This window comes from Anolis sagrei, chromosome 11 (assembly GCF_037176765.1).
Source record: "Anolis sagrei isolate rAnoSag1 chromosome 11, rAnoSag1.mat, whole genome shotgun sequence".
In the NCBI taxonomy this organism is placed as follows: domain Eukaryota; kingdom Metazoa; phylum Chordata; class Lepidosauria; order Squamata; family Dactyloidae; genus Anolis; species Anolis sagrei.
In genome coordinates, this window is record NC_090031.1 from 14,347,668 (window position 1) to 14,593,121 (window position 245,454).

Below are 245,454 nucleotides of genomic sequence, written 5' to 3' on the forward strand. Positions count from 1 at the left end.
AGGTGCTAGGGAGTCTCCCAATTAACTTAGCGTTCATAACAGCTATTCTAGCTGAACGCCGTCTGTGCTCTGTCTCTTTTCGTCTATCTAGAAATGTGAACACTTTCAAAACCTCATTGTCTGATTCTTCTTCTCCCTGAGCACTTCCCTGCTCCCCTTCCTCTTCCAAAGATGAGGAAATCCTAACGTCCTCCTCCTCAGTACCACCACGCATGCGCCATGGAGCCCAGGCTGGGCGTGAGCTCGAGGCGGAGGGAAAGCAGCATCCAGACAGAGAGATTGATTGAAAAAGAGGGGCCATCTTCCAGAGGGAGGGCGGACGGGGGACATACGTATATGTATGTATACTGTACATATACTGTAAGTGTCCCTACTTTGCGGTTTTTCACTTATCGTGGGTGGTCCTGGAACGTAACCCTTGCGATAAGTGAGGGAACACTGTATGGGGTTCAACTACCACATTCCTGGGTGCTTTTCGTCATATTTGCACTACTTTGGGGCAAAAGAAGTCCACAGAAGTCACCAAGAGGATGCCTACCAACATGATGTGTGTACACTCTATAATAGTTACTCTGTTTTCCTCTAAAATTCAATTACCTCCTCCAGTGACTGAAGGAAGTTAGTCATGTTTACATACATTACATTTCTTCAGTTTTACAGGGTTGTGTTGAATTGTGTTGTCAAAGGCTTTCATGGCCGGAATCACTGGCTTGCTGTGAGTTTTCTGGACAGTATGGCCATGTTCCAGAAGCATTCTCTCCTGACGTTTTGCCTACATCTATGTCAGGCATCCCCAGAGGTTGCGAGGTGTGTTGGAAACTAGGCATCCATCACCAAAGTAAAAAAGGAAGCATAATTAAATCCTTGTCAGGGTGTGGAAGAAGAATCTGCTAAGCCCACCTCCTCCAAAGTGAGGTGAACCACCTCAACTGGGCTCTGCAGGCCAATGGAGACTCCACCACAGACACCAGAAGAGCCACAAGACCATCAGAAGAGCTGTATACTAATCCAACCAGAGAAGTCCGCCATAGCAAAACACCTGATGATCCAACCTGGACACAGCATATGATCTGAGAACACCACTTTCACAACCACCATGTCAGGCTACACAGAGAATACTTTGAAATCCAGAAGCATGTGGACAAGTTCAACAGAAAGGAGGAAAACATGAAAATAAATAAAATCTGGCTACCACTATTTTAAAAAAAAACTCTAAAGTCATAACAATAAATAACGACCAATACTCAGAAAACAGGGGAACTCCTGACAGGGCCAGTTAACATCTCCCAACATTCCCCCAGGCAGGAAGCAGCCAGGCTTTGAAGCTGCAAGGCCATCCAATGCTAATCAAGGTGGCCAATGTCAACATTCACACTTGCCTGCAACAGACAAGAGTTATTTCTTTCTCCCCCTGGACATCATTCCAGAGATAGATAAACCCCACTTGCCTAGTTTCCAACAGACCTCACAACCTCTGATTTTATATTGTCTGATGTATTTATTTATACTGTTTCTTGTATTTTCTTATATTTTATTGTTGTAATTCTTATGTTGTAGATTTGCATTGTTGTATTGTTGGCCTTGGCCTCATGTAAGCTGCCCCGAGTCCCCTTGGAGAGATGGTGGCGGGGTATAAATAAATAAATAAATATAATAATAATAATAAATATTATTATTATTATTAATCAAGGGGGCCAATGGCAACACTTGCCTCAAGCAGACAAGAGTTCTTTCTCCCACTCTGGACATTGTTCCACAGGAATATAAACCTCACTTGCCTAGTTTCCAACAGATCTCACAACCTCTGAGGATGCCTGCCATAGATGTGGGCGAAACGTCAGGAGAGAATGCTTCTAGAACTTGGCCAGGCAACCCAGAAAACTCACAGCAACCCATTGATTCTGGTCATGAAAGCCTTCAACAACTCCCTTGTCTAGTTTCCAACAGACCTCACAACCCCTGAGGATGCCTGCCATAGATGTGGGTGAAACGTCAGGAGAGAATGCTTCTGAAACATGGCTAGACAGCCCAAAATATTTACAACAACCTAATGCTTTGTGAAACTGGAAAGTTCACAAAGAGGGAAAAGGACGCCCTGAAAGAACGATCCTTTTTGGGTTGAGCAGGAGACCCCAAAAAATGGGTTTCTTTTCGCAACCCCTAAACTGACCTGATTTCTTTCACTTCTAAGCACTGCTCTGTAGGAAAGGCTGCGACAACCTAATGGTGAAAGCAAGACACAGAAGGAGGGGGGAAAAGAGAAAGCAAGCTGGCAGCTGTCTTGCAAAAATAAAATAAATCAACATTTTGATTCAATTTAACATTTCCCAAGCCTGCTATCAGATTGCTGCGATGACCCGGATTAGAAACTTGCGTGCCGTCGCGGAGAGATGGCAGATAAGCTCGGAAGCAAATAATCACAACGCTTTTTTAAAAGCACATATTATTATTATTCAACGTTTGCTACATCCCAAAACAGCCTCAACCAGGCGGCAGGTACCGCAATTGAATTCCACCAACCTTTGACGCCATCTTGTAACATTTTTTTCCTTCCCTCTCTCTCCCTATTTTCATCTCTTTAAAAAAAACAACATTGTGGTTCTGGAGGAGGAAAGGTTGTTTTGCGGCCTGCACATCCCAGGGCGCTTCCAGGCAGAACTAAATCACGGGTTTTGAACAGGAACAAAAAATCCCGGGACTTCAGAAGAAGTCCACATACAGACCGATTTCTGCCCCACAAACAAATATTTCTGCCCAATTCAGCTCTGCACTATCAAACAGGAACACACACTTTCAAGCCAGGAACAGAACTTTGTCATTACATCTTGACCCATGACCCTCATCATGTCTCCTCTCAGTCTTCTCTTCTGCAGGCTAAACATGCCCAGCTCTTTAAGCCGCTCCTCATTGGGTTTGTTCTCCAGACCCTTGATCATTTGAGTCACTCAATGAATAACTAGAGCAAAATGTGCTGCAGGATGTTCCGCAAAAAACAAATTTTTGCAGTTTAATATAACTTTTCTATGATAGAACCAATTAGGAAATGACCTTTATTCTAACCCAGGAACAAAAACGGTGTCGCATAATGTAATCTATGAAAGTGTATGCATTCAAAGGTTTGGGATAATAACTTTGCTTCCTCGGTCTCGAAGATGCTACAAGATCCCATTGCACATTGTCGTAGTACCATTAATGAAATAGCGAACCAACTAGACAGACAAACAACAAACACATTCTGGTCACTTTGTTTAACAGAAAAAGAATTGAATTTGCAATTCAATAGGTAGGTAGATAGATTGATCAGGAGGAGTGCTGGGAGTTGCAGTGCAAGAATAGGTAGGGAGAAAGGGGAATGGAACAAAAAGGGAAGGAAGGGAAGAGGAAGAGAAGGAAGGAAGGAGAGAATGAAAGAAAAAAGGAAAGGAAGGAAGGAAGGAAGGGAGGGGAGGGAGGGAGGGAGGGAGGGAGGGAAGGGAAGGGAGGGAGGGAGGGAGGGAGGGAGGGAGGGAGGGAGGGAGGGAGGGAGGGAGGGAAGGAAGGATTGAAGGGAGGGAAGGGAGGAAGAAAGGAAGGAAGGAAGGAGGGAAGGAAAGAAGGAGGGAAGGAAGGAGGGAAGAAAGGAAGGGAGGGAGGGAGGGAGGGAGGGAGGGAGGGAGGGAGGAAGGAAGGAAGGAAGGAAGGAAGGAAGGAAGGAAGGAAGGAAGGAAGGAAGGAAGGAAGGAAGAGGGAGATAAGGATGGAAGGGAGGGAAGGAAGGAGGGAAGAAAGGGAGGGAGGGAGGGAAGGGAGGGAGGGAGAGAGGGAGGGAGGGAAGGAAGGAGGAGGGAGGGAGGGAAGGAAGGAAGAAAGAAGGGAAGGAAGGAAGGAAGGAAGGAAGGAAGGAAGGAAGGAAGGAAGAAAGGAGGGAAGAAAGGGAGGGAGGGAGGGAGGGAGGGAGGGAGGGAGGGAGGGAGGGAGGGAAGGAAGGAAGGAAGGAAGGAAGGAAGGAAGGAAGGAAGGAAGGAAGGAAGGGGGAGATAAGGATGGAAGGGAAGGAAGGAAGGAAGGAGGAAAGGAAGGAGGGAAGAAAGGGAGGGAGGGAAGGAAGGAGGAGGGAGGGAAGGAAGGAAGGAGGGAGGGAAGGAGGGAAGAAAGGGAGGGAGGGAGGGAGGGAGGGAAGGAAGGAAGGAAGGAAGGAAGGAAGGAAGGAAGGAAGGAAGGAAGGAAGAAAAGGAGGGAGGGAAGGAGGGAGGGAAGGAAGGAGGGGAGAGGGAAGAAAGGGTGAGAGGGAAGGAAGGAAGGGAGGGGGGAAGGAGGGGGAAAAGGAAGGGAGGATGGGAAGGAAGTCTTGATTTAGATGACAACAAGATCATCCAACAGTTGAAATCCTATCATGGGGACATCACTGCAATCCTTCTCCCAAACCAGCCCCTTAAAGACCATCATAAAAGCCGAGGATCCACACTGAGTTCTTTGGAGGTGAAGGAGAACACCTCCAGATCCCTTCTAATTGTGAACCAGGAACCTCCACAAGATCCTCTGGCAATTGCTTGTCCCACCATCGGTGAGCTGGATGCACCATATTCATCAGGGCTAAAAACCCCACTGGTTTCTATGGCTCTTGGCTTTTAAGGTGGGTTTTAGGGGACGTTTGTAATCGTACTATAAACCCCAACATGTACACAGTCATACAACATGATAAATACCCAACACTGTGTTTTGTGCTATTTTAAGGCCCTTTCTTGCTATCCCTTCTCTTTTTTTGCAGCCAAATAATGCTCTGCAGCAACCTTGGTGGGCTACAGTTTCCCATCATCCCAAAGAGTACTTTGATGTCACACTGGGGAGGATGGGAGTCCTTACTCAACACTTCTGGAATGCTCTCGAGACCAAAACAAAAAGCTCTTTGGACACAACCAGCCTGGAATAACAAGAAACGTTAAGGCTTTGGACGGGAAAGAAGTAGCCGACGGTTTGGGCTCGGCAGGAAAGAAAAAGGCCTTTATTGAGAGGAGACGTGGTCATCACAGGATCCTGGTCTGGCTGAGGCTGAAGGCCGGCGGCTTGTTCTCAGCTGGCTGGAGCTAGAGGAGAAGACAATAGCTGGTGTTAAAAGGAATGGCCCTTAACACTAAGGACAGACCATGAATGGGCTTCAGACTAAGGTGGGTCAGCAAAAGACAGCCTCAACCCCTTTGGTTTCATTCATACGTCCCAATATATATATTTAAAGACCCACAAGCAACGTCGATAGAAACTGGAGGGGGGAATCAAAACTAATAGGTAAAGGTTTTCCCCTGACATTAAGCCCAGTCGTGTCCGACTCTTGGGTTTAGTGCTCATCTCAATTTCTAAGCTGAAGAGCCGGCATTGTCCGTAGACACCTCCAAGGTCATGTGGCCAGCATGACTGCATGGAGCGCCGTTACCTTCCCATCGGAGCAGGAATATAATATGATATAATATAATATAATATAATACTGTATAATATAATATATAACATGGAGCCTCCAGTGGCACAGTGGGTTAAAGCACTGAGCTGCTGAGCTTGTTGACCGAAAGGTTGTAGTTTCGAATCCGGGGAGCGGCATGAGCTTTTGCTGTCAGCCCCAGCTTCTGCCAACCTAGCAGTTCAAAAACATGTAAATATGAGGAGATCATTAGGTACCGCTCCGGCGGGAAGGTAACGGCGTTCCATGCAGTCATGCCGGCCACATAACCTTGGAGGTGTCTATGGATAATGCTGGCTCTTTGGCTTAGAAATGGAGATGAGCACCACACCCCAGAGTCGGACATGACTGGACTAAATGTAAGGGGAAAACCTTTACCTTGTAATATAATATAATATAATATAATATAATATAATATAATATATATACATATAACATTAATATTAGAATGTAATGCAATATAAAATAATAATAATAATATATTATTATTATTATTATTATTATTATTATTATTATTATTATATATTTTACATTACACTAGCCATCCCCTGCCACGCGTTGCTGTGGCCCAGTCTGTGTATATGTGTTTTGTGTGTATATATTAAATATATAGTTATATTTATACTATAGTTATACAAAATACACATAGTTATACGAAATAATGGAACTACTTGATGACGCAATTGAATAACAACTCAATACGGAGACGTTCACGACAATGTTTTAAGGCTTGTACGGTTTTATATTTTTATATTGTATGTTAATGTTTTTAACATACTTGCCCTATAATGACTTATATACCACCTGTCACATCAGCACTTTTAATTCTGTACCCCATTACTCTGGCCTGGCCCAGTTTTATTGTGTCCTTGTGTATTGTTTATTGCCTGTGTTTATATTGCTTTAATTGTTTTAATTTGCTTTTGGTTTTGTATTGTAAATTGTGTGTTGAGGCCTTGGCCTTTGTAAGCCGCATCGAGTCCGTCGGGAGATGCTAGCGGGGTACAAATAAAGTTTAATAATAATAATAATAATAAAATAGTATTTTATTATTGTTATATTTTTAATTGTTATTACTGTTGAGGCATCGAATTGTTGCCATATGTAAACCGCTCCGAGTAGCCTCTGGGCTGAGAGGGGCGGTATATAAATATGGTAAATAAACAGATAAATAATATTAATTAGTAATAATACTAAGGTTAATTAATTAATAATTAATAATAATATTAATTATTATTAATAATAAAGTTTGCTGTGACCTACAACAATTAAGGGCTGAGCTACTTCTCTTGTTGTCACTCTCCTTATGACCCAGTCAGAGCTTGCAGCGCCGACATTAAATATCAAGGCACAGTGCATTAAAAACGGGTGGGAAACCAAGCTACAGGTTGCAAAAACGCACAGGAATAAAGGCGATTTATGTCCCTCGTATAAATGAACAGGGATTTAAAAAGGGATAGGATAATGAAGGCTAATTAATGGACAAGATGGCTTTTACTTACTTCCAAATTTCCCCGCGCCTTCTTTAAGACGTCGTGAGTCAAAGCCACTGCAAAAGGAAAACAAGGCAGAGATTTCAGCAGGCATATCGTACTCATGCTCTTCCAAACAGTCTCCACCTGAGCATGTGCCCAGTTTGGTATTTGATGCAAGGTTCTCGGATATGGAGTCTCATCAAATCTGGCCAGATTTAGGTCCATGGAAGGGAGCTTAAAATGGAGATCCTAATTAATCTGGCAGATCCTAAAACAGCACAGAGCACAGAGCATAGGAAATAAACAAGACAAACTCCAACTTTTAGCACAACACTACAAATATGACATCAGAGGCATCACTGAAACCTGGTGGGATGACTCCTATGGCTGGAATGTAGACATCGAGGGCTATAACCTCTTTCACAGAAACCGAACAAAGGGGAGAGGAGGCGGAGTAGCCTTTTATCTCTTATATGTCAAAAACTGTTATGCTGCAGAAGAGATGCAAGACAGCAATCCAGGAAACCAGCTTGAAAGCATCTGGATAAGAATCAAGGGAACTGGGACTCAAAAAGATGTCATTGCAGGCGTCTACTACAGACCTCCAAGCCAGGAGGAAGAACTTGATGAAGTCTTCTGCCAACGGTTGACCAAACAGGCACAGAGAAGAGATGTAGTAGTCATGGGCGATTTCAACTATCCCGATATTTGCTGGAAAACAAACTCGGCCAATAGTACAAGGTCCAACAAATTCCTCGCTTGCCTTGCAGACAATTTCATGGTCCAGAAGGTAGAAGAGGCAACAAGGGGGTTGGCTACTCTTGATCTCATCCTAACAAATGTGGAGGACCTGATCGATGCGGTTGAAATGGTCGGATCCTTAGGGGCAAGTGACCATGTGCTCCTGCAATTTGAGGTACAAAGGAAGGCCGAAACCAAGACAAGTCAAACCCGCATTTTGGAATTTAGGAGAGCTGATTTCTGAAAAATGAAGGAAACACTGAGCAGCATTCCGTGGACACAGATACTAAAAGACAAGAGACCTCATGGGTCATCCAGTCCAATCCCATTCTGCCAAGAAGCAGGAATATTGCATTTAAATCACCCCTGACAGATGGTCATCCAGCCTCTGTTTAAAAGCTTCCAAAGAAGGAGCCTCCACCATACTCCGGGGCAGAGAGTTCCACTGCTGAACAGCTCTCACAGTCAGGAAGTTCTTCCTCATGTTCAGATGGAATCTCCTTTCTTGTAGTTTGAAGCCATTGTTCCGCATCCTAGTCTCCAGGGAAGCAGAAAACAAGCTTGCTCTCTCCTCCCTGTGGCTTCCTCTCACATATTTATACATGGCTATCATATCTCCTCTCAGCCTTCTCTTCTTCAGGCTAAACATGCCCAGCTCCTTAAGCCATTCCTCATAGGGCTTGTTCTCCAGACCCTGGATCATTTTAGTTGCCCTCCTCTGGACACATTCCAGCTTGTCAATATCTCTCTTGAATTGTGGTGCCCAGAATTGGACACAATATTCCAGGTGTGGTCTAACCAAAGGGGAATAGAGGGATAGCATTACTTCCCTAGATCTAGACACTATGCTCCTATTGATGCAGGCCAAAATCCCATTGGCTTTTTTTGCCACCACATCATATTTTTGGCTCATGTTTACCTTGTTGTCCACAAGGACTCCAAGATCTTTTTCACACGTACTGCTCTCGAGCCAGGCACTGTCCCCCATTCTGTATCTTTGCATTTCATTTTTCCTGCCAAAGTGGAGTATCTTGCATTTGTCCCCGTTGAACTTCATTTTGTTAGTTTTGGCCCATCTTTCTAATCTGTCAAGATAGTTTTGAATCCTGCTCCTGTCCTCTGGAGTATTGGCTATCCCTCCCAATTTGGTGTCATCTGCAAATCCTGCATTGACACAAAATGAAAGGACAGCAATGAAGAGTGGAATCAAAGCTTGATGACGGACCCTCAGTCACTTAAGTGTCCACTTGCTGTGCAAACGAATGACTCTAAGTTACATGGACGATGAGCAAAATGACCAAGACAGCTATGGGATCCTCTAACTGTGGGTAAGCAGCCAAATCGGGTCTGGCGAAGGAGAGGAAAGCAGAAGAGTGAACTTTACGAAAGGCAGCATAAAAGATCTGTAAGGACAGAGCTAATCAGCCCCAGTTTGGGTGCCATTCGTCAACGGGGAGAGCAGTTGTTCTTTAAAACATAAGCTCTAAGCGATGAGCCGGCAGCGTTGGGGGAGGAAAAGGATGCATGTTAACCTTTAAAAAATGTACACTCGCGAGGGCCCGGAATCTAATAATTGAAATCAAAAGCAACGGCGTGCTTCATTCCGGTGAGCGAGCAACTTGTGACATTTACGCAGGTCCATTTCCTGCATCTTCTGGAGCAGGGAGGGTGGGGAAGGGAGTTAATCTGGCATTTTCAGGGCCAGATTAATTATGCCTTCGCCTGTAATTGCACGCCGGACCAGCTCACTGAGCAAGCGTAGCCTTTCATCAGGAAGAAAGTCCTCACCGAGGATGGACTCAAAGATCGTTTAACGTCTCGAAAGGAGAAGAGTTCTGTATCAGATATGCTTTCCATGGGCAGCTCTTGCCTCTCCCAGACCATTGCCCATGAAATGCTAAGTATGCCAAGTAGACAGGCAAGAGAGGGAGGAAGAGAGAGGTAAAGCTCACTCACACTGATCGATGATAACTCTCTCCATGTTTTCTTTCAGTTGGTTGGTGGAGTGCAAGCGCTTGACGGTACTGTGCAGCTTCTTTTCCTGCTCGGTCAGCTTCCGACGGAGTTTGTGCAACTCGGTTCGCATGGCTTCATCCTGCGGTGCAAGGAGGAGAAAACAGTTTAAGCGGATGAGCTCTCAGCAGCCCAACCACCGCTGCATGCACCCCCATGGTGTATCTGTTAGGGGAAAACTACCCTAGATATAGCAGAGCGTCCAAAAACAAAAAACAGGATACAGAAGTTGAGCAACAGCTCACAGCTAGCAAAGCGTGATGTGCCGTGTGATGTGGCTGTAAAGAATTCAGAGCGTAGAAGACATCTTTAAAAATCACAAAAGGTTTATTTACAACTAGCTGTACCTGACCACTTGAGCAGGGACCACTATGACCAGGGACCACTTGACCAGGGACCACTTTGACCAGGGACCACTTGAGCAGGGACCACTTTAACCAGGGACCACTTGAGCAGGGACCACTTTGACCAGGGACCACTTGAGCAGGGACCACTTGATCAGAGACTACTTGATCAGAGACCACTGTAACCAGGGACCACTTGACCAGGGACCTCTTGATCAGAGACTACTTGATGAGAGACCACTGTAACCAGGGACCACTTGAGCAGGGACCACTTGACCAGAGACTACTTGACCAGAGACCATTTTGACCAGGGACCACTTGACCAGGAACTATTTGATGAGAGACCACTGTGACCAGGGACCACTTTGACCAGCGACCACTTGAGCCAGGACCACTTTGACCAGGGACTACTTGACCAAGAACCACTTACTAGAGACCACTTGACAAGGAACTACTTGAGAGATCTCTGTGACCAGGGACAACTTCACCAAGGACCACTTTGCCCAGGTACCACTTTGATCAGGGACCACTTGACGAGGGATCACCTGACCAGGGACTACTTGATGAGAGACCACTTTGATCAGAGACTACTTGACCAGAGACTACTTGACCAGAGACCACTTTGACCAGAGGCCACTCTCCAACATTACTACCAAAAATGGTTACAAATGGGTTTTTGGTCAGCTTTAGATTTGGTTTGGTTATTTGGGGTGCTGACTCTGAAAACTGCATTGGATAGACCACATCAGCTCTAGTTTCTGATACAGAACATATGCCATCCAGTAGTCACCATCTGCTCACCCACAGAAAACCATATTTAATAATCTAGAGCTGATGAGGTAGTAGAAATCTTTCATGAGTCGTCAGCCTCTCCCCTCCCCACATCCCCGTTGCCTCGGCACTACAAGAGTTTCGCGAGAGCAATCGCTCTTGTTACCACATGGTTTTGAGGCAACTGTGTAATAATGGTGAGGCCGCGGACCATATTTTCGTTGTTGTGAACCACTGGGGGTCCACGGACAACTTGTTTAGAGTGTTAAATCCTTCCAAGGTGCATCCAACTCACTAGGTATTGCTTCAGATTTCACCTTCTCCCTCTGAATGTACGTACCTGAAGTGAGTAAGCGGCACTGTGGACCACCTTCATGGGCAAAGAGACTCTCCAGTACAGCTTCACAAGGCAGGCGGCTTCCTCCAAGTTGTGCCGGAGGGCACCGAGGGCTGCTGAAATCTTGCCCAGAGGCGCCTGGTATGGGAACAAACATGGTAGGAGTTTTACACGACGACAACATGCATTGGGAGCAAAAGAATTTGGCACCTTATCCGTAAAAAATTGAGATTATTTTTAAAAGCGAGGCTTTAATTAAGGACATAAATCCAATTTGCAATCCATTCAAGTTCCAGGTTGATGAGCAAGTGTATTCTCTGCTTGGCAAACTTAATTTGTTAGGTTAAAAAGGCAGCTGAATTATGTATTATTCGAGTGCGGGAGCGGGTGACGGTCGGGAAGAATGGGGACGGAGCCTAATCAATAAGACTAATTAATAATGGGTTAGGTTTACTACACTAGCCAGGGCCACTCGCAAAAAAAAGGGCTTTTTTCCCTTTTGCCAATTTGCATTTCGCGGCGTGCGATTTGAAAGTCAAATGACTCCCGACATTAATTTAAGCAATATGGATGTTTCTCCCTTTACGACAGCTCCATTTAATGGCAAATGAACTATCGGGGGCCAAGGCAAAGTGTTTTCTTCTGCAGACAGATGAGGAAACAAATGGAGGCAGCTGCCAACATGAAGAACGAGGAGGCCGCAAAGGGAGAGAAGATGGACCGGAATAAGGGGAGGCGAAGAGAGAGGGCTATGGGCAGAAGGGATGCGAGCACTTACTGTAAGGAGAAGCATCCCATTCCTCCCCAAAAAGAAAGCAAACAGAAACATTTACCCGGGAAAATGTATTGCCTTTAAATCATGCTCTCAAGAGACAAAAGCAGCAGAGTTGGTTTACTCACAAAGCTTCATGTACACAGCATACAGGGACTTTGCTTAGGAATGCAGTTATAATAGGATTTTAAGTACCATATATACTTGAATATAAGCTGGCCTGAATATAAGCTGAGCCATCTAGTTTTACCACACAAAAAAATTGGGAAAACATTTTGACTCGAGTATAAGCCGAGGGTGGGAAATGCAGCAGCTACTGGTGAATTTCAAAATAAAATTAGATCCCAATAAAATTACATTAATTGAGGCATCAGGTTAAATGTTTCTGAATATTTACATAAAATTGTAATTTAAGAAAACACTGTCCAACTCTGATTCAGCCATTATTCTCACCTGCTGCAATGTAAATGTCCTTACATATCCTTGTAATTATAATAGAGTAAAATAATATATGTAATAATAATAATAATAATAGAGTAAAATAAAGGAAATGTAATAATGACAGTAATAACAGAGTAAAATTAATGTAATAATAATAGAGTAAAATAATAAATGCAATAATAATTGAATAAAATAATAAATGTAATAATAATAAGTACCAGAATAAATGTAATAATAAAAATAATAGAGTAAAAGATAAATGTAATAAATTATCATTATAATTATAAAGTGAAATAATAAACATAATAATAAGAGAGTAAAAGAATAAATGTAATAATAACAATAAATAGAGTAAAATGATGGGAATGTAATAACAGTAATAATAGAGTTATAGTAATGCAATAATAATGTATTAATAACAATGTAGTAATAGTAATGTAATAACACCAGAGGCACTCCAAGTGTCCAGTTACTGGTCAAAGGACATTTAATCAACTACCAAGCTTGCAAACTTTGTGTTTTGTTCGTTTGTTTGTTTGCTTGTTTGTTTAAAAATGCAATAGTAACCTAATAATAATAGAGTAAAAAAAAGTAATAATAATAAATAGAATAAAAGAATAAATGTAATAATAACAATAAATAGAGTAAAATAATGGAAATGTAATAATAGTAATAATAGAGTAATAGTAATTATTACATTTCCAACATCTATGAGGATGTCTACTATGGATGCAGACAAAATGTAAGGAGAGAATGCTTCAGGAACATGGCCATACAGCCAGGAAGCACACAACAACCCAGTGATTCCAGCCATGAAAGCCTTCGACAAAACGCTAAGGAATCGTTTGGACAATTCATGCGGGTGGCTATTTACCGTCACTCCAGGCTCCTGAAGTAAAGGGTCTTTCAGAGGGAACTCCAACTCCAACAACAGCTTCCGCCCTTCCGAGACATACCTCCGCAACGAGTTGTGGTCTTCCACCCGGCCAAGGACGTGGCGCCCGTTTCTGTCCGCCCAAACGCAATGGCGGGAGGAAGGGGATGGGTCGCGGGACTTGCAGGAGGAGGAGGAGGAGCAGCCGGAGGAGCCGCCCAAACCTTCCAGAGCCAACTCCGTATCTGCGGCATAAGAACATGAGCCTTCAGTTGCTTTTCACCAAATATCTCCTCACATTTGCAACACCTTTCCTGCATCACCCTGTTTGCTCCACTGTATGTCCCCAATCCTCCCATACATCTCGCTTTCCTTTCCGTGACTCTAAGCCAGGTTCTATCCCAGCAATGGGCAAACTTTGGCCCTCCAGGTTATTTATTGATTTATTGACCTCTGAGTGTCCGCTCAAAGACACGAAAGCAAATATGAAGCATGCTACCTCAATCAGCTCCAAAGCCCGGAACGGCTCTTATCTTTTATTGCAATTTACACTATTTACAAGAGCAGAATAAAATACGTCCATTCTCTTAGCTGTACATTACACTATTTACAAGAGCATAATAAATTACATCCATTCTCTTAGCTAGAAGCTGGAACCATATGGCAATTTGATTTCTGTGGAATGTAAACACGTTACCGGAACACTCCAAAGTTACACTCTAGGAATCAAGCACAGCTCTGTGCATTTCACTCTTACACTGCATGGCTACGGCACACAGTTTAAACTATTACAATATTTAATTACATTTAAACCACTATATTCTAACATTTTGGACTTCAACTCCCACAATTCCTAACAACCTACTGGCATTCATTGCCGTACCTGCTTTGAACGGTGCTTTCGAATCGCCGTACCTCTGTTGCAACTCCAGGACGTTGCTGTCTGCATTGGGGAACTTCAATTCTACAGATTAAAAAAAAAGAAAGCAGGTATTGAAAATGTTTTATTGTCTGTATGATGCCTCCTGTAGTCACCCAATTTTTCCGCAAATGCAAAGGCTTAATTATCTTGACCCCATCATTGGTTTCCCTTTCTCCACTCTTTCAAAAAAAAATCAAGGAAGTTCCTAGATTCCATCATCAACTGTGGTGTTCCAGTTGTCTGGACTCAAATTCCTATTAGCCTTAGTTTTACCGGCCAATAGTGAGGGACTAGTGCAGGCATGGCCTAAAGTTCTAACTTGGGGGCCACATGGTGGGTTGGAGCGGGGTGGGTGGGCCGGGAGGGAGGGGTTTCTCTCCAAGTCCCCACCCCCACCCTTTCCTTTTCTCTTTTGGAAGGCACAATCAAAGCATTCCTGACAGACAGCCTCCGTGGAAAAGCCTCCAGAGAAGGAGACTCCACCACACTCTCCAGGAAGTTCTTCCTGATCTTTCCAGTTGAATCTCTTTCCCTGCCATTTGAAGCCATTGCTCTCTTGTGCCCTGGTCTCTAGAGCAGCAGAAAGTCAGTTTTCCCCCTCCTTCTCATCAGTGGGACAGCCTTTGAAATCTTGGAACATGGTTCTCGTGTTCCCTCTCTACCTTCTCTTCTCCCAGCTAAACATCCTCCAGGAGGAAATGAGGAAGGAAAAGGGGAAGGAAGGGAGGAAGAGAAGGATGGAAGGAAGGGAGGGACTAGAAAGAGAGAGAGGTAAGGATGGAGGAAAGAAAGATGGAAGAGTGGAAGGGAGGAAACAGAAGGAAGGAAGAGAAGGAGGGAGGGAAGGCAGGCAGGCAGGAAGAGAGAAAGAGAGAGGGAAGGAGGGAGGAAAGAGGGAAGGATGAAAGGGTGGAAGGAAAGGAAGGGAGAAAGTGGGAGGTAAGGGAGGGAGGGAAGGAGTAAGGAAAGAGAGAAGGAAGGATGGAAGGAAGAGTGAAAGGGAGGAAACAGAGAAGGAAGGAAAGACAAAAAGGAAGGGAGGGAGGGAGGGAAGGGAGAGAGGCAGGGAAGGAAGGAGAAAGAAAGGGAAGGAGGGAGGAAAGAGAGAAGGGCAAAGGGTGGAAGGAAAAGGAGAAAGAAGGAGGTAAAGAAGTGAGGAAGGGAGGGAAGGAGGAAGGAAAGAGAGATGGAAGGACGGAAGGAAGAGTGGAAGGGAGGAAACAAAGGAAAGAAAGACAAAATGAAGGGATGGAGGGAAGGGAGAGAGGGAAGGAGGGAGGGAAGGAAGGAAGGAGAAAGAAAGGGAAGGAGGGAGGAAAGAGAAGGGCGCAAGGGTGAAAGGAAAGGGAGAAAGAGGGAGGTAAGGAAGGGAGGGAAGGAGAAAGGAAAGAGAGATGGAAGGATGGAAGGAAGAGTGGAAGGGAGGAAACAAAGGAAAGAAAGACAAAAGGAAGGGAGGGAGGGAGGGAGAAACAGTGGGAAGAAGGGAGGAAAGAGGGAAGGTTGAAAGGGTGGAAGGAAAGGGAGGAGAGGGGAGGAAGTAGGAAGGCAGGCAGGCGGAAGAAAGAGAGGGAAGGAGGGATGAGAGAAGGAAGGATGAAAGAGTGGAAGGAAAGGAAGGAGGGAGAAAGAGGGAGGTATGGAAGGAAGGTAAGGAGGAAGAAAAGAGAGAAGGAAAAGATGGTGAAAGAGAGGAGGGTCTGATAAAAGAGCCCAAGAGAACGCATCCGGCCCACAGGCCTGGGTTTGCCCATACCTGGACTAGTGTATATACCTTTGCCCCCTCCTTTCATCCCTCCTTTCTCTTTCCCTCCCCTCATACCTTTGCTCTTTCTTCTTTCCTTCCCTTTCTTCCTTCTCATTTCCTTTCATACTTTTTCTCCTTCCTTCCTCCCCTCCTTCCCCTCCCTTCTTCCCTCACACTCCCACTCTTTCTCTCCTCTTTTTTTTCCCCTCCCTCCCTCCCTTCCTTCTTTCTTTCCTTCCTCTATGCTGCAAATTTGATGTTGTCTTGCGTCCTGCATCCAAAATTTAACAGAACAGCAGTAAGGGATTTGTGGTTCACCGGATGTCATTGGGACTTCAACTCCCATCAGCCCCAGCCAGTGTCTCCAGACAGAAGCCAATCACTTTGGGGGTTAATCCGGTGCCTCCAAAGAAACATTTTCCCCTCCTTTCACTCCTCCTCTGACTGACTTGAGGCCTGCTCCTTGAAAGGGAAAGCCCAAACAACCCGCAGCAGCACACCAAAACACATTAGCATAATTGCCAAGGAGGACAAATCAATTGTCAAAACAATCTGACAGCAAACATGTGAATTATTTCAGTTCTGTAGCTTAATATAAAGCAGAAATAAGTACGAACTAGTCCTTTTCTTTCACAAAAATTGCATTTTCAAGCAAACTAAATCTGGTTTTCAATGGTGAGCACTGCCCAAATGCAAGGCAACCGTCATCATACAACCCTAAGAATGTATGTATGTTTGTGACACAAAGGCTCCTACATGGCATGATGGATCGGGATCAAACTTCGTACACATACACATCGTGATCCAACTTAAAATACTGGTGAGATGGGGGAAATGATGGGAGTTGCAGTTGGCTAAATCAGGGGCTGATGGGAATCGCAGCCCATCAACTGTGCAATTTGGTAAAAGGCCCCATTATATGGGTCTGCAATTTCTAATTGGACCATTCATCTATACACATAATAAAAGTGAAAATGTGTGTGTGCGTGGTTGGGCTGTCCACTTACACAGACAGGCTCCTGCCTACACAAATTGCTATAGCTCCCACCACTCAAGAGACACCAATGGCCCTCCCTCCAATGACATTGCAGGTTATATTGAGCGTCATGAACATCTCCAAGAGCCCTGCCAATTTCCTCCACCAACAACACACTGCCTACCACCCAAGTGAAGGCTTTCATATGGGGACAATGTCATCCTAGATTACATGTGTTTCCTCCACCACAGATATCCCAGTGTTTCTTATTTGCATGACTCCACCCACTGCCTCCCCCTTAACACTTTCCTATTTTTTTCTATGGCACACAGCAAACGGAGGAATTGATCATCAACTCAACATACTAGAGAGGTTTGGGGAGAATTCACTGTGATTTATAGGAGTTATAGGTCCTGGGATGTACAGTTCACCTGCAATCTAAGAACTTCACTCTGAACTCCACCCATAATGGACCTGGAACTAACTTGGCACACAGAATCCCATGACCAACAAAGCATGGAGGGATTTATAGGAGTTGTAGTTCCGAGCGCACTATGAACCCAAACAATGATGGATCTGGACCAAACTTGGCATGCATACCCAATATGCCCAAATTTGAATACTGGTGGGTTTTATGGGGAATTGGTCTGAACATTTTGGGAGTTGTGGCTACTGGATTTATAGTTCACCTGCAATCTAAGAGCACTCTGAACGCCACCAAAGAGGGAATTGGACCAAACTTGGTACACAGAGCCCCCAAGACCTCGATTATCCCCCCTCCCCCCGGGGGGTTGAGAAGGGCAAGGCACAAATATCTGAAATAAATAAATAAATAAATAAGACCAGCAAAAAATACTGAAGGTCTTTGGGGGAAAGTCACCTCGATTTGGGAAAGTTGTAGTTCACCTACTTCCAGAGAGTGCTGTAAACCCAAACATTGATGGATCTGGACCAAACTTCACACACAGACCTGATATGCCAAAATATGAATACTTAAGGGGTTTGAGGAAAACTGACCTTCCTTTCTGGGAGTTGTAGTTCACCCACAACCAGAGAAACTGTGACTTCCACCAATTATAGACCTGGGATCAAACTTGGCACACAGAACCCCTTATGACTAACTCAACCTACTGGAGGAGTTTGTGGGGGCTGACTCGCCATAGTGGGAGTTGTAGTTGTGCACATGTAACCCCACCAATGATGCATCCAGAGCAGATTTACCCAACATAAAAAACTTTTAAGTACAAATGGAGTTTCAGGGGTATAACCTGGCATGATGTGAGTTGTAGTTCACCCACAACCTTCTCAAATAATCCGGGCAATGTCGAGTACCCAAGCTAGTAAAATCTGAAAGCAAAGAATGCTATTTATTACCAAGTATTTGTAATAAATGGCATTACAAAATGCAAACCTGGAAAATGCTGGGTATATATCTTAGATTGAAAAAAAAAAGCCACCATGGCCTTCTGTCAGGAGTGCTTTGATTGTGCCTTCCTGCACAGCAGGGGGTGGGACTGGATAGCCTTGGGGTATCTCTAGGATTCTATGCTTCCTGCACTTATAAGCTCATTGCCTTCCATCTGCGTTCGCCTCAGCTTTACTCAACAAGGTCAAAAGTACACGTTGAACCCAACAGAATGGTTTGTTTGTGTGCTGAGCTTGGGGCTGCACACTGTTCAGGAGCATGGCAATGCTCTGGATGTTGGATCCGCACGGCGTGCGGACACGTCTGCTTTCAGCCGCCGAAGCTGGAGGCCTTCATTCAAGAGCGATGCAAATCAAAAGGGGGGGGGGAAGCATTCCTCTCGGGCACTGAATTTATTCCGCTGATTTATTCGCAGACCGTTCTAAAGCACAGATCGATCGCTCCTAAGCAAAGTGCACTCGCCTGTAGCCAGCTGCACCGGCGCATCCAACCAACTATTTGGGTAAGCAAAGACATACAGAGATTTAGTCTACTGTATATATGAGGGTTGAATGAAAAGTAATGCCTCCACCTTCGTTACTTGGGTTTGGATGGGAATATTTTAATAAATCAAACACAAAATAATCCTTAGAACAGCGTTTCTCAACCTGGGAGTCAGGACCCCTCGGAGTTGCGAGGAGGTGTCATAGGGGTCACCAATGACCATCAGACTTTCTGTTGGTCATGGCATAGTGGGAAGTTTGGCCCAATTCAAGGTCTATTTTCCCCAAGCTTCACGAGTGTTTACATTTCAGCATATTGAGTATTCATGCCAAGTTTGGTCTTGATCCATCATTGTTTTGAGTCCACAGTGCTCTCTGAATGTAGGTGAACTACAACTCAAACTCAAGGTCACTGCCCACCAAACCTTTCCAGTATTTACTGTTCGTCATTGGAGTTCTGTGTGCAAAGTTTGGTTCAATTCTATCGTAGGTGGAGTTCAGAATGCTCTCTGAATGTAGGTGAACTACAACTCCAAAACTCAAGGTCAATGCCCACCAAAACTTTCCAGTATTTTCTGTTGGTCATTGGAGTTCTGTGTGTGAAGTCTGGTTCAATTCTATCGTAGGTGGAGTTCAGAATCCTCTTTGATTGTAGGTGAACTATAAATCCCAGCAACTTCAACTCCCAAATGTCAAGGTCTATTTTCCCCAAACTTCACCAGTGTTTACATTTCAGCATACAGAATATTCATGCCAAGTTTGGCCCAGATCCATCATTGTTTGAGTCCACAGTGCTCTCTGGATGTAGGTGAACTACAACTCCAAAATTCAAGGTCAATGCCCACCAAACCTTTCCAGTGTTTTCTGTTGGTCATTGAAGTTCTGTGTGCAAAGTTTGGCTCAATTCTATCGTTGGTGGAGTTCAGAATGCTCATTGATTGTAGGTGAACTATAAATCCCAGCAACTACAACTTCCAAATGCAAAATCAATATCCCTCCAACCCTACCACTATTGAAATCTGGGCGTATCAGGTATTTGTGCCAAATTTGATCCAGTGAATTAAAATACACCATGTATATCAGATGCTCTTTAACCACCACTATTCACTTTTCCACATAATCACCAGACAATTGGAAACATTTCTGCCAACAATGAACAAGTTTTCTGAAGCCATCACGGAAGAAGTCGACACTCTGTTTCCGCAACCAGCATCTCACTATTCTCTCATCCTGGGTACCCATTGTGCACAGATCTTCCGATAGCCAAGCAAAGCAATAACCCACACGTTCTTGTGAAATGCCGATTATGCTTGAAATTTCTGAGTGGTACGATGATTGTCCTGAATCAATCTGTCAACCTTTTGCTTGGGAAACTCGGTGGTTGCTGTCACAGGATGTCCAATTCTTTGTTTGTCACGTAAGTGAGATGTTCCCACCTCAACATCTTTAAACTTACTCGCCAAATGACACACAGTACTCACATCAACACAATCACCATAAACAGCTTGCATTCTCTGATGAATCTCCTTTGGAGTGACACCTTCTGCTGTTAAGAATTCAATGACTGCACGTTGCTTGAATTGCATTGACCGATCATCTGTGCAGGGTTTCATACTTTGCACTTTAACAACACAACCGTTCAATGCTAAGGCTTTCCATCAAAATGGAACTGTAGAGGCGAGTCTACTGAACAAGCCAGTACCTGCCACATACCAGTACTGTCATCTGTTGAGGAGTTACGAAGGTGGAGGCATTACTTTTCATTCAACCCTCGTAGATGAAAGAATAAATTAATGCAGTTTATGTAATAAGCATTGCTTGAGCGGACCAGCCAATAAGCCTTGGCCTCCTCCAAGCCTTGCCAGGTCCAACTCCCCCAATTCCTCATCACTCTCTTGACGCAGCCATTGCCTGGTGAATAGGAGCACTTTCCACACCCGCTCCTCGTTCGCAGGGAACAAGGACTCTGCTTGTCTTCCACTCCTGCGTACAAGCTTCTACATACTTCACACTTTAACAACACAACCAATGCTAAGGCTTCCCATCAAAATGGAACTGTAGAGGAGAGTCTACTGAACAAGCCAGTACATGCCGCATACCAGTACTGCCATCTGTTGAGGAGTTTTGAAGGTGGAGGCATTACTTTTCATTCAACACTTGTACTCATGTATAAGTCAAGGGGATACAATGGGGTTTTAAAAATTCCCCCTGGGATCTTGGAGTCTCAGTAGACTACAAGCTGAGCATGAGTCAACAGTGTGATGTGGCAACTTAAAGAGCCAATGCAATTCAATATACTATAATATAGTGGTATAGTACAATATAACATAATATATATTATATTGTAATATATTATAATACATTATAATATTATAATATATTATAATATAATATAATTTAATATAATAATTATTATTATATAATATAATATAATATAATATATTATATTATATTATATTATGGTATAGTATAATATAATACAATATATAGTACATATAATACTAATATTGTGCTGTGCTAATAATATAATATAATATAATATAATATAATATATAATGTAATGGAGTCTCAGTAGACCACAAACTGAGCATGAGTCAACAGTGTGATGCGGCAACTTAAAGGGCCAATGCAATTCAATATACTATAACATAGTGGTATAGTACAATATATATTATATTATATTATAATATATACAATATTATTATATATTATATATATATATTATATATATTATATTATATTATATTATAATATATACAATATAATATAATATATATTATATTGTAATATATTATAATACATTATAATATTATATTATATTATAATATAATATAATATAATATAAATTATATTATATTATGGTATAGTATAATATAATACAATATATAGTACATATAATACTAATATTGTGCTGTGCTAATAATATAATATAATATATAATGTAATGTAATACAATACAATAATACTAATAATAATACAATATAATATTAATATATTTTATAATACGTGTAATATTACTAATAATATTACCGTTTATCCCCATGTAATGCTGCGATTCTTGCTGGAAAAGGCAGCTGATATTCACAGCTGACCCTCTCTTTCCGCTTGAAGACCGTTCTTCGAGTTTCTCATGCAACATCTTGTTTGCCTTGATGCTCATTTCAAGCTGTGCTCTCAAGTTCTGTATTTCCGCCAGGAGTTCGTGCAAGTCTGGTGGCTGGTTTTGCTCTTTCCGGCATTCGTCGGCTGTGTCGCGGCAGCAATCTGAGGAAGTTTGTTTACTACTGTAAATAATTAAAAGGGCTCCGGACACTCCCCTCATCTTAATCAGCTGACTGAACCACAACAGTGACTTTCCCAATGGGTTCCTATGGCTGAGCGACAGTCGAACCCTGGTCTATAACGTCATTAATTTATTTTTTTACTTACAGTATTTATATTCCACCTTTCTCACCCTGCAGGGGACTCAATGCGGAATATATACATGGCAAACATTCAATACCATTAGACATACAATATATATAGACAGACACAGAGGCAATTTAACATTCCAGCTTTCCAGCTTTATGAGGGTATGCTCAATTCCGGTCACAGGGGGAGCTTCTGCTTCACTGTCCACTTGTGACACCAAGTCCTTGATGGAGTACTTCCTTATTCTTATGCACGCTGCTGGAAGGTTTTATGGTGTGGTAAATTAGTTAAATTAGCTTCCCCGCATAAAGCAGTACCTAAATTTCCTACTTGACAGATGCAACTGTCTTTCGGGCTGCATAGGTGAACAGCAAGCTAGACTATTAATGGTCAGGAGCTCACTGGACTGGCTGTGACATCTTGGTAAGGAGTGGTTTAATGCAGCTGGCTACTAACTCAATTATATATTTTTGGGATAAGCCTGATAGTAATCTTGTCAGCGCAGATTGTGTTTAAGTGCAGGCCAAGATCCTTAGGCACTGCACCCAGTGTGCCGATCACCACTAGGACCACTTTTACTGGTTTGTGCCAGAGTCTTTGTAGTTCGATCTTTAAATCCTCATATCGTGTCAGCTATTATTATTATTATTATTATTATTATTTTTAGCCGCTCTGAGTCCCCTTCAGGGTGAGAAGGATGGCATATAAATGCCGTAAATAAATAAATAAATAAAAATAAACTAGCTGCACCACAGCCCGGTCATATCATAGAATCATAGAATCAAAGAGTTGGAAGAGACCTCATGGGCCATCCAGTCCAACCCCCTGCCAAGAAGCAGGAATATTGCATTCAAATCACCCCTGACAGATGGCCATCCAGCCTCTGCTTAAAAGCTTCCAAAGAAGGAGCCTCCACCACACTCCGGGGCAGAGAGTTCCACTGCTGAACGGCTCTCACAGTCAGGAAGTTCTTCCTAATGTTCAGATGGAATCTCCTCTCTTGTAGTTTGAAGCCATTGTTCCGCGTCCTAGTCTCCAAGGAAGCAGAAAACAAGCTTGCTCCCTCCTCCCTGTGGCTTCCTCTCACATACAGTATTTATACATGGCTATCATATCTCCTCTCAGCCTTCTCTTCTTCAGGCTAAACATGCCCAGTTCCCTAAGCCGCTCCTCATAGGGCTTGTTCTCCAGACCCTTGATCATTTTAGTCGCCCTCCTCTGGACACATTCCAGCTTGTCAATATCTCTCTTGTCAACATAGCCCAACACTTTGTTAACTCTAGATTTGAACCCAGTACCCGTCTAAGAATTGTACATCAAACGTAACCAAAAGCTTTTGTGCCATTCATTTACAGAAACCATTACGCATTTGTACCAGAAGAGTTTAAGCCTGTTAAATAAACCTTTTATTATAGTTAACACATTACAACAGCACTTGCTGTTTAAAAACATAGCACAACTTTTTTAAAAGCCTGGCAACACTAAACACAACCGAAGATCAGGAAGCCAGAAGAAAAAAAATGTATGAAGCAAGGGCTTAGAAATTATCCATATTTCCCTTATATTGAGAAAGAAATCCTAGGATGCAGCAACAAGAGTTTTCCGGCTATTTTAATGGCGGAAAAAGCCAATAATAAAATAAAACACACAACCTACCAGCCCCATTGAAAGCTCTATCGCTGCAGTATATTTAAAAATAAATGTTCTTCAAGTTAAAAAAAACAAAGTTTTTGACTCGCTGGCAGAAATAGAGCTGGGAGGAGGATGGAAAGGGCGATGGAACGGAGACAAAGCCCTCCCCTGAAGATCTGAAAGCGCATGCCGGTTCATGCTGGGAGATGCGGCCTTTCAAGGAAGCTGGACCGGAGCAGCACAGGGCTTCACAGCCAGCACTTTGAATTCTGCTTTGAGGGGAGGATGGAAGAGAATTTCCCCATCTCTGCCCTTTCCTTCCCCCTTTTCTCCCACTTTGAAGTCTCCTATTTTTCATTTGTGAAAAATGAAAACACTCCCCAGGGGATGTAGCTAAGAAGGCAGCCCAAAAGCAGCCGATGCACCCCAATAACTGCAGAAACCATGTGTCTTCTAGGCTCAACGGTGTCCCCTTGGGAGGAAATATCAAAGGGGTAGAGCAATTCTTTTTGGGGGAACAATGACTTCCTTTGGACTCCCATAGCGTTTTGAGGTCTGCATGCTTCCCATGACACCGGTTGGCCCTCGCTTGGTACCTGCTTGGCTTCTGGTTGCTTCGTCCAACTTCTCGTAGACTCTGAGCTCCAGCCGCAAAGAATGCAGCAGGTCGTCATTCTCCAAGAGCTGGGACTTGTTGGCGTTCAGCTCCATCTGCACCCTGCAATGAGACCCCCAAACGGATTAGTAGGAGACGTTTAAATCTTCTAAACCTAGAGTTGGAAGTGTCCCCTCCCCAAGGTCCATTCAGTCCAACCCCCTTCTGTCAGCCAGGAGAAACAACCAAAGCCTTCCTGACAGAGGGCCACCCAGCCTCTGCTTCAAAATCTCCAGAGAAGGAAACTCCACTGGACTCAAGAGACTGCATATTCCATTGCTGGACAGCTCTGGCCATTCTTCCTAACTTTTAAATATGCTAGCAGTTTGAAAACATGCAAATGTGAGTAGATCAATAGGTACTGCTCCGACGGGAAGGCAACAGTGCTCCATGCAATCATGCCGGCCACGTGACCTTGGAGGTATCTATGGACAACGCCGGCTCTTCATCTTATTTATTTATTTATGACATTTATATGCCGCCCTTCTCACCCCAAAGGGGACTCAGAGAGGCTTACAAGATATATATTCATACAATATATTACATTATTAGCATAGTACAATATCAGTATATGTGAGTAGATCAATAGGTACCACTCCGAGGGGACGGCAACAGCGCTCCATGCAGTCACGCCGGCCACATGACTTTGGAGGTGTCTATGGACAATGCTGGCTCTTCAGCTTATTTATTTATTTAGTTGTGACATTTATATGCCGCCCTTCTCACCCCAAAGGAGACTCAGAGCGGCTTACAAGATATATACTCATACAATATATTATATTATTAGCATAGTACAGTATCAGTATTATTTGTGAGTAGATCAATAGGTACCGCTCCGACAGGAAGGCAACAGCGCTCCATGCAGTCACGCCGGCCACATGACTTTGGAGGTGTCTATGGACAATGCTGGCTCTTCAGCTTATTTATTTATTTAGTTGTGACATTTATATGCCGCCCTTCTCACCCCAAAGGAGACTCAGAGCGGCTTACAAGATATATATTCATACAATATATTATATTATTAGCATAGTACAGTATCAGTATTATTTGTGAGTAGATCAATAGGTACCGCTCCGACGAGAAGGCAACAGTGCTCCATGCAGTCATGCCGGCCTCATGACCTTGGAAGTGTCTATGGACAACGCTGGCTCTTTGGCTTATTTATTTATTTGTGATACCGCCCTTCTCACTCCAAAGGAGACTCAGAGAGGTTTACAAGATATATATACATACAATATATTATATTATTAGCATAGTACAGTATCAGTATTATATGTGAGTGGATCAATAGGTACTGCTCTGGCAGGAAGGTAACATGCCAGAGCGCTCCATGCAGTCATGCCAGCCACATGACACTGGAGGTGTCTATGGACAACGCCGGCTCTTATTTATTTTTTATGACATTTATATGCCACCCTTCTCAACCCGAAGGGGACTCAGAGCGGCTTACAAGAGATATATCACACACACACATACAATATATTATATTATTAGCATAGTACAATATCAGTATTATATATTACTATATTGTACTATACCATTGTATTGTAATATTAGTATTACATGTACTATAATTTTTATAATTATAATATTGTATTATTATTATATCGTATTACATTAGAATATTATAAATATTAAATGTATATACAATATATTATATTATATTATATTATATTAATTATATTATATTATATTATATTATTAGCATAGCACAGGAGACAAGGTGGAACTGTCTTCTGGCCCCCTCTCTCTTCACTCTGGCCCAGAGCAGTAGTTGGTGCTGGAGGGAAGGGTCCCCAACTGATAACATAGGCAGGAGATAAGGTGGAACTGTCCCCTGCCCCCCTCCTCTCCATTCTGTCCCAGAGCAGTAGTTGGTGCTGGAGGGAAGGGTCCCCAACTGATGACATAGGCAGGAGACAAAGTGGAACTGTCTTTCTTGCCCCCTCTCTCTTCATTCTGGCCCAGAACAGTAGTTGGAGCTGGGGAGAGGGGTCCCCAACTGATGATATAGGCAGGAGACAAGGTGGAACTGTCTTTCTTGCCCCCTTCTCTCTTCATTCTGGCCCAGAACAGTAGTTGGAGCTGGGGAGAGGGGTCCCCAACTGATGACGTAGGCAGGAGACAAGGTGGAGCTGTCCCCTGGCCCCCTCTCTCTTCACTCTGGCTCAGAGTAGCAGTTGGAGCTAGGGATAGAGGTCCCCAACTGATGACACAGGCAGGAGACAAGGTGGAACTGTCCCCTGCCCACCCCCTCTCTCTCCATTCTGGCCCAGAGCAGTAGTTGGTGCTGGAGGGAAGGGTTCCCAACTGATGGCATAGGCAGGAAACAAGGTGGAGCTGTCCCCTGCCCTCCCCCCCCCCCCGCCCTAGCCCAGAGCAGTAGTTGGTGCTGGGAGAGGGGTCCCCAACTGATGACATATGCAGGAGACAAGGTGGAGCTGTCTCCTGGCCCCCTCTCTCTTCACTCTGACCCAGATCAGCAATTGGTGCTTAGAAATGGAGATGAGCACCAATCCCCAGAGTCAGACACAACTAGACTTAATGTCAGGGGAAAACCTTTATTTAACTTTACCTAGTTGCAACTATTCTTGCATTCCCATCTCACAGCATATTTTTGGACATTTTTGGTCTTTTCTGGAGGTCTCCAGGAAGAGCAACCTTTTAAAACGATGCAATCCTCCCATTAATCGTGTGCACAGCAGGTTAACCACCAGCTGCAATAAATCCTGTCAATCAAAAGGTTGGAAGTTTGAAGCCCGGGTTGGGAGTAAGGGCCCGACCTTCCGCCCAGCTCACTGCCCATTTAGCAGATCGAAAACAGCTGTGAGTAAACCAATAGGTACTGCTTAGTGGGAAGGTGTTTTAATGGCATCATAAGGAAATACCGATTCGATCAAAACAGGAGGAAGTCTGTGAGCAGGGCTTTTCAAAATGGAGGGTGGAGCGACAGCACCCCCATGGCCAGAAACAAGCACAACCTCCAAGACGCCGAAGATGGGAAAAGCCTATATACCTCTATCTGTACTGTTTTCTGTCCTGTTTGTGCTTAACGGCATTGGATGTTTGCCGTATGAGTTCTGTGATCTGGCCTGAAGTCCCCTTCGGGGTAAGAAAGGTGGGATGTAAATACTTTTTAAAATGTAATTTTGATGATTTTGCTTGTTTATGTTTTTGGTTTTATTTTGCTGTAATATGTTGTCTGGGCTTGGCCCCATGTAAGCCGCTCTGAGTATGGGGAGATGGTGGCGGGGTATAAATAAAGATTATTATTATTATTATTATTATTATTATTATTACTGTAGATAAATAAATAAAGATTTACAAAAAGATTTTCCAAAACCAAAAGTGGATTTCCAACCACTTCCCATCTTGTGTCCCTTTTTGGGTAGCTTTGGTAGCCAACAAATGCTTCCTGCTTTGAGTTTGGATACTCCAAAACCATCTTGTGGAGCTGGACCAGAGGGCGGAAGAGGCTGAAATAAGGCCGCAGAGCAATACCTGTTCAATTCGTTCCGGACACTGTAAACCTCATCCGTCAGGCGGCCGTTTTCTTCCTCCCGTTTCCTGACTTCCTTCTGGAGCGTCTCGTTCTCCTTCCTGAGGCGCTCACAGTCCGCATGAAGCTGCTCCAAGGCCAGGTGCTTCTTGGACAGAGATTCGCGTAACTTCTCATTCTCCTTCTGTTTGTCTACAAGGAGAAGAATTCTATTTTTAATGGAATTGAATTTATATTTCATTCCATTGCCCTTGATGACATGTGGCCAGAAAAAGGACTGGCTTCTCTGGCTGCATTGAGATCCCTCCACACCAAGGCTTCCACTTTTCCACTTGTGACCCCTGTCTGTACGAGGCATATAAAGTAAGTGCTAAAATCAAAACATTTACTGATACACAATCAGCATTTGCAAGGCTTGCCAAAGACGGTCAGTATTTATCTTCTTTCAGAGTTCGGCTGAAACATATTTTGCAAAGTCTACTTGTAAACACGCCACGTTGTTGTTCACAGGTTTGTGTAAATGGGTGGCACTCAGAAACTTTTCCCTGTTGCCAAATCTTCCATGACCTAAAACAATTGAGCACTGACCCCCATCCCATTTGGGGTCGCAAACCTGATCTACACCACCTTAACTGACAATAGAAGTAACATCAGAACCAAAATGTAGGCTTCTCACTCTAACATTGCCACCTTTCAGCTTTTGACCAAGGAAGAAGCCAGTGAAGCTTTAAATGTCTGCATAATCTATTTTGGCCCAATAGAGCAAATTAAGAACTTTGACCCAAAAGCAAAGTACTGGCTGCTGAAGCTGATAAACAACTGCATTGCATCCTGTCAGATCCCTAAAATCTGGAGGACAGAAAGAGTCAAAGCCATCTTGAAGCCAGGCAAAGAGCGCCATGACCCAGAACGTTGTATGCCAGAACTTTACTGAAACCAATAAGCATTTGTACCTGAATTATTCAAGCCTGTTCAATAAACGTTCCTGTTATTTTTATCAACTTATACAAGTCTCAGTGTGAATACCTTTGTGATCAAAGCATTATTTAAGTCAGCTTTTTAACAGCCTCTAAGAAAACTATAGTGACACAGAGTGGGTCACAGAACAACCTCTTAATAATACCTCAGTCTGTTTATTCTTAATATGGTGGCAGCAGGTATCTTTTAAAGAATCATTTTAAGTCTCTTAGTTCCAGTGGCCCCAGTTCTTAATTTCTAAATAGATAGTTGGCTCAGCAACCATACTCCCTCTATACTTTGGTGAGTTAAGTCTGTAGTGGTGGTGCTATTGTTATAATTTGGTAGGCTGCTGTGTGGTCGTTATAATTTAGTGAAGCAGCGTTGGGATTTTTTAAATTATCGAATAAAGTTCCCTACTTTTCCCTATGTTCGTTATACCACCCTTCTCACCCCAAAGGGGACTCAGAGCGGCTTACAAGATATATGTACAAACAATATATTATATTATTAGCATAGTACAATATCAATATTATATATTACTATATTGTACTATACCAGTGGTTCTCAACTTTCCAAATGCCGCGACCCCTTAGTACAGTTCATGTTTTGGTGACCCCCAATCATAAAATTAATTTCGTTACCACTTCACAACTGTAATTTTACTATTTTAATGAATTATACTGTAAATATGCAGGATGTATTTCCATTCATTAGACCAAATTAAGCACAAATACCCAATACACCCAAATTTTAGTACTGGGGGGAAGTTGGAGGGGATTGATTTTGTCATTTGGGAGTTGTAGTCACTGGGATTTGTAGTTCACCTACAATCAAAGAGCAGTCTGAACTCCATCAATGATGGAATTGAACCAAATTTAGCACACACAAGTCCCATAACCAGCAGAAAATACTGGAAGGGTTTGGTGGGCATTGACCTTGAGTTTTGGAGTTGTAGTTGACCTATATCCAGAGAGCACTGTGGACTCAAATAAATGATGAATCTGGACCAAATTTGGCATGAATACTCAATATGCCCAAACGTGAACACTGGTGGAGTTTGGGGAAAATAGATCTTGACATTTGGGAGTTGTAGTTGCTGGGATTTATAGTTCACCTACAATCAAAGAGCATTCTGAACCCCACCAACGATAGAATTGGGCCAAGCTCCTCACACAGAACCCCCATGTCCAATAAAAATACTGTATTTTCTTATGGTCTTTGGCGACCTCTCTGACACCCCCTCGCGACCCTCCCAGGGGTTTTGACCCCCAGGTTGAGAAACGCCATACTATACCATTGTATTGTAATATTATTAGTAATATTACATGTAATATAAAAATATATTATAATATCTTATTATTATCAGTATTATATTGCATTACATTATAATATTATAAATATTATAAAAAAGTAATAAGCAATGTATGCAAACTTTATTTCATACACAATATAATTAAAAGTATTGTTTATTAAACTACCCTCAGGTTATGCATATAAGGCGTCTATGAAGCATCAATGGATTTGGCGTTTAGACTTGGGTCTCCTTTGCAAGATATCGTCTTACGTATGCATATACAAAATTCAGGAAAAACCCAAATCCCAAACACTTCTGGTCCCAAGCATTTGGGATAAGGGAAACTCAACCTGATGATGAATCTCACAAAGCTTTGAAGAACTTGCATCTTATTTTGCGCTTTTCAGTTGGTCCAACCAAAAGTATCACTGCTTTGCGGATGTTATTCAACTTATTGAAAAGCTGCTTGGCTTCATATCTTTCCTTTTTTTAATAACATCCCCCCCCCCCCTTTCACCTGAAACCAAAGTGCCCAGGGAATCCAGGATCGACATTTTTTAAAATAAAAAATAATTAAACGCACAGAGATGCCAGAGAAGTAATAACCAAAATGAGAGGCTCCTCTGACGTTTACAATTTTGCATTCCAATTTTCCGCAGCGGCGTTGAAAGAGAAACGTTATTTGAAATAAACAGAAAGGGGGGGCTTCAACTCCGGCAATATCTCAGTTCCATAAAACTATAGTTAAGAAGAAGGCGGAAAGAGAAAAAGTGCTGTGACCTTTCCATATAGGTAAAAAACTTATTGGGGATGGATGGATTCGCCTTTTTCTCCCCAGTCCACATCCATCTTATGTGTATGCAGTCACGGGTTTTATGTGATTTTTCAAAAGCAGGTGGGGAGACCATATTTGAATCATATGCAATTTCAATTTTTTGCACATATTTTCACCTTCTTTGACACTGATTTGAATTGTTTCCATTTCAGAGAGGTTCTTGGAGCCACGTTTTCTACTTGTCATGAACTACAATGCATAGTTTGAATGGAATTGTATGAAAGATGTATGGTTGGGGTCTAGATAGTCTAACGATCCCATCCTAGAAAACTGAGGCCTAGAAAACTACAAGATGAGGAGATGAAGAATTCATGGACTGTAATTAAAGGTTGTTGAACTGCTGACATTGATGACCAGTGATAATGATTAACTGTTGAACTTGTGGGGGGAAACAACATGTTTACATTATCAGAGACATTGGCTCTTTAAGTTAAGGAAATGTTTACAAGGTTCCTTACGTTAAGAAGGAAGTCAACACAAGGATCCTTACATAGAATCATAGAATCAAAGAGTTGGAAGAGACCTCATGGGCCATCCAGTCCAACCCCCTGCGAAGAAGCAGGAAAACTGCATTCAAAGCACCCCTGACAGATGGCCATCCAGCCTCTGTTTAAAAGCTTCCAAAGAAGGAGCCTCCACCACACTCCGGGGCAGAGAGTTCCACTGCTGAACGGCTCTCACAGTCAGGAAGTTCTTCCTCATGTTCCTCATGTTCAGATGGAATCTCCTCTCTTGTAGTTTGTACGCTTACCAACACCAATTAAGGAGAGTCAACATTTGGCAGGAACTAAAATGAAGCCAGGATGTTACAGGTTGGAAAAACATCTATCACTAGCTGTCCCCTGCCATGCGTCTGTGCATATGTTTTCTGTGTGTATATGTGTGTGTGTATGTGTATATATGTGGTTCTGCACATGCATTGTAATGTATTTTTAAAATTTTTTGGCCTTTTAAGTTTCTTCCGCTGTGTTTTTCAGTGTTTTCATGAGTGATGATCACTCGTTGACCTGATAGGTGTACTGTGTCCAAATTTGGTGTCAATTTGTCCAGTGGTTTTTGAGTTATGTCAATCCCACAAAGGTATATTTCATTTTTATTTATATAGATTGAACAAAATCTGGCTACCAGTACAAAAAAACTCTAAAATCAAAACAGTAAATAACGAACAACACTCAAAACAGGGGAATTCCAGACAAGAAACAATCAGGGCCATCTAATCATCACCCAATAAAGGATCCTCCAAGCAGGATGCAGCCAGACCTTGAAGCTGCAAGGCCATTCAATAATAATCAAGGTGGCCAATTGCAACATTCACGCCTGCCTCAAACAGACAAGAGTTCTCTCTTCCATCCTGGACATTCCACAGATATGTAAACCTCATTTGCCTAGTTTCCAACAAACCTCACAACCTCTAAGGATGCCTGCCATAGATGGGGGCAAAACATCAGGAGAGAATGCTTCTGGAACGTGGCCAGACAGGCTGGAAAACTCACAGCAACCCAGTGATTCCAGCCATGAAAGCCTTCGACAACACATGGTAGAAATTATTTTAAATGGGACAGGTTTTTTGTTTTTTGCCCTTCTCCCTAACATCCCCTTTATCTTACCTCGAGATCCTTGTGCCAGCATTACGTTTAGGACCTGATTTTGCTCTCTCAGGAAATGAATTTCAGAAGTCAGGGAATGATGTTGCTCTACGCCGCGGATACAAACGTTTGCCGAACCTATAAATATATACATAAAAATGATTTATGAGCCATCTCTAGGTCAGTAAAGATTAAACTTCCCCAGACAAGAACAATTTAAACAATGCAGGCGGGGCAGGTGGGGAGGGACAGGCAGGCTTACAAAAAGCTATTTATCCCTTATACATTCTGAAGGTTATCATCACGACAGAGCGAAAGGTAATTCAGGTGGACTGTGAGCAAGCTGTCCCAACAGCCCTTGTGACGCCTGGCCAATATCAGCAAAATTGCAAATTATCCCTGGAAGATAATGGCAATCGGGCGCAGGCACTCACACACTTATCTTGGGCCTCCAGCCAGAGATTGTGCGGAGATGGATTGGCAGTCGTTTTCAACGCCCCAATAAATTACCACAGTCTAAGAGAATGATATTTTTTGCATGTTGAGGAACCCGTCCACAGAAACAGCATTGGATCAGGCCGGACAGGAGTTCAGCAAGTGGGCATCGAAACTACTGGCTGAGTTTGCTGGGAGTTGTGAAGGTTTGAAGTCCAAAAGATCAGGAGGAATAACACTGACCCTCTTGGAAGAGTTCATGAAACCCACCAAGTCCTACCCTCAATGTGAGGATAGACTTATAAAACAACTCTTCCATCCTCCAATCTTTGTGCAAGACCCTCAAAGACTTGGAAGATGGGGAATGCTGACAAACTCAAGATTGGTAGATGCCTCCACAGTTGTAGATTTTCCACCACCGGGTCCTTCTGCCTTGGTTCCAAGACTTGGAAGATGGGGAATGTTGACAAACTCAGGATGGGTAGATGCCTCCACGGTTGTAGATTTTCCACCACCAAGACTTTCTGCTTTGCTTCCCAATGAAACAGGGAAGAGGGCATCTCTGGTTCATCTCAGTCAGCCATTGAAAAGGAAGACAAACCTTTGGTCCACCAAGAGCTTTGAACTCATACATTTTTAACTACTAGCTGAGTTTTCTGGGAGTTGTGAAGCTTTGAAGTCCGAAAGATCAGGAGGACTAATACTGACCCTCTTGGAAAAGTTCATGAAACCCACTAAGTTCTACCCTCAATGTGAGGATAGACTTATTTAACAACTCCTCCATCCCCCGATCCTTGTGCAAGACCCTCAAAGACTTGGAAGATGGGGAATGCTGACAAACTCAAGATTGGTAGATGCCTCCACAGTTGTAGATTTTCCACCACCGGGTCCTTCTGCCTTGGTTCCAAGACTTGGAAGAGGGGGAATGTTGACAAACTCAGGATGGGTAGATGCCTCCACGGTTGTAGATTTTCCACCACCAAGACTTTCTGCTTTGCTTCCCAATGAAACAGGGAAGAGGGCATCTCTGGTTCATCTCAGTCAGCCATTGAAAAGGAAGACAAACCTTTGGTCCACCAAGGGCTTTGAACTCATACATTTTTAACTACTAGCTGAGTTTTCTGGGAGTTGTGAAGCTTTGAAGTCCAAAAGATCAGGAGGTCTAATACTGACCCTCTTGGAAGAGTTCATGAAACCCACTAAGTCCTACCCTCAATGTGAGGATAGACTTATAAAACAACTCCTCCATCCTCCAGTCCTTGTGCAAGACCCTCCAAGACTTGGAAGATGGGAAATGTAGGCAAACTCAAGATTGGTAGGTGCCTCCACAGTTGTAGATTTTCCACCACCTGGACCTTCTGTCTTGGTTCCAAGACTTGGAAGATGGGGAATGTTAGCAAACTCGAGATTGGTAGATGCCTCCACGGTTGTAGATTTTCCACCACAGGACCTTCTGCCTTGGTTCCCAGACTTGGATGATGGGGAATGTTGGCAAACTCAAGATTGGTAGATGCCTCCACAGTTGTAGATTTTCCACCATCAGGACCTTCTGCCTTGGTTCCAATACTTGGAAGATAGTGATTGCTGGCAAACTCAAGATTAGAAGATGCCTCCCCAGTTGTAGACTTTCCCCCACCAGGACCTTCTGCCTTGGTTCCAAAACTTGGAAGATGGGGAATGTTGGCAAACTCAAGACTGGTAGATGCCTCCACAGTTGTGGATTTTCCACCACCAGGACCTTCTGTCTTGGTTCCAAGACTTGGAAGACAGGGAATGCTGGCAAACTCAAGATTGGTAGATACCTCCCCAGCTGTAGATTTTCCCCCACCAAAATCTTCTGCTTTGGTTCCTAAGAGAACAGGGGGGAAGCCATCTTTGGTTCATCTCAGTGAGCCAGGAGAAGACCAGCAGACATAGGAGAAGGAGGAACTCCAAGAGACACGGTTAAAAAGAAAAGATGGTTGGGACTTAGAGAAGGGCCTCCCTGAAATATCCTTTGACCTGGGAAGGCTAGTATAAGGACATATGGTCCTTGAAGTGGCCATACAGGACATCCTAGGCCAAAACCAACACTGAAATATCCATGGAAATGGACTGGAAGTCAGTTGTGCTTTTGTAATAAGGGGGTTGTGTTTTCCCTGTAACCACAACAGCGAGCAATTTGGTTTTAAGGTTCCAACGGCTCCAGTCCTACAGTTCTTTCCATCGTGACTAAAATACGAATAACTAGGAAGGACCCATCATACTCACAGGCCCCTTGTACAACCCTCCCCCACTGCTTCCTGACTTCCCCTCCTTCCCATGAGGCAGCCATACATTTGGCGAAAGTAACCCAAAGACAGATGGGAGAGGTGCTGAGCTAATATACGCCTCCTGCATTAACAGATGTCCCCTCCTCCCCGCACATCTTTATGAAGCCATAAAAGTGCTGGAATGGTTTCAGGTGTGGCCATTTCGCGAGAACGGGATGCCTTTCCAGCTGCGCGTAAATACTTCACGAACAAAATCAGGGGCATTTATGGGTACTTTTCCATCAGCGTAAATTACTCCCGCGAGTAGCTGCCATTTCCTGATCGCACCCATTTTAAGCAACAAAATGGATGGTCGGAGGGTGCGAATAGGTTGTCAGATCTGAACAGTAGGATTAAAGGAGGAGATTGGTTCTTTCCTGTGTCCTTTAGGAGGTCCCTCCAGCGTGGGAAGATCCAGCCCTTCCTCAGAAGAAGAAACACAGTCTTATGCAACGGTGTCCAATCTTTGAGACTGCAACTCCCAGAAGCCTTGGGAGTTGCAGGAATTCTGGGAGATGAAATTCAACATACCTGGAGGACCAAAAGGTCAGGCACCACTAAGGAGTTCAGCATTAGGCAGCTCATGTGAAGTAGAACAGTGGTTACGAAAAGGGAGTCTTGCAGATATTTTGGATTCCAACTCCCAAAGGCCTCAATCAACTTGGCCAACAGAGAGGAATTTTGGGAGCTGACGTTCAAAACCTCTAGAGCAGTAGTTCTCAACCTGTGGGTCCCAGGTGTTTTGGCCGACAACTCCCAGAATTCAATTTACCAGCTATTCAAAGAAACATTTCAAAACTCTGCTAGCTAAGCATATGCTTTTTGTGCAATGGCATGTCTTTGTCCCTGGCAGTTCAAAGACATGGTTTATCAGTTTAACAACCGAGTTACCTGTGTGCCATTACATGAATGCTTGTGAACATTACATGCAGTCATTGACTTCTTGACAGCAGAAGGTGTCACCTCAACATCTTTAAACTTACTCACCCAACGATGCGAAGTACTCACATCAACACAATCACCATAAAAAGCTTCCATTCTCTAACGAATCTCCTTTGGGGTGACACATCTGCTGTCAAGAATTCAATGACTGTACATTGCTTAAGTCACATTGACCGACTGTCTGAGCAGTGTTCCATACTTCGTACTTTAACAACACAGCCGTTAAAGGCTAAGGCTTCCTGCCAAAATGGAACTGTAGAGGCGAGTCTACTGAACAAGCCAGTACCTGCCGCATAACAGTACTGTTATCTGTTGAGGAGTTACGAAGGTGGAGGCATTACTTTTCATTCAACCCAAGAAGAGACCTAAATCCTCTTGTTAGACCTTACCAAGGGATTGCCCATACTGCTAGGTAAGGAAACCTCAGGGGCTAAATCATTTTATAGGAAATGAACATTTGCATAGGTGCTACGCAGCCAAATTGGATAGCCCATGATCCTTGTGGTGCCGTTCAATCCTCCTCGGGCCTATCTAGCTTTCCCAATGTTCTGGCAAAATCCGTATTGTCCAAGTCACTGCTTGTTTGGGCTCCTCTCAATTACACTTTTTTTCTATTCCTACCTCATCCAGGGTTTTATCGTTTCTCATCCATTTGGCCTGCCCATTGTGTCTGATTTTATGCAATGTCAATTTGCTTTATTTATTTTACTTTGCTATTGAATGTATTTTATTTTGATGTATTTTTGTTGTCTGTTTTTTGCATTTTATTCTGCTGTATTGTATCTTTGGGTTGGCCGCCCTGAGTCCCCTTTGGGGAGATGGTGACAGGGTATAAATAAAAAATATTATTATTATTATTATTATTATTATTATTATTATTATTATTTTACTGACACAAAAGCACAGTATGTCACAGCAAACGAGATCTATATGCTGGATTTCGTATCACAAAATCACAAGTCGAACACGTCCCAAGCGTCTAGGACTCTGTGATGTATTTTCGAATGATGCGTGCAGATCCAAGTAATAATAATAATAATAATTATTATTATTATTATTATTATAATTATTACTTGTATCTGCGTGCATCATTCGAAAATACATCACAGAGTCCTAGGCACTTGGGACGTGTTCGACTTGTGATTTTGTGATACAAAATCACAAAATTGTAGTCCTCTCAATAATAATAATAATAATAATAATAATAATTATTATTATTATTATTATTATTGGGAGGACTACAATTCTGCTTCTTCAGGAGGCATACCCAATGCTCCTTTCTCAGTGGACTCTTGTTCTGAAACATACACACATGCCTCCAAAACAAACAAACAAACAAACAAAACACCTTTACTCTTTACCTTGGTCTGATGCACAACCTGACCCCTGTTGCTCAAGCTGTTTCCTCAAACGGTCATTGGTTTTGATGGATTCTTCGAGTTGGTGCCTCAACATTCGGATTTCTTGGAGATGCTCCATTAAGAGCTCTAGGGAAAAGTCAAGGGGATAGCTGCATCAGTCCGGAGAGGAAAGAAATGACTGGAGCAGAGACCAGTCAATTCCCCTTAAGTTACCATTATAACCCACCATCTATATATATAAAAATGCTCTGTGCATAATGAGTACCTTAAAAACAAAAGAACCAATGAACGAAATCACACCAAATTTGGCAACAAAACGTCTCACAACACAAGGAGTAACCATCACTCAAAAAATTATGATTTCGTCATTTGGGAGTTGTAGTTGCTGGGATTTATAGTGCACCTACAATCAAAGAGCATTCTGAACTCCATCAACGATGGAATTGAACCAAATTTGGAACACAGAACTCCCATGACCAACAGAAAATACTGGAAGTATTTGATGGGCATGGGCCTTAAGTTTCTGAGTTGTTTCTGAGTTGTAGTTCACCTACATCCAGAGAGCACTGTGGACTCAAACAATGATGGATCTGGATCAAACTTGGCACAAGCACTCAATACACCCAAATATGAACACAGATGGAGTTTGGGGGAAATAGACCTCGACATTTGGGAATTGTAGTTACTGGGATTTATAGTTCACCTACAATCAAAGAGCATTCTGAACCCCACCAACGACAGAATTGGGCCAAACTTCCCACACTGAACCCCCATGACCAACAGAAAATACTCAAGGCCATCCAGTCCAACTCCCTTCACCAGGGCAAAAAAACATAATCAAAGCCCTCCTAACAAAGAGCCATCCAGCCATAGATAGATCTAGATAGATAGATATGATTCACACACAGATATAGTATCATAGATTTGAAAGGGACCCTTAAAGAAGGACAATGATATCTTGAATGTTCCAGGATGGACAAACCAGACACTCTCCACGTCAACACTGACAGAGAAACAATACGAAATACAATTTACCCACAAGCATAAAGAAACTACATATATTAGAAACTAACACTTTCTCGTTATTTTATTTTCCAGATCAACAGACTGGGCCACAGCAACGCGTGACAGGGGACAGCTAGTACTTAAAAAAAATAAAACACCTCCATGTCTGATTTACACAACTGATCATGCTATGGAAGTCATACGATCCTTACAGATTCAACAAAATACCTTTGATGGATAGGCGTGTAGAGAAACAGGTTTCCCTCCGCCGGCTGTACATTTTCCTCCCTGGTCACCAACCCATCTATTCTTTACCCGTTTTGAAAGAAAAGAGAAAGAACCCACTTTATTGCGCTGTTTCGCCCAGTCTTTCTCCGACGGTGCCTGCTTTCAACTCATCCTCTAAGCAGAAGGGCCTGGAGAGCATCGATTGCGCTGGGTGTACATTTCCAGGTCAGCCCACACTCCCCCTATCAATTATGTAGTGTGCTCTCATCCCAAGGAAACACAACCCTGGCTTTTATAAAGCTGGAAACCACAGTAATTTAATCGTCTGTTGTCAGGCCTTAGTTTCAGCCTTTGAAGAAGTAGGAAAAAAAATACCCAAGAGGCGGTTGAAACAAGCAAAGGCAGAGTGGTGTTGCACTCTAGCTGTGGAACACCTTTTCACCCAGCATCAAACAGAGTTCAGAAGAAGCTAACTACAATTTACAAAAAAATACGTACAAAAGGGAAAATGAAAATTCCCAAAAAGCAACAGAAAGGGTGCTATGAAATAGCAGTAGTACAAAATACAAGGGTCAATAGTCCAAGATAGAACGGTACAAATAATCCATGAAGGCAAGGTATATGAAATCCATGAAGTCAAGAGCATAGGCATAAATCCATAAGAATGACACAGGAACATAGACATTAATCCATAGGCATGAAATCAGGAACTTTCCCAAGACAAAAATTTCCTTAGCTCTCTCTGAGCAGAGACCTAATCTCATATTGCGGGACAACTCCCCAACCTCTGAAGGCCAAGATCCGTAGGCATGAAATCAAGAACTTTCCCAAGACAAAACTATTTCAGGAACATAGGGAACTTGAGAACTAAACATACACTTGATTTTAAGGCAATGTTGTCTGCTCTAAAGAGACCAGGAAACTAGCTCTTAATTTAAGATCAAACCTGACCAAGAAGCCATGAAGTCATCCCTTCTGCATCTAGGTTTAAAGAACAGTTTCTTATGAAGTATTTCTGACCTTCTAATTAAACTTTCCTTCGCTCTCTCTGAGCAGAGACCTAATCTCATATTGCGGGACAACTCTCCAACCTCTGAAGGCCAAGATCTATAGGCATGAAATCAGGAACTTTCCCAAGACAAAACTATTTCTGGAACATAGGGAACTTGAGAACTAAACATAAACTTGATTTTAAGGCAATGCTGTCTGCTCTGAAGAGACCAGGAAACCAGCTCTTAATTTAAGATCAAATCTGACCAAGAAGCCATGAGGTCATCCCTTCTGCATCTGGGTTTCAAGGACTGTTTCTCACAAAGTCTTTCTGACCTTCTAATTAACCTTTCCTTAGCTCTCTCTGAGCAGAGACCTAATTTCATATTGAGGGACAATTCCCCAACCACTGAAGGCCAAGATCCATAGGCATGAAATCAGGAACTTTCCCAAGACAAAACTATTTCAGGAACATAGGGAACTTGAGAACTAAACATAAACTTGATTTTAAGGCAATGTTGTCTGCTCTGAAGAGACCAGGAAACCAGCTCTTAATATAAGATCAAACCTGACCAAGAAGTCATGAGGTCATCCCTTCTGCATCTGGGTTTCAAGGACTGTTTCTCACAAAGTCTTTCTGACCTTCTAATTAACCTTTCCTTAGCTCTCTCTGAGCAGAGACCTAATCTCATATTGCGGGGCAACTCCCCATCCTCTGAAGGCCGAGAGGGCAGTGAAAGCTGATTCTCAAGAGAAACGGAATCCCAAACATCTTCTATCTCTTCTGCAGCTGTCGGCCTTCCTCTCTGGCCTGCATTTCTCTGTGATTCAGCCTGATCACCCACAGACTCAGTGAAAAATCCATCATTCCCCTCATCCTCTGAGGAAGAATCCCCAGCATCTTGCTGCTGAGCCTCAACAGGAGGGTTGTCTCAAGAAGAGGTCCCTTTATAGCAGTAGTTCCCAACCTGTGCTCCATGGACCACCAATGGTTCACAAAAACGAAAATACAGTCTGTGGCCTCACCATTACTTTGTCGTTGCCTCAAAACCACATGGTAATGAGAGCGTCTGGTCTCTCAAAACCGTCTTATAGTGACAAGGCAATGAGGATGTCGGGAGGAGAGAGGCTGACTACCCATGAAAGATTAATACTACCAGATTACTAAATATGGTTTTCTTTGGGCAAGCAGATGGCAACTACTGGATGGCATACGTTCTGTATCAGAAACTAGAGCTGATGTGGTCTATCCAATGCAAAGTCCTGAATCAGCAATCCAAATAACCAAACCAAATCTAAAGTTGACCAAATCCAGTTTGCTACCGATGCAACAAAACCTCATTTCGTAGTATCTTACTTGAGTGAAAAGGGCTGGGTGCAACAGTCACGTTTTCCCCCTCAACTTGAGCTGCTGCTGCTTCTTCATCTTTATGCCTGGATGGTTCTAGACAAGATGGTTTTCGTGACATCTCAACGTCAGATAATCTATTGGGGTGGAGGGAGAGAAGGAGATCAAATGAAGGAGAACCAAGGAACATCGGAGATATTCCATTATCCAGCTGGACTGTAGGTACTCATTGGAATGAGTTTTTAAATACAAAAAAATGCTAAAATTTATTATTATTATTTTATTTATTTCCTACATTTTTACCCCGCCCTTCTCACCCCCAAGATGGACTCAGGGCAGCCTCACAAAAGCATCACAAGATGCCGACATCATAAAAACAATCAACCATACATTAAAAATATTAAAAACAGTAAACAACAATAGATTAAAACATGACTGTTAAGTCCAAAATTCTATGAATCTAGTGGGACCCCAGGAGAAATAAGTACAAGCCAACACAAACACTGCATTTACCTTTGTACCAGGCCACCAAGTTCAGTCATTTCATCCTCTATTGACTCTCCTGCAAAGGAAAAGGGGGAAAGGGGGTATTCAAAACAACACCAAGATGATACTCCCCACCAAGTCATTTGGTTTGAAAAACATTAAAATACATTACATTTTAAATACATTACAATGAAACATTTTTTTCTGAGATAAATACTAAAGTCCTACAACCCATGCCCCACAAACACAGCCCTCTATAAAACTGAAGATCAGTTTTGGGCAACGCGTGATCCTTTAAATGTTGTTGGAATACAAAGCCCATCAGCTGCAAGGTTGATGGTGAAAAGAGAAGGACGGCCTGCCTTAGGGAGCGTGCTTGCTTCATCAATGTTCAACATTTACACAAATGATCAGCCACTGCCAGAAGAGACAAAGAGTTTCATCTATGCTGACGATCATGCCATCACCGCTCAAGCAGAAAAAGCTTTGAAATGGTTGAACAGAAGTTCTCTGAAGCTTTAGGTGCTCTTACTGCCTACTACGGGGAAAACCAGCTGATTCCTAATTCATCTAAAATGCAGGCGTGAGCTTTTCACCTTAAGAACGACAAGCATCACAAGCTTTGAGAACTCCTGGGAAGGAAACCCACTGGTACATTACAGCACACCAAAATACCTGGAGTCACTCAGGACTGTGTTCTGACTTGACTATTAAGTAAAAAGTGGGCACTGAAAATAATATACAGAAGCTTCCTGGTACATCCTGGGGATCACAACCAGACACAGTGAAGACATCTGCCTTTGCACTTTGCTACTCTGCTGCTGAATACGCATGCCCTGTGTGGGACACACCTCACCATGTTAAAACAGTGGGTGTGGCTCTAAATGACACATGCCACATTATCACAGGATGTCTACGCTCTACACCGCTGGAGAAATTATACTGTTTAGCTGGTATTGCTCCATCTGAAATACACCAAGAAGTAGCAGCCTGTAATGAAAGGACCAAGGCAGTGACATCTCTGGCCCATTCCCTGTTTGGATATCACCCAGCACACCAACGCCTTAAATCAAGATGTAGCTTCCTAAGATCTACAGAGATATTCACAGCAACACCTCAGCAAGTGAGAGTCCAAAAGTGGCAGGCTAAAACCCAGAACCTCAATCAATGGCTGATCCCAAATGAGAGACTCCCTCCTAGGCACACAGAAGACTGGACGACTTGGAAGGTGCTGAACAGACTGTGCTCTAACATCACGAGATGCACAGCCAACCTTAAGAAATCGGGCTACAAAGTGGAGTCCACAACACGCACGTGTGGAGAAGAGCAAACGACAGATGACCTACTACAATGTAGCCTAAGCCCTGCCACATGCACAATGGAGGACCTTTGTACAACGACACCAGAGGTCACCAAGTGGCCAGCTTCTGGTCAAAAAACATTGAGGATAATGCCAAGTTTTTCGCTTTGTTTGGGTTTTTAAATACATTACAATGGTACTCTCAATTCACTTCTGACACGATTAATAAATAAATCGCCACAAGGTTGGGAATGATGGGACATGCAATTCAGAAACACTCAGCCCCGACTGCCACTCTCCATTCCAACTCTCTGCCGGCTTCAACATTCTGCTCTCGCCCTGCATTTTATTTTTAACTCGTGATTCAGTGCTACCCTGTTGTGCCGAGATATATTGAATTGTCTCCGTTGTCAGCAACTTCATTAGTATATATGATACCATCTGCTGATTTGAACAGAAAGGCATTTTAATGTTTATTCGCGGGAGAAACTTATTTCCAATGCAAGGGGGTTTGATATACGATAATTGAATACGCTCTGTCTTTCGAGGAATGCGCCAGCCGTAACACCGGGGCTAAAATGAAAAATCTCTCGCCACCCGCCAACACAATGACCCCAGAACTTGAAGGGTTTCGCTGGAACTGCTGCCCGCATCTGCAAAGCTACATTTGCCATGAATCGGCTCAAGACCATCTCGAGGGATATACTTTGACGGAAGCCACCCACCATAGAGGCACTGCTGTTCCAGCCTCTCAAACAGCTTGGCGCTTTGGCCGAGCTGTTCCCGGAAGCCCTCGGCAACGTAATAATCCACTTCGCTGGTCTGAAGAAGCTCCTCAAAAGTTCGGATCAGGTTGGTCAAGTGCTGGCGGTAGGTGGCGCAGATGTCGTGGAGATGCTGCATTTTCTGGCGCTGACAGGCCTCCTCGGGCGCCGGGGAGGAGGTTGGGGAGACGGACCTGTAAAAGTGGGGGAGACAGCATTTGGTGTATGAATGTGTGGGTTTTCAATAATAATAATAATAACAACAACAACAACGTGTAGGTTTTCAATAATAATAACAACAACAACAATGTGTGGGTTTTCAACAACAACAACAACAATAACAATAAAAAAACACCACCACCACCACCACATTATTTATATTCCGCCTTTCTCCCCCCGAAAAGGACTCAGGGCAGATCACAGCACAAATACACGGCAAATACTCAACACCACTTTTGAATAGACAATACACAGACAGAACAGAAAAGAGGTGTTGTTGACTCAGTGTTTTGCTTTTTTTTTTTTTTTTTTTGGTGCCAAGGAAGGTGAGTCCACAGCCACAGTGGGCGCTGTTACTCCATTCTCTATGACGAAGAGCCGTCAAGACTTTCTCTTTCCTTTTTGCTCACCCAGCATTTTCTGATCTTCTTTCTTTATGGCGTTGTAAAACACCTTCCCCCGCTTTTTAGTGGTACCTAATTTCTCTAGTTACAGCTAAAGCTGTTTTCAAATTGCTTAAGTAAACAGTAAGCAGGGCTGACAGTCTACCACTCACACTGACCCAGGGCTTCAAACTTGCAACCTTCGGTTGACAGATCTTCTAGTTGCTGATGATTTATCAGCTGTGCTAAACCTCCGGCCCACATATCAAACCACATATCAACTGGGTTGTTGTAGTTTTTTTCAGGCTATATGGCCATGTTCTAGAGGCATTCTCTCCTGACGTTTCACCTGCATCTATGGCAAGCATCCTCAGAGGTAGTCAGGAGAAAATGCCTCTAGAACATGGCCAAATAGCCCGAAAAAACCTACAACAACCCAGTGATTCCAGCCATGAAAGCCTTCGACAATACACATATCAACTTATGGCGACCCCATGAATTTCACAGAAAGGGGATACTCAGAGGCAGTTTTGTCAGTTCCTTCCTCTGAAGTATCACCAAGCCCCATTAAGTTGGGTCTGTTTCGCTTGGACAAAAGAAGGCCATGTCTAAATATTTGAATCTGCTCCAGAGACTAGGAATCAACTCTTAACTTGCCAATGGAAGCACCTTTTCCTTCCACGACATGGCTTTCGAGCTGAGACTCATGTTTCTCTGTAATACGAAATTCAATGTGCAGATTTGATAAATGTGAATTTAATATGATGTGTGGGAATGAATGGAAAAATGTATGACGTTAATAATTTTGGAAACACCAGTAAAAGACCCAGGCCTGCAATTATTAACTACCTTCTTGCTGGACTATAATATTTATTTATTGTGTCATCCGCAACCAGAACATTGTATTACATTTCTAACAGAACAAAACAAACAAACAGATTAAAAAAAACACAAATTTTGCAAACTTGGAAGCTGATTAAATGTTCTTTGACCAGTATCTGGCCACTTGGAGTGCCTCTGGTGTTGCCGAAAGGAGGTCCTCCATTGTGCATGTGGTAGGGCTCAGGTTGTATTGCAGCAGGTGGTCTGTGGTTTGCTCTTCTCCACACTCGCATGTCGTGGATTCAACTTTGTAGCCCCATTTCTTAAGATTGGCTCTGCATCTTGTGGTGCCAGAGCACAGTCTGTTCAGCGCCTTCCAAGTCGCCCAGTCTTCTGTGTGCCCAGGGAGGAGTCTCTCATCTGGTATCACCCACGGATTGAGGTGCTGGGTTTGGGCCTGCCACTTTTGGACTCTCGCTTGCTGAGGTGTTCCAGCGAGTGTCTCTGTAGATCTAAGAAAACTATTTCTTGATTTAAGTCGTTGACGTGCTGGCTGATACCCAAACAAGGGATGAGCTGGAGATGTCTCTGCCTTGGTCCTTTCACTATTGGCTGCAACTTCCTGGCGGATGTCAGGTGGTGCAATACCGGCTAAGCAGTGTAATTTCTCCAGTGGTGTAGGGCCCAGACACCCTGTGATAATGCGGCATGTCTCATTAAGAGCCACATCCACTGTTTTAGTGTGGTGAGATGTGTTCCACACTGGGCATGCGTACTCAGCAGCACAGTAGCATAGCGCAAGGGCAGATGTCTTCACTGTATCTTGTTGTAATCCCCAGGTTGTGCCAGTCAGCTTTCGTATGATATTGTTTCTAGCACCCACTTTTTGTTTGATGTTCAAGCAGTGCTTCTTGTAGGTCAGAGAACGGTCCAGAGTGACTCCCAGGTATTTGGGTGTGCGGCTATGCTTCAGTGGGATTCCTTCCCAGGTAATCCTCAGAGCTCGGGATGATTGTCTGTTCTTAAGGTGAAAGGCGCATGTCTGTGTTTTAGATGGATTAGGGATCAGTTGGTTTTCCCTGTAATAGGCAGTTAGAGCACCTAGAGCTTCGGAGAGCGTCTGTTCTACCATCTCAAAGCTCCCTGCTTGAGTGGTAATGGCTGGACTATAATTAAAATTTGCTAATGAGAAAAGAAAAGTAAACTCTGATCATGGTGTCTCCCCTGCCAGGTAAGTAAACTCTGATAAGAACTGGGGCAGTGATAACAGAAATGTTTGCAACATTCCTTATGTTAATAAGGAAGTCAACAAAACCTTGTGTTTGTAAACACCACTCAAGAAGAATCAACATCTGGCCAGGAAACTGAGACGGAGCCAGGATGGAAGACGTCTATCATTAATTTACAACTTTGGGACTATATCAGCAGAATATTCCTATAAAAGACTCAGTCTAAAAGCTCAAAGTGTGGCAGACCTGAGGAGTCTGTTCCACTTGCCTCTCTGCTCCATGGGAAGGAGAGAGATGGTGTATTTGGAGAGTGGCAAATTTGCACGGGAGCAGTCTGGTCACTTTGGGGCTTCTTTCTCAAGGGAAGAGGAAGAAGTGCGCTTTTGGAGTCTTAGATTTTGTGCAGGGTATCAGGTTCTGCTGTATGGAAAAGGAGGGTGGAATATAAATGCTGTATATAAATAAATAAATTGAAGGCTAAAACATCTGGGGACCCACAGGTTGAGAACCACTGTAGGACTCCAGGATTTGTGCCTTCAAGATGTGTTGAACTATACTTCCCAAACTTCCCGACCACTGGCTGCACTGGATCATGAGCTCTAGAATCGAAAACATCTGGAAGGCAGCAGGCAATTTCTTTCAACACTGTTTACACAGTGCGAGATGTGGCCACGGTTTGCAACAAAAACAAAATGTAATTTATTTTGTGGAAGCATTGCAACATTTTATTTAAACAATCCTGCCAACTGACTATTATAGTTTTTTTGTGGGGTGGAAAGGGGTGAATTCAGCGGATAATGTCAAGGATGGTTTGGGATATTTTCCTTACTGCCTTAATTATTCAGAGACGTAGAGGGCGAAAAAACTGGGGCCAGGCAACTTTTACTGAGATGACGCAGAGAGATTTAGAACTAATTTAACATCCCCAAGCAACTATCTTGAAGTGAACCCAATCAAGCCTCTGTTTACTGTTTTCCCGTGTTTTAACAGAGAAATAAATAGAGCAAGGTTCAGTGTTGCCTTCCGTGAAATATTTTTCATTACTGTACCTATTTGTACCATTTTGCTATCAGTTATAGGAAGGTGGCAGCAGTGACGAAGCCTCCCTCTCTGCCATCCAATCATGTACTGTGAGCCTGGAAATGTACTAATAAAAATCTAATTCTCCCAAGCCTGAAGTTGTGACATATAAAACATTGCTGAAGAAAAAAAAAAAGATACCGAGAAAGAAAACAAATCTCACCATTGCGAGCAAAGAAGTTGTGGGAAACAATGGAAACTGTGTCCAGCTAGTCTGCAAGTATCAGACCATTGAGAGGTTCCTTAACTACTGCTACTGCGGCAGACAAAAGAAACTGAGGAATTTGCCCTTCCCACTGACTTTGTATTTTATTTTATTTTATTTTATTTTGCTGTGTTCTGTTGTATATTAACTGTTTTGCTGGGCTTGGCCCCATGTAAGCCGCCCCGAGTCCCCTTGGGGAGATGGTGGCAGGGTATAAATAAAGATGATGATGATGATGATGATGATGATGATGATTGGTGGTCCACGCTCTTGTTACATCCCGGATAGATTACTGCAACGCACTCTACGTGGGGTTGCCTTTGAAGACTGTTCGGAAACTTCAATTAGTCCAGCGGGAGACAGCCAGATTGCTCACCGGAGCGTCATACAGGGAGCATACCACCCCCCTGCTATGTCAGCTCCACTGGCTGCCGATCCAGTTCCGAGCACAATTCAAAGTGCTGGTTTTGACCTACAAAACCCTATACGATTCCGGCCCAGCGTATCTGTCTGAACGCATCTCCCTTTACGTCCCATCTCGGAGTCTGAGATCCTCTGGGGAGGCCCTGCTCTCGACCCCGCCTCTGTCACAAGTGAGATTGGCGGGGACGAGGAGCAGGGCCTTCTCAGTGGTGGCCCCTCACCTATGGAATTCACTCTCCGGGGAGATCAGATCAGCAACATCCCTCCTTTCTTTCAGAAAAAAATTAAAGATGTGGATGTGGGACCAGGCGTTTGGGCAATCTGGCAGATGAATAAGGGACTGTGACAATAGATAGGAGTTGGACAAGGTGGAACGAAATATGAACTCTGAGTTGGCGAACGCTGTGTCTGAGATTGACTATTGATTGTGTGATATATTGTTGTTTTAAATTGTTTTAATTGTTGACCATTTAATTGCTGGTTTTATATGTTATTGTATTTGTGTAGGCACCAAGATGTGCCTTTTGTAAGCCGCCCTGAGTCCCCCCTCGGGGGTTGAGAAGGGCGGGGTATAAGCACACGAAATAAATAAATAAATAATTGTTATTATTATTATACAGTGTTCCCTCGCTACTTCACAGTTCGCTTTTAGTGGACTCACTGTTTCGCGGGTTTTTGAAAATATTAATATAAAATATTTATGTCCAGTGGAGGCCAGGGACCCCAGAAGTGCGGTGGCCTGAGTCACGGCGGGGAAGGCCTTCCTCCCTGTCCTCCACAGACCCCGGAAGTACATTATCCTGAGGTGCAGCAGGGAAGGCCTGCCTCCCTGTCCTCCACAGACCCCGGAAGTGCGGCAGCCTGAGGTGCAGCAGGGAAGGCCTGCCTCCCTGGCCTGCTGCTGCCTGCGTGACTCTGGAGGCTCTGCCGGGGTCTGTGGAGGCCAGGGAGACAGAAAGGCACCCTTGGGATGGGCCGGGAGGCAGGTAAGAAAGCGTGGATAAGAAAATAATATATGAAACATATTAAATAATGTATAAATATTAAAATTAATATGGCATTCCTATTCCGTGGATTTTCACTTATTGCGGGGGGTCCTGGAACGGAACTGCTGCGATAAGTGAATACTACAAGGGGAAAGTGGGCAGAAGCTACCACCAAAATGGTTCCATTTCCATCATCTAGAGCAGTGGTTCTCAACCTAGGGTCCCTAGATGTTTTTGGCCTTCAACTCCCAGAAATCCTAACAGCTGGTAAACTGGCCGGGATTTCTGGCAGTTGTAGGCCAAAACACCTGGAGACCCACAGGTTGAGAACCACTGATCTAAAGAGTTCTGAAACTATCTGTGTATGCATGAGAAGACCCATATGTGCACATTTCACAGAGACCACGCAGAAGAATGAATGAATCCCAGTTCTCATTCATTCATATCCTGTATAGTCGAAGGCTCTACAGGCCAATGGATACTCCACTACAGACATCAGAAGAGCTGTAAGACCGAGAACAAGCCACAAGAGTAAAGACAAAGATCCATCCAGAGGAAAAGTGTTCTTGCCATACATCAAGGGAACCACTAACCCATAGGGAAGCTGATGAGGAAACACAACATACAAACTATCTACAGACCCACTAAGAAAATCCAACAAATGCTATGTTTAGCAAAGGACAAGAGGGATCCTCTCACCTCTGTAAGAGTCTTCCATATACCATGCAGCTGTGGACAAGTCTACATAGGGATCCCCAAACGCAGCAGCATTGCCCAAACAAGAATCAAGAAACATGAAAGGCACTGCAGACTACTCCAACCTGAGAAGTCAGCCATAGCAGAGCACCTGATGAACCAACCTGGACACAGCATATTATCTGAGAACACAGAAATGCCGGACCACTAGAATGTCACGCAACACAGAGAAACCATAGAAATCCACAAACATGTGGACAATTTCAACAGAAAGGAGGAAGCCATGAAAATGCACAAAATCTGGCTACCAGTATTTAAAAAAACTCTAAAATTATAACAGTAAAGAAAGAACAACACTCAAACACAGGGGAACTCCAGACAAGAAATCATCAGGGACAGCTAATCACCTCTCAACAAAGGATTCCCCCAGGCAGTAACAAGCCACATCTAAAAACTGTCAGGCCATCAAATGCTAATCAAGGTGACCAATTGAAACATTCACATCTACCTCCAACATAAAAGAGTTCTTTTTCCCACCCTGGACATTCCAGGTATATAAACCCAATTTTCCTAGTTGCCAACAGACCTCACAACCTCTAAGGATGCCTGCCATAGATGCAGGCAAAACTTCAGGAGAGAATGCTTCTAGAACATGGACATACAGCCTGAAAAAGCTACAACCCATGCCAAATATTTTCCTGTTTTCCCCCCCTCTAAAATAGTCTAAATAACTACTCACTCCTCCAGTGATGCTCCTTTTAGCTTCTTCTGAAGGCGGTATACTTTGTCCAGGAGGTGCATGTTGGCAATCTGTTCCTTCTCGAGTTCAGCCTCATTTTCGGAAAGCAGTTCCTTCAGCTTCTCCACCATTGCTTCGTTCTGTTCCTCTAAGAGACGGGACGAGAGATCGTCTACCTGGACGCCATATTCCACTTTCTGGGGCACCTCAGAGAAAGCCTGCGACTCCGGCTTCTCACCCTCCAGCGTTGGAGGAAGCTGACCGTCAGCGGGCAGGTCCTCGTGACTATGGACGGCACTCAAATGAATGCTGAGAGGAGGCAGCTCAGCAGGCACCGAAAAGCAGGTCATCAACGTATGGTATTTGGCCAGTTTGGACGTCAGATCCTTAATTCGTTGCCTCAGTTCCTTGACGTCATCAACGTCATCGAAGTCAAGCGTCTCAAGGGTTGTGCCACTCAGCTTGAGGGAGAGCACACTTGCAGTGGTAGCCATATCACCATCCTGCTTATTTGAGAGGTTGGATTCTTCTTGATCGAGCTCTTTCGAAGTTGCCACGTCTGGCTCCATCTTGATCGTTTCAGTTTCTGGAAACCAAACAAGACATTAAAATAAATGATGACGAAATGAAGGACTGGATGGCCTAATGGTCTCTTCCAAGTCTAGGCCTCTATGATCACAGTTCTGCCAAATAAATTCTCTAAATCAGTGGTTCTCAACCTGTGGGTACCAACGTGTTTTGACCTACAACTCCCAGAAATCCCAGCCAGTTTACCAGATGTTAGGATTTCTGGGAGTTGAAGGCCAAAACATCTGGGGACCCACAGGTTGAGAAACACTGCTCTAAATTATGAAATCAGGTACTTTGTGCATAGTCACACCACTGGTGTCTAGTTCAGAAGAAGGGCAACATGTGTAAGACCACATCATCTATATAAACAAAAATGTAATGTTCCTTTGGGGGATTTGCTTAACTCAAAAACCACTGGGCGAATTGACACCAAATTTGTAAACAATACATCTATCAGGCCAATAAGTGATCATCACTCATAAGGACACTGAAAACATAGCAGAAGGGACTTAAAAAACAACCCCCATGCGCCCCCCCCCAAAAAAATTACAATGCATGTGCAAAACCACACACACACACACACACACATATATATATATAATATATATATACACACACACACACACACACACACACATACACACATATATGCATATATACACACAAAACACATACACAGAAAGGAAGGAAGGAGGGAGGAAGGAGAGAAGGAGGGAAAGAAGGAGGGAAGGAGAGAAGGAGGGAAGGAAAGAAAGAAGGGTAGAGAAGGAAGAAAGGAAGGAAGGAAGGAAGGAAGGAAGGAAGGAGAGGAGAGAGAGAAAGAGGGAAAGAAGGAGGGAAGAAAGAAGAAAAGAAAAAAGAGAAAGAAGGAGAGAAGGAGGGAGAGAAAGAGAGAAAGAAGGCGGGAAGGAGAGAAGGAAATAAAAAAGTGAAAGAGGGAAGGAAGGAGAGAAGGAACGAAAGAGAGAAAGAAGTAAGGAAGTAAGGAAGGAGATAAGGAAGGATGGAACCAAAGAGCAAAGGAAGCAAGAAAAGAAACAGGTAGAGAGAAAGAAAAAGTGGGAAGGAAGGAAAGAGGGAAGGAAGGAAGGAGTGAGTGAAAGAAAGAAGGAGGAGGAGAAAGAGGGAGGGAAGGTTTGCCACAGCAATGCGTGGCGGGTACAGCTAGTCTATATATATAAAAACACTTTGTTTTAAGTGACATCATAACTCAAAATCCACTGGACAAATTGCCGCCAAATTTGCCCATAAGACACCAATTAACCCAAGGTGTGACCATCACTCAAAAAATGATTTTGTCATTTTGCTGGGATTTATGGTTCATCTACAATCAATGAGCATTCTGAACTCCACCAACAATAGAATTGAACCAAACATGGCACACAGAACTCCCATGGCCAACAGAAAATACTGGAAAGGTTTGGTGGGCATTGACCTTGAGTTTGTGAGTTGTAGTTCACCTACATCCAGAAGGCACTGTGGACTCAAGCAATGATGGATCTGGACCAAACTTGGCACAAATACTCAATAGGTCCAAATATGAACACTTGTGGAGTTTGGGGGAAATAGACATTGACCTTCGGGAGTTGTAGTTGCTGGGATTGATAGTTCACCTACAATCAACATTCTGAATTGGGCCAAACTTCCCACAGAACCCCCATCACCAACAGAAAATGCTGTTTTCCGATCATCTTTGGCGACCCTTGTGACACCCCCTTCGATCCCCCCCCCCCCAGGGATCCCGACCCTCAGGTTGAAAAATACTGCCCTATTCCATCCATCTAATACTCAGTTCACTGATCCAAATAATTTTGCTGTGATTTTGTTGTTTAGCTCAGCCTGGTTTTGTCTGCCGCACATTCAAATGCCGCAAGCGTCCTTCCAAAAATTCCTATTCATGATTCCATTTTGAAAAAAAAAAAAGGAAGATCTCCCTGGTGGAAAGTGCAACGGTGGAAGCTTCCGGGGTCTCGAGAAAGAGGAAAAAAAGCCCTTCATACCAGACTCGCAGCGCAATCATTAGGCTGACTTATAACCTGCAATAAGCGAGTCGGTTACATTTGAAGAAATGCAAGCAGTGGGGGAGAAGAGGGAAAGCCGGAGTTTGAAAGCTTCAAGCCTTTCAAAAAGGCATTCATCAACTACTCTTCTCCCACCCCCAATTTGCAAGCAGGATCAGAAAAACGCTGTAGCACCGAGTGCACAGGGAGTTGGGCACACATCTCATTATTCTTAGGAGAAACAGTCCTCATAAATCCCAACCACTCTTCCAAAAAGTCCAGCTCTTGCGAGTCCGCGATGGAGGTCTCGGGGATTGTTGTTTTTGGATAATTAAGTACATGATCTGATCCAAAAAGGACTTGCATGGGTGCAACTTAGCTCAACATTGTGGACCTTAGGGCAGCCTATGACAGGGTGTAACATAGGAAATTGCTGCACAAAGTCTACCACTTCACTTCACATTACGTTGTCCAAGTAGGATTGTCTTCCAAGTTCGGTGTCCTGGCAATGGGTCCATACGTGATTGTAGAGCCCTATTTTTAACCTACACGCTCTCCCACAGTGAGGGCATTGGTTTCCAGGTGTTCCCGGTCGGGGTTGGCTTTATGCGCCTTCCTCTTGGCACGTTTCTCTCTTTTGCCCCCCATTCATGACTCTTCAAATTCTGCAGCACTGCTGGTCAGAGCTGACCTCCAGCTGGAGCACTCAAGGGCCAGGGCTTCCCAGTTCTCAGTGTCTATGCCAGAGTTTATAAAGTTGGCTTTGAACCCATCTTTCAATCTCTTTTCCTGCCCACCAACATTTAAAGTGGTCACGCGAAAGGAGTTAGGAAAACCATGAGCTAGGAAAGCAGGGAAGAGGGAGGATTTGGGAAACATCAACAACAGCTTCATCAAAACGTAAATTATTATTTTGTATCCAAAACATTCCATAAATAAGTAAGTATAAAACTGGGCTGTTGTAACTTTTCCAGGCTGTCTGGCCATGTTCCTGAAACATTCTCTCCTGACGTTTCGCCTTCATCTATGGCAGGCATCCTCCGAGGTTGTGAGGTCCGTTGGAAACTAGGGAAATTGGGTTTATATATCTGTGGAATGTCCAGGTTGGGAGAAAGAACTCTTGTCTGTTGGAGATAGACGGTTCCAGTCAGGGTTGGCTTGACATGCCTTCCTCTTGGCACGTTTCTCTTTCACCGAGAATTCATGCCTCTTCAAATTCTACAGCACTGCTGGTCACAGCTGACCTCCAGTTAGAGCGCTCAAGGGCCGGGGCTTCCCAGTTCTCAGTGTCTATGCCAGAGTTTTTAAGGTTGGCTTTGAGCCCCTCTTTAAATCTCCTTTCCTGCCCACCATCATTCTGTTTTCCATTCTTGAGTTCAGAGTAGAGCATCTGCTTTGGGAGACGGTAGTCGGGCATTCAGACAACGTGGCCGGTCCAGTGCAGTTGATGGCGGAGGAGCACTGCTTCAATGCTAGTGGTCTTTGCTTCTTCCAGCACGCTGACATTTGTCCGCTTGTAGGATTTTTCGGATTCAGCACTGATGGAATCATTCCAGGAGTGGCATGTGACATCTGTAGATAGTCCACATTTCGTAGCCATATAGCAGGATTGGGAGAACAATAGCTTTATAAATAAGCATCCTGGTAGCCTTAAGGATGTCCCAGTCCTCAAACACACTGTGTTTCATTCGGAAAAATGCTGCACTCGCAGAGCTCAGGCGGTGTTGTATTTCAGTGTCAATGTTGACTTCTGTGGAGAGGTGGCTGCCAAGGGAGCGGAAATGGTCAACATTTTCTAATGTTACACCATTAAGCTGTATTTCTGGCATTGGAGAGGGATTGGCTGGCACTGGAAGGCAGGAGAGAAAGAGGGAAAGAAGAAGGGAAAGAAGGACGGAAGGAGAGAAAGAAGGGAGAGAATGAAATAAAAAAGTGAGAGAGAAGGAAGGAGAGAAGGATGGAAAGAGAGAAAGAGGGAGGGAGGGAGGGAGGGAGGGAGGGAGGGAAGCAAAGAGCAAAGGAAGCGAGAAAAGAAAAAGGTAGAAAAGGAAGAAAGAAGGGAAAGAAAAAGAGGGAGGGAAGGAAGGAGAGAAAGAAAGAAGGAGAGAAAGAGGGAGGGAAGGTTGGCCACAACAATGCGTGGCAGGTACAGCTAGTAAATAAAAATGTAATGTTCGTTTGCGGGATTAACATTACTCAAAAACCACTGGACAAATTGACACCAAATTTGGACACAAGACACCTATCAGGCCAATAAGTGACCATCACTCATAAAAACACTGAAAAACACAGAAAAAGAGACTTAAAAAGCCAAAAAAACCAAAAAATGTATTACAACACATACACAAAACCACATATACACACAAATACATACATATATACACACACAAAACACATATACACAGACTGGGCTACAGCAACGCGTGGCAGGGATGGCTAGTAAATAAAAAAACTTAAATCATCCATAGGTTTGCTTGCCAAGTTTAAAACTCCTCCCTTCCCCACAGATATTTTGCTTGGGTATATGTCCTCCTACCTTGGCTTGTGCCCTGAAACTTGCTGGACACTTCTTGGCTCCCAACACTGACAAAACTGACATCTACGTTGGAAACAGTGATCTTCCCCGAAGACTCAGCTAGGACACGAGAGGAAGACAATAATACGTGTTCAAGAGAAAAGGAAAATAAAACGTATTTGAAATGGAAAAACGCTTGGCAAAAGGTTATACAGAAAGCGTCTTCCTAAATTGTAATGACAATTACTATTATTATTATTATTATTATTATTATTATTTTACTGACAAAAAAACACATTATGTCACAGAAAATGAGAGCTACTGTATATGCTGGATTTCGTATCGCAAAATCATAAGTTGAATACTTCCCAAGCATCTAGGACTGTGTGATTTATTATTATTATTATTATTATTATTATTATTATTATTATTATTTTACTGACACAGAAACACAGTATGTCACAGCAAACGAGATATATATGCTGGATTTCATATCACAAAATCACAAGTCGAACACTTCCCAAGCATCTAGGACTGTGTGATGTATTTTGGAATGGTTATTATTATTCCACCTGACTTCACGATTGTGTTAAAAAACCAAGTATGGATCGTCAATGTTGCAATCTCAGCAGAATTGAAGAGAAACAACTGAAAAAGCTGACACAATACGAGGATTTAAAGATCAAACTGCAAAAACTCCTGCACGAGCCAGTCAAGGTGGTCCCAATGGTGATCGGCACACTGGGTGCAGTGCCTAAAGACCTTGGCCTGCACTTAAACACAATAATGATTTCAGTTGACTGATTTTCATAATAATGATATTAATAATAATAATAATAATAATAATAAAAAGCTGACACAGTATGAGGATTTAAATATCTAACTGCAAATACCCTGGCACAAACCAGTCAAGGTGGTGATCGGCGCAAGATCTTTAGGTGCAGTGCCTAAAGACCTTGGCTTGCACTTAAACACAATAATGATTTCAGCTAACTGATTTTAATAATAATGATAATAATACTAATAATACTAATAATAATAATAAAAATCTGACACAATACAAGGATTTAAAGATCGAACTGTATTTATTTATCGTGTCATCAGCAACCATTGTATTACAATTCTAACAGAGCAAAACAAACACAGAGATTAAAAAGAAAAAGAAAAAAGAAAAAAAAGAAAAAAAAAGAAAAAAAAACCACACAGATTTTGTAAATTTGGTATTTGGTTAAATGTCCTTTGACCAGTATCTGGCCACTTGGAGTGCCTCTGGGGTTGCCGCAAGAAGGTCCTCCATCGTGCATGTGGCAGGGCTCAGGGTGCATTGCAGCAGGTGGTCAGTGGTTTGTTCTTCTCCGCACTCGCATGCTGAGGATTCCACCCTGTAGCCCCATTTCTTAAGATTGGCTCTGCATCTCGTGGTGCCAGAGCGCAATCTGTTCAGCGCCTTCCAAGTTGCCCAGTCTTCTGAGTGCCCAGGGGGGAGTCTCTCATCTGGTATCACCCATGAATTGAGGTGCTGGGTTTGGGCCTGCCACTTTTGGACTCTCGCTTGCTGGGGTGTTCCAGCGAGTGTCTCTGTAGATCTAAGAAAACTATGTCTTGATTTAAGTCGTTGACGTGCTGGCTGATACCCAAACAGGGGATGAGCTGGAGATGTCTCTGCCTTGGTCCTTTCACTATTGGCTGCTACTTCCCGGCGGATGTCAGGTGGTGCAATACCGGCTAAGCAGTGTAATTTCTCCAGTGGTGTGGGGCGCAGACACCCCGTGATAATGCGGCATGTCTCATTAAGAGCCACATCCACTGTTTTAGTGTGATGAGATGTGTTCCACACTGGGCATGCATACTCGGCAGCAGAGTAGCATAGCGCAAGGGCAGATGTCTTCACTGTGTCTGGTTGTGATCCCCAGGTTGTGCCAGTCAGCTTTCGTATGATGTTGTTTCTAGCGCCCACTTTTTGTTTGATGTTCAGGCAGTGCTTCTTGTAGGTCCAAAGCACGGTCCAAAGTGACTCCCAAGTATTTGGGTGCGCTGCAATGCTCCAGTGGGATTCCTTCCCAGGTAATCCTCAGAGCTCGGGATGCTTGTCTGTTCTTAAGGTGAAAGGCGCATGTCTGTGTTTTAGATGGATTAGGGATCAGCTGGTTTTCCCTGTAATAGGCAGTAAGAGCACCTAGAGCTTCGGAGAGCTTCTGTTCTACCATCTCAAAGCTCCCTGCTTGAGCAGTAATGGCACGATCATCAGCATAGATGAAACTCTCTGTCCCTTCTGGCAGTGGCTGGTCATTTGTGTAGATGTTGAACATGGATGGAGCAAGCACGCTCCCCTGAGGCAGGCCGTTCTTCTGTTTCCGCCATCTGCTTCTCTGGCCCTGGAACTCAACAAAAAAGCTCCTGTTTTGTAGCAGGTTTCCTATGAGGCGGGTGAGGTGGTAGTCCTTTGTGATATTATACATTTTTCTCAGGAGGAGGCGGTGGTTCACAGTATCATAGGCTGCTGACAAGTCTATGAAGACAGCTCCTGTGATCTGTTGCCTTTCAAAGCCATCTTCTATGTGCTGGGTCAGGTTCAGCACTTGCGATGTGCAGCTTTTGCCTTTCCTGAAGCCAGCTTGCTGTGGGATCAGACAGGGGTCTATATTTTCCATAATTCTATGCAAAATAAGTCTCTCCAGAACTTTGTAGAGGTGGCACAACAGGGAGATTGGTCTGTAGCTTTTTGGGTCATTACGGTCTTTGCCTGGCTTCAAGATGGCGATGACTCTTGCTTTCCTCCAGATTTTGGGGATCTGACAGGATGCAGTGCAGTTGTTCATCAGCTCCAGCAGCCAGCGCCTTGCTTTTGGACCAAAGTTCTTGATTTGTTCCATCCGTAGATCATCCAAGCCAGCTGCTTTGCCATTCTTACATTTGTTGAGAGCCATGTCCAATTCAGATCGAACTGTAAAAACTCTGGCACAAGCTAGTCAAGCTGGTCCCAGTGGTGATCGGCACACTGGGTGCAGTGCCTAAAGACCTTGGCCTGCACTTAAACACATTAATGATTTCAGCTGACTGATTTTAATATTATTATTATTATTATTATTATTATTATTATTAATAATAATAATAATAATAATAAAGCTGACACAACACAAGGATTTAAAGATCGAACTGCAAAGACTCTGGCACAAGCCAGTCAAGGTGGTCCCAGTGGTGATCGGCACACTGGGTGCAGTGCCTAAAGACCTTGGCTTGGACTTAAAAACAATTGGTGCTGACAAAATTACCATCTGCCAGCTTGAAAAGGCCACCTTACTGGGATCTGCACGCATTATCCGCTAATACATCACACAATCCTAGACACTTGGGAAGTGTCCGACGTGTGATCCAATACAACAGCCAGCAGAGTGACCTTGTTTGCTGTGTACTAATTTTGTTGTGTTTCTAATAATACTAATAATAATCATTATCATCATCATTATCATCTATATAAATAAAAATGTAGTGTTCGTTTGTGGGATTAACATAACTCAAAAACCACTGGGCGAATTAACACCAAATTTGGACACAATACACCTATCAGGTCAATGAGTGACCATCACTCATAAAAATACCGAAAAAACAGCGGAAGAGACTTAAAATGCCAAAAAGATTTTAAAAAATTACAACGCATGCACATAACCACATAAATACACATATACACACACATATACACATATACGTAGACAGGGACACAGCAACGCGTGGCAGGGGACAGCTAGTAGTAGTAGTAATAATAATAATAATAATAATAATAATAATAATAATAATTTATTTGTAACCTGCCTTATCACCCCGAGGGGACTCAAGGCAACTTCCCATCAAAAAAGTGGCAAACCTTGGGAAGTCAGGCTTGGCCACGGTAGTTCCTGCTCTTGTTACATCCCGTATGGATGACTGCAACACACTCTACATGGGGTTTCCCTTGAAGACTGTTCGGAAGCTTCAATTGGTCCAACGGGCAGTGGCCAGGCTGCTCATCGGTGTGGCATACAGAGAGAGGACATTCCTCCTGTTGCGCAGCTCCACTGGCTGTCGGTCTGCTACCGAGCACAATTCAAGGTGCTGGCTTTGGCCTATAAAGCCCTAAATGGTTCCAGCCCAGCGTACCTGCCTAAATGTATCTCCCCCTATGAACCACCTTGGAGATTAAGATCATCTGGGGAGGCCCTACTCAGTTCCACCTTCCTCGCAAGAGCAACTGATGGCGACGAGGGACAGGGCCTTCTCAGTGGTGGCCCCTCAGATATGGAATTCCCACTGACATTAGATCAGCTCCCTCCCTCCTAGCCTTCAGAAGGAAGGTAAAAACTTGGTTTTGGGATCAGGCTTTCGGAGAATAGTACAGTGCAACAAGAAATTTGGAATATGAGCTATGACTATGGAACATGGGTCTCTCTTGAATACCTTGGCATGTGCTTTGATCCTTCTCAGACACTTCATCTTTACTTTCAATACTGATGAAGCTGGTATCCACTTCAGAGCCATCAATCAACGATTCACCTAGAAAAAAATTGATTTTGTCATTTGGGAATCGAAGTTGCTGGGATTTATAGTTCACCTACAATCAAAGAGCATCCCGAACTCCACCAATGATGGAATTGAACCAAACTTGGCACACAGAACTCCCATAACCAACAGAAAATACTGGAAGGGCTGGGTGGGCATTGACCTTGAGTTTAGGAGTTGTAGTTCACCTACATTCAGAGAGCACTGTGAACTCAATGATCGAATTGGACCAAACTTGGCATGAATACTCAATATTCCCAAATGTGAACACTGGTGGAGTTTGGGGAAAATAGACCTTGACATTTGGGAGTTGTAGTTGCTGGGATTTATAGTTCACCTACAATCAAAGAACATTCCGAACCCTACCAATGATAGAATTGGACAAAACTTCCCACACAGAACCCCATGACCAACAGAAAATATTCTGACACCACCTCCCGACCCACCCAGGGATCCCAACTCCCAGGCTGAGAAACACTGGTCTAAATGATAGGATGAACTTCCCGACAATGGAATAGACTGCCCTGGAGTCCACTGGAATCTCCTTTTCTGGAAACTTTTAAGTGGAGGCTGATGCTGGGGATTTTGGTTCAGATGATTCAGAAACTGTAGGAAATGATGGGATTTTTACTGAATCTGTGTCGGCTCCTGAAACTCAGACATACAAGCTGTAGATCACAAAGACAGATCAGGGCCAACAGCTTTAGAAGAGATAAGGGATGTTTCTCTTGAGAACCAGCTTTCCTGGCCTTCTCAGCTTTCAGACAATGGGGAGTTGCCCCGTGAGTTGAGATTAGGCCTCTGCTCAGAAAGAGCCAAGGAAAGGTTAATTAAAAAGTCAGAAAAAATCCCTGAGAAGCAGTCCTTGAAATACAGATGCAGAAAAGATAATCTCATGTTTGTTGGGTCAGGTTTGAGCATCAATTAGGTGTTGCTTCTCTGGGTTCTTCAGAGCAGACAACTTTGTTTTAACAATCAAGTTCATGACCAGCTCTCAAGTTTGCCTATGTTACTGAATGGATTTGTGCCTTGCTTAAGTTCCTGTTTTCATGCTATGTATTGTTGACTATGCTTCGGCTCCCTGTATTTTCATGTACCTTGTTATTTTGGTTTTCATGTACCTTGGATTTCCTGTATCTTGATATATCTTGGATTTCATTTCGGTCTATTGATCTTTATATTTTAAACTTTCTTTACTGACTTTTCGGAAATACCCTTTTTGCTTTTGTATTTACTTTTTGTAAATAAACTTCTGTACTTAACAACTACTGGACTCTGTTTGATGCTGGGCGAAAAGGTGTTCCTGACCTAGTGTGCAACAGCTGGATGGTCATCTGTCGGGGGTGCTTGGATTGTGTTTTCCTGCATGGCATTGTGTAATGAATCCCTTACCTTAGCTGGCTGGCTGAAGCCTAAGGGAGTTGGCCTGGCGAAGCCACGGCATCCATTTTAGAAAAGGGAGCCAGGTGGAAGCCATTTTAGTTAGGTTTTCCTTGAGGGGGCGTACTCATGTCTTAGAGGGAAAATGAGGAGGCTAGGATTGGCTAGAAAGAGTGGTCTAGAGTGGTCTAGAGGAAAAAAGCATCCTTATAAAAACAGAGGCTTGAAGTCCCAGTTAGTTAGTTGAATTTGGGTGTTAGAGAGAGTGGAAGAGTTGGTGTTAGTCAGAGCGAGTTTGGGTTTAGAGAAGAAGATTGGGTTAGTCTTTTGTGAGGTATTCAGAGTAGCCATTAGTAGATAGCTAGAATACTGTGGTGGAGCACAGCCCAGTTAGTGGACTGTTCAATTCCTAGGGAAGTCTAGTTCAGGGTATTTTTGGCTCGATTTTGGGAGTTACTTTCAGAGATTAATTTCCTGAAGTAATTTTCTGTGGTGGAACTTCGAAGACTTTTAACCCAGAAGAGTTTAAGATTTTACTCTAACGCAACCACAAGCTTTTCATACCAGTATTTTTCTGAAACCATTAAGTATTTGTACATGAATTATTTCAAGCTTGTTCAATAAACATTCTTGTTCTTTTATGAACTTATACCAGCCACAGTGTGTGTACCTTTGTGGTCAAACTATTTCACAGCAGCCACTAAGAAACTATGGTGGCACAGTGTGTGTTACAGAACAAACTCACAATATTACCTCAGCCTAGTTAATATTGGAATGGTGGCAGGGAATTCTTTTGAAGACGCATTTTGAGTCTCTCAGTTCTAGTGTTTCCCAGTTCCTACCTTTTAAAAAGCTAAGTGTCTCTCCTCTGCTCTAATCTCTCCTGATATTGGTATAATCAGTGGGATATATTTCAACCATTAAAATAAAGAGAAATTTAAATATACAGCTGTTTCAACAACCATACTCCTTATTCTTTTTGATGGCTTTATAATTTTGGTGAGCACTCATTTATATTTTAGGTGGTGCCTGTCATTATACATGGCAAAGCAGGGAGATTATGTAAAAAATGGTGGATTTGTCTCTTCTCAAAGTTGACTGAAGTACATTCTGTCAAAAACATTAAAAATTAACTAGGTATTTTAAATTACAAAAATGTGAGTCAAGCACTGAAAGGGTTAAATGGATGACTCATCAAAAGCTGCTGTTCAATATAAGTAGGTGTGCCTGTAGCTTAGTGCACCTCAATGTTAGTTGCCCTCAGTATGAAGAGGCCTCAGTGTGAGGTAGGCTTCAGTGTGAGGTAGGCCTCAGTGTGAGAATGCTTCGGTGAGAGAAGCCCCAAGTTGAAGGCCTCGTGTGTAAAGCTCCAGTGTAAAGGCTGCTGTGTGTAAAAGGCTACTGTGTGAAGTTCCTGTATAAGTTTAGTGTGAGAAGAGGCTCTGTGAGAGTGAAGCTTTTTATCTGAACGAGAAAGAAGCCCAGTGTGGAAGCAAAGAAGGAAGTATAAAGAACTTTATTTGTGTTATGGAAATCTTGTTCTTATAAATAGTGCAACCATATTATTTTGCTATAAAGAAAAGCCTTCTAAGGAAGAGATAACATTAGTTTGTGTGTTCTTTTTGTCACTTTGGGCTACTGGTGCTGGGTCACGCTGCTGCTAATAATATTAGCAAATGAGGGGGGTCTTCTGCTAATAAGCCCACTCGCCCAACACATTCTACAGAGTGTGGATAATTTTTGACACACCCTTATATACTGTGCGGGTCTTTCTGATAACCTCAATCCAAACTATATAGGGTCATAACCAGCATGTTGTACTAGGTGAGTCTTTGGTTCGTCCCTACCAGTCCTTCTTATATAAATGGGACCAATATAGGAGTGAATAACAAGCCAAGTCTATGTTGCTTCCCTCTACTGACAGCTCTCTGCTGTTCTTGTTCATCTCCCTGGCTGTTTTGCAGCAGCAACACACACTTGTGTGTGTGAGAAAGAAAAGAAAATGTTAATGCCTACACCTTATTTATTATGCACATTATCTCAGGTCCCCCAATGCGCTTTCCTCTTGGATAAAGTGGTACATAAGAGAATACGTCTAATAAATAAAATGGTTGCAGAACACTAAAAATTTTTATGAAGACACTTGTTTGCGCGGAGACAGATAAAGTAGATCATTTTAACACTGCGGACAGGGAAAAGGATTTAATGTCTCACGCTGCTGGAAGAAATGCAGCTGTTACACGCAAGGACATATTCCAGATAACACAAAGGGGAGTGCAAGGGATTGAGTCTTTGTTAACTCGTGGTTCGCTGCAGTGATTCCTCATGCCACTCTTTAGCTGGTGACATTTCCTCTTCCTTTTCCTCCTCCTCTGGCCAGGCCCCAAAAGCAAATATATTGTGGCATCACAGTTTACACCAAATGGAGAGGGATAGCCAATGGTTATAGCCCAGATTCCAAAATGACCTCAAACAAGTAGAGCAGGGGTACTCAAACTTTTTCAGCCTGGGCCCCTTTTTGAAGCAAAAGTTTCTCATGGAGCCCCAATAAATGTTTACAGTGTTCCCTCGCAACTCTGTGGTTCGCTTTCTGCGGATTCGCTGTTTTGTGGTTTTTCAAAAAATTTTAATTTGACATACAAGTTCTGAGGGAACACCGTATACACACAGATCTATAAATCCCCTTGTCGAGATGGTGCCGGTGCGGGGTGCGGAGAGAGCCACCAAGGCAGCTTCCGCCGGGACTTTTTCCTCCGGGGTGGAGAGGGTCACTGCCAAGGCAAATTCCACCGGGGCTGCTTCCCGGTCACTCTTCCTCGGGTGACAGGGTGAGAGCCCCATGCCAGTGGGGAAGCAGGGAGGGAGGAAGGGAGGGGGAAAGAGGAGAGGAAGATAGAGAGAGAGGAGGGGGAAAGAGGAGTGGGCGGAGGTATACTGTCCCTATAGCGTCCCTATATCACAATTTTTCAGTTATCGTGGGGGGTGTATTTATTTATTTACGAAATTTATATGCCGCCCTTCTCACCCCGAAGGAGACTCAGAGCGGCTTACAAGTTATATGTACATACAATATATTATATAAGTTATATGTACATACAATATATTATACAAGTTAAATGTACATACAATATATTATATTCTTAGCATAGCACAATATTAGTATTATACATTATGATATTATATTATACCTCTATACTGTAATACAGGGTTAGTCAAAATGCATAGGCCAATAAGCCATTCAATTGAATGGCTTATTGGCCTATGCATTTTGACTAACCCTGTATTATTAGTAATATTACATGTAGGTAAGGTAAAGGTTTTCCCCTGACATTAAGTCCAGTTGTCCCCGACTCTGGGGGTTGGTATTCATCGCCATTTCTAAGCCGAAGAGCCAGCATTGTCCGTAGACACCTCCAAGGTCATGTGGCCAGCATGACTGCATGGAGCACCATTACCTTCCCACCAGAAGGGTACCTATTGATCTACTCACATTTGCATGTTTTAAACTGCTAGGTTGGCAGAAGCTGGGGCTAACAGCTGGAGCTCACTCCACTCCCTGAATTCAAACCTGCAACCTTTTGGTCAACAAGTTTAGCAACTCAATGGTTTCACCCACTTCACCACCGTTACATGTAATATGAAATATATAATTATTATATTGTATTATTATTATATTGTATTGTTTTATAATATTATAAAACAATACAATACAATGTTTTATAATATTATAAACAGTGTTCCCTCCTGGAACGGAGGGAACACTGTATATATTATATATAATGTATATATATATCAGGCATGGGTTGGGACACTGGCAGATAGATTGAGAGTGTTAGTGTGATTGAATTCACACACTGCAAATAATAAAAATAAAAAATACAGTATGTTGTAGCTCAGCCAGGGGCTGATGGATTCAGAAGGGATTGTGGGATTTCCTGGGGTTCAAAGTGATTCAGATTCAGGCCTGCTTCCAAGTGTTGAAGATTCAGGGCAGGGAAATGAAACTGACTCAAACAGTGCCGAGCTCCAAGGTCAGTCACAGGAGCCAGAAACAGCATCATTAGATAAGAGGTCGAGTCAAGAATTAAGTTAAATGGAAAACTCTCAGGGGAAATAACCTGGTGTTACAGAAATAAGCAAAAGTTTTTGTTTACAGTTTAGAACAGAGAACCAGCTCTGTAGATCTGAGAGATTACATGGGAAAGAGATAGAGAAAATTCGTGAGAAAGGACATGATTACGTAAGTGCTTATTAACAGCCAGTTGCTTATCTTAAGGTTAATTCAGACAACACTGGCTTTCAAGGGGAAGCTAGGCCTAAGTTCTTGTGTTAAGTCAAGTCCTAATTTTTAGTGAAATTCAACATACTTCTGTTTTAGAAACAAAATTTGAATCTTGATCACTGAATAGTTATGGTATAGGACTGATAGATGTATAGCCATTAGTAGCTGGAAAGGCTATCCAAGCAACACTTCTCTTCATGTCCACCTATCAATGTAAATCAGGCTTTTTAGCTTAGGCTTACAACAAAAACAAATATAGGAGCAAGTTGGAGGCTACACCGGAATGGAGACTATTTCATTGATCGTTTTAGGTTGAATTTGTTGCACTATGGCCCTGAAGCCTCCTTTCACTACAAACCACACACTGTCCAGATAATCCAATGTAAGAATTTATGAAAGAAAAGTATAATAAAAGCTGGATATATGAAAAGCAAGCCAATATGAAAAAATGGAATCCAAGTTCAAAGAGTTATGATCATAAAAGCCAAAACTCCAAAAATCCCTTTAGAGAAAACATCTAAAGCAATTCCACTGAGATACGCAAAGACAAAGTACATAAATCCAAAGTAGGCAAAACTATGCCTCACATGACCAGAATGAAGGAACAGCTTGAAAACTTGGTTACATGAATTCCAAGGCCCATGACACCAAGAGCTCTGCACCTGAATGCAGTGTTGCTCTCACAAAGTGCTGGCTTTAGCCTTTAAAGCCCTAAACGGTTCTGGCCCGATCTATCTGTCCGAACGCATCACCCCCTATGAACCAGTTAGGACATTAAGATCGTCCGGGGAGGCCCTGGTCTCGATCCCGCCAGCCTCACAGGCACGGCTGGCGGGGACGAGAGACAGGGCCTTCTCAGTGGTGGCCCCTTGGCTGTGGAACGCCCTTCCCGCAGACATTAGATCAGCCCCCTCCCTGCTGGCGTTCAGAAGAAGAGTGAAGACCTGGCTCTTTGAACAGGCGTTTAATTAAGCAGTGCAATTAACTGATTGATCTTGGAACTTGGAATAATGGACGAGGAAATCGGATTATGACTTTACTGTTGAGACGTGATGGGTTAGTTATATGGATGTATTGACGTTATATTGATATATTGATGTATTGTTATATTGATGTAGTTGCCTTAGTTACTGTTTTTAAATGCTAATGTTGTGCACTTTGTATATTGACCTGTTGTAAACCGCACTGAGTCGCCTACGGGCTGAGAGAGTGCGGTATACAAATAAAGTAAATAAATAAATAAATTATACCAACATGAACCACTTTTTAAAAGCCAAAATCCTTCCCATGAGGTTGTTTCTTTTGCACCTCCTTTCCTTATCTTTAAGTCGCTTGGAGAAGTGAATCCTTCATTGCAGGCCTTGTCTCAACTCCAATCTCTTTGACCTTGACAAGCATTCGTCTCCCTCATTTCCCTCAGTCTGCACCTCTGGCGGGTTCTCGTGGGGAAAAATCTCGCCTTCACTGTTCTCATGGGAAGTGCCAGGAGATTCCAAAACATTTCTCTCCGGGCCCTCTGAATCTCTCCCTGCCTCTGCTTCCTCATCTTCTGAACCCTCAGAATCTCACCAGGCTACAAGAGAACCCAAAAATTGCTTGTACCAAAGTATGAGTATGTGGCTATATCCAAAAAATTTTGAACCAAAATAAAAGTACAAATGTTTTCTCTTTAGTTCAAAAACTACTAAATGATACAAAACACTCAGGCAACAGGGGTAGATGAAAGAAGGAAGGACTTTGTGAGTTCCCAGTACTGAGGGGGAACTGGGTTCCTTGAGAAAATCAGGGACAGTGTTAGGGTTTTGCCAGAAAAAGGAATTTTTAAAGGGTTCTATTATAGAAAAAAGTTTACTGAAGAGCCGGTCTGTTTATATTTGCAGCCTGCAGTCTTGATGGGAGCTCAGGTAGGATCTCAGGGAGATGATCTAACCCAGTTCTGCAGACTGCAGTCATTTGTGAAGGCTAAAGAAAAATTGAACCACACATCATCCCAGCATGAAAGATACACCCATAATCGCAATCTGTGTGTTTTTCCCTATCCCTGATTGCTTACCTCCAACTAACATTCGATCCAGATCTTGCGTCCCGCTTTCTGCTTCACTCGGGTGTAGTTCTGGAAGTGGCTGGGGCTGCTGTGTGCATTGTCCTTTCAGATCCTCATCCAGGTTGAACATACGATGCTGGAGGCGCAGGTCTGGCTTCAGAGGGAAGGAACCCGAGGAAAGGCTTCCCAAGGACTTCGAGGGCTTCAGTCGGACAGGCAAGCGGGATTTCTTGAACGAGGGGCAAAGATCGCTCTAAGGATACACAACCAAGATCACGACAGTCAAGAGAAAGGTGTAAACAAACCTTGGCGTGAGAGGATGGATTGGGAATGGCTGAATCCAAATGGGTGCTTCCCCTCAACCTGGAAAGAAGTGACAAGTCCTCAGTCATTTGAAGGCTATTCAACCTCTTTTATCAATGACTTGGATGATGGAAAAGAACGCATACTGATCCTATTTCCAGATGACGCCAAAATGGGACAGTTGATATTGCAAAGGAATCTGGCTCGAAAAAGATCTTGGAGTCCTTGTGGACAACAAGTTACACATGAGCCAACAATGTGATGCGGCAGCAAAAAAAGCCAATGGGATTTTGGCCTGCATCAATAGGAGCATAGTGTCTAGATCCAGGAAAGTCATGCTACCCATGCTCTATTCTGCCTTGGTTAGACCACACCTGGAATACTGTGTCCAATTCTGGGCACCACAATTGAAGGGAGATGTTGACAAGCTGGAATGTGTCCAGAGGAGGGCGACTCAAAGGATCAAGGGTTTGAAGAACAAGTCCTATGAGGAGCGCTGAAAGAGCTGGGCATGTTTAGCCTAAAGACGAGAAGGCTGGGAAAGAGGAAACATGATGGAGGCCATGGATCAAGAAGTGAGGGGAAGTCGTAAGGAGGAGGGAGCAAGCTTGTTTTCTGCTGCCTAGGAGACTAGGAGGCAATGGAACAATGGTTTCAAATTACAAGAAAGGAGATTCCACTTGAAAATTACAAAGAACTTCCTGACTGTGAGAGCTGTTCAGCAGTGGAACTCTCTGCCCTGGAGAGTGGTGGAGGCTCCTTCTTTGGAGGCTTTTAAACAGAGGCTGGATGGCCATCTGTTGGGGATGTTTTGAATGCAATTTTCCTGCTTCTTGGCAGAATGAGGTTAGACTGGATGGCCAACGAGGCCTCCAACTCTATAATTCTATGACTCCATTAAAGGATCAGGATCCAAAATGACGGTCTAGATAGACACAGATATATAGGGCTTGCAAATATTGCAGGAGGAAAATGCACATATAGAGAGAGAGGATTTGCAAATGTTTCAGGGCTGAATGAATAGGTAACATCAGTATATACGAGGGTTGAATGAAAAGTAATGCCTCCACCTTCAAAACTCCTTAACAGATGGCAGGTGCTGGCTTGTTCAGTAGACTCTCCTCTACAGTTCCAGTTTGGCAGGAAGCCTTAGCATTGAATGGTTGTGTTGTTAAAGTGCGAAGTATGAAACACTGCTCAGAGGGTCAGTCAATGCGACTTAAGCAATGTGCAGTCATTGAATTCTTGACAGCAGAAGGTGTCACCCCAAAGGAGATTAGTCAGAGAATGCAAGCTGTTTATTGTGATTGTGTTGACGTGAGTACTTTGCATCGTTGGGCGAGTAAGTTTAAAGATGTTGAGGTGACACCTTCTGTTTTTAAGAATTCAATGACTGCACGTGATGTTCACAAGCATTCATGTAATTGCACACAGGTAACTCAGTTGTTAAACTGATAAACCATGTCTTTGAACTGCCAGGGACAAAGACATGCCACTGCACAAAAAACATATGCTTAGCTAGCAGAGTTTTGAAATGTTTCTTTGAATAGTTGGTAAATTGAATTCTGGGAGTTTTAGGCCAAAACACCTGGGACCCACAGGTTGAGAACTACCGCTCTAGAGGTTTTGAACTTCAGATCCCAAAATTCCTCTCTGTTGACCAAGTTGACTGAGGCAGTTGGGAGTTGGAATCCAAAATATCTGGAAGACTCCCTTTTCGTAACCACTGTTCTACTTCACATGAGCTGCCTAATGCTGGACTCCTTAGTGGTGTTTGACCTTAGTGGTCCTCCAGGTATGTTGGAGGTGTCACCCCAAAGGAGATTCATCAGAGAACGCAAGCTGTTTATGGTGATTGTGTTGATGTGACTACTGTGCGTCGTTGGGTGAGAAAGTTTAAAGATGTTGAGGTGACACCTTCTACTGTCAAGAATTCAATGACTGCATATTGTTTAAGTCGCATTGATCGACCGTCTGCACAGGGTTCCATACTTCGCACTTTAACAACACAACTGTTCAATGCTAAGCCTTCCTGCCAAAATGGAACTGTAGAGGAGAGTCTATTGAACAAGCCAGTACCTGCCTCATAACAGTACTGCCATCTGTTGAGGAGTTACAAAGGTGGAAGCATTACTTTTCATTCAACCCTCGTGTAATTATAGATCTATATCTAGCTCTGCATTGTTTCTATACGCATTGAATGCTTTCCTGTTACTATGTTGGAAGCCGGCCTGAGTCTTTATGGGGAGTTAGGGTGGGAGACAAATGATGTTCTATTATTATTATTATTATTATTATTATTATTATTATTAAGTTATTGTTGATCCCATACTGTTTTTCTTGACCCTCCTTTTCCACTTACAGAGCTAGTTTACTGTTTCTCTTTGAAATACAGTAAATATGCAAAAACATTTAATCTACTGATACCTTAATTAATGTAATTTATTGCTATCTATAATTTACTAGTAGCTGCTGCATTTCCCACCCTCAGCTTATACTCAAGTCAATACGTTTTGCAAGTATTTTCAAGTAAAATGGGATGCCTCGGCTTATATTTGGGTTGGCTTATACTCGAGTATATAGGGTAGTCAAAAACCTAACACAATGTCATTGTGCTGGTTTTGTAGACGGATTCTATAGGGAGGAAAAAGAATTTGTTGCTCAGAAAAGAAATGGAATCAACGAATATGAGTCTCATTTAAGGAACGTTTTGGCCACCGCTTTCATGTCAAAAGCAAGTCTCTCTGAATATTTGGTTTTCCTCTTTCCGCCAATGAGATGCAACACAACCTCGGAGAGCAAGAAAGAGAAACCTTCAAGAAGGCCCCTGGGAGATACGGCTCCGATTGTCATAAAAATCTTCGCCATTGTCGCGGCGAGGCTTTGAAAAGTAGGCTTAACAAATTAGATTTCTATAGATTTTAAAAGGAGTCATTCTTATCCAATTTTATCCTCCCAGAAACCCTGCAAAGTTTGCATACGGGTAAAAAGAAAAGGAAGCTGCTCTTCATGCAAAGCATCATTAACTTACGAAATTGTCGCCAAGTGTTGTGAGAGCGACTTACCGTAGTAGGGATTTTTTAAAAAGCAAGTTAAAAACATATTCATGGAGCCCAGTCTATCAGTAGCTTATTAGGCCTAATCAGGAAGAATGACAGCTATGAATCCAGAAGCAATGTAAAGCCAATGAATGTAAACATTCTCTTTATGGGGCAAAGTAAGATCCACCTGCTGGTGGAGGACAACGCATACCTCCACGAAATCTGATACAAAACAGGAGCTTTTTTGTCGAGTTCCAGAGCCAGAGAAGAAGATGGGGAAAACAGAGGAACGGCCTACCTCCAGGGAGTGTGCTTCCTCCATCAATGTTTAACATTTACACATATGTCCAGCCACTGCCAGAAGGGACAGAGAGTTTCATCTATGCTGACGATCATGCCATCACCGCTCAAGCAGGGAGCTTTGAAATGGTTGAATAGACTGGGACGACATCAGAATATTTCCTACATGAGGAGAACCTGTGGGTGCCATGAGGTAGATGCAGAAGTGGAGGACTCAGAATGTTTTTTCTTAAAATGTCCCTACTACAATAGGGTCCGGTCTTACTACCTAGTGCAGTGTTTCTCAACCTGGGGGTCGGGACCCCTGGAAGGGTCGTGAGGGGGTGTCAGAGGGGTCCCCGAAGACCATCAGAATATACAATATTTATGTTGGTCATGGGGGTTCTGTGTGGGAAGTTTGGCCTAATTCTATCATTGGTGGGGTTCAGAACGCTCTTTGGTTGTAGGTGAACTATAAATCCCAGCAACTACAACTCCCAAAAGTCAAGGTCTATTTTCCCCAAACTCCACCAGAGTCCACATTCGGACATGTTGAGTGTTCATGCCAAGTTTGGTCCAGATTGATCATTGTTTGAGTCCACAGAGCTCTCTGGATTTAGGTGAACTACAACTACCAAACTCAAGGTCAATGCCCACCAAGCCGTTCTAGCATTTTCTGTTGGTCATGGGATTTCTGTGTGGCCAGGTCTGATTCAATTCCATCGTTGGTGGAGTTCAGAAAGCTCTTTGATTGTAGGTGAACTATAAATCCCAGCAACTACAACTCCCAAATGACAACATCAATCTCCTCCAACCCCACCAGTATTCAAATTTGGGCGTATCGGGTATTTGTGCCAAATTTGGTCCAGTGAATGAAAATCCATCCTGCATCTCAGATATTTACATTACGATTCATAACAGTAGTGAAATTATAGTTATTAAGTAGCAACAAAAATAATGTTATGGTTGGGGGTCACCACAACATAAGGAACTGTATTAAGGGGTCGCAACATTAGGTAGGTTGAGAACCACTGACCTAGAGCCTCTGCTGGAGAATCATACTTATTTAGAGAATAAGGAGAAATTGCACATCCTCCTACAGGGTTCAGATAAAATCTCTATTTTAAAATTGACCATTTATACGCAAAAAGCACTGGCCATCTGCGAGAAGATGGAAGCAGAGAGAGGTGACCTTGCTGCCATCAACAAAATTCAAACTTAAAAACTTAATATGGACATGCCACTAGTTTTACCTACCCACGCCCCTGCCCAAACCCTACTTTAAGGTATTAATCAATTTTAATCTTTTAATTTTTTTATCTTGTAGTTGCACAATCATTTAGGAGTGATTTGACAGGCCAGTAGGACGGGATGCCTTGTATTCATATATGGTTTTACTGTATGTATGGGCAAGCATGTATGTTTTGTATGTTTTGTATGTTTTGAATGTTTTGATATGGTCAAAATTGACTAATCAATAAAGAATTGTTATTGGTTGAACAGAAGCTCTCTGAAGTTTTAGGTGCTCTTTCTGCCTATTACAGGGAAAACCAAGGCAGTGACATCTCCAGCTCATCCCCTATTTGGGTATCAGCCAGTACATCAACGACTTAAATCAAGAAATAGTTTTCTAAGATCTACAGAGACACTTGCTGGAACACCTCAGCAAGTGAGAGTCCAAAAGTGGCAGGCTCAAACCCAGAACCTCAATCAATGCCTGATACCAAATGAGAGACTCCTCCCTGGGCACACAGAAAACTGGGCGACTTGGAAGGCACTCTGGCACCACGAGATGCAGAGCCAATCTTCAGAAATGGGGCTACAAAGTGGAATCCACGATATGCGGGTGTGGAGAAGAGCAAACTACAGACCATCTGCTGCGATGCAACCTGAGCCCTGCTACATGTACAATGGAGGCACTCCAAGTGGCCAGCTACTGGTCAAAGGACATTTAATCAACTACCAAGCTTGCAAACTTTGTGTTTTGTTTGTTTGTTTGTTTGTTTGTTAAAAAATGCAATACAACTGTTTGGCTTGCTCCTGACACGATAAATAAATACAGGGAAAACCAGCTGATTCCTAATCCATCTAAAATGCAGACGTCTGCTTTTCACCTTAAGACCAGACAAGCATCTCGAGCTCTGAGGATTACCTAGAAAGGAACCCCACTGGAGCATTGCAACACACCCAAATACCTGGGAGTCATTCTAAACCAGTGGTTCTCAACCTGGGGTCCCCAGATGTTTTTGGCCTACAACTCCCAGAAATCCCAGCCAGTTTACCAGCTGTTAAGATTTCTGGGAGTTGAAGGCCAAAAACATCTGGGGACCCCAAGTTGAGAACCACTTTTCTAGACCATGCTCTGACTTATAAGAAGCACTGCTTGAATATCAAGCAAAAAGTGGGTGCTAGAAATGATATCATACGAAAGCGGACTGGCATAGCCTGGGGATCACAACCAGACACTGCTTGACTATTAAGTAAAAAGTGGGCAATGAAAATAATATACAGAAGCTCATTAGTACATCCTGAGGATCACAACCAGACACAGTGAAGACATCTGCCTTTGCACTTTGCTACTCCGCTGCTGAATACCTATGCCCAGTGTGGGACACATCTCACCATATTAAACCAGTGGCTATGGCTCTTAATGGGACATTCCGCATTATCACGGGATGTCTACGCCCTACACCACTGGAGAAATTATACTGTTTAGCTGGTATTGCACCACCTGAAATCAACCAAGAAGTAGCAGCCTGTAATGAAAGGACCAAGGCAGTGATATCTCAGGCCCATTATCTACTCGGATATCAGCCAGCACACCAACACTTTAAATCAAGAAATAGTTTCCTAAGATCTACAGAGATACTTGAAGGAACGCCACAGCAAGCAAGAGTCCAAAAGTGGCAGGTGAAAACCAGAATATCAATCAGTGGCTGATACCAAATGAGAGACTCCCTCCTGGGCACACAGGACAACTTGGAAGGCGTTGAACAGGCTGCGCTCTGGCACGAGATGCAGAGCCAACCTTAAGAAATGAGACCACAAGTGGAGTCCACGACATGTGAGTGAGGAGAAGCTCAAACCACAAACCGCTTACTACAATGCAGTTTGAGCCCTGCCACATGCACAATGGAGGACCTTCTTACAGCGAGACCAGAGGCACTCCAAGTGGTCAAAGGACGTTTAGGATAATGCCAAGTTTTTAATTTTGTGTTTTAAATACATTACAACTATACTCTCAATTTGCTTCTGACACGATACCCCTGCTATGTATAAGTCTCTTAAATATCTTGGGCCCCCCTCCCACCACCACCACCAAAAAATATATGCAAAAACCCAACTCATCTTCCCAAACATGAGCTTGAGCATCGTAAGTCAACTCACTTTGTTCGTTTTACTCAAACGCAGGGGCTTCTCCGGCTGCTTGCTCTTCGTTGAGACTCTCTTCTGCCGCCGTTCTTCGTTCAATCGGGAAGATTTCGCTTTATCGTCCCAGCTTGCGATTCCACCTTCATGTTTTAGCCTCCCGACGCTCCCTTCCGCCACCGCTGTTTGTGTAGCCGTGTCTTTCACTTCCACTTTTGACGCTTCCGCCTCCGTATTAATCTGCGGCCCAGGTTTGGGATCAAGCCCTTCTTTTTCAGCCACAGTGGACTGCAATTCAAGTTGCCGCTCCTGGGATTTATTTACTTGGGCAAGCTCTTTGAGTTCGGCTCTCAGTTGAATAATCAACCGCTTAAGATCTTTCTCATCTTTATTCTCCAGATCGTCGCTCGAACCGTCCCGCTCGCTTGCGTTCAGATGATCTAACGGCTTATTTGCAATTTTCATTTGTTCCTGTCTGCTTTTGCCCAAAGGGTTTTCAAAAGGAGGAGGAAAGGAAAAACAAACGTTTGAAAACAGGATTCATAAAAAAACCAAGATTACACTCTGAGAACTAGTTTCTAGAACTGTCACAATGTATTAGCGCTTGCTTAATAATATATATTTAGGTAAAGGTAGGTAAAGGTTTTCCCCTGACATTAAGTCTAGTCGTGTCTGACTTTGGTGGTTGGTGTTCATCTCCATTTCTAAGCCAAAGAGCCAGTGATGTCCATAGACACCTCCAAGACCATGTGGCCAGCATTACTGCATGGAGAGCTGTTACCTTCCCTATTGATCTACTCACATTTGCATGTTTTCGAATTGCTAGGTTGGCAGAAGCTGGGGCTAACAGCGGGAGCTCATGCCACTCCCCGGATTCAAACCTGCAACCTTTCGGTCAGCAAGTTCAGCATCTCAGTGCTCTGACCCACTGCGTCACCGAGGGATCAGATAGGCCTGGAAAGCATGCACACTCATCAGTGCCTATACACCCCACACAATACACATACTACCCATGGAAAAAGAGTGTGTGTGTGGCCGAGCATAGACAGGCCTGGAAAGTGTGCATGCTCGTCAGTGCATGCACACTCTACGCAACACACACACTCTCCCTGGAAATAGAATGTGTGTGTGGCAGGGCACAGAGAGGAAGTGCCTATACACCCCACACAACACCCATACTCTCCATGGAAAAAGAGAGTGTGTGTGGCCAGGCACAGGAAGACCTGGAAAGGATACACTCTCGTCAGTGCCTATACACCCCACAGAACACACATACTTTCCATGGAAAGAGAGTGTGTTTGGTGGGGCATAGGCAGGCCTGGAAAGCACGCATGCTCATCAGTGCGTGCACGCCCTACACAACACACACACTCTCCCTGGAAATAGAGTGTGTGTGTGGCGGGACGCAGGCAGGCCTGGAAAGCATGCATGCTCATCAGTGTGTGCAGGCCCTACACAACACACACACACTCCCTGGAAATAGAGTATGTGTGTGGCGGGACGCAGGCAGGCCTGGAAAGCATGCATGCTCATCAGTGCGTGCACGCCCTACACAACACACACACTCTCCCTGGAAATAGAGTGTGTGTGTGGCGGGACGCAGGCAGGCCTGGAAAGCATGCATGCTCATCAGTGCGTGCACGCCCTACACAACACGCACACTCTCCCTGGAAATAGAGTGTGTGTGTGGCGGGACGCAGGCAGGCCTGGAAAGCACGCATGCTCATCAGTGCGTGCACGCCCTACACAACACACACACTCTCCCTGGAAATAGAGTGTGTGTGTGGCGGGACGCAGGCAGGCCTGGAAAGCACGCATGCTCATCAGTGCGTGCACACCCTACACAACACACACACTCTCCCTGGAAATAGAGTGTGTGTGTGGTGGGACGCAGGCAGGCCTGGAAAGCACGCATGCTCATCAGTGCGTGCACGCCCTACACAACACACACACTCTCCCTGGAAATAGAGTGTGTGTGTGGCGGGACGCAGGCAAGCCTGGAAAGCACGCATGCTCATCAGTGCGTGCACGCCCTACACAACACACACACTCTCCCTGGAAATAGAGTGTGTGTGTGGTGGGACGCAGGCGGGCCTGGAAAGCACGTATGCTCATCAGTGCGTGCACGCCCTACACAACACACACACGCCCAGAAAGGAGGGAAGCCACACATCCGGACCTGATAATGAGGTCCGGATGTGTGGCTGCCCGGCCACGACTCCCATGAATGGATGTGGCGCATTGTGCATGCAAGGGAAGAAGGGAGGGAGGAGGAGAAAGAGAAGAAGCGTGCACGCATGGAATTACAGCTCCACATGAAAGCAGGCTTTCATGTGGAGCTGAGTTTCATGTGAGGAGGGCACACTTTTGGAAGACACAAAAGAAACGGTAAGAATGAATTCTGTACACATCTCTACCAGTTACCCAAAGACAGTTTTGTATATTCAGATCTCAGAATTGACATGTTTACATCAACTATAATCTCTAACAACAACAACAACAACAACAATATATACTTTATTTATAACCCACCCTATCTTCCCGAGGGGACTCTGTAGATGTTCAGAGGCAGGAATGTTCTGATTGTAAGTGTTCGGAATGAATTCATACGTGCAGAACATCACTGTGCACAATCCTAAATTCAGTTTTACTAGCGGTCAAAATATCCCTCTAAATACTCAAGGCTACTCAGAACGTACACAAAACATCTTCCAGTTTTGACCTCTGTTTGGACAAGCCATTTTGCAACTGAATGACATATAAATAAAGGGGATGAAGATACGGAAAACAAACTCCCTTCTTTGTTTCCTGAGTATCAATAAAGACATGTTGAAATACAACAGGCTGCTGAGAACGGCGGCATTTAGGAGGCTGGCATTTGAACGAGAGAATGCTAAGTACGTTTTTAATGCCTCCACACTGGCGTCTTAATGCCATTCGTGAGAATTAAAATTACTCCACTCCCATTGCATTGGCACCAATCATGCCGAGAGAATTTACGGCGAGGCAATAGAAAAAGGACTGCGTGTAGGGCTCGAGTACTCAAAAGCTTGCGGGTGGAAGAGAAAGGATGGGGAGCCGGGATCGGAAATGCTTGTTAGCAAAGTTTCAAGCAAATTGGAGAAATGAGTCAATATTGGAGATATTTGAAGATCTCCCTGTCAAAATTCATGTTCTTAGTTTCGACTTTTGAATTTTTGCATGCTTGGCACACAAACAGATCCCCAAACTATGGAGTGAAAACTAAGATTATGGCCATTTTAAAACCTGGTAAATACAGGTTTTACAGATATATTTGCTTCTTCTTTTCTTTTTTTTCTTTTTTTTGGTCGTGTCAGGAGCGACTTGAGAAACTGCAAGTTGCTTCTGGTGTGAGAGAATTGGCCGTCTGCAAGGACGTTGCCCAGGGGATGCCCGGATGTTTTGATGTTTTATCATCCTTGTGGGAGGCTTCTCTCATGTCCCCGCATGAGGAGCTGGAGCTGATAGAGGAAGCTCGTCCACGCTCTCCCCGGATTCGAACCTGTGACCTGTCCGTCTTCAGTCCTGCCGGCAGAGGGGTTTAACCCACTGCGCCACTGGGGGCTCCTGTCTACTTTTTATATTAGATTTTAAATGTTGAATTGTTTTTTATAATTGTTTTAATTGTATTTTGATATTTGTTATGGCAGCGAATCGCTGCTGACTGAACTGCCTTGAGTTGCCTCTGGAAATGCGGTAAATAATAATAATAATAATAATAATAATAATAACGCCTCCAATGCCAGGAACTACAGACCAATCTCTCTATTATGTCATCTATATAAATTATATGAGACAACGACATCTCATGTCAGCGTGATGGAAGAAGCAAAGGCCACCAGTATTGAAGCTATGATCCTCCGTCATCAACTCTGAATGCCCGACCACCGTCCCTCAAAGAAGTTGTTCTACTCCGAACTCAAGAACAGAAAATGGAATGTTGGTGGACATGAAAAGCGATTTCAAGATGGGCTTAAAGTCAACCTCAAAAACTGTGGTATAGACACCGAGAACTGGGGAGACCTGGTCCTTGAGCGCTCTAACTGGAGGTCAGCTGTGACCAGCAGTGCTGCAGAATTTGAAGAGGCACGAATGGAGGATGAAAGGGAGAAATGTGCCAAGAGGAAGGCACCTCAAGCCAACCCTGTCCAGGACCACCTAGCTCCAACAGAGAAGAGTTCTTCCTCCCAACCTGGACATTCCACAGATATATAAACCGCTGTCCTAGTTTCCAACAGACCTCACAACCTCTGAGGATGCCTGCCATAGATGCAGGTGAAACGTCAGGAGAGAATGCTTCAGGAACAGGGCCAGACAGCCCGGAAAACTTACAACAGCCCAGATTTATACTTGCTTATTTATGCAATACTTTGGATATAAAATAATAATAAAAAGGTTTCGGTGAAGCTGTTGTTGACGTTTTCCAAATCCTCCCTGACTCCCCAGCTCATGGTTTTCCTAACTCCTTTCGTGTGACCACTTTAAGTGTCCAGGTCGTGCTCTGGAGGAGGTCCTTTTTTAGCAGTTCTCATTTTGTCTATTTATCTCTAGCGTCCTGGAGCGCTTTCTCTGCCAGCGCCTGGCCCTGTGCCACCTTGCCGCCAATGCCTCTCCTAATTACTTAATTGCATGGTGGCTTGAAATGGCTGCCAATCTCCCAGGTGAAAGGAAGGGAGCTGCCATTATCTAAATCCACACTCGTTGCAAACCGCTTTCTTCCATTTCTCTGGAACGAGCTTGCTCACTAGGCTTGGTTGATTAAAAAAATGGTTCAAAATTCGTTTTTGATGTAGGGGGCACTGGTGGTTCGATTCAGAATTGAATTGTGAATTTTTCAGAAAAAAAATTCAGAACTTTCCAAAATTTCCAAATCGCTTTGTTAATGGTGGACGCAATTGCCAGAACTGAATTACGGATTTTTCACACAAAAAAATTCAGAACTTTCAGAAATTTCCGAATCGCTTCGTTAATGGTGTACTCGATTGCCCAGACTTTAAAGTATGGGATTTGCAGTATCTTTTTAGGCAACTCCAAGGAAAAAAAAAATAACAAACTGCCTTGCCCTTTTTACCTTGGAAGCTGATTTCACAATTTTAGGAAGGAGAGTTTGTGTTCAAAGAGTGGCCTAAATTGATGGGAGATCTAGTTCTTTTGGGGCAATGTGCAACACAAACTAAAAAACACTGAGGCCAGAGAAACCTGCTACAACGTTGGCTTTTTAAAATGTTGGAGTGAGTGCTTTGGTTCCTCCGTGTTGCTCTTTCCACCCACGTCACTCACTCACACACTACCCTCGCGGTGTCTACCCATCCCAAACCCCAACAGCAGCAACAACACACAAGCGGCAAGGCAGGTTGACCAGCCAGCCAGGGAGGCAACAACCCTTCTTCCCAGCCCTTCTTCTCTGCTTGCTTGCTTGTTTTATTTATTTATTTATTTCGGTTTCTTCTACCCCGCCCTTCTCACCCCGAAGGGGACTCAGAGCGGCTTATAAAAGCAAAGGCACAATTCGATGCCCGCATCACATAACAGTCAAAAACAAAAATAACATCAATTCACAGTTAATCAACAATTCCTGCATTACAACCAATAAAACCAATAAAATCAATAAAACCAATACAAACCCAATTCCTCCTCATAAACGGTCAGTGTTCGCTATCTCATAGTTCTAATTTTCAATTCCACTTTGTCAGTCCTGTCAGTCTTACTCGTCTGATTGTCTTATCTAGTTGTCAGATTGCCCAAAGGCCTGGTCCCACAACCACGTCTTTACCTTCCTCCTGAAGGAGAGGAGGGATGATGATGCTCTAATTTCCCCCGGGAGTGAGTTCCACAGGTGAGGGGCCACCACTGAGAAAGCCATGCTCCTCGTCTCCACCAGCCTCACTTGTGACAGTGATGGGGTCGAGAGCAGGGCCTCCCCAGATGATCTCAAACTCCGGGGTGGGACGTAGAGGGAGATACGATCGGACAGATACACTGGACTGGAACCGTACAGGGTTTTGTAGGTCAAAACCAGCACCTTGAATTGTGCTCGGAACTGAACCGGCAGCCAGTGGAGCTGGCACAACAACGGGGTGGTGTGCTCCCTGTATGTCGCTCCGGTGAGCAATCTGGCTGCCGCTCACTGGATCAGTTGAAGTTTCCAGTCTTCAAGGAAACCCCACGTAAAGTGCGTTGCAGTAGTCTATTCGGGATGTAACAAGAGCCACTGTGGCCAGATCAGACTTCCCAAGGTACGGGAGCAACTGGTGCACCGCTGTGCTCTTTTCCTAACCTCCCTTCAACACAACCTCCCTTCCTTTGCTCTTCTCCCTTCCCTTCCTGGCTCTGAATGAGCCTCTGAGCCATGTGCTCTCCCAAATCTTCTCCCCTGATTGGTTGGAGGCAAGGAGCCTCCCAGCATGCTAGTAAAGGGCTGAAAATACGCGGAATCATTTCCGACTTACTTCCTGAGTCGTTACAAAAATGGCGGAAAAAGCTTCGTAAGGGAAAAGGAACTTCCGGTTTTTAATAATAATAATAATAATAATAATAATAATAATACTTTATTTATACCCCACCACCATATCCCCAAGGGACTTGGAGCGGCTTACATGAGGCCAAAAACAATACAATACAATACAGTTAATATAAATCACATATAAAAATAAACAATAAACACACAAGGATTTAAAAGATTCTTAATGAAATTATTACGAGCAACGAGTTATCCGATGCAGCTCTATCCATGCCTACTGCTCACCTCGATCCACTGAAAAGAGACGCAGCCACCGAACGCCCCTCTTGAGCTTCACATTCATCACCAGGGAAGTCTGCGCCGTCAGCCGGCTCATCTTTGAGCCCGGACTTATTTAGATTCCTACCCTGTCTATCCGGATAGTCAGACGGAATTACCTGCAGGGGAAAAATGTGTTGTTACCATATTAGAGGGAAAGCCCCCCTCGAGACACGTATACCAATGTTCTATTACTCTGAGGGTTGTGATCACTTGCATAATAAGACTTTTATCATCTCAGAAATGTTTAATCCCCATGATAAAGATGGACCGTGTAATCATACCCCACATACGATTCATGATTACCAAGACTAATGAACACCCGATTCGATATGGTTATTGCGCTCACGAAAGAGAACGTTTCTAGAAGGGAAAGAGCAACAGAGGTAATAGCAACAAGGTTGAAGGGAGCACCGTGGGTATAATTTGAATTCCCAAACTGTTGGTCCCGACCCCAAATGTGATAAAGCTTAGCTCAATGATGAGGGTCACGAGATAAGTGGCAAAAGTAAAATCAAGTTTTTTGATTACACAAATCTGTTAGCAACAATGTGCAGTGTTTACAGTCGACTCCGTAAAAAAATGCTTCAGCTATCTATATAAATAGAAATTTAATGTTCGTTTGTGGGATTAACATAACTCAAAAACCACTGGACGAATTGACACCAAATTTGGACACAATACACCTATCAGGCCAACAAGTGATCATCACTCATAAAACACTGGAAAACACAGCAGACAGACAGACAGACAGACAGACAGACAGACAGATAGATAACAACGCATGTGCAAAACCACATATATATACACAAACACACATATAGGCCTGGGCAATGCATAGTTCTAAATGGTTCTAAAGTACTTACAAAACTAAAGTTCTGGTGGTGAAAATTTCAAAACTCTAACAAAACTCTCAAAATTTCATTATAAATGGCAGTCCCTAATTGGTTCTGTCATAAAAATCGCCAATAATGAAATAATAATTAAGTTTTGAAAGTTTCGTTAGAGTTCTGAAATTTTCACCACCAGAACTTTAGTTTTGTAAGTACTTTAGAACCATTTAGAACCATGGATTGCCCAGGCCTAATATATACACATATACACACACAAAAGACATATACACAGACTGGGCCACAGCAACGAGTGGCAGGGGGCGGCTAGTCTATATAAATAAAAATGTAATGTTTGTTTGTGGGATTAACAGAACTCAAAAACCACTGAACGAATTGACCCCAAACTTGGACACAAGACACCAATCAGGCCAACGAGTGACCATCACTTATAAAAACACTGAAAACCACAACGGAAGGGACTTAAAGAGGCAAAAAAAGCAAAAAGACGCTATAGCGCATGCACAAAAACTACTCCCCCTGGCAAAAACAAAACAAAACACACGCACACAATAGCATATCCACACACTCTTCCGGACTACAACTCCCAGCATCCCCTAGACAAAATACAGACTGACAGAGTTTTGGAGCACAACACTCCTGATCTCACAATCGTGTTAAAAAACAAAGTATGGCTCGTTGATGCTGCAATCCCAGGCGACAGCAGGATTGAAGAGAAACAACTGGAAACACTGACACAACACGAAAATTTAAAAATCGAACTGTAACGACTCTGGCACAAGCCAGCCAAGGGGGTCCCAGTGGTGATCGGCACACTGGGTGCAGTGCTTCAAGACCTTGGCCTGCACTTAAAAACAATTGGTGCTGACAAAATTACCACACTACTGGGATCTACACACATTATTCGCCGATACATCACATAGTCCTAGACACTTGGAAAGTGTCTGAAGTGTGATCCAGTACAACAGCCTGCATAGCGACCTTGTTTGTACTAATCTTATTATGTTTAAAATAATAATAATAATAAATAATGTTTTATAATAATAATAATAATAATAATAATAATAATAAACAAAACACAGAATGACAAAAAACACATTGACAAAAATTGACAAAATCCCACTTGTTTGTACTAATCTTATTATGTTTATAATAATAATAATAAATAATGTTTTATAATAATAATAATAATAATAATCAAAACACAGAATGACAAAAAACACACTGACAAAAATTGACAAAATCCCACCTCGCCGACCATCTCGGGGCCCTGGCTTGTCTCGTCGTCGAAACCTTCGGTCAGAGTCCGGCTGGCTTCCGGGCTTTCCAGAAACTAAACAGAAGTATGGAATGGTATGAACAATGAAGCACGGGCAAAAGAAAAAGCAGGTGATATGAAACGTGTACAAAGAAGCCGTGTCTTTAAACGAAAAAGATAAATTAAAAGAATGGGCCTGCAACAACAGAGTAACAAAGATTGCGTTAGATGGCATTTAGAGCAACAAGCCATATCTAAAAACGGTCAGGCCATCATATGCTAATCAAGGTGGCCAATTGAAATATATACACCTACCTCCAACAGACAAGAGTTCTTTCTCCCACCCTGGACTTTCCACAGATACCTCGTATATAAACCACATTTTCCTAGTTTCCAACAGACCTCACAACCTCTGTGACCGGGTTGTGACACAGCTGGTTGGGCGTCAGCTGCATTAAAATCACTACTGACCAAAAGGTCATGAGTCTGAAGCCAACTTGGGTCGGAGTAAGTTCCCAAACGTTTGTCTAGCTTGCTGTCGACCTTTATTTATTTATTTATTTACGCCATTTATACGCCGCCCTTCTTACCCCGAAGGGGGCTCCGAGTGGCTTACAAGGTACATACAATATATTAAATTGTTAGCATAGTATGATATCAGTATTATATATTACTATATTGTACTACACCATTATATTGTAATGTTATTAGTAATTACATGTAATAGAAAATATATAATTATAATATTGTATTGTTATTAGTAGTAATAGCATTATATTGTATTACATTATAATATTATAAGTATTATATGTGTATACAATATAATATATTATATTATTAGTAAAGCAGAGGAGACAAGGTGGAACTGTTTTCATCTGTAGCCCCCTCTCTCTTCCCTCTTTGCAGCCCAAAAGACAGTTGCATCTGTCAAGTAGGAAATGTAGGTACCACTTATGTGGGGAGGCCGATTTAACTAATTTACGATGCCATAAAATTCTCCAGCAGCGGGCAAAAGAATGAGGAAGTACTCCATTGGTGTCACAAGTGGATGGTGAAGCGATAGCTCCCCCGGTGGCCGGAATTCAAAAATCATACCCTCATGGAGCTGAAAAGTTAAATAGCCTTTGTATGTTTGTCTATATATGTTGTGTGTCTATGGAATTGAATGTTTGCCATGTATATGTGCATTGTGATCTTCCCAGAGTCCCCTGCGAGTGAGAAGGGCGGAATATAAATACTGTAAATCTATATTTAAAAATGTAATATTTGTTTGTGGGATTAACAGAACTCAAAAACCACTGGACGAATTGACACCAAATTTGGACACAAGACACCTAACAACGCAATGTATGTCCTTCACTCAAAAAAACTGATTTTGTCATTTGGGAGTTGTAATTGCTGGGATTTATAGTCACCTAAAATCAGAGCATTCTGAACCCCACCAACGATGGAATTGAACCACACTTGGCACACAGTTCTCCCATGACCAACAGAAAATACTGGAAGGGTTTAGTGGGCAGTGTCCTTTGGTTTTGGAGTTGGTAGTTCACCTACATCCAGAAAGCACTGTGGACTCAAACAATGATGGATCTGGACCAAAACCAAACTTTACATGAATACTCAATATGTCCAAATATGAACACTGGTGGAGTTTGGGGAAAATAGAATCTTGACATTTGGGAACTGTAGTTGCTGAGATTTGTAGTTCACCTACAATCCCAGAGCATTCTGAACCCCACCAATGATAGAATTGGGCTAAAGCTCCCACACAGAACCCCCATGACCACCAGTGGGCCACAACAATGCGTGGCAGGGGACGGCTAGTAAATAATAAATAAATGAGGGCGCCTGCCATAGATGCAGGCGAAACGTCAGGAGAGAATGCTTCTAGAAAAAAACTACAACAACCAAAGAGTCGGGAGTTTACGATAAACAGCTCAGGCTTGTCCTCAGTTCACGTGCCGATAGTGTTTTTGAAAATCATAATAAAATGTCAGCTCTGCCTCAGATTCCTCAACTGTGTCAGAGATGACACAACAATTCCGCCCGTTGAGATCAATGACATTTCTGCTTCCAGACTTGGCTTTTTATGGTTGCCGATTTCACACTCCTGTTGGCAGCTGTATCGAGGAGGCCAAAAGAGAGCGAGCCCATCTCCCTTGAGGAGGTCTCCATCTTCCACCTTCTTGGATCACACCGCATAGGCAAAAGCAGCCGTTACAATCAAACATTCTCCCATTTGGATGTTCAGGCTGAAAAGTAGTGTTGAAGGTGGTGACGGGTGGATAGAAGTATTTCCCAAAAGTGATCACTTCCTTCTCCCTTCTTGAGCTCTGATAGAATCATAGAATTGGAAGAGATCTCGTGGGCCATCCAGTCCAACCCCAATCTGTCAGGAAGCAGGAAGATCTCATTCAAAGTACTCCCGACAGATGGTCATCCATCCTCTATTTTAAAGCCTCCAAAGAATGAGCCTCCTGGGAAGAGAGAGAGTTCCACTGCTGAACAGATCTCTCACGCAGTTAGGAAGTTCTTCCGAATTTTCAGGTGGAATCTCCTTGGCTGTAGTTTGGAGCCATTCTTTCATTGCGTTCTAGTCTCTAGGGCAGCAGAAAGGAAGCCTGCTTCCAGCAAATTTGGACACAAGGCACTTATCAGGCCAACAAGTGACCATCACCCCTAAAAACACACAAGAAAACCAGCAGAACGGACTTTAAAAGCCCCCAAAATAAACCATATATACATATACACATACATTCATATACATACAGACACACCCATATATATATGCAAGCACACACAAATATACACACTACATATACACCTACACATACATATATATACATACACACATATAAACACACATATATGCATATACACAAGCACACACGTATACACAATATACGTATACACATATATACACAGAAATATACATATACACATGCACACATACATACACACACATATATACGCAAGCACACACAAATATACACAAATACATATACACCAACACACATATACACATACATACACACATATACACACATATATGCATATACACAAGCACACACATATACACAATATACATATACACATATAAGCACAAATACACAAATATATACACAAGTATATACACACGCAAACACAAATATATACACATATACACAAATATATACGCAGACATAAACACATATTTACAAACACAAAACGCATATACACAAACTGGGCCACAGCAACACATGGCAGAGGACAGTTAGTCTATATAAATAAAAATGTAATGTTCGTTTGTGGGATTAACATAACTCAAAAACCACTGGGCAAATTGCTGCCAAATTTGGACACAATACATCTACTAACCCAAGGAGTGACCATCACTCAAAACATTGAATTTGTCATTTGGGAGTTATAGTTGCTGGGATTTATAGTTAACCTACAATCAGAGAGCATTCTGAACTCCACCAATGATGGAATTGAACCAAACATGGCACACAGGACTCCCATGACCAACAGAAAAGACTAGAAGGGTTTGGTGGGCATTGACGTTGAGTTTGGGAGTTGTAGTACACCTAAACCCAAAGAGCACCGTGGACTCAAACAATGATGAATCTGGACCAAACTTGGCACAAATACTGCATATGCCCAACTAGGAACACAGATGGCACTTGGGGGAAATAGACCTTGACATTTGGGAGTTGTAGTTACTGGGATTTATAGTTCACCTACAATCAAAGAGCATTCTGAACCCCACAAACGACAGAATTGGGCCAAATCTCCCACACAGAACCCCCATGAGCAATAGAAAATACTTAAGGCCATCCAGTCCAAATCCCTTCACCAGGGCAAGAAAACATAATCAAAGCCCTCCTGACAGAGAGCCATCCAGCCATAGATATATATGATTCACACACAGAGATATAGATTTGAAAGATTAGAAACCAACACTTTCTCATTACTTGATTTTCCAGATCACCAGACTGGGCCACAGCAACACGTGGCAGGGGACGGTTAGTATCTATATATACTTTAAGAAGGTCCCTGTCTTTCTTCGAGGTCAGTCCTAGTTTCCCTACAAAGCATACTTGGCCTTCATGCCAGTAGCGAAAAGGAAAAGGCCAAAGAGAGCGAAGCCAACGCAGGCAGCCACAGATAAGAGTCTGGGGGTTAACTCTTATGTTATGCTTAAACCCCCTCAAGGAATAGACTTTAATTTCTGGACGGGCAAAGAAAAACCACACGATATGCAAAACGACATGGCTGAAGGCCAAGGAAAGGTCTGCAGAGGATCAAAGCTGCCTCTTGCAACTCTCCCCGTGGCCAACAAAAACCTTGAGAAATAGGGTATTTTTTCTTTTTCCTAAACGAATTGCTGATATGCTTGGTTTGCAACATTCCCGACGGCAGGACTTGGCACAAGGGGTTCTCCATCTGAAAGCAGACGTTCGGGGGGACAGTCGGGGCAGAGGGAACAGAGTCACACAATCTCTTCCCTGGGGCCCAAAGGGAGATGTGGGATGAAGCAGTGGCAGGGATTTGCATTTTCGGTCTCGTTTTGGAAAAAGAACGAGACACCGAAAGCAAGGCTATCCATGCATTTAAATGAGCAGAAAACCATGCCTTTTAGAAGAGTCGTAACATAATCATGGTATCTCTTTCTGCCCTGGGACCCTCGTAGGAGTCCATATAGGATGAAGACGTTGTTGAAAAGTGGGGGTAGTTTTGCAACCAAGTGTTACAATCAGATTTCTACTCCTAGAAGGCAAAATCCCATTTCTTTCGAGCTAAAAAGGCTGAAAATATAAAAAGGCGAAGGTCTCCCAAAAATACTCCTCTAACGGCTGGCATTCCCATTACAGAGTTGTTGAATATTTTCATAACACAACATAGCTTAAAATATTAACAAGATTTTTAAAAACCGGTCTAAAATAGAGACCAGAAAAATAGAATAAAAAAGGAACAACAAAAATCAAACGAAAGAAGAAAAAGAAGAAGAAGGAGGAGGAGGAGGAGGAGGAGGAGGAGGAGGAGGAGGAGGAGGAGGAGGAAAAGAAAGAAAAGAAAGAAGAGAGGAGAAGTGTTAATTTTCTTCGGTCCAACTTCCAAAATACTTCGAAGAGGGCTTCTTCCTTTTCCTTCTTCTGTAGTTTTTCGGTTCTCCATTCTTTCTTTTCTTTTTCTTTTTTTGTCTTATTTTTTATTATTTTGTGAGGCATTTCTATACTTATATATGTCCTACCTCTTACATCTTATTTTAAATATTCATTTATCATTTTCCAGTCTGTCTCTTTTTCTATTTTCCCTTTATATTTTTGTAATATGTAGCTTAGCCTGTCCATGTTTCTTCTGTCCATAATGTTTTTTATTCCAGTCTTCAATTGTAGGTATTTCCTTTTTTCACCATAATCTCGCATCGCAAATTCTAGCAGTGATTGTGGAAAGGAATCGAAGTTTGCCTGTGTTACTCTCAAGTTTTTGATCCGTAATTCCCAGTAAGAATATTTCGGCTTTAAGAGTTATTTTAATCTTCAGTATTTTTTGTATTTCCTTCGCAGCTCCAGGGGTTCTTGGATGAAACTGATTATCTGGATCCATCACAGTTGGGTTTACGACAGCCATGGTCGCCTTAGTGGATGATCTCCGCAGAGAGCTCGAAAGGGGGAGTGTGTCCTTGTTGGTTCTCCTGGACCTCTCAGAGGCCTCCGATACCTTCTGGGGCGCCTTGCAGGGATGGGTCTTGGAGGGACCGTTCTGCAGTGGCTCCAGTCCTTTCTGGAGGGTCATAACCAGAAGGTGTTGCTGGGGGAATCCTGCTCGGCCCCACAGCCATTGTCCTGTGGGGTCCCACAGGGCTCAGTACTGTCCCCCATGTTGTTAAACATCTACATGAAGCCGCTGGGTGAGATCATCTGGAGTTTTGGAGTTCGATGCCATCTGTATGCAGATGATGTCCAACTCTATCACTCATTTCCACCAGACGCTAAGAAGGCTGTCCAAGTCCTGAACCGGTGCCTGGCCGCTGTTACAATCTGGATGAGGGCGAGCAAATTGAAGTTGAATCCAGGCAAAACAGAGGTCCTACTGGTCAGTCACAAGACCAAACAGGGTGTAGGGTCACAACCTGTGCTGGATGGGGTCACACTCCCCTTGAAGGCACAGGTTCGCAGCTTGGGGGTCCTCCTGGACTCATTAGTGAGCCTGGAATCCCAGGTTGCAGCGGTGGCCAGGAGCGTTTGCACAATTAAAACTTGTGTGCCAGCTGCGCCCGTACCTTGGGAAGTCAGATTTGGCCACAGTGGTCCACGCTCTCGTTACATCCAGGATAGACTACTGCAATGCACTCTACGTGGGGTTGTCTTTGAAGACTGCTCGTAAGCTTCCAATAGTCCAACAAGAGGTTAATAACTGGGACGGCACACAGGGAGCATACAACTCCCATGTTATGCCAGCTCCACTGGCTGCCAGTTTGCTACCGAGCACAATTCAAAGTGCTGGCTTTGGCCTATAAAGCCCTAAACAGCCCTGTCCCAAATTACCTGTTCGAATGCATCTCTCCCTATGAACCATCACGAAGATTAAGATTCTCCAGGGAGGCCCTGCTTTCCGTCCCGCCATTGTCACAGGCACGATTGCGGGGGGGGGGGGGGGGGAGCGAGAGACAGGGCCTTCTCAGTGATTGCTCCCCGGCTATGGAACTCCCTTCCTGGTGCGATCAGGTCAGCCCCCTCCTTCCTGTCCTTTAGAAGGATGGTCCATCTTTAAATCTCTTTTCCTGTCCACCAACATTCCGTTTTTCATTCTTGAGTTAGGAATAGAGCAACTGTTTTGGGAGATGGTGGTTGGGCATCCAGGCAACATGGCCAGTCCAGTGGAGTTGATGACGGAGGACCATCGCTTCGATGCTGATGGTCTTTGCTTCTTCCAGCATGCTGACATTTGTCCGCTTCCCAAGAGATTTGCAGAATTTTCCGGAGGCAGCGCTGATGGAGTCATTCCAGGAGTCTCACAGGCGTATAGCAGGGTTGAGAGGACAATAGCTTTATAAACAAGCACCTTGGTATCCCTACGGATGTCCCGGTCCTCAAACACTCTTTGCTTCATTTGGAAAAATGCTGCACTCGCAGAGCTCAGGCGGTGTTGAATTTCAGTGTGAATGTTGACTTTTGGTGGAGAGGTGGCTACCAAGGGAGCGGAAACGGTCAACATTTTCTAATGTTACACCATTAAACGGTATTTCTGGCATTGGAGAGGGATTGGCCAGTGACTGCTGGAAACGTACTTTGGTTTTCTCGATGTTTAATGGAAACTAGGCAAGTGGGGTTTATATATCTGTGGAATGATGTCCTGAGTGGGAGAAAGAACAAAGTGTAATAATAGTAATTCCAAAAGTGTTGCCGTAGCCAACTCGGAGTGATTCCGAAATAGGAGGGCGGCCCAGAAACTCCAGAAGAAATACCCAGCGAAGAGGGGAGGCTTTCCGTCGCCCGAGATAATGGCCGACTTAATGCCTGAGCACAAGGACACTCAGCCAGGCTGTCCCTTAATTGAGTGCAGGGCCATCAAACCTGGGTAAATACAAGATCCGCTCCCGCGGCTACAAATCTGCCAGAAAGAGACAAAAATCAAGTTCTTCAAACATTCCATTTTCCGGTTCTTTGAGGCAGAAGTCCAATTTACGGACTCAAGATAGAAACTGTCACTCAGCAGCGCTGTTTGCTTGCCTTTCATTCCGCTGATGGCTGTATACGTACCAAAGAAGGAAAATTAAAGGAGAGGGGGAGCCCTGGAAGTCGCCCCGGAGAAAGAACGACAATCTGCAACGTAAAGGTATTATGCAGCCAAACAAATAAGGACGTGGTTGATTGACCGAAGCTAAAGAGACCTTCTGTCCAAAGGCACCTCTTTCTCCATCCTGGAGAGAAGTGGCTATTTCAGTGTTTCTCAGCCATCCTAATGCCGTGACCCCTTAATACAATTCCTCCTTTGTGGTGACCCCCAACCATAACATTATTTTCATTGCATCTTCATCACTGTGATTTTGCTACTGTTATGAATCATAATGTAAATATCTGATATGCAGGATGTATTTTCATTCACTGGACCAAATTTGGCACAAATACCCGATATGCCCAAATTTGAATATTGGTGGGGTTGGGAGGGGGGACTGATTTTGTCATTTGGGAGTTGTAGTTGCTGGGATTTATAGTTCACCAATGAACTCCACCAATAATGGAATTGAACCAAACTTGGCACACAGAACTCTGATGACTAACAACTAATACTGGAAGGGTTTGGAAAGCATTGACCTTGAGCTTTGGGAGTTCTAGTTCACCTACATTCAGAGAGCGCTGTGGACTCAAACAATGATGGATCTGGACTAAACTTGGCATAACTACTCAATCTGCTCAAATGCGAACACTGGTGGAGTTTGGGGAAAATAGATCTTGACATTTGGGAGTTGTAGTTGCTGGGATTTGTAGTTTACCCACAATCAAATAGCTTTCTGAACTCCACCAACGATGAAATTGAACCAAACTTGGCACACAGAACTACCATGACCAACAACTAATACTTGATGGGTTTGGAAGGCATTGACCTTGAGCTCTGGGAGTTCTAGTTTACCTACATTCAGAGAGCGTTGTGGACTCAAACAATGTTGAATTTGGACTAAACTTGGCATGACTACTTAATCTGCCAAAATGTGAACACTGGTGGAGTTTGAAGAAAATAGATCTTGGCATTTGGGAGTTGTTGTTGCTGGGATTTGTAGTTCACCTACAGTCAAAGAGCATTCTGGGCTCCACCAACGATGGAATTGAACCAAACTTGGCACACAGAACTCACATGACCAACAGCTAATACTGGAAGGGTTTGGAAGGCATTGACCTTGAGTTTGGGAGTTCTAGTTCACCTCCATCCAGAGAGCACTGTGGACTCAAACAATGATGGATCTGGACCAAACTTGGCATGAATACTCAATCTGCCCAAATGTGAACATGGTGGAGTTTGGGGGAAATAGACCCTCACCTCACTGTTGTCCAACAGCCTCTGACTCTCCTTTTCCAGGGAACCAGACGGGGAGTAGTCCAGTTGCTTCCTTCGAAGGTCTTGGATCTCCAAATGCAGCTCCTTCACCACTGAGAAGAGTTCGACGATCTGAAAGAGGAGACAAGGAATTGTTCACAGGTTCGCGGATCAATTTTACAACACGGCTTGAAAGACACAGAAAATCCTGCCATTTTATTTATTTATTTATTTTGCAAGCACATCATGCACAATATTTCTGAAAAAATACATGCTGGCAACCATGGCTTCAGTCTGGGCTCTGGGTGCTGAGTATGGCCCAGGGTCCAAAAATAGAAATAAACATACTATTGCAGCAGGAGCCAGAAACAACGTAATTAGATAAGGGGTCGAGTGAAGAAGAATGAAGTGAAATGGAAAACTCTGGCATTACAGAGATAAGCAAAAGTCTTTGTTTGCCGATCAGAGCAGAGAACCGGGTCCGTAGGTCTGAGAGATTATGAGGGAAAGAGATAGAGAAAATTCATGGGATTCAACATGATTTCACGAGAGCTTATTAACAGCCAGTTGTTTACCTCCAAGTGAGAAAATAGGCCTGAGTTCTTGTGTCAAATCAAATCCTGGTTTTGGATTCAAGTATCTTGGAAGTTTTTAATATTCTTGTTTTTAATGTTCTTGCTCACTTTTTTTTTCTAAGTATACCTTTTGCTTATGGATTTATGCTGCACTTGTGATTTTTGGCTATTCCTGGACTGTATTACTTTTGGATTTTTATTAAACATTTGGATTCCTATGTGGCTATCACCTATCGCTAAACCTTTTTTGAATGATTCCTCTCCTTTATTTCTGCTTTTTCATATATTTTATGTGGGTTTTTTTAAACTACCTGTACCCATCACCTGTTGCTATGGCCAACATTCCCTCCCTCTTTCTCTCCTTCCTTCCCTCTTTTTCTTTCCCTATTTCTCTTCTTTCTTCCATCTCTACCTGTTTCTTTCCTCCCTTTCTTTGCTCTTTGGTTACATCCTTCCTTCTCTCCTTCCTTCCTTCTTTACCTATCTTTCATTCCTTCTCTTCTTCCTTCCCTCTCTTTTTCCTTTCACTTTTTTATTTCCTTCTTTCCTTCCCTCCTTCTCTCCTTCCTTCCTTCCTTCCTCTCCTTCATTCCTCCCCTCTTTCCCTCCTTCTCTCGTTACTTCTTGACTGTCCCATTTAATATTGTATTATATCTTACATAGAAAGAAGCAAGGGAAGAAGGAAGGATGGACAGGAAGGAAGGAAAAAGAAAGGGGGGGAGGGAAGGAGGGAAAGAAGGGAAGGAAGGAAAAGAAAGAAGGAGGGACAGGAAGGAAGGAGAAGGAAGAAGGAAGGAAAGAGGGAAAGGAAGGAGGGAGGGAAGGACATGAAGGGGAAGGAAATAAAGAAAGGGAAAGAAGGAGGAAAGGAAGGGAGGGAGGAAAAGAAGGAAAGGAAGGAGAAGGAAGGAAGAAAAGGAAAGAAAGGGAGGGAAGAAGGAGAGGGAGGAAAGAAGGGAAGGGAGTGAGGGAGAGAAGGAAGGTCCTTCACTCAAACACCGTCGACCTTCCTCGCTGCCTCCTCCTCCACCTCCTCCTCCCCTTCTTCCTTGCCTGGGGGCCCCACTGCTGCTACTGCCACTCATCTGTCCCTTCCTATTCCAACAGGGAAAGGAGGAGGAAGAGACTGCCCTCCTGACATAGCAGGGAAAGAGAAGGGGCTCCATGCGGCAAGCCTCCACCTCCACTCCCATGTTGCCCACTCTCGCGTGTGTGTGTGTGTGGCCGTGCACGTGCGCCTGGCTCCTCATGCTTTAACAGCCGGCTGTTTTCCCGCAAGGAGGAGGGGGCATGGAGGGAGACCTGCAATTGGGCAAAAGCACAAACACTTCCCTCCCGAAATAAAGTCCAAATTGGCCTTTAGAACATTATTGGAATTATTGGAACCCACCCACCTCATTTGCTAAAAAAGAAATGGAAACAACCACCTTTTTCTTCAGCTCTTCCACTGAGAGGTGGTCTATCTGCAAGTCCAAATGGTCCCGTCCTCTTAAGCAAAAGCTCATGTAAGAGGTCTGGTCGCTCCAACATGACAGCGTTTCCTCTGCCCAATAAAACACACAACAATTATTTCTGGATCTATATGGTCTCAAACACCATCAGAAACACAATTTATGACTAACAAAACATATAGGAGATCTTTGGAAGGATTTAGAGGAGTTGTAGTTCACCTACATCCAGAGCACACTATGAACCCAAACAATGATAGATCTGGACCAAACTTGGCATACATACCTGATATGGCCAAATTTGAATACTGGTGGATTTTGAGGAAAATTGGCATGGGCATTTTGGAATTGTAGGTACTGGGATTTATAGTTCCACAGGCGGGAAGCCACCCCTGAGAAGGCCCTGTCTCTCATCCCCGTTTGCGCCAGCGGCGGGATTGAGAGCGGGACCTCCCCGGAAGATCTTAAGCTCCGAGGTGGGACGTAGAGGGAGATACGTTCGGGCAAGTTAACCTGGCATGATGGGAGTTGTAGTTCACCCATGGGAGTTGTAGTTCAATTGTATACAATTTAAAAACTGATTTTTCAAATAACCCGGCAATACCGGTTACCTAAGCTAGTTAATATCTGTAATAATAATAATTAATGCAAAGTATTTTTTTATAAGGATTGAGACTCTGGGACAAGTTGTGGCAACCTCTCACATCCCATACCAAACGTTTGGTACTATTGGGAGGGGAAATTTCCCCTCCAAATCTTTTGTGATGTATGGGGATTTTTCCCTCCTCACAAACAGCAATCTGCATGAATTGTGACCCTAATTTATTTATTTATAACATTTATATGCCGCCCTTCTCACCCCGAAGGGAATTCAGGGCGGTTTACAAGATACATACACATACAATATATTAAATTATTAGCATAGCACAATATTAGTATTATATATTACTATATTGTACTATGCCATTATATTGTAATATTATTAGTACATGTAATATAAAATATATAATTATAATATTGTATTATTATTATATTGTATTACATTATAATAGTAAAAATATTATATGTATATAAAATATATTATGTTATATATTATATAATTATAATGCAGAATTATAATTTGCATATCTAAAGCATTGCATTTTGAAATAATTTCAGGCAGGTGGAATGGAGAAGGGCAGGGAGTGAAAAAAAGGGAGAGATGAATGTGCAGAATTTTTATTTTAGCTACCGCCGCAAACGACGGCAGCAGGTGAGTGGGAATAAAGTGGTTTACGTTGTTCAACTGGGCAATTTGGGGGAGGGAAAGCGGTTGTAATCGGCTTACTCCAAAGCCAGAAACCCTCTGCGGGCAAAAGCAGCGGGGTCACGCAAAATGTTTGCATTTCTGCTCCAAGCTGAGCGGCTCAATGAGTGGTGAGCAAGGAAAAAGCTAGCTAAGCACCCCCACCCCCCCCCCCCTTTAAGAAAAAAGCACCACAGTTTTCAACATGTTATTAGGACTCCTTTGAGAATGGAGAAAGTGCCATCCGTGCCCCCAGGGTTAAGTCTGAGCCCTGCAATACCCTCTTTTGTAAACAATGGCAGTTTTCCAAAAGTTTCATGATGATGGTGCACTTTGTAGACATGCAACATTTTGTGACACAGTCATTCAGATTCATTAACAAATGCCCTTCTTAGATGTGCATCATTTTGTGGCACAATCTATGCTGATGATCGTGCCATCACCACTCAAGCAGGGAGCTTTGAAACGGTTGAACAAAAGCTCTCCGAAGCTTTAGGTACTCTTACTTCCTTTATTACAGGGAAAACTATCTGATTCCTAATCCATCTAAAATACAATTGTGTGTTTTCGCCTTAAGAACAAACAAGCACCTTGAGCTTTGAGGATGACCTGGGAAGGAATCCCACTGGAACATTGCAGCACACCCAAACACCTGGGAGTTACTCTGGACTGTGCTCTGACTTGTAAGAAGCACTGCCTGACAATCAAGCATAAAGTGGGCACTAGAAATAATATCATACGAAAGCTGACGGGCACAACCTTGTTTCCTGTGTTATCCGTTGATAGCCTCCCTCCCCCAGAGTGAAGAGAGATGGCCAGGAAGACAGTTCCACCTTGTCTCCTGCACTCTGCTAATAATATAATTGTATTTATAATATAATATTCTACTATTCTAATAATTATATAATATATTGTATGTATATATAACTTGTAAGCCGCTCGTCCCGTTCAGGATGAGAAGGGCGGCATATAAATGTTGTAAATAAATATATAATATAATATACTATATTGCATATACATATAATATTTATAATATTATACTGTAATGCGATATAATACTACTAATAATACAATATTATAATTATATATTTTATATTACACTAGCTGTCCCCTGCCACGTGTTGCTGTGGCCCACATGGGGGTTCTGTGTGGGAGGTTTCGCCCATTTCTATCATTGGTGGGGTTCAGAATGGTCCATGATTGTAGGTAAAGGTAAAGGTAGTCCCCTGACATAAGTCCAGTCATGTCTGACTCTGGGGTGTGGTGCTCATCTCCATTTCTAAGCCGAAGAGCCAGCGTTGTCCGTAGACACCTCCAAGGTCATGTGGCCGGCATGACTGCCTGGAATGCCATTATTGTAGGTGAACTATAAATCCCAGCAACTACAACTCCCAAATGTCAAGATTCTATTTTCCCCAAACTCCACCAGTGTTCACATTAGAGCATATTGAGTATTCGTGTAGAGTTTGGTCTAGATCCTTTATTGTCCACAGTGATCTCTGGATGTAGATGAACTACAACTCCAAAACCAAAGGACACTGCCCACCAAACCCTTCCAGTATTTTCTGTTGGTCATGGGAGAACTGTGTGCCAAGTTTGGTTCAATTCCATTGTTGGTGGGGTTCGGAATGCTTTTTGATTGTAGGTGAACTATAAATCCCAGGAACTACAGCTCCCAAATGACAAAATCAATTTTGTTTCAATGAAGGACATACATTGGGTTGTTAGGTGTCTTGTGTCCAAATTTGGTGTCAATTCGTCCAGTGTTTTTTGGGTTCTGTTAATCCCACAAACGAACATTACATTTTTATTTATATAAGATGTAATATTACTAATAATATTACAGTATAATGGTTTAGTACAATATGGTAATATATAATATTAATATTGTGCTATGGTAATAATATAATATATTGTATTTACATATTATAGTGTTACCTCACTTATCCCGGGGGTTACGTTGCAGGACCACTCGCGATGAGGTAAAATCCACAAAGTAGGGTCGCTATATTAATATTATTTTAATATTTCTACTTTATTTTAGTAGCTATAAACTTTTTAAGTCTTTACAAACCTAAAATAAACCCTACTTCTGTTTTACCAAGTACTCCTCCTCCGCTTCCTCCTCAATTTGCTTCTGACACGATAAATAAATTTTGCAACACAGTAATTCAGATTCATTAACCAACGTACTGTCGCAAAATGCTGAAAGCCTTAAAAAACAAGATTTGATCTGTTATATTTTCTAATTAATTAGGGCCGCATCCCTCTCACCTTCCTTCCGGTTGGCCTTGATCTGATCCTCCAGGGCTTTCCGCAAATTCCAGGCCGCGAAAACGTTCTCTTCCAGCTGTTTCCGCAACTCGAGGATGTTACTCATCTCCTCCTGCAGGTTATTTATGCTAAAAGGCATGCACACATATATAAGAAAAATATAGATCTATCAACGGGCGGCAGGTTACGGAAGGAGACATAGCTCAAGGCTCATCAAACTCTAAAGAACATTTTGCCGCGGACCCCTGGCATCTTTTATACATCAAGGCTCCTATAAAAGAATGTGCTCCAAAGGCAAGGAGAGAAGAGAGAGCACTAAACTCGCTTTAAATCATAAGACCCTCTCATCTTGGTGGTACGGCGTAAACAAATCTTTACATAGGGAGGAAATGGAGATAAACGCCTGTGTGTGAGTATCATTTGGGATCTTCAAGACATGCAAATCAGTTTCACTCCAGACCCGCCAACTCTCTTCCAAAACCTAACTCCAAGGACCTGGACCACATTTGGCACAAAGACCCTCATGACCCACTTTACGTCCTGGTGCAGTTTGAGGAAGGATGGAACACACACAGTACCGTCACTCACGTCCAGTGACCGCTGAAACACCCACAAATGATGGACCTGGAACAAACGTGGGACACAGTCCCACCATGACCCACTTTACACTCTGCAGTGGTTTCGAGGAGAATTGACAAAAGTCAATGAGAATTGCAATATCTTCACTCACTTCCAGAGAATCATAGAATCATAGAATCAAAGAGTTGGAAGAGACCTCATGGGCCATCCAGTCCAACCCCCTGCCAAGAAGCAGGAATATTGCATTCAAACCACCCCTGACAAATGGCCATCCAGCCTCTGCTTAAAAGCTTGCAAAGAAGGAGCCTCCACCACACTCCGGGGCAGAGAGTTCCACTGCTGAACGGCTCTCACAGTCAGGAAGTTCTTCCTAATGTTCAGATGGAATCTCCTCTCTTGTAGTTTGAAGCCATTGTTCCGCGTCCTAGTCTCCAAGGAAGCAGAAAACAAGCTTGCTCCCTCCTCCCTGTGGCTTCCTCTCACATATTTATACATGGCTATCATATCTCCTCTCAGCCTTCTCTTCTTCAGGCTAAACATGCCCAGTTCCCTAAGCCGCTCCTCATAGGGCTTGTTCTCCAGACCCTTGATCACTGCGACCCTCACAAATGACGGACCTGGACCTGGACCAAACGTGGCACACAGAACCACCATGACCCACTTTACACCCTGCAGTGATTTCAGGGAGGATTGACAACAGACAACAGAGAACACTGCGACCCCCACAAATGACTGACCTGGATCAAATGTGGCACACAGGCCCACCATGACCCACTTTATGCCCTGCAGTGGTTTCAGGGAGGATTGACAACAGACAATGGAATTGCAGTACCTTCACTCACTTCCAGAGAACACTGCAACCCTCACAAATGACTGATCTGGACCAAACGTGGCACACAGACCCACCATGACCAACTTTACGCTCTGCAGTGGTTTCGGGGAGGATTGACAACAGACAATGAGAATTGCAATACCTTCAGTCACTTCCAGAGAACACTGCGACCCCCACAAATGACTGACCTGGACCAAACGTGGCACACAGAACCACCATGACCCACTTTACGCTCTGCAGTGGTTTCAGGGAGGATTGAGAACAGACAATGGGAATGTCAGTACCTTCACTCACTTCCAGAGAACACTGCAACCCCCACAGATGACGGACCTGGACCAAACGAGGCACACAGAACCACCATGACCCACTTTACACCCTGCAGTGATTTCAGGGAGGATTGACAACAGACAATGGGAAATGCAGTACCTTCACTCACTTCCAGAGAATACTGCAACCCTCACAAATGACGGACCTAGACCAAACGTGGCACACAGACCCACCATGACCCACTCTATGTTCTGCAGTGGTTTCGGGAAGGATTGACAATAGACAATGAGAATTGCAGTGCCTTCACTCACTTCCAGAGAACACTGCGACCCCAACAAATAACGGACCTGGACCAAATGTGGCACACAGACCCACCATGACCCACTTTACACTCTGCAGTGGTTTTGGGAAGCATTGACAACAAACAATGAGAACTGCAGTACCTTCACTCACTTCCAGAGAACACTGCGACCCTCACAAAAGACAGACCTGGACCAAATGTGGCACACAGACCCACCATAACCCACTTTATGCTCTGCAGTGGTTTTGGGAAGGATTGATAACAGACAATGAGAATTGCTTCCAGAGAACACTGCGACCCAACAAATGATGGACCTGGACCAAACATGGCACACAGACCCACCATGACCCACTTTATGCTCTGCAGTGGTTTCGGGGAGGATTGACAGCAGACAATGGGAACTGAAGTACCTTCACTCACTTCCAGAGAACCCAGTGACCCCCACCAATGACAGGTGTGGACCAAACTTGTAACACGGACCCAACATGGCCAACTGTGAATACTAACAGGGTTTGGGGGTGATTGCCCTGGGAATCTGGGAGATGCAGTTCGCCCCTATCCATAGAGCACTCTACCCAGACAACGACGGATCTGGCCCAAACATGATATTATCTAACGTCCAAAAGCAAACAATGGACTCACTAATGACAGGCATGGACCAAACTTGGCACACAGAGCCAACATGTCCAACTGTGAATGCTGGCAGGATTTGGGGGTGATTGCCCTGGGAATCTGGGAGATGCAGTTCACCCTTATCCATAGACCACTGTAACCAAGCAACGATGGATCTGGACCAAATTTAAGTGATATTACCTAACATCCAAAAGCATACAATGCCTTTTTTCAAACAACCTGGGCACTAACCCCAAGTTAGTGTGCATATACATACACACCCAGAGATGACAAGTTACTTCTAAGTTTGTCAGTTTGTTTTTGTGTATGTGTGTATTCATATACCATTAAAGTGCAGGGGGGAAGCGACTGATAATTTGGTCCCAAAACCCAGCCCATCCATGCAGTAAACAATGGCAGCATAGTAACTGCTTGACTGTGTAGTCCTCTGCTTGAAGACTGTAAGGTATTTTGGCCTCTGGATCCTCGCTGTGCCTCCAGAATGAGGCAGAAAACCCCAGCATAGCATCCTACCCGGCAATTAAGCCCCCCTCGCACGTTCTGCTCATTGACTCAATTTGCACGCCGCTTCGCCGCATCAAAATGGTGTGTCCAAACATTAAATGGGGAACATCGCATTGAACGGGTGACCATGCTGCCAGGCGTTTCTTCCTCCATTTAGACACACACACAAAAAGAAAACAAACGTTGACACTCACCCGTCCGCCTCCTTCAAGGACTTGATCAGAGTCGAAAAAATGTCACGCTCCTTCCTGAGGGCTTCGAGCATGTCGGCGTATTCAGATTCCTTTGTTTTCTAGATTGGAAAAACAGAAACGTCCAGTCATAGAACATGTGCCAGGAGATCGCACCTTTCCGAAATGAAAACCAAACCTATTGACATCATTCATTTTTTCAAAGGAAAAGGTGGAACAGCTGAGAAAAGCAGAAACGGATAGAGTTGGAAGAGACCTGGTGGGCCATCCAGTCCAAACACATTCTGCCAAGAAGCAAGAAAATCACATTCAAGGCACACTTGACAGATGACCATCCAGCTTCTGCTTAAAAGCCTCCAAAGAAGGAACCTCCACCACACTCCGGAGCAGAGAGTTCCACTGCTGAACAGATCTCACAATTAGGAAGTTCTTCCTCATGTTCAGCTGGAATCTCCTTCCTTTTCTGTAGTTGGAAGCCATTGTTCCATTGCATCCTAGTCTCCAGGGCAGCAGAAAACAAGCTTGTTCCCTCCTCCTTGTGACTTCTTGATCCATGTCTCCTCTTTCTCAGCCTTCTCTTCTGCAGGGTAAACATGCCAAGCTCTTTCATCCGCTCCTCATAGGACTTGTTCTCCAGACCCTTGATCCTTTGAGTTGCCTTTTCCCTTGGACACATTCCAGGTTAGAGTCAACATCTTCCTTCAGTTGAGCTGCCCAGAATTGGACACAGTGTCATTCCAAGTGTGGTCTGGCCAGATGTGGTCTGAGAGCAGTTTAGCACTGGAACTCTCTGCCCTGGAGTTTGGTGGAGGATCCTTCTTGGAGGCATTTAAACAGAGGCTGGATGGCCATCTGTCGGGGGTGCTTTGTACGCGATTTTCCTGCTTCTTGGCAGAGTGTTGGACTGGATGGTCTATGAGGTTGATGATTCTATTCTATGAGGGGTAACATGACTTCCCTGGATCTAGGCACTACACTCCTAAAGATGGAGGCCAAAATCCCATTGGCTTTTTGAGCCGTCACATCACATTGTTGGCTCATGTTTAACTTGTTGTCCACGAGCACTCCAAGATCTTTTTCACACATCCTGCTGCCGAGCCAGACATTGGCCCCCATTCTGTACCAGGTGAAAAACAGGCATTTTGTGCAACTGCAGCTTCTGGTTTCCTTTCCCCCATTCACAATAGAATTCGGATTTTGATTAAAACCAAACAGAGACCTGATTTTGCCTGTGAAAGTATGCAGGTTAATTACCAAGCTGCAATAAATCTTGCTAACTGGAAGGTTGACAGTTCGAAGCCCGAGGCAAGGTGAGTGCCTGACTTTAGCCCAGCTTCTGCCAACCTAGCAGTTTGAAAATAAATGTCAGTAGATAAATAGGAACCACTTGAAAGCAGGAAGGTATTTTATCCAATTAGAAAAAGGAGGAAGTTTACAAACAAAGAAAGCTCTTCGGCAAGGAGATGGAGCAACAGCACCCCCTGGTGGCCGGAACCGAGCACGGCCTCCAAAGATGCCGAAAGATTGGAAAAGCCTATATATACCTCTATCTGTTGTCTGTCTTGTCATTGTATAATCGACACTGAATGTTTGCCGTATATGTGTTCTGTGATTCGTCCTGAGTCCCCTTCGGGGTGAGAAGGGCAAAACGTGGAGGGCCACAGGATCCCCACTCACGCAACTACAGAATGGTCTTTCCATTAACCTACCTCCAACTCTTCGGACAGTGTAACGGCGTGCTGTTGAGCCAAGGCAGCAGAATTCTCCTTGACCAAGTCTTCATTCTGCTTTCGAAGAGCTTCGTAGTCTTTTGAAAGGCTTTGAAGCTTCACAGACCATTCCTGAAGCTCTGCATCCTTTTCTTGAACCACTGCTTCGAGTTTCTGTTTTTAAAAGCCAAACCAATATATATATATATATATATATATATATATATATATATATTACTTCTTTTAGATTAAGGGACAAAATACGTGCACATGTTTGCCTGTCTGTCTGTTTTACAAGGGCTATTGCAAGGTGAAGTGTCCATCGGTGATGTCACTAGTAACCATGTTTCTTCAAGTGGTCATCTGTGGAATCGCACATACGCGCAACAAACTACCATATGTACAATTCCACAGAGACCACGAAGGAAAAGATAGGGTTGCTTACCCGTAACCATGTTTCTTCGATGGTCATCTCTGGAATCTGCACATATGTGCAACAGACTACCATATGTACAATTCCACAGAGACAGAAAAGAAAGGAAGAAGGAAAGAAAAAAAGAAGGAAAAGGAAAGAAAGGGAAGAAGAAGGGAAGGAGGAAGGGATGGAAAGAGAGAAAGACAAAGGACGGAAAGCAAAAGGAGGGAAGGCATTGGAGGGACCACTCCAATACCCTGGTGTAGCTAGTTGGGAGTCAGCTTCATTAAAATCACTACTGACCGAAAAGTCATGAGTTCGAAGCCAGCCCAGGTCGATGCAATCTCCTGACCATTTGTCTAGTTTGCTGTTGACCTTTGCAGCCCGAAAGACAGTTGCATCTGTCAAGTAGGAAATTTAGGTACCGCTTATGCGGAAAAAAAAAATTAACTCATTTACAATGCCAAAAAAATCTCCAGCAGCGTGAAAAAGAATGAGGAAGTATTCCATCGGTGTCACAACTGGGCAATGAAGCAACAGCTCCACCAGTGGCCAGAATTCGAAGCATAATCTCATGAAGCTGGAATGTTAAATAGCCTCTGTGTGTCTGTCTATGTATGTTGTGTGTCTATAGCATTGAATGTTTGCCATGTATATGTGAGTCCCCTGCGGGGTGAGAAGGGCAGAATAGCAATACTGTAAATAAAATAAAATAAAATAGAATAAAATCTCAGCTTTTTCTTTCATCCTTTCCTCCTTCCTTCCTTCCTTCCTTCCTTCCCATCCCTTTCCTCTTTATTTTCTCTTCTTTCCATCTTTCACTCCTTTTTCTCCCCCTATATGTGTGTGTTGGAATTTCATCTTTGGCAACTAAAGAAGATGGAAGATAAAACATATTGCTCTTGATATGAATGTTTACAGTTGTTGATCATTCTTTCTCTCTCTATATATATATATATATAAATATACACTATACATAATGTTATATAATATATTGTATATACATGTAATATTTATAATGTATTGCCGAAGGCTTTCATGGCCGGAATCACTGGGGTGTTGTAGGCGAAACGTCAGGAGAGAATGCCTCTAGAATAGTGGTTCTCAACCTGTGGGTCCCCAGGTGTTTTGGCCTACAACTCCCAGAAATCCCAGCCAGTTTACCAGCTGTTAGGATTTCTGGGAGTTGAAGGCCAAAACATCTGGGGACCCACAGGTTGAGAACCACTGCTCCAGAACATGGCCATATAGCCCGAGAAAACCTACAACACTCCAATATTTATAATATTATAATGTAATTCAATATAATACTACTAATAATAATAATAATAATAAAAAATTTGTCGTGTCAGGAGCGACTTGAGAAACTGCAAGTTGCTTCTGGTGTGAGAGAATTGGCCGTCTGCAAGGATGTTGCCCAGGGGACGCCTGGATGATTTGATGTTTGTATCATCCTTGGGAGGCTTCTCTCATGTCCCCGCATGAGGAGCTGGAGCTGATAGAGGGAGCTCATCCGCCTCTCCCTGGATTCGAACCTGCGACCTGTCGGTCTTCAGTCCTGCTGGCACAGGGTTTTAACCCACTGCGCCACCGGGGGCTCTAATAATAATAATAATAATAATAATAATATAATAATAATAATAATAATATAATATAATTATATATTCATATTACATGTAATATTACTAATAATATTACAATATAATGGTATAGTACTGACACTGTACTATGCTAATAATATAATATATATATTGTGTGTGTGTGTGTGTGTGTGTGTATGTATGTGTGTGTATATATATACATACATACATATATACATATACATATACATATATATATTGCTTCTCTGAGTCCCTTTGGGGTGAGAAGGGCGGCATATAAATGTCGTAAATAAATAAAATAATTTATGCACACACAGAGAGAAAGAGAGTATATGTATCTCTCTCTCTCTCTCTCTCTCTCTAGTTTGCAACAGCAACCATTAAAAGATCTCATCTCTCCCCTTTGCTACCTGGAGCAACTCCTCCTTCTGGGCGACGCTGCCTGTGAGGCGTGAGATGGCCAATTCCTGGCTCTGCAATTTCTGATTGCCTTCGCTCAGGAGGACACTGCAACGACGCTCCACCGCCTTCTCTTTTTCAATCATTTCATCCTGAGTTTTCTCCAGCTGGTTTCTAAGATCCTGAAGAAGAGGAAAACAAGGGCGGGAGAGGGGGAGATGTAAGCGAGACGCGTAACACATGTTTTCGGAGGGGAATGCAACGTAACACGACTTGTGGTTAAAACAAAGTTCGAGAAATCCTTTCAAGCAAGATTTCCCCGCTTTTGTGCTCCCAAGAGGTTGCAAGAAAGCTTTTAAACACTTATCTGCAGAAAGGCAAGTTAATAATAAACATCCTTGGGGTACGGTCAACACTTACGTAGGAAGAAATCTGACAAAGGTAGATATAAGCCATAACTAGGAATCAGCCAAAAGCGCATACATAGGAATAAGCCAACGGGACTTAACTTCTATGAAGATGGATAAAGGCTGATCCAATTACGGTTATCGAAAACCTGAAATCACTTAGTAGAACTCACCCGGTGTATCCATTTTCCAAACCTATATCTATACATGTAATAAAAGTATTTATTGTATTTACTAGCCGTCCCCTGCCACGCATTGCTGTGGCCCACATGGGGGTTCTGTGTGGGAGGTTTGGCCCAATTCTATCATTGGTGGGGTTCAGAATGCTCTGTGATTGTAGGTGAACTATAAATCCCAGCAACTATAACTCCCAAATGTCAAGATTCTATTTTCCCCAAACTCCACCAGTGTTCACATTTGGGCATATTGAGTATTCGTGTAGAGTTTGGTCCAGATCCATCATTGTTTGAGTCCACAATGATCTCTGGATGTAGGTGAACTACAACTCCAAAACCAAAGGACACTGCCCACCAAACCCTTCCAGTATTTTCTGTTGGTCATGGGAGAACTGTGTGCCAAGTTTGGTTCAATTCCATCGTTGGTGGGGTTCAGAATGCTCTGATAGTAGGTGAACTATAAATCCCAGCAACGACAACTCCCAAATGACGAAATCAATTTTTGGAGTGAATGACATACATTGGGTTGTTTGGTGTCTTGTGTCCAAATTTGGTGTCAATTCGTCCAGTGGTTTTTGAGTTCTGTTAATCCCACAAACGAACATTACATTTTTATTTATATAGATATATGAGTGTATATATGTGTGTGTGTGTGTACATTTGTGTATTTGCGTGTTTATATGTGTACGTGCATATTGTGTATATGTGTGTATATATTTGTGTATATATGTATCTTTGTGTATATACATATGTAGGTATATTTATGTGTGTGTGTGTATACGTGTATATATATTTGTGTATTTGTATGTGTACATACATATTGCGTATATGTGTGTGCTTTTCTATATGCATATTTGTGTCCATAAACTCTACACGAATACTCAACATGCCCAAATGTGAACACTGGTGGAATTTGGGGAAAATAAAATCTTGACATTTGGAAGTTGTAGTTGCTGGGATTTATAGTTCACCTACAATCCAAGAGCATTCCGAACGATAGAATTGGGCCGAAAATCCCACACAAAACCCCCATGTGGGCCACAGCAACGCATGGCAGGGATGGCTAGTATGTGTGTGTGTATATATATGTATATGTGTGTGTATATATATATATACACACACACGCGCGCGCAAACACACATATATACACAAATACACACACACACACACATAAAACACATAACCACAGACTGGGCCACAGCAACGTGTGGCAGTGGACGGCTAGTACTGTATAAATATTAAAATAAACATAGAGTCCCTACATGGCGGGAGGTCCTGGAACTTAATAGCAAAGGGAACGTGATCCTTGTACAAAAGTTGCACTATCTCCCACTTCATGCTCTCCAGGACAGGAAAGAAAGAAAGAAACACAGTTATACCACCTCAACAATTCCACCGTCTACTTTTGTACAACCAAGACTTCAGGTTTCCTGCCTTTGCCGAAATGTTATTTGTATTGTATTTTTGCAGACCGGTTTCGGAGGAACCACCAGCGCCATCCATCATGAGAGCACTTAGGAGAAAGTCAATTGGTTTCTACACATCAGCGAAAAGAACACTGCGGCTCAGAGATGCTTTCCGCCAAAGCCCTGCCGTCTCCGGGGACCGCATGGTGATTAATAACTGTTGAACTTAGTAAATGAATGGGAAACTCGGCACTTAACAAATGCAAGATGAAGGTCAGATCAACTGCCCTCCCCTTTGGTCAAATGTAAATGCCAGGAGGAGGGGAGGGGGGAGAATTAAAAGCACCCATTCCTCGATTTCAGTTCAAATCAGGAGCCGGGAGGGGAAACTAACTCACACATATATATAGTGGATATATATTATAAACATTGAATTTTGTCCTGTTAACCGCCGTGAGTCGCCTACGGGCTGAGAAAGGCAGTATACAAATACAGTAAATAATATATATATACAGTAAATAATATATATACACACACATACACTCTTCCACAAAGGCTATTGTCTGTCTAACAAAGGCTATTGCCAGGTGAAGTGGCCCTCTATGGCACCACTACATTGGTTGTTTCCAGTGAAGTGGCCCTTGCTGACGTCACTGGGAAAGAAAGGGAACATGTGTCTTAGGGGAAGCGGGGAATGAGCCACAAAGAGAACTATAAAGACATTGTGAGGTAGGCCTCTCAGAGCTGGAAGAAGGAAAGTAAGAAAAAGAAGGGAGAGAGGACAAGAAAGGAAGGGGGAAGAAAGAAAGAAAAAGGAGGGATGGGGGAAAGAAAAACAAAATGGAGAAAAAGGTATGACGAGAGGGAAAGAGAAAGGGAAAGCAGAGCTGGAGAAGGGAGAAAGGTGAAGGAAAGGAGGGAAGGGAAGAAAGAAAGAAAAAGGAGGGATAGAAAAAAAGAAAAAATGGAGGAAAGGAGAGGGAAAGAGAAAGGAAAGCAGACCTGGAGAAGGGAGAAAGGTGAAGGGAAGAGAAAGGAGGGAAGAAGGAAGGGAAAGGAAGAAAGAAAAAAGGAGGGATAGAAAAAAGAAAAAGAATGGAGGAAAGGTATGAGAAAAGGGAAAGAAAAAGGAAAGCAGAGCTGGAGAAGGGAGAAAGGTGAAGGTGAAGGAGGAGGGAAGGGAAAGGAGGGAGAGAAGAAAGAAGGGAGGGAGGGAGGGGAAGAAAGAAAGAAAAAGAGGGATAGAAGAAAGAAAAAGAATGGAGGGGAGGTATGAGCGGAGGGAAAGAGAAAGGAAAGCAGAGCTGGAGAAGGGAGAAGGGGAGGGGGAAGGGGAGGGAAGGCGAAGAAAGAAAGAAAGAAAGAAAGAAAGAAAGAAAGAGGAATGGGAAAATGATGTCAGGGGAGGAAAAGAGAAAGGAAGAAAAGCAGAGCTGGGGAAAGGAGAAAGGTGAAGGGGAGGGGGAGAAGGGGAGGGAAAGGTAAGGAAAGGAAAGGAGGAAAGAAATAAAGAAGTGAAGAAAAAAGTAAAAGGAGTGATGGAAGAAAGAAAAAGAATGAGGAAAAGCTATGAGGCGATGGAAAAAGAAAGGAAAGCAGAGCTGGAGAAGGGAGAAAGGTGAATAGGAAGGGAGGGAAGGGAAAGCAAGGCAAGGGAAGGTAAAGGAAAAGAAAAGAAAAGAAAAGAAAAGAAAAGAGGGAATAAAGGAAGAGTAAGAAAAGGAGGAAAGGTACAAGGGGAGGGAAAGCAAAAGGAGGGAAAGCAGGGGGGCAGTAGCCCCTCCAAGACCTGGGCTACGGCGGGTATATATGCTACTTAAGTAATAAAATGATACCTTTCAGTATTTCACACATGAAACCCAGGAATTCAAGTATAGGGTCAAGATGGCAGACGTTATTGAGGATGAACAGATCAACTAGGATAGAGTGCAGCAGTTTGTGTTTGCTTGAGCCTACTGGGAAGGGTAATATTAACAGCAGCTGGAAAAGTGGGGCAGCACAACATCAATCGGGACAATTTCCCACCAAGTGATCAAAGCTGATAGTTACTAATAGATGAGCCTTCTTAAATCGCCTGCATTTAGGTCAAGGTAAAATAGCTGTCTAAGGTGTTTCAAGCTTGGCCGGCTGGAAGGCGGCTTGAATTTGGGGATTTGTCTAAGAAAAAGCTCAAGCTCTGCTCCCTGGACCCAAGAAATGTCCTCTTTCCTGTTTCCTGCTCGGCTCTTTTTAAGACTTTGTCGGAGGAGCTTTGTCTCCGCGGGAAGGCCGCGTTTTGTTCGGCGCTCTCAGGGGATTTCATAATATGTGTGAAATCCAGGCAAAGCTGTAAAACATTCAAGCTCAGGAGCCGGTTCAGGGAGGGGGAGAGAAATGCTGAATGCGCTGCACAGAGAGAGCGCTAAGGAGATTCACGGATGGGGCGGTTTCTCTGAAGGCAACCGGGAGAACCGGGTTGGCAAGGGCACAGTTCTGGACCTCAAGGAAAAATATTTTAGCTCGCAATAGATTGAAACAAAATTCAACTAACTACAACTCCCAAATGTCAAGGTCTATTTCCCACAAACTCCATCTGTGTTCATATTTGGGCATAAAGAATATTCATGCCAAGTTTGGTCCAGATCCATCATTGTTTGAGTCCACAGTGCTCTCTGGATGTAGGTGAACTACAACTCCTAAACTCAAGGCTAATGTCCACCAAACCCTTCCAGTATTTGATATTGGTCATGGGAGTTCTGTGTACTATATTTGATTCGATTCAATTTGTTGATGGAGTTCAGAATGCTCTTTGATTGTAGGTGAACTATAAATCCCAGTAACTACAACACCTAAATGTCATGGTCTATTTCCCCCAAACTCCATCTATGTCAGTGGTTCCCAACCTTTCTAATGCCGTGACCCCTAAATACAGTTCTTCATGTTGTGGTGACCCCCAACCATATTTTTGTTGCTACTTCACAACTGCTATTGTTATGAATTGTAATGCAAATATCTGGTATGGAGGATGTATTTTCATTGTTACAAATTGAACATAATTAAAGTACAGGGTTAGTCAAAATGCATAGGCCAATAAGCCATTCAATTGAATGGCTTATTGGCCTATGCATTTTGACTAACCCTGTATAGTGATTTGTGATAAAAACAATATGTTTGGGGGGAAATGGACAATGGATGAAGGGATTTGAAGTACCTTCAACCAATCCAGGCACACACAAGTTTGGTGTGCCTGGACCAAACTTGGCACACATGACAAACAGAAATTCTGGAGAGGGTTGGGAGAAATTGACAGTGATTTATGGAAGATGTAGTTCACCTACATCCGGAGAGCACTATGAACCCAAACAACTATGGATCTGAACCAAACTTCGCACAAATACTCAATATGCCAAAATAGTTTGGGGAGAATAGACCCTGACATTTGGGAATTGTAGTTGGGTGGATTTATAGTTCACCAGCCATGTGGGGTTGGGGGATTGATTTTGTAACTTGGGAGGTGTAGTTTCTGGGATTTATAGTTCACCTACAATCAAAGAGCATTCTGAACTCCACCAACAATGGAATTGAACCAACCTTGGCACACATGACCTACAGAAAATACTGGAAGGAACTGGTGGGTATTAGCTTTGAGTTTGGGAGTTATAGTTCACCAACCTCCAGCGAGCACTGTGGGCTCAAACAATGATGTATCTGATGGATCTGGACAAAACAGCCCAGTTCTGGAAAATAAATGCTAGTACTTTGTCTAAGAAGACATTTCCCATGAGCTTCAAATCTTATTAATCGGGGCTATTCTTTGAATCACGACGTTTCCGTCACTTCGGGACATTGGCGGAGCGCTGGCTGAGATGGCAGTCTCTCCCGGGAGGATCTAAGAGGCGTCTTTGAAAGAGGACGGCCACACAACTTCTGTAGATTTTGCACACACATCATGCGGCCGGGTAATCTTCACTTCGGCAAGCTTAGCTCAATCAGATGGCATTTGAGCTATTTTTAAATTGAACTTTAGCTGCGGCTGCTTTAATGCTGCAAAAGGAGGCAGCCCCAAAATCCATAGCCCTGAATGAGACATTCACGGAGCTCTGCGCGCCCTTCTTCTCACTGCAGTGCTCTTTGAGATGTTCCTCCTGGCGTGTCTCCTCCGTCCCTTCAGCACAACCTTTCAAGTCGGTGTAAGAAAAGAACAATACAGTGCCAGCATGGGGCTCAAAATGAATACAGGGTGAATGCTTTCGAGCGTCCAAGATTGAGACAAAGTCTTTCTTTGAAGGGTGAGCTATCGTTGGCAAATCTTTTGGCCCGCAGAATGGGGACGGCCAACATGAAGTCAAGGGGATGGGGTTGTGGCAAAGCCGGTTGGAGGTCAAGTACGAAATTTAGGTACCGCTTATGCAGGGAGGCGAATTTAACCAATTTACGACGCCATAAAACTCTCCAGCAGCATGCAAAAGAATGAGGAAGTACTCCATCTGTGTTACAAGTGCTCAGCAAAGCAACAGCTCCCCCGGTGGCTGGAATTCGAACATACCCTCATGAAGGTGGAAAGTTAAATAGCCTCTTTGTGTCTCTGTATATATGTTGTGTGTCTATGGCATTGAATGTTTGCCATGTATGTGTGCATTGTGATCTGCCCTGAGTCCCCAATGAGGGGACCAAACTTGACATGAATATATACTGTCAATAAATAAATAATAAATAAGGGTCTAACTGTGGCCCATGAAGATTGCTTGTGCAGCCCCTGAACTCACTAAGAATGACTTTCTTCATGGCTTAAAAATATGTGTTGGCTCTTATGGGAAATTTGGGTAGTCTGGATTTGTATTTGGACCACCTACAATCAAAGAGCATTCCGAACCCCACCAATGATGGAATTGAACCAAACTTGGCACACATTTGGGAGTTGTAGTTGCTGGGATTTATAGTTCACCTACAATCACAGAGCATTCTGAACCCCATCAACAATAGAATTGGGCCAAACTTGGCACACAGTTCTCCCATTAGCAACAGAAAATACTGGAAGGGTTTGGTGGGCAGTGTCCTTTGGTTTTGGAGTTGTAGTTCACCTACATCCAGAGAGCACTGTAGACTCAAGACAGTGAAGAATTTGAACCAAACTTGACATGAATACTTAATATGCCCAAATGTGAACACTGGTGGAGTTTGGGGAAAATAGAATCTTGACATTTGGGAGTTGTAGTTGCTGGGATTTATAGTTCACCTACAATCACAGAGCATTCTGAACCCCACTAACAATAGAATTGGGCCAAACCTCCCACACAGAACCCCCATGTGGGCCACAGCAACGTGTGACAGGGGGCGGCTAGTGTGTGTGTATGTATGTATGTATGTATATGTATATGTGTGTGTATATATATATATATATATATATACATATACATACATACGCAAACACACACATACACACAACAAACATATACACAGACTGAGCCACAGCAATACATGGCAGGGGACGGGTGGAATAATAATAATAATAATAATAATAATAATAATCTTTATTTATATCACACACCCTCTCCCCAAAAGGACTAGGGCGGCTTAAACACAATATAGATGGGCCACATGCAAACCATGAACTGTGGCTGGATTACAGCTCTCATCCTCCTTCCTCGTGCTGCCTACGGCTGATGGGAATTGTAGTCCAACCACATCCGGAAGTCTGCATATCACTTTGCCCTGGATTATCATGTTGTACTTTCAAAATCCAAATCTACAGACAGATAGAAGTGTTAACACTACAGCCACATATATTGATTTTTCTAGTTTTTTAGTGTTGGAATGGAGACGGATTAGTATAAGGTAGCCTTGGCTTGCAAGATGCTGAGAAAACACACACTCCAGGCCACAAGAAGCTTTTCTCAGATGTCCGTGCCAGCCAAAACGACGACGGAAGCTGTCTGGGTAGTTTCTCAGAGGCTCATCCCGCAGGAAAAGAAGTCAGAGAACCAGCGGAGATGCAAGACCACATCTGTTATTCAGTCAGTGGATTACGCAGAGAAGGGGGGGAAAGATACATGGATGCTCATCTGTGGACCAAGATACCCCTCTGGTGGTTTGGAACAATACTGCAAAGACCCACCAAGAAAATCCAATAAATGCTAGCAAAGGACAATGGGGACCCTCTCACCTCTGCATATACCATGCAGCTGTGGACAAGTCTACATAGGGATCCCCAAAATGCAGCAGCACCGACCTGGCACGAATTGAGGAACATGAAAGGCACTTCAACCAGAGAAGTCAGCCATAGCAGAGCACTTGATGAACCAACCTGGACACAACATGTTATTTGACAACACAAAAATGCTGGAGCACTCTCAACCACGGAGCTTAAAAAGTAAAAAGCTTAAAGCTGTGGTTCTAACACACTTGGCGCGGGGGGTGGTGGTGGTGAAGGAGGAACATATGTCTCTCCGAGGCACAGAAGAGAAAGGCAAGCCCATAAACAGAGACACATAGCACACCCATTCGAGCCAATCAACCCCCCCCCCCCCAATAAACGAGGCAGTAAACGCCATTACCAGCCTGATATGTCCAGGCAAAACCCAAAACCACTAACACAGTTTAATAATAAGAATAAAATAATAATAATAATAATAATAAACTAATCAAAAGGGGAGAGAGGATCCATAACTGCTGCATAAGTGGCGGATGAAAAGAACTGAGGCACCTGCTGCTTATACTCGCAAGGGGAGAGTGGGCGGGGCCAACCACCAAAGTTTTTCAAATCTATCTGTCTGCTCAGACGCAGAAACTAACATATGTGCGATTCACAGGGATTACGATGGTAAATCCACTGAAATCCACAAGCATCTGCACAATTCCAACACAAAGAAAGAAACAATGAAAATGAACAAAATCCGGCAACCAGTATTTAAAAAAGACTCTAAAATGAGGACAAGAGCAACACTCAAAAAGCAGGGCAATTCCAGACAAGACCAGGTTGTGGCACAGCTGCATTAAAATCACTACAGACCGAAAGGTCATGAGTTCGAAGCCAGCCTGGGTTGGAGTAAGCTCCCAACCATTTGTCTAGCTTGCTGTCAACCTTTCCATCCCTTTCCTGCTTGACAGTTGCATTTGTCAAGTAGGAAATTTAGGTACCGCTTATGCGGGAAGGCTAATTTAACTAATTTAATGCATCAGTTGGGGACCCCGCCCACCAGCACCATCCGCTGCTCTAGGCCAGAGTGAAGGGGGGCAGGGGACAGTTCCACCTTGCCTCTATATATGTCTTCAGTTGGGGACCCCTCCCCCATCCGCCGCTCTGGGCCAGAGTGAAGGGGGGGAGGGCAGGGGACAGTTCCACCTTGCCTCTGTATATCTCATCAGTTGGGGACCCCTCCCCCAAGCACCATCTGCCACTCTGGGCCAGAATGAAGGGGGGGGGGCAGGGGACAGTTCAACCTTGTCTCTGTATATGTCATAAGTTGGGGATCCCTCCCACCAGCACCAACTTCCGCTCTGGACCAGACTGAAGAGAGAGGGGACAGAAGACAGTTCCGCCTTATTTCCTGTGCTATTCTAATAATATAGTATAATGTAATATACTACATTGTATATGCATATAATATTTATAATATTATAATGTACTGCAATATAATAGTACTACTAATAATATATTATAATTATATATTTATATTACATGCAATATTACTAATAATTTTACAATATAATGGTATAGTACAATATAGTAATATTTAATACCGATATTGTACTATGCTAATAATATAATGTATTGTATGTATATATATAAATCTTTTAATCCCTTTTGAGTCCCCTTTGGGGTGAGAAGTGCGACATATAAATGTCGTAAATAAATAAATAAATAATTTACGATACCATAAAAATCTCCAGCAGCATGCAAAAGAATGAGGAAGTACTCCATCAGTGTCACAAGTAGACGGTGAAGCAACAGCTCCCCCCAGTGGCCAAAATTCAAAGCATACCCTCATGAAGCTGGAAAGTTAAGTAGCCTCTGTGTGTCTGTCTATATATGTTGTGTGTCTATGGCGTTGAATGTTTGCCATGTATATGTGCATTGTGATCTGCCCTGAGTCCCCTATGGGGCGAGAAGGACGGAATATAAATTCTGTAAATAAATAACTAAATAAATAAGAATTAATCAGGGCCAGCTAATGCCTCCCAACAAAGGATTCCCCCAGGCAGCAACCAGCCAGGCTTTGAAGCTGCAAGGCCATCCAATGCTAATCACAGTGGCCAGAGGCAACACTGACACCTGCCTCAAGCAGACAAGAGTTCTTTCTCCCACACTGGACATTATTCCACAGATATATATATATATATATAAACTCCACTTCCCTCATTTCCAACAGACCTCACAACCTCTGAGGATGCCTGCCATAGATGTGGGAGAAACGGCAGGAGAGAATGCTTCTGGGACATAGCCAGACAGCCCAGAAAACTCACTATCCCTCCCCATTTGGTGTCCCCTAAAAAATTGGTAAGCGCACCTTCTGTCGTTCTAAATGTCAAATAACCCACATCTATCCATGATCATGGAGGGAAGTTATAGAAGGAAAGGGGAAGACTCACATTGATGGTCTTGTCGCTTCTGCTCCTCTGCAGCTGGGCTTCCTCCAGCTCCTTCACCAGCTTCTCCCTCTCAAGACGCAAATCGCTCAGCTCTTGTTCAGTCCTCTTGACCCGCCTTTGGAGCTTGCGGTTCTCTGTGTCTTTGGTCAGGTTTTCAGACCGCAAGTCAGCCAGGAGGCTTTCTTTCTCCAGCAAGATGGCGTGAGAGTCTTCGGCACCCTACACCAAAGAGCAAAGACTTTTGTAGCCACAAACACATCTCACACAACGTAGAAATCCTTCCCGACTACAATATTTTCTGTTTCTTTCCCAGCTCTTCAGCGACATGCGGTTTTCACGTATCAGATGCAAGCCAGGCTTGTTATCCAAATTAGGGTTTGCAGAAGAGGCAAGCCACAAATCATTACACTATGTAACACATTTTTTCCCTGGGTTATAAATGCCATTTTCTAATTGGATAAAGACATCAAAAAGTTTATTAAATTGCAAAAACTTTGTCTTGGCATGACATCCTGCAGCACATTTTTGGATAGCTTTTCAATGAATATCTCATAGAGTCTCAACCAATTCAACATATTGTATATATTTGAGTATAAGCCAAGGTTTTCAGCCCCTTCTGTAGGATGAAAAAGCCCCCGTCGGCTTATACTCGAGTCAAAGTTATTTATTATTTTACTGTATTATTATTATTATTATTATTTTATTACATTTATTATTTCACTCTATTTATTATCAATATTATTACATTTTGTTATTTTTCTCTATTTATAATTATTATTACATTTATTATTTTACTCTATTATTATTTTTATTACATTTATTATTTTTCTCTATTTATTGTTATCACATTTATTATATTTCTGTTATGATTATATTTACACTATTTTACTCTATTATTATTACATTTATTTTTACTCTATCATTATTTTTATTACATTTATTATTTTTCTCTATTGTTATTATCACATTTATTATATTTCTATATTATTACATTTATTATTTTACTCTATTATAATTTTATTATATTTATTATTTTTCTCTATTTGCTATCACATTTATTATTTTTCTATATTATTATTACATTTACACTATTTTTCTCTATTATTATTATATTTATTATTTTACTCTATTATTATTTTTATTATATTTATTATTTTTCTAATTTATTGTTATTATCATATTTATTATATTTCTATATTATTACATTTATTATTTTACTCTATATTACATTTATTATTTTACTCTATTATTTTATTAGATTTATTATTTTTCTCTATTTATTGTTATCACATTTATTATATTTCTATATTATGGTTACATTTACACTATTTTACTCTATTATTATTATTAATTTTTTTACTCTATTATTATTTTTATTACATTTATTATTTTTCTCTATTTATTGTTACATTTATTATTGTACTCTATTTATTATTATTATAACATTATTTTACTCTATACTTACTATTATTACATTTATTATTTTAATCCCATTATTATTATTATTATTATTATTATTATTATTATTATTCATGAACCACCATCCCCTCTTCCAAGAGCCAGCCATGCAAAACACCTATTTCCAAGAGCAACCATCATACGAATAGCTCTGAACACCTCACCTTGAATTTCTGCATCTGAACTTTATGGTTGGTCTCTCTGGCTTTGGCCAACGACGCAGTCAAACCTTCAATTTCAGAACCGAGTTCTTCGTTCTTTGGGAAGGGAAAAATAGAAGAGAAAGACAAAGTGGGATAAGACGTGGAAAAGAAGCTGGCCATGACACATTTCTCTCTCACACCTTTTTACTTTCTCTCATCCTTTCTCTTTCTTTCTTCCTCCCTTCCTCTTTCCTTCCTTCCTTTCCTACCTCCTTCCTTCCTTCCTTCCTTCCTTTCCCCTCCAGGGCAACATGGCTCTCTTTGTGGCTCTTTCCTACCTCTATCCCTTCTTCTCATATACAAGGGTTGAATGAAAAGTAATGCCTCCACCTTCATTACTTGGGTATGGATGGGAATATTTTAATAATTCAAATTCAGAAATAATTCTTAGAATGTGCTATTTAACTACCAATATTCACTTTTCCACATAATCACCAGACAATTGGATACATTTCTGCCAACGATGAACAAGTTTTCTGAAGCCGTCACGGAAGAAGTCGACACTCTGTTTCCGCAACCAGTGTCTCACAGTTCTCTCAACGTCTTCATCAGAAGAATAACAATGTCCCCACAAATCTTCTTTCATTATCGGGAACAGATGGAAATCAGACAGTGCTAAATCTGGACTGCATGGAGGATGTCGTATGGTGGTGAGATCCAGTCTATGAAGTTTCAAGTCTGTGCACTTTCATTTCAGGCGCCAGCATCCTGGGTGCCCATCATGCACAGATCTTCCCATAGCCAAGCAAAGCAATAATGGGACCCACACGTTCTTGTGAAATGCCGATTATGCTTGAAACTTCTCTCTGAGTGATACGGCAATCATCCTGAATCAATCTGTCAACCTTGTGCTTGTGAAACTCGGTGGTTGCTGTCACAGGACGTCCAACTCTTTGTTTGTCAAACAAGTCAGATTTTCCCACCTCAACATCTTTAAACTTACTCACCCAACGATGTACAGTACTGACATCAAAACAATCATCATAAACAGCTTGCATTCTCTGATTAATCTCCTTTGGGGTGACACCTTCTGCTGTCAAGAATTCAATTACTGCATGTTGCTTAAGTCACATTGCGCAAGGTTCCATACTTCGCACTTTAACAACACAACCATTCAATGCTAAGGCTTCCCGCCAAAACGGAACTGTAGAGGAGAGTCTACTGAACGAGCCAGTACCTGCTGCATACCAGTACTGCCACCTGCTGAGGAGTTACGAAGGTGGAGGCATTACTTTTCATTCAACCCTTGTACATGCTACTTTTCTTTCCTTGTGACATCAAAGAGGGCCACCAACTAGCAACAGCTTTTCTGGTATGAACACCCAGATAGACAAGACATAGTTTGATTTTATACAGAAAGTTATATTGAATCATGTAAAAAGCGATCGTGAATTGAAAAGTTTAAGAAGCCGTGGTCTTAAGTACCTGCAAAAGCTAAAAGAGAACTCTGGTCTGCATCCCATTAATCATTTACAATGTTTTAAAATTAGACTTAGGACAGCATTTCTCAACCTGGGAGTCGAGACCCCTGGAGGGTCGGAAAGAGGTTTCAGAGGGGTCACAAAAGACCATCAGTGATGCTTACGGAGATAAGCAAAAAACTTCATTTACAATACAGCTTAGATCATGTCAGATTAACCTCCTGAAACTACTAGTAGTTCAAGTTTGTCATGTTGGGCAAGTTTTGTCGGTGGGGTTCTACTTAGAACTCAGAACTACTCAGGGTTCTAATAACTTAATTCTCCTTCACTCAACCCCTTATCTAATGATGTTGTTTCTGGCTCCTGTGACTGACTTTGAAGCTTGGCATTGTCTGAACCAATGTCATTTCCCTGGCCTGAATCTTCAACACTTTAAACCTGGCCTAAATCAGCATCACTTTGAACCCCAGGAAATCCCACAATCCCAAATCATCCGTGAACCCATCAGCCTCTGACAGCTGAGCTCCAACACAGGGAAACCCATCTGAGAAGCTGGTCGGCCATCCCTAGCAATGAAGGTTGGGAAGCTGCAGGATACTGAATATTGCTGGAAAGCAATACTAGGAAAGGGTTTGTGTGTGTCCTATTTTGTCGAATGGTTAGCCACTAGAGATGTTAGACATCGCAACGCTGGGACTGGCCCAGAAGTGTCTGTTTTTTTCATCTTGATATATCTAATTCATCCCACATCTTCCTTTCACTTCCTTGGGCATATAGCTTAAGCACTTTCAAAAGCAACATCTAATCCACGTACCTCGTTTTCCTTGGTTTTTAAAGCAAGAGTTAATCCCTGGATCGTTTTGTCGCGTTTCAGAGCGTTTTTCCTCTCGACAGAAAGTTCTGTCTCCCGTTCACAAAGTTCCTCCTGAAGGGACTGAAGATTTTGGGGGGGGGGGGGGGGGGATATGCCACCATCTTATTTTAAAACATACCACATAGTGAAGCTTCGAATATATTATATATTTTATACTGCATGTAATATTACTAGTAATATTGCAATATGATGGTATAGTACAATACTAGCCGTCCCCTGCCATGCGTTGCTGTGGCCCAGTCTGTGTATATGTGTTTTGTGTGCGTATATATATTTGTGTATATATGTGTTTGCATGTATATATGTGTGTGTTTATGTGGGTGTATATATGTGTGTATATATTTGTGTATTTGTGGGTTTTTATGTGTACATGCATATTGTGTATATGTGTGTGCATATGCATATGTATATATATGTGTGTGTGTGTGTGAATGTATATGTGCATATGTGTATATGTATATATGTGTGCATTTTTGGGTTTTTAAGTCTGTTCACTGGGGTTGTGTGTGTGTGTGTGTGTGTGTGCATGTGTTTATGGGTGATGGACACTCATTGGACTGTTAGGTGTCTTGTGTCCAAATTTGGCGTCAATTCATCTAGTGGTTTTTGAGTTCCGTTAATCCCACAAACGAACATTACATTTTTATTTATATAGACTAGCCGTCCCCTGCCACGCATTACTGTGGCCCACATGGGGGTTCTGTGTGGAAGGTTTGGCCCAATTCTGTCATGGGTGGGGTTCAGAATGCTCTGTTTGTAGGTGAACTATAAATCCCAGCAACTACAACTCCCAAATGTCAAGATTCTATTTTCTCCAAACTCCACCAATGTTCACTTTTGGGCATAATGAGTATTCGTGTAGAGTTTGGTTCAGATCCATCATTGTTTGAGTCCACAGTGCTCTCTGGATGTAGGTGAACTCCCAAACTCAACGTCAATGCCTACCAAACTCTTGTAGTGTTTTCTGTTGATCATGGGAGTTCTGTGTCCCAAGATTGGTTCAATTTCATCATTGGTGGAATTCATAATGTTCTTTGATTGTAGGTGAACTATAAATCCCAGCAACTACAACTCCCAAATGACAAAATCAATTTTTTGAGTGAAGGACATACATTGGCCTGATAGGTGTATTGTGTCCAAATTTGGTGTCAATTTGTCCAGTGGTCTTTGAGTTCTGTGAATACCACAAACGAACATTACATTTTTATTTATATAGATAGTAATACATAATACTGATATTGTATTTTGCTAATAATATAATATATTGTATGTATGTATATGTGTGTGTGTGTGTGTGTGTGAGTGTAGTAAGCCGCTCCTAGTCCCAATACTAATAATGATAATACAATATTATATATTTTATATTACATGTAGTATTACTAATAATATTACAGTATAATGGTATACTACAATATAGTAATATATACAGTGTTCCCTCGCTACTTCTCAGTTCGCTTTTAGCGGACTTGCTGTTTTGTGGGTTTTTGAAAATATTAATTAAAAATATTAAATATTTATGTCCAGTGGAGGCCAGGGATCCCGGAAGTGTGGGGGCCTAAGGCGCATCGGGGAAGGCCTGCCTGTCTGGGATACTGCTGCTGCCTTCGTGACTCCAGAGGCTCTGCGGAGGCCAGGGAGGCAGGCAGACACCCTTGGGATGGGCCGGGAGGCAGGTAAGGGAGCGTGGGTAAGAAAGTAATATATAAAATATATAAAATAATGTATAAATATTAAAATTAATATGGCGTCCCTACTTTGCGGATTTTCGCCTATCGCGGGTGGTCCTGGAACGGAACCCCCACAATAAGTGAGGGAACACGATAATACTGATATTGTGGTATGCTAATAATATAATATATATACACACACATACACACACTAGCCATCCCCGCCACGTGTTGCTGTGGCCCAGTCTGTGTATATGTGTTTTGTGTATGTATATATGTGTATATATTTATGTATATGTGTACATATGTGGTTTTAAGCATGCGTTGTAATGTATTAATGTTCATGTTTTTAATTGTTATATTTGCTATTTTGTATTTTATGATGCGGCATTGATTTGTTGCCAATTGGAAGCCACCCTGAGTCCCCCTAGGGGCTGAGAAGGGCGGGGTAAAAATGCTCGAAATAAAAAAAAAATTTTTAATTTTTGGCTTTTTAAGTCACTTCCACTGTGTTTTCCAGTGTTTTTATGAGTGATAGTCACTTATTGGCCTGTTAGGGGTATAGTGTCCAAATTTGGTGTCAATTCGCCAAGTGGTTTTTGACTTATGTTCATCCCACAAACAAACATTACTTTTTTATTTATATAGATATATCTTGTAAGCTGCTCTGAATCCCCTTTGAAGTGAGAAGGGCGGCATATAAATGTCGTAAATAAATAAATAAAAATAATAAATAAATAAATTTCACACCATTTCTGATGACATGGCTGCTATGGATGACTGCTTTGCGGCACCTCAAGGGTACTAAATTTAATACTACTAATAATAATATGATATTATAATTATATATTTATATTACATGTAATATTTCTAATATTACAATATAATGGTATAGTACAATATAGTAATATTTAATACTGATATTGTGCAATGCTAATAATATAATATATTGTAAATATATCTATCTTGTAAGTTGCTCTGAGTCCCCTTCGGGGTGAGAAGGGCAGCATATAAATGTTGTAAATAAAATAATTAATAAATAAATTTCACACCATTGCTACGAATGACTGGTTTGAGGCACAACTGAAATCCTTTGTTTAGCAAGGCTTACAGAACCTTTAATACCGATGTAAGAAGTGTGTTGATATCAGTGGAGTGTATGTGGAATAAATGTCAAGTTTCATCTTCCTATCTCCTTTCTTTCTGGGTAAAGCCAAAGACTGATCAGCAGCCCCTCGTATAAGAGGAGCAGAAGCAAACACTGGCCCTGGGAAGGGTGCCATAACATACCTGAATCTTTTTCTCCAAGTCGGCTTTCTCACTGCTGAATTCTGGGCCGAGAGCCTACAAGAATGAAACAGCCAAGTCGTAAATGACAAAGAGATACCCGGGTTCTTAACAGTTCCAGCCAAAGCGTGCCATCATTGCAACTAAAACTTGAAATTATAATTTTATCTTGTCTATTTGGCCCGCCCATTGTGTTCGCTTTTCTATTATGCTATTTTGCATTGTTTACTTTATTTTGCCACTGAATGTACTTTATTGTGATGTAATATTTGTTGTTGTATTTTGCACTTTATTTTCCTGTATTGTTTCTTTGGGCTTGGCCACATGTTAGCAGCCCCGAGTCCCCTTCAGGGAGATGGTGGCAGGATATAAATAAAGTTTATTATTATTATTATTATTATTATTAATAATAATAATAATAATAATATAGTCCCCAATGCTACAGATTATGGGTTATGCCTTATTATGGGCAGGGAATGATCCAAAAAGCTATAGACTAATCTCCTTGTTGTGCCATCTCTATAAAGTTCTGGAAAGACTTATTCCGCCCAAATTACGGAAAAAATAAACCCATTTATGATCCCACAGCAAGCTGGTTTCAGGAAAGGGAAAAACTGCACATCACAACTCAATGAAAGACGTTAGATTACAGGCGCTCTTTATAGACCTGTCAGCAGCTTATGATACTTTAAATCATTACCTCGTCCTAAAACAATGTAAAACAAAGGACAACCACTTCATCCACTTCATAGGAAATCTGCTACAAAACAGGAGCTTTTTTGTTGAGTTCCAGGGCCAAAGAAGATGGCGAAATCAGAAGAACGGCCTGTCTCAAGAGAGTGTGCTTGCTCCATCCATGTTTAACATTTAGACAAATGACCAGCCACTGCCAGAAGGGACAGAGAGTTTCATCTACGTTGATAATCATAACATCACCACCCAAGAAGGGAGCTTTGAAATGGTTGAACAGAAGCTCTCCGAAGTTTTAGGTGCTCTTACTGCCTATTACAGGGGAAACCAGCTGGTTCCTAATCCATTTAAAACACAGACATGTACTTTTCAACTTAAGAACAGACAAGCATCTTGAGCTCTGAGGATGACCTGGAAAGGAATCCCACTGGAGCATTGCACTGTTCCAAAATACCTGGGAGTCACTCCGGACCGTGCTCTGACTTATAAGAAGCACTTATTGAATATCAAGGGAAAAGGTCTGTGCTAGAAATAATATCATACGAAAGTGGATTGGCACAACCTGGGGATCACAATCAGACACAGTGAAAACATCTTCCCTTCCGCTTTGCTACTCTGCTGCAGATATGGAGGTCCAGTGTGTAATACATCTCAGTGGATGTGGCTCTTAATGAGACATATCGCATTAACACAGGATGTCTACGCCCAACACCACTGGAGAAATTATACTGTTTAGTCGGTATCGCACCACTTGAAATCCATTGGAAAGTAGGAGCCAATAATGAAAGGACCAAGGCAGTGACATCTCCGGCCCATCCGCTGTTTGGGTATCAGCCAGCATGTCAATGCCTTATATCAATAGTTTCCTAAGATCCACAGAGGTAATCATAGGAACACCTCAGCAAGCGGGAGTCCAAAAGTGGCAGGCTAAAACTTGGAACCTCAGTCAGTGGCTGAGTCTGAATGAGAGACTCCCTCCTGGGCACACAGAAGATGACGACTTGGAAGGCGCTGAACAGACTGCGCTCTGGCACCACAAAATGCAGGGCCAACCTTCAGAAATGGGGCCACGATATGCGAGTGAGGAGAAGAGCAAACCACAGACCACCTACTACAATGCAGTCTGAGCCCTGCCACATGCACAATGGAGGACCTTCTCATAGCGACAACAGAGGACTCCAAGTGGCCCGCTTCTGGTCAAAGGAAATTTAGTATAATGCCAAGTTTTTAACTTTGTGATTTTTCTATACATTATAACTGTATTCTCAATTCACTTCTGACACGAGAAATAAATAGCAATCTTTAATCATAATCCTTCATCTCAGCCCTAAAAACTATCTTCGACTAAACAGATAAGGTCAATGTAAACATAGGGATATCTGGGTTGTTGTAGATTTTTTGGGCTATATGGCCATGTGCTTAGAAGCATTCTCTCCTGATGTTTCCCCTGCATCTATGGCAAGCATCCTTAGAAGATTATCTGCTTGGCAATATCAACCTTCCAAGCTGCTAAAGACCCACCACGGCCATCACAGAAACTATTTCTTGAGACTGAATTATCAAGGTAGTGTTCAGTTCAGCCCAAATGCCCACTGGAACCATCACGTCTTAGCTATCCATCAAAAAGAAGAAGATAATAAGTCAAGAGCGGTCAGCTTCAGAGAGGAGGTAATACCAGCATTTTGGAAATAACCTCTGCGCTTCTGAGAGCAGGTCGCTCACCTCTGGTTCCTGCTCTTTCTCTCGCATCAAAGCCGCTGAAAGGCCTTGGATTTTTTCTGCTGGCAATCTCTCCTCCGCCGACTGCCTCTGGGACGCGGCCTCTTCCAGGCTCTGGATCAGGGCTTCTTGATTTTTCACGGACAAGCTCAGCTGCTCTATACGCCTAAAGAGTCAAGGAAGAAACATTACAATACAGATACAGCAAGATAAAAGTCCAAAAGGTACACCAAATAAAATAATAACTGTAATAAAATAGTAAGAGTAAAATAATGTAAATGTAATAATAATAATAGAGTAAAATAATAAATGTAATAATAACAATAAAACAAAATAATAAATGTAATAATGATAATAGAGTAAAATAATGTAAATGTTCTTTGCAGAATTGCAACAAGCCCAACCAGGAGAAGTGATGGTTTACTATCTAGAGCAGCCGTTCCCAATTTTTTTCAAACAGAACTCTAACTCTCTAAGACTTGTGAACCCACAAAGTCCTTCATTTTTTTTCTTCAACTCCAATCGTGTATTTTCTACAATGTATTATATCTATACACATAATAAAAGTGAAAATATTTATGTGTATATGTGGCTCCCGCCTCCACGAAAAGCTATAGCTCCCACTACTCATGTGTGTCATTAGTGGGGGTCGCAGTGGTCTGTTGACGTTGGTGCTGAATCGGGTGAAGGTAGTGCAAATCCCATCATCTGTGGTCCATCCTTCCCCAAACTGCACCAGGATGTTAAGTTGGTCATGGGGGGGGGGGGGGGGGGGATCTGGGTGCTAAGTTTGGTCCACATCCGTCATTCATGCAGGTCGCATTGGCCCTCCACCCAATGACATTTCAGGCTATAGTGAGTGCCATGAACATGTCCAAGAGCCCTGCCAATGCCCTCCACAAACACCATACTACCCGCCACCCAAGTGAAGCAGGGCCTCACCTGTCCTTCTCTTCGAGAGCCGCCATCACATCCTGGTCCCTCGGCTGCATGTTCGACATCAAAGAGAGCTGTTGCTCGGCGGCCAGCCTCAGGACCTTTTCCCGCTCCGTCGCCGCAAAGGCCTTCTCCGCTTCCTCCTGCGCCATTTTAAGATCCTACACCCAGAACAAATTGAACAATGTGCTTCCAAGGCTGGCAAGACCTGAAATGTTATTTCCAAACCTCATGAGGCCAATATAGGAATACTTTTTGAACCTTAACAATGTTCTTTAATCCATAGGATAGAGTGCATCAGGCACTTTCAGAGAAAGAAGTGGACACAGACTCCTGTACTGGGTTTTATAATAGCTAAATTAGTTAAACAGACAAAAAGGGGAAACATCATATATGTACCATATTAAGTTGAGTATAAGCTGAGTTGTTCACTCCTGTTTTTAGGCTGAAAAAGTCCCTTACGCTTATACTCGAGTCAAAGTTATTGTTTTCCTCTGTTGTTATTATTATTACATGTATTTTTTCCTCTATTTATTATTATTATTATTATTATTATTATTATTATTATACGTATTATTTTACTCTATTATTGTTACATGGATTATTTTATTCTATTTATTAATATTATTATTATATTTATTATTCTATTTATTACTAGCCATCCCCTGCCACACGTTGCTGTGGCCCAGTCTGTGTATATATGTTTGTGTGTGTAGGTGTGTATATATATATATATTTGTGTATATGTGTGTTTGAATATATGTGTGTGTGGTTTTGCGCATGTGTTGTAATGTAATTTTTGGTTTTTTGGCTTTATAGTCCCTTCTGCTATGTTTTCCAGTATTTTTATAGGTGATGATAACTCGGCCTGATATGTATTTTGTGTCCAAATTTGGTGTCAATTTGTCCAGTGGTTTTTGAGTTATGTTAATCCCACAAACATTACATTTTTATTTATATAGATTGTTGTTATTGCATTTATTATTTTAATCTATTATTTATTATTACATTTATTATTTTACTCTATTATTGTTATTATTACATTTACACTGTTTTACTCTATTATTCTTTTTATTACATTTATATTATTTTATTACATGTATTATTTTACTCTATTATTATTATTCTTACATTTATTATTTTACTCTATTATTATTATTACATTTACATTATTTTACTCTATAATTTTTATTACATTTACATTATTTTACTCTATTATTTTTATTACATTTACATTATTTTACTATTATTATTTTTATTACATTTACATTATTTTACTCTATTATTTTATTACATTTATATTATTTTACTCTATTATTATTTTTATTACATTTACATTATTTTACTCTATTATTATTTTTATTACATTTACATTATTTTACTCTATTAATATTTGTATTACATCTATATTATTTTACTCTATTATTTTATTACATTTACCTTATTTTACTCTATTATTATATTTATTACATTTACATTATTTTATTCTATTATTATTACTACATTTATGATTTTGCTTTATTATTGTTGTTAATATTACATTTATTATTTTACTCTATTATTATTCTTATTACATTTATTATTTTACTCTCTCTGCCCAAAAAGCATTCCCCTCATGCCATATTATATAGGAAACAGGTGGACAAGAACTTCCCCAACCATTTGCTATTCTGGCCAGAGCTGGTGGGAGGTTCGTTTTGTGTAGGGAAGTATCACCGAAGATGGCAATGGCTCAACAAAACCGAGAGACTCACTTCTTCCAAAAGGTTGATCCTGCTAGTCAAGCTCTCTTCTACTTCCAGGACTTTCTTATGAGATTCCTCCTTCAGGCGCTGGATCTCAGCATCGCCGCCTTGAGCCAAGCTTTCCACTGCCTTCCTGCAAAGACAAAGCACAGAGTCCTCTAAGCCAGCAGATCCCAAACTGTGTTCCACTGAATCCTGGAGTTTTGCAAAAGCATTCTAGGGGTTCCACAACAAAATCTTTTTTCAAGTCCAAGCCTGAGTATGAAGCTCTTATGGAAACAATGCACCTCTTCTTTAGAAAGGAAATTTGAAGCTGTGATAGGAAATGACAATTGGGTTGTTTGTCAGGAGCAACGTGAGAAACTGCAAGTTGCTTTTGGTGTGTGAGAACTGGCCGTCTGCAAGGACGTTGCCCAAGGGACAATCTGGTGTTTTACATTTCTATTATTTTACGCCCCTATTATTATTTTTATTACATTTATTATTTTACTCTATTATTAATACATTTACATTATTTTACTCTAGGCTTCTCTCATGTCCCCGCATGAGAAGCTGGAGCTGACAGACGGGAGCTCATCCTGCTCCCTGGATTCAAACCGTCAACCTTTTGGTCAGCATTCCAACCAGCACAAGGGTTTGACCCATTGCACCATCGGATGCTCCTGCCAATTGGGTAGGACTGATAGCCATCAATAGACGAAAAGGCTATCCAAACAATGCTCACCTTCATGTCCATCTACCAATGAAAATCGAGCTTTTCGGCTTATTATTACACAATAAACAAATATAGGAGTAAGTTAGAGCGGTATATAAATAAAGTTTTGTTGTTGTTGTTGATTTTGTCATTTGGGAGTTGTAGTTGTTGGGATTGATAGTTCACCTACAATCAAAGAGCATCCTGAACTCCACCAATGATGGAATTGAACCAAATTTAGCACAAAGAACTCCCACAACGAACAGAAAATATTGGAAGGGTTTGGTGGGCACTGACCTTGAGTTTTAGAGTTGTAGTCCACCTACATCCAGAGAGCATTGTGGACTCAAACAATGATGGATCTGGACCAAACTTGGCACAAATACTCAATATGCCAAAATGCGAACACTGGTGGAGTTTGGGGGAAATGGACCTCAACATTTGGTAGTTGAAGTTGCTGGGATTTATAGTTCACCTACAATCAAAGAGCATTCTAAACTCCACCAACAATGGAATTTAACCAAACTTGGCACACAGAACTACCACGACCAACAGAAAACACTGGAAGGGTTTGGTGTTCATACAGTTTGGAGTTGTAGTTCACCTACATCGAGAGAGCACTGTGGACACAAACAATGATGGATCTGGACCAAACTTGGCACGAATACTCAATATGCCCAAATGTGAACACTGGTGGAGTTTGGGGAAAATAGACCTTGGCATTTGGGAGTTGTAGTTGCAGGGATTTATAGCTCACCTACAATCAAAGAGCATTCCGAACTCCACCAATGATGGAATTGAACCAAACTTGGCACACAGGACTCCCATGACCAACAGAAAATATTGGAAGGGTTTGGTGGGCATTAACCTTTGGTTTTAAAGTTGTAGTTCACCTACGTCGAGAGAGCACTGTGGACACAAACAATGATGGATCTGGACCAAACTTGGCACGAATACTCAATATGCCCAAATGTGAACACTGGTGGAGTTTGGGAAAAATAGACCTTGCCATTTGGGAGTGGTAGTTGCAGGGATGTATAGCTCACCTACAATCAAAGAGCATTCTGAACCCCACCAGTGATAGAATTGGGCCAAACTTCCCACACAGAACCCCCATAAACAACTGAAAATACTGTGTGTTCTGATGGTCTTTGGAGACCCCTCTGACATCCACCTCACGACCCCCCAGGGGTCCCAATCCTAATCGGCCATGCCATCTGGAACGCAGACTACTAAGGAGAATCCCTGGACCAAAACATGAGGGTAACAATCTTATGAGGACATTGTCACACATTCAAATGGTGAGGCGGTCAGAAGCAAAAAAAGAGGTGACACTTACGAAGCCTTGACAAGCAACCGTTCACGCTCCTGCAGTTCTTGTTTCAAGCTTTCCAGTTCGACTTTCAGTTCGATGTTCTAGAAAAGAGGAAAGCAGGGAGTGGAGATCAGCCAGATGGCTCAGCTCTGGAGGATTATCCCACCCACCTCCACCCAAGTCCCAACCACCTTCATCTGTACGAAAATAAAGGTCTGTTGATATATTTACAATGTATTCTCTTCATTTCCAAACCAACATGTCCAAAAAGGTTTGAGAACCACTGCGCTAGATCGGAAACACCAATTTTGGGCACATGGGTCCCAAACACCCAACAGAAATAAACTTCAAGTGTGATTTCTTTTAATATGCTAAATCGCTAGTTAAAAAGTTCAAAATTTTTCTGTTGCACTTTTACTGCTATTCAAACTGGTACTTTAAGGCTTATATATTATTATATAGTATTAATATATTACTGATGTTGAGCTATGCTAATAATATATTACATTGTATACACATATAATATTGATAATAATATTATAATTTAATACAATATAATAATAATACAATAAAAGAACTATATATTTTATATTACATGCAATATTACTAATAATATTACAGTTGTTGTTGTTCATTCGTTCAGTCGCCTCCGACTCTTCGTGACCTCATGGACCAGCCCACGCCAGAGCTCCCTGTCGGCCGTCACCACCCCCAGCTCCTTCAGGGTCAGTCCAGGATGCCATCCATCCATCTTGCCCTTGGTCGGCCCCTCTTTCTTTTGCCTTCCACTTTCCCCAGCATAATTGTCTTCTCTAGGCTTTGCTGTCTCCTCATGATTTGGCCAAAGTACTTCAGCTTTGTCTCTAGTATCCTTCCCTCCAATGAGCAGCCGGGCTTTATTTCCTGGAGGATGGACTGGTTGGATCTTCTCGCAGTCCAAGGCACTCTCAGCACTTTCCTCCAACACCACAGCTCAAAAGCATCGATCTTCCTTCGCTCAGCCTTCCCTAAGGTCCAGCTCTCACATCCGTAGGTGACTACAGGGAATACCATGGCTTTGACTAGGCGGATCTTTGTTGCCAGTCTGATGTCTCTACTCTTTACTATTTTATCGAGACTGGACATTGCTCTCCTCCCAAGAAGGAAGCGTCTTCTGATTTCCTGGCCACAGTCTGCATCTGCAGTGATATTTGCGCCTAGAAATACAAAGTCTGTCACGGCCTCCACATTTTCTCCCTCTATTTCCCAGTTGTCAATCATTCTTGTTGCCATAATCTTGGTTTTTTTGATGTTTAGCTGCAACCCGGCTTTTGCGCTTTCTTCTTTCACCTTGATTAGAAGGCTCCTCAGCTCCTCCTCACTTTTGGCCATCAGAGTGGTGTCATCTGCATATCTGAGATTGTTAATGTTTCTTCCAGCAATTTTCACCCCAGCTTTGCATTCATCAAGCCCCGCACATCGCATGATGTGTTCTGCATACATGTTAAAAAGGTTGGGTGAGAGTATGCAGCCTTGCCGTACGCCTTTCCCAATCTTGAACCAGTCTGTTGTTGCGTGGTCAGTTCTGACTGTGGCTCCTTGGTCCTTGTACAGATTCCTCAGGAGAGAGGGAAGGTGGCTTGGTATGCCCATCCCACCAAGAACTTGCCACAATTTATTATGATCCACACAGTCAAAGGCTTTAGAATAGTCAATAAAACAGAAACAGATATTTTTCTGAAACTCCCTGCCTTTCTCCATTATCCAGCTGATATTGGCAATCTGGTCTCTCGTTCCTCTGCCTTTTCTAAACCCAGCATCTGGCATCTGAACATCTGGCAACTCTCGCTCCATGTATTGCTGGAGTCTTCCTTGCAGGATCTTAAGCATTACCTTACTGGCATGAGAAATAAGGGCCACTGTACGGAAGTTGGAGCAGTCTTCCGCATTTATATTACAGTATATTACAGTATATTACAGTATATTTATATTACAGTATAGTGGTATAATATATTATAGTAATATATAATACTAATATTATGCTGTGCTCATAATATATTGTATACACATATAATATTGCTAATAATATTATAATATAATACAATATAATACTAATAATAATACAATATAATAAATATATATTCCATATTACATGTAATATTACTAATAATATTACAGTATAGTGGTATAGTACAATATAGTAATATATAATACTAATATTGTTCTGTACTAATAATATATTGTATACACATATAATATTGATAATAATATTATAATGTAATACGATATAATAATAATACAATATAAGAATTATATTTTATATTACATGCAATATTACTAATAATATTACAGTAAAGTGGCATAATACAATATAGTAATATATAATACTAATATTATGCTGTGCTAATAATATATTGTATACACATATAATATTGATAATAATATTATAATATAATACAATATAATATTAATAATAATACAATATAATACATATATATTCCATATGACATGTAATATTACTAATAATATTACAGTATAGTCGTATAGTACAATATGGGAATGTATGATATTGTGCTATGCTAACAATATATTGTATTTACTTGTAAGCCGCTCTGAGTCCCCTTCGGGGTGAGAAGGGCGGTATATAAATGTCGTACATAAATAAATAAAATGGACAAAAATTCTGCTAATGAATATAACTCTCAAAGTATTGTCGAAGGCTTTCATGGCTGGAATCACTGACTTGTTGTAAGTTTTTCAGGCTGTCTGGTCATGTTCCAGAAGCATTCTCTCCTGACGTTTCGCCCACATCTATGGCGGGCATTCTCAGAGGTTGTGAATGTTGGAAACCAGAAAAAATGGAGTTTAGTTATCTGTGAAATAACGTCCAGGATGGAGGAAAGAACTCTTGGCCTGGAGGTAGGTGTGAATGTTTTAATTGACCATCTTGATTAGCATGTAAAAAGTGCTGGCGTTGGCCTTTAAAGCCCTAAACGGTTCCGGCCCAAGCTACCTATCTGACCGCATCTCTGCCTATGAACCCACCAGGAGTTTGAGATCTTCCGGGGAGACCCTGCTCTCGATCCCGCCTGCTTCTCAAGCTCGGCTGGCGGGGACGAGAGATAGGGCCTTCTCGGTGGTGGCTCCTCGGCTGTGGAACGCCCTTCCTACGGACATTAGACTAGCACCATCTCTAATGGTATTCCGCAAAAAGGTGAAGACCTGGATGTTTGTGCAGGCGTTTGAGTAATTTAGTGCAATCTGGTAATGGAACATAGGAATGGAACAATGGACGACGAACCTGGACTACGCTTGGATGATGAGAAGATTGGGTACGGTTGTTTTTTGTAATAATTGTGCATTGTAATTGCTTATTGGTAATTTATGGATAATGTGTTAAGTCAATTGTTATATGTTGTATGGAACCACTGCTGTTTCTACTGTTTTTACTGTTTGTGAACCGCCGTGAGTCGCCTTCGGGCTTGAGATACAGCGGTATATAAGCAAAGTAAATAAATAAATAAATAAATAAATAAATAAATGTAATGACCTTGCAGTTTCAAGGTGTAGCTTCTTACTGCCTGGGGGAATCCTTTGTTGAGAGGTGATTAGCTGTCCCTGGTTGATTTTTGCCTGGAATTCCCCTGCTTTTTGAGTGTTGTTCTTTATTGACTGTTATGATTTTAGAGGTTTTTTTAAATACTGGTAGCCAGGTATTTTTTTCATTTTCATTTTCTTCATTTTCATGGTTTCGTCTTTCTGCTGAAATTGTCCACACCTGGGCAAAAAGGTGCCTATAAGGCTTCAATGGAGGGTCAGAATGCCCAGAGGGCACAATGCTCGATGTGTCCACCAGAAGGCGGGAAAGGATTACACATAAGAGTCCTGGGCAGATAGGCACTTATAAGGCTTCAAAAAGCCAAAACCAAGGTTACAACAACATCTGTTATAGAACTCCAATATGCTAATGACAATGTCGTCTGTGTGCACTCAGAAGATACAAACCACTCTAAACACCTTTGCAGAAGCATACGAGAAGCTCGGCCTGTCATTGAACGTCGAGAAAACCAAAGTGCTCTTCCAGCAGTCACCAGTCAATTCCTCTCCGATGCCAGAAATACAGCTTAATGGTGTAACATTAGAAAATGTTGACCATTTCCGCTCCCTTGGCAGCCACCTCTCCACAAAAGTCAACATTCACACTGAAATACAACACCGCCTGAGCTCTGCAAGTGCAGCATTTTCCCGAATGAAGCAGAGAGTCTTTGAGGACCGGGGATGCCAAAGTGCTTGTTTGTAAAGCTATTGACCTCCCATCCCTGCCATATGCCTGTGGGACATGGACTATCTACAGACGTCACACATAACTCCTAGAACAATTCCATCAGCGTTGCCTCCGAAAAATCCTGCAAATCTCTTGGAAAGACAAGTGGACAAATGTCAGCATGCTGGAAGAAGCAAAGACCACCAGCATTAAAGCGATGGTCCTCCGCCAACAACTCCGTTGGACCGGCCACGTTGTACGGATGCCCGACCACCGTCTCCCAAAGCAGTTGCTCTACTCCAAACTCAAGAACAGAAAACTGAAAGTTGGCAGGCAGGAAAAGAGATTTAAAGATGGGCTCAAAGCCAACCTTAAAAACTCTGGCATAGACACTGAGAACTGGGAAGCCCTGGCCCTTGAGCACTCCAGCTGGAGTTCAGCTGTGACCAGCAGTGCTGTGGAATTTGAAGAGGCATGAATGGAGGGCGAAAGAGAGAAACGTGCCAAGAGGAAGGAGCTTCAAGCCAACCCCGACCAGGACCACCTTCCACCTGGAAACCAATGCCCTCATTGCGGGAGAACATGCAGGTCAAGAATAGGGCTCCACAGTCACCTACGGACCCACCGCCAGGACACCGATCATGGAAGACAATCCTACTTGGACAATGAGGGATCACCTAAGTAAGTGAGTATAAGGCTTCAATGGAGGGTCAGAATAACAAGAGGGTGCAATATATATAATACTGATATTGTACTATGTAAATAATATATTATATGTATATATAGAAGGGCGTCATATAAATGTCGTAAATAAATAAAAAAATATTTTTTCTTTTCCCACTCTCGAAGCTTTGTGTTGTTGGTACTTCAAGTCCCCCTCAAGAGACCCAGTGAATAGGTTCACCGTATCAAAGGCAACTTCAACCAACTGCCGATCATTTATCTGGGATGTATCCATTTCTCTACGATTGGACATCTCCACCGCATATGGAGGTTGTCACCATTATTACCCCGCCATCTCTCAATCGTATCTGTCCCTTGGAACATGACTTTCCTACTGCTTTGGAGGTGAAGGAAGATCGGATCTACACAGTACTTAAAAACACCTCTCAATCAAAGTGGGAAAGATTGAAAGCTTAATCTAGTGTTCATAAATCACAACCCGCATCAATTCCATTATCTTTGTTCCAGTCTCTTCAGACTGTTTGCTAGTCATCTTGGCTGCCAGCTCCTTGTATTCTTAATGGCGTGTCATGAAAGACACAGATAACAATTGCATGGTTGTTTTAATATCGAGAAGCCCCCGTCCCACCCCCGGATGCTATTAAAAGAGCCTTAAAAACTAGCAATGAAAGGTTCACTGGGAAATGAGGTTGCAATGCCAGAAATGGTCCAACAACGTGAATAATAGAGTAGTGTGCAGAATTCGTTTCTTTCGTTTCCTTTGTTGGTTTCAGTGCGCCGGGAGCACAGAACGGGAAGCCCCCTCCTGGTACGAAAATCAGCTCGACACGAAAGCAACTGGAAGTGGGTCCCAGCTCCAGACCTGCTTTTCGGCATCACAGTTTAATCTTTTTTATTAATCCCCCAGCATACAAAAAAGGAAACCCTCATTCCTTGACAACTACTGTCCTCTTCCAGGAGGTTGTCGCTCTTCCTTATCTGGAAGTGGGAAGCCTCCTTAATGTGCCTTGCAGAGTACATGGCCGGCTAGCATGGTGTAGTCTGGGAGAGAAAGCGCACGCTCCTGCAGCCGTGCACCTCCCAACACTTGCCTCCTTGCCTTGGAAAGGGAGTGTGTGTGTGACGTACAGGCCCAGAAAGCATGCACGCTTGCCAGCCAAGCATCTCTTACTCTAGAGGAGCCTCTCAGCTACAGGCGCGCATGCTTTCTGGGCCTGTACGCCACACACGCACTCTTTTTCCAAAGAGAGTGCATGTGTGGCGTGCAGGCCCAGAAAGCGTGTACACCTACCAGTGGCAGCAGCCGAGCGCCTCTTGTTATCAATACATTTATTTTTCTCTATTTATTATTATTACATCTATTATTTTACTCTATTTATTATTATTACATTGATTATTGTAATATACTATTATTACAGTTATCATTTTACGCTATTATTGTAATTACTACATTTATTATTTTACTCTATTTATTATTATTATATTGATTATTTTACTTTATTATGATTACATTATTTTACTCTTATTATTACATTGATTATTGTACTCTATTTTATTGTTGTTATTATTATTATATCTATTTTAATAACACTTTTCTCTATTATTATTACATTTCTTATTTTACTCGATTTATTATTATTACATTCATTATTTTACTCAAATTATTGTTACTATTATATTGTTTGTTTTACTTTATTATTATTATTGTTATTACATTTACTATTTTACTTTATTATTATTACAGTTGTTATTTTACCCTATTTTTATTGCTATTATTACATTTATTATACATTATTATTATTATTATTATTATTATTATTATTATTATTATTATGAAACACAACAAGATGAATCCACAGCAGAAACTCTGCTGGCTGTTGAATTGGATCACGCATCGGACACTTCCCAAGTGTCTAGGACTGTGTGATGTATCGGCGAATAATGCGTGCAGATCCCAGTAAGGTGGCCTTTTGCAGCTGGCAGATGGTAATTTTGTCAGCGCCGATTGTGTTTAAGTGCAGGCCAAGGTCTTGAGGCACTGCACCCAGTGTGCCAATCACCACTGGGACCACTTTCACTGCCTTGTGCCAGAGTCTTTGCAGTTCGATCTTTAAATCCTCATATCGTGTCAGCTTTTCTCTGCAATCCTGCTATCACCTGGGATTGCGACATCGACGATCCATACTTTGTTTTTTAACACGATCATGAGAACAGGAGTATTATGCTCCAAAACTCTGTCTGTCTGAATTCAAAAGTCCCAGAGTGTTCATTTTCTGTAACTTTTTCCGGCTTGTGATCCCACCAGTCCTTTGTCGCAGGCAGATGGCATTTGTGGCACAAGTTCCAATGAATCATCTGAGCAACAGTGTTGTGCCTCTGCTTGTAGTCTGTCTGTGCGATCTTCTTGCAGCAGCTGAGGATGTGATCTATTGTTTCATCTGCTTTCTTGCAGTCGTCTTCTTCTTCTTCTTCTTCTTCTTCTTCTTCTTATTATTATTATTATATTTATTATTTCTCCCAGTTTGCCTGCTCTTTTGGCATCCAGAGCCTTCTACCAGAATGGCGAAAAGTAAGAGGCTTGGGTAAAGTGCACACTGAACTATCTAGAGGGATACTGGTTCCCCATCTTTGGGTTAAGTTATGTATTACTGGTATGTCTTTTGGGGAATCCACAGCTGGATATATTGCCGAAAAGGGGGGGAATGGCAGAACTGCCTTCCACTTTCATCGGATCGCAGCTCTGGATGGCCTTGCAGAACAAAGAACCAGAAGCAACGCATGTAAGAGAAGCAGACAGCTTCTATTAACATGAATCATCTTTCTGTCACAGTTAGTTTGATGTGGGAGGATTATAATGTAATTTCAGAAACCTTTTGTTTTACTGATAAGAGAGTCAGACCGAACAAGCAATTTAGATTAAGTGGGAAGGCAGCTCTTTGATTAGGACTCCGACTAATGCAATTGTTTTATTTCGGCACCGAAACAGCGTCATTTAAGAAGTAATCCTACACATCACACAAAGGTCACACAAACCCTCTTATTACAGCCCATCGCAGCGATGGAATATAATGAAGCCGTGCCTGGAGATTAATGCCGGAAGCAGAACCAAAAGAAGGAGGAAAAGAAGAGAAGTCAGGGAAAAGGAATCCAACTGGAGTCACTACTCTCGTCAACATAGCAAGGAGCGGAGCCAACGTACGCAACCCTAAATGGGGCAGATCTATTTTCTGTTATCCATGGCCAATCAAACATCTTGCCTACTCCTGATATAGAATCCTAGAGCTGGAAGAGACTCCCAAGGGCCATCCAGTCCAACCCCCTGCCATGAAGGGAGGCACAATCAAAGCACTCCCAATAAAGAGCCTCGACGGAAAACCCTCCAGAGAAGGAGACTCCACCACACTCCCAGGCAACCTAGGCCACTCTACAGGAAGGCCTTCTTCATCTTTCCAGTTGAATCTCTTTCCCTGCCGCCATTTAAAGCCATTGCTCTCTCGTGCCCTGATCTCTAGAAAGTCTGTTTCTCCCCTCCACCTTCTCCTCATCAATGGGACAGCCTCTGAAATCTTGAAACTGGTTCTCGTGTTCCCTCTCTGGCTTCCCTTCTCTCAGCTAAACATCCCCCAGGAGGAAAGAAGGGAGGAAGAGAAGGAAGGGAAAGAGGGAAGGAAAGATGGATGGACGGAAGGAAGGAAAGACGGAAGGAAGGGAATGGAGGAATGGAGAAAAAGAGAGAGATAAGGAGGGAGGAAAGAGGGAAGGAAGGATGAAAGGGTGGAAAAGAAGGAAGAAGGGAGAAAGACGGATGTAGGGAAGGAAGGAATGGAGAGAAGGAAGAGAATGGAGGGAGGGAGGGAAGGAAAACAAAAGGAAAGGAAGGAGAAAGAGGGAAAGAAGGGAAGACAAAAGGGATAAGAGAGAGAGGTAAGGAGGGAAGAAAGATAGAAGGAAGGATGAAAGGATGGAAAGAAGGGAGAAAGAAGGATGTAAGGAAGGAAAGGTGGGAAGGAAGGAGAAAGGAGAGAAGGGAGGGAGCGAGGAAGGAAGGGGGTTGTTGTAGGTTTTTTCAGGCTATATGGCCATGTTCTAGAGGCATTTCTCCTGACATTTCGCCTGCATCTATGGCAAGCATCCTCAGAGGTAGAAGGAAAGAAGGAAAAACAAAAGGGAAGGAAGGAGGAAGAGGAAAGGAGGGAGGAAAGAGGGAAGGAAGGATGAAAGGGTGGAAAAGAAGGGAGAAAGAGGGGCGTAGGGAAGGAAGGAAGGGAAGGAAGGAGGAAGGAGAGAAGGAAGGGAATGGAGGGAGGGAAAGAAGCAAAAACAAAAGGAAAGGAAGGAGAAAGATGGAAAGAAGGAAAGACAAAAAGGGAAGAAAGGAAGGGGTAAGAGAGAGAGGTAAGGAGGGAAGAAAGAGAGGATGAAGGATGAAAGGGTGGAAAAGAAGGAGGAAGGGAGAAAGAGGGATGTAAGGAAGGAAGGGAGGAAGGGAATGGAGGGAGGGAGGGAAGGAAAAACAAAAGGAATGGAAGGAGAAAGAGGGGAAGAAGGAAAGACAAAAGGGAAGAAAGGAAGGAGTAAGAGAGAGAGGAAAGGAGGGATGTAAGGAAGGAAAGGAGGGAAGTAAGGAGGAGAGAAGGAAGGGAGGGGAAGAGGAAGGGAGGGAAAAAGAAAAAGGGAAGGAAGGGAGGGAGGGAGGGAAGAAAGGAAAAAACAAAAGGGAAGGAAGGGAGGAGAAAGAGAAAGAGGAAAGGAGGGAGGGAAGAGGGAAAGAAGGGAAGACAAAAGGGGAAGAAAGGAAGGGGTAAGAGAGAGAGGTAAGGAGGGTGGAAAGAGGGAAGGAAGGATGAAAAAGTGTAAAGGAAGGAAGGAGGAAGAAAGGGTGAAAGAGGGACGTAGGGAAGGAAGGAAGGAAGGGGAGGAAGGAGGAAGGAGAGAAGAATAGGATGGTGAGAGAAAGGAGGGCCTGAGAAAAGAACCCAATGTGCCGTATTCGTCCCCTGGGTTTGCCTATACCTGCTCAAGACCCCACTTGCTACACCTGAAGCCCAACAACCCCATCTCCAAAATTTAATAGGTTTTAAGAACCCAAAACGCACACCAAATCTATCCAAACACACAAGAAAGCCTTCCCAGAGCCCCCAACACCCACTCCTCAAACTTCCTCAAATACCTTGCTGTTGTAATTACAAAGGTAGTCCTTGTGGTCATGTCACTTGAGGGGGGGGGGAGCGACAAATGGGGATAGGTGTTTGTAGGGAATGTGTTTATAGGGTGTGTTCTTTTGTACTCATGTCTTTGGGGGGAGAAATGGGGATATGTGTCCATTGTCAATGTGAAAGGGGCCTCTAGCAGAAACCCTAAAGGTATCATCAGGAAATATAGAAGAGGCAATTCCCGCTCTGATAATAGAAAATACCAGGACAACTCAAACGTTGCTTTTCTCAATCACCACGCCAATTCCATCTCTGACATTTTGGCTCAAAACAGCCAGAATGGCCAGCCAGTCAGAGTTGTGATATTTAAAATGTCTCCTTCCCCCCAAACTAAGACTCTAGTCAGCTTGAGGTTGCTTCCAAGCCAAAATCAGAAGCAAGAAATGCACAACAGCGAGGGGGATGGAGTGCACACACATTCTCAAAAGCCCGTGTGGTGCAATGATCCGGAATACCTACGATTCGGTAGATGTCTTCGATGGGGCCATCAAACTTCTGCTGGATGCGTTCCTCCAGGAAATATATGCGCAGCTTAAGGTTGAAGTTCTCTTTCCGCAGCTCGATGATTTGCTACGATAATATCGATAGTAATATTATATTGTAATACAATATAACACTAATAATAATACAATATATGAATTATATTTTCATATTACATGTAATATTACTACAGTATTATTACAGTATATTATTACAGTATATTGGTGTAGTTCAATATTGTGTTGCGTATATATAATATATTGTATACACATATAATATTGATAATACAATATAACACCAATAATAATACAATATAAGAATTGTATTTTCATATTAAATTTAATACTACTAATAATATTACAGTATAGTGCTGTAGTACAATATAGTAATATATACTCCTAATATTGTGCTGTGCGTATAATATAATATATTGCATACACATATAATATTGATAATATAAGATAATACAATATAATACTAATAATACTACAATACAAGAATTATATTTTTATATTATATGCAATATTACTAATAATATTACAGTATAGTGGTGTATTACAATATAGTAATATACAATCCTAATATTGTGCTGTGCTTATAATATAATATATTGTATACACATAAAATATTGCTAATAATATTATAATATAATACAATATAATAATAATACAATATAATACAATAATTATATATTTCAGATTACATGTAATATTACTAATAATATTACAGTACAATATGGGAATGTATGTTATTAATATTGTGTTATGCTAATAATATTGTATTTACATACAACTTGTAAGCCACTCTGAGTCCCCTTCGGCGTGAGAAGGGCAGCATATAAATGTCATAAATAAATAAATACGAGAGAGGAGAAAGATCCCATGACATACGGACTTCACCACGTTTGCATGTCGTGGTTGAGAACCACTGGGTTAGACCATTGTGCTGTTGAACAGCTGACCTGAAGGTCAGCCGTCTGAATCCACAGGATGGGGTGAGCTCCCACTGTTAGCCCAGCTCCTGCCAACCTAGCAGTTCAACTTAGCAGATCGAGGGAAATCCTAGTTTGCTTTGAAGGTTTTGAAGCAGTGGCTGGATGGCCATCTGTAGGGAGTGCTTGGATTGTGCCTTACTGCACGGCCAAAGGGGATTGTATTGAGAGGAAAATTGAGAAACACAGCTTTAGGTGAAGCACAAAGCTGATCAGTATAGAAACGCTGCTTGGAGTGAGAGAGGCCGGTGTAACTTTAATACCTGCTCGAACCCTGTTGTTTTACAGAGCATCAATGTTTTATTAACAGCGTATTAGATTTCTCTGTTCAGGAAGCATATAGCAAAGCTGGGAAGTGCCGGAAGGGTTGGGAAACCAATGTGGTTGCTTTATTTGAACGCATCTTTCATGGATGCCACTGTTTAAAAATTTACACTACTGTGTGCTGATGGTAATTGATCTCCTTCCTGGGGGAAGGTTAAGTCTCCCACAATGGAGGACAATGGCAGAGGAAGTCCTCCTCTGGGCTCAGTCTGATAGGAGATCGGCCCTCCATTTATAACTGGATGCGGAGCCACACAATGGCCGCCTTTAATTCTAATGCTTTTAAGTTGTTTGCATTTAATGCTTTGGTAATCTTCTGTTTAGTAGTATTGTTTTAATGTAGGGTCAGCTGCTTCAGGCGCCTTGAGCCATAAAGTGACTTGGTTTTAATGCTTTCAATGGGATTACTTACTCATTTCTAAAGAGTACTAGGTTTCATTCTATTTGAATGTTTATAGTCTTTGGGCTTCAAATTGTATTGTTTTTACCACTGTTTGCCACTTTGAGTCTCTTTCAGAGAAAAAAGCAGTATATTATTATTATTATTATTATTAATAATAATAATAATAACAACAAAAATCCAGACAACTACATTAATGTTCCAGACCCCTAGGTCTTTGTGTAGTAGTCACCGAATATGACACACTTCTAGTATTTGCTTATGTTTTGAACTACTGTATATACTCATGTATAAACCCAAATTTCAACCCTTTTTTAGGCTTAAAAAGCCCCCCTCAGCTTATACTCGAGTCAAGGTTATTTATTATTTTACTCTGTTGTTATTATTATTACATGTATTATTTTACTCTATTTATTACTATTATATTTATTTTTCTCTATTTATTATTATTGTTGTTGTTGTTCATTCGTTCAGTCGTCTCCGACTCTTCGTGACCTCATGGACCAGCCCACGCCAGAGCTCCCTGTCGGCCGTTACCACCCCCAGCTCCCTCAAGGTCAGTCCAGTCACTTCAAGGATGCCATCCATCCATCTTGCCCTTGGTCGGCCCCTCTTCCTTTTGCCTTCCACTTTCCCCAGCATAATTGTCTTCTCTAGGCTTTCCTGTCTCCTCATGATGTGGCCAAAGTACTTCAACTTTGTCTCTAGTATCTTTCCCTCCAGTGAGCAGTCGGTCTTTATTTCCTGGAGGATGGACTGGTTGGATCTTCTCGCAGTCCAAGGCACTCTCAGAACTTTCCTCCAACATTATTATTGTAATTATTATTATTACATTTATTATTTTACTCTGTTATTATTATTACATTTATTATTTTACTCTATGTATTACTATTACATTTATTTTTCTCTATTTATTATTATTATTACATTTATTAATTTACTCTATTTATTACTATTTCATTTATTTATCTCTATTTATTATTATTACATTTATTATTTTACTCTACATATTACTATTACTATTATTTTTCTCTATTTATTATTGTTATTATTACATTTATTAATTTACTCTATTTATTACTATTACATTTATTTTTCTCTATTTCTTATTATTATTACATTTATTATTTTACTCTGTTGTTATTATTACTACATTTATTATTTTACTCTATGTATTACTATTATATTTATTTTTCTCTATTTATTATTGTTATTATTACATTTATTATTTTACTCTATTTATTATAGAATCATAGAATGATAAGAGTTGAAGAGACCTCATGGGCCATCCAGTCCAACCCTCTGTCAAGAAGGAATGTTGCATTCAAAGCACCCCCAACAGATGGCCATCCAGTCTCTGTTTAAAAGCTTCCAAAGAAGGAGCCTCCACCACACTCCGGGGCAGAGAGTTCCACTGCTGAATGGCTCTCACAGTAAGGAAGTTCTTCCTCATGTTCAGATGGAATCTCCTTTCTTGTAGTTTGAAGCCATTGCTCCATTGTGTCCTAGTCTCCAGGGAAGCAGAAAACAAGCTTGCTCCCTCCTCCCTGTGACTTCCTCTCACATATTTATACATGGCTATCATATCTCCTCAGCCATCTCTTCTTCAGACTAAATATGCCCAGCTCTTTAAGCTGTTCCTCATAGGGCTTGTTCTCCAGACCCTTGATCATTTTAGTCGCCCTCCTGTGGACACTTTCCAGCTTGTCAAGATCTCTCTTGAATTGTGGTGCCCAGAATTGGACACAATATTCCAGGTGTGGTCTAACCAAGGCATGACTTCCCTAGATCTAGACACTAGGCTCCTATTGATGCATTCCAAAATCCCATTGGCTTTTTTTGCTGCTACATCACATTGTTGGCTCATGTTTAACTTGTTGTCCACGAGGACTCCAAGATCTTTTTCACATGTACTGCTCTCGAGCCAGGCTTTCCCCATTATTGTTATTACATTTATCATTTTCCTCTATTATTGTTATTATTACGCTTATCATTTTACTCTATTTAATTTTATTATTACATGTATTATTTCACTCTGTTACTATTATTACTTTTATGTTATTTTGCTCTATTATGAATACATCTGTTATTTTACTCTATTTATTATTATTACATTTATTATTTTACTCTATTATTATTATAGATACAAATATTTAAATTTGCCCAGGTGATTAGAGAGAATAATAGGAATGAGATGCACAATCCTAGGAAAAGGAGGGTGTCGTAATTACGTAGTTGTTTCCATTTCTTGTCTATAGCCTTCTTTTCCCCACTGCTTTTTTGTTGTGTCACGAACCAGGAAGGGCCAACGTCAATCAACAACAGTATGACCCACTTGCATTCCTAGTCACGAGGTCATGACTCGGACACTTACATTTTCAAAGTCCTTCATTGACCGCGCTCTGGTGGGTGACACGGTGTCTTCCGCCACATCTGGCAACCCTACGCAAAGGAGAAGGCAATGGAAAGAGAGTGTTTATTTATTTATTGTGTCACAACCAAATTGTATTAAAACAACCACAAAATTAAAAACTTAGTATTTTTATTATACTAAATTTCCTTTGACCAGAAGCTGGCCACTTGGAGTGCCTCTGGTGTCACTGTGAGAAGATCCTCCATTGTGGACATGGCAGGGCTCAGGCTACATTGTAACAGGTGGTCTGTGGTTTGCTCTTCTCGTCACTCACATGTCGTGGACTCCACTTTGTGGCCCCATTCCTTAAGGTAAGCTCTGCATTTCGTGGTGCCAGAGCAGTCTATTCTGCGCTTTCCAGGTTGCCCAGACTTCTGTGTGCGCAGTAGGGAGTTTCTCATCTGGTTTTAGGCACTGATTGAGGATTTGGGTTTTCGCCTGCCACTTTTGGACTCTTGCTTGCTGAGGTGTTCCTGAAAGTATCTCTGTAAACCTTAGGGTGCCATTTCTTGATTTAAGGAGTTGGCTTGCTGGCTGATACCTGAACAGAGGATGGGCTGGAGATGTCACTGCCTTGGTCCTTTCATTATTGGCTGCTACTTCCCAATACCGGCTAAATAGTGTAATTTCTCCAGTGGAGTTGGGTGTAGCCATCCTGTGATAATCTGGTATATCTCATTAAGAGCCACATCCACTGTTTTAATGTGGTGAGATGTATTCCACACTGGGCACGCGTATTCTGAAACAGAGTAGCATAGCGCAAGAGCAGATGTCTTCACTGTGTCTGGTTGTGATCCCCAGGTTGTGCCAGTCTGCTTTGGTATATTATTTCTAGCACAGACCTTTTTGCTTGATATTCAAGCAGTGCTTCTTGTAAGTCAGAGCACGGTGCAGGGTAGCTCCCAGGTATTTGGGTGTGCTGCAATGCTCCAGTGGGATTCCTTCCCAGGTCATCATCAGAGGACAGATGTCTTCATTGTGTATGGTTGTGATCCCCAGGCTGTGACAGTCAGCTTTCATATATTATTTGTAGCACCCACTTTTTACTTGCCTGTATATTGTATTATGCTTCACATTTTCTTTTTTAATAGACCAATAGCTTAAGAACGGACGTGCAGCTTTACCTCCTCCTCCTCCACTTCCCAGATGAATGCGAATCTCGTCTCCAGAGACATCTGGAAGTTGGGAAAAGTTGACACTGGGAAGAAAGAAGAAAGGACACATAATACTATGGAACGTGATTTTTGTTCCTGGGTTATAAATGTCATTTCTTAATTGGTTCTATCATTTAAAAAAACATGGGGAAAGTGTATTAAACTGCAAAAACTTTGCAGGAGGGACGTCTCCTGCAGGACATTTTCCTCTAGTTTTTCAAAGACTATCTCATCATCGAGTCTCAGCCAAGTCAACAATAGTTTGTGCAACCACAAAAATGACGATTCTGGAGGATGGCCACTATTTTCAAAGTAAGAACAGCACAATGAAACAGGAGTAACACTGTGTTGTCAAAGGTTTCATGGCTGGCATCAATGGGTTGCTGTGAGTTTTCCGGGCTGTCTGGCCGTGTTCCAGATGGCAAGCTATTTAACCTCAGCAGACTGAAAGCCAAAACCAAGATTACAACAACATCCGTTATAGAACTCCAGTACGCTAATGACAACGACGTCTGTGCGCATTCAGAAGAAGACCTACAAGCTACTCTACACATCTTCGCAGAAGCTTACGAGAAGCTTGGCCTGTCATTAAACATTGATAAACCAAAGTGCTCTTCCAGCAGTCACCAGCCATCCCCTCTCCAATGCCAGAAATACAGCTTAATGGTGTAACATTAGAAAATGTTGACCATTTTCGCACCCTTGGCAGCCACCTCACCACAAAAGTCAACATCGACACCGAAATACACCGCCTGAGCTCTGCGAGTGCAACATTTTTCTGAATGAAGCAGAGAGTGTTTGAGGACCAGGACACCCGTAGGGATACCAAGGTGCTTGTTTATAAAGCTATTGTCCTCCCAACCCTGCTATATGTCTGCGAAACATGCACTGTCTACAGACGTCACATGCAAGTCCTAGAATGATTCCATCAGCGCTGACTCCGAAAAATCCTGCAAATCTCTTGGGAAGAGAAGCGGACAAATGTCAGCGTGCTGGAAGAAGCAAAGACCACCAGCACTGAAGCGATGGTCCTCCGCCATCAACTCCGCTGGACCGGCCACGTTGTCCGGATGCCTGATCACCGTTTCCCAAAGCAGTTGCTCTACTCTGAACTCAAGAACTGAAAACGGAATGTTGGTGGGCAGGAAAAGAGATTTAAAGATGGGTTCAAAGCCACCTTAAAAACTCTGGCATAGACACTGAGAACTGGGAAGCCCTGGCCCTTGAGCGCTCCAGCTGGAGGTCAGCTGTGACTAGCAGTCCTGTAGAATTTGAAGAGGCACGAATGGAGGGCGAAAAAGAGAAATGTGCCAAGAGGAAGGCTCATCAAGCCAACACCAACCAGGACTGTCTTCCATCTGGAAGCCAATGTTCTCACTGCAGGAGAACATGCAGATTAAGAATAAGGCTCCACAGTCACCTACGGGCCCACCGCCAGTACACTGATCTTGGAAGACAATCCTACTCGGACAATGAGGGCTCATCTAAGTAGGTAAGTAAGCTATGGACAAGTCTACACAGCTGTGGACAAGTCTCCAGCTTGAGGTCAGCTGTGACCAGCAGTGCTGCAGAATTTGAAGAGGCACGAATGGAGGGAGAAAGGGAGAAATGTTCCAAGAGGAAGGCGCGTCAAGCCAACCCCAACCGGGACCGTCTTCCACCTGGAAGCCAATGTTCTCACTGCGGGAGAACATGCAGATTAAGAATAGGGCTCCACAGTCACCTACGGACCCACCGCCAGGACACTGATCTTGGAAGACAATCCTACTCGGACAATGAGTAAGCTATGGACAAGTCTACACAGCTGTGGACAAGTCTCCAGCTGGAGGTCAGCTGTGACCAGCAGTGCTGCAGAATTTGAAGAGGCACAAATGGAGGACAAAAGAAAGAAACATGCCAAGAGGAAGGTGCGTCAAGCCAACCCCGAGGACCGGGACCACCGTCCACCTGGAAACCAATGCCCTCACTGTGGGAGAAGATGCAGGTCAAGAATACAACTCCCTTGCTGCACCAGCTCCACTGGCTGCCGATTTGCTACCGGGCTTAATTCAAAGTGCTGGCGTTGGCCTATAAAGCCCTAAACGGTTCTGGCCCAAGCTACCTATCCGAACGTATCTCTGCCTATGAACCCACCAGGACTTTAAGATCTTCTGCGGAGGTCCTGCTCTCAATCCCGCCTGCATCGCAAGCATGGCTGGCGGGGACGAGGGACAGGGCCTTCTTTGGTGGCCCCTCGGCTGTGGAACGCCCTTCCCATGGACATTAGATCAGCCCCTTCGTTAATCGTGTTTTGAAGAAAACTAAAAACCTGGCTGTTTGAACAGGCGTTCAGATAAATAGTGCAATTGAACGATGAATATAGGAACGGATTTATGGATGACGAATTGGATCACGATTTTAGTTACGAGATGCTAATGTGTTGTTATTGATGTGTCATTATTTGTATACTAGGCTGTTAAGGGTTTTAAATATTGTATGTTGTACGATTGACTTTTTTGCTCTTGTTGTGAACCGCGTTGAGTCGCCTACGGGCTGAGAAACTGCGGTATACAAGCAAAGTAAGTAAATAAATAAATAAGAAATAAGAATAGGGCTCCACAGGCACCTGCGGATCCACAAGAATACTCGGCCAACAAAGGATAGCCTAAGTAAGTACCAGTAGTATTGTATTATTATATTGCAATATTATTATTGTTATCTATTATTATATTGTATTATTAGTTTCATATTCTATTACATTATATACTAAAAGCAAACCAATCCAAGTCTCAGGTAGACTGTGCCTGTGTCTGGACGCTCTATTGTATAATACTATGTTACTCTCAGGTAGACTGCGCCTATGCCTGGAGGCTCTACTGAACCCATTTCCCTTCCCTTGGAAAGACTTCTCTTCTCTCACGCCTGCTTCTTTGTCCTCCGACTGGAATTCAGTCTTGGGCCCGAAGGAGTTAATTCCCCCCTCCCCCCCCCCCTTTTTCGCGGCCTAGCGCCTTTTGAGGGCCAAACCCGCCCTCGTCCTCACCTGCCGTTGAAGCCCAAGGGCAAGGTGGGGTCCTCCGCCGGGAGGGAGTCCATGGCGGAGGGAGAGAGAGAGGGGACGAGAGCGGGCGGCTGCGGCTCCTCCGCCGGTGGCCCGGGCTGCTCTGCTCCCGACTTTGGCGGCGGGCTCGGAATTCAAACCGCCACTCAGCCCGACGCCATCTTCCCGAAGCCAACGAAGCCGCCCTCAGAAGGGCAGCCGCAGACCGCCTTAGGCCGCGTGCCCTCTTCCCTCTCCAGAAACGCCTCGGGCGCCATCTTTGTTGAGGGAATCGATGTGGCAAAAGTGGGCGGGGAAGGAGGAGGGGCTCGAGAATCATAGACTCACTGAAACATAGAGACCACCCTGTCCAACCAGGAAAAGTACAAAAGGGTCCCTGACAGATGGCCATCCAGTCTAAATAATTAATAGTAATAATAGAGTTTTAGGCAATCAGCTCTCTATAATCCGCTGTGGAGCTGAGCGCCATTTTGGAAAAGCCCGTCGGCCATCTTGAAGCCGACGCAGCCGCCCTTGAAAGGGCAACTGCACTCAAGGGTAGGGCGAGCTCTTTCTTTCCTGGGGGAATTGTTCTTTGAGGGTGCTTCGCGCGCCATCTTTGTTGAGGGACTCAGGGATGCCAGGGGAGGGGAGGCCCGGATGTTGGAAGCGCCTGCGCAGTGAGCGATAGGAAAGGGCTAAGGACCGCCCCTTCACAGCCAGCTGAATGTGAAAAGAGCCATTCTTTCCTTCATACGCCTTCCCCTTCCTTCCTTTTCTTCCATCCTTCCTTTTCTATTTCCTTCTTCCATTCTTTCCTTCATACACCTTCCCCTTCCTTCCTTCTTCCATTCTTTCCTTCATAACCTTCCCCTTCCTTCCTTCCTTCCTTTTCTATTTCCTTCTTCCATCCTTTCCTTCATACACCTTCCCCTTCCTTCCTTCCTTTTCTATTTCCTTCTTTCATCCTTTCCTGCATACACCTTCCCCTTCCTTCCTTCCTTCCTTTTCTATTTCCTTCTTCCATTCTTTCCTTCATAACTTTCTCCTTCCTTCCTTCCTTCCTTCCTTCCTTGCTTCCTTCCTTCCTTTTCTATTTCCTTCTTCCATTCTTTCCTTCATAACTTTCTCCTTCCTTCCTTCCTTCCTTGCTTCCTTCCTTCCTTTTCTATTTCCTTCTTCCATTCTTTCCTTCATACACCATCCCCTTCCTTCCTTCCTTCCTTTTCTATTTCCTTCTTCCATTCTTTCCTTCATAACTTTCTCCTTCCTTCCTTCCTTTTCTATTTCCTTCTTCCATTCTTTCCTTCATACACCTTCCCCTTCCTTCCTTTTCTATTTCCTTCTTCCATTCTTTCCTTCATACACCTTCCCCTTCCTTCCTTCCTTCCTTTTCTATTTCCTTCTTCCATTCTTTCCTTCATAACTTTCTCCTTCCTTCCTTCCTTCCTTCCTTGCTTCCTTCCTTCCTTTTCTATTTCCTTCTTCCATTCTTTCCTTCATAACTTTCTCCTTCCTTCCTTGCTTCCTTGCTTCCTTCCTTCCTTTTCTATTTCCTTCTTCCATTCTTTCCTTCATACACCATCCCCTTCCTTCCTTCCTTCCTTTTCTATTTCCTTCTTCCATTCTTTCCTTCATAACTTTCTCCTTCCTTCCTTCCTTTTCTATTTCCTTCTTCCATTCTTTCCTTCATACACCTTCCCCTTCCTTCCTTCCTTCCTTTTCTATTTCCTTCTTCCATTCTTTCCTTCATACACCTTCCCCTTCCTTCCTTCCTTCCTTTTCTATTTCCTTCTTCCATTCTTTCCTTCATAACTTTCTCCTTCCTTCCTTCCTTCCTTCCTTGCTTCCTTCCTTCCTTTTCTATTTCCTTCTTCCATTCTTTCCTTCATAACTTTCTCCTTCCTTCCTTCCTTCCTTGCTTCCTTCCTTCCTTTTCTATTTCCTTCTTCCATTCTTTCCTTCATACACCATCCCCTTCCTTCCTTCCTTCCTTTTCTATTTCCTTCTTCCATTCTTTCCTTCATAACTTTCTCCTTCCTTCCTTCCTTCCTTCCTTCCTTTTCTATTTCCTTCTTCCATTCTTTCCTTCATACACCTTCCCCTTCCTTCCTTCCTTCCTTTTCTATTTCCTTCTTCCATTCTTTCCTTCATAACTTTCTCCTTCCTTCCTTCCTTCCTTCCTTCCTTGCTTCCTTCCTTTTCTATTTCCTTCTTCCATTCTTTCCTTCATAACTTTCTCCTTCCTTCCTTCCTTCCTTGCTTCCTTCCTTCCTTTTCTATTTCCTTCTTCCATTCTTTCCTTCATACACCATCCCCTTCCTTCCTTCCTTCCTTTTCTATTTCCTTCTTCCATTCTTTCCTTCATAACTTTCTCCTTCCTTCCTTCCTTCCTTGCTTCCTTCCTTCCTTTTCTATTTCCTTCTTCCATTCTTTCCTTCATAACTTTCTCCTTCCTTCCTTCCTTCCTTGCTTCCTTCCTTCCTTTTCTATTTCCTTCTTCCATTCTTTCCTTCATACACCATCCCCTTCCTTCCTTCCTTCCTTCCTTCCTTCCTTCCTTCTTCCATCCTTTCCTTCATAGACCTTCCCCTTCCTTCCTTCCTTCCTTTCTTCCTTCCTTCTTCCATCCTTTCCTTCATACATCTTTCCCTTCGTTCCTTCTCTATTTCTTTCTTCCATTCTTTTCTTCATACACCTTACCCTTCCAAAGTGCTGGCTTTAGCTTATAAGTCCCTAAACCAATGTTTCTCAACCTGGGGGTTGGGACCCCTGTGGGGGTTGCCGGGGGTATCAAAGGGGTTGCCAAAGAACATTAGAAAACAAGAGTACTTTCTGTTGATCATGGCAGTTCTGTGTGGGAAGTTTAGCCCAATTCTATCGCTGGTGGAGTTCAGAAGGCTCTTTGATTGTAGGTGAACCATAAATCCCAGCAATCAGTGATGGATCTGGACCAAACATGGCACCAATACTCAATATGCCTAAATGTTAACAGTGGTGGAGTTTGGGGGAAATAGACCTTGACATTTGGAAGTTGTAGTTGCTGGGATTTATAGCTCACCTAAAATCAAAGAACATTCTGAACCCCACCGATAGAATTGAGCCAAACTTCCCACACAGAATCGCCATGACCAACAGAAAATACTGTGTTTTCTTATGGTCTTCGGAGACCCCATTAATAGCCCTCTTGTGATCCCTTCAGGGGTCCCGACCCCCAGGTTGAGAAATGCTGGCATAGCCTCTGGAGACATCTCCCCCAAGACTACCTCCACCGGCCTATTGGAAGCCAGCTGGGAGGAGATCCCCGCCTACGTCACCACTGCTTCCTCCAATCAGGGTGTGCACCGGCTAGGACCTGCCTCCTGACCAATCAGAGGCCTGGAGAACGCCAGCTGGCTTCTCAGCGACAACCAATCAGGGGAAAGGGAGGGAGTTTCAAAACATAGCAATGTTGATTCATGAGAATCTTCATGTATAAAAATGCCTGTTTATGGTTATCATCCTTTTACACTTGTCCCCTTTGTGCAGATTGACAGAATAAAGTCTCTGTCATTTGCCTTCAACCTGTTGAGCTTCCCGATTCCTGACTCAAAACATCCTTGGATAGTGAAGCTTGCCAGGCATCCCTCGGGATCCGCGGTGCTTTGAAAAACCGCCAATTTTCAGCATCAAAGGGTCTGTGGGCCAGATTTGGTCCAGATCCACTAATCCATGAAGGAGCCATTGTGGGACAAACCAACATACATACATACCTTGATTTTTAGCTTCCTCTCTCTCTCTCTCTCTCTCTCTCTATATATATATATATATATATCAATTTTTCTTCAATTTTTTAGCCAGTTGCTTGAGTGTTCCAGTTAACTGAGATGAATATTTATGTATGATTATGTCGTACTGCCGAGACCTGAAAGAGGGGACGGTGATGGTATCATTTTGAAGCAGTTAACAAATTTGCCCAGCGACGCTAATCGGATTGGCTCTTTTTGTTGAGTCTTATCTTAATGAGTTGTCCATTTCAGGCGATTATTAAGCCCCTCTTAAACCGGGAAATTGCAGCCGACGACAGCAAAAGTTCAGCGTCTGGGCATTGTTTGTCTGTTTGGAAGGCAGGTTCAGCCACGAAAGGCCAGCATCTGTGGGTCGGGTGGAACGAGTCGAGAGCTGGGAAGGAATGCTTTTAGGATTAGGATTAGTGCATTGCAGATACAAGCAGATGCTGTCTGGCTGCTGGCAAAATTGGAGCTTTCCTTGGATCCCCTTCCCAACACCAGCCTTTTCCATTGCAGTTTCTGTGGGTTCTCCTTTTTATGTATTTTTGCCTATCCTTTTCTCTAACCTGGTGCCCTCTAGGACAACGGCTGGATCCGTACTGACATATAATGCAGTTTGGAACTGCATTATATAGTCAGTGTAGACCCATATGATGCAGTTCAGTGTAGTTGAATTACATTATATGCATTGGCACTGACCCAGTAATGCATTGTAAGGGTCTACGCTGTCCCTATAGTGCATTACATGAGTCAACACTGATCCTATAATGCATTATATGAGTCTACACTGTCCCTCTCAAGCATTATATGAGCCTACAGTGACCTATAATGCATTATATGAATCTATGCTGTCCCTATAATGCATTGTATGGGTCTGCGCTGTCCCTATAATGCATTATATGAGCCTACACTGACCTATAATGCATTATATAAATCTATGCTGGCCCTATAATGTACTATATGAGTATGCACTGACTCTGTAATGCATACTGACTATAATGCACTATATGAATCTACACTGTCCCTATAGTGCATTATATGAACCTACATTATCCATATAGTGCATCATACGGGTCTACACTGATCCTATAATGCATTATATGAGTCTACACTGGCCCTATAATGCACTATATGAGTATGCACTGACTCTGTAATGCATACTGACTATAATGCACTATATGAATCTACATTATCCCTATAGTGCATTATATGAGTCTACATTATCCCTATAGTGCATCATAGGAGTCTACACTGATCCTATAATACATTATATGAGTCTACGCTGGCCCTATAGTGTATTATAGGAGCATACACTGACCTATAATGCATTATATGAATCTACGCTGGCCATATTGTGCATAATATGAGCCTAAACTGGCCTATAATGCATTATATGAATCTACGCTGGTCCTATAATGCATTATATGAATATACAGTAACTCTGTAATACACTATATGAGTCTACACTGGCCCTATAATGCACTATATGAGTATGCACTGACTCTATAATGCACTGTATGAATCTACATTATCCCTTTAGTGCATTATATGGGTCTACACTGACTCTACAATGCACTATATGAGTCTACATTATCCCTATAATACATTATATGAGTCTACACTGTCCCTTTAGTGCATTATATGGGTCTACACTGACCTATAATGCATTATATGAATCTTCGCTGCCCCTATAATGCACTATATGAGTATAAACTGACTCTGTAATGCACTATATGAATCTACATTGTCCCTATAGTGCATTATATGAGTCTACATTATCCCTATAGTGGATTATATGAGTGTACAATATCCCTATAGTGCCTTAATACGAGTCTACACTGATCCTATAATGCATTATATGAGCATACATTGACTCTATAATGCACTATATGAGTCTACACTGTCTCTATAGTGCATTATATGGGTTGACACTAACCCTATAATGCATTATATGGTTCGACACTCACCCTATAATGCACCATGTAGGTCTACACTGACCATATAATGTATTTCATGGGTCAACACTAACCAAATAATGCAGTTCCAAACTGCATGACATGGCATTGCAGATCCAGATGGCAACACAACATTAATTTGTGCACTTTGTGACTGAATCCTAAACAAAACAAATAGCTTTACCTTAAAAGCTGAATGAAAGAGACTCGTTCACGGCATATATCACTTCTTTAAAATATAGATATACAAAAGCCCAATGGGAGTAAATACAAATTATATCAATTTTTTGAAATTTTAATTCATTTTAAATAACATTCTTCCGTATAAATTCCAACATATATTCCGATCATTCGCGTCCTTCAACCCTTCCCCATTCCCACGCTCCCTCCCATTTCCCTCCCCAAATAACTGTATTTCGTTAGCTCAACATATGCTCAGGGGAAGAGGAAGGGAATCAAATATACCCAATGGGTTGTATTTGGAAGTGAGAGTGCAACCGGTATTCCATCAGTAGGCCCAAATCTCCGTTACGTGAGTCAAAGGAATAAATAAATGGGAGTGTTTTATGAAAAGCTTAGAATGATGCATTCGAACAAGACGCTCAAGCCATGGTGTCTTCCTCCCCTATTTGGTAAAGGTCTGTGTGCATTCAGAAGAAGACCTATAAGCCACTCTAAACACCTTGGCGGAAGTATACAAGAAGCTTGGCCTATCGTTGAACATTGAGAAAACCAAAGTGCTCTTCCAGCCAATCCTTCTCCAATGCCAGAAATACAGCTTAATAGTGAAACATTAGAAAATGTTGACCATTTCTGCTACCTTGGCAGCCACCTCTCTACCAAAGTCAACATTGACATCGAAATACAACACCGCCTGAGCTCTGCAAGTGCAGCATTTTCCCAAATGAAGCAGAGAGTGTTTGAGGACCGGGACATCCGTAGGGATACAAGGTGCTTGTTTATAAAGCTATTGTCCTCCCAACCCTGTGAGATGTGGACTATCTATAGACATCACATGCAACTCCTAGAACGATTCCATTAGCATTGCCTCCGAAAAATCCTGCAAATCTCTTGGGAAGACAAGCGGAAAAATATCAGCATGCTGGAAGAAGCAAAAACCACTAGCGATGGTCCTCCGCCATCAATTCTGCTGGACCGGCCACGTTGTCTGGATGCCCAACCACCGTCTCCCAAAGCAGTTGCTCTACTCCGAACTCAAGAATGGAAAACAAAATATTGATGGGCAGGAAAAGAGATGTAAAGATGGGCTTTAAAAACTCTGGCATAGTCACTGAGAAATGGGAAGCCCTGATCCTTGAGTGCTCCAGCTGGATGTCAGCTGTGACCAGCAGTGCTGTAGAATTTGAAGAGGCATGAATGGAGGGCAAAAGAGAGAAATGTGCCAAGAGGAAGGTGTGTCGAGCCAACCCTGACCGGGGCCACCCTCCATCTGGAAACCAATGCCCTCACTGCTGGAGAACATGCAGGTCAAGAATAGGGCTCCACAGTCACCTACGGACCCACCAATTTTGGAAGACAATCCTACTCGGACAATAAGGGATCGCCTAAGTAAGTAAGTCAGTCCTCCCCTATTTGGTAAAGATATTTGGCTGGATCCAATGCAAGGCCTATTTCACGAAACAATTCATGCAGTCTCTTGCTACAATTTGGAGATGGTCATGCAGTTTACTAGCTAGTTCACTAAAGATTGAGGAAAAATAGAAACAAAAACACTGCCTGCGCTTTGCGGCTTCTCTTTGGGAATGTCTGGTGGAAAAAGCACGTCAATCTCTGGAATCCATAAGACAGAATGGCTGCCCTGTTGAAAACAAGCCTTGGAGCAGCTAACCTTGCTGTTTGGTGCCCAATTCCGATGCTCTGTCCAGAGTACGCTTGCTGTCACCCAAACCAGATGGGTTATGGATGGACATGACTCAAAATAATCATAGTCCACACAAGGCATGTGTGAGATTTGGGGTTGCCATTCCTACCTGTATCAAAAGGCTGAACTTTTAATGATAGCCTGCTGCATTCAGGTGCATGCAAGGCGACTCTGAAACTGTGCTGTTCTGCTCTTCCCCCAAAAGCCTGGATATTGGGAGTCCTCAAAGAAACAGAGGGATATAACAAGTATATTATTATAATCAATCAATCAATCTCTCTCTCTCTTTCTCTCTCTCTCTGGGTTAAAGTGGGTTAAAGCACTGAGCTGCTGAACTTCCTGATCTAAAGGTCACAGATTCGCATCCGGGGAGTGGCGTGAGCTCCTGCTGTTAGCCTCAGCTTCTGCCAACCTAGCAGTTTGAAAACATGCAAATGTGAGTAGATCAATAGGTAGGGCTCCAACTGGAAATGCAGTCATGCTAGCTACATGACCTTGGAGGTGTCTATGGACAATGGCAGCTCTTCCGCTTAGAAATGGAGATGAATACCAATCTCCAGAGTTGGACACGACTGGACTTAATGTTAGGGGAATACCTTTACCTTATATATATATTAGGCTTGTGCATTTCGGGTGAATTGCTATCTGTTTCTGCTTGCCGGATACCGGAAGCCCCCCTTATCCGTTTTTCAGTGCCTCCCGAAAACGGGAAGTGTTTTGGTTCAACATGCGAAAAACACAGATATTTTCAGCCCATTGACAACAATGGGGAACTTACAAAGCTCCCCATTCCATTCCTGGGAGCCTTTCCTTTCTTCCCTTCAAGGGAGCCTAGGTGTATGCAACAGGGTTAAGAAAGAATCCTCCTCCACTCACATTATGCGGAGGGGGGACTTCTCACAGGCTCTCCTTCCATATCCTTCATTAAATCCTGGATTTTAAAAAGCATCAGAGTTGCCATTCTTAACTTTCTGGATCCTTTCCCTTCTGTTTGTAGAGAGGAGACTGGATTTACTGCTTCTTAAAGCTATTCTACTCTAGAGGAGAGGCAGCCATGCACGCTTTCTTCTCTCCCAGCACCAGTAGCTTTCCATGGCATTTTAAGGAGACCCAAGGAAGGAAGAGTGATGACCTGGAGCTCAGTCGAGCTATCCTCCCTGGACTACCTTAAAAATCCCCTCTCTTGCCTGCAAGGCTGCAATCTCCTTTCTGCATCAGGTTTTGCTTCCTTAAAGCTATGTCTACTTTCTATTCTAGAAGAGAGGCAGGCATGCACGATTTCTTCTCTCCCAGCACCAGCCAATTTCAAAGGCATTTTAAGGAGACCCAAGGAAGGAAGAACGATGAACTGGAGCTCAGTCGAGCTATCCTCCCTGGACGACCTTAAAAATCCCCTCTCTTGCCTGCAAGGCTGCAATCTCCTTTCTGCTTCAGGTTTTGCTTCCTTAAAGCTATGTCTATTTTCTCCTCTAGAGGAGAGGTAGGCTTCTCTCTTTGTTTGCTGGGATTACTATTAATAATAATCTTTTAGAAGTATTTCCTGAAGGAGAAGGGAAGGAGAAAAAGAAACTATAAGGGTGAAAGTCCCCAAATGCACACATACGCACCCCAGCCACCATCCTTCATGTCCCCAACTCCCAGTCAGTCTCACTAAATAAAAAATAATCTGAAAATAAAGGAAAATAAAAAGATTAAACTGGTGCCGAATAGGGGAGGAGGAGCCAAAATTGGTTCCTTCTTACTTTTGTGTTGAGCAGGTTTTCATACCGGGAGGGCCCTTACCATAATGAGCTCCTGAAGTACCAAAGCTACCGAAGGAAACGAAATCTGTGCACAAGCCTAATATATATGTAGGCTACTAGAGGGAAGGGTTGGGCTACGTTGTGGGTTGGGAATGAAGACATTATATATATATATATAGAGAGAGAGAGAGACTGTTTAACAAACTGTCAGGAGGAAAGAAAGAAAGAAAGAGAGAGAGAGAGAGAGAAGGGAAAGAAAGGAATAGAGGAGGGAGAGAGGTGGGAAAAATAAAAAAAGGAAAGGAAGAAAGGAAGGGGAAAGGAGATGGAGAAAAGGTACAAAAGGAGGGAAAGAGAGAGAGAAAGAAGGGAGGGAAGTAGGGGTCAGTAGCTGTCCAACATCCAGGCAATGCCAGGTATATATGCTAGTGATGACATAAAAACATCCAATGTTTTGAAAATGCAAAAGCATGGTTGTTCCAAAGGAAGCACCAACATAGCGGTAGAGATGCCCTAAATAATGAATGGCGAATGACCTTCTGGCAATGCTTAGGTCCTCTTTTCATGAGCTGAACAACAGACCCAGCTTCCAATAATGGCCAGTGGTTTCAATACTGGGCCATAACTCTGGAGACCAGAGTTCAAATCCCTGCTCAGCCATGGAAACCCATTTTGGATTGAGTCACAATCTCTCAGCTTCAGGTCGCAAGTTCGAATCTGGGGAGAGTATGGATGAGCTCCCTCTCTATCAGCTCCAGCTCCTCCTGCGGGGACACGAGAGAAGCCTCCCACAAGGGTGATAAAACATCAAAACAACCGGGCAATGTCCCCTGGGCAACGTCCTTACAGACGGCCAATTCTCTCACACCAGAAGCGACTTGCAGTTTCTCAAGTCGCTCCTGACATGACAAAAAAGCTTCAGAGGAAGGCAATGGCTCACATTCTGGACAAGTCTTGCCAGCAAAGCTTTGCCACAGACACACCTGGAGGCAGCAACAACAACTGAGGACATCAGAGATGGGGGTCGTGAGAGGCAAAAGCAATAGGAATTCAACAGGTTAAGCAGCACAGAAAGGTTTAAATAACTACAGTGGGGGAGAGAGAGATCATTCAAGGTTCCTGATGGGTTCTCTAGGCTTTCTTGGAGTTGAGAGAAGTGTTCCTACACTTTTGTGAACCCAATCTGAGCCTCACCGAGAAATCCGCTCGACCTGGGATGAATGGTGCCTTTGAGGTTTGGTGGAGGGAAAGAGGGGGAAATCTGTGAAGATTCAAACAAAGCAAGCAAGAGAAACGCTCAAGTTAAGACACAAATGCACTCCTATTATCAGAAGAGGAGGGGGACGTTAGCAACTGACCTTTGCCGGAGACCCAGCTCCAACGGTATTGCCATCTCAATTTACAGGGCTTTAATACAATACTCGCTCTCCTTCTCGGTTTCATTTTTGTTTCGTTTTGTTTTTAAACAACGCCATGAACCACTGTACAGATAAAATATGGCCTGCGATACTTTTGTACAAATAGTTACAAATACAGTGCCGAGGAATCTCTGTTACATTCTGAAGACATGCCGTTTCCACCATGAATGGGAGACTCTTGAGAGATGAGCCTGCCACATCTCCTTCGCATCCTTTGGGAGAATCCACGTTCAGTAAAGCTACGAAAATAAATGGATTCCTGCATTTTAAATAGAACAAAGTTGTCAGAAAACGTCGAGGGCTGAGTTGTCGACAGCTTATTTCTCAGGGGAAAGAAGTTTGAGTTCTTTTCTCAGAGTCAAAGGCAAAACTTTGATTGCTTTTCCTCAGTTAGTCCTAGCCGTTCTGGAAAACATATATTTTTCATTAATTTTTAAATAGCAAAACTCTTTCAAGGCAAGGAACAAAGCTTGGGGTTCCTTCTTTCAATTAAAAAAAACCCACAAAGGTCCATTTCCTACAAGTTTGTCAAAGACAGGATCTTACAAAAATGACGCAGTTTTTGATTCGCTATGAGATGACTCCTTGGTATGACTCCATCATTTCGTAGAAAAATAGACTCCAAAGCAACTCCGTTTTACTTCCTAAATACAAGTAACGATCCATGGGTTTGGATGGAGAATGATGAACACAATGCAGCCTGGGATTTGACCCGAAAGGCCTTCCTTATTATGGCCAACGTCTTGACCTCTAAGTTGGTCCCATGACCATCTCAAGAAAATATGATCATCTGCCAAGGAGCCTTTTGTCGCTTTGCTCAAAGAGGTCTCTTCACTGAAACCCTCGGCTAAGCTTTGTAGTTGTGCATGGGGGTCGCCAACGTCAACTGTCCGTTGGGAGCCACCTCGTTCCCGTCATCCTCCAACAATCCAGAGACGTCGGCGTTGGGGATGCTGTCGTGATAGCTGCTGAAGCTGATGTTGTCCTCCTTGAGCTCGATGGTCCAGAACGGGGCGTTCAGCTTCCTGTTCTGATACTCGCGATACGTGTAAACGGCACCCACAAAGCCCATCAACAGAACTACCAGGATGATGATGACAGTGAGGATGATGATGTTGAACTGGGTCCAGGAGACGTCGGCCAAAGCGGTGCTGTTGTCGGAGGATCCAATGGGGAAGGCAGTCTGCGCTGTGGTCGGAGTCGCCGTGGCATTGGTGGCCACCTCCGCTGTTGTGGGGAAAGATGTTGAAGTGCTAACATTTGGGACTGAAGGGACGAGCCCTCTGACCGCTGGGCCAGGAGTGATTTCTGCATTTTTTGAAAAGGAAATGAAAGCATTCTGTTATTATCATGATCATTGTCAGTTTCAAGATACAGTGTATTTATTTATGTATTTACAACATTTATATGCCACCCTTCTCACCCCGAAGGGGACTCAGAGGGGCTTACAAGGTATATATACATGTTGTTGTTATTGTTGTTTATTTATTCAGTCACTTCCAACTCTTCATGACCTCATGGACCAGCCCATGCCAGAGCTCCCTATTGGCTGTCACCACCCCCAGCTCCTTCAAGATCAAACCAGTCACTTCACAATACATTATATTATTAGCATAGTACAATATCAGTATTAAATATTACTATATTGTACTATACCATTATACTGTAATATTATTAGTAATATTACATGTAATATTAGTATATAATTATAATATCTTATTATATTATTATTTTATTATTATTTGCTTTATTTTTATACCGCATTTTTCAGCCTAATTCGGCGACTCAATGCGGTTTATAATATTATAATGTACCTCTGGAACACCCTTCCAAGGGAAATAAGACAGGCCCCATTCCTCCCCTCCTTTTGTAGGAGCTTGAAGACTTGGTGGTTTCAACAAGCCTTTAAGAATGGTCAGTTCTAGCCCAGCCCCAAACATTGTTGAATATGGCCTTATGCTTCCTACCTATTACCTCGGTCATCCCTCTAATAGGCCCTGAAAATGAGCAGCCACAGACCCGTACTTGCTATTCCAGTTAGCCTGTTATAGCACTGTACTTAATTCCCAGTCCCCTCAAATTTTGAGTTGCACTAGCCTCAACCCGGCCTTTTAATTGCTCTGAACAGGCAGGATTATTTTTTAATATATATGTGTAATTGTGATAATTTTATGCTTATGTTGTTTTGTTAAATTTTATGTTATGCTGTTTTTGGCTTCCTGCCAAAATGGAACTGTAGAGAAGAGTCTACTGAACAAGCCAGTACCTGCCACTTACCAGTACTGCCATCTGTTTTGGTGATGTTGCTTGGAAACCGCCCTGAGTCCCCCTCGGGGAGATAGAGCAGTATATAAATAAAGTTTTATTATTATTTATCATTATGTGGGATAAATGTTAGTACCATGATGGTTGTTTGCTGCCTGCCCCTTAATCTTCCTAGCCTCCTCCAACACCCTGATTCCATGATTCTAACTTGTACCTTTCTTGGTGCAGTTCCCTTCTTCCGAGAGTCTGGCGTATCCTTCTTGGCACGTTTCACAACGCGGCCCCGCTGTGTGGTAGAGGCACCCGAGGCATTCTCCCGTCTCGACCTTGCAGACCCTCGGCGTCCGGATCGGGTCGACATTCCCATTGCAGTGACATCTGACGCAGATGCTGTCTGAGCTGTAGTAGCCATTGGCACACTGGTTGCAGAGGGGCCCGGTGTAGCCAGGCCGGCACTTGTCACAAGTCGGGGAGCGGTCACCGGGAACTGTGTAAGAAGAGAGATTGCCGGTCACTCCTTTGTCCATGATTTGCCAATCTCAAGGCACAACTAGAGACACAGAAGAGGGTTGTCTCTCGGTGGCAGACCCCTCTTGGTTCTCTTTCTGCCACTTTATTTAAACCTCAACCTTCAACTCGTTGAGGGGAAAGGATGTAAATAATGTTGAATAAGTAAAATAGTGCTATCCCCATTTTTGGAATTTAACCCCACACTGCCCAAGTCACAAGTCCTCAATGAGGAGCAGTTAGTTAGTTTCATATAGGCTGAGGGAATTCTCTTCCCCATGTTTCCTCAATGACATTTGGAATGTATCCATGTTGTCGAAGGCTTTCATGGCTGGAATCAATGGGTTGTAGTTTTTTCGGGCTATATGGCCATGTTCTAGAAGCATTCTCTCCTGACATTTTGCCTGCATTTATGGCAAGCATCCTCAGAGGTTGTGAAGTTATTATTATTATTATTATTATTATTATTATTATTAAAGTTGGGACTAAGTTCTGAAACAGATGCATTCTCTTGGTGATACGAGAGGCATCAGCCTCCAGATATTGACACTGGGCAACAATATGTGCATTTGGGAGCCTGTCTTACGTATCCGGCAGCTTCCGCTGGACGTCACGGTGGAGCAGGGGCAAAGGAGACACTCGTGGGGATGAGAGTTATTCTGGTAGAACTGCCCTTTGCACTTCTCGCAGTGGGCGCCTTCGGTGTTGCCTTGGCAGTCCAGGCAGGTGCCTATGAAGCAAACAAGAAGAAAATAACACCATTTGGAAAATTTTCTGTTCCTGTTTTGACCCCTTTCCCGTGCCTTCGACCTCAGTGAATGTGGATGTTTGACCAACTGCCCTGAAGAAGAGCACAAGTTTGCAAGTTTGGTTGCCGTGTCATCGTACAGGAATGAGATCCAAATGCGGAGTGGCATGAAGGAAGGCCAGAGCATGATGCCCAAACTTGGCCACTGTCTTGGATTTCCTGGCTCAGGACCTGGCTTTCCCAGAAAGGGAACAAACTGCAGCTTTAAGTCAGCAGGTACCTATCACTGCTTTGCTTCAAAATATCAAAACACACCCACACACAAATATTTGTATCCTTGTAGACAGGGAAGGTTGCTGTCATATCCAAGGAGGTATGTGTTCAATGGACACATAGCTTCAGAGGAGAGCAACTAAAACAATCAACGGTCTGGAGAACAAGCCCTATGAGGAGCGGCTTAAAGAGCTGAACATGTTTAAGCTGAAGAAGAGAAGACTGAGAGGAGACATGATAGCCATGTATAAATACGTGAGAGGAAGTCACAGGGAGGAGGGAGCAAGCTTGTTTTCTGCTTCCCTGGAGACTAGGACACAATGGGACAATGGCTTCAAACTACAGGAAAGGAAATTCCATCGGAACATGAGGAAGAACTTCCTTTTTTAAAAAAATGATCTTTATTGAAAAATTTCATTAAAAATGCATAATAGTAGAGAGAGCAATAACACACAAAAAAACCAAAAATAAACAAAGAAGAAAGAAAAAAATAAAAGATAGATAGAGAGAGAGAGAGAGAGAGAAAGTGGGGAAGTGGAAAGAGAGAAAGAAAAAGGAAAAGAAAAAAGAAAAAGAAAAAAGTAGTTAAAACCAGGAGAAGGATAGTGTGTGTATCCTTTGTTGACTTCCTAAGTATCTTCAGAGTGGTTTTTCCTCTTCTTTCTTGTATCTTGTCTTTTTTTCCCATCTTATTCTCTATTCCTTTTATATTATTGTATTTCCACTCTTCTGTTTCAGGTAGTTTGTCACTTTCGTCCAATCAGTTTCTCTTATTGGGGTTCCCTTATTTTTTATATTAAATTAACATTAGGAAGAACTTCCTGACTGTGAGAGCTGTTCAGCAGTGGAACTCTCTGCCCCGGAGTGTGGTAGAGGCTCCTTCTTTGGAAGCTTTTCAGGTTCTGAGTCAACCAATCCAATAAGCCTTTATTGGCATATATAGCGTTTTTGGAAGCTTTTAAACAGAGGCTGGATGGCCATCTGTCGGGGATGCTTTGAATGCAATTTTCCTGCTTCTTGGCAGGGGGTGGAGTGGGCAGATCAAAAGTAGAGTGGGCAGATCAAAAGACAACCTGGCAAAATGGCACAACCTAAAAGAATCCCACACTTTGTGTGACTGTGGAGCAGAACAGACAACTCCGCATCTGTATGCTTGTCCTCTATGTCCTGCCTCATGTGCAGAGGAAGAATTATTGGAGGCTACAGACAATGCCGTTGCTGTTGCCCGTTTTTGATCAAAAGATATTTAGCCGCCTGCGCGCCTTCGATTTTTATCAGTTTTATACTAATTTATGCAATGCTTCTGATACAAAATAAATAATAATGAAGAAAAAGAAAAATTAAATTCTGATGTTTTGGTGGCCACAAGGGGGCACTCAAATCACATCTCTGAAACCATTCAAAGGCAGAGAGAGCCCTGTTAGTCTGGCATATCAATATACAAAGGGATCTTGCAGCATCTTTGCAACTAACAGAGAGGAAGAAGTTGGTAGCCTTAAGCTTTGGCTATGAATTGACTCATAGCAGACCTTTTCAGCAATGAACCACTAGGTTGCATGTAAACAGCAATGGAAATGCAAAACTAGAAGGCGAGGAGGGGACGAGTTCAATCTTTGGGAGACAAAAGGCAGGAAGGAAGATATCTCAGGTTTTATTCCTGGTGTTGATGACTAACTCTTCAGATATATATTCCAAACGTTGAGATCTTTGGAAAGTTTTAAAGAGGTGCCTTTTCTGTGAGAGTGCTGATGAATACAGGATTATAGGAGCCCACAGTGGTGCAATGTGTTAAATCCTTTCGCTGGCAGGACTGAAAACCAACAGCTCAGAGGTTCGAATATGGGGAGAGGATGGATGAGCTCCCTGTCAGCTCCAGCTCCCCATTAGGAGACATGAGAGCAGCCTCCCACAAGGATATACAACACCGCCTGAGCTCTGCGAGTGCAGCATTTTTCCGAATGAAGCACAGAGCGTTTGAGGACCGGGACATCTGTAGGGATACCACGGTGCTTGTTTATAAAGCTACTAGCTGTGCCCTGCCACACGTTGCTGTGGCCTATAGCAAGAATTTTCGAAGTAGAGGTAGATATCTGGACTGTGAGAGCCGTTCAGCAGTGGAACTCTCTGCCCCGGAGTGTGGTGGAGGCTCCTTCTTTGGAAGCTTTTAAACAGAGGCTGGATGGCCATCTGTCAGGGGTCATCTGAATGCAATATTCCTGCTTCTTGTCAGGGGGTTGGACTGGATGGCCCATGAGGTCTCTTTCAACTCTTTGATTCTATGATTCTATTTCTCTCCTTTCTTACTTCTTTACCTCTTTCTTTCATTCCTTCTTTCGCTCTTTGGTTTCATCCTTCCTTCTCTCTTTCCTTCCTTCCTTCCCCCTTTCTCTACTTCTTCCTTTGTCTCCTTTCTTCCCTCCCTGTTTCCTTCCTTCTTTCACTTTTTATTTCCTTTTCTCCTTCCTTCCTTCTTTACCTCTTAACTGCCTTTCCTTCCCTTTTTCTTTCCTTTCTACTTTCTCTCATTCCTTCCTTTTTTATCTCTTTCCTGCCTTCCCTTCCCTTTTTCTTTTCTTTCTACTTTCTCTTCTTACTTCCTTCAGTACCTCTTTCTTTTCTTCATTCTCTCCTTCCTTCATTCCCTCTTTCCTTCCTTCTTTCCCTCCCTTCTTCTCTCTTTCCTTCCTTCCCCCTTTCCCTCCTTCATTCCTTCCCTTTTCCGCTCCCTCCTTTCTTCTCTCCTTCCTTTCTGTTCTTCCCCAGTACCATGGTAGAGTCCCTTCTAACTCTATTCTATGAGTCTGTTTAATATTTATATTCATATTTATTTCTATTTAGAACCCTCATTCTGTGTCCTCAGCGTGATGTTTGGCGGGGTATAAAAATAAAATTATTATTATTATATATTAAAGACCACCAGCACTGAAGCGATGGTTCTCTGCCATCAACTCCCTTGGACTGGCCACCTTGTCCAGATGCCTGACCACCATCTCCCAAAGCAGTTGCTCTACTCCAAACTCAAGAATGGAAAACAGAACATTGGTGAGCAGGAAAAGAGATTTAAAGATGGGCTCAAACTTTAAAAACTCTGGCATAGACACAGAGAACTGGGAAGCCCTGGCCCTTGAGTGCTCCAGCTGGAGGTCAGCTGTGACCAGCAGTGCTGTAGAATTTGAAGAGGCACGAATGGAGGACAAAAGAGAGAAACGTGCCAAGAAGAAGGCGCATCAAGCCAACCCTGACCAGGACCGCCTTCCACCTGGAAACCAGTGCCCTGACTGCAGGAAAAGATGCAGATCAAGAATAGGGCTGCAGAGTCACCTACGGACCCACCCTGGAGGATTATCCTACTCGGACAACGAGGGATCGCCTAAGTACAAGGATGGTTAAAATGTCAAAACATCCGGGCAATGTCCCCTGGGCAACGTCCTTGCAGACGGCCAATGCTCTCGCACCACAAGCGACTTGCAATTTCTCAAGTCGCTCCTCTCACACAATGAAAAATCAATGGCCACCTCAAACCTCAATGGGATCCTTGCATTTTTACCTGTCCGAGGGTCACATTTCGCAGAGTGGTTGTTGCACCGGCAAGGTTCGCAGGTCGTGCCGTTGAACTTGGAGTGCCCTTCCTGGCACTGGGCACACTTCAGGCCCGTGGCCCCCGTTTTGCACTGGCATCTTCCAGAACTGTTCAGAAACAGAAGCAAAAGGACAACATCAAACCCAAAGTGAAGAGAAAGAATCATGGATGCTGCCTCCAAAAATATAATATCTTATTCTTCCCAGTGCATGAATCTGAAGGGACAGGAGGAAGACAGGCAGAGTTTCAGCCTTGGAGTCATACTTGGTTAGACTAAGTTTGAATGGTAATCTATCCCCACATAAGATTGCTGTGAGTAGAGCCTCCAGACACAGGCGCAATGTACCTGAGAGTAATACAGTATTATACAGTAGAGCCTCCAGACACAGGCGCAATGTACCTGAGAGTAATACAGTATTATACAGTAGAGCCTCCAGACACAGGCACAGTCTACCTGAGAGTAATACAGTATTATACAGTAGAGCCTCCAGACACAGGTGCTGTCTACCCGAGAGTAATACAGTATTATACAGTAGAGCCTCCAGACACAGGTGCTGTCTACCCGAGAGTAATACAGTATTATACAGTAGAAGCTCCAGACACAGGCACAGTCTACCTGAGAGTAATACAGTATTATACAGTAGAGCCTCCAGACACAGGCGCAGTCTACCTGGGAGTAATACAGTATTATACAGTAGAGCCTCCAGACACAGGCGCAGTCTTCCTGAGAGTAACACAGTATTATACAGTAGAGCCTCCAGACACAGGTGCAGTCTACCTGAGAGTAATACAGTATTATACAGTAGAGCCTCCAGACACAGGCCCAGTCTACCTGAGATTTGGATTGGTTTGCTTTTAAGTATATAATATAATACACTATAATGCTAATATTAATAATATAATATAATAATATGTAACAATAATAATATTGCAATGTAATAATACTAAGGCATTCAATACAATACAACTAGTAATATATAAAATATATATCATTATAATGCTGTTTTATTATTGGGTTGCGGTGAGTTTTCCAGGTGTCTGACCATGTTCCAGAAGCATTCTCTCCTGACATTTCACCCACATCTATGTCAGGCATCCTCAGAGGTTGTGAGGTTTGTTGGAAACTAGGAAAATGGGGTTTATATATTTGTGGAATGATGTCCAGGGTGGGAGAAAGAACTCTTGCCCAACTTGATTATTTATTTATTTATTGACGGCCTTTCTGGGACATGGCCAGACAGCCCAAAAAAGTCACAGCAACTAAGTAGTCTGATTATTCTGGCTGGGAGATCATGCTGATTGGAATCTGCAGGAGTTGTTGTTGTTGTTGTTTGCCCTGGACATTGTTCAACAGGTATCTAAACCAAGGATCCCCCCAAGCTGGAAGCAGCCAGGCTTTGAAGCTGCAAGGCCATTCGATGCTAAATAAGGTGGCCAACTGCAACATTCACACTTGCCTCAAACAGACAAGAGTTCTTTCTCCCAACCTGGACATCATTCCACAGATATATGTACGGTCCACTTGCCTCATTTCCAACAGACCTTACAACTTCTGAGGATGCCTGCCATAGATGTGGCCGAAAGGTCAGGAGAGAATGCTTCTGGAACATGGCCAGGCAGCCCAGAAAACTCATAGATTTAGCAGGCGACACTGACCATATAACAGCATTTGAAACTGCATTATATGACCATGTAGATGGGGCCTCGGTCATTATAGAGGTGCAGCCGGTTGAGTATCTTTTTGCTGAGTTTCTTTCTCTGTGCCCCTCGATTTGAATTTTTCCAGCAGCGGAGGAAGTTATTAAACTTTTTAAAAGGGGGACCGTTTCCGGAAAGTTCAGATCGAGGGCCTCTCGGGCAGGATGTTCAATTCGATACAGATGGCTGAGTGTGTGCAAGAATTAAACCTTTCAGCCAGAGCCGAAAGCCTTTCCTTTGCACTCAATGCGGCTATAGACTCAAGCTGGCCACAACGCTCTCTTTCACGGCCCTTATAGCGTCTAGGCTCCTGGATGCTTTCCCAAAAGGCGGTCTCAGTCATTAAGATGAACCCCAGCCACATAGAAACACACACACACACACACTGCGATTAAAAGGCTAATGGCCATAGATCAATTCTATGGAATCTGGGGAGTTATAGTTCTACATGGTCTTTAGCCTTCTCTGCCAAAGAGTGCCGGACTTCATGTGGTGTCCATCTATATTAATGTTACAGTGTAGAGATGCACCATCAGTCTCATGATGCATCTGCAGGCAAATCCATTTTTGTCGCTATTTGCTTTCGTTACTGTATTTCAGGTCGACACAGACCATCGGGTGTTATTGTGTGATTTTGCTTGAGTACTTGTTCTATTTTATATCTTTGTGTATGAACATGTAACTCATGCAATGTGCAGAAAAGCACCAGACGTATATCTATGTGTAAGTCATGCAATAAGGAGCCCCCGGTGGTGCAGTGGGTTAAAGCACTGTGCCAGCAGGACAGGTCGCAGGTTCGAATCCGGAGAGAGGTGGATGAGCTCCCTCTATTAGCTCCAGCTCCTCATGCGGGGACATGAGAGAAGCCTCCCACAAGGATGATAAACATCAAAAATCATCCAGGCGTCCCCTGGACAACGTCCTTGCAGACAGCCAATTCTCTCACAACAGGAGCGGTTGCTCCTGACACGACAAAAAAAAAAGTCATGCAATGTGCTGAAATGCACCAGGAGCATATCCACATGTAATTCATGCAATGTGCGGAAATGCATCAGAATCATATCAACATCTAAGTCAGCAATGTGCAGAAATGCATTAGACACATATCCACATATAGTTCATGCAATGTGCAGAAATGCAGCAGACGCAAACCCATATCTAAGTCATGCAATGTGCTGAAATGAATCACATGCATATCCATATCTAAGTCATGAAATGTGCAGAAAGGCATCACACACATATCCACATGTAAGTCATGCAATGTGCAGAAATCCATGAGATGCATATCCATATCTAAGTCACGAAATGTGCAGATAGACATCAGACACATATCCACATGTAATTCATGCAATGTGCTGAAATGCAGCAGACACATATCCACATGTAAGTCATGCAATGTGCAGAAATGCAGTAGACGCATATCCATATGTAAGTCATGCAATGTGCAGAAATGCGGCAGACGCATATCCACATGTAAGTCATGCAATGTGCAGAAATGCAGTAGACGCATATCCACATGTAAGTCATGCAATGTGCAGAAATGCGGCAGACGCATATCCACATGTAAGTCATACAATGTGCAGAAATGCAGCAGATGCATATTTACATGTAAGTCATGCAATATGCAATAATGCATTGAGTGCTTTTGTGAGCCACTCCAAGTTCCTTCAGGGGGATGGTGGTGGGGTATAAATAATAATAATAATAATTATTATTTGAAACATAACAAGATGAGTCCACAGCAGGCACTCTGCTGGCTGTTGTATTGGATCACATGTCGGACACTTCCCAAGTATCTAAGGCTATGTGATGTATCGGCAAATAATGCGTGCAGATCCCAGTAAGGTGGCCTTTTGCAGCTGGCAGATGGTACTCTTGTCAGCGCCAATTGTGTTTAAGTGCAGGCCAAGGTCTTTAGGCACTGCACCCAGTGTGCCGATCACCACTGGGACCACCCTTACTGGTTTGTGCCAGAGTCTTTGCAGTTCAATCTTTAAATCCTCATATCGTGTCATCTTTTCCAGTTGTTTCTCTTCAATCTTGCTGTCACCTGAGACTGCAACATCGACTTTGTTTTTTAACATGATCATGAGGCCAGGAGTATTGTGCTCTATAACTATCTGTCTGAATTCGGAACTTCCAGAGTAGCTTGACGTGTTCATTCTCTGTAACTATTTCCGGCTTGTGATCCCACCAGTTCTTTGTCGCAGGCAGATGGTATTTGTGGCAGAAGTTCCAATGAATCATCTGAGCAAGGGTGTTATGCCTCTGCTTGTAGTCTGTCTGCGCAATCTTCTTGCAGCAGCTGAGGATGTGATGTATCCTTTTGTCTGCTTCCTTGAAGATTCTACACTTGGGATCTGTCGTCGACTTTCCAGTTCTGGCTTTGTTGACATTTGTTCTGCTGGCTTGTTCTTGGGCTGCCAGAATCAGGCCCTCCTTTGTCTCCTTTTTCAGTGGTGATAGCCATGTTTTTTCTTTGTCAATTTGGCTCTCAATTTTCCCCAGGAACTGTCCATGGAGAGCCTTCTTTCGCCAGTTTTCTCTTCTGCTCTGGATTGTGTTTTTAAGGTATTCACTCTTTGTTTTTTGCACTTAAAACAGTATACTACTATTAGCTTCTCTATTATTACATGATAGAGACCGTGAGGATACAGAATAGCTAACTATCGTCACTTACGAACCCATCACTGAGATACTACTTCTCGAAGACAACCAGTCTCATGCGCCACAGCTATGATTTTAAGAGTAACTCTCAGGCAACCAGAAACTACATTTATCCCTCATCAACCATGGGTGCCAGTTAAATGAGAGCCGATTAAACTACAAATCCAGGAACAAACATCGTATTGCATCATGCTATTTATTCGGGAAGAGTCGGGTGCAACTGGGGCGCTCCGCAGGTATTGATCTGGCTCTGTTAATGCCTTCTGACCCTCTTTGCAGACGGACCAAAACTGAAGACCCTCCCTCCCTCTCTCCCTCCTCTGCTGCCCTACTTCCTTTCCGGTTTTGTATTGCTGGAGGCTTAACATTGTCTGGTTTACTGGGCGATGGCTGAACTCCCCATGACCCGTCTTCAGCTGACTCAACAACAACAGCAGGAACAACAACAACAACAACACCATCACTTGTCCTTTGGGATACATGTCAGAGCATAAAAAAGGACAGTGAGCAATGGATTTACATTGCAGGAGATGAAAAGATTCCACTTTAATATTAGGAAGAACTCCCTGAGAGGCTAGAGGGACATCAATCGGTAGGGCTTTGATGGGGTCCTCCTGCCTGGCAGGGGTCAGACTGGATGGCCCTTGGGATCTTTTACTCTATGATTCTATAGCCTATATATATATTATTTATTTACCATATTTGCATCCCGCCTTTCTCACCCTGGAGGGCACTCAAGGCATTCTTACAACAGGCAGCAATTCGATGCCACACACACATATATCAAATAAACAATTACAATTAAAACTCAAAATATATAATCCAAAAAGGTCTAGTGACAGGTGATAATGAAACAGTAATCCAAATGTCTCACAAAGTCCGGAACAGCCAGAAATGAGAGGAACATAATAAGTCCATAAGCAAGAAAGTATAACTAGTAAAAACTTGAAAAGGAATACATGAACAAAAACACAGAATACCTTCAGGATACATTAAATCCGAAAACAAGGCTTGACTTGAAACAAAAACCAGAGAACCCAGGCTTAGCTTCTCACTCTAACACCTAACACAATGTGGCCTGAACTACCCTTAAAGTAAACAACTTTGTTTAATAGACACCCATGAAAGCATTACGTCTCACATGAATTTCCCACGTAATCTCTCTGAACAACATAATATATTTTCAGCTCTAATTTGTACACAAAGATTTTTGTTGATCTCCGTAGCTACAGGTGATTTCTCACTCAGTTCTTCACTCGATTCCTTATCCGCTGTTGCTACTTCTGGCTCTCCCGACTGGCCTTGAAGCCCTGTACTTTCCAGGCCAGTTTCATTACAGAGAGAACCACCACTTCCCAGAACTGAATTTCCCAGACTTGAGGGCCTATCACTTTGTGCCACAGGAAAGCTGATCTATAACAGGCAGATTCTCGGCAGATTAGCAATCCCACGAATCTATAAGAAAGAGCCACGGCAGTTCCATTGGGATCATAGCATTCTAAGTGTGTACTACCAACAAGGCCCAGGAACCGGTGTCATGTTGTGTAGGAAATGGGAAGGCTGCCGTCACAAAATCACCCAAAGGCTTCAGGTTCAATCCCTGGAACCTCCAGAATAAAACAACAACAACAACAACAACTCAAATCAGGCAGCAACGGATGGCAAAGACTTTTCTCAGCCTCCAATTGGAATAGACCAGCCTGGTTTGATGTGACAGATGTGGGACCCTTGCAGCCCTCCAGACATTGGTGAGTTCAGTCCCAGCATAGCAACAGCTGGGACTGATGGGACCTGAAGTCCAACAACTAAAGGCTGTGTAAGAGCTAGCCCTGGTTGAGATCAAGACGTAATCACGGATTAGACCAGGCATGGGCAAACTTGAGTCCTCCAAGTGTTTTGGACTTCAACTCCCACAATTCCGAATTGTGGGAGTTAAGTCCAAAACGCCTGGAGGACCCAAGTTTTCCCATGCCTGGAACAGACTCATTGAAGCACCCTTAACCTACCCCTAAGCAACATTAATCCCATTGTCCTTAACATATCTGTTCTAAGCAGTGGCAGCTGTTGGCTTCAATGGCTGCATCTAAACTGCATTATAGGTCGGTGTAGACTCCTATAATGCACCAATGTTTAATATCTTAATGCAGTGTTCCCCCACTTATCGCGGGTGTTACTTTCCAGGACCACCCGCGAAAAGTGAAAATCCACAAAGTAGGGATGCTCTCTCTCTCTCTCTCTCTCTCTCTCTCTCCTCCCTCCCTCATGCCGCTCCCCAGATTCGAACCTGTGACCTTTTGGTTAGCAAGTTTAAGAGCTCAGCGGTATAACCCACTGCGCCACTGGAGGCTTCGACATAACCACATGTGTATTTATGCATAACCACATAAATACACACATATACACAAATATATACACACACAAAACACATATACACAGACTGGGCCACAGCAACATGTGGCAGGGGACGGCTAGTCTATATAAATAAAAATGTAATTTTCGTTTGTGGGATTAACATAACTCAAAAACCACTGGACGAATTGACACCAAATTTGGACACAAGATACCTATCAAGCCAACGAGTGGCCATCACTCATAAAAACACTGAAAAACACAGTGGAAGGGACTTAAAAAGCCAAAAAAGCAAAAAGACACTACAGCACATGTGCAAAACCACATATATACACATATACACAAATATATACACACACAAAAGACATATACACAGACTGAGCCGCAGCAACATGTGGCAGGGAACAGCTAGTATATATATAAATGTAATGTTAGTTCGTGGAATTAACATAACTCAAAAACTACTGGATGAATTGACACCAGATTTGGACACAAGACACCTATCAGGCCGACAAGTGACCATCACTCATAAAAACACTGAAAAACACAGTGGAAAAGACTTAAAAAGCCAAAAAAGCCAAAAAAGCAAAAAGACACTACAGCGCATGCGCAAAACCACATATATACACATATACACAAATATATACACACACAAAAGACATATACACAGACTGAGCCGCAGCAACATGTAGCAGGGGACGGCTAGTATATATATAAATGTAATGTTAGTTCGTGGGATTAACATAACTCAAAAACCACTGGATGAATTGACACCAAATTTGGACACAAGACACCTATCAGGCCGACGAGTGACCATCACTCATAAAAATACTGGAAAATACTGGAAGGGACTTAAAAAGCCAAAAAGACACTACAGCACATATGCAAAACCACATATATACACATATACACAAATATATACACACACATACACACATAACCCCCGGTGGTGCAGTGAGTTAAAGCACTGAGCTGCTGAGCTTGTTGATTGAAAGGTCGCAGGTTCGAATCCGGGGAGCGGCGTGGCTTCCGCTGTCAGCCCCAGCTTCGGCCAACCTAGCAGTTTGAAAACATCTGCAAATCTGAGTAGATCAATAGGTACCGCTCCGGCGGGAAGGTAACGGCTCTCCATGTAGTCATGCTGGCCACATGACCTTGGAGGTGTCTATGGACAATGCCGGCTTTTCGGCTTAGAAATGGAGATGAGCATCACACCCCTGAATCGGACACGACTGGACTTTATGTCAGTGGAAAACCTTTACCTTACCTTTTACACACACAAAACACATAGACTGGACCACAGCAATGCATGGTAGCGGACGGCTAGTATATATGAATATGTATATGTATATATATCACATTCTGAGGATGAGGAAGAAGCAAGGAGAGATTTAAAGGCACTGCACACCTTTTTTTGCTAGCTATAAGGAAGGAGCTATAATGCCATGATTTACATATATCTCTTTCTTTATGATTGGCTGGGGGAGGATGAAACCCCCTTCCACACGCCATCATTGGCAGGAGGCAAAAAACCGCGAAACAGCAAATCTGCGAAAAGCGAAGTAGCGAGGGAACACGGCAGTCCTTAAGGTTTAATATCCACCATTTCTTTTTCTCCGTTTTTCATCCTAAGCAAGAGAGTCCGACAGACCCACAGAGAAGCCATTGTTCACAGCATTTCCATGGGGAGCTATCACTCTCTATTTGCCCGCCTTTTCAACCGAGCTTTCACGGAAACATCATCACCTATATGTTGGTTTTCGGGTCAATGAATCCAGACCTTAGGAAACCGAGAGGGCAGAAACGCCAATTAGCAAAAGGACGTGGGTTTCCATCACCATATCGTTCCTGACATTCTCCACCCGCAACATTACGCAATGCCCACAACGTTCCTTTTTTTGTGTGTAGCGGCAACCGAGGGGGAAAAAGGGCCGCTTTATTCCCGGGGAAACACTGGCGCATTGTACAGACGACATTCCTCGCTTTGTGCCTCCGAATGGAATCCATCTGCGTGAAATCTATCGCTCGACAAGTCTGAAGAGGCAAAGGTCTCCCCCTGAAATGTCAAGATGCCAAGCGTGCCTGGCGAGCGTCACAACGCCTCCATAGTCCCACTTTGGCACAAGCTTCCCCTTTCTATTTGGGGTCCCGGGGCTCAGAGCACAGCAGGAAGGCACAGTGCAAGCACTCCTGACAGATGGTCATCCAGCCACTGCTTAAAAGCCTGCAGAGGAGAGACTCCGCCACCCTGTGAGGCAACATTACTTACTTACTTAGGTGATCCCTCGTAGCTCGAGGATGATTGTCTTCCGGATGTTGTGTCTTGGCGATGGGCACGTAGGTGGCTGTGGAGCCCTATTCTTGATCTGCATCTTTTCCCGCAGTGAAGACCTCTGTTTCCAGATGGAAGGCAGTCCCGGTCAGGGTTGGCTTGATGCACCTTTCTCTTGGTACATTTCCGTCTTTCACCTCTTCAATTTCCGCAGCACTGCTGGTCACACCTGACCTCCAATTTGAGCCCTCAAGGGCCAGGGCTTCCCAGTTCTTGGTGTCTATGTCAAATTTTTAAGACTGGCTTTAAGCCCATCTTTAAATCTCTTTTCCTGCCTACCAACATTCCATTTCCCATTCTTGACTTCGGAGTAGAGCAACTGCTTTGGGAGACGATGATCGGGCATTTGGACAATGTGGTGGTCCAGCAGAGTTGTTGAGGGAGGACCAGGCTAAAGTCGAATGTTTTTCTGTGTTGTATGTCCTTGTTCACTGTGTGTAAAAGGCATTAAATGTTTGCCTCATATGTGTACATTGTAATCCACTCTGAGTCCCGCCAGGGAGATAAAGCAGAATATAAATAAAGTGTATTATTGTGTTGTTGAAGACTTTCATGGCTGGAATCACTGGGCTGTTGTAAGTGTTTCGGCTGTATGGTCATGTTCTAGAAGTGCATTATTATTATTATTATTATTATTATTATTATTATTATTATTATTAGAAACACAACAAGATGAGTCTACAGCAGACAAGATCACTCTGCTGGTTGTTGTATTGGATCACACGTCGGACACTTCCCAAGTGTTTAGGACTGTGTGATGTATCAGCGAATAATGCCTGCAGATCCCAGTAAGGTGGCCTTCTGCAGCTGGCAGATGGTAATTTTGTCAGCGCCGATTGTGTTTAAGTATAGGCCAAGGTCTTTAGGCACTGCACCCAGTATGCCGATCACCACTGGGACCCCCTTGACTGGCTTGTGCCAGAGCCTTTGCAGTTCAATGTTTAAATCCTCATATTGTGTCAGCTTTTCCAGTTGTTTCTCTTCAATCCTGCTGTCACCTGGGATTGCAACATCAACAATCCATACTTTTTTAACACAATCGTGAGGTCAGAATTGTGCTCCAAAGCTCTGTCTGTCTGAATCCGGAAGTCTCAGAGTAGCTTGATGTGTTCATTCTCTGTAACTTTTTCCGGCTTGTGATCCCACCAGTTCTTTGTCGCAGGCAGATGGTATTTGTGGCACAGGTTGCAATGAATCATCTGAGCAACGGTGTTGTGCCTCTGCTTGTAGTCTGTCTGTGCTATCTTCTTGCAGCAGCTAAGGATGTGATCTATTGTTTCAACTGCTTCCTTGCAGAGTCTACATTTGGGATCTGTTGTCGACTTTTCAATCCTGGCTTGGATGGCCTTAGTTCAAATGGCTTGTTCTTGGGCTGCCAGAATCAGGCCCTCCTTTGTCTCCTTTGTCTTCCATTTGTGAGCCACAGCCATGTTTTTTCTTTATCAATTTGGCTCTCAATTTTTCCCAGGAACTATCAAACCCACTTTCCTTCTTTCGCCAGTTTTCTCTTCTGCTCTGGATTGTGTTTTTACAGTATTCGCTTTTTGTCTTTTGCACTTTGAGAAGTTTACTACTATTGACTTCCCTCAATGTTAGTTCTTGACTGCGTTTCACATCATCTGCCAGGGCATTTATTATTATTATTATTATTATTATTATTATTATTATTATTGCTACCAGTATTTTTTTTTTAAAAAAACACTCTAAAATCAGGACAGTAAAGAAAAAACAACACTAAAAAAACAGGGGAATTCCAGACAGGAAACAATCAGGGACAGCTAACACATCCCAACAAAGGATTCCCCCAGGCAGAAAGCAGCCAGGCTTTAAAGCTACAAGGCCATTTGATACTTTGCAGCTTTAAAGCAGGAAGCAGCCAGGCTCTGAAGCTGCAAGGCCACTCAACACTCACAATAATGTTTCAAAGGCTTTGTACGGTTTTTATATTTTTTTATATATCATATGCTATTGTTTTGAACAGAAATTTCTTGATTGTTTTTACCTATTATAATTGTTGAGGCATCAAATTGTTGCCAATTTGTGAACCACTTCAAGTCGCCTCTGGGCTGATAGGGGCGTTATATAAATAAATTATATAAATATAGTAAATAAATGAATAAATAATAAATAAATAATCAATAATCTTCAAGCAGATAAGAGTTCTTTCTCCCACCCTGGACATCAGTCCACAGGCATATAAACCCCACTTTCCTAGTTTCCAACAGACCTCCCAACCTCTGAGGATGCCTGCCATAGATGTGGGTGAAACGTCAGGAGAGCGTGCTTCTCACAGCAACAAAAGGATCAACCTTCATTAAACACTGCAGACATACTTTGGAGCTGTTCTCCAGTTTGAGATGTTGGTCAGCTAGCCATGTCCTCCATTCCGTTTGGTAACTCGGCATGGCTGGATTTCCCGAAGCTATTTGATCCCTGCCCTTTAAGTGGGCGTCAAAAATGTGTGGGCAGGATTTATTCATTTTTCATGTGCTTTCCAGTGTCTCCCATTCCCATTGTCCTCTTGGCTACATAAAAGACGCACCATCGAGAAACGATTTCTCTATAGAATGACCCATATAGTAGTATGAGAGAGACAGTATTGATTTAACCGTTGGGGAATACAGGATGAATAGGCCTGAATGCTTCGTTCTGTATTGATTTGGAAACCAGCTTTACAATGATGCCTGGGATCTGGCTTGGGACTTGCACCTTTCGTAAATGGCGGCAGGACGCCCTATCCCAATGTTTTGGTGGACATCCTTGTCCTGCCGTTTGAATCCACGGCTCTGTGTCCTCGTCTCCACTCAAAACGAGACGCCAAAAGCACATGCACGAAACACGCTTCTCGACTCAGCCTTTCGGCAATTAGTCTGTGCAAAATGGCCTTTGATTACGGCTGCGTCAGCATCCATCCGCAGCAACGGCCTGTCAGGTCAATGTGCATTTCGGAAATGAGGCCAGCGCTTCAGGAAGGGATCGGGTTTCCCCCTGCCATGCGCCAGTAATAATTGGCCTGTCGAGACCCTTTGGTCCAAGACGATGCGCAAATAATGGGGGGGGGGGGGGGCTGTTATATATTAATTACAGAAACATTTCCCCAAAACTGGAAAATGGCTGCAAGCAGCCAGGCAAAGCCACAAAGGTACAGCTCTTATAGTTTCATATATGCTGATGATCATGCCATCACCACCCAAGCAGGGAGCTTTGAAATGGGAGTGTGCTTGTTCCATCACACAAATGACCAGCCGCTGCCAGAAGGGACAGAGAGTTTCATCTATGCTGACGATTGCACCATCACCGCCCAAGCAGGGAGCTTTGAAATGGGAGTGTGCTTGCTCTACCAATGTTTAACATTTACACAAATGATCAGCCATTGCCAGAAGGGACAGAGAGTTTCATCTATGCTGATGATAGTGCCATCACCACCCAAGTAGGGAGCTTTGAAATGGGAGTGTGCTTACTCCATCAATGTTTAACATCTACACAAATGACCAGCCACTGCCAGAGGGAATAGAGTTTCATCTATGCTGACGATCATGTTATCATCACCCAAGCAGGGAGCTTTGAAATGGGAGTGTGCTTGCTCCATCAATGTTTAACATTTACACAGATGATCAGCCACTGCCAAAAGGGACAGAGAGTTTCATCTATGCTGACGATTGCGCCATCACCGCCCAAGCAGGGAGCTTTAAAATGGGAGTGTGCTTGTTCCATAATGTTTAACATTTACACAATAATCAGCCACTGCCAGAAAGGATAGAGAGTTTCATCTATGCTGATGATCATGCCATCACCGCCCAAGCAGGGAGCTTTGAAATGGGAGTGTGCTTGCGCCATCAATGTTTAACATTTACACAAATGACCAGCCATTGCCAGAGGGAATAGAGAGTTTCATCTATACTGACGATTGCACTATCAATGCCCAAGAAGGAAGCTTTGAAATGGGAGTGTGCTTGCTCCTTCAATGTTTAACATTTACACAGATGATCAGCCACTGCCAGAAGGGACAGAGAGTTTCATCTATGCTGACGATTGTGCCATCACCACTCAAGCAGGGAGCTTTGAAATGGTTGAACAGAAGTTCTCCAAAGCTTTAGGTGATCTTACTGCCTATTACTCCTAATCCATCTAAAATGCAGATGTGAACTTTTCATCTTAAGAACAGACAAGGACCCCAAGCTTTGAGAACTACCTGGGAAGGAATCCCACTGGAGCATTACAGTACACCCAAATACCTGGACCGCCCTTTGATTTACTGCTTGAATATCAAGCAAAAAAAGGGTGTTAGAAATAATATCATATGAAAGTTGATGGGCACAACCTGGTGATCACAACCAGACATAGTGCAGCCATCTGCCCTTGTGCTTTGCTACTTTGCTGCTGAGTTTGAATGCCCAGTGTGGAATACATCTCATCACATTAAAGCAGTGGATGTGGCTCTTAAAGAGACATGCCGCATCATCACACAATGTCTACACCCTACACCACTGGAGAAATTATACTGTTTGGCCAGTATTGCACCACCTGATATCTGCATGGAAGTAGCAACCAGCATTGAAAAGACCAAGGCATGGACATCTCTGGTCCATCTTCTGTTCAGATATCAGCCAGCATGTTAATGCCTTAAATCAAGAAACAGCTTCCTAAGACCTACAGAGATACTCACAGGAACACCTCAGCAAGCAAGAGTCCAAAAGTGGCAGGCTAAAACCCAGAACCTCAATCAGTGGGGATCCAAAGGTCCCCTTGCTGCTCCTTACCTGAGGCAGGATGGCGAGAGGGAGCCCTCGGGATGGCAGCCACATGCAAGGCATTGCCCGCTGCTCCCGTCCCGGAAGTGGTCCTCTTTGCATTGGTCGCACAGTTGACCCGCGTATCCCGGGTGGCAATCACACTGACCAGTCGTCACATTGCAGTCGCTTAGGCCCCTGCTCCCGATCAGGCTGCAGTTACAGAAGACGTCTGCAAGAAGAATGTGAAAAACAAGGCAGGAATCAATACAGAGCAGTAATAAAGTAATATAATATATTGTATATACATATAATATTTATAACATTATAATGTAATACAATATAATACTAATAATAATAATATACCAAAAGACCACCAGAAAACACAGTATTTTTTGTTGGTCGTGGGGGTTCTGTGTGGGATGTTTGGCCCAATTCCATCATTGGTGGGGTTCAGAATGCTCCTTGATTGTAGGTGAACTATAAATCCCAGTAACTGCAACTCCCAATTGTCAAGGTCTTTTCTCCCCAAACTCCACCACTGTTAACATTTGGGCATATTGAGTATTTGTGCCAAGTTTGGTCCAGATCCATCATTGTTGAGTCCACAGTGCTCTCTAGATGTAGGCGAACTACAACTCCAAAACTCAAGGTCAAAGCCCACCAAACCCTTCTAGTGTTTTCTGTTAGTCATGGGAGTCCTGTGTGCCAAGTTTGGTTCAATTCCATCATTGATGGAGTTCAGAATTCTCTTTGATTATAGGTGAACTATAAATCCCAGCATCTACAACTCCCAAATGACAAAATCATAATTTTTTGAGTGATGGTCAGTCCTTGTGTTGTGAGATGTTCCGTTGCCAAATTTGGTGTGATTTCGTTCATTGCTTCTTTTGTTTTTAAGGTACTTATTACGCACAGAGCATATATATATAGATATAGATATGGATTGTATGTATGTATGTATATATGTATGTGTATGTGTGTATGTGTGTGTGTGTATCTTGTAAGCCGCTCTGAGTCCCCTTCAGGGTAAGAAGGGTGGCATATAAATGTCGTAAATAAATAATAAATTAATTAAATTAATTAAGATGCTAACCCAGTGCAACCAACAATGTGTTGAAAGTGTGCTTTACAAACCCTCTCCTGAAACACACTAAGAGTCGAGCCGGTTTCAGCGGGGAAGTGGGTGCACATTTGCACCTGAAAGCCAATGTGATCAGTGAGCAAATATGCCTCCGCATTAATCACATGCAAATAGGGGGAGAAACGAGTGCCACGACGCAGCTGTTCTGTTTCTTCATATTCCTTATTCAGAGACGGCTGCAATCAAAGGCCGGAAGCCCTCCAAAATCTTCATAAAGGCACAGATATGATGAAGTGCGGAGGGAGGGAGGGAGGAGATATTATGAATTTTTTTGCCATCCCTGCCTTCCGCTTCCTTTTCCTCTTTTGAAGGCTTAAGTGGGCTTTCTTAAACAACGGAGGTTTTTCTCTGTAATCATGAAAACCATTCCGGATGTTTGAACCTAAATGACAACAAGGTGATTGAATCATGAGAAGGAAGGAAAGAAGGGAGAGATGGAGGGGAGAAAGGGAGAAGGTGGAGAAAGGAGAAGGAAGAGAAGGAGAAGAAGGAAGGAGAAGGAACAGGAAAAGGAAAGAGGGGGAAGGAGAAGGAAAAGAAAGGAGAATGAAGGAGGAGGAGGAAAGGGAGAAGGAGGAGAAGGAATGAGAAAGGAAAAGGAAAAGGAAGGAGAAGGTGAAGGAAGGAGAAGGAAAACAAAAGAGGAGGAAGAAGAATAAAAAGGAGAGGAAGAAATGAGAATGAGAAGAAGGAAAAAGAAAAAGGTGCAGGAAGTAGAAGGAAAAGGAAAGAAGAGAAAGGGGAATGAATAGGAGATGGAGGAGAAGGAGAAGGTGAAGGAAGGAAAAGGAAAGATGAGGGAAAGGGAAAAGGAGAAGGAAAAGGAAAGTTGAAGGAGGAGGAAAGGAGAAGGAGAAGGAAGGAGAAGGAAAAGGAAAGAGGAGGAAGGAGAATGAAAAGGAGAAGAAAAGAGAAGAAGTAAAAGAAAAAGGAAGGAGACGGTGAAGGAAGGAGAAGGAAAAGGAAAGAGGAGAAAAAAGAATAAAAAGGAGAGGGGAAAGGGAGAATGAGAAGAAGGAAAAGGAAGAAGAAGGAGCAAAAGTAGAAGGAAAAGGAAAAAAGAGAAAGAGGAATGAATAGGAGAAGCAGAAGAAGGAGAAGGAGAAAGAAGGAAAGGGAAAGATGAGGGAAAGGGGAAAGGAGAAGAAGGAAAAGGAAGGAGAAGGTGAAGAAAGGAGAAGGAAAAGGAAAGAGGAGGAAGGAGAAGGAAAAGCAGAAGGAGAAAAAAGGAGAAGGAAGAAGAAGTAAAGGAAAAGGAAGGAGAAGGTGAAGGAAGGAGAAGGAAAAGGAAAGAGGAAGAATAAAAAGGAGAGGGAGAAGGAAGGAGAAGGAAAAGGAAAGAGGAAGAAGGAGAAGGAGAAGGAAGAGAAAAGAGAAGGTGAAGGAAGAAGAAGGCAAAGTAAAGAGGAGGAAGAAGGAGAAGGAAGGAAAAGGAAAAGGAAAGAGGAGGAAGGAGAAGGAGAAGAAGGAAAAGGAAAAGGAAAAGAAAGGAGAAGGTGAAGGAAGGAGAAGGAAAGGGAAAGAGGAGGAAGAAGAATAAAAAGGAGAGGGAGAAGGAAGGAGAAGGAAAAGGAAAGAGGAGGAAGAAGAAGGAAAAGAAGTAAAAGGAAAGAGGAGGAAGAAGAAGGAAAAGAAGTAAAAGGAAAGAGGAGGAAGAAGAAGGAAAAGAAGTAAAAGGAAAAGAAAAAGAAAGGAGAAGGAAAGAGGAGGAAGAAGAATAAAAAGGAGAGGGAGAAGGAAGGAGAAGGAAAAGAAGGAAAAAGAAGGAAAAGAAGTAAAAGGAAAAGAAAAAGAAAGAAGGAGAAGGAAAGAGGAGGAAGAAGAATAAAAAGGAGAGGGAGAAGGAAGGAGAATGAAAAGAAGGAAAAGGAAGGAGAAGGAGCAGGAAGGAGAAGGAGAAGGAAAGAGGAGGAAGGAAAAAGGAGGAAGGAGAAAGAGGGAAAGTAAAAGGGAGACTTGCTTACTAATGTACCCTTCAGTTGCCAAAATACCAGATGTAAAGATCTTTTTTGTTTGTTTGTTTGTTTGTTTTGCTTGTATGTCCTTCTGAGTCAGCTCCACCTTTGCTGATGTTGTTGTTGTTGTGTGCTTTCAAGTCATGACCACCTTGAGGCAACCACAATCTGTTCAGCAGAAGGTTGCCTTGCTTCCTCGGAGAGAGGGCAACCTGCCCAAGGCCGTGGCTGAGCAGGGATCTAAACTTGGCCTCCTTGCCCCAACCAACTCTCAAACCACTCCTCCACATTGGTTCTGCAATACCTTAGTAATTTCAGACATATCCGAGGCTCAATCCGCCATACTATCTTGCTTCTTTGCAATACAAACCACACATTATCAAGTCAGACACTATTTCCACAGAAGCAAAACGTTTCAGAACTTACTTCTACAGAAGGGAAACAACCCAGGAAACCACACTGTCCAACCCAAGCAAATTGCGATCTATTGTTTCAGGCCTTTATTACCCTGGCATACCAGTGGCTGGCCATGCAACAGCCTCTAGGTTTAATCTCCAGTTTGCCCAGTTCAAAGAGTCCCAGTGGAGATGGACTCTGGATATGTTGTGGCTTCAATCATGGGATTGAAAATCTTATTTGTGCAAAATGTAATCCAGTGTATAATAGATCAAGAAGTCCAGGTCAGCCAGGGAGCTGTCCAGCAGGGAGTTTAAGGAGCGGGACATTGCCATGAGTATGAGTTAGGCCTCTTTTCCATATTAACTCTCAAGCAACCAGAAACTACATTTATGTAGCATTTACCAATCTCAGTGGGTGCCGGCTAACTGTATTTGTTATCTTCTACTAATAATAATAACAGCGTTGGCCGGGTTTTTAGAAATCATTTCTTTATTTTACAAGGTTGTAGATGAACTAAAACTCCCATCATACCAGATAAAACCCCTGAAACTCCATCAATACTAAAAGTTTGCTCTGGATGCATCATCGGTGGAGTTCAGGATGATCTCCATCTGCAGGATGAATTACAACTCCCACCAAGGTGGGTCAGTCCCCTCAAATCAGTGGGGTGAAGAGTGCTCTTTGATTGCAGGTGAACTATAAATCCCAGGACCTACAAGTAACAAATGTCAAGGCCAATTCCACCCCAAACCCACTAGTATTTGTATTTTGGCATATTGAGGATGCGTGCCGAAATTCATGCAGATCCATCGTTGTTTGCATTCACAGTGCTCTCCGAATGTAGGTGAACTATAATTCCTATTAATCAAGGTGATTTCACCCCAAAGCCATCCTGTATTTTTGGTTGGTCATGGGGTTTCTGTGTAAGTTAGATCCAGGGTCATCCCTGGTGGGGTCCAGCGTGCTCTTTGATTGCAGGTGAACTATAAATCCCAGGACCTACAACGGCTATAAATCAAGGTGAATTCCCCCCAAACCTCTCCAGTATTTTTCTTAGGTCATGGGGGTTCTATGTGCTAAGTTGGGTCCAGGGTAATAGTTGGTGGGTAATAGTTAGTTCACCTGCATCTCAAGTACTCTTTGATCGCAGATGATCTATAAATCCCAGTACCTACTATGGCTATAAATCAAGGTGAATTCCCCCCAAACATCTCCAGTATTTTTCTTAGGTCATGGGGGGTTCTGTGTGCCAAGTTAGGTCCAGGGCCATCATTGGTGGAGTCCAGAGTGCTCTTTGATTGCAGGTGAACTATAAATCCCAGGACCTACAACAGCTATAAATCAAGGTGAATTCATCCCAAACCTCTCCTGTATTTTTCTTAGGTCATGGGAGGTTATGTGTGTCAAATGTGGTCCAGGTCCAATGTCAGTGGGGGTTACAGTGCTCTGACTTGATGCAGGGTGAACTACAACTTCCGCCATGTGGAGTCAATCCCCCAAACTCCTCCAGTATGTCTAGTTGCATATTAGTCCTGCTCTGTTTGTTGTGCAGACATAGTTGAAAAGAGTAGGAAAGGGTTAAGGGAGAGGCAGTGGGTGGGATCATGCAAATTCCACACCAATGGAGTGTCAGAAACACTGGGATGTCTGTGGTGTAAAATCTAGGATGAAATGGTCCCCGAATGAAAGCATTCCTTGGGTGGTGTTTGGGGAGGACATTGGCAGGGGTTGGAGTTGTTCATGGTGATCGCTATCACCTACAATGTCACTGGAGGGAGGGAGGACATTTGGTGGCTCCTCATAGGTGGGGATCCTAGCTGTTTGTGGAGGGAAGAGCCTTCTGTGAAAGTGGGCATCCTAGCCATATACACACATGTGTATAGATAGATAGATATTAATAATAATAATAATAATATATTATTTTATTATATTAATAATAATATATTAATTATATTATATAATATTATAATAGATACGAGAGTTGAATGAAAAGTAATGCCTCCACCTTCGTTACTTGGGTTTGGATGGGAATATTTTAATAAATCAAATGCAGAAATAATCCTTTAACTACCACTATTCACTTTTCCACATAATCACCGGACAATTGGATACATTTCTCCCAACTATGAACAAGTTTTCTGTAGCCGTCAGAGAAGAAGTTGACACTCTGTTTCCGCAACCAGCGTCTCACAATTCTCTCATCCTGGGTACCCATTGTGCACAGATCTTCCGATAGCCTAGCAAAGCAATAATGTGATCCACACGTTCTTGTGAAATGCCAATTATGCTTGAAATTTCTCTCTGAGTAATACGGCGATTGTCCTGAATCAATCTGTCAACCTTTTGCTTGTGTAACTCGGTGGTTGCTGTCACAGGACATCCAACTCTTTGTTCGTCACGCAAGTCAGATGTTCCCACTGCAACATCTTTAAACTTACTCGCCCAACAATACATAGTACTCACATCAACACAATCACCATAAACAGCTTGCATTTTCGCCCGAGTTTTTAATTAGTTCTTAATTAGTTCTTCTTTTAATCATTACATGTAGTTCGCCCATTGTTATTGTGTTTGTGCTTATTGTAATTTTATATTGTTATGTATTCACATGTTTTATGTAATTATGATGTTGTTTATTGTTTGCGTTTTCAGTTTTTCTTTATTGTAATTGTTGTTCGGGCTTGGCCTCATGTAATCCGCTCCGAGTCCCCATCGGGGAGATGGTGGTGGGGTATAAATAAAGATTATTATTATTATTATTATTATTATTATTATTATATTATTATCTGATGGATTTCCTTTGGGGTGACACCTTCTGCTCTCAAGAATTCGATCACTGCACATTGCTTAAGTCACACTGACCGACCATCTGCGCAGGTTCCATACTTCACACTTTAACAACACAACTGTTCAACACTAAGGCTTCCCATAAAAATGGAACTGTAGAGGAGAGTCTACTGAACAAGTCAGTACCTGCTGCATACCATCTGTTGAGGAGTTACAAAGGTGGAGGCATTACTTTTCATTCAACCCTCGTAGGTGAAAGAATAAATTAATGCAGTTCATGCAATGAGCATTGCTTGAGAGGACCAGCCGATAAGCCTTGGCCTCCTCCAAGCCTTGCCAGATCCAACTCCCCCAATTCCTCATCGCTCTCTTGACGCAGCCATTGCCTGGTGAATAGGAGCGCTTTCTGCACCCGCTCCCCGTTTGCAGGGAACAAGGCCCCTGCTTGTCTTCCCCTCCTGCGTACAAGCTTCTCCATAAAGGCTGATCAAAGGGAAGCCTTCAAAGTGTCGGCAAGAGCAACGTGTAAAACTGAAAGGAGACATTTCCTAAATCTGCAGACTCCACAAGAGCCCTCTTTATTTTCCGTCTCTGCAGATGAAGCCACGGCCCTTGGAGGCTCTCTTGCAATATCATACTCCATCTCACAAATAAGCCTGGAAAGGGACTTTATTTTTATTTGATTCCATTTTGCAGTGGCTTGCAACCTTAAACCACATCTGGGTTATTTGAGTAATGCCGCGTGTTGCTTTGCTTTATGTGTTGCTGTTGGGCCGCGGTGACACAATGGGTTAGACCAGTGTTTCTCAACCCCTGGGGAGGTTGCGAGGGGTGTCAGAGGGGTCACCAAAAACCATCAGAAAACACAGAATTGTCTGTTGGGCATGGTGGTTCTGTGTGGGAAGTTTGGCCCAATTCTATCATTGCTGGGGTTCAGAATGCTCTGATTGTAAGTGAACTATAAGTCCCAGCAACTACAACTCCCAAATGTCAAGTCTGTTTTCCCTAAACACCACCAGAGTTTACATTAGTGCATATAGAGTATTTGTGCCAAGTTTGGTCCAGCTCCATCATTGTTTGAGTTCACAGTGCTCTCTGGATGGAGGTGAACTACAACTCCCAAACTCAAGGTCAATGCCAAATGTCAAGGTCTATCCCCCCCCCCCCCCCAAAATCCACCAGTGTTCACATTTGGGCATATGGAATATTCGTGCCAAGTTTGGCCCAGACCCATCATTGTTTGAGTCCACAGTGCTCTCTGAATGTAGATGAACTACAACTCCCAAACGTAAGGTCAATGCCCACCAAACCCTTCCAGTATTTTCTGTTGGTCATGGGAGTTCTGTGTGCCAAATGTGGTTCAATTCCATCATTGGTGGAGTTCAGAATGCTCTTTGATTGTGGGTGAACTATAAATCCCAACAACTACAACTCCCAAATGGCAATGTCTATTTTTCCCAAACTCCATATTTGGGCATATTGAGTATTTGTGCCAAGTTTGGTCCAGATCTATCATTGTTTGAGTCCACAGCTCTCTAGATTTAGGTGAACTACAACTCTAAAACTCAAGGTCAAAGCCCACTAGATCCTTCCAGTATTTTCTGTTGGTTATGGGAGTTCTGTGTGCCAAGTTTGGTTCAATTCCATCGTTGGTGGAGTTCGGAAAGCTCTGATTGTAGGAGTCAGAGATGAGACTCCAAAAGCCGGAAATGAAAGGAGAAGCCTCTGCCTTTGTTTGTGTTTGTGTGTCTCATTGTATTGTAGCAAGGCATTGAATGTTTGCTGGTATCCGTTTACATTGCAATCCACTCTGAGTCCCTATGGGGAGAAGCGTGGAATATAAATAAAGTGTTGTTTTTCCTTTTTCTAAAAGGGATGGTGGCCTTGGATCCAGAGCATAATTCAATGCAGATTCTGGACAGCTTCAGGAGCAAAAGGTACCATCCAAATCAGAACAGCTCCAAGACGTTGGGTCTATTTGGAGGACCTTTAGTTGTCATAGATATAGAACATTGCAATCCAGTCGCTGTCCATCATTGTGGGTTTCAGCGTGTCCTTATATTCATTCTGCTCGCAAGTAATAACCCCAGCTCTGCACAGAACAGAGGCTCCATCTTGCTCCGTCGTCATGTGCTGACAGGCATTTCTATAACAAATGTATGCAAATCTGTACCCTGTTCTCCCCCTTCCCGAAAGCCAAAAATAATCTAAAAATTCAACGGAAGCTGCCAGCTCAGCATACAATATGCAGATGGCAAACACATATGCAAAGTAAGCACCTTTCGTACAAAACGTCTCCAGCAGCTGCCTGGCTTCATCTATCCGGGTGGCACACTGAGGTTGCTCTTTCCTTCCACACAGGATCACAGGCTTTGTTGTTTTTGTTGTCATTGTTTCAGACTTGTGCCAACCCCGAAGTAAATTTCCTTGGCAAGATTTGTTCAGAGAGGATTTGAACCGGACTTCCTCTGAGACAGTGTCTCTCACAGTGGGTCCCGCAGAGGATTGTGCTTGCTCCATCAGTGTTTTACACTTACACAAATGACCAGCCACTGCCAGAAGGGACAGAGAGTTTCATCTATGCTGACGATCCTGCCATCACCGCCCAAGCATAGAGCTTTGAAATGGGAGTGTGCTTGTGCCATCTATGTTTAACACTTACACAAATGACCAGCCACTGCCAGAAGGGATAGAGAATTTCATCTATGCTGACAATTGTGCCATCTCCACCCAAGCAAGGAGCTTTGAAATGGGAGTGTGCTTGCGCCATCAATGTTTAACATTTGCACAAATGACCAGCCACTGCCAGAAGGGACAGAGTTTCATCTATGCTGACGATTGTGCCATCTCCACCCAAGCAAGGAGCTTTGAAATGGGAGTGTGCTTGCGCCATCAATGTTTAACATTTGCACAAATGACCAGCCACTGCCAGAAGGGACAGAGTTTCATCTATGCTGACGATCGTGCCATCACCGCCCAAGCATAGAGCTTTGAAATGGGAGTGTGCTTGCGCCATCAATGTTTAACATTTGCACAAATGACCAGCCACTGCCAGAAGGGACAGAAAGTTTCATCTATGCTGACGATTGTGCCATCACCGCCCAAGCAGGAAGCTTTGAAATGCGAGTGTGCTTGCTCCACCAATGTTTAACATTTGCACAAATGGCCAGCCACTGCCAGAAGGAACAGAGAGTTTCATCTATGCTGATGATCGTGCCATCACCGCTCAGGCAGGGAGCTTTGAAATGGTTGATCAGAAGCTCTCTGAAGCTTTAGGTGCTCTTACTGCCTATTACAGGGGAAACCAGCTGACTCCTAATCCATCTAAAATGTCGACAAGTGCTTTTCATCTTAACAGACAAACATGTTGAGCTCTGAAGATTACTTGGGAAGGAACCCCACTGGAGCATTGCAGCACACCCAAATACCTGGGAGTTATTCTGGACCTCACTCTGACGTACCAAGAAGTACTGCTTGAATATCAAGCAAAAAGTGTGTGCTAGAAGTAATATCACACGAAAGCTGACCAGCACAACCTTGGGATCACAACCAGACACAGTGAAGACATCTTCCCTTGCACTTGGCTACTCTGCTTCTGAATACGCATGCCCAGTGTGGAATACATCTCACCACGCTAAAACAGTGGATGTGGCTCTTAATGAGACATGCCACATTATAACAGAATGTATGTGCCCAACACCACTGGAGAAATTACACTGTTTAGCCTGTATTGCACAACCTGACATTAGCTGGGAAGTAGCAGCCAATAATTAAAGGACCAAGGCAGTGCCATCTCCAGCCCATCGCCTTTTCGGATACCAGCCAGCATGCCAACACCTTATATCAAGAGAAAGCTTCCTAAGATCTACAGAGATACTTGCAGGAACACCTCAGCAAGCAAGAGCCCAAAAGTGGCAGGCTAAAACCTGGAACCTCAATCAATAGTTGAGACCGGGTAAGAAACTCAACAGAAAATACTGGAAGGGTTTGGTGGGCAGTGTCCTTTGGTTTTGGAGTTATAGTTCACCTACATCCAGAGATCACTATGGACTCAAACAATGATGGATCTGGACCAAACTCTACACAAATACTCAATATGCCCAAATGTGAACACTGGTAGTGTTTGGGGAAAATAGCATCTTGACATTCGAGAGTTGTAGTTGTTGGGATTTATAGTTCACCTACAATCACAGAGCATTCTCAATCCCACCGATGACAGAATTGGGCCATACCTCCCACACAGAACCCCCATGTGGGCCACAGCAACGCGTGGCAAGGGACGGTTAGTGATAAATAAATATCAGGCTGAGACAGTGTGACCCGTCCAGTAGGTCTCTTAGTGAGGATTCAAAGCCTGATCTCCAGAGTCCAATACTCAAAGCACTCTACCACCCTGGTGTTGCAATCCTAGTATCTAATAGAAGTAGTTCCCATTCTCATCAGTGAAATATTAGAGAGTAGCAAAGAAGGGGCGGACACCAGTCAAACCAGGTCAACTCTGGCTCCGGTTCCTTTGGTTCCCTGATGCATTAAACACATTTCACGGCCGGCGGATCCACGTGCGGGGAGTGACACACAGGTGGTTTCTTGGGCATCCGTTCAGCCATTACATGTTTGGAGCTGCCCTGCCTGATGTCAACTGTTGGCTTGGTGACAGAAACGGCTCCGGTTTGCTCTGCTGCAACGCACTCTTGTTTGCTTTCTGCTGCGTCACCCTTGCTCGAGCCAACGAAGAAGGGGGAAAGGCGGGACAGTTGGAGGAAACCAACAAAAGACTTGGCACAGAGCAAGCAAAGCTCCAGGGACAACCTCCCTCTCACTACTTCCCCCGACATCAAGACCATGCTTTGCACAACAGTATTAACAGTGTGAGCATTGGATTCGGACTCTGGAGAACAGGGTTCGAATCCCCATTCAGTCATGAAATTCACTGCATGACCTTGGGCAAGTGACACTCTCTCAGCCTCAGAAGAAGAAGGCAACGCCAGGATCTTGTAGTCCTCATGGACAAAAAGTTAAACATGTGCCAACAATGTGATGCAGTGGCAAAAAAAGCCAATGGGATTTTGTCCTGTATCAATAGGAGTATAGTGTCTAGATCCAGGGAAGTCATGCTACCCTCTTGGTTAGACCACATCTAGAATACTGTGTCCAATTCCGGGCACCACAATTGAAGGGAGATGTTGACAAGAGGAGGACAACTAAAATGTTCAAGGTTCTGGAGAACAAGCCTTATGAGGAGCGGCTTAAAGAGCTGGACATGTTTAGCCTGAAGAAGAGAAGGCTGAGGGGAGACATGATAGCCATGTATAAATATGTGAGAGGACGTCATAGGGAGGAAGGAGCAAGCTTGTTTTCTGCTGCCATGTAGACCAGGACATGGAACAATTCTTTCAAACTACTGGAGCCTTCCATATCACTTAGCTCTTCACCCAACTCCTTGTCTAATATTCCAGTTTCTGGCTCCTCTGACTGAAAGAACTTCCTGACTGTGAGAGCTGTTCAGCAGTGGAACTCTCTGCCCCAGAATGTGGTGGAGGCACCTTCTTTGGAGGCTTTGAAACAGGCTGGATGGCCATCTGTTGGGGGTGCTTTGAATGCAATTTTCCTGCTTCTTGGCAGGGGGGTTGGCCCACAAGGTCTCTTCCACCTCTATGATTCTATGATTCTGAACAAACACTATAATAGGTTTGCCTGAGAGTTAATGTCAGACAAAAATAATAGCAAAGTAACAGAAATAGTGATAACTGCTTCTTTAGGCTCCCATGGTATAGCTGCAGGGTGCAAAATAAAAGTGTTTCCTCCCAATACTAATCCTGCTTCCTGTTGCACTCCAGGCCTGAGAATACCTATGACCACAGCACCGCATAAGAGTCTAGAATATAAGCAAACGCAAATATAGGAAAAAATCAGGAATAAAGAAAGGTTTAGCAATAGGTGACAATCCAACAGGAATCTAAATTTCTTATATAGATGTAATATAGTCCAGGAGTAGCCCAAAGTCACTAGAATAGCTTAAGTACACAAGCAAAAGGTATACTTAGTAAAACTTGAACAGGAACCCCAAAAACAGGAACAAAGCAACTTCCAGAATACTTGAATCCAAAACCAAGGCTTGACTTCAAACAAGAACCATGGAAATCAGGCCTAACTTGAATGCTACGTTGCCTGAACTAACCCTTAGATAAACAACTTGCTATTTAATAGACACTCATGAAAGCATTCAGTTTCCCATGAATTCTCTCCGCAACTTTCCCACTTAATCACTCTGACCTGTGAAGCCTATTTCTTGCTCTGATCTGTAAATTATCTTTGTTAATTTCCATAGCTCCAAGTGTTTTTTCCCCCTTGGGAGCCTTCCATATCACTTAGCTCTTCACCCAACTCCTTATCTAATATTACAGTTTCTGGCTCCTCTAACTGACCTTGAAGCCCTGCACTTTCAGAAGCATATTTCTCACAGAGATAAGCATCATTCCCCTGACTTGAATCATCATTCCTGTTGTATGTCGGCCCGTTCAGCTTGTGATTGTGTCTAATGTTCATGATGGGAATGTGGATGATGTTCCTGATAGTGGGCTTGGGTCTGTTGGCAATGAGGATGAGGGTTTGCCTGGGCCTGGGGTAAGCTGAGACGAGAGGTCCGAGCTGTCTCAGGAAGATAAGGCCACATTCCTGGGAGACGCCCTTCGCAGTCTTTCTCAGAGCAATTGCCTGAAGATGATTTGTCAAGTGCAGAAGTTAATGAGAGTCTAGTTAATGAGACTGTAGATAGAAAGCAAGGCTTTTGTAAACAGCAACAGAGTGCTCAGGCGCAAAGAAGATGAGTTCGTTTACAGAAAAAGAGAGATAAGAAATCTTTATCTGGTGGTAAGATCAAGAGAAATGCTTTTCTTTTGTTTTGGGGATCTGGAAAAGCCTTATATTGATTCATGGGAAGGAATTGCCTCAGTTGGGTCAACGTTGGAATTTCATGACGGTCTTGCTTTCAAGTGTTCTTAGTTTCATGTACCAAGTTTTTGCCAAGCTCCTGTTTTGTGTATTGGATTTTTCATATTGCCTTGTTTCATGGATTGTTGTTCCAATGGATCTCATTTTGCCTTGAAGATCATGGACTATCCTTTGTTTTGGGAACTTTGCTGTTTTTGCTAATTTTACTGCTTTGCCTAAATAAACTGCTTGCTCATTTTACCAAGATGGTGTGGTGTTTAACTGCTTGCTGATTTTACCAAGATGGTCTGGTGTACAACAATTCCCCTGACTAGAATCATCACTTCGTGCCTTCAAGATCATAAACTATGCTTTGTTTTGGGAACTTTAGTGTTTTTGCTAATTTTACTGCTTTGCCTAAATAAACTGCTTGCTGATTTTACCAAGATGGTGTGGTGTTTAACTGCTTGCTGATTTTACCAAGATGGTCTGGTGTATGACAATTCCCCTGACTAGAATCATCACTTCGTGCCTTGAAGATCATAAACTATGCTTTGTTTTGGGAACTTTACTGTTTTTGCTAGTTTTACTGCTTTGCCTAAATAAACTGCTTGCTGATTTTACCAAGATGGTGTGGTGTTTAACTGCTTGCTGATTTTACCAAGATGATCTGGTGCATGACAATTCCCCTGTCTAGAATCATCACTTCGTGCCTTGAAGATCATAAACTATGCTTTGTTTTGGGAACTTTGCTGTTTTGCTAGTTTTACTGCTTTGCCTAAATAAACTGCTTGCTGATTTTACCAAGATGGTGTGGTGTTTAACTGCTTGCTGATTTTACCAAGATGGTCTGGTGTATGACAATTCCCCTGACTAGAATCATCACTTCGTGCCTTGAAGATCATAAACTATGCTTTGTTTTGGGAACTTTACTGTTTTTGCTAGTTTTACTGCTTTGCCTAAATAAACTGCTTGCTGATTTTACCAAGATGGTGTGGTGTTTAACTGCTTGCTGATTTTACCAAGATGATCTGGTGCATGACAATTCCCCTGTCTAGAATCATCACTTCGTGCCTTGAAGATCATAAACTATGCTTTGTTTTGGGAACTTTGCTGTTTTGCTAGTTTTACTGCTTTGCCTAAATAAACTGCTTGCTGATTTTACCAAAATGGTGTGGTGTTTAACTGCTTGCCGATTTTACCAAGATGGTCTGGTGTACGACAATTCCCCTGACTAGAATCTTCATCACTTCGTGCCCCGGGAAATCCCATAGGCAATCCCACAATCCTCTCCAAATCATCTGTGAACCCATCAGCCTCAGAAACCTCAAGCTGATCTACAACACTTCGTGGAATTCTCCCATAATCCTCAAGTTTCTAACTTTACAAAAAGTGAGACTTTCACAGTCATAAAGTGGCCACTTTGCCTTCCCTTGGTCACTTTAAACCCCGAACTGTCAGGATCCCAAAAGCTGGGGATAAAAGGCTGGGCAGAATCCAGCAATTAGACAACAGAAATATTTTCCTTCTGTACCAACAGCCGGAATTGTGTGCCAAAAGACACTGCGTTCTGGCAGCCTGTATACATTATGCAACACTTAACAATTAAAAAGGAAAAATAGGACAAAGAGGAGGTGACAGTGAAGAGGCTCTGTGGCCGAAACTGGATTCCAAGTTTCATATGAAATAGTGGACTTTGTTTACAAGGCTCTGGAAGTCCCTACTGAACGCACTGAGCCTCTCATTCTGGGGGCAAAGAAAGGCTTTTTGATTCGGGCCAGGTTTTTTTCAACTGATCTTGTTTGCTGAGAAGTTTCGATAATTTTGTACTACAGCTCCCAGAACTCCACAATGCCAAGCTGGGAGATGGAGTACATACATTTTCCAAAGCTTGATTGGACTTTCTTTTACAAATGTGTTCTTAGGTGTGTCCGATTTAACTCCTTGGATGCCCAAACCTGAGGAATATAACTCTTGCTAAAAGAACAAGAAACCAAAGAAGGGAGAGGAAGAAAGCCAATATGATCAGATGTTGCCAAGATAACAAAAGTAACTTGAAGGCAAACAACAACAACAACAAAAAACAACAACAAAAGCTCCTGCAGATTCCAATCAACACAATCTCCCAGCCAGAATAATCAGTCTACTTGGTTGCTGTGAGTTTTCTGGGCTGTCTGGCCATGTCCCAGAAGCATTCTCTCCTGACATTTTGCCCACATCTATGGTAGGCATCCTCAAAGGTTGTGAGGTCTGTTGGAAACTAGGCAAGTGAGAATTATATATCTGTGGAATGATATCCAGGGTGGGAAAAAGAACTCTTCTCTGTTGGAGGCAAGTATGAATGTTGCAATTGGCCAGCTTGATTAGCATTGAATGACCTTGCAGCTTCAAAGCCTGGCTGCTTCCTGCCTGAGGGAACCCTTTTTGGGAGGTGTTAGCTGGCCCTGATTGTTTCCTGTCTGCATAATACACAGAAGCAAAATAAAATAATAATACAATATAATATATATATATATATACACATATAATATATATAATATTATAATGTAATACAATACAATGAGATTTGTATTTACGCTTTTAACGGTTAATTGTTTATTGTTTTACATGGTTATTTTATATGTAATTGTTTTGACTATATTTTTATCTTGTAGGGCATTGATTGCCAAATGTAAACCGCCTCGAGTCTCCTTTGGGCTGAGAAGGGCGGTATACAAATATGGTAAAAGGTAAAGGTTGTCCCCTGACATTAAGTCAATTAAGGGGTGTGGTGCTCATCTCCTTTTCTAAGCCGAAGAGCCGGCATTGTCCATAGACACCTTCATAGGTCATGTGGCCGGCATGACTGCATGAAGTGCCCTTACCTTCCCGCCGCAGCAGTACCTATTAATCTACTCACATTTGCATGTTTTCAAACTGCTAGGTTGGCAGAAGCTAGGGCTGACAGCAGAAGCTCATGCCTCTCCCCAGAATCGAACCTGCGACCTTTCGGTCAACAAGCTCAGCAGCTCAGCGCTTTAACCCACTGCGCCACCGGGGGCTCCAAATATATATTAAATAATTTATTTATTTATTTATTTAGAGGATTTCTATACCGGCCTTCTCAACCTCAACGAGGGACTCAGGTCGGTTTACAAAACATATCAAATACAATCAGATAAAACAGATAAAACAACAAATACAACTCATTACATATTAAAATCGTATACAATAAAATCATCATTACATCATCACAGTTTCCTATGCCAAATCGTCAATCCAGTCATGGTCATAATCATATTCATAGTCGCAGTTCATCATAATCCATCACAGGGAAGGTTCCAGGTTCAGTCTTTGAATGCCGCATCCCAGAGCCATGTTTTTAACGATTTCCTGAACGTCAGGAGGGAGGGGGCAGATCTAACCTCTAATGGGAGGGAGTTCCAAAGCCGGGGAGCCACCACCGAGAAGGCCCTGTCTCTCGTCCCCACCAACCGTGATTGTGAGGGTGGTGGGACCGAGAGCAGGGCCCCCCCGGAAGATCTTAGTAGCCTTGATGGCTCATAGGGGAGAATCCGTTCGGACAGGTAAACTGGGCCAGAGCCGTTTAGGGCTTTATAGGTCAACACCAGCACTTTGAATTGTGCCCGGAAGCTGATCGGCAGCCAGTGGAGCTGGCGTAACAGAGGGGTCGTGTGGTCTCTGTACCCTGCTCCTGTTAACAATCTGGCTGCCGCACGTTGGACTGATTGAAGCTTCCGGGCAGTCTTCAGAGGCAGCCCCACGTAGAGAGCGTTGCAGTAGTCTAAACGGGATGTAACCAGAGCGTGGACTACCGTGGCCAAGTCAGACTTCCCAAGGTACGGGCGCAGCTGGCGCACGAGTTTTAGTTGTGCAAAAGCTCCCCTGACCACCGCCGAGACCTGGGGTTCCAGGCTCAGCGATGAGTCCAGGGTCACTCCCAAGCTGCGAACCTGCGCCTTCAGGGGGAGTGTAACCCCGTCCAGCACAGGCTGTAACCCTATACCCTGTTCGGCCTTTCGACTGACCAGGAGTACCTCTGTCTTGTCTGGATTTAGTTTCAATCTGTTGTCCCTCATCCAGTCCGTTACAGCGGCCAAGCACCGGTTCAGGACTTCAACAGCCTCCTTAGTAGCAGGTGGAAAGGAGTGACAGAGTTGGACATCATCTGCGTACAGGTGACACCGTACCCCGAAACTCCGGATGATCTCTCCCAACGGCTTCATGTATATGTTGAATAACATAGGGGACAGTACAGACCCCTGCGGGACCCCACAGTACAATGGCCGCGGAGTCGAGCAGGTGTCCCCTAATGACACCATCTGGGAACGCCCCTCGAGAAAGGACTGGAGCCACTGCAGAGCAGTACCCCCAAGGCCCATTCCCGCGAGACGACCCAGAAGGATACCGTGATCGACGGTATCGAAGGCCGAAGAGAGGTCCAGCAGAACCAACAGGGACACACTCCCCCTGTCCAGTTCCCTGCGCAGATCATCCACTAAGGCGACCAAGGCTGTCATTAAATAAAATAAAATAAAATAAATAGTACTAATACTAATAATACAATATTATAATTATATATTTTATATCACATGTAATATTACTAATAATATTACAATATAATGGTGTAGTACAATATAGTAATATAAAATACAGATATTGTACTATCCTAATATTTTAATATATTGTATGTATATATATCTTGTAAGCTGCTCTGAGTCCCCTTCGGGGTGAGAAGGGCAGCATATAAATGTCATAAATGAATGAATGAATGAATAAATAAATAAATAATCTGTCTACTCCTTTGTTTATTGTGAGTCCATTTCGAATTTCACTCTTGACACAGACGAAAAAGGGGAATGATAAAGGCGAAGAGGAGGGAGTGGATACCAAAAGGGTATGCGCAGAATGTCAAAAAGGCATGCCCCAGCCCGGCAGCAAGCAGAAAAACTCCCAGGAAGTCGGAAGAGAGCCTTGCAAGGAGGACATGACGGTTGAGGCCAGGCCAAATAGAAAGAACAACACGAGTTGGGTGTTCATTATCTGGAGCCAGTCTCCGATTTCTCAACAGCACACAGGAGCCAAAATTAAGTGGATCCTAGCCAACATTGCCTCGGGCCTCCCACTTGCCCTTGAAGGACGACCGAGTTCGTTCGTCTGCATCTCAGTGGCAAGATCTTTGCTTCCAGAAGCCAAGAGTATCAGCCTCATTGAACATCTCCTTGGAAGAAATACTTTTCCTCCTGGAGGGCAATGACTTCTCCCTTTTTTCCATCTGATTCACATCTGTCCAAGGGTTTTTTTTGAGGCCAATTTCAGTTCTCCTAGAAGCAGATGGTTGGAAGCACAAGCCTGGGGTCCTTTTGCACAGCCCAGCTATAGCACTATGGCTCCGTCTACACTGACTATTGAATGCAGTTTCAAACCAGTATTGAAGAAAGTGGTTTCACTGTGCACTTGATGGAATAGGACAGTGTTTCTCAACTTGGGGGTCGGGATCCCTGGAGGGGTTGCGAGGGGGTGTCAGAAGGGCCACCAAAGGCCATCAGAACACAGTATTTTCTATTGGTCATGGGGGCTCTGTGTGGGAAGTTTGGCCCAGTTCTATTGTTGGTGAGGTTCAGAATGCTCTTTGATTGTAGGTGAACTATAAATCCCGGCAAGTACAACTGCCAAATGTCAAGTCTGTTTTCCCTAAACTCCACCAGAGTTTACATTGGGGCATATGGAGTATTCATGCCAAGTTTGGTCCAGCTCCATCATTGTTTGAGTCCACAGCGCTCTCTGGATGGAGGCGAACCACAACTCCCAAACTCAAGGTCATTGCCCACGAAACCCTCCCAGTATTTTCTGTTGTACAGTTCCGTGTGCCAAGTTTGGTTCAATTCTATCATTGGTGGAGTTCCCCCAAACTCCATCTGTGTTCATATTCGGGCATATGGAATATTCGTACCAAGTTTGGTCCAGATTTATCATTGTTTGAGTCCACAGTGCTCTCTGCATGGAGGTGAACTACAACTTCCAAACTCAAGGTCAATGTCCACCAAACCCTTCCAGTATTTTCTGTTGGTCATGGGAGTCCTGTATGCCATGTTTGGTTGAATTCCATCTTTGGTGGAGTTCAGAATGCTCTTTGATTGTAGTGAACTATCAATCCCAGCAACTACAATCCCAAATGTCAAGTCTGTTTTCCCCAAATTCCACCAGAGTTTGGGCATATGGAGTATTCATGCCAAGTTTGGTCCAGATCCATCATTGTTTGAGTGCACAGTGCGCTCTGGATGGAGGTGAACTACAACTCCCAAACTCAAGGCCAATGCTCACCCAACCCTTCCAGTATTTTCTGTTGGTCATGGGAGTTCTGTGTGCCAAGTTTGGTTCAATTACATCATTGGTGGAGTTCATAATGCTCTTTGATTGTAGGTGAACTATAAATACCAGTAACACCTCCCAAATGTCTAAATCGGCTCCCCACCCCCACGAATATTCAAATTTGGGCGTATTGGATATTTGTGCCCAATTTGGTCCAGTGAATGAAAAGACATCCTGCATACATTACGATTTATAACAGTAGCAAAATTACAGTTATGAAGTAGTAAGGAAAATAATTTTATGGTTGGGGGTCACCACAACAGCAGGAATTGTATTAAGTGGTTGTGGCATTAAGAAGTTGAGAAACACTGATCTAGATCCCTAGTCTACTTGGGAGCCCGATGGAATCTCCTTCTTTTAAGGTTCTGATGCAGAGGCTGGATGGCCATCTGTAGGGAGTGCTTGGATTGTGTCTTCCTGCATAGCAGAAGGGGATTGGGCTAGATGGCCTTTGGGGTCTCCTCCAACTCAAGAATTCTATGAGAATGGGTCACCATATTGCAGACACTGTTGCCGCTGATGGGTTAAATTGTTTCCGGGTCTGATTAAGTTCCCAAGCTCCTGCTGCTTGGATCAAGAGCAGGAAAGGGCAGACTAGCTCAGCAGACGCTCCTGTCTCAACCCATTTTACGGTGGTCTCGCAGCAACCCTGCCAGGGGGGCTGTCCCGGCTTGACACTGCAGCCAAGCTGCTGCCAAGACACAAAAGCGTGTGTGCATTCCTTGCAACGTCAGGATCAAACAAGAGATGAAGTTGAAAGCAGTTGTGGGGAGGGAGGTAAAATGAGGGCACTGCCCTAGCAAATGATGTAGACTCTTAAGAGTCAGAAGAGATCCCCAAGGGCCATCTGGTCCAACCCTCTGCTGTGCAGGAACTATAATAATAATAATAATAATAATAATAATAATAATAATAATAATAATAAACTGCTTCAAGTGCAAAAGGCAAAGAGTGAATACCGTAAAAACACAATCCAAAGCAGAAGAGAAAACTGACAAAAGAAGGTTCTCCATGGACAGTTCCTGGGAAAAATTGAGAGCCAAACTGACAAAGAAAAAACATGGCTGTGGCTCACTTTGAAAAAGGAGACAAAGGAGGGCCTGATTCTGGCAGCCAAAGAACAAGCCATTCGAACCAATGCCATCAAAGCCAGAATTGAAAAGTTGACGACAGATCCCAAGTGTAGACTCTGCAAGGAAGCAGATGAAACAATAGATCCCATCCTCAGCTGCTGCAAGACGATCATGCAGACAGACTACAAGCAGAGGCACAACACCATTGCTCAGGTGATTCATAATAATAATCTGCAAGGAAGCAGATGAAACAATAGATCACATCCTAAGCTGCTGCAAGAAGATTGCGCAGACAGACTACAAGCAGAGGCACAACACCATTGCTCAGATGATTCATTGGAACTTGTGCCACAAATACCATCTGCCCGCGACAAAGAACTGGTGGGATCACAAGCCGGAAAAAAGTTACAGAAAATGAGCACATCAAGCTACTCTGGGACTTCCGAATTCAGACTGACACAGTTTTGGAGCACAATACTCCTGACCTCACAATCATGTTAAAAAACAAAGTATGGATTGTCGATGTTGCAATCCCAGGTGACAGCAGGATTGCAGAGAAACAACTGGAAAAGCTGACACGATAGGAGGATTTAAAGATCGAACTGCAAAGACTCTGGCACAAGCCAGTCAAGGTGGTCCCAGTGGTGATCAGCACACTAGGTGCAGTGCCTCAAGACCTTGGCCTGCACTTAAACACAATCGGCGCTGACAAAATGACCATCTATCTGCCAGCTGCAGAAGGCCACCTTACTGGGATCTGCACACATTATTCGCTGATACATCGCACAGTCCTAGACACTTGGGAAGTGTCTGACGTGCGATCCAATACAACAGCCAGCAGAGTGTCTGCTGTGGACTCATCTTGTTGTGTTTCAAATAATAATAATAATAATGCAAAAGTCCACCTTACTGGGATCTGAACACATTATGCGCCGATACATCACACAGTCCTAGACACTTGGGAAGTGTCCAATGCGTGATCTAATACAACAGCCAGCAGAGTGATCTTGTCTGCTGTGGACTCATCTTGTTGTGTTTCTAATAATAATAATAATAATAATAATAATAATAATAATAACAACAACAACAACAACAATGGCATACTACAGCTAGACAATATCAAGCATGGGCATGTGAAAAATGTGTTCAGCAAAGAATGTGTTGTCGAAGGCTTTCATGGCCGTAATCACTGGGTTGCTGTGAGTTATCCAGACTGTCTGGCCATGTTCCAGAAGCATTCTCTCCTGATTTTTGCCCTCATCTATGGCAGGCATCCTCAGAGGTTATGAGATCTGTTGGAAGCTAAGCAAGTGTTGTGTGTGGGTATCTATCTATCTATCTATCTATCTATCTATCTATCTATCTGGTGGAGGTGTTAGCTGATCCCGATTCTGTTGTTGAAGGCTTTCATGGGTTGTGTCTGTTTTAAATCCTTGGATGCCCAAACCTGAGGAGTATAACTCTTGCTGAAAGATCAAGAAACCAAAGAAGGGAGAGGAAGAAAGCCAATATTATCAAATTTTGCCAAGATGACAAAAGTAACTTGGAGACAAACAACAACAACAAAAGCTCCTGCAGATTCTAATCAGCACAATCTCCCAGCCAGAATAATCAGTCTACTTGGTTGCTGCGAGTTCTCTGGGCTGTCCGACCATGTTCCAGAAGCATTCTCTCCTGATGTTTTGCCCACATCTATGGGAGGAATCCTCAGAGGTTGTATTGGAAACTAAGCAAGTAGGGTTTATATATCTGTGGAATGATGTCCAGGGTGGGAGAAAGAACTCTTATCTGTTGGAGCAAGTGTGAATGTTGCAATTGGTCACCTTGATGAGCATTGAATGGCCGTGTAGCTTCAAAGCCTGGCTGCTTCCTGCCTGGGGAATCCTTTGTAGGGAGGTGTTAGCTGACCCCAATTCTGTTGTTGAAGGCTTTCATGGGGTCTGCAGAGGTTGTTGTTGTTATTGTTGTCATCGTAGGTGTGAGCGCATCAGGAGAGAATGCTTCTGGAACATGGCCATACAGCCCAGAAAACTCATAGCAACCTAGTGATTCCAGTCATGCAGGCCTTCGACAACACATCTTTGAGTGGATTTGTGAAGAGAAGCATGTTTCTGGACTCCTGGGTCCAACTTTAGGCCTAACTTAAGCCAGTTTAATGTATTGTCGAAGGTTTTCATGGCTGGAATCGCTGGGTTGTTGTGGGTTTTTTGGGTTATATGGCCATGTTCCAGAAGCTTTCTCTCCTGACGTTTCGCCTGCACCTATGGCAAGCATCCTCAGAGGTTATGAGGTGAGGATGCTTGCCACAGATGCAGGTGAACTGTCAGGAGAGAATGCTTCTAGAATATGGCCATACAGCCCAAAAACTTACAACAACCCTAAGCCAGGTTACTCTGTGTTTGTGTTCCTTTTTTAAAAAAAGAGGGTGTTCCCCTGAGCCTAAAGTAGTCCATGGGTTAAAGGATGGTCAAGAGGTCACCCACATCCCAAGAAAAGCACTTGAGGGAAATATATTTTGACTCGACATCCTACAGGAGAAGTCTGTTTTGCAAGTTCCCTATTTGTCCTCTGGCAAGGAAAAAAACAGGTAATGTTTCAGTCCCAAACGCCCTGCTGTCGCAAAGGCACCTGAAGGGAAACTATAGGAAGCTTATCTGTCCTTAGTTGCTGCCCGAAGCGTAGAAAAGGAGCACATTGTGAAGGTATCACTATTGTCCTTTCATTGGAGCCGCCCAAACCGCAAGTGCAAGAATTGAAAGGCAGCTCCTACGACCTTTCACAAATGGAAAAAATATATACCAGATTACCAGAATGTCATCCGGAGAAGCAAAGACAATGCGGAGCAGCTTGCTTTTGCCTGAGCCAACTGGGAATTGCAATTCTGGGGTGCTATTGCTCCCAAATACAACAAAGAAGATCTCTGAAATCTTCCAACTCAATTCCTCGCCTCCCCAAAAATACCTCTTACCATCCTCTATGTGCCAAAAAACATTTCCACTTCCCTTTAGTCCTTCTCGACCATTTCCACTCCCTTGGCAGCCACCTCTCCACAAAAGTCAACATTAACACTGAAATACAACACCGCCTAAGCTCTGCAAGTGCAGCATTTTTCCCGAATGAAGCAGAGAGAGTTTGAGGACCGGGACATCCATAGGGATACCAAGGTGCTTGTTTATAAAGCTATTGTCCTCCCAACCCTGTGAGACGTGGACTGTCTACAGACGTCACATGCACTTCCTAGAACGATTCCGTCAGTGTTGCCTCTGAAAAATCCTGCAAATCTCTTGGGAAGACAAGCAGACAAATGACAGCATGCTGGAAGAAGCAAAGACCACCAGCATTGAAGCAATGCTCCTCCGCCATCAACTCCCCTGGACCGGCCACGTTGTCCGGATGCCCGACCACCGTCTCCCAAAGCAGTTGCTCAACTCCGAACTCAAGAATGGAAAACAGAATGTTGGAGGACAGGAAAAGAGATTTAAAGTTGGGGTCAAAGCCAACTTCAAAAACTCTGGCATAGACACTGAGAACTGGGAAGCCCTGGCCCTTGACCGCTCCAGCTGGAGGTAAGCTGAGACCACCAGTGCTGTAGAATTTGAAGAGGCACGAATGGAGGGCAAAAGAGTGAAACATGCCAAGAGGAAGGCATGTCAAGTCAACCCCGACCTGAAAACCAGTGCCCTCACTGAGAGAAAAGATGCAGGTCAAGAATAGGGCTCCACAGTCACCTACGGACCCACCGCCAGTACACTGATCTTGGAAGACAATCCTACTCAGACAATGAGGGATCACCTAAGTAAGTAAGTAGTAGTCCTTCTCAAAATGGCAACTGGAAGTGGTCGTGATTTGAAACTGCATTAGACGGCAGTGTAGATGGGGCCTAGATGGATGAATTACCTGACCTCATGTAAGACTAATTCCATGTCTCTCTGCTCAAGCTCAAAGCTTGGGTGTTTGTGTATGTTCACCACCAAATAATCATTGGCATTTCCTGTATGTATGAGCTCACAGCATGGAATTCCTTACTGGCAAGGTGTGCCTTCCTTTTGGACAGGGCCTCCTTGTTTCATAAGTTGAAGATAAAATATGAATATCGGTGGCATTTGTTTCCTGCTATTTTTTGGAATGGTCACTAGCAACAAAGACCACAACATGCCACAGTCTTAAGGTCCAAAAGGAAGGACCTTCTTTCATCTACACTGAAGAATTAATGCAGTTCGGCACCACTTTAGATGCTGTGGTCCCATGATAGGAGGCGTAGTTTGACAAAGTCTCTAGCCTTCTCTGCCAACAAGTGCTAGGAGAACTCCTAGGATTCCACATTAAGAAATGAGCTCTTGGAATTTCCATTCTATGTTTAACTTTGTATATTTTAATATGTATATTTTATGGAAATATCTTTTGGTATGTGTATTTTACGGAATGTTTTTAAATGATTATGTGTTTTGATTATCTGTTTTAGCAACGTTGTAAGCCTCCTCGAGCCATGAGGAGAGTTGGGTAAGAAATAAAACTATTATTGCTAAAATTCCTAGGAGCAAATAATAATCTTCCTTCCTTCCTTCCTTCCTTCCTTGCTTCTTTTATCTTTCTCTCTTTCCTTCCTTCCTTCTTTTCCTTTTTTCCTTTCCTTCCTTCCATCTTTTCTTCCTTCTTTCTTTCCTTCCTTCTTTTCCTTTTTTCCTTCCTTCCTTCTTCCCTTCCTTCATTCCAATCTTCCTTTCCTCCCTCCCTCTCTTCTTCCCTTCCCTTCCTTCCTTCCTTCCCTGTTTCCTTCCATCATTCCTTCTTTCTTTCTTTCCTTCCTTTCTTCTTTTCCTTTTTTCCTTCCTTCTTTCCTTCCGTCTTTCTTTCTTTCTTTCTTTCCATCCTTCCTTCCTTCTTTTCCTTTTTTCCTTCCTTTCTTCCTTGTTTCCTTCCTCCCTTGAGTTCTTCCTTCCTTTTTTCCTTCCTTCTTTTTTCTTTCTTTCCTTCCTTTCTTCTTTTCCTTTTTTCCTTCCGTCCTTTTTTCCCTTCCTTCATTCCTTTTTCCTTCTTTCCTTCCTTCCTTCCTTCCTTCCTTTTTCCTTTCCTTCCTTCCCTGTTTCCTTCCTTCGTTTCCTTCCTTCCTTTTTTTAACCTTTCTCTCTCTCTCTTTCTACATATAATCAATGGATTGAGACTTAGGGTGCATCTACACTGTGGAATGAATGCAGTTTGACTCCACTTTAACTGCCATTAACTACATCAATGCCAAACACCAGGAGTTGAAATTTTACAAAGTTTTTAGCCTCCTCTGCCAAAGAGGTCCCTTGCCAAACTACAACAGCGTTGAGCCTTCGCAGTTAAAAGTGGTGTCAAACCGCATTCATTCCACAGTGTAGATGCACCTGATGAAGAACTAGAGCTCGCTAGCCGAAAATGGGAAGTGTTCCTCCTCAAACTACAAACTCCGGCAATCACCAATCAACTCGGGCAGTTCTGTAGTGGAACCACAGTACTACAACTGTCCAGTGTGAACAACCCAAAGTGAAAGAGGCTTGATTTGGTAACAAGATGTGTTTTTCCTACAGAAGCGAGCAATTAGTGCGCAGAACATCCCTCTCCCTCTCCTCCCCTTGAACACACATATTTTCAGATCTACCGCAAAACCAGATCAAAATACATTGCATAATATATACACACAGAATTGCCTCCAGTCTTAGCTCCTTTTGGTTCCCCCTTTCCGTCCAAAACACCCTCTTTCTGTTCCTCATTTGCATTCCAAAATGCTCAGACCCAGTCTCTTATTTAGAAATGGAACGTATTTTGATTTAATCTCATGACTGCAGGCTCCCGGAAAAGAGAAATGACTCCAATCCCAGTCTCCTTGTAAACAAAGTTCCCCCCAAATTAATCAAACAGAACAGATCTCTTGGCTCTTGTCAGTTCTGGTTTCTTTCCCTCTTTGTTTTAATGTCTCGTCTTTCTTTCCTGGAGTCCTTCTTTGCTATTTATAGCAAACACCACCAGCCTCTCGGAGCTTCATCATCAACATTTGGGGGTTATTTTTCGCCTCTCTCTTTTCAGATCCTCTTGAGGGTCAGCTCAGATGCTTCTTGAGGGCACGGTTTTAGCAATGTATTATTATTATTGTATTATTTCGTGATTTAAGGCATTGGTTTGTTGGCTGATATCCGGACAGAGGATGGGTCAGGTGTCAATGCCTTGGTCCTTCCATTACAGGCTGCTACTTCCCAATGGATGTCTGGTGGTGCAATACCGGCTAAACAAGCGTGTTGGACGTAGACATCTTGTGATAATGTGGTGTGTCTCATTGAAGAAGAGAAGTCTGAGAGGAGACATGATAGCCATGTATAAATAAGTGAGAGGATGTCAGAGGGAGGAGGGAGCAAACTTGTTTTCTGCTGCAATGCTTCAAATTACAAGAGCCTTCCATATCACTTAGCTCTTCACCCAACTCCTTATCTAATATTACGGTTTCTGGCTCATCTGACTGAAAGACTGTGAGAGCCTGACTGTGAGAGCCGTTCAGCAGTGGAACTCTTTGCCACAGAGTGTGGTGGAGGCTCCTTCTTTGGAGGCTTTTAAACAGAGGCTGGATGGCCATCTGTTGGGGGTGCTTTGAATGTAATTTTCCTGCTTCTTGGCAGAATGGGGTTGGACTGGATGGCCCATGAGGTCTCTTCCAACTCTATGATTCTAGAAGAGCCACATCCACTGTTTTAATGTGGTGAGATGTATTCCACACTGGGCCTGCGTAGAAAAGAGATTTAAAGATGGGCTCAAAGCCAACCTTAAAAACTCTGGCATAGACACTGAGAACTGGGAAGCCCTGGCCCTTGAGCACTCTGGCTGGAAGTCAGCTGTGACCAGCAGTGCTGTAGAATTTGAAGAGGCACGAATGGAAAGCGAAAGAGAGAAATGTGCCAACAGGAAGGCGTGTCAAGCCAACCCCAACCAGGACCACCTTCCATCTGGAAACCAATGCCCTCACTGTGGGACAACATGCAGATCAAGAATAGGGCTCCATAGTCACCTATGGACCCACCGCCAGTACACCAATCTTGGAAAACAATCCAACTTGGACTATGAGGGATTGTCAAAGTAAGTAGCAAAGCACAAGGGCAGGTGTCTTCACTGCGTCTGTTTGTGATCCCCAGGTTGTGCCAGTCACCTTCATATGATATTATTTCTAGTGCCCACTTTTCACTTGATAGTGAAGAAGTGCTTCTTGTAAGTCAGAGCATGGTCAAGAGAGACTCCCATGTATTTTTGGGTGTGCTGTAATGCTCCAATGGGATTCCTTCCCAGGTCATCCTTAGAGCCTGAGATGCTTGTAAAGCACATGCCTGCGTTTTACATTGATTAAAGCTTCGGAGAGCTTCTGTTCAACCATTTCAAAGCTCCCTGCTTGGGCAGTGATGGCACAATCATCAGCATAAATGAAACTCTCTGTCCCTTTTGGCAGTGGCTAGTCATTTGTGTAAATTGTAAAAACATTGATGGAGTAAGCGCACTCCCATTCCAAAGCTCCCTGCCTGAGCAGTGATGGCACAATCGTCAGCATAGACGAAACTCTCTGTCCCTTCTGGCAGTACCTGGTCATTTGTGTAAATTTTAAACATTGATGGAGCAAGCACACTCCCATTCCAAAGCTTCCTGCTTGAGCAGTGATGGCATAATCATAAGCATAAATTTAACTCTGTCCCTTCTGGCAGGGGTTGATAATTTGTGTAAATTTTTAACATTTATGGAGCAAGCACACTCCCATTTCAAAGCTTCCTGCTCAAGAGGTGATGGCACAATCGTCAGCATAGATGAAACTCTGTCCCTTTTGGCAGGCCCATCCTCTGTTCGGATATCAACCAGCATACCAATATCTTAAATCATGAAACAGCTTCCTAAGATCGACAGAGATACTCGCAGGAACACCTCAGCAAGCGAGAGTCCAAAAGTGGCAGGCAAAAATACGGAAACCTAATCAGTGGCCGGATGAGAAACTCCCTCCTGGACACACAAAAGACAGGGTGACCTGGAACGCACTGAGCAGACTGTGCTCTGGCATCATGAGATGCAGAGCCAATCTAAAGAAACGGGGCTACAAAGTGGAGTCTGCGATATGCGAGTGTGGAGACGAGCAAACCATAGACCGCTTAGTACAATATAGCCTGAGTCCTGCCACATGCACAATGGAGTTCCTTCTTACAGTAACACTAGAGGCACTCCAAGTGGCCAGCTTCTGGTCAAAGGACATTTAGTATAACAACAAGCTTTTAACTTTGTGGTTTTCCGATCCACTGTATTCTCTATTTGCTTCTGACATCTATATAAATAAAAATGTAATGTTTATTTGTGGGATTAACATAACTCAAAAACCACTGGGCGAATTGCCACCAAATTTGGCCACAAGATACCTACTAACTCAAGGAGTGACCATCACTCAAAAATTTGATTTTGTCATTTGGGAGTTGCAGTTGCTGGGATTTACAGTTCACCTACAATCAAAGAGCATTCTGAACTCCACCAATGACGGAATTGAACCAAACGTGGTACACAGAACTCCCATGACCAGCAGAAAACACTAGAAGGATTTGGTGGGCATTGACCTTGAGTTTGGGAGTTATAGTTCACCTACATCCAAAGAGCACTGTGGACTCCAACAATTATGGGTCTGGGCCAAACTTGGTACCAATATTCCATATGCCCAAACATGACACAGATGGAGTTTGGAGGAAATAGACCTTGACATTTGGGAGTTGTAGTTGCTGGGATTTATAGTTCACCTACAATCAAAGAGCATTCTGAACCCCACCAAAGATGGAATTGAACCAAACTTGGCACACAGTTTTCCCATGACCAACAAAAAATACTGGAAGGGTTTGGTGGGCAGTGTCTTTTGGTTTTGGAGTTGTAGTTCACCTACATCCAAAGATCACTGTGGACTCAAACAATGATGGATCTGGACCAAACTCTACACGAATACTCAATATGCCCAAATGTGACCACTGGTGGAGTTTGGGGAAAATAGAATCTTGACATTTGGGAGTTGTAGTTGCTGGGATTTATAGTCCTACAATCACAGACCATTCTGAACCCCACCAATGATAGAATTGGGCCAAACCTCCCACACAGAACCCCCATGTGGGCCACAGCACTGCGTGGCAGGGGACAGCTAGTAATATGATAGATTTGAAAGGCACCCCTAAAGAAGGACAATGATATGTCGCATATTCCAGAGTAGGCAAACCAGACACTCTCCACATCAACACTGACAAAGAAACATCAAGAAATACTGTTTACCCACAAGCATAAAGAAATTACATATATATTAGAAACCAGCACTTTCTCATTACTTTATTTTCCAGATCACCAGACTGGGCCACAGCAGTCTGGCAGGGGACAGCTAGTGATAAATAAATAAATATTATCAGGGTTAGAAATACAGAGATCCAGAGCCGGGCTCCGAAAAATTAAGCCTTGAATAAATAAACCTGTCCGTTTTGGTTAATAGAAAACCCTCATGTTTTTTTTCCATCCCAAATATGAGAATTGTGTTACACTCCTTGTCAAAAACCCAACTAAAATGAAATGCGGAGCCATCCCTAAATCCAAAGCTACATCTTTGAGTATCTAGTGAAAACATCGTAAATCTTGACCGACTGTTTACAAAACAGGTTAAAAAGAAAGCCATACACGAAAGCCAAAGACGTATGCCCGAAAATATAAGGATATGCAAGGAAGGTCAGATAAAACACAGTTTTAAGTCCACCCCAAAGTACGGCTACATAGTTAGCCGCAAAAGTCGCAGCAAAATCTGATTCTACCCGAACATAATAAGCACAAACCTCCTTGGCTAATTTACTATCTATTTGTGGTGTCAACACCGGCTTTGGATAATCTGCTAGACACAGACAGACAAATCTTAGTCCGATGGACTAAAGTGGAGTGCAGACAGATTTGCAACCAAAATTAAGTGGCAATGACAACCTTCCCTAAATATATATCGGCTCTAAGGCTGGATCTACACTATTGTGAAATGTAATATAGCCAGTGTAGGCCCATACAAGGCAGTTCAATATAGTCATCTACAGTATACACATAATAAAAGTGGAAATATATGTGTGTGTGTGTGGCTGGGGAGTCCACTTACACAGATAAGCTCCTGCCTCCACAAACAACTATAACTCCCACCACTCAGGAGACACCAATAGTCCTCCCTCCAATGACATTGCAGGTTATAGAGAGTGCTGTAAACATGTCCAATATCCTCCACCAAAACCATACTACCACCACCCAACCCAAGTGAAGGCTTTCATATGGGGACCATTTCACCCTAGATTTTATTTTTCCACCACCACAGACATCCTAGTATTCCTTACTCTCTCCATTGGTGTGGAATTTGCATGACTCCCCCACCCTCTGCCTCTCCTTTAACCCTTTTCTATTATTTTCTATGGCACACAACAAACAGAGGAATTGATCAGCAACTAAACTTACTAGAGAGGTTTGGGGAGAATTCACTATGATTTATAGGGATGTATAGTTCACCTGCAATCTAAGAGCACTCTCAACTTCACCAACAATGGACCTAGGACAGACTTGGCACACAGAAGAACCCTCATGACCAACAAAAAATACTGGAGGTCTTTGGAGGGATTTATAGGAGTTGTAGTTCACCTACATCCAGAGTGCACTGCAAACCCAAATGATAGATCTGGACCAAACTTGGCCTGCATACCCGATATGCCCAAATTTTAATACTGGTGGGTTTTGAGGGGAATTGGCCTGGACATTTTGGAGTTGTAGGTACTGGGATTTATAGTTCACCTGCAAACAATGAAAACTCTGAACTCCACCAAAGATGGAATTGGACCAAACTTGGTACACAGAGCCCTCATGACCAGCAAAAAGTACCGAATGTCCTTGGGGGAAATTCACCTTGATTTGGGGAAATTGTACATCCAGAGAGCACTGTGAACCCAAATATCGATGGATCTGGACCAAACTAGGCACACAGACCTGATATGTTGAAATTTGATGAATGGAGGGGTTTGGGGGGAACTGATCTTCCTTTCTGGGAGTTGTAGTTCACCCACAACCAGAGAAAGGGTGACTTCCACCGATGATGGACCTGGACCAAATTTGGCACACAGAACCCTCATGACTAACTCAACCAACTGGAGGGGTTGGAGGGGATTGACTCACTATAGTGGGAGTTGTAGTTTACCTTGCAGCCAGAGAGCACAGAGAAAAACAATTCCCACAACACAAAATGTTTGTTTTAAACCTTAAGTAGATTTTGTTTCAAAATTAGTACAGCACTTCTCACTTTGCTTCCTTTTCTACCCACACACATTCATGCAAAACAGACGATTATTTGATATTTGGTTTCAGAAAGGAATTTCTGGATGAAAGGGATGCTGAAATGAACATTTTCTGAGTTCGAGAAACCAAACGATGGCAAGGTTTTGACAGTATCATTAACCCTCTTCAATAAACCTCCTTTGCAAAGACACAGTCTGTGGAATATTCCAAGGCACGTCCTTCTTATGGTGCAATTTAAACACATGCATCCATACACTGTGCCAAAACTAAAAATAGCCAAATCAAAGAGAGACGTCGGAAAGGTTGAAAGAAGAGGGATGGAAAGGAAGGCAAAGAGGGAGGAGAGAAAGAAAGGAAGCGAAGGCACACAGGTTGGGGAGCTGGGAAGACGAACAGTGACAAAACATACAGGGGCGCGCTTACTTAGCAAGATCACACAACTTTAAAAATGGGGCTATTAAAAATGCATGTGGCACATTAATCAGCTCTGCAGCATTATACGCCATAAATAATACAGGATGGAAACCCACAGCGGCGTTATCAATTAATGTAAGGCAAGCAGTCGTCAAAGCTTAGACAAAGCCAAAAAGAACTGGAAGAAAATATATTCAGGGGGGAAAGCTAGATAAAGAACTATGTGGAAGTTACCCGAGGAAACTGTGATAGAAACACTTTTCCAAGCAGACCACATTAGTCCAACCTGTCAATCACCTTGACCTTCAAACTTTCTGATCCTGCCCCCTTGGATCCAGTACTCAGGCTGCAAGGTGACTATTAGACTGGACAACTTGCTTTGTTGGCTTGAGTTTGGTGATTGATCTTGGGGCACAATGGATTTCAGGTTTGACGGGCAATAAGAAGCCATGACTTAGACCAGGGCTTCCAAAAGTGTGTTGTGTAACATAGAGTCAAAGTCGTGGTGATTACTCTATTTTCCAAACAAATACTCAAAATAGAAGTTATAACCAATCAGTGGTCAAGTCTACCAAAAGGTCTTAAAGAATAAGTGTTGGCAGTCAAGCGTGTTGTGCATTGTTGGGACACCCACTATACATCAGCAGGTACATGCGTGTCATGACTTGTTTTCAATACAATATCACAGAATCATAGAGTTGGAAGAGACCTCATGGGCCATCCAGTCCAACCCCCTGCCAAGAAGCAGGAATGTTGCATTCAAAGCACCCCTGACAGATGGCCATACAGCCTCTGTTTAAAAGCTTCCAAAGAAGGAGCCTCCACCACACTCCGGGGCAGAGAGTTCCACTGCTGAACGTCTCTCACAGTCAGGAAGTTCTTTCTAATGTTCAGATGGAATCTCCTTTCTTGTAGTTTGAGTGGTCAAGTCCACTGACAGGTCTTAAGAAGAAAGTGTTGGCAGTCAAATATGTTGTGCATTGTCAGGACGCCCACGATGCATTGACAAGAATACATGTGTCTTGAGACGCCTACTATACATCAGCAGCTACACGTGTGTCCTGACTTGTTTACAATACTATATCAGTGGTCAAGTTCATCGAAAGGTCTTAAGAAGAAAGTGTGGGCAGTCAAGTATGCTGCGCATTGTCAGGACGCCCACGATGCATTGACAGGAATGCACGTTGTATCATGATTTATTTACAATACAATACTATATCAGTGGTCAAGTTCACCAACAGGTCTTAAGAAGAAAGTGTTGGCAGTCAAGTATCCTGCACATTGTCAGGACGCCCACGATGCATTGACAGGAATACACATGTGTCATGACTTGTTTACAATATGATACTATATCAGTGGTCAAGTCCACCGACAGGTCTTGGCAGTCAAGCGTGTTATCCGTCGTTGGGACGCCCACGATGCATTGACGAGAATACACATTTGTCATGATTTGTTTACAATACGATACTATATCAGTGGTCAAGTCCACCGACAGGTCTTAAGAAGAAAGTGTTGGCAGTCAAGTATGTTGTGCATTGTCAGGACACCCACGATGCATTGACAGGAATATACATGCGTCATGACTTGTTTACAATACAATACTATATCAGTGGTCAAGTCCACCAACAGGTCTTAAGAAGAAAGTGTTGGCAGTCAAGCTTGTTGTGCATTGTTGGGACGCCCACGATGCATAAGCATGTCATGACTTGTTTACAATACAATAATATATATAGGCAACATGTGTGAAATATATTTTATATACTGTAATAATTCAAGAGAATTAAAGCAAGATTAACTTAAAACCAGTAACGATGTCAAAAGAAGCGTTAGTAATTTCTTTTGCAACCAACTGACATTCGTGGGTTTCCTTCCTCCTCTTTTTGCCACCTTAATTTTCTTCTGCAGCACCAGAGGTAGCTGAGAGCTGGTGATTTTCATGCCAAAGACTTGACAAATCCAATCTGGGTTTTAGTCTGAACTTTACAGGATCTGATTATGGTCACCTTGCTGCAAATAACTTTAGCAGAAGGATGAAGTTTCTGTTTGCAGTTTTCTTGCCCTGTCCTTGGTGAGGACTTGCCCAGATCACCATAACGGGAGCGGCTCAGGACTTCATGTCTACCATGGCGACCATGGGTCTGTCCCAACAAGTATCTGGCCCCACCCACAGTGCTGGACATACATTGGACTTGGTTTTCTGCCAGGGATGGGAGGAAGGTGGCGGTGTTGAGGAGTTATCCATCTCTCCGTTGCCATGGACCGACCACCACCTGGTCAGCTTTAGACTTACTGCGCCCCCTAACCTCCACAGAGGTGGAGGACCTATTAAATTGGTCCGCCCCAGGAGGCTTATGGATCCAGAAGGATTCCTGATGGCTCTTGGGGATTTCCCCGCCACCTCGGTTGGTGATCCTGTTGATGCCCTGGTCGCTCTCTGGAATGGGGAGATGACCAGGGCAATAGACACGATCGCTCCAGAACGTCCCCTCTCAAGTAGCCGAACTAAACCAGCTCCTTGGTTTACTGAGGAGCTGGCGGTGTTGAAGCGAAAGAAGAGGGAACTAGAGAGCGTGTGGCGTTCGGATCCGAGCGAGCCAAACCGAACACGGTTTGTGTCCTTTTTAAGGTCATATGCCGCGGCAATAAGAGCCGCAAAGAAAACTTTCTTTGCGGCCACTATTGCGTCTGCAAAGAACCGTCCGGCTGAACTGTTCCGAGTTGTCAGAGGCCTTTTAAAACCCACCATTCAGGATGGGTGCCCTGATGACGCGGCAGCTCGCTGTGAAGCTTTTGCTCGGTTCTTTACAGACAAAGTCGCTTTGATCCGCTCTGGACTGGACACCATATTAACGGCAGTCTCTGAGGATGTAACACGAGCATCTGCTTGTCCGATTTTGATGGATTCATTTCAATTGGTTCAAACCGAGGATGTGGACAAGGTGCTTGGAGGAATGAGAGCTACCACATGCATCCTAGACCCCTGCCCATCCTGGCTTCTAAAGGAGGCCAGAGGGGGATTGGCCGAGTGGGTTAAGGTGGTGGTTAATGCCTCCCTTCGGGAAGGCATTTTTCCAGCCAGCTTAAAGCAAGCTGTGATAAAACCGCTGTTGAAGAAACCATCACTGGACCCCACTCAATTGGTAAACTATCGGCCTGTTTCCAATCTTCCCTTTTTGGGCAAAGTCATGGAACGTGTGGTGGCCTCACAACTCCAGGCATTCTTGGTAGACACGGATTATCTAGACCCGGCACAGTCTGGCTTTAGGCCGGGACATGGTACCGAGACAGCCTTGGTCGCCTTAGTGGATGATCTCCGTCGGGAGCTCGACAGGGGGAGTGTGTCCCTGTTGGTGCTACTCGACCTCTCAGCGGCCTTCGATACCGTCGACCATGGTATCCTTCTGGGACGCCTCGCGGGAATGGGTCTCGGAGGTACTGCTCTGCAGTGGCTCCGGTCATTCCTCGAGGGTCGGTCTCAGAAGGTGTCACTGGGGGACTCCTGTTCTACCCCACAACCTTTGTTTTGTGGGGTTCCTCAGGGTTCAATACTGTCCCCCATGTTGTTTAACATCTACATGAAGCCGCTGGGCGAGATCATCCGGAGTTTCGGGGTGCGGTGTCATCTGTACGCAGATGATGTCCAGCTCTGTCACTCCTTCCCACCCGCTACTAAGGAGGCTGTCGAGGTCCTGAACCGGTGCTTGGCCGCTGTGACGGTCTGGATGGGGGCGAACAAATTGAAATTGAATCCAGACAAGACAGAGGTACTCCTGGTCAGTCGCAGGGCCGAACAGGGTATAGGGTTACAGCCTGTGTTAGACGGGGTCGCACTCCCCCTGAAGACACAGGTTCGCAGTTTGGGTGTGATCCTGGACTCATCGCTGAGCCTGGATCCCCAGGTTTCGGCGGTGACCAGGGGAGCATTCGCACAGTTAAGACTCGTGCGCCAACTGCGACCGTACCTTGGGAAGTCTGACTTGGCCACGGTAGTCCACGCTCTGGTTACATCCCGCCTTGACTACTGCAACGCTCTCTACGTGGGGTTGCCTTTGAAGACGGCCCGGAAGCTCCAATTAGTCCAACGGGCGGCAGCCATGGTATTAACAGGAGCAGGGCGCAGGGAGCATACAACTCCTCTGCTGTACCAGCTCCACTGGCTACCGATTAGCTACCGAGCCCAATTCAAAGTGCTGGCTTTGACCTTTAAAGCCCTAAACGGTTCTGGCCCTACATACCTATCCGAACGTATCTCGGCCTATCAGCCCACCAGGACCCTAAGATCTTCGGGAGAGGCCCTTCTCTCCATCCCGCCTGCTTCACAAGTGCGGCTTGCGGGAACGAGAGATAGGGCCTTTTCTGTGGTGGCCCCCCGGCTTTGGAATGCCCTCCCTACTGAAATAAGATCAGCCACCTCGCTAATGGCATTTCGGAAAAAACTGAAAACTTGGATGTTCGAGCAAGTTTTCAACTAATTCCGATGTGATGATGTTTTGATCATGGACTAGCAATCAAGGATAACGAATTGGATTACGACTTTAACTATGAGATGTTCCGGTCTGTATTGGTGGCCCAATACTATGTATGTATATGTATGTATTTTTATATTTTATTTTATATTTTTAAAGTGAATATTGTATTTTTAAATATGTTGTAAACCGCAATGAGTCGCCGCACAGGCTGAGATATTAGCGGTATACAAGTGTACTAAATAAATAAATAAATAAATAAATATTTTAGTGCCAAAAATAGAGGTTTAAGGATGACCCCTGGCAAGGTCATTAAGCCTGATGGATGAAAGGACAATAATAAAAGACCTAATTGAAGAAATGAGGAAAATATGCACAAACCCACTTTTCAAGGCAGCATCCTCAACCTGAGATCCTTCCTTTTCACCCTGAGCATTGGAGAAGACGGCTCTGTGTTGTCATTTCTGCTATGTGGTGAATCTACAACAAATCTGTAAGCTTTCTTGGAGAATTTGCCTTTGTTTTTCTCTAAGGATGTGGCTTGCCCAACACGACCGAGAGCGTTTCCATGAGCGAGGATTCAAACCCTGGACTCCAGGGTCATAACCGTACACCCAAATGCTCAATACTAGCAGATTTTAGTTTAATGCTCCTACTACCAATAGCTAAGCTTTAGGAGACCATTGCAACCTTCTAGAAGCTGGGATCTCTGAGATCTTGGTGGCCAATGGGGAAAGGGACATGGGCATCTATGTGGCAGCAGGGCCAGAATTTCGACAATCCTAAGGAACTGCTAATGGAAAATTGTGGAGACAACAAGCACAGTGAAGAAGAAGTCCAGACACAAACAAACAGAGATGGCACCTATTAAATAAACCAACCTGCCTACATTCCACACTGGCTGACTTTCGCAAGCGGAACAGGACTTTCAGCGTCCCTTCAAACAGATGACTTACTAGATCAACCCGGAGAGATGACCAGCAAAGGCTTAAATGTGCCACAGGTCAACAATTTAGCTAGCCTTTCAGGTGAAGCCTGGGCCCAGAGCTTGGAAAGGCCGGCTAGAATTTCCCCAGCGATCACACTGAGCAACACTTTTCATAAACATAGCTTTTATATACGAGGGTTGAATGAAAAGTAATGCCTCCACCTTCATTACTTGGGTTTGGGTGGTAATATTTTAATAAATCAAACGTACCCATTGTGCTTCAGATAGCCAAGCAATGAAATAATGTGACCCACACATTCTTGTGAAATGCCGATTATGCTTGAAATTTCTCTCTGAGTGATACAATGATCGTCCTGAATCCATCTGTCAATCTTTTGCTTGTGAAACACAGTGGTTGCGGTCACAGGATTTCCAACATTTTGTTTGTAACGCAAGTCAGATGTTCCCACCTCAACATCTTTAAACTTACTCACCCAACGGCGCACAATTCTCACATAAACACAATCACCATAAACAGCTTGCATTCTCTGATGAATCTCCTTTGAGGTGACACCTTCTGCTGTCAAGAATTAAATGATTATGTATTGTCGAAGGCTTACAAAAACCTACAACTACCCAATTCAATGACTGCACGTTGCTTAAGTCGCATTGACCAACCATCTGCGCAGGGTTCCATATTTTGCACTTTAACAACACAAGAGTTCAATGCTAAGGCTTCCTACCAAAATGGAACTGTAGAGGAGAGTCTCCTGAACAAGCCAGTACCTGCTGCATACCAGTAGTGCCATCTGTTGAGGAGTTATGAAGGTGGAGGCATTACTTTTCATTCCACCCTTGTACTTGCTTAAATCCACTTGGGAGTGTCCTGTTCTGTTTGATAAACATACTGAAAAGAATCAAAGCTAGGATTTATGAAGGTAAGGTGATTGCTGGGTGTATCCAAGGGCACCAGTACCTCTGACCTATATATCGACAGCATCTGAGATTGTTATGAAGCCCAAACAGTTCAGTTTCCACTTTCTTTCGTCAATATATTATGCCAGAAGGGACATCATTCACCTGGAGATATCAACTTAAATGCCAAACCCTTTCCATTGAGAAAGCTAGCATGATGTAGTGCAGTGTTTCTCAACCTGGGGGTCGGGACCCCTGGAGGGGTCATGAAGGGGTGTCAGAGGGGTCACAGTATTTTCTGTTGCTCATGAGTGTTCTGTGTGGAAAGTTTGGCACAATTCTATCGTTGCTGGGGTTCAGAATGCTCTCTGATTGTAGGTGAACTAGAAATCCCAGCAACTACAACTTCCAAATGTCAAGGTCCAGTTTCCCCAAACTCCACCAGTGTTCACATTTCAGCATATTGAGTATTCCTGCCAAGTTTGGTCTAGATCTATCATTGTTTACGTCCACAGTGCTCTCTGGATATAGATGAACTACAGCTCCCAAACTCAAGGAGTTTGGGAGCCCACCAACATTTTCCAGTATTTTCTGTTGGTCCTGGGAGTTCTGTGTGCCACGTTTGGTTCAATTCCATTGTTAGTGGAGTTCAGAGTGCTCTTCGATTGTAGGTGAACTATAAATCCCAGCAAATAATACTCCCAAATGACAAAAATCCAACTCCCCCATCAACCCCAACAGCATTCAAATTTGGGCATATTAGGTATTTGTGCCAAATTTGGTCCAATGAATGAAAATACATCCTGCATGTCAGATATTTACACGATGATTCATAACAATAGCAAAATTACAGTTGTGAAGTAGCAACGAAAATAATTTGCTGATTGGGGGTCACCACAACATGAGGAAATGTATTAAGGGGTCACGGCATTAGGGGGGTTGAGAACCACTGATGTAGTGGTTTAGGTGTTGGACTCTAACTCTAGAGACCAGGGTTCATAAACCCACTGGGTGACCTTCAGCAAGTCACACTTTCTCAGTCTCAGAGGGAGGCCATGACCAACCTTTCCTGAACAAACCTTACCAAGAACAGTCTATGATTAGGGTTGCCATAAGCCAGAAAGGACATGAAGTCACTTAACAACAACAATCCCAAGTCCTATTTGCTCTGGCCAGAGTGAAGAGTGAGGGGGCTACAGTTGAAAACAGTTCCGTCTTGTCTCCTGTACTTTACTAATAATATAATATATTGTATATACATATAATATTTATAATATTATATTGTAATGCGATATAATACTACTAATAATAAAACAATATTATAATTATATATTTTATATTACATGTAATATTACTAATAATATTACAATATAATGGTGTAGTATAATATAGTAATATATAATATTAATATTGTGCTATGGTAATAATATAATGTATACAATAATATATATTACATTATAATATGTATATACATATATTATTTATAATATTATAATGTAATGCAATATAATACTACTAATAATAATATGATACTATCAGTCAGCCGGTCAGTCAATCAAGGTGGTCAGTTGAAACATTCACACCTAGCTCCAGCAGACAAGAGTTCTTTGTCCCACCCTGGTCATTCCACAGATATATAAACCCTTTTTCCTAGTTCCAACAGACCTCACTACCTCTGAGGATGCTTGCCATAGATGCAGGCGAAACGTCAGGAGAAATGCCTCTAGAACATGGCCATATAGCCCGAAAAAACCTACAACAACCCAATATGATACTATAATTATATATTTATATTACATGTAATATTACGAATAATATTACAATATAATGGTGTAGTACAATACAGTAATATATAATACTGATATTGTACTATGCTGATAATTTAATATATTGTATGTATATATATCTTGTAAGTTGCTCTAAGTCCCCTTCGGGATGAGAAGGGCAACATATAAATGTCATAAATAAATAAATAAATAAAATATTTCACAGCCCTTGTTGCAGTTGTGATCCTTCGAGTTGTTTCCGACCTATGGCAACCTTATCACAGGGTTTTAGGCAGGGATGAGAGTGTGTGACTCACTCACAGTCACTCATAGGTTTTCATGGCGAAGCAGAGAACCAAACCCAGTCTCCAGAGTGTAGTTTCTTCCTGAAAGATTCCTTCTACATAAGAGAGATTGTCAGGAATCTTCTACAGTTCAAAGGACATATTCTCAATCAGTTCCTATGGAAAATTACCCTCCCTAAAGGCAAGTCCTGGACAATCTCTGGCCCTCCTGATAATTTTTGACAGGATTGCAGTTCTTCGGGTTTCCTCACCACTGGCTATGGCTCTGCCTCATAGGATTTGCAATCTGTTGTTTCTCGCAGTCCATACAACAAGTTAAACCAATGGCACCTGAATCCCAGAAGACAAGTTCTAGGCCATGAAGAAGCATCTTGTAGTCCTCCAGACAGTGCTGGAAGCCAACTCCAGCCAGCTGCTAGCCAACAAGGGCAAAAGACAACAGACATCAGACAACTGAATCAATGTGGCACTTCTCACCCAGCAGGGTGACTAGATCAATTAAACTTGTCGCAATGATCTCCTGCCTTCGGGCAAATTAAGAAGAGGGAACAGCAGCGAGCCCCAACACAACCTTTTCAGGGCTGCACCCCATTCCACCAAATACGAACAATTCCCTGGAAGAGGGATTTTTTCAATACCAAACAGCCATGAGGCATGGATTCAAGAGGGTTCGGCCATCGCAATAAGCTGTGGTTGTTGTGATGGTAAACCTAAGACTTCATTTCGCTCGTTCAGTCCAGGAGTGAAGGGAAAGGTGTTTGTACCTTCAAGTTGACTTATGGACACCCCAGGAATCTTGGAGGTGTTTCTTAAGCAAGGAATAATCCATTTTGACATTTCCTCCCCCTGAAATAAAGCCTATAGCATCTCAGTAGTCTCCCATCCAAGCATTAACCACAGCTGATTCTCCTGAACTTCCAAGACAAGGCAGGATCTGGTGCGTTTGTGGTATTTAGACGGAGGGAAGTAGATAGCGATATATTAGAACATTTCCCTATCATTAGCAGGGATTTCTGGTGCTAAATGGTTTCATAACAGCAACAACATGATGACTCACACCCTCCCCATCCTAAATTGTGTTTTTCAAAGTGAAGAAAGTGGGGAGGAAACCAGGCATGCATTGATATTGAGGGGGAGGGAGCCCTCTGCATAAATCTGTTTTGATTTTCAAAACAAATTCCTGGCTCCACAAATCTCTGTAGAATCAACTAGAATAAATGCATGGGAGAATTTTAAGCAGAGTTTGAATGGTCATCTGTTGGGAGTGCTTGAATGGTGTCTCCTTGCATAGCAGTGGGGTGGACTAGGTGGGTCTTGTGGTCTATCCTAACTCTATGATTCGATGACTTTGACTTATGGTGACCCTATATATGACAACTTATATAGTCAGTTCTCCATATCCACATTGATCCAGCCAACCAAGGATTGAAAGACTTTTACTAAACAGCAAACCTTGATGTTTTCTGTGCACCAAGGACTACATTGGTGTGTCAGCATGCCCAGCTCTAGCCTCTCACCATTTCAGAGATCCTCACTCTCTCTGCAACATTCGTTGGTTCGCGTTGTTGTCTAATATATACCATTTCACTATTCCATCTATATAAATAAAAATATAATGTTTGTTTGTGGGATTAACATAACACAAAAACTACTTGGTGAATTGACACCAAATTTGGACACAATACACCTATTAGGCCAATGAATGACCATCACTCATAAAAACACCTTGATTTGGAGGAGTTGTAGTTCACCTATATCCAGAGAGCACTATGAACCCAAACACCGATGGATCTGGAGCAAACTTGGAATACATACTTGGTATGCCCAAATTTGATTACTGGAGGGGTTGGGGGGGGGGGGTGAACTTCCTTTCTGGGAGTTGTAGTTCACCCACAAGCAGAGAAAAAGTGACCTCCACTGATGATGGACCTGGACCAAACTTGGCACACACAAACTCCTTGAACAACTCAACCTACTGGAGTGGTTTGAGGGGACTGACTCACCATAGCGAGAGTTGTAGTTAACCCGACAGCCAGAGAGCAAAATGAACCCCACCAGTGATGCATTTGGAGCAAACTTGCCCAACATAACAAACTTTAAGTACTGAGGGAGTATCTTGGGGTTAACCTGGCATGATGTGAGTTGTAGTTCACCCACAACCTTATGCATTTAGTACAATTTAAAATGGACTCTTTCAAATAACCCGGGCAATGTCGGGTACCCAAGCTAATAATAATAATAATAATAATAATAATAATAATAATAACAGATCCCAAATGTAGACTCTGCAAGGAAGCAGATGAAACAATAGATCACATCCTCAGCTGCTGCAAGAAGATTGCACAGACAGACTACAAGCAGAGGCATAACACCGTTGCTCAGATGATTCATTGGAACTTGTGCCACAAATACCATCTGCCCGCGACAAAGAACTGGTGGGATCGCAAGCCAGAAAAAGTTACAGAGAATGAACACGCCAAACTCCTCTGGGACTTCCAGATTCAGAGTTTTGTAGCACAATACTCCTGACCTCACAATCGTGTCAAAAAAACAATGTATGAATCGTCGATGTCGCAATCACAGGTGACAGCAGGATTGAAGAGAAACAACTGGAAAAGCTGACACGATATGAGGATTTAAAAATAGAACTGCAAAGACTCTGGCACAAGCCAGTCAAGGGGGTCCCAGTGGTGATCGGCACACTGGGCACAGTGCCTAAAGACCTTGGCCTGCACTTAAACACAATTGGCACTGACAAAATTACTATCTGCCAGCTGCAGAAGGCCACCTTACTGGAATCTGCACACATTATTCACTGACAGTCCTAGACACTTTGGAAGTCTCTGACATGTGATCCAATACAACAGCCAGCAGAGAGTGTGCTGCGGACTCATCTTGTTGTGTTTATTATTATTATTATTATTATTATTATTATTATTATTATATTGTCTTTTTTTGGGGGGGTTCATGTTATCTCATGACATGCCCAAAGTACAATAACCTCAGTCGAGTCACCTTCACTTCTGGAATGGGTTCAATTTGCGATAAGATGCATCAATTCCTCTGTTTAGCTCTCCATAATAGCCATAAAAGTCTTCTCCAGACAGAATGATAAAGGAATGATGATGATGATGATGATGATGATTGAATCTCCCTAAATTGCTAACCATAGGATTTCACAAGTGGCCTCCATTGCAATTAAAATGGAATCAGACTGCATGCTAGTTTAGTACAAAACAAGGTCCCTGATGCCGGCTCATCCCTGTTTCGGCACAATGCACAAAGGCATGATGTCGTTATGATCCCTTGAGCAAAGAAGCATCCAGATTTCCTGGCACTTCCCTTGTTCTCCTCTTTTCGAGGAACGCCTACCACAATATATATATAAAACCTGCCATCTCTTTGGCTTCCGAACAAAAGTAAGATGTTCCTCTACCCATATGGCCCCTTGTAAGTGGGCCAACCCTCCCGAAAGGATTGCACAGAGTGAAATACATTCTCTGCTGCACACAGATGACTCAAAGATTGACTCTGCTTTTTCCTTAAAACACATACGCACAATATCTTTCTTCTTATCCAGGGAAGATTTTACATTAAAATCTAGCATATTGGGGAAAAGGTAAGACATTGACTGATCGGCGATTGATTTAATTTACCTTTTTGTTAAGTTGCACCAACCCTGTAATGGTCATATGGTCATGGAGGCTGAAAAATTGCTGTTTAGACAAGTATCCTTCAAAGTAATATGGACACTTGTCGTGTTTTTGTATGGCCCTGGGTTAAAGCAACATTTTAAAAGGTACTTGTTTGTTTGTGTCACTCAAATAATTTCTGGCTTACTTGAACCCTAAGAGAGCATAGCAGTTGAATCATTGGACTGACAGAAGAATGGCCTGCCTTAGAGGAGTGTGCTTGTTCCATAATGTTTAACATTTACACAAATGATCAGACACTGCCAGAAGGGATGGAGAGTTTCATGTATGCTGACGATTGTGCCATCACCACCCAAGCAGGGAGCTTTGAAATGGTAGAACCGAAGCTCTCCAAAGCTTTAGATGCTCTTACATTTACAGAAATGACCAGCCACTGCCAGAAGGGACAGAGAGTTTCATCTATGCTGACGATTGTGCCATCACCACCCAAGCAGGGAGCTTTGAAATGGTGGAACAGAAGTTCTCTGAAGCTTTAGGTGCTCTTACTGCCTATTACTGGGAAAACCAGCTCATTCCTCATCCATCTAAAACACAGACATGTGCTTTTCACCTTATGAGCAGACAAGCATCTCGAGCTCTGGGGATGACCTGGGAAGGAATCTCACTGGAGCATTGCAGCACACCCAAATACTCTGGACCGTGCTCTGACTTATAAGAAGCACTGCTTGACTATCAAGCAAAAAGTGGGTGCTAGAAATAATATAATATGAAAGCTGACTGGCACAACCTGAGGATCACAACCAGACACAGTGAAGACATCTGCCCTTGTGCTTTGCTATTCTGCTGCTGAATATGCAGGCCCAGTATGGAATACATCTCACCACATTAAAACAGTGAATGTGGTTCTTAATGAGATATGCTGTATTATCACAGGATGTCTATGCCCAACACCGCTGGAGATATTATACTGTTTAATCTGTATTGCACCGCCTGATATCCACAGTGGGGAAAGGACCACAGCATTGACATCTCCAGCCCATCCTCTGTTTGGATATCAGCCAGGAAGCCAATGCTTTAAATCAATAAATAGCTTCCTGAGATCTACAGAGATACTCATAGGAACTCCTCAGCAAGCAAAAGTCCAAAAGTGGCAGGCTAAAACCCAGAACCTCAATCAGAGGCTGGGACCGGATGAGAAACTCCCTCCTGGGCACACGGAAAACGGGGCAACTTGGAAGGCGCTCAACAGACTGCACAAGATGCAGAATCAATCTTAAGAAAGTGAAGTCCGCGACATGCGAGTGCGAAGAAGAGCAAACCACAGACCACTTACTATAATACAACCTGAGCCCTGCCACATACACAATGGAGGTCCTTCTTACTGCAACACCAGAGTTACTCCAAGTGGCCAGTTTCTGGTCAAAGGAAATCTAGTATAATGTCAAGGTATTACCTTTGTTTGTGGTTTTTCTATACATTATAACTATATTCCCAATTTGCTTCTAACATGATAAATAAATATTGGACTAATACTCGGAGAAACCAGGGTCCGAATCCCTGATCGTCCATGAAAAAACCCTTGAAGTCACACTCTCTCGTCCTCATAGGAAGGCAATGTGAAACTCCCTCTGAATGAACCTGCCCAAGAAAACCCCAAAGTGAATGCAAGTCAGAAATTATTTGAATGACACAACAAATAAACAAACAACAAAGGAACACATTCTAATCTTGCTTTACTAAGAAGATGCACAGCTTGTTCAGCCTCTTGGGGGTCAAGCTGCGTATAAGTAGCATCTCAAGTAAATAAAGAATTGTTTCCGAATCAGCTGTGCCCTCTCCTTGTGTTTGCTGCCATTCGCATACTCTTTGGCCACCTTGTTTGCTTGCATCAGCCCAGCTGCCCCAGTGAACCTGACCTTGGCCTTTACTGGGACGAAATCGACAGTCTCATCGCACAGGTAGCTTTGCTGACATTATCCGGTATTTGCTAAACACCTGCTGGGCTCCTTTAACTCAAGGGCAAACCTCCCGAACAACAACAAGAAGGCAGGATTCCCTTTTAGGAAGCAGTTGAGTATAGGATCTCATGCCAAAATAATAATAATGACAACAACAAAAACAAGAAATTATAATCTTATGAGCTGGTCCTTTGCAGTGGTGAGAGCAAGGGATTGGGGACTTGGCAAGAAGAATAAACACTTAGTCACAATACTCACTGAAGGTGCATCTACACTGTAATATTAATGCAGTTTGGCGCCACTCGAACTGCCGTGGCTCAATGCTCTAGAATCCTGGGAGTTGTAGCTTGACAAGGTCTTTAGCCTTCTCTGCCAAAGAGGGCAGAGAAGGCTAACCAAAATACAACTCCCACGATCCCATAGCATCTTACCAAACTACAACTCCCACGATCCCATAGCATCTTACCAAACTACAACTCCCACGATCCCACAGCATCTTACCAAACTACAACTCCCATGATCTTATAGTATCTCACCAAACTACAACTCCCACCATCCCATAGCATCTTACCAAACTACAATTCCCACGATCCCATAGCATCTCACCAAACAACTCCCACGATTCCGTAGCATCTCACCAAACTACAACTCCCACCATCCCATAGCATCTTACCAAACTACAATTCCCACAATCCCATAGCATCTTACCAAACTACAACTCCCATAATCTTATAGCATCTCACCAAACTACAACTCCCACAATCTTATAGCATCTCACCAAACTACAACTCCCACGATCCCGTAGCATCTCACCAAACTACAACTCCCACCATCCCATATCATTTCCCCAAACTACAACTCCCACAATCCCATAGCATCTCACCAAACTACAACTCCCACAATCCCATAGCATCTTATCGAACTACAACTCCCACGATTCCATAACATCTCACCAAACTACAACTCCGATGCCATAGCATCTCACCAAACTACAACTCCCACGATCCCATAGCATCTCACCAAACTACAACTCCTACGATCCCATAACATCTCACCAAACTACAACTCTCACGATCCCATAGCATCTCACCAATCTACAACTCCCACGATCCCATAGCATCTCACCAATCTACAACTCCCACGATCCCATAGCATCTTTCCAAACTACAACTCCCATGATTACATAGCATCTTACCTAACTACAACTCCCACAATCTCATAACATCGAGGTATGGCAGTTCAAGGGGTGTCAAACACCAAGAAATTACAGTCTTAGCACCCAAGATCATATATAGATGTGGTTGCCTTCAAGTTGGCTATCAGCTTATGGTAATATTTATTTAATAAGGTCTTCTTAGGTAAGGAAAGCTCAGAGGAGGTTTTGCCAGTTTCCTTCCTCGGAAATATGACCTCCAGCACCTAATATTCATTGGCAGTCTCCCATCCAAGGACTAACCAGTGCTGACCCTGCTTAACTTCCAAGATCAGACAGGATCTGGTTCCTTTAAGTGTATCTAATACAGGTTAAACATCCCTTACCCTCAATTCTAAAATCCCAAACACTTCAACATTGTCCCCAACACACCTTTGCCTCCTGATAGTTCAAAGCCCACGAACTTTGTTTTCGAGCACAACATTATTATTGATGCTAAGCACATACAGTGTTTACAAAGCATCAATGCATTTTACATTTCAACTTGGGCCTTGACTCCCAAGATATCTCATGATGTACGCATATGCACACAAAACCTCTACTATATCTATTTCTACATATTTATCTCTATATATAAGAAGTGAAAATATGTATCCACAGACCGGCTCCTGCTTCCACAAACAGCTCTAACTCACAGTGCTGAGGAGCCACCAAAAGCATTCCCTCCAATGACATTTCAGGTTATAGCGAGCGCCATGAACATGTAGCCCAACCCCTTCAATGTCCTCCCCAAACACCACCCAAGGAATACTTTCATTCAGGGACCATTTTGTGCTAGATTTTACATGTTTCCTCCACCAGAGTCACCCCAGTGTTTCTGACTCTCTCCATTGGTGTGGAATTTGCATGATCCTGCCCACTGCCTCTCCCTTAACCCTTTCCTACTCTTTTCAACTCTGTCTGCACAACAAACAGAGCAGAACTCATCAGCAACTAAACATATTGGAGGAGTTTGGGGGATTGACTCCATATGATGGAAGTTGTAGTTCATCCCGCATCAAGTCAGAGCACTGTGACCTTCACTGAGAGTGGACCTGGACCACATTTGGCACACAGAACCCCCATGAACAAAGGAGAGAAAAAAGAAAATTCCATCCTAATTTTTTTGTATTTCCTCCACCACAGACACCCCAGTGTTTCTTACTCTGCACTATGGATTTTGCATGACCCCACCCACTTCCTTTCCCTTAACCCTTTTTTATTTTTTCCATGGCACACAGCAAACAGGCACTGATCAGCAACTGAACATACTGGAGGACTTTGGGAGACTGACTCCTCATGATGGAAGTTGTAGTTCACCCCGCAGCAAGTCAGAGCACTGTGAACCCCACTGACAGTGGACCTGGATCACATTTGGCACACAGAACCCCCATGAACAAAGGAGAAAAAATAAAAGAAAAATTCCATCCAAATTTTCTGTATTTCCATCCTAGATTTTCTGTATATCCCAGTATTACTTACTCTCTGCACTGGTGTTGATTTTGCATGACCCCACCCACTTCCTTTCCCTTAATCTTTTTCTATTCTTTTCTATGGTACACACCAAACAGGCACTGATCAGCAACTGAACATACCCAAGAGAAGGATTTCATATGGAGACAATTCCATTTCAGATTTTATGTGTTTCCTCCACCACAGGCATCCCAGTGTTCCTTACTCTCTGCACTGGTGTGGAATTTGCATGACCCCACCCACTTCCTTTCCCTTAACCTTTTTCTATTCTTTTCCATGGCACACAGCAAACAGGCATTGATCAGCAACTGAACATACTACAGAGGTTTGGGGCAAATTCACCTTGATTTACAACCATTGTAGGTACTGGGATTTATAGTTCTCCTGCAATCAAAGCGTACTCTGAACCCCAATGATGACCCTGGACCTAACTTGGCACACAGAACCACCATGACGAATTGAAAATACTGGAGGGATTTGAGGGGGAACTGACCTTCATTTCTGGAAGTTGTAGTTCACATTCATTCAAGAGACACCGTGACCACCATCAATGACAGAAGTGGACCAAACTTGGCACACAGAACCCCCATGACCAACTGAACCCACTGAAGGGATTTGAGGAGACTGACCCATCATGGTGGGAGCTGTAGTTTACCTTCAGCCAAAGATTACCCTGAACCCAATGATACATCTACAGCAAACTTGCCCAACATGACAAACTTTAACTACTGATGGAGTTTCAGGGGTGAACCTGGCATGATGTGAGTTGTAGTTCAACATTCGCATTTTGTAAAATAAAAAATGACTTTTTCAATCAACCTGGGCAACACACAAATAAAAGGCAATGACAATCAATAGGGAATATATAACATGTGATGATTTATCCTCAGGCTGCATGATCAGAAAAGCCTGGCAAAGTCAGTGTTAACAACTGGGAGCACTAATCCAGAGAAAAGGAATAAGAATAAGGAATAAAGAAGGGAATCAAATTAAAATTTGCACACACCAATACGGATATCAGGGATTATGGATATGAATATTCAAAGGGCACCTCCACCCACTTGCTTCCTCTTTCTGGATGAAAGCCCTCCAGAGAGACAAGTGGGATATAAATAAAGATTTATTATTATTATTATTATTATTATTATTCTGACAAAAAACCACAGTATGTCACAGCAAACGAGATCTATATGCTGGATTTCGTATCACAAAATCACAAGTCAAACACTTCCCAAGTGTTTAGGACTGTGTGATGTATTATTATTATTATTATTATTATTATTATTGGTATATGTGTGTGTGTGTATTTGGCTGGAGTTGCACTTTAAAAGGCCCCTGTTCTGACTTACATACAAATTCAACTTATGAACACACCTCCTGAACCTATCTTGTTTGTAACTTGGGGAATGGCCTATGTATCCAAAAGGTGCATATTTGGCTAGAGTTCCACTTTAAAATGCCCATTCTGACTTATGTACAGATTCAACTTACGAACAAATCTCCCATTTCTCCATTAGGGAAAAAAGTAGGATATAAATAAAGATTTATTATAGAATCATAGAGTTAGAAGAGACCTCATAGGCCACCCTGTAACATTATTATTATTACTATTATTATATGTGTATACATGTGTGTGTTTGGCTAGAGTTCTACTTTAAAAGGTCCCTATTCCGACTTACGCACAAATCCAACTTATAAACTGACCTTGTTTGTAACTTGGAGACTGCCTGCCTAAGTATCCCAAGGGTGCATATTTGGCTGGAGTTCCACTTCAAAAGGCCCCTATTCCGACTTACATACAGACTCGACTTATGAATCGACCTTGTACGTAACCTGGAGACCACCTGCCTAGGTATCCAAAGGGTTTGGATTGGGTTGAAGTTCCACTGAAAAAGGGCCCCATACACATTTAACTTATGAATCAACTTTGTTCAAAACTTGGGGGATGCCTATATAACCAAAGGGTGTGTATTTAGATGGAGTTCCCCTTTTAAAGACCCCTGTTCTGACTGATGTACAAATTCAACTTATGAACAAACCTCCTGAACCGATCTTGTTTGTAACTTGGGGACTCCCTACAAAACAGTCGACTGCAATATCAGTAATTGAACTTTCATATACGTATGGATGTGGTGGGGGTGTGTGTATGTATGTATATATATGTGTGTATATTTGGCTGGAGTTCCACCTCAAAAGGCCCCTGTTCTGACTTACATACACATCCGACTTACGAACTGACCTTGATCATAACTCGAGAACTGCCTGTCTATGTATCTAAAGGGGACCCTACAAAACAATCAACTGCAGTATCAGTAATTGAGCTACCATGTGTGTGTGTGTGTGTGGGTGGGTGGAATTCCACCTTAAAAGGCCCCTGTTCCGAGTTACGTACACATCCGACTAATGAAACGACCTTGTTCGTAACTCTAGGAGTGCCTGTCTATGTATCTAAAGGGGACTCTACAAAACAGTCGAATGCAATGTCAGTAATTGAGCTACTATGTGTGTGTGTGTGTGGGGGGGGGGGGTTCTATGTATGTATGTGTGTGTGTATTTGGCTGGAGTTCCACCTTAAAAGTCTTACATACACATCCGACTTACAAACCGACATTGTTCATAACTTGGGGGCTACCTGTGTATGTATCTAGGGTGGCCTCTACAGAACAGTTGACTCCAATGTCAGTAATTGAGCTACCATATGTGTGTGTGTGTGTGTGGGGGGGGGTGGTCTATGTATGTATGTGTGTATTTGGCTGGAGTTCCACCTTAAAAGGTCCCTGTTCTGAGTTAAATATACATCCAATTTACAAACTGACCTTGTTCATAACTCGGGGGCAACCTGTCTATGTATCTAAAGGGGACCCTACAAAACAGTCACCTGTAATAACAGTAATTGAGCTACCATGTGTGTGTGTGTATTTGGCTGGAGTTCCAACTTAAAAGGCCCCTGTTCCTACTTACGTACACATCCAACTTACAAACCGGCCTTGTTCATAACTCGGGAGCTACCTGTCTATGTATCTAAAGCGGACTCTACAAAACAGTCGAATGCAGTATCAGTAATTGAGCTACCATATGTGTTTGGGTGTGTGTATCTAGGGTTTTTTTGTTTGGTTTTTTTTTTTTTTTTTTTTTTTTGTCGTGTCAGGAGCAACCGTTCCTGTTGTGAGAGAATTGGCCGTCTGCAAGGACGTTGCCCAGGGGACACTTGGATGATTTTTGTATGTATCTAGGTAGAGTTCCACCTTTAAAGGCCCGTGTTTTGACTTACGTACAAATCTGACTTACGAACCGACCTTTTCATAACTCGGGGGCTACCTGTGTAGGTATCTAGTGGGGCCTCTACAGAACAGTTGACTGCCTTGTCAGTAATTGAGCTACCATATGTATTTGACTTTTTTTTTTGTCGTGTCAGGAGCGATTTGAGAAACTGCAAGTCGCTTCTGGTGTGAGAGAATTGGCCGTCTGCAAAGACGTTGCCCAGGGGACGCCCGGATGATTTTGATGTTTCTATCATTCTTGTGGGAGGCTTCTCTCATGTCCCCGCATGAGGAGCTGGAGCTGATAGAGGGAGCTCATCCGCCTCTCCCCAGATTCGAACCTGTGACCTGTCAGTCTTCAGTCCTGCTGGCACAGGGGTTTAACCCACTGCGCCACCGGGGGCTCCATATGTATTTGACTGCCCAGGGGACACTTGGATGATTTTTGTATGTATCTAGGTAGAGTTCCACCTTTAAAGGCCCGTGTTCCGACTTACGTACAAATCTGACTTACGAACCGACCTTTTCATAACTCGGGGGCTACCTGTGTAGGTATCTAGTGGGGCCTCTACAGAACAGTTGACTGCCTTGTCAGTAATTGAGCTACCATATGTATTTGACTTTTTTTTTTGTCGTGTCAGGAGCGATTTGAGAAACTGCAAGTCGCTTCTGGTGTGAGAGAATTGGCCGTCTGCAAAGACGTTGCCCAGGGGACGCCCGGATGATTTTGATGTTTCTATCATTCTTGTGGGAGGCTTCTCTCATGTCCCCGCATGAGGAGCTGGAGCTGATAGAGGGAGCTCATCCGCCTCTCCTCAGATTCGAACCTGTGACCTGTCAGTCTTCAGTCCTGCTGGCACAGGGGTTTAACCCACTGCGCCACTGGGGGCTCCATATGTATTTGACTGCCCAGGGGACACTTGGATGATTTTTGTATGTATCTAGGTAGAGTTCCACCTTTAAAGGCCCGTGTTCCGACTTACGTACAAATCCGACTTACGAACCGACCTTGTTCGTAACTCGAGGACTGCCTTCCCTATGTCTCCGAAGGGGCTCTACAATGGGTGTACCCCCAAACTCAAAGCATGCAACCTTTCAACGAGAATGTCATTGACGCAAGCCCCTCTTAAGTCTCTGCCTGGAATAGGCACTCACCTGTCCCGCTGTGGACCAAGGGCTCTTCCTCCTCCTCTTCTTCTTCGTGGGGAGGAGAGGGGGTTGAGGGCGTGGGGGGTTGAGGCGAGGAAGGCTCTCCTTTCTCTTCCTCCTCTTCTTCTTCCTCGGGCTTGGTGGGTCCAGGGGTGGCGGTGGGGGAGGGCTGGGCTTGGGGGCCCGGGTCTTGGGTGGGAGGCCCCGCAGGGGAAGGCGAAGGGCTGCTCCAAGGGGTCGCCTCCGAGCCGGAGCCCCTCGCCAAGCCCAGGAGGAGGAGGAAGAAGAGGAGGAAGAGGAGGAGGAGGAAGGCGAGCTGCTCCCTTCCCCGGCGGCCAGGAGTCCTCATGGCGAGGGGCGAGAGGAAGGGTCCTCCACCCGGCCCCCGCCGCCCTCCATCGGGGCCTATGGGGCGAGCATCCCTCCAGGGGCAGAGCCAAGCCTTCCTCTCTTCCTTCCTCTTCCTCTTCCTCCTCCTCCTCCTTTTATGCGGCGCCTCTAAGGAGAGAGGGCCACCGAGGGGAACCTGGCATCTTTGTATCTCTATGTATCTATCTCTAGGTATTATTTACCTATCTTTGTATCTATCTGTATCTATTGGTCTTCTTTTCTTTCCCCTCTCTTTCTTCCTTCCTTCTGTCTCTCTTTTTCCTCCCTCTCTTCCTCCTGCTTTCTCTCCTTTCCTTGTCTTTCCTCCTTTCCTTCTGTCTTTGCCTTCCTTTCCTCCCTCTTTCCTCCTTTCTTTCTCCTTCTTCCTCTCCTTTGGTCTTTGCCTTCCTTTCCTCCTTTCTCTCTTTTTCCTCCCTCTCTTCCTCTCTCTCCCTTTCTTTTCCTCCTCTCCTCCCCCTTCTCTTGTTTCCTTCGCCTCCTCTTCCTCCTCCTTCAGTGAAAGGAGGGAATGAAGGAAGGAGGGAGGGAGGGAAAAGGGGAGAGAGAGAGAGAGAAAGAAAGAAAGGAGGGAGGGAAAAGAGAGCGACGCCTCGCCCAGCCAATAGGAAGCCCAGCCGGGCCCACGTGCGGACTGGCGCCCCTTCCAGCCAATGACAAGGCAGGGCTCTCTTTGTGCTCGCCCTCCATCCAGAGATATTGAGAGAGAGGTGCGCCCAGGTTGGGAGATGGAGGAAACAAAAGAAGGAGGAAGAAGAAGGGGGAAAGGCACTCTGTGCATGGACAGGAGCCAACAAGGTTTGCCTTGTGGCACCAGGGCATTGTGTTGCACACAAAGGGGGCCACTAAGCACGCAAACGTAGTGTCTACAAGCATCACCTGCTGGCCTCCAAATGTTTGGAGACCAGCAAAGATTGGCATAATGTTCCAACACTGGAGACAGAGGGATTCTGGAGACCAGGCTTCGAATCCCTGTTCTGCAATGCCAGAAATACACCTTAATGATGTAACATTAGAAAATGTTGACCATTTCCACTCCTTTAGCAGCCACCTCTCCTCAAAAATTAACATTGACACTGAAATACAACATTCGCCTGAGCTCTGCAAGTGCAGCATTTTTCCAAATGAAGCAGAGAGTGTTTGAGGACCGGGACATCAGAAGGGATACCAAGGTGCTTGTTTATAAAGCCATTGTCCTCCCAACCCTGCTATATGCCTGTGAAACGTGGACTGTCTACAGACGTCACATCCAACTCCTGGAACAATTCCATCAGGCCCTCCAAAGGGGGAAATCACTCTGTGCATGGACAGAGGCCAACAAGGTTTGCCTTATGGCACCAAGGCATTGTGTTACACACAAAGAGGGCCACTAAGCACACAAACGTAGTGTCTGCAAGCATCACCTGCCGGTCTCCAAATGTTTGGAGAGGAGCAAATGTTCCGACACTGGAGACAGTGGGACTAAGTGTGACCACGCTTCAAATCCCTGTTCTGCAATCCCAGAAATAGAATCATAGAATCAAAGAGTTGGAAGAGACCTCATGGGCCATCCAGTCCAACCCCCTGCCAAGGAGCAGGAATATTGCATTCAAATCACCCGACAGATGGCCATCCAGCTTAATGGTGTAACATTAGAAAACGTCGACCATTTCCGCTACCTTGGCAACCACCTCTCCACAAAAGTCAACATTGACACTTAAATACACTACCAGAGCTCTGCGAGTGCAGCATTTTCCAAATGAAGCAGAGAGTGTTTAAGGACTGGAACATCCATAGGGAGACCAAGGGGCTTGTTTATAAAGCCATTTTCCTCCCAACCCTGCTATATGCCTGTGAAACGTGGACTGTCTACAGACGTCACAGCCAATTCCTGGAACAATTCCATCAGGCCCTCCAAAGGGGGAAAAGCACTCTGTGCATGGACAGAAGCCAACAAGGTTTGCCTTGTGGCACCATGGCATTGTGTTACACACAGAGGGGGCCACTAAGCACACAAACATAGTGTTTGAGGCAAGGGTGAATATTGGAATTGGCCACCTTGATTAGCATGGAATGGTAAGAATAAGCCAAAGATTAGGTTTATGGAAACACCCACAACTTCCTCCTCCCGCTCCTTTGTCACAGTAATTAGGAAAACATTGCTACGATAAGCACCAAGGCACGTGGCCAGCATTCCTGGGTGTGACATTGAGCTGTCTAGATATGCAAAAATGGGACCAATTTCAAATAGAAGTGATATTCCCTTTTGCCATTTATAAAAGCAGGGTTTATAGCAGGCATGGACGAACTTCGGCCTTCCCAAAGGTGTTTTGGACTTCAACTCCCACAATTCCTAACAGCCACAGGCCCCTTCCTTTTCCCCATGAGCCACTTAAGCTTGAGTTGAAGTTCAAAACAACAGGAGGGCCAAAGTTTGCCCATCCCTGTTTTCAAAAGGTTTGCTGTGAAATTTGATAAATCCCTTGAAGGATGGGAATAAAGCGTTGCATCTGGTGCTGGGAATTACTAGAGAGCCATCCAGGACAAGATAAATGCTGTTTTGATACTCTAAAATATCACAGGTGTAGTTTGTGTTTGGAGCCCCCGGTGGCGCAGTGGGTTAAAGCGCTGAGCTGCTGAACTTGCTCATTGAAAGGTCGTAGGTTCGAATCCGGGGAGCAGCTTGAACTCCCACTGTTAGCCCCAGCTTCTGCCAACCTAGCAGTTTGAAAGCATGCAAATCTGAGTAGATAAATAGGTACCATTCTGGCAAGAAGGTATTGGCGCTCCATGCAGTCATGCTGGCCACATGACCTTGAAGGTGTCTACGGACAACGCTGGCTCTTCGGCTTAGAAATGGAGAAGAGCACCAACCCCCAGAGTCAGACACGATTGGACTTAAGGCCAGGAGAAAACCTTTACCTTTTTCTAATTTGTGTTTAAATGTGGGCCCCATCACAAAACTATTTCATTATGTAGACACAAGTATTTAAAAATTCCAAACACTTCTGACTCCAAGCATTCCAAATAAGGGACACTCAACCTGTAATGAGAAGGAAAAGGCAATGGTGAACCACTCCCAAATGCCTTTCTCCTTGGAAAATGCTCTGATGAGACAATCCAACAGAGTTCTTTTAGGCTAAGGTGATATAATCAATTCCAATTCTAACACAAATAATAATAATCATAATCATAATAATAATAATAATAGCTAACAAATATAGAAAATAAAACAATGGCCCAGTGTTTAGAAACACTTAATATGCATCCTTATTGAAATACAGCCTGAGGCTGATGGGTTCACTATTAGTTTAGAGAGAATTGTGGGATATTCTGATCGATTTCTTGGGGCACAAAGTGATGAAGATTCAAGTCAGAGAAATGATGGTTCTCTCTGGGAGAAACCTGACTCAGAAAGTGCAGGGCTTTGAGGTCAGTCAGAGGAGCCAGAAACTGCAACATTAGACAAGGAGTCATGTGAAGAGCTAAGTGATAAGGAAGGCTCCCAAGAAAAATAAAACATCTGGAGCTACGGAGATCAACAAAAGTATTCATTTACAGATTAGAGCACAAAATAGGCATCATAGGTCAGAGCGATTATGTGGGAAAGTTAGGAATAAAATTCATGGGGAAAGAAATGACTTCATGGGTGCCTATTAATTAGCAAGTTGTTTACCTAAGATTTAGTTCAGGCAACATAGCATTCAAGTGAAGAAACGAGGCCTGAGTTCTTTGGTTCTTGTTTCAAGTCAAGCTTTTGTTTTGGATTTAAGTATCCTGGAAGTGTCCTATGTTCTTGTTTTTGTATTCCTGTTCAAGTTTTACTAAGTATACCTTTCGCCTGTGGATGTATGCTGTATTTGTGACTTTTTGACTATTCCTGGACTGTGTTACCTTGAGATTTGCATGAGACATTTGGATTACTGTTTGGTTATCACCTATTGCTAACCCTTTTTTAGATTATACATCTTCTTTCTTTGATCCTGATTTTTCATATATATTTTATGTGTTTTTACAATAAACCGTTTGCTTATTCTCTGGACTCTTGTGTGATGGTATAGTCATTGGTGTTTCAAGACCCACGGTGCAACAATCCTGTCCCCATTACCAAGCCTTTTCCAATAAGTCACAGTATCTCACAATATGGACAATGTATAGCCTTTGCACCCCACTCCAGGGAGATAGTCAGAAACCTCTCTGTGGAAAAGGGGCTGCAGCGTTCCAATAGTAAATCCAGATATAGCATAGTTCCAAATGCATAACTGCTATGCAATGCTGAGCCATATGGCATTCCAACCCATGTCTGTGACATCACATTGCCATGTTGCCTGCTCCAGGCTAAGATAAACTGGGCATTTGTCATGCCAGCTGGTGCCCATTTCTCACCATTGTGTGACCTAGATTCCCATTAACTATGTGAAAGGGAGCTGAACAATTCAGAATGCCAAAGTACTATTCTGTCCAGGTATCTGTTAGGTTAGGTTAAATTAGAGGAGACCGCCCACTGCCTCTCCCTTAACCCTTTCCTATTCTTTTCTATGGCACACAGCAAACAGAGGGATTGATCAGTAAGTAAACAAACTAGAAAGGTTTGGGGAGAATTCACCATGATTTATTTTTTTGATTTAGGTGATCCTCATTGTCCGAGTAGGATAATCCTCCACAGTGCATCCGTAGGTGACTATGGAGCCCTATTCTTGATCTGCATCTTCTCCCGCAGTGAGGAGATTGGTTTCCAGGTGGAAGATGGTCCCGGTTGGGGCTGGCTTCCTCTTGGCACGTTTCTCTCTTTCACCAAACATTAGTGCCTCTTCAAATTCTGCAGCACTGCTGGTCACAGCTGACCTCCAGCTGGAGCGCTCACAGGCCAGGGCTTCCCAGTTCTCAGTGTCTATACCAGAGTTTTTAAGGTTGGCTTTGAGCCCATCTTTAAATCTCTTTTCCTGCCCACCAACATTCTGTTTTCCATTCTTGAGTTCGGAGTAGAGCAACTGCTTTGGGAGACAGTGGTCGGGCATCCGGACAACGTGGCTGGTCCAGCAGAGTTGATGGCGGAGGACCATCGCTTCAATGCTGGTGGTCTTTGCTTCTTCCAGCATGCTGACATTTGTCCACTTGTCTTCCCAAGAGATTTTCCGGATTTTCCGGAGGCAGCACTGATGGAATCGTTCTAGGAGTTGCATGTGACGTCTGTAGATAGTCCACGTTTTGCAGGGTTGGGAGGACAATAGCTTTATAAACAAGCACCTTGGTATCCCTACGGATGTCTTGGTCCTCAAACACTCTCTGCTTCATTCGGAAAAATGCTGCACTCGCAGAGCTCAGGTAGTGTTTTATTTGTGTCGATGTTGACTTTGGTGGAGAAGTGGCTGCCAAGGTAGTGGAAATGGTCAACATTTTCTAATGTTACACCATTAAGCTGCATCTCTGGCATTGGAGAGGGATTGGCTGGTGACTGCTGGAAGAACACTTTGGTTTTCTCGATGTTCAATGACAGGCTGAGCTTCTTTTATGCTTCTGCGAAGGTGTTTAGAGTGGCTTGTAGGTCTTCTTCTGAATGCGCACAGACAACGTTGTCATCAGCATACTGGAGTTCTATAACAGATGTTGTTGTAACCTTGGTTTTGGCTTTCAGTCTGCTGAGGTTAAATAGCTTGCCAAAAAAAAACATTCACCATGATTTATAGGAGTTGTGCGTATTGGGATGTATAGTTCACCTGAAATCTAAGAGCACTCTTTACTCCACCAATGATGGATCTGGAACTGACTTGGCACACAGATCAACGTTTGGAAAAGCGGACGGCATTGTGCCGCAGAGTTGGTTCATACAGTTTCCCCTTCGGTCATATTTGCTTGAGCAAAAGCCTGGAGTGAAATACAAGACCGTTTCCTGTGAAATGGATTGCTCTCTGCCACAGAAAATTTCCACTGTTGACAGCGGCGACCTCTGAATGCCCCAACAGATGAATCTCTATTTGTGTGTGTGGTTTTTTTTTTTTTTAAAAAATCGAAAGCAATAATAAATAAATAATATCTTAGCTAAAGGTTTCTGGGTTTCTTCCTTGCAGTTTTGCAAAAATCAAGCCAGACCGAGCTAAATATAGAGCTCTGCGCTATCCAGCTGCCCTCAAAATGAGAAGAGAAACTGAAATGAAGCCAGAAAGGATGCTTTTGTGACCTTCGTTATGAACAAACTTAGCTGTCACTTAGAGAAATCCGGTAAAAGGTTCCAGAACAATTTCCCCAGGCCTGTGCTACTGTTGAGGCAAGATCTAATGTACAAAGACACAATTATTATTCCAGTTGACTAAAAGCCAAAACCAAGGTAACAACAACATCTGTTATAGAACTCCAATATGCCGATGATAACATAATCTGTGCACATTCAGAAGAAGACCTACATACCACTCTAAACAGCTTTGCAAAAGCATTCGAGAAGCTTAGCCTCTCATTGAATATTGAGAAAACCAAAGTGCTCTTCTAGCAGTCACTAGCCGATTCATAGAACTCCAATATGCCGATGATAACCTCCTGAAATTATTCCATCAGCATTGTCTCAGGAAAATCTTGCAAATCTCTTGGGAAGACAGGCAAACAAATGTCAGCATGCTAGAAGAAGCAAAGACCACCAACACTGAAGCCATGCTCCTATGCCATAAACTCAGCTGGATTGGCCACATTGTCTGAACACCCAATCACTGTCTTCCAAAGCTATATACTCTCAACTCAAGAATGGGAAAGGGAATGTTGGAAGACAGGAAAAGAGATTTAAAGATGGGCTCAAAGCCAACCTTACAAACTGTGGCATAGACACCGAGAACTGGGAAGCCCTGGCCTGTGAGCACTCCAATTGGAGGTCAGCTGTGACCAGCAGTGCTGTAGAATTTAAAGAGGCATGAATGAAGGGCAAAGGGAAGAAACTTGCCAAGAGGAAGGTGTGTCAAGCCAACCCTGACCAGGATCGCTTTCCATCTGGAAACCAATGTCCTCACTATATGCATGTCAAGAATAGGGCTCCACAGTCACCTATGTATTCATCATCACAACACTACACTTGGAAAGCCATCATACTCAGACAACGAGGGAATCACCTAAGTAAGTAAGTAAAGTAAGTATCCCAGCCTGTTGGGCAGGATATTGGGCTTATAATATAATATAATATAATATAATATAATATAATATAATATAATATAATATAATATATTGTATATACATATAATATTGATAATATTATAATGTAATACAATATAATAATAATACTAACAATATATTATAATATTACAGTATAATGTTATAGTACAATATAGTAATATATAATATAATAATATATATAATAATATAATGTATTTACATATTACTTGTAAGCCTCTCTAAGTCACCTTCGGGGTGAGAAGGGTGGTATATAAATGTCATAAATAAATAAATAAGTTTTTATTCAAAACCATTAATTCAAAGTATTTTTGTGCATTTATGTATATCTTTTTTCCTTCCTTTCAAGTATTGTGCTCAACTATTGCTATGACTTTCCAAGTAATTTCTGGTTTATGGTGTCAGTTGTCCAAGGTCACCCCATAGATTTTCATAGCCAACCATGGATTCCAATCCTAGTATCCACAGTTGTATTCCAACAGTCAAGCCAGTAAGCCACACTGGCTCAATTCTGGCAAATTCAAGTAAATCTAATGTGGAGTGCGTCTACACTGTTGAATGAACATAGTTTAACACTGCTTTAACTGCCATGGTTAGTGCTATGGAATCCTGGGAGTTGCGGTTTTGCGAGGAAACAGCCCTCCTTGGTGTTGTGGAACCACAACTCTCACAATTCCAAAGCATTGAGACAGGGCAGGTAAAGTGATGTCAAACTGCATTAATTCAACAGTGGGAAAGGGCCAGTTGGGAGGAGCACAGAGATAGTGTCAGCTTCTCTAGCCATCGAGGTGTGTGCTGCCACCTGGTGGCAATTTTGGGGTAAATTGGGAAGGAAATGGAACAAAGAATGGAGCAGGGGGTGAAAGAGAGAGGGACAACATTGTTTGGACTGCTTTGTTCTCCTATCTTATGCCTGTTTGTTGCTGTCACCATAAATAAGAAATACTTTGAAGGTTAATTTTGAAGGTGCAACTTGATATTTTTTTGTTTATATTCCTTATGCCAAGAGAAACCAAAACAATTCTCTTTTTCATACTTCTTCCATAATAAGATCACAGAAACCTGAATTTTAAGGAACGGTGTTCAAGAAAGGAAGAGGAGGAAAGGAGACTCACCCACTGCAGACCCTCTGCCTCGCAAACTCCATCCTTTTTGTCCTGTTCTTCAGCCTTCCTGCCATATTGTCCCAAAATTGTCCAGTTAATGTGTGAAACAGGGAGGGCATCCGTGGGATCCTACAAATGGCATATGTTCCAACTCAGCCTCATCTCACAACTTTGCGGGGTGGTTGTCTATAACTGATTGTAAACTGATTTTTTTAAAAGTAAGACTAAAGAATAGCTATATATCATTGATCTTCCAATCATCCATCTATCTATCTATCTATCTATCTATCTATCTATCTATCATCGATCCATCCATCCATCATCTACCTATTATACATCTATCACATATGTCATCTCTATCATCCATCCATTGTCTGTCTATCTGCCTATCTGCCTATCTGCCTATCTGCCTATCTGCCTATCTGCCTATCTATCTATCTATCTATCTATCTATCTATCTATCTATCTATCTAATATCTATCATCCATCCATCCTCCATTTATCATCTATCTACCATCTATCTATCCACCATCTTTCTACCATCATCTATCTATTCAAAATCAATAATCTATTTATTCATTATCAATCATCTATCATCTCTCAATTCTTCCTGTCTCTCTCTCTATCATCTTTCCTTTCCTTCCTTCCTTCCTTCCTTCTTCCTTGTCTATCTATCTTTCTCTCAATCCTTCCTTCCTTCCTTATCTCTATCTATCTATCTATCTATCTATCTATCTATCCTCTTTCTCTGAATCCTTCCTTCCTCCCTTGTCTGTCTATCTATCAATCATCTTTCAATCCTTCCTTCCTTCCTTCCTTCCTGCCTTCCTTGTTTCTATCATCTTTCTCTCCTCCCTCCCTCTTCCTATCATCATTCCCTCAATCCATCCATCCTTCCTTTCTTCCGTTTCTCTGTCATCTTTCTTTCTTTCCTTCCTTCTTTCCTGCTTTCTTGCCTGCCTGCCTGCCTGCCTGCCTGCCTGCCTGCCTGCCTGCCTATCTATCTATCTATCTATCTATCTATCTATCTATCTATCTATCATCCTTCCTTCCTTCCTTCCTTCCTTCCTTCCTTCCTTCCTTCCTTCCTTCCTTCCTTCCTTCCTCTTTCTCTCAATCTTTCCTATCTATCTATCCATCTATCTCCCTCGCTGTGTTGTGAAAAGCTTAAAATGGCCAAATGAAGGCATGTAAAGGGCCTTTTTGAACAAAATCCCCAAAGCTGTGGCTTTTCCCATTACTATAACTTCATCATGGGAAAAGCAGAACCTGGCAAGTTTCTTGCTCCTCTGAGGAAATGTTTTTCTGTATTAAGTTTGTTAAAAAAAACCCTGAAAATTACTTTTAAAGGGATGTATGCCACGTTTCCAAACGTCTACATATATTGGGGTATCGCAGGGAGTTTCTATTCATAATAGGAGTTCTGTATAGTCTTCCTCATTAACAACATGGGCTTCTTGTCACATATTTTTGACCCTGCTTGGATGTGGAAGAGCCCCCCCCCCCCAGTTGGCAAGAATGTATCTGGAATAGAAACTGACTGGGTTGTGTGCCTGCCCCACACACTTTCCTTGTGTGTATCTGGTGTTGTCAGCAAACAAAACCTTCCCCTGCTCCTGTGAATCTGTCCCAGATGCTGCTTTAGAAATATAGGAACCCGAGGGCCATCCAGTCCAACCCCCTTCTGCCAGGTGGAAAAACACAATCCAAGCCCTCCCAATGGATGGCCACCCAGCCTCTGCTTCAAAACCTCCTCTGTTGCACAGCTTTTACCATTGGGAAGTTTTTCCTAATATTCATATTTCTTTCCTTGCAAGTTTAATCCATTTCTCTGTGTTTCTGTAGCAGAAAAAACAGGCTTATGCTTTCCTAAATACTGATTTATTTTTATCTCGATGATGACACTCAAGGCGGCAAGGACATCATTTCAGATATGTAAACACGGTTTCCTCCTCTCAGCCTTCTTTTCTCCAGGCTCAACATCCGTAAATCCCTCCCCTGTTCCTCATAGGGATTCGTGGCTTCGAGACCTTTGACCATTTTGCTCTTCTCCAGACATTTCTAGCTTCTCAATATCTTCCTTGAATTGCTTTGACTAAAACTGGACATAGGGTTATTATTCCATGAGACTAAAGCAGAATAGAGTGGGACTAGGACTTCCTTTGACTCTGTTGAA

The 245,454-nt window shown here is 43.1% G+C and overlaps 2 protein-coding genes across 5 annotated transcripts; both read right to left on the reverse strand.

Moving 5' to 3' along the window:
- Window positions 1–4,959: 4,959 nt before the first annotated feature.
- Window positions 4,960–149,565, reverse strand: CDK5RAP2 (CDK5 regulatory subunit associated protein 2). Of its 4 annotated transcripts, none has more exons than XM_060757314.2 (39): window positions 149,299–149,565; window positions 146,247–146,320; window positions 145,084–145,151; window positions 140,974–141,084; window positions 130,399–130,475; window positions 128,375–128,498; window positions 126,627–126,781; window positions 125,688–125,850; window positions 123,279–123,332; window positions 120,262–120,381; window positions 117,988–118,080; window positions 116,366–116,584; window positions 105,820–105,990; window positions 103,394–103,567; window positions 101,688–101,785; window positions 98,378–98,505; window positions 94,798–94,913; window positions 92,799–92,927; window positions 83,769–83,852; window positions 81,636–81,787; window positions 74,888–75,347; window positions 67,887–68,130; window positions 60,070–60,165; window positions 55,660–55,758; window positions 50,554–51,139; window positions 43,733–43,965; window positions 41,735–41,783; window positions 41,231–41,358; window positions 37,651–37,776; window positions 32,643–32,759; window positions 27,949–28,138; window positions 24,389–24,510; window positions 21,780–22,013; window positions 14,080–14,160; window positions 13,197–13,441; window positions 11,113–11,247; window positions 9,601–9,739; window positions 6,931–6,977; window positions 4,960–5,063 (listed from the first exon to the last, which is right to left on the reverse strand). In XM_060757314.2, the coding sequence occupies exons 1-39, from the start codon at window positions 149,349–149,351 to the stop codon at window positions 5,004–5,006; spliced, it is 5,754 nt and encodes a 1,917-aa protein (XP_060613297.2). In that variant the 5' UTR covers window positions 149,352–149,565; the 3' UTR covers window positions 4,960–5,003. The 4 variants fall into 4 exon arrangements, with proteins under 4 accessions (XP_060613297.2, XP_067327994.1, XP_067327995.1 ...); XM_067471893.1 differs by having other exon boundaries at window positions 74,888–75,344; window positions 149,299–149,564; XM_067471894.1 differs by lacking the exon at window positions 55,660–55,758.
- A 5,729-nt stretch (window positions 149,566–155,294) lies between these two features.
- Window positions 155,295–235,613, reverse strand: MEGF9 (multiple EGF like domains 9). The gene is made up of 6 exons (XM_060757313.2): window positions 234,664–235,613; window positions 181,242–181,443; window positions 167,403–167,542; window positions 163,421–163,564; window positions 162,542–162,814; window positions 155,295–161,370 (listed from the first exon to the last, which is right to left on the reverse strand). Exons 1-6 carry the CDS (start codon window positions 235,004–235,006, stop codon window positions 160,910–160,912), a joined length of 1,563 nt encoding a protein of 520 aa, XP_060613296.2. The 5' UTR covers window positions 235,007–235,613; the 3' UTR covers window positions 155,295–160,909.
- Window positions 235,614–245,454: the final 9,841 nt, after the last annotated feature.

Bases quoted from the DNA above. Each gene is read 5' to 3' on its own strand.
- MEGF9 (XM_060757313.2), bottom strand. From the start codon at position 235,006: ATGAGGACTCCTGGCCGCCGGGGAAGGGAGCAGCTCGCCTTCCTCCTC. The intron at 181,444-234,663 runs GTGAGTGCCTAT...TTCTTCTTGCAG, and splicing joins CTTGGTCCACAGCGGGACAG to ACGTCTTCTGTAACTGCAGC. The intron at 167,543-181,241 runs GTAAGGAGCAGC...GTTTCTGAACAG, and splicing joins CTCTCGCCATCCTGCCTCAG to TTCTGGAAGATGCCAGTGCA.
- CDK5RAP2 (XM_060757314.2), bottom strand. From the start codon at position 149,351: ATGGACTCCCTCCCGGCGGAGGACCCCACCTTGCCCTTGGGCTTCAAC. The intron at 81,788-83,768 runs GTGGGATTTTGT...TTTCCCCTGCAG, and splicing joins GCCCCGAGATGGTCGGCGAG to GTAATTCCGTCTGACTATCC. The intron at 75,348-81,635 runs GTGAGCAGTAGG...TTTGGGCAAAAG, and splicing joins TCTCTTTTCAGTGGATCGAG to CAGACAGGAACAAATGAAAA.